The sequence below is a fragment of the Canis lupus genome, chromosome 26, assembly GCF_048164855.1.
Source record: "Canis lupus baileyi chromosome 26, mCanLup2.hap1, whole genome shotgun sequence".
Classification (NCBI taxonomy): domain Eukaryota; kingdom Metazoa; phylum Chordata; class Mammalia; order Carnivora; family Canidae; genus Canis; species Canis lupus.
In genome coordinates, this window is record NC_132863.1 from 24,733,055 (window position 1) to 24,972,237 (window position 239,183).

At 43.6% G+C, this 239,183-nt stretch overlaps 5 protein-coding genes, 3 long non-coding RNA genes and 1 pseudogene across 20 annotated transcripts; 3 read left to right on the plus strand and 6 right to left on the minus strand.

Annotated features, from left to right (window-relative positions):
* Positions 1-17,988: 17,988 nt before the first annotated feature.
* LOC140618327 (uncharacterized) lies at positions 17,989-47,391 on the minus strand. Of its 2 annotated transcripts, none has more exons than XR_012018500.1 (3): positions 47,245-47,391; positions 26,286-26,378; positions 17,989-18,625 (listed from the first exon to the last, which is right to left on the minus strand). It is a non-coding gene; the product is annotated as an uncharacterized lncRNA (long non-coding RNA). The 2 variants fall into 2 exon arrangements; XR_012018499.1 differs by lacking the exon at positions 47,245-47,391 and adding an exon at positions 26,605-26,678.
* A 226-nt stretch (positions 47,392-47,617) lies between these two features.
* CBFA2T2 (CBFA2/RUNX1 partner transcriptional co-repressor 2) lies at positions 47,618-193,982 on the plus strand. Of its 9 annotated transcripts, none has more exons than XM_072800614.1 (12): positions 47,636-47,798; positions 119,717-119,879; positions 153,138-153,281; positions 157,625-157,866; positions 165,352-165,441; positions 166,641-166,822; positions 167,768-168,021; positions 171,049-171,134; positions 172,748-172,943; positions 182,080-182,148; positions 184,716-184,906; positions 189,061-193,982. In XM_072800614.1, the coding sequence occupies exons 3-12, from the start codon at positions 153,164-153,166 to the stop codon at positions 189,358-189,360; spliced, it is 1,728 nt and encodes a 575-aa protein (XP_072656715.1). In that variant the 5' UTR covers positions 47,636-47,798; positions 119,717-119,879; positions 153,138-153,163; the 3' UTR covers positions 189,361-193,982. The 9 variants fall into 9 exon arrangements, 8 of the variants coding, with proteins under 8 accessions (XP_072656710.1, XP_072656715.1, XP_072656713.1 ...); XM_072800612.1 differs by lacking the exon at positions 119,717-119,879 and adding an exon at positions 64,375-64,566 and having other exon boundaries at positions 47,659-47,798; XR_012018501.1 differs by lacking the exons at positions 47,636-47,798; positions 119,717-119,879 and adding an exon at positions 149,629-149,777 and having other exon boundaries at positions 189,061-189,629; positions 189,895-193,982.
* LOC140618850 (small ribosomal subunit protein uS10-like) lies at positions 60,852-61,664 on the minus strand (annotated as a pseudogene).
* On the minus strand, positions 103,475-158,277 carry LOC140618330 (uncharacterized). Its single transcript, XR_012018503.1, has 5 exons — positions 158,036-158,277; positions 157,823-157,929; positions 113,553-113,728; positions 105,127-105,255; positions 103,475-103,842 (listed from the first exon to the last, which is right to left on the minus strand). It is a non-coding gene; the product is annotated as an uncharacterized lncRNA (long non-coding RNA).
* LOC140618331 (uncharacterized) lies at positions 148,366-150,168 on the minus strand. The gene is made up of 2 exons (XR_012018504.1): positions 149,649-150,168; positions 148,366-148,681 (listed from the first exon to the last, which is right to left on the minus strand). It is a non-coding gene; the product is annotated as an uncharacterized lncRNA (long non-coding RNA).
* A 6,626-nt stretch (positions 193,983-200,608) lies between the features above and the next one.
* NECAB3 (N-terminal EF-hand calcium binding protein 3) lies at positions 200,609-216,780 on the minus strand. Of its 3 annotated transcripts, XM_072800618.1 has the most exons (13): positions 216,622-216,757; positions 214,695-214,719; positions 213,092-213,200; positions 212,094-212,119; positions 211,785-211,882; positions 203,706-203,842; positions 203,331-203,449; positions 203,105-203,184; positions 202,947-203,000; positions 202,333-202,445; positions 202,082-202,159; positions 201,521-201,612; positions 200,609-201,432 (listed from the first exon to the last, which is right to left on the minus strand). In XM_072800618.1, exons 1-13 carry the CDS (start codon positions 216,733-216,735, stop codon positions 201,404-201,406), a joined length of 1,074 nt encoding a protein of 357 aa, XP_072656719.1. In that variant the 5' UTR covers positions 216,736-216,757; the 3' UTR covers positions 200,609-201,403. The 3 variants fall into 3 exon arrangements, with proteins under 3 accessions (XP_072656719.1, XP_072656721.1, XP_072656722.1); XM_072800620.1 differs by lacking the exon at positions 201,521-201,612 and having other exon boundaries at positions 200,609-201,520; positions 216,622-216,780; XM_072800621.1 differs by lacking the exons at positions 200,609-201,432; positions 201,521-201,612 and adding an exon at positions 201,619-201,751 and having other exon boundaries at positions 216,622-216,777.
* On the plus strand, positions 205,278-206,553 carry C26H20orf144 (chromosome 26 C20orf144 homolog). The gene is made up of 2 exons (XM_072800623.1): positions 205,278-205,523; positions 206,093-206,553. Exons 1-2 carry the CDS (start codon positions 205,293-205,295, stop codon positions 206,450-206,452), a joined length of 591 nt encoding a protein of 196 aa, XP_072656724.1. The 5' UTR covers positions 205,278-205,292; the 3' UTR covers positions 206,453-206,553.
* Positions 209,018-210,662, plus strand: ACTL10 (actin like 10). The gene has a single exon (XM_072800622.1). The coding sequence runs from the start codon at positions 209,812-209,814 to the stop codon at positions 210,547-210,549; it is 738 nt and encodes a 245-aa protein (XP_072656723.1). The 5' UTR covers positions 209,018-209,811; the 3' UTR covers positions 210,550-210,662.
* A 1,301-nt stretch (positions 216,781-218,081) lies between the features above and the next one.
* E2F1 (E2F transcription factor 1) lies at positions 218,082-227,615 on the minus strand. 2 transcript variants are annotated; one of them, XM_072800616.1, is made up of 8 exons: positions 227,320-227,615; positions 222,181-222,271; positions 221,581-221,800; positions 220,431-220,583; positions 219,842-219,956; positions 219,525-219,747; positions 219,214-219,399; positions 218,082-218,738 (listed from the first exon to the last, which is right to left on the minus strand). In XM_072800616.1, the coding sequence occupies exons 1-8, from the start codon at positions 227,578-227,580 to the stop codon at positions 218,620-218,622; spliced, it is 1,368 nt and encodes a 455-aa protein (XP_072656717.1). In that variant the 5' UTR covers positions 227,581-227,615; the 3' UTR covers positions 218,082-218,619. The 2 variants fall into 2 exon arrangements, with proteins under 2 accessions (XP_072656717.1, XP_072656718.1); XM_072800617.1 differs by having other exon boundaries at positions 218,082-219,399; positions 227,320-227,595.
* Positions 227,616-239,183: the final 11,568 nt, after the last annotated feature.

The window sequence follows — 239,183 nt, forward strand, 5'->3', positions numbered from 1 at the left end:
CTGGGCCTCTCTCTCTCTGTGTCTCTCGTGAATAAATAAGTAAAATATTTAAATACATACATACATACATACATACATACATACATACATAAATGTTAACCAGGAGGCAAATATGCCTGGGAGAAAGAGCCTGTGCAAAGGTCCTGTAATGGGAAAGACTTTGGCTTCTTTGGATGGCTCTAGTGACCAAGGGAGGAGGCACAGAGAAGTCAAGTCACAAGAGCCAAACAATGCAGATCTTCTGAAATAAGGAAATACACCCAGATTTTATTCCAAGCTAGAGGATACTGGAGGGTTTCAGTGTAGGACATGGTTTGTTTGGTAGGATTACACTGAATGTTTTATTAACTATTAAAATTATTTAAGGAACTCCTGGGTGGCTTAGTCACTTAAGCATCTGACTCCTGATTTCAGCTCAGGTCTCAGTCTCAGGGTCATGAGCTCAAGCCCTACATCTAAATTAATTAATTAATTGATTAATTAATATATACATATTTTATTTTATTTTTTTAAAGATTTTATTTATTTATTCATGATAGTCACACAGAGAGAGAGAGAGAGAAGCAGAGACACAGGCAGAGGGACAAGCAGGCTCCACGCAGGGAGCCCGACGTGGGACTCGATCCTGGGTCTCCAGGATCGCGCCCCGGGCCAAAGGCAGATGCCAAACCGCTGCGCCACCCAGGGATCCCAATATATACATATTTTAAAAATAATTGGGATCCCTGGGTGGCGCAGCGGTTTGGCGCCTGCCTTTGGCCCAGGGCGCGATCCTGGAGACCCGGGATCGAATCCCACATCGGGCTCCCGGTGCTTGGAGCCTGCTTCTCCCTCTGCCTGTGTCTCTGCCTCTCTCTCTCTCTTCGTGTGACTATCATGAATAAATAAATTTAAAAAGAAAAAAAATTTAAAAAAAAAAGAAAAAAAAAAAAAAAAATAAAAAAAAATAAAAAAAAAAGAAATTACAACATCTAGGTAATATGTAAAGAATAAGAAAACAATCATGCACCTAGCATGCGGTTTAAAGAATAGAAGATGATCATAAATAAATAAACACTAAAATAAAGAACAGAACATAATCAATTCATCTGAGGCCTTCTGACCCCCCTCTCTGATCACATTCCTCCTTCCCACATCCAGTGACTACCACTACCAAATTTTGTTATAATCGTGTCCTTACATTTCATTACAGTGGTAATATATATGCATGAATCTTAAACAAGCTATTATTTACATTTACTATTTCTTGAATGTCTTACTAATGGACCCTTCTCCTTCTACTATTTGTAAGTTATATTCTCTAATTATATTAACTCTGTTACCTTCAATTACTCTCTCCCAAATTATTTGCTGTATTTACCTAGTACTTTGGCGATCACTTGTTTTTCTCAATCCCACAAATTAGATATCACTGTTGCTTTACACAGTGAGGATTCATTCAAAGTAACCTACATTTTTTTCTTTGCTCTTCACTCTTTCTTGCATCTCAGTACTTTCTTCTGGGGTTATTTTCCTTCTCTGAATTATATCCTTTAGAATTTCCCATAGTAAGTGAGGGCACACTAGTAGTAAACTCTCTGGTTTTCTTTCTTTCTTTCTTTCTTTCTTTCTTTCTTTCTTTCTTTCTTTCTTTCTTTCTTTCTTTCTGTTTTGACTTAAAGAATTTTATTTTTGGGTGCCTGGTGGCTCAGTTGCCTAAGTGTCTGCCTTCAGCTCATGATCTTGGCGTCCTGGGATCAAGTCCCACATAGAGCTCCCTGCTTAGTGGGGAGCCTGCTTGTCCCTCTCCCTCTGCCCCCTTCTCTCCCTGCTTGAACTATCATTCTCACTTATTCTCTCTCTCAAATAAATAAATAAATTTTTTAAAATTTTATTTTCTTCCTCCAGATAGGATGGAGGACACAAGTTAGAAATTTTACCAAAGATTAACAATAATCTTTGATTCTTCAGAGTTGGTGCAGGCTTCTAGACAGTCCTCAGTGTACACAAAAGCCTTGTGAGGGGCAGCCCGGGTGGTTCAGCGGTTTAGCGATTCTTTCAGCCCAGGGTGTGATGCTGGAGACCCGGGATCAAGTCCCACATCGGGCTCCCTGCATGGAGCCTGCTTCCTCCTTCTGCCTGTGTCTGTGCTTCCCTGTGTGTGTGTGTCTCTTATGAATAAATAAAATCTTAAAAAAAAAAAAACCCTTGTGAGACTGATTCAACGGGAACTATTAAGTGCCCTTTCTCAGTAAAACACAGGGTCAGTGGTTTTCAAGAAGGCTTGTATTCCCAGGGCACCTGGGTGGCTCAGTCAGTTGAGCAACTGACTCTTGATTTTATCTTCAAGTCATGATCTCAGGGTGGGAGATGGAAGGCTGGGATAGAAGGCTCCCCCAGTGCACTGTCTCTCTCTAAAATATAAATTTTTGGGGATCCCTGGGTGGCGCAGCGGTTTAGCGCCTGCCTTTGGCCCAGGGCGTGATCCTGGAGACCCGGGATCGAATCCCACGTCAGGCTCCCGGTGCATGGAGCCTGCTTCTCCCTCTGCCTGTGTCTCTGCCTCTCTCTCTCTCTCTCTCTGTGTGACTATCATAAATAAATGAAAAAAAAATTTAAAAAAAATATATAAATTTTTTTAAGGTTTTTATTTATTCATGAGAGACTCAGAGAGAGAGGCAGAGACACAGGCAGAGTGAGAAGCAGGCTCCATGCAGGGAGCCCGACATAGAACTCCATCCCTGGACCCCAGGATCACTCAACCGCTGAGCCACCCAGGCATTCCCAAAAAAAAATTTTAATAAAGATTTTTATTATAATTATAATAAAAAATTTTATTATAATTATAATATTATATTATAATCTTTATAAATAAAGATTTATTCTAGTTTTGCAATTAGGCAGTTCCTTAAATGTTAAACATAGGGTTATCATATGACCCAGCACTTCTACTCTTAGGTACATACCTGTCTCTCTCATAAATAAATTATATATATGTATATATATATGAAAAAATTTTTATATATGAAAATATAAAATGAAAATCTGACTAGATTATGGTGGTAGCCTCATAACTCTGTAAATATACTAAAACCACTGTACACTTTAATTTTATTTATTTTTAAGATTTTATTTATTTATTCATGAGAGACACAGAGAGAGAGAGGCAGAGACACAGGCAGAGGGAGAAGCAGGCTCCATGCAAGGAGCCTGATGTGGGACTCGATCCAAGGTCTCCAGGGTCACACCCTGGGCTGCAGGCGGCGCTAAACCGCTGAGCCACCGGGGCTGCCCACACTTTAATTTTAAAAAAAGATTTTATTTATCTATTTGACAGGGAGAGAGAGCACAAGCAGGAGGAGTGGCAGAGGGAGAAGGAGAAGCAAGCTCCCCGCTGAGCAGGGAACCTGACATGGAGCTGGATCCCAGGACCCCAGGACCATGACCCAAGCTGAAGACAGATGCTTAACCAACTGAGCCACCCAAGCGCCCCCCACTGTACACTTTAAATCAGTAAACTTTATGATATGTAAATTATATCTCAATACCACAATGTACTTATGTGATTCCAGTCTTATTCCAATGAAAGAAAATTTATAATTTTCAGAACCAAAGATTCCACCATCAAGTATGAGAGAGATGATCTAGAGAGAAGATCTAGAATGGTTGATTGTTACTCCTGTCCAGTCATGTCTGAGATTTATATGTGGCAAGCCTTAATGAATTGATAATTTCCTTTATTTCCATATCATAAGTTGTATGATTCAGATGTTGCAGAAATACTTGTGTATCAGAATAGGTTTTGCAAAGAAAAAAAAAAAGAAGAAGAAGAAGAAAGGAATAGGTTTTGCCATATCCATTTCACTCTTAGCAGCTCAGTAACATATTTTTAGATTTTTATCCAACACTTGTATTTTTTTTTTTTTTTGAGCAGGAGAGTTGTTCAGAGTATCTAATCCCCTAAACTGTTAATTGATCTATGTTTATAAAAGATCCCTCTAGCCACCGAACAGAATATGGACAATATGAGGAAGCAGTGAGACCATTTAAGAGTATTCAGGGCAGCCCCGGGTGGCGCAGCGGTTTAGCGCCGCCTTCAGCCCAGGGCCTGATCCTGGAGACCCGGGATTGAGTCCCACGTCAGGCTCCATGCATGGAGCCTGCTTCTCCCTCTGCCTGTGTCTCTGCCTCTCTCTCTCAGTGTCTCTCATTAATAAATAAATAAATAAAATCTTAACAACAACAAAAAAGAGTATTCAGGTTAATATTACTGGGTAAAAAACAACCCCACTCAAGGCTTAAAACAGTGACAGTCAATTACGTATTCACTATCTGCAACTGGGTCAGAGCTCAGTGGGGACAGCTTATCTCTGTCCCACATAATAGTTGAGCAGCGGCTTGACTGGAGGATGGAAGATCTATTTTCAAGATAGCTCATTCATATGCCTAGCAAATTGGTATGGACTTGGCTGAGAGCCCAGGTGAGGCCGGGACTGGGGGCTGCTGTTCCTGTCCATGAGCTGCTGGACTTCCCCACAGCATGGTGGTTGGAGTGCAAGGTCAAGTGTCCCAGGGTGGCTGGGTGGCTCAGTCCATTAAGTGTCTGCCTTTGGCTCAGGGTTCAGGTTCCCAGGGTCCTGGGATAGAGCCCCACATCAGGCTCCCTGCTCGGTAAGAAGCCTACTTCTCCCTCTCCCTCTGCCACTACCCCTGCTTGTGCCTCTCACTCTGTCAAATAAAAATCTTAAAAAAAAAAATCAAGTGTCCCAGGGAAGCAAGGTAGAAGGTCATGGTATTCTTATTATCTAGTCTGGGAAGTCCCATAACATCATTTCTATTGTGCTCTATTGATCAAGACAGTCCCCCATATCAAGAAGAGGAGAATTTGACTCCACCTCTTGATGCAAGAATAAGAGGTTTCTAGAAGAGCATATGGAATGGGAGCTATTGTTATGGCCATCCCTGGAAAATACAATCTGCACAGAGGCTGTTGAAGTTGTCCATATGGCAGATGGTGGCAACCAGGACTAGGGAGTGGCTGCAGCAGGGATGGAGAGGAGTAAATATAATTAGGAGGTATTGAGGAGGGAAGATGGATAAGACTTGCTAAAGGCTTGGGTGCAGGAGGTTAGGGAGAGTCAACAGCAGTTGGAAGGCGTTGAAAGTATGTGACAGATGAAGATAACTCAGGAAGGGCACAGAGAAAGAAGAAAAATGAACCAAGGGCTGCACCCTGGGATAGAAAGCAAGCAAAAGAGGACAGAGCAAGGTTAAACAATCATCTCAGGAAGCAAGACATTTATTCTTGTGTGTGTTCGGCTGAGTGGAGGATTAAGAGAGAGTTTTTCTCTTTCCATCATTTATGGGCCCTCATTCTAACCCTCCAGGCAAGAAAATAAACACTGTGGGGGGATGATAATGGTTCAAACTGGGTTTTGAATATGCTCAGGTAAGAAGCAAGAGGGTTTCAGATGCTAGGAGTACAGAGACAGGAGTCAGGGTTTGGCTTTTTTCCTAGAGATAATGAGGAGTCAAGAAGGTGTCAACCTTGGCAGAGACAGATTCAGAGTCACGGTCTGAGAGCTTTTACTCCCAAATCCAACACTTCATAAAGGAGGAACCAGAGGTCCTAGAGGGCCTCACTAGCCCTGTCTTCCACCCCCCACCCCCGCCCACCCCAGACCAGTATTGGTCACTGGCGAAAGACACTGTTAAGCTGGAGACCAGCTTATGATGCTGAGGCCACATAGTTTCCACAGCCTACCGCCACATCTGACTGGTGCCAGCAGAGGGCAGCAGAAAGCCGGAGCTGGCGGGTCTACGCAAGCTGGCCTTCAGCCGGGGCAGAAGGTGGGAGTCTAGAATGAGGGTAGCACTTCCTTCCTTCCTCATGTAAGAATTATACAGGGCAGGTGGCTCGGCGGTTGAGCATCTGCCTTTGGCTCAGAGCATGATCCTGGAGTCCCAGGATCGAGTTCTACGTCGGGCTCCCTGTATGGAGCCTGCTTCTCCCTCTGCCTGTGTCTCTGCCTCTCTCTCTCTCTGTGTGTCTCATGAATAAATAAATAAAATGTTTTTTAAAAAAAGAATTACACATCCACCTATTATACATACAGATGATGATTAAAATAATTGTTACCATTATTATACCAGCCACTATTTTTCAAGGCCATCCCATCTCGGCACCCCTACCACCCAGTCACTGACCCAGCTGATGGAAAAAGAACCAGTTTTGTGGGGTCAGGGCAAACTTGACCTCTCACCCTGGCTCTTCCACTAACACCAGGTGACCTCAAACATGTCACTTCTTCTCTGAGTCCTACTTTCTGCGTCTGTAAAATGGGGATAGTAAAACGCTAAAGGGCTCTGAAAGAACTAAATGAGCCTGTTGGGTAGAGCCTCCTTCGATTTTTTTTTTTTTTTGCCTCCTTCGATTTTAATTCTTCTTCTGGCTTCCATAGACTGTTTTGTTTCAGCAAATGTTATTAATGTCACTTAACAAACATTCACTCGGGATGCCTGGGTGGCTCCGTGGTTGAGCCTCTGACTTTGGCTCAGGTTATGATCCTGGGGTCCTGGGATAGAGTCCCACATCAGGGTCCCCACAGGGACCCTGCTTCTCCCTCTGCCTATGTCTCTGCCTCTCTCTGTGTGTCTCTCATGAATAAATAAAATCTTTAAAAACAAAACAACATTCACTCTGTGCACGCTCTGTTCCTGGACCTATCCTGGGTGCTTGAGGACACAGGATGGGCATGCCAAATGGACAGGAACCAGGAAAGCACCTCTGTGTAGGGGTAGGTCTCCACATGCTATCCCTCACCCCCTCCCAACTGGAAAGCATATAACGGGCCCCTTCTATCACCCTAGTGCAGCTCTTTCTACCCACAGGTCCTGTCCCCATGGTTTAATAAAACCACCTTTTTGCACCAAAGACATCTCAAGAATTCTCTCTTGGCCATCAACCTAGAACCCTAGTGTCTTTTCCTACATCATCCACCAAGTCTAGGGTCTGCCTATCTGGATTAAGAGCCAGGATTCCAAATTCCTGTTGCCTTGCTTGAAATTTTTCTTGTGCCACTCACTATGTGACCCTGGGCAGCTGACCCTGTTTTCTGAGCCTCAATTGCATCATCTGTAAAATGGGGATAGTTGCAGTACCTAGAGGATCCAAGTGACATTTATTCTTTTTAAAGTTTTATTTATTTAAGTAATCTCTACATCCCATGTGAGGCTTGAACTCATGACCCCAAGATCAAGAGTTGCATGTTCTTCTCATTGAGCTGACCAGGTGCCCCCAGAGTGACATTTAAAAGTGACCAAAATTTTTCCTTCCTCTGCCTGTGTCTCTGCCTCTCTCTGTGTGTCTCTCATGAATAAATAAATAAATCTTTAAAAGTGACCACCCAAAAATTTTTTTAAGATTTTATTTATTTAGGGCAGCCCCGGTGGCACAGCGGTTTAGCGCTGCCTACAGCCCAGGGCATGATCTGGAGACCCTGGATCGAGTCCCACGTCAGGCTCTCTTCATGAGAGCCTGCTTCTCCCTCTGCCTGTGTCTCTGCCTCTCTCTCTCTCTCTCTGCATCTCTATGAATAAATAAATAAAATCTTTAAAAAAAAAAAGATTTTATTCATTTATTCATGAGACACACAGAGACACAGGCAGAGGGATAAGCAGGCTCCATGCAGGGAGCCCGATGCAGGACTCGATCCCAGGACTCCAGGATCACTCCCTGAGCTAAAGGCAGACACATAACCACTGAGCCACCCAGGTGTCCCTAAAGGTGACAAAAAAAAATTTTTAAATAGGGGAAACCTGAGTGGTTGGGTTGAGCCTCTGACTTTGGCTCAGGTCATGATCCCAGGGTCCTGGGATCGAGCCCCACATCAGACTCCCTGTTCATCAGGGAGCCTGCTACTCCCTCTGCCTCTGCCTGCTGCTCCTCCTCCTCGTGTTCATGCTCTTTCTCTGTTTCTCTCTCCTTCTATCTCTCAAATAAATAAAATAATAAAAAAAATTTTTAAAAGAAATATAAGTGACAATGCACAAGCAAATGCACGTAGTAAGTGCTCAATAAATTTGAAATCAAAAAAGTGCTAGCCTCCGGTAAAGTTATTTCTCATCTGAGCAGACTTTACTGCTCACTCAGGTCACCAACTACCCTCTTCAGGTATACCAAAGCAGGCTGGTATCAGAGAGGAAGCACAACCCCAGTATCTGAAGATTGGCTCTGTGGGGACTTGGACATCTAGCCTTTAGGTTCTTCAGTTTCCTATCTAAAAATACTGATTCATAGTTGTCCCTACCTGTGAGGTTCTCCAAGGTGAAATGAAGGCCATACCTAGAAAGCACTTAGCGGTGTCCTACTAAGTGAGTACACAGCATAGATTCACTGTTTCTTATTTCTTTTTTTTTCTTTTTTTTTTTTTTTACTGTTTCTAGTACCATTCTATTTTCCACATGCACTCTGTCATCATTTCTTACAGAGTCAACCTCCTAAAGCCTCTCAAAGCAGTCTTCATGCTCCATTTCCAGACCTGGTCCTGCCTATCATCCCACATCTCTACTCTGGGCTTCTTCAGACACCAGTTGCCAGGCCCCATCTCAGAGCCTGGGATCCAGCAGGTCTGTAAGCTCCTGGGCGATGAAGACGCTGTGGTGCAAGTCACACATTGACCTTCTGCTTCTTCTTCTTCTTTTTTTTTTTTTTTTTTTTTGACACCTTCCGCTTCTAAGCTCTTCCCAGCCTCTCTCACTCAGGGGTCTTCTTCTTCTTCTTCTTTGTTTTTTTTTTTTTTTTTTTAGATTTTATTTATTTTATTCATAAGAGACACAGAAAGAGAGGCAGAGACATAGGCAGAGGAGAAGCAGTCTCCATGCAGGGAAACTGATGATGCAGGACTCGATCCCAGGACCCCGGGATCATGCCTTGGGCCTAAGGCAGATGCTCAACCACTGAGCCACCCAGGTGCCCAGGGGTCTTGCGTCTTACCCTTCTCTAGGCAAGGGGCTCAGAACTGGAGTGACTGGGGCAGGAGATCACTCAGAGTCAGAGGCCACAGGTTATCTGCGAGGGTAATTTTAGGGCCTAAAAATCCCACACGCACCCCTCCCTGTACCTCTCCCAAACCCCACTTCAGCATACACACATGCACACACACACACACACACACACCCCAAAAGAGCAGTGCTGGGAGCTCCCCTCTACTCACTCACTACAGGAGTCCCAAGCTGTGGAGTGTGGAAGGAGCTCCCCCAGGGCCCAGAATCTACCACCCTCATGCTGCATCCAGAACAATCCTTCATCCTTTTCTCACAGATGTTTCACTCACCCCCCTCTCTGCTCTGAAATTCCCTCAAAAGCATTCACTAGTAATTTTTCCAAATCACAGTAATTACCTTATTACTTTGATATTAATAGACTTCACTTGGCATCAAGGAGCCAGTTGGAACATGCTTGGACCCATTGCGTGGGGAGGGATTCCTAGAGGCAGACTGGCATGAAGGCTGGCCTGGCTGCAACTCCATGTCTAGCCTCTGTTAACCTCCCTCCCCGTCTGCCTTCCTGCCTTCATGCCCCTGCCCAGGTAAGAGAATCCTGGAACCAGACTCCTGAGAAACAGTGGAGGTCAAATCATCCCCTCTCCAGACGCCTAGAGTCACCCAGCAAAATAGAGACAGCACCCAGAAGGGACACCCAGGGCAGCCTTTCCCCCTCCTCCCCTTTGCTGCACCCCAAGACAGATCTGAATTGGAGACCCTCCAAACCCTAGCCCTCATAAGGGAGTCAAAAATGACTCCTTGCCTCACAATAGTAACTAGTACTGATTGAGTATGGTCCATAAGTTCTCCAGGTGAAAACTGACTTAACCCTGGCAGACAGCCTCTCCTCTGTTGTCCTGCCTGTCACTCCTTTGCAGTGTACTCAATAAACATCTATCTCCTTTAAAAAAAATTTTTTTTACTTAATCCTTACAGCCCCCTATAACTGTTGTCATTTAACCCATTTTACAGATAAGGAAACAGAGTCCTGGTCAAGAAGAAGGTTACAGAGACACCTGGGTGGCTCAGTGGTTGAGTGTCTGCCTTTGGCTCAGGGCATAATCCAGAAGTCCCAGGATAGAGTCCTGCATCGGGCTCCCTGTGAAGAACCTGCTTCTCCCTCTGCCTATGTCTCTGCTTCTCTCTCTATGTGTCTCTCATGAATAAATAAATAAAATCTTAAAAAAAAAAAAAAAGGAAGAAGAAGAAGATTATACATTGTAACTTGGAGAGTCCTCAAGGGATATCCCAGGCCTGAACTACTCAACTACTGATGCCCTAGGATCCTCCTCTCCTCATTCCGAGGCCTTTTTTGTCTCTAGCAGTGCCAGCACCCTCTTTCTGGGTCCCAGGATAATAATGAGATGTAGCTCATATGTACTGGGAGCTAACTCCATACCAGATGCTTTCCAGGAATTATCTTACTTCTCCCTCAGGACTGTTTCCTGTGATAAAGATTTAATTAGCTCCATTTCAGATGAGAGCTTAGGTGATCCCAAGAACTCACTCTCAGTAACAGATCTGGAATGAATTCAGGTGGGCCTAACTCCCAAATCTATTCTTCCAACCTCGAGACTTGGCAAGTGCCCTCTTCTGTAGGCTTCAGTTCTTCCATTATAATAATCACAGGGACCACTGATGAGGGCTCACTGAGTGCCAGGCACCAGTTTGCCACAATCCCTATCTGGCCCATTGCACTTGATCTTATTAGTACATTTGAATCTGTGACCAGTCATAACCACTGGGAAACACTGCCTTGGTCATACCTGCCCACTCTCAGGTGGATGAGTGGGGTTCCAAGTCCAAGGCTCTCCAGGGACATTGCTTGGGAAATTTCCTCCATAAATGGGATGGGGGAAGGGATCTTCTAGGCAGAAAGGCTGCCCAGGGCAAGGCAGGCCAAGGCTGAGAGTGACTGGCAGTCAGACTAGCCCAGCCACGCCAGTCAGGGTGGGGGGAGCAGTACAGAGGATCCTTTGTCAGGCCAGAAGCTGCAAGGCGGCCCCATCCCTACCATCTGGCTCCAGCTCCAGCCCAGTGATGCATGATGGGGAAACAGGGGTGAGGGTGCTGGGGGCTACCCACCTGCTCTGCCTCCTGGGATAAGCCAACCCAAGACCTCCCAGGCCCATCTGGCCAACATATCCCCAAGCCCTAACCACCCCCGGGGACTCCTTTCGACAGGCTGAAATTGGCCGGGAGTGTGGCCAGCCTGTCAGGGTCACAGGTCATCGTTAATCTGCCAGAACAAGGGAAGGCAGGCGGGTGGGCAGGCAGCCGGTGTGGGCAAAGCCCTGGCAGTTCCTGCCGTCTGTTCTGGTGGCTGTGGAGAAGGATTTTCCTCTTTTGGGAGTCAGGGAGATGGGCCGGAAAGAATACAGGACTCTAGGAAACTTGCAGATGCACACATCTTGCTACCTAACGATTGCACTTCTGTGTGGGGACCCCAGAGAAGCTCTCACAAAGTGTAATTGCAGCAATAGGTGTGATAGCAAAATACTGGCAATAATCTAAATGCCCATCAATAGGGAACTGGATAAATATAAGAACGTAGGGATGCCTGGGTGGCTCAGTGGTTGAGCATCTGCCTTCGGCTCTGGGCCTGATCCTGGTCCGGGGATGGAGTTCACCATTGGGCTCCCTGCGAGGAGCCTGTCTCTCCCTGTGTCTTTCTCTCTGCCTCTCTCTGTGTGTCTCTCATGAATAAACAAATGAATAAAATCTTTTATATATATATATAAAAGAACCTAGACAACTGTCCTCAATGTTACTCAGCTACTGGGCCTGAGAAATGAGGCCCCCCCCCTATGTCAACATGACTCAACTGTCCGATCCAGGGAATTCTTGCCTGGAAAGAAAGGACTGGAAACCAATAAATAACTTCACTATTTGCCCCAGGAAATTCTTGCAAATCAATTTGAGAAGTTTGTTCACTGTGGCAAATACCTCTCTTTGACAATAAACAAATGAATTGTAGTCTATTTATACTGTGGAAAAGTCTACAGCAAGTAAAGGGAATGGACTCAAAATGGATGGATCTTGAAAATATAAGGTAAAGTGGAAAAAATCAAGTTGCAAAAATATGTGGGAAAAATATGATGACATATGTGACTTTTTTTTAAAGATTTTATTTATTTATTCATGAGAGGCACAGACAGAGACACACACACAGGCAGAGAGAGAAGCAGGCTCCACACAGGGAGCCTGATGCGGGACTCAATCCCAGCACTCCGGGATCACGCCCTGGGAGGGAGGCAGACGCTCAACCACTGAGCCACCCAGGAGTCTCCATATGTGACATTTTTTAAAACACACAAATAATGTTGTTTATGACTTTAGTGCAACAGAAGCACACTCGTATAAAAACAAGTCCAAGTATAAAAACATGTATGTGATGTATGGAAACCCAAAATCTGAAGCGTTTATGGAAACCATCAAACTTTCTGATGGGGAGGCAGATAGAGCAGTTGGGTGAAGAAGGAATAAACAAAGCTTTCAACTGAAGCTATAATGTTTTATCATTTTTGTTGAAAAAAAAAACAAAAAAGATTTGAAGTAACATGATTAAAATGGTAGTACAGTTTTTGATTATTTGGGGAAATAGGTACCCAGTTTTTTTTTAATTTCCTAAATTTTTTTAAAGATTTTTTATTTATTTATTCATGATAGACATAGAGAGAGGCAGAGACACAGGCAGAGGGAGAAGCAGGCCTCATGCTGGGAGCCTCATGCTGGGACTCCAGGATCATGCCCTGGGCCAAAGGCAGGCACTAAACCCCTGAGCCAACCAGGGATCCCCAAAATTGTTTTTTTTATTTCCTTTTTTTGTTTTTAAATAATCCCTATGCCCAACATGGGGCTCAAACTCATGACCCCAAAATCAAGAGTCACCAACTGAGTCAACTAGGCGCTCCCGTGTTCTTACCTTTAGTTCTTTTTTTTTTTTTAAGATTTTATTTATTTATTCATGAGAGACAATAAGAGAGAGAGAGACAGAGACACAGGCAGAGGGAGAAGCAGGCTCCATGCAAGGAGTCCGATGTGGGACTCGATCCCAGATCCCAGGATCACGCCCTGAGCCAAAGGCAGACACTCAACTGCTGAGCCACCCAGGAGTCCCGCTTTAGTTCTTTTGAATATAGACCCAAAAGTGAAATTGCTAGCTCATATAATTCTATATTTTTTAAAAAAATTCTATATTTAAATTTTCAAGAAATTGCCATACCATTTTCCGTAGCACCATTTTACATTCCCATTAGCAGTGCTCAAGGGTTTCAATTTCACATCCTCACCAACTCTTGTCTCTTTTTGGGGGGGTAACATCTGACCTAAGGGGTGTGTGAAGAGGACTTTCAATTTTTTTTTTTAATTTTATTTATTTATTCATGAAAGACAGAGAAGCAGAAACATAGGCAGAAGGAGAAGCAGGTTTTCTGCAGGGAACCTGATGTGGAACTCGATCCCAGGACCCCAGAATCACGACCTGAGCCAAAGGCCAAAGGCAGGCATTCAACTACTGAGCCACCCAGGCATCTCAATGGGCTTTAAAAGTTTTAAGATTTATTTATTTATTACACAGAGAGAGAGCTCACACATGTGCAAGTGAGGGAGGGGGTAGGGTGGACAGAGGAAGAGAGAGAATCTCAAGCAGATTCCCCTCTGAGCTTAGGGCTGGATCCCACACCCATAAGAAGACAGGCCAGAGTCAAGGACCTGCAGGAGTCAGAGGTTCAATGGCCTAACCAATGGGACTGAGCCACACAGGTGCCCCCGGGCTTTTTTTTTTTTTTTTCTTTAATGCAAATACCTTAATGTAAATAATCTTGTAGGCTTTTCTTTTCTTTTCTTTTCTTTTTTTTTTTTTTAAAGATTTTATTTATTTATTGACGAGAGACACAGAGAGACAGAAAGGCAGAGACACAGGCAGAGGAGGAAGCAGGCTCCATGCAGGGAGCCCAACATGGGAGTCGATCCCAGGTCTCTAGGATCACACCCTGGGCTGAAGGCGGCACCAAACCACTGAGCCACCCAGGGATCCCCTAGGCTTTTCTGTATTAAAAAAGAAGAAGAAGGAAAAAAAAACAAAAAACAAAAAACAGGGATGCCCGGGTGGCTCAGCAGTTGAGTGTCTGCTTTTGGCTCAGGATGTGATCCTGGGATCCTGGGATCTAGTTCCACATCAGGCTCCTTGTATGGAGCCTGCTTCTCCCTCTGCCTATGTTTCTGCCCCTCTCTCTCTATAAAAACATTTCCAGAGCTAAAGGAAGAAGGGCAGGTCAGACTCAAGTCCACAATCCAGGAGTTAGGCCTGTGTGGCATTGGACAAGTCGCTTCATCTGTCTGAGCCCTCAGTTTCGCCACCCAAGGAAAGGAAGAGTTACCTCATTCGCAGAATTAAGGAAGTAACAATTATTCAGATGTTTGTACAAAGAAAAAAAATTGGTCAGAAGGTCAATTTGTCAGCCTACTAAGATTTGGGAAGCAGACTATGGGTGAAGAAAATTGGGAAGTCCACTAACCCTCTACTGAGGACCAGGCATTTTCAATTTTTTTTTTTTTTTTTTTTTGGCATTTTCAATTTTTAAAGCCCTCTCCATTATTAAAAAAAAAAAAAAAAAGGAAGTGGAGCCTCAGAGGTTCTGGGGACCTGCTCATACTCACACCAGGCAGAGATGGGATCTGACCCCAGAGCTGAAACTCTAAGCCCCACTGCTTTGCATATGACCTTTTCCTGATCTTAATATTTCAATAGATTAGGGTTGCAGATCAGAAAGTCTGAGTAACTCGATGATAACAATAATTAATATTTAGTATCTGCCATGTGCCAGGCACCATGCTACACTCAGGGTCCTCATACCCTAGTAAGGATGTATGCTTCTTGCTCACTGATTGTGAAATGGAGTCTTAGAAAAGTCAGGAGTTTTGCCCAAAGTAATGAAGCTAATAATGCAGGCCAAATATTGGTGTTTGGTCTGTGTGGCTGCAGGGTTGGAACTCGCTATCTAAGTATAGAAGACACTATAATTTGAAACCTGAAAAAAAAAAAAAAAAAAAAAAAAAAAGAAACCTGAACACACCAGGACTATGCCACCAGTGCACATTCTTGGCCCCCTTTGCCTCCCAGGGAATAAAGAAATTCCTCAGACCACTTTTCTGCTGTCCCTCCTTGTGTACCTTTCTCCTCCCCAGGCATGGGCACAGCCTATGAGACTTCCCATGAAACTTTGAGGTTGGCCTGCCACAGGTCCTTGGGCACCATGGTGGGGAACCTGTAGTGATTTCACAGCATCTCTGAACTTGATCAGCAGCACCTTCTTCCCAGGCTGCAGATGCTTCTACAGCTGTGTGATCTTCATTTTGGTCTCCTGGGACCCCAAAGCCTCCTCCCAGGCCCAGTCAGCCCCAAGCCAGGTAGATCCTTGCTCAGGTACCAGGTACTTGACTCTTGCTTGTGCATCCCCAAAAGAGCCAAGTCAGCTCACACATATACACGTTACCAAGAGGTGGCCCTGGAGGAGAGTTGGTGGGGAGATGGGTGTAACTGGTGAAAAGGATTAAAAGTGCACATATCATATCATATCATGATGAGCACTGAATAATGTATAGAATTGTTGAAACAGGGGTGCTTGGGTGGCTCAGTCAGTTAGGCGTCTGCCTTTGGCTCAAGTCATGGTCCCAGGGTCCTGGGATGGAGCCCCATCTAGCCTCCCTGCCTGGCGGGGGGAACGGGGGGAACTTCTCCCTCTCCCCCCTGCTTTTGCTATCTCTCAAATAAATAAAAGTTCTTCAAAAACTTCCCTGGTGGCGCAGCAGTTTGGCGCAGCCTGCAGCCTGGGGTGTGATCCCGGGGTCCTGGGATCAAGTCCCACGTCGGGCTTCCTGCATGGAGCCTGCTTCTTCCTGTGCCTGTGTCTCTGCCTCTCTCTCTCTCTCTCTCTGAATAAATAAATAAATCTTAAAAAAAGAAAAACTATATTGTATACTTGAAACTAATATGACACTGTGTGTTAACTATACTGGATTTAAAATTAAAAAACCTTGGGACACCTGGGTGGCTCAGCAGTCGAGCGTCTGCCTTCTGCTTGGGATGTGATCCTGGATTCCCCGGATCAAGTCCTGCATCAGTCTACTGCATGGAGCCTGCTTCTCCTCCCTCTGCCTGTGTCTCTGCCTCTCTCTGTGTCTCTCATGAAAAATGAATAAACTCTTAAAAAATAAAATAAATGGGATCTCTGGGTGGCGCAGCGGTTCGGCGCCTGCCTTTGGCCCAGGGCGCGATCCTGGAGACCCGGAATCGAATCCCACGTCGGGCTCCCGGTGCATGGAGCCTGCTTCTCCCTCTGCCTGTGTTTCTGCCTCTCTCTCTCTCTCTCTCTCTCTCTCTGTGTGACTATCATAAATAAATAAAAATTTAAAAAAATTAAAAAATAAATAAAATAAATGATAAAAATAAATAAAATTAAAAAAAAAAAAAAAAAAGAATGGACACACCTGGCTGGCTCAGTCCATAGAAAATGTGACTCTTGATCTTGGGGTTATAAATTCAAGCTCCATGTTGAGTGTAGATGTGATTTAAAAATAAAATTTTGTTTTTAAGATTTTATTTTTATTTGAGAGAGAGAGAGGGAGGGAGTATGAACAGGGGGAGGAGAGGCAGAGGGACAAGCAGACTCCCTGCAAAGTGGGGAGCCCAACGTGTGACTCTATCCCAGGACCCTGAGATCACAATCTGGGCCAAAGTCAGATGCTTAACTGACTGAGCCACCCAGGCGCCCCTTAAATATAAAATCCTACATGTTGGCAAATCGAACTCCAATAAAAAAATATACAAAAATTTAAAAGAGGTGACCTTGGGTCATCCTCACCTCCAGATTCCCGGCACTTACTCCTGTGCTCTGCCCTTTTATCATCATCTCTTTCCAGTAATCAGCTTAGACTTCAGGCCTTCATAGAGGGGAACAGAAACCAGTTTAGGCTTTAGAATCAGGCCTCAGGCCACAGACTAGTTTTTAAAGACAGGGGAGGGGCACCTGGCTGGCTCAGTTGGTAGAACATGCAACTCGATCTCAAGAGTTGTAAATTCCATGGAACACCTGGATGGCTCAGCTTTGACTCAGGGCATGGTCCCAGTTTGGGGATCAAGTCCCACACTGGGCTTCTTGTGAGGAACCTGCTTCTCCCTCTGCCTATATCTCTGCCTCTTTCTGTGTGTCTCATGAATAAATAAAATCTTAAAAAAAAAAAAAGTTGCAAGTTCCAGCCCCACATTGGGTGTGGAGCCTACTTAAAAATAAACAAATATGGGGATCCCTGGGTGGCTCAGTGGTTTAGCGCCTGCCTTTGGCTCAGGGCGTGATCCTGGAGACCCGGGATCAAGTCCCACATCGGGCTCCCGGCATGGAGCCTGCTTCTGTCTCTGCCTCTCTCTCTCTCTCTCTGTCTCTCATGAACAAATAAATAAAATCTTAAAAAAATAAAAATAAATAAATATTTTTAAAATGAAAATTAAAAGATAAAGGCAAGGAAAAGAGGCCTGGGCTAGAATAATTGTGAATAATTATTATCATCATAGTTACACTAATTACTGTACCAAAAGAGCAACAACAGCAATTGCTGACCTTGAGAGCTTATCAGTATGCTAAACACACATTTTCTCATTTAATCATTTCATTTTCTTAAGAATGCTATAAAATTGCTTTCTTTCCATTTTGAAAAAGGGAAAACCAAGCTCAGAGGGGTTAAGGAACTTGCTTGAGGTCACACAGCTGCCAAGTGGTAGAACCCAAAGAGTGAAGAGACCTGGTAACCTAGATCTTACCCTGCCTGATGCTTCCTGAGGGACTCTGGGAAAGTTAAACACTTTTAGAGCTTCAGTTTGCATAGACGCAGAGGGGAGGAAAAGACGGAGGATAGAATAAGAGCCAAGAAGCACGGAGCTGAGGTTATGAAGGCCAGGACACGAGCTATGTTTCCACAGTGTCAGCTTTATTCAATCATAAAGCAAGATTAACGTAATTATAAAGCAGGTTTAGGATTCCAAAGTCAATGACATTTCACTATGCATTTAACTTGGCCTCATACACATGACACAAAACAAAGCACAATACAAAGTCATGCAACGAATGTGATACAACAAGGTTAAGACATTAACAAATCAAACCCAAAGTCAGTCTGTGAACTTGAGATGAAGACTTGGTCCTGGGTCAGCTCTCGGCGCCTACTGCTCATTATGTTCAGGCAGTGGAGGATCTCTGTTATGTTCAGAGATCACTCAGGCCTCGGGCAGTTACCTTTCTAATGTGGTCTGACGTGGAAGAGTCAGTGTCTGGAAAGTGTGACAGTTTGCTGCAGAAATCCACCCTTTTTAAAGGAATCTGATCAGTGTTTAGCTCTTCCAGACATCTTCTGGTTCTAGTGATTATCACTTCTCGGTTCTTCCAGACTCTCTTGGCTCTGTTAGTTATCAGTTCTGTGGGCTGCCAGCATGTTCTGGTTCTAGCGATATCTATTCTCAGCTCATCGCCCTTGGCTGCCTTCCTTATTTATTACGTCACTCCGTGGTATGAGTGACTGCTTGACATGAGTGACTCCATCTTGCTTTCTGTAAGCAACACAGTTTGTTATGCAGTGAAACCAGTCTCCTAAGGACTGTAAGTAAAATCTAATTAAGCCTATGAGGTAGGAATTTAGTCTCATTTCACAGATGAGGACTGGGTGGTATAGAGAGGTTAAGTGACAGCCAGTACCACACACTTTGTGGATACAGATTTACATCCAAATCTATTAAACAAAACAAAACAAAACAAAAAAAACAAATCTATTAAACTCCAAAGCATTCACATTGTGACTGTTACCCCAGAGGTTAGTCAGTCAGGAAATTCCTGATCCAAAACCAAAGGTCTTGAGTGCTATGTGAGGTTTGGACTTTTTCCTCTCTGGATCTGCACTAACCAATACAACAGCCATCAGCCACATGTAGTTATTTATAATTGCACTTAACAGTTCAGTTCCCCTGTCATATTAACCACATTTCAACTGCTCAATAGCCACATGTAGGTAATGACTACTGTACTAGACAAGCAGATATAGAATGTCTCCATCAGGGGCACCTGGGTGGCTCAGTTTGTTAAGAGTCTGCCTTCAGCTCAGATCATGATCCTGGGGTCCTGGGATGGAGCTCTGCACTGGGCTCCCTACTCAGCAGGAGAGTCTGCTTCTCCTTCTGCCCCTGCCCCTCCCCACCGTTCATGCTCTTTCTGTCTCTTTCATTTTTAAAAAAATATTTTATTAAAAAAATAAAAATAAATAAAAAATATTTTATTTATTTATTCATGAGAGACACAGAGAGAGAGGCAGAGACATAGGCAGAGGGAGAAGCAGGCTCCCTGCAAGGAGCTTGATGTGGGATTCGATCCCAGGACCCCAGATCACACCCTGAGCCAAAGGCAGGCCCTCAATCACTGAGCCACTCAGGCATCCCTTTGTCTCTCTCTCAAAAACCAAAACCAAAAAACCCACAGCATTTCCATCATCTCAGAGACTTCTGTTGTCAAGTGCTGATGGAGATGTGGGGGAGGCAAGACACTGAAGCATCGAAGCAACAGAAATAGGAGAAGCGGGGCAGGTATTTAGGTTGGAACCATCATTCATTTGGAGTCTGGGGAGGAGAGAGGTGGGTACCTGTCGAGTTAAAGTAAACAAGTTATGGTAAAAAGACAGAACCCAGATGGCAGGTGGGGGCAGGGAAGTGGAGGCCTGAGGGAGCAGGGAGGCGTGCCCAAGAGTTCAGCCTTCTGCTTCCCACAGACCTAGAATCCCCTACTTGCCACTTGCCTTATGGCTTTGGGCCACGTGTACATGCAACTTTTCTGAGCTTCAGTTCCTTCAACCAGAAAGTGGAAATAATAAAAGTACCAGCTGCACAAGGCTTGTTGTGAGTTTTAGAGGGATAATGTGGATAAAGTGAGCTTCTCCTACCATCTGTGATAAGGGAACAGTTTACGGTTTCTTTTTTCTTCTTTTCAATTTACTGTTTCCAATCCATTGTGGGCTGATACTTTTTTTGTAAAACACATTGGAAAAAGAGTCACGTGCCTGGATGTCATAGCAATGTCAAACTATCATAAAAGTTCCTTTTTAAAAAAAATTTTATTTATTTATTTATGAGAGACACAGAGAGAGAGGCAGAGACACAGGGAGAGGGAGAAGCAGTCTCCATGCAGGGAGCCCAATGTGGGACTCAATCCTGGGACTCCAGGATCACACTCTGGGCTGAAGACTGCACTAAACTGCTGAGCCACCTGGGCTGCCCTGAAGTTCCTAAACACTCTTCATTCCTTATTAAAAAAAAAAATTTTTTTTAAAGATTTTATTTCTTTATTCATGAGAGACATAGAGAGAAAGGGAGGCAGAGACATAGGCAGAGGGAGAAGCAGTTTCCCTGTAGGGAGCCTGATGTGGGACTTGATCCCGGGACTCCAGGATAATGCCCTGAGCCAAAGGCAGACACTCAACCGCTGAGCCACCCAAGTGTCCCTCTTCATTTCTTACATATTTTGTGGTGACAGTTTTAGACTAACACTATCCAGGAGCCACACTTTGAGTAGCAATCATTATAGATGACTTAGTTTCATGGCTGACACAGCCAAGGGCAGCCATTCCTATTATTAATAATGATATTGATGGGGGTGCCTGGGTGGCTCTGTCAGCTAAGCAGCTGCCTTTGGCTCAGGTCATTTTCCCAAGGTCCTGGACTCCCTGCTCAGCCTGGAGCCTGCTTCTCCCTCTCCCCATCGCGCCCCCCCCCCCCCCACCTCATGTTCTCTCTATCTCTCCCTCTCTCAAATAAATAAATAAAATCTTTTAAAAAATTATATTGATGGAGAAATGAATAATAAATGTGGGGGATGGGAGAAGCAGTCAGGCCATACCATATTATAGTTAATATTCATAAGGGCAAGAGGTAGGACAGGCCCAGATAGTCAGAGTCCTCTCACTCAATGCAGTAGGAAGAGAGCTATATAGGCCATAGGCCTGTTTGGAAGCAGACCTGGAATTGGGGCCTGACTAGCCCAAATGTGCTTTATCATTTTTTTTTTTTTTTTTAAGATTTATTCACCTATCTGAGAGAGAGAAGCTGGGGGAGGGGGAAGGCAGAGGGAGGAGACAAGCAGAGTGCCAGATGCAGGGCTCAATCCTAGGACCCTGAGTGGAGACCAAGAATCATCAGATGCTTAACCTACTGGGCCACCATGTATATTATTTTTACCAGTTTCTCTTCTCCTGAAACTCTGGTGTCATGGCTCAAAGGTAGGGAAACAGATCCTTCTGCAACGGTTTGTCTTATCATTTGAATGGCTGGGTAGGGGGCAGGTTCCAGCTCCAAACCTCTCTACCCTCCTGCCATAGGACTCTTGTACATGCTATTTGTATTTTCCTCCTGGGCATTATTCCTGCCTTCACCTGGTTAACTCCCACTGATCACTGAGAGTTTTGCTCCGTAGCTGCTTTCACATGTTTCCTGATTTTTAAGGAAGCCTAACAGCCAATGTGGGGCTTGAACTCAGGACCTCCAGCTCATGAGTCACATTCTCTATTGACTAAGCCAGCCAGGTGCCCCAGGGAGGGTTCCTGATTGATTAGAATTTCATGGCTTCAGAGTTCTATTAGTTAGAATTTCACAACCAGAGAATACTATTGATTAGAATTTTATGGCACCAGAGAAGTATTGATTAGCATCCCATGGCCCCAGAATTCTATTACTTAGAAATTCATGACTTGAGAATGCTATTGATTCAAATTTTATGGTGTCTTAGCATTCCATCAATGCATACTTCCCTCCAGACCAATCCTCAGCTCTATGCTCAAACTGTTACCTTCTCAGGGAGGTCTTCTCTTACCTCCCTATTTCAAAAGGTCTGTCTGCCACCTGCTCCTGTTTATTTTTCTCCATACCCAATACATTATATATTGCCTCCTGTACTAGAATGTAAGAAGCTCCACCAGGGCAGCAATTTGTTTCTGTCTTGTTCACTGCTGTATTGCCAAGGCCTATAACAGTGCCTTGCACACAGTAGATGTTCAATAAATATTTGCTCAATGTTTACAAATGAATCAATTACATAATGAATAAACTGTTGGAATTACTACATAAAGGTACCATGCAATCATTTTTTGAGAGTGACTGCCAACTTAACCACCTACCTTCTGTGCCTGACTCAATTCAGCTCAGGATGGAGAGGGGAGTGTCTCTCCTCTCTCTAGCTGTGCTCCTCTCCCTAAGTCAGAGGTCTTATCTGAGTCAAGATCTAGGCTCTGAAGAGAGGAAAAGGAATTGAAATGGGGAAGTGAGTCTAAAAGGGGTACCTACAATCTGGAACCCTACTAACTTTTCAGATCTCGAATGTTACCATCATCTCTTCCAGGAATTTCTCCCTGATGACCAGATTAACTTCGTTCCCTTGTCAAATGTCCTCATACACCCTGTTCACAGCACTCTGTACTTTTAGAGATTTGCTTGGTGACTGTTGACATCCGTAGATATGGACCACATCTGCTTTGTCCCTTATGCCTAGACCAGTGCCTGCCACACAACAGGTGCTCCAGAGCTGTTTGTGGAATGAACAGAAGATACCATATCACACTCCTGTTGGTAGGATGGAAAGGGATATGTGAGGGTCAATAATAGCCGGAAAAAAAAAAAATAGCCGAGGGTGAGAGAATGTCAGAGGAGGAGGACCCTCAGGGGACTATGAGTTTGGGTGCCCAGCCTCCCTCTGGAGCCAGGGAGAGGGTAGGATGGGCAAACCTTTCTTGTAAAGGGACAGATAGTAAAGCATTGGCTGCCCTATTGTTAGAGCAATTGATCATAGACAATATGTAAACAATAAAGTCCGCTGCGTTAAAAAAAAACCCTTCACTGGGATCCCTGGGTGGCGCAGCGGTTTGGCGCCTGCCTTTGGCCCAGGGCGGGATCCTGGAGACCAGGGATCGAATCCCACGTCGGGCTTCCGGTGCATGGAGCCTGCTTCTCTCTCTGCCTGTGTCTCTGCCCCTCTCTCTCTCTCTCTCTCTGTGACTATCATGAATAAATAAGTAAAACAAAAACAAAAACCCTTCACTTACAGACATAAAATTTGAATAGTATCACACGTCACAAACAATATTCTTACTTTGGTCTTCTCAGTAGTTAAAACGTGTAAACACTTCATAAACAGTACCAGTGAGGAAGGCAAGGTCTGTAATTTGCAAAACCCCCAAATAAAACTTTAAGTAGAAAGTAAGGGTGGGGGGCGCCTGTGTGGTTCAGTGGTTGAGCATCTGTCTTTGGCTCAGGTTCTGATCCCAGGATCGAGTCCCCGCATCAGGCTCCCCACAGGAAGCCTGCTTCTCCCTCTGCCTCTGTCTCTGCCTCTCTCTGTGTCTCTCATAAATAATCAAAATATTAAAAAAAAAAAGAAAAAAGAAAAAGAAAGGGTGGGAGACTAAGAAGAAAGGATGTTTTGTAAGTCATGTTACACTAGTGTCTTTTTTTTTTTTTTTTTTTAGATTTTATTTATTTATTCATGAGAGACAAAGATTGAGAGAGAGGCACAGACACAGGCAGAGGGAGAAGCAGGTTCCATGCAGGGAGCCTGACGCGGGACTCGATCCTGGGTCTCCAGGATCACACCCTGGGCTGATGGCGGCACTAAACCGCTGAGCCACCCAGGCTGCCCCCCATGTTACACTAGTGTCTTAACCACTCTGAGCTTCAGGCTCCTCCTTTAGAAAGGGAGAGAATAAAAGTCCTTGGTTCCCTAGGTGGTCCTGAGGATGAACAGAAATAACACCTTCCATTCTAGACGGGTGGGCTGAGCTACTGAGCTACTAATGTTAATAATAATTATTATTATTATCACCAAGGGATCTGTGGGAAGAGCAAGTGCAAGGATGCTTGCAAAGCCCCCAGCAAAAAGTCTGGCGCTAAAGACTTCCATGGAAGCTCCCAACTTCCTGTCCCTCCCCAACTCTAGGTCACACAAGATAGACCTCCCCAGCATCCTGCACTGGCCTCTCAGGTCTCCTGCTCCCCAGGCCTTGTCCAAGACAGGGGAAGGTGTCCATGGCAGCTGGCCAGGGCACGGGAGAGGACCGGGTGTGGAGGGAGGAGGGTTCTGACCGGTCCCCCGCCCATTGTCTGAGCCAGCCAGTCCCGCCAGCCAGCTGATGTCCTGGGTCTCCGACACCAGCTGGCTGGCCCCACCCCCACCCCAATTCCCCCTCCTTGTCACTTGGCCTCCGCCCCCACCCACCCTCAGTCTAGAAAGATGCAGGGTGTGACCAGAGGATCTGAGCTTTGTCCCCCAAATTGTAGACTGATTTGCATTCCTTCAGCAATTTGCACACTCCATTCACTTGTAAAGAGCTAGAAGTTGCAAAGCCTGCAAGGGGTCTTTGGGTGTATTTTATCTGACTTGGTTTTGAAAATGTGATTTTGGGTGTTCCCTTTCAAACTTCAGCCTTTCCCGATTCTGGAACTGGGACCGGATGATTTGGCTACTCTGATCCTCAGTTTCTTCATCTGTAAAATGGGGACAATCACACCTTTCCTACAGAGTAGCAGTGGGGAGTAAATAAGAGAACGTATGCAATGTATCTGGCACAAAGTGTGTGTACAACGTATGCAATGTACCTGGCACAAGTGTATGCAAATGTTAACTTGCTATTACTTAACCATATCATCCTAATGTCCTCCAGAGCCAACTATTAAACCTGTACTGTCCAATAAGGCAATCACAAGTGGTTATTTAAATTGAAATTGGGGACGCCTGGGTAGCTCAGTGGTTGAGCGTGATTCTGGGGTTTCGGGATCGAGTCCCACATTGGGCTCCCTGCGAGGAGCCTCCTTGCTTCCGCCTCTGCCTGTGTCTCTGCCTCTCTGTGTCGCTCATGAATAAATAAATAAAATCTTAAAAAAAAATAAATTGAAATTAAATTAAATCGGAACTTTACATCCTCAGTCACACCAGCCACACTTTGACTGCTCTATGTTCTGGTGGCTGTCGTACCTAGCAGCGCAGATACAGAACATTCTCATTACCAAAGAAAGTTGTATTAAGCTGTGCGGGTGCAAACCCTCTAATTCCCCAGAGCTTTTCTCCTTTTCCCAAATAAGGCTCTCCCTGTCGCAGTGTTTCTCCCCACCCCCTTCAAGGTAATGACCTCGGTGAGTGGGTGGGTGTTCTTTTGTTCTCTGCACCTGGGCTAGAGGGTGGAGAACAGGTGTGGAGCTGTGCCCTGGAGCACCGAGGGGGTGGGCGCAATCATCCGCTTTGTAAAGCAAACAGCTGCACCCAATTCTACTCCAGCCACCGGCAGGAGCCTCCTTGGGCCCGGATGCGGATGAGGGAGGGGAGACACTGGGAGTTCCAGGCCCTGTCCTCACCGCCTCTCATAGGCGGTTTAAGGTCACACAACGTGTCTGAGCCTGGGATGAGCAGTTTCCAGCACAGCTGACACCTGGAGAAGGTGCACCAGATGGGAGGCCCAGAGTGGAGGGGAGGAGAGGATTAGCAACCTCTCAATGCCAAGACTCAGCTGCACCAGGGCTGAAAGGCATAAATAGGTCACATTCAGGCTATTTCCAACAACAGCGTCCGCTGTGGTACTACCTCACTTTTGGAGTTTAACAACCACGGCAAGACATGCACACCTCCACGTGGCTGAGGACTGGCATCCCAAAGTTAACATCCTGGAAACGGAATCCTTGCTTTTCCCTCCAGGATATGTCTGTTCATTCTACAGCTGTCTCTACCTCAGGGGATGGCTGCCTCATCCTTCCAGTGGTCTGACCCAGAACCTTCGGATCGTCCTTTGCCCTTCTTTTTCCCATACCCTACAAAGGAGCCATCAACAACTCCTACTGGCCTCACCTTCAAAATATATCTTGAGGGGTGCCTGGTTGGCTTAGTAGGTGGAGCATGCAACTCTTGATTTCTTGACCTCAGAATTTGAGCCCCACGTTGGGTGTAGAGATTACTTAAAAATATATTTTTTAAAATCTTAAAATCAGGGGCACCTAGGTGTAGGTACAGTTGGTTAAGCATCTGCCTTCAGCTCAGATCATGATCTCAGGGTCCTGGGATCGAGCTCTGTCAGGCTCCCAGCTCAGTAGGGAGTCTGTTTCTCTCTCTCTCTCTCACTCTTTCTCTCAAATAAATAAAATCTTTTTTAAACATCTTAAAATTAATCAATTGATCTTGAATCCAACCCCTCCTCACCATGGGCCTGCTGTCATCTTGGTCTGAGTCACCATTGTCTCCCTCTCAGATTGCTGTGGCAGCTTTCCACCATTGCCTCGTATACTCTTCATCCTGGAGGAATGAAGATCATGTCACTCCTCTGCTCCAAACTGTTTAATGGCTGTGAAATTCACAAAGTCAATTTCCTTACTGTGGCCTACTGGGCCCCATTTATCTGGCCCTGACACATACTGGTGTCCTTTCTGTGCCATGCACACACCTGCCTCAGGCCCTTTGCTCTTGCTACCCTCCACCAGGAGCCACTCTTAACTCACACAGCTGCTAGCAACTTTCTTACCTTCTTTCTTCTTCTTCTTCTTCTTCTTCTTCTTCTTCTTCTTCTTCTTCTTCTTCTTCCCTTAAGGTCTTAAGAATGGAAATACTCTTTTCAGAGAAGATTTTCTTTTTTTCTTAATTTTATTTCTTTGAGAATGAGAGAACAGGAGCAGGGGGAGTGGGAGGGGCAGAGAAAAAGAGGGAGAAGCAGGCTCCCCACTGAGCAGGGAGCCAGCCATGGGGCTCTATCCCAGGACCCTGAGATCATGACCTGAGCTGAAGGCAGACACTTAACCAACTGAGCCACCCAGGAGCCCCAGAGAAGGCTTTGTCACCTTATATAAAACCGTACTCTTTGGGCCCCCATGCCTCTGTCTTGTTTTATTTCTCCTTAGAGCACCCATCACAGTATTTATTTACTTGCTCATGGTCAGTTCATTGTCTGCGTCCCCTCGCAAGAACAGGTGGCTCCATGGGTCAGGGATTTTGGCTATCTCGTGAACTGCTATGTCCCCAGTATTCACATAGTAGGTGCTCAGTAAAGGGAGGAAGCACAAGCCCTGTGCTAGGAACCACACTTAGGACCTAATATGGTTATCTCGCCTAATCCCCAAGGCCCCTATGGCAGGCACTGTTATTATCTGACTTTTCAGATGGAGAAAAGAGGCTTAGAGGCACCAACTGGCCCCAAATTAGTAATAGACTTAAAGTGTGTCTCTTGTACCACTCCCCCACATACAATCAGAATTGACAGTCAGGGAGCTGAAGGAGACTGAATTCTGAGCGCCCAAGGGCATTCAGTTGCATAAGCATGACGTCTGAGACCCTCTGCTCTATGAGTGGGCAACTCTCAATAGAGAGTCTTTCAGACCTTCTCAGAGGAGACTCTAAATCTCTGGATTTCACTTTTCTTTTAGTGTGGCTTGTGGCCAATTGTTTAAAGGGAGGAATAAAAAAGCAAATCAGAGCCCTCCAGGGAGTACTTGAAACCTTTCATATGCGTTCCCTTGCCTCAGGCTGTGTCATCCTTTCCCAGTCTCCAAGTGGCTGCCCTGCCTCCCCACCTAGCTGAAAAGAGTAGTATGGCTGAGGGTCTGAAAAGCTCTGTGCCAGGGAACGTACTGGGAGATCTAAGGGATATAAGACTTTGTAGGCCCTGCTGGGCAGTTTGAATTTTATTCTTAGCACATTGAGAAGTCTTGGAAGTATTTGTTTTCTCTTGTTTTTGTTTCTGATTTTTTTTTTAATTTTAACTATTCATGAGAGACACAGACAGAGGCAGAGACATAAGCAGAGGGAGAAGTAGGTTCCTTGCGGGGAGCCCCAGTGTGGGACTTGATCCCAGGATCCCAGGATCACGACCTGAGCCAAAAGCAGACACTCAATCACTGAGCCACCCAGGTGTCCCTAGTTCTGATTTTTGACTGAGGAAAAACATATAGAGCATCAATCATAAGTGTGAGTTTCTCAAGCTGAACACACCTATGTTAAGGTGAGCACCCAGATCAGGAAGCAGAATTATCATCAGTGCCCAGAATCCCTCCTGGAGTGCCAGCCTAGTCACCATCCTCCCATCCTACAGCTCACCACTATCCCCATTTTTAAAAAAATATATTTATTTATTTATTTATTTATTTATTTATTTATTTATTTATTCATGAGACACAGAGAGGCAGAGACATAGGCAGAGGGAGAAGCAGGCTCCATGCAGGGAGCCCGATGCGGAACTCAATCCTCAGACTGGAGGATCTGAGCCAAAGGCAGATGCTCAACCACTGAGCCAGGCGTCCAAATATCCCCATTTCTAATAGCACAGATAAGTGTTATCTATTTTTGAAATTTTGTATGTAAATAGAACCTCACAGTATATATACTTTTTTTGTGTCTGGCTTTTTTTTTTTTTTTTTTTTAATTTGAGAGAGAGAACAAGCAGGTGGAGCAGCAGGCAAGGGAAAGAAGCAGGCTCCCCAAAAACCAGGGAGCCCGATGTGGGGCTTGAACCCAGGACCCTGGGATCACGACCTGAGCCGAAGGCAGACCCTTAACTGACTGAGCCACCCAAGCATCCCTGTGTCTAGCTTCTTTAACTCAACATTATGTAAGATTCATTTCTATTGTCTGTATAGCAATAATTTTTTCACTATCCTTGCTATGTAGTATTCCATTATATGACTATATCACTATTTATTCTCCTGTTGTTGTTTTTTTAATTTATTTGATAGAAGGGGGTAAAGAGAAGCAGGGGCAGGGCAGAGGGACAGGGAGAAGCAGAATCCCTGCTGAGCAGGGAGCCCCACATGGACCTGGGGCTCGATCCCAGGACCCTGGGATCACGACCCAAGCCGAAGGCAGATGCCCAACCATCTAAGCCATCCAGGCGCCCCTATTCTCCTGTTGACAAACACTTGGGAACTTTCTTGTTTGGGCTCTTGTAAACAAAGCTCCTACACTTGTGTACATGTCTTCTTCTTTTTTTTAATTAATTAATTAATTAATTAGCTTATTTGTTTATTTATTTATGTATTTATTTATTTATGATAGACAGAGAGAGAGAGAGAGGCAGACACAGGAGGAGGGAGAAGCAGGCTCCGTGCCAGGAGCCCGACGTGGGACTCGATCCCGGGACTCCAGGATCGCACCCCGGGCCAAAGGTAGGCACTAAACCGCTGCTGCGCCACCCAGGGATCCCCTGTGTACATATCTTCTCATGCACATGTATTTTCTCATTCCTCTCCTGTATCTAGCTTGGAGTGAAAAAGCTGCATGACAGGACAGGCATAGCTTTGGCCTTCATAAATATAGTTTTCCTAAGTGGTTGTACCGCTTATACTCCCACCACCAGAGTATGAGAGTTCATGACGGTTTCAGGTACGGAGTGACACAATATGCACCCTAGTCCAACATCTATGGACTAGATGGCACTGTCTATGGCACCTTCTCATCAGACATCCTGGGCCCAAGGACCAATCATTAACAAGATCCCTGCCCCTGAGGAGTTCACAGTTTATCTGGAGGGTTTAAAACTGCTCCAGGGCACCGGGGTAGCTCAGTGATTGTCTGCCTTCAGCCCAGGGCATGACCCCGGGGATCCAGTCCCGCTTCGGACTCCCTGAATGGAGCCTTGTCCCTCTGCCCCTGTCTCTCTCTCTGTGTCTTTCATGAATAAATAAATAAAATTTTTACAAAACAAAAACTGTGCTCCAGTTGGAGTTCATGGGGTCTGTGTTCAGTACAAGGGACCCTATATTGTCTGGAGTGACTATGGGACCTAGAAAAATGAATGGATGTGGAAGAACATAACAACAGTCAGAGAGGACTTTAAGATTTATTTATCTCTAGGCCTAAAGAAGATCCAGGGATCAATGTGGGCAGAGGCCTGGAGGACAGCATTTGTTATCTGGAGAAGGGCAAATGTAGTGACCTACAGGTTTTCCAATCAGTCACTTAACCAGCTGTGTGTACTGGGACAAACCACTCCATCTTCGGGGGCCTCAGTCTTCTTATCCATGAAAAAGGATAATATGATAGCACTCAACATAGCAGGACTGTGAGCTATTGATTGAACTTTGCCCCCAGTACAGGCACGGAGGAAACATTCAATCAATGTAGTTCTTGTGAAGTATTTCTTTTTACTTTTTTTTTTTTTTAAGATTTTATTTATTTATTCATGAGAGACACAGAAAGGCAGAGACATAGAGAGTCCTTCCTGCGGGGAGCCTGATGCAGGATACCTGGACTCTGGGATCAAGACATGAGGACCGGGGATCCCTGGGTGGCGCAGCGGTTTGGCGCCTGCCTTTGGCCCAGGGCGCGATCCTGGAGACCCGGGATTCGAATCCCACATCGGGCTCCCGGTGCATGGAGCCTGCTTCTCCCTCGGCCTATGTCTCTGCCTCTCTCTCTCTCTCTCTCTCTGTGACTATCATAAATAAATAAAAATTGAAAAAAAAAAAAAAAAAAACACATGAGGACCTGAGCTGAAGGCAGATGTCAACCACTGAGCCACCCAGGCGTCCTCTTCTTGTGAAGTATTTCTGTCTGACTGAAGAGGAATGCAGGGCAGGCAGAAGGTGAGGGTAAGTGAAACTACAGTGCATGAATATCATGCATTTGAATAGTTCCTGTCAGGCCAGGAGGAGCCAGTTAGGATTTAAAGGAGGCTGGAGGGATCCCTGGGTGGCTCAGTGGTTTAGCGCCTACCTTTGGCCCAGGGCGTGACCCTGGAGTCCTGAGGTCAAGTCCCACATCGGGCTCCCTGCATGGAACCTGCTTCTTCCTGTGCCTGTGTCTCTGCCTCTCTCTCTTTTTCTCTCTCTCTCTCTGTGTCTCTCATGAATAAATAAATAAATAAATAAAATCTATTTAAAAAAAAGGAGGCTGGAGAATGGGCAGGGAAGCTAAATCAGGGGTGAGCTGTGGTCAGATCCTCCAGAGGACAGGTAGCAAAGGGGCAGGAAAACCAATTTGCAGAACTCTGCAATAAGCAGTGTGCATGTCTGCAGCCATGACATATTTGTAATAAAATATCTAAAGGGAGACCAAATAAATAAATAAATAAAGAGGATGATGAGAACATCAGCCTGGACATTGAAAGTGAGCATGAGGAGAAATGGATTCTGCAAAGTCAAAGGGATGAAGAACAGTATGGTAGTTGAGAGAAGCAAGCCTCTGTATCCTTGCCTGCAGAGCATGGGGTGCACTACTTTGGGGTGGCATCCCATTCTCCTCTCAGTCACTTCTGAGTCTCATGAATTTACTGACCCATCAGGGGGCAATACTGGCCAGTAGCAGTAGATCACATTTTCATCTATAAATGCAGGAGTGTTATACAGTGATTTTATTTATTTTTTATTTTTAAAGATTTTATTTATTTATTCATGATAGTCACAGAGAGAGAGAGAGGCAGAGACACAGGCAGAGGGAGAAGCAGGCTCCATGCACCGGGAGCCCGGTGTGGGATTCGATCCCGGGTCTCCAGGATCGCGCCCTGGGCCGAAGGCAGGCACCAAACCGCTGCGCCACCCAGGGATCCTATACAGTGATTTTAATAGCCATTGTTAGGGTGTTGTGAGATGAGCATGTACAACCACTATTGATGGAAATCAGATTGGGTAAAACTATAAATGTTGTTATTCTTTGATCCAATAATTCCATTCTGGAAAAAAATCTGTTTTTAGAATCAGAAAATAGGAAAGACTGATGCACAGTGATGTTCAATAAGGCATTATTTATGATAGAAAAAAAATAAAAAAGCAGCAGCCCTAATGATTACATGTATCAGATTCTACCAAAAAGTAGACTATTATGTGACCATCCACTGAAGTGACGTTGATGAGTAATTTTTATGACACAGAGAAATGCTATTATACACAGCATTTAATGGCAAAAAAAAGGGGGGGGGGCAGGATGCAGAAATGCATTAAGAGCATGATCTCAATTAGGAACAAATACTCATGAAGAGAAAGAAATTGAGGCTATTGAGGAAAATAGTGAGAGCATTTATTTCTCAGTGTTAAGGACTAAGCGTGATTTTCATTTTCTTTCTAATCTTGTCATAGAGCACACGAACTCCTCACCATGAGTATTCTCACATTCCTCTCATGATCCTAAATAATACTGAAGTTTAATATAACTCAGCTTGTTCGCATTTCCCTCTGGGGGCTCTTGGACTCTTCAGCCTTCTATGGAGGAAAAAGTCTTGCTTACTAGAAAAGCCCCGGCCATGCCAAATAGTTCTCCAGTGCACAGAGAGGCTTTCTCAAGTGCCAGGGACATTTCAGGCTCCTGTTTATCCAACAAGGATCATATATCTTTAAATCGCTTCCCTTCACTGCCTGTCATCTGGCCAGACCTTGTGTTTATCATACATTAGCAGAAGGGGCATGGCCAGTGCAGATGGCAGGCAGCATGCACTTCTCCCTGCCACCCATCTTTATCCTCTTAGTCACTAGTTAAAGAAAAACAATCACTTGGTTTGGACAAGAAACAGCCAGGGCCATGAGCAATTTCCTCAGGTCCATCAAGTCTATAATTCCTTTAAAAAGTTGTGAGAGAATGTCAGAATTCTTTTTTATATTTTAATTAATTAATTATTATTTAAACTAATCTCTACACCTAACTGGGGCTTAAACTCATAACCCAGAGATCAAGACTCACATGCTTTACCAAATGAGCAGGCTAAGGTGCCCCAGGAATGTCAGAATTCAATTTTGTCACCTCAGACTAAGCTTCTGACTCAGGCAAATTATTTTTTGGTAAGTCTCTTAACCTCTCTGAGTCTCAGCTCCTTTGGCTGGAAAATGGAGCTGTTGCAAAGGCGCCTTTTAAATTCAGTTTATAAGGCACCCAGTCCTGACTCTGCCTCTTAAACGTTAGTGTCCCTGAGCCCCTAGGCCTTAGGAAACCAATCAACCACAGGCTGATGTGCTGTGACTCTGTTTCCAGAGGGCCTCTCTTCCCCACCTTCAATACACATACAACACACATCCTACCATTTCTTAAGAATGATGAAGAAATAGAAAAGGTAATGAACCTATGGAGACCAATTTATTTTCTCTTTATCAGAAACCAAACAGAATTTGAGAAAGCTATAGGTGTGAAGCCAGGCCTACCTGTTCTTCAGCAAAAAAGTTTTATTTTAAAAAACAGTAGAATGTGGTATATCCAAGAAATGGAATACTACCTGCCAATAAAAAGGAAGGTAAACTATTGATGAATATAACACAGATGAATCTCAAAATCATTGTGCCAGATGGAAGAAGCCAGAAAAGAGAGTACATGCTATATGTATTCACATGCAATTCTAGAAAATGCGAACCAATGCATAGTGATGGAAAGTAGGATTGCCTGGGTGGCTTAGTTGGTTAAATGTCCCAACTCTTGATTTCCACTCAGGTCATGATCTCAGGGTTGTGAGATCAATCCCTGAATCAGGCTCCTGGCTCAGCATGGAGTCTTCTTGAAATTCTTTCTCTCTGTCCCCTGCCCCTTCCCCCATGTTTTCTCTATCTCTCTCTAAAATAAACAAATAAAATCTTAAAAAGAAAGGAAGGAAGGAAGATTGATCAATCAGTGGTTACCTGGGTTCAGATGCAGGTAGAAGGATGATTACAAAGGAACATGAAGAATCTTACAGGGGTGGAAATGTTCCTTATCTTGATAGTGGTGGTGATTTTACAGGTATATACAACTGTCAAAATTTATCAAATTGAGCCGTTTAAATTGATGTGGTTCATTATACGTAAGTGGTACGCCTCAATAAAGTTTTTAGTTTCTTTTTCTTTTTTTAAGTAAGTTCTACAACCAACCCGGGTCTGAATTCATGACTCTGAAGGATCATGAGTCACATGCTCTATGGACTGAACCAGTCAGGCATCCCTCAACAAAGTTGTTTGTTTGTTTTAGATTATTTATTTATTTATTCATTCATTCATTCATGAGAGACACACACACAGAAAGAGAGAGAGAGAGAGAGGCAGAGACACAGGCAGAGGGAGAAACAGGCTCCATGCAGGGAGCCTGACGCAGGACTCCATCCCAGGACTCCCAGATCCTGCCCTGCGCCAAAGGCAGTCACTAAACCACTGAGCCATCCAGGGATCCCCTTTTCTAAGTTTTTAAAAAAGCAATTTCAGTGTGATGCCTGGGTGGCTCAGGGATTGAGCATCTGCCTTTGGCTCAGGTTGTGATCCCAGGGTCCTGGGATTGAGTTCCACATCAGGCTCCCCTTGGGGAGCCTGCATCTACCTCTGCCTGTGTCTCTGCCTCCTCTCCATGTCTCTCAGGAATAAATAAATAAAATCTTTAAAAAAATCATCTAGGGATGCCTGGGTGGCTCAGTGGTTGAGCGTCAGCCTTTGGCTAAGGGCGTGATCCTGGAATCCCAGGATCGAATCCTGCATGGGGTTCCCCGCAGGAAGCCTACTATTCTCTCTGTTGGTGTCTCTGCCTCTCTCTGCGTCTCTCATGAATTAATAAATAAAATCTTTAAAAAAATCACTTAAAAAAGCAATTGGGGTGTGTGTACATGTGTGTGTATGTGCATTAGTGTGAGCATGTGCATGCCAGTCTGGTTCAATAGGTAGAGTAGGACTCTTGGGGTTGTGGGTTTGAGCCCTATAATGGGTGCAGAGATTACTAAAAATTAATAAATAAATACACTTAAAAATTATAAAAGCAGGGGAAAGTAGGATGGGGAGTGACCTCCTAATGAGCATGGGGTTTCTTTTTGGGGTAATAAAAATGTTCTAAAGTTAGATTCTGGTGCTGGTTGCACAACATTGTGACTATGATAAAAACTACCAAATTATACACTTTAAATGGGCAAATGTGTAGTATATGAGTCATATGTCAATAAAACTGTTAAACAAAAACCAATCGGGATCCCTGGGTGGCGCAGCGGTTTGGCGCCTGCCTTTGGCCCAGGGCGCGATCCTGGAGACCCGGGATCGAATCCCACATCGGGCTCCCGGTGCATGGAGCCTGCTTCTCCCTCTGCCTGTGTCTCTGCCTCTCTCTCTCTCTCTCTGTGACTATCATAAATAAATAAAAATTGAAAAAAATATATAAAAAAAAAACCATCACATAGCTACAGTAATAGAAGTCAGTATAGTAGTGGGCAATCTTTGGATGGGATATTGACAGGAAAGTGATACTAGAAAGCCTTTTAGGGTGGTAGAAAATGATATAAGTAGTAGTTATAGGCATTAACCTGAAACAATTCATTGAACCGTATGTATGAAATTCATGCATATTTGCCATATATATTCATTATACTTCAATTTTTCAATTTTTAAAAAAATTTACTTATTTTTAAAGATTTTTATTTATTTTTTTTAAATTTTTTTTTAAATTTTTATTTATTTATGATAGACAGAGAGAGAGGCAGAGGGAGAAGCAGGCTCCATGCACCGGGAGCCCGACGTGGGATTCCATCCCGGGTCTCCAGGATCGCGCCCCTGGCCAGAGGCAGGCGCTAAACCGCTGCGCCACCCAGGGATCCCTAAAGATTTTTATATTTTTTTTTAAACAAGCTCTTTGCTTAACATGGGGTTCAAACTTTTGACTCAGAGATGAAGAGTTGTATACTCTACTGACTATGTTAGCCAGGCACCAATTTTTCACTTTTTTTTTTTTTTTAGGATTTTATTTATTTATTCATGAGAGACACACACACACACACATAGAGAGGCAGAAACACAGGCAGAGGGAGAAGCAGGCTCCATGTAGGGAGCCCGATGTGGGACTCGATCCTGGGTATCCAGGATCACGCCCTGGGCCAAAGGCAGGCACTAAACCACTGAGTCACTCAGGGATCCCAAACTTGGAACTTGTTAAAATGTTCAGTTCTTTGAATTTTGACAAATGCATACAATCATATAATCATCATGATAAACAGATATAGAACATTTCCATCAGCCCCAGAGTTTCCCTATACTCTTTTATAGTCATATTTTACCCCTACCATAAGTAACTGATGACACAGATCAATTTTCTGTTCCTATAGTCTGCCTTTAAAAAAAAAATCCCATGGGGTGCCTGTCTGGCTCAGTTGATTAAGTGTCTGACTTTTTCTTTTTAAATATTTTTAAATTTTTTATTTTTTTAAAAGATTTTTATTTATGTATTCATGAGAGACAGAGAGAGAGAGGCAGAGGCACAGGCAGAGAGAGAAGCAGGCTCCATGCAGGGAGCCCAATGCGGGACTTGGTCCCGGAACTCCAGGACCACACCCTGGGCCGAAGGCAGGCACTAAACTGCTGAGCCACCCGGGCTGCCCTAAGTGTCTGACTCTTGATTTCTTTTTTTTTTTTTTTATACAGATTCTTTTTTTTAAATTTTTATTTATTTATGATATTCACAGAGAGAGAAAGAGAGAGATGCAGAGACATAGGCAGAGGGAGAAGCAGGCTCCATGCACCGGGAGCCCGACGTGGGATTCGATCCCGGGTCTCCAGGATCGCGCCCTGGGCCAAAGGCAGGCGCCGAACCGCTGCGCCACCCAGGGATCCCCTGACTCTTGATTTCAACTCAGGTCATGTTCTCAGATGTCCTGAGGTAGAGCCCCATGTGAGGCTGCAGTCTGCTTGAGATTCTCTCCCTCCCCCTCTGCCTCTTTCCTCACTCACACTCTCTCTCAAATAAATAAATAAAATCTTTAAAAAAAATAAACATGCATGGGGTACTTGGCTGGCAGTCTGCTTGAGATTCTCTCCCTCTGCCTCTGCCCCTCCCCTGCTCTCTGGCACTCTCTCTCTCCCCTTTGAAATAAATGAATCAATCTTTACATTCCATGAGTGAAATCATAGAATATGTAAACTTTTGAGTCTGTCTTCTTTGTTTTGTTTTATCTTATTTATTTATCTTATTTTTTTGAGTAATCTCAACACACAATATGAGGCTCAAACTCACAACCCCAAGATCAACAGTCACATGATCTTCCAACTGAGCCAACTAGCTGCCTCAGGTCTGGCTTCTTTGAAATTTATCCATATTATTATGAGTATCAGAAATTTCTCCTTTTGGGGGAGCCTGGGTGGCTCGGTTGGTTAAGTGTCCAACTCTTGATTTCGGTTTCAGTTATGATCTCAGGGTCATGAGAATGGAGCCTAAGGCCTGGATTAGCAGGAAGTCTGCTTCTCTCCTTCACCCCCTGCTCACTCACATGCTTGTGCAATCTCTCTCTCTTAAATCAATAAATCTTTTTAAAAAAATTTGTTCCTTTCTATCACTAGTGTTCATTTGTATGATGAATATACCACAGTTTGTTATCCATTCACTGGTTGAGGGACATTTAGATTATTGACAGTTTTTTGGTAATTTTGAAGAAGACTGCTATAAAAGTCAGTACAGATTTTTGTGTAAAATGTTTTTATGGGTACCTGGCTGGTTCAGTCAGTAGAGCATGCAACTCTTGATCTCAGAGTTGTAAATTCATTAAATTCATGCCCCGTGTTGGGTGTATTTTATTTTTACTTAAAAACAAAATATTTGGGACACCTGGGTGGCTCAGCGGTTGAGTGTCTGCCTTCAGCTCAGGGCATGATCCCAGGATCCGGGACCGAGTCCCGCATCAGGCTCCTTGTGAGGAGACTGTTCTCCCTCTGCCTATGTCTCTGCCTCTCTCTCTCTCTCATGAATAAATAAACAAATCTTTAAAACAATAAACAAAAAGGGCAGCCCGGGTGGCTCAGCGGTTTAGCGCCGCCTTCAGCCTAGGGCGTGGTCCTGGAGACCCAGGATCGAGTCCCATGTCAGGCTTCCTGCATGGAACCTGCTTCTCCCTCTGCCTGTGTCTCTGCCTCTCTCTCTGTCTCTCATGAATAAATAAATAAAATCTTAAAAAAAAATAAAAATAATTAAAAAAAATAAAATTTAGGGATCCCTGGGTGGCGCAGCGGTTTGGCGCCTGCCTTTGGCCCAGGGTGCGATCTTGAAGACCCGGGATCGAATCCCACGTTGGGCTCCCGGTGCATGGAGCCTGCTTCTCTCTCTGCCTGTGTCTCTGCCTCTCTCTCTCTCTCTCTGTGTGACTATCATAAATAAACATTTATTAAAAATAAAATAAAATAAAATTTAAATTGAAAATTGAAAACAAACATAAGTTTTTAAACCAGCCTTGCATTCCCACGATAATTCCAATTTGACCATGGTGCACTATCAAATTTATTTTCAAATTCAATTTGTTAATATTTTCTTTAAGATTTTTGCTTGTTGGGATCCCTGGGTGGCGCAGCGGTTTGGCGCCTGCCTTTGGCCCAGGGCGCGATCCTGGAGACCCAGGATCGAATCCCACGTCAGGCTCCCGGTGCATGGAGCCTGCTTCTCCCTCTGCCTGTGTCTCTGCCTCTCTCTCTCTCTCTCTCTCTGTGACTATCCTAAATAAATAAATAAAATATTTAAAAAAAAAAAAAAAGATTTTTGCTTGTTTATGTCTTCATGAGACATACTGGTCTCTAGTTTTCTTTTCTGGTAATATCTTAGTGTGGTGTTGCTATCAGGGTAATCTTGGCTTCATAAAATGAGTTGGAAATGTTTCCTCTTTAATTTTCTGGAAAAGACTGTGTAAAATTGATACTATTTCTTCTTAAATATTTGGTAGAATCAGCTAGTGAAGCTGTTTGGCTCTGAGGTTCTCTTGGCTAAAAGAGTTTTTTTTTTCTTAAAGACTTCTTTATTTGAGAGAAAGAAAGAGAGTGGGAGTGGGGAGACAGAAAGAGAGGGAGAGACAGAATCTCCAGAAGACTTCCTGATGAGCTGAGCAAGGAGCCCGTCACAGGGCTCCATCTCATGAGACCATGACCTGAGCCAAAATCAAGCGTTGAAATTTAACAGACTGAGCTACCTGAGCACCCCTTAGAATATCAACATTTTGAGTGAGTTTCAATAGATTGTGTCTTTTAAGAAATTGGTGACTCTTGGGACACTCCGGTGGCTCAGTGGTTAAGCTCCGCTTTCGGCTCAGGGTGTGATCCTGGAGTCCCAGGATTGAGTCCCGCATCAGGCTCCCTGAGGGAAGTATGCTTCTCTCTCTGCCTAGGTTTCTGCCTCTGTGTGTGTGTCTCTCTCTCATGAATAAATAAATAAAATCTTAAAAAAAAAAAAAAGAAAAAGAAATTGGTGAATCTTATCTGAGTTATCAAATTTATAGGCATAAAATTGTTATTACCCTTTCACTATTGATAAAATCTGTAGTAATAGATTTCATTGTTTCATTGTTTTTTCTTTGTTTCTTTGTTTCTTTCTTTTTTTAAGATTTTATCTATTTGAGAGAGAGAGAAGGAGCAGCAGGGAGAGGGAGAAGTAGATTTCCTGCTGAGCAGGGAGCCCTCTGGAAGGCTCCATCCCAGGACCCTGGGATCATGACCTGAGCCAAAGGCAGAGGCTTGTCCAACTGAGCCACCCAGGTGCCCTTCCCTTTTTCATTCTTAATATCGATATATTGTGTTCTCTCTTTTTATTGTTAGTCTTTTTTTTTTAAACCAGAACGTTTATTGTGAATAATCATTGAAATCCTTAAGATGATCAACAGCTGCCCTCTTGGGCTTAGGTGTTGTTCCTTCATGGAATCCATGCCTAAATCTACAGTAGACAATTTTTAGGTGCCTCATTCAAACGGTCCCAATGGTATTTCGTCTTTTAGCCTTGGCACTTCAGTTATACTTTCTCTTTCCTTTGGCAGAGTAGCCACATTTGCCACAGGTGGACTTCTGAAGGTGGTAGGCCTGAGAGTCACAGGGCAGCACAATATGTGGTCTTATTGTGACACTTTCCAAATGATGACTATCCCCTTTGTCATCTTGTTTCCACGGCAGACTCCCTTATTGTTAGTCTTGTTGAAGGCTTAGCAATTTTGTCAATCTTTTCAAAGAACTAGAAACTTTTGCTTTCATTTTTTTTAAGATTTTATTTATTCATGAGAGACACACACACACACACAGAGAGAGAGAGAGAGAGAGAAAGAATGAGAGGCACAGACACAGACAAAGGGATAAACACGCTCTATGCAGGGAGCCCAACGTGGGACTCGATCCTGGGTCTCCAGGATCAGGCCCTGGGCTGAAGGTGGCACTAATCCGCTGAGCCACCCAGGCTGCCCTCATTATTATTTCTTATTGCCGGGTTGCCTTGAGTTTAATTTGCTTTCCTCTTCTAGTTTTCTAAAACAAAAGGTTAGATCATTGATTTGAGACCTTTCCTCTTGTGTAATATAAGCACATAATGTTATAAATCTCTCTCCAGGGGTACCTTGGTGGCTCAGTGGTGGAGTGTCTGCCTTTGGCTCAGGTCATGATCCTGGGGTCCTGGGATCTAGTCTAGTATCAGACTCCGTGCAGGAAGCCTGCCTTTCTTTCTGTGTGTCGCTCATGTATATATAAATAAAGTCTTTTCTTTAAATTTTTATTTATTATTTATGATAGTCACAGAGAGAGAGAGAGGCAGAGACATAGGCAGAGGGAGAAGCAGACTCCATGCACCGGGAGCCCAATGTGGGACTCGATCCCGGGTCTCCAGGATCGCGCCCTGGGCCAAAGGCAGGCACCAAACCGCTGCGCCACCCAGGGATCCCTAAATAAAGTCTTTAAAAAAAATAAATTTCCCTCTAAACATAGCTTGGGTTGTATCCCATAAGTTTTTGTTTAAAGATTTATTTATTTATTTGAGAGGGAGCAAGAGAGAATGTGAGTGTGGAGAGGAGGAGAGTGGAGATAGACCAGCAGATTCTGCACTGAGCATGGAGCCAACAGGGCTTGGCTGGATTCTATGACCTTAAGACTATGACCTGAGCTGAAATCAAGAGTTACCTAACTGACTGAGCCACACAGGAGTCCCTCTCTGATTCTTTTAAAGGTTCTTGTGATTATACTGGACCTACCTGGGTAATCCAGGATTATTTTCCCATCTCAGGGTCCTTAACTCAATCACATTTGTGAAGTCCCTTTTGCTTTGTAAGGTAACATATTCACAGGTTCCAGGAATAAGAATGTCCACATGATACTGCCTGCAGACTGGAACAATGTTGTGTTTTGTTTTGTTTTTAAGATTTTATTTCTTTTTTTTTTTTTAAGATTTTATTTATTTATTCATGAGAGACATAGAGAAAGGCAGAGACATAGGCAGAGGGAGAAGCAGGCTCCCCTCAGAGAGCTTGATGTGGGACTTGATCCAGGGACTCCAGGATCACACCCTGAGCCAAAGGCAGATGCTCAACCACTGAGCCAGCCAGGCATCCCAATCCTCTTCTTTCCTAAATATACTTCTATGACCCCCAAGGGTATGTGATGGGAGGGGCCAAAAGGGAGACTAGAAAGACTATTATTTGCACTCCTATAGCCCCTTTAGTCTACATCTCCTTTAATATTTCCCTTATTTATTTAACAGATATTTATGGAATACCAACTCTGTCCCAGGCACTGGAGATACAATGGTGAAAACTAGAAAGCTTTTATGGAGCTCGTGGCCTACAGAGAAAGACAGATGGTAATCCAGAAATGGGGAAAATAAATGCCAAATGACAAGTAGGTCGTGTGCCACGAGAAGAGATGCATGACATTATAGGAGTGGATGTAAGGAGTTCTGACAAGTCTGGAGGGTGGAAGAGGGCTTCCCCGAGGAAGTACCAGATAAGCTGATACCTGAAGAATATATAGGAGTGAAGTGGGGGTGGTGGGGTGCTGGAAGGAGGACCATGGTTCCCAGAGTTGAGGCCAGAGCTCTGGTGTACATTGGGACTCAAGACGCTTGTGTGGCCTGCATGAGGGTGGTGGAGATGCAACCACAGAAGTAAGCCAGGTCTGACTAGGCAAGGCAGGGTAAGTGAGTCTTCTGGAAGACGTAGAAAGCATTTTTCTTTTCCTCCACCTCCAGAGGACAGCCCACTTACCGTTCCAGGTCTGGGATCTTCTGGATAAGCAGGGTCTGTGAGTATGTTTCTAAGTCAGTTTCTTGCTTCAAATGATCTTGAGAACCACTGAGTTAGGGGCTAGTTTCTCACGAATATTTGATGAATGAATTCGTCCTTGTTGGGCTGAACATGGTGGCTAAACATTTTTGTGCAGCCTCTCGGCAACCAATTTACAGTACATGTTCTTGGGCTTTCTACCCTGCTTCCTTCTAGACTTAATTCAGCAAGTATTTCTTTCTTTCTCTTTTTTTAGTTTTTTGGTTTTTTTTAAAAAAGATTTTATTTATTCATGAGAGAGAGAGGCAGAGACACGGGCAGAGGGAGAAGCAGGCTCCATGCAGGGAGCCTGGTGGGGGGGACTGGATCCCAGGGCCTCCAGGACCATGCCCTGGGCTGAAGGCAGTGCTAAACCACTGAACCACCTGGGCTGCCCTTTTTTAAGGTTTTTAATTTATTATTATTATTCTTTTAAAGTTTATTTTTTATTTTGAAAGATCTTATTTATTTATCTTACAGCAAAAGACCAAGCATGCTAGAGCAGGAGGAAGGGCAGAAGGAGAAAGATAATCTCTTTTTTAAAAAATATTTTATTTTTATTTATTTATTTTAGGATTTTATTTAGTTATTCATGAGAGACACAGAGGGAAGGTAGAGAGACACACGCAGAGGGAAAAGCAGGCTCCATGCAGAGAGCTCCATGTGGGACTCCATCCAGGTACGCTGGGATCACGCCCTGAGCCGAAGGCAGATGCTCAACCACTGAGCTACCCAGGGGTCCCAACATTTTAATTTTTTAAAGATTTTATTTATTTATTATGGTGCATGAGAGAGAGAGAGAGAGAGAGAGAGAAGAAGCAGAAGTGCAGAGGCAGAAAGAGAGAAGCAGGCTCTCTGCTGACAGGGAGCCCAACGTGGGATTCATCCCCAAGACCCTGGGATCATGACTTGAGCCAAAGGCAGATGCTTAACCAACTGAGCCACCCAGGTGTCCCAAGAATTTATTTTTAAGAAATCTCTATGTTCAACATGAGGCTTGAACTCGACCTCAAGATCAAGAGTCACATGCTCACTAAGTCGGCCAAGTGTTCCTCAGCAAGCATTTCTTAAATGTCTATATCACAAAAATATTTAAAATGTTGCAGCTGGTGTGCCTAAGTGGTTCAGTTGGTTAAGTGTCTGCCTTTGGCTCAGGTCCTGATCCCGGGGTCCTGTGATCCAGCCCCACATCCCCGCTCTCAGCTCAGCAGGAAGTCTGCTTCTCCCTCTCCCTCTGCCTCTGCTCTTCAGCTCCTTCTCTCTCTCTCTCTCTCTCTCTCATAAGCTCCAATAAATAAATAAAACCTTAAAAATAAAACGTTGCAGTTATTATATCCCAGATAGCCAAGTGCTAAAAGAAGGCAAAGCAACAGGATTCAAATGGTAATGGAAGGGAGCCTGGGTGGCTCAGTGGTTGAGTCCTGATCCTGGGGTGCTGGGATTGAGTCCTGCATGGAACTCCCTGCAGCGATCCTACTTCTCTCTGCCTATGTCTCTGCCTCTCTCTGTGTGTCTCTCATGAATAAGTAAAATCTTAAAAAATTAAAAAAAAATTTAAGTAGACTCCACATACACAATATGGGGCTTGAACTCAGGACCCTATGATTAAGAGTCATATGCTTTGGGACACCTGGGTGGCTCAGCGGTTGAGCCTCTGTCTTTGGCCTGGGGCCTGATCCTGGGGTCAGGGATCAAGTCCTGCATTGGTCTCCTGCAGAGAGCCTGCTTTTCCCTCTGCCTGTGTCTCTGCCTCTCTCTCCATCTCTCTCATGAATGAATAAATAAAATCTTAAAAAAAAAAAAAGTCATATGCTCTACTGAGTCAGGCACCACAAAATGGAATTTTTTTGAGCACCTACTATGTTTTAGCAACTTCCAAGCTGGAAGGGTAGAGGCTAGGGGGGATAGTGAATAGGAATAGAAATTAGAAAAAAAAAGAAAAAGGGCAACCCAGGTGGCTCGGCAGTTTAGCACCGCCTTCAGCCCAGGGCCTGATCCTGGAGACCCGGGATAGAGTCCCACATCGGGCTCCCTGAATGGAGTCTGCTTCTCCCTCTGCCTCTCTCGAATAAAGAAATAAAATCTTCAAAAAAAAAAAAAAAAAAAGGGAAGTGCATATACAATAATTGCAACAATTAAAAAATGTAGCAGGAGGGTGCCTGGATGACTCAGTTGGTTGAATATCTGACTCTTGGTTTTGGCTCAGGTCAAGATCTCCAGGTCCTGAGACCAAACCCAGCATTGGGCTTAGCACTCAGCAGGGAGTCTGCTGGAGATTCTTTCCCCTCCTCTTCTGCCCTCTTCCCCGCCCCCACCATGCTAGAGGGTGCATGTGCCTTTTTCTTTTTCTTTAAATCTTTTTAAAGAAAATGTAGCAGGTATTGTGTTATTTATTTAATTATTATTATTTAAAAATATTTTATTTATTTTTTCACGAGAGACACAGAGAGACAGAGGCAGAGACACAAGCAGAGGGAGAAGCAGAGCATAGATGCAGGGAGCCTGAATGTGGGATTTGATCTGGGGACTCCAGGATCATGCCCTGGGCCGAAGGCAGGCACTAAACCTGTGAGCCATTCAGGGATCCCCTGTATTGTGTTTTTTATGCAACAATCCTGTGTGCTAGGTCCTATCATGAGCCATTTGCTAAGGCTCAGAGAGATGAAATGACTTGTCGAGGCTATATAGTTAGTAAATGTGAAGCCATGATGTATACCTAGCCCCGCTGGCTCTTGTGTGTGGGCTCTTGGATTTAACACTATTTTAGAGTGTACATAGTATGTAGGTGTTGAAAAATTATCCAATTATCCAAAACTTGGAAGTAAAGCAAAAGAATAGCTTCATGGAACTCCAATTTGCTTTTCCAGTTTTCAATATGTATTGGCAACCTTTTCTTATTACCAAACTACTTTGGTAGGTAGATCTACCTACTTTTCAAATGTTGCATATTATTTTCTACAGTTTATTTTACTAGTCATCCATGTAGGGCATTCAAGCCAATTTTGATGTTTGTTCTTTCACGATTTTGATGTATATTTCCTTCCTATGCATCTTTTTGTACACATGAGCAAATATTTCTTTGGGATAGAGACCCACAAGTGGAATTTCCAATCTAATGCATGACATATGGCAACTCATTGCCTGTTTTCCTGATTATGAGAGAGAGAGGTCAAGCATCTATTTTAATGTTTATTAGCCATACGGATTTTCTTTTCTGTGTATTGTGTATTTTGTTTTTTAAAAGATTTTATTTATTTATTCATGAGAGACACACAGAGAGAGAGAGAGAGAGAGAGAGAGAGAGGCAGAGACACAGGCAGAGGGAGGAGCAGGCTCCATGCAGGAAGCCCCATGTGGGACTTGATCTTGGACTCCAGGACTATGTCCTGGGCCGAAGGCAGGCGCCAAACTGCTGAGCCACCCAGGGATCCCCTGTGTATTGTCTATTTATCACCTTTGTCCATTTTTTTTTTAGATTTAATTTATTTATTCATGAGAGACACAGAGAGAGGCAGAGACATAGGCAGAGGGAGAAGCAGGCTCTCCTCAGAGAGCCCGATGTGGGACTTGATCCCGGGACTCCAGGATCACACCCTGAGCTAAAGGCAGAAGCTCAACTGCTGAGCCACTGAGGCATCCTCATTTTTCTTTTTAAGTAATCTCTCTCTGCACCCAAGGTGAGAGCTCAAATTCAGGACCTCAAGATCAAGAGTTGCATGCTCTATTGGCTGAGCCAGCTAGGTGTCCCCATCCATTTTGTATTAAATTACCTTTCTTTTATTGGTTTACAAGAGTTTTTAAATTTATTTTGAATATTGATCCTTTGTTGGATACGTTGCAAATATTTTATCCCCATCTTTTGCTTATAAAAGAAAGCAAATTTATTATTTTTTAAAAAGATTTAATTTATTTATTCATGACAGACACACAGAGAGAGAGGCAGAGACACAGGCAGAGAAAGAAGCAGGCTCCCAATGTGGTGATCCCTGGACTCCAGGATCACGCCCTGGGCGGAAGGCAGACGCTCAACCGCTGAGACACCCAGGCGTCCCAGAGAAAGGAAATTTATTTATTTATTTTATTTTAATTTTTTTTGAGAAAGGAAATTTTTTTTTGAGAAAGGAAATTTAATAGAACTTTGTTTATGCCGTCTTAGTACAGTAATTCATTTTTTAAAAAAGATTTTATTTATTTATTCTTGAGAGACACAGAGAAAGAGAGAGAGGCAGAGACAGGCAGAGGGAGAAGCAGGCTCCCCTCCATGCAGGGAGCCTGATGTGGGACTTCATCCCTGGTCTCTAGGATCACACCCTGGGCTGAAGGCAGCGCTAAACCACTGAGCCACCAGGGCTGCCCTATGCTGTCTTAGTACATAGAGGAGTTTGGAATTTTAAAAATTATTTATTTATTTATTTATAAAATAGTTTCCATGCACAATGTGGGGCTTGGACTCATCACCCTGAGATCAAGGGTCACATGCTCTCCTGACTGAACCATCGAGATGACCTGGAGTTTGTAATTTTTAATCTCGTTTTAATTTTAATTCCTGTTTTTGAGTTTTGGGGAGGCAGAATAGTTCAGAGTATCTGGGTTCCAATCCCATCTCTGCTTTACGCTAACAGTAAGGAGGAGGCAAGTTGGTTGGTGGGAAAGGCCCTTCTGCATGTATAGCAAAGGGAAAATAATACCCTGTCTCCCTCATTGTGAGGATTAACTGGAAGAGTGTATGGTAATTGCGCCTGAAGATGATAAAGAGCTCAGTAATAGACATGATAGCTAATGGTTATTAATATCACGATGAGGGATCCTTGGGTGGCGCAGCAGTTTGGCGCCTGCCTTTGGCCCAGGGCGCGATCCTGGAGACCCGGGATCGAATCCCACATCGGGCTTCCGGTGCATGGAGCCTGCTTCTCCCTCTGCCTGTGTCTCTGCCTCTCTCTCTTTCTCTCTCTGTGACTATCATAAATAAATAAAAATTTAATATCACGATGACATTTTATTTTTTAAAGACTTATTTATTTATTTTATGATAGATACAGAGACACAGGCAGAGGGAGAAGCAGGCTCCATGCCGGGGGCCCGACGAGGGACTCGATCCGGGCACTCCAGGATCGCGCCCTGGGCCAAAGGCAGGCGCCAAACCGCTGAGGCACCCAGGGATCCCGATGACGACATTTTTAAACATTTGGAATAGGGTTGGCCAAAAAGGGGGAAGTGACTTACCCAACAACCTGCTCCGGGCGAGCAGGCCTTAACCTGAACTCAGGTGCCGCGCGGTCCCCTCCCCCCTGAGCCCCGCCTCCGAGGGCCCCGCCTCCGCCTCAGGGCCGGGCCCCTGCCCGGGCCACAGCCGGAAGCCCAGCGCCAGACGAGTGGGCCAGGCGCGTGACGGGCGCGCATGACACAGGAGGGGCGGGCCTGAGAAGCTGGGTGCTCTGGGATAGGGCCTCAGGTTCGCGCGGAAGGGGCGGGGCGGGTCAGGGGGCGGGGCTTAGCTGGAGGGGCCTTGGGGCCGGGCTTCCGCGTGCGTTGGTCCGGCGGCCGAGGGCGCGCGGCGGGGGCGTGCCCGGCGGGCGGGGCGGAGCCAGCCGGGGGGCGGGGCGGCGCGCGGCCTAACGGCGGCTGCGGCGGCGGCGCCTGTGCTGTGGCTGGCGAGCGTCGGGGCTTCAGGTCCCGCGGCGGCGCCCGTGAGGAACCCGGGCCGCGGGTGGAAGCGGGAGCCGCGCGGTGGAGGCGCTTGGCGATGGTGGGCGTCCCTGGAGCGGCCGCCTTCCAGCGTAAGCAGGGCGGGAAGGCGGGAGGCTGAGGGGGGCGTGTGAGGGGCCTTCTGCTCCACAAGCGCGAGCTCCCGAGAGGCCCCCGGCGCGAGGCGGAGTTGGGGAAACTGAGGCTCGAGGCAGGGCGGCGGATCCAAGGTCACGCGGCGGGCCGGGCCTTCCCGGGTGCGCGAGGCCGTCCGGGCGCTTCCTGCGTCTCCCCGAGGGCTCGGGGCTCGCGATGTGAGCTAAGCTGTGGGGACCGCGGCCTCGGAGCCCAGGCCCTGCCGGAGTCTGTCCGACTTACCGGCGGACAAGGATTGTTTTGTTCTCCCGGCGCTGGGGCCACTAAGTCCGACTCTGGGTAAGTATTACACACGCCCAATTTCAAGGGGTGTGTGGCGGATGGTGGAGGAGGCGAGGATGGCCTCTGAGGGGGCCTGTTGAGTGCGGGCTCAGGGATCAGACTGCCTGGGTTCACGTCTTGGCTCCCCCGCTGAGGGGATGTGACCTTGGGTCTTTCTGAGCCTCAGTTCTTTCTTCTGCAAAATGGGGGTGTGAAGAGTATTTCCACCCCTACAACCCACGCCAGGGTTCTTGGCTTTTGTGGGGCCAGTAGAACGCTTGGCCCAGGCTGGGACATACACAAGGGTGAAAACTGTTATTATTGTAATCGCTGATAAACCTTATCCAGGGTGAACCTCTCTCGGAAAAGCCCGAAATTGCGCTCTGGTTGTTAAACAGATGTTTTAAGATTTTGTCTTAGGTTGGTCCTGCTTTATGATGATCCACTTGTTTTTCTTACCTCCATTTCTCCATTCCAGCATTTGTCTAGTGTTCCTCCTAGAAATTTTGAGATCCTGGGGGGGGAGGGGTGGTATCTCTTAATAACAGTAAAATTTTAATTGTTTCTGGTTACAGTAGCAGTGATAGCATTTTTTTTTTTTGGTAGCATTTTTTGATCGGGCGTTTTGCATTCTATTCATGTAATATTTATTAAATCGTTAAGTAAAAAGTACCATTCTCGGCCCTGGGAATATAGCAAAAAACTGAATATACCACACATAGTCTTTTGAGTTTGATCTGGGGAGAGGGAAGACAAGGCAAAAGAGGAAACAGGTAAGTCCATTTTGCCTGTTTTCTCTTCATTTAATCCTGGTGGTAGTATAAATAAGAGTTAAATATTTGAATATGCCTATTTTGCAGCAGATGAAATTGAGGAATGGAGGGAACCCTGTGATCTAGCCTCAGAGCCTTCAATCTTTCATATAAAAGGGAGGCTTTATGCCTCCTCTCTTTGATACTCATTAAAAGTTGGATTACAGAAATGGAAAGTAGGTATGCAACGCCTCTTCATAGTCAGGCCTGCAGTTGCTGCTTTTGATAGTTTGATCCTTTCCTCTCGAAACTTAAAATGAGAGAGAGGCAGAGGTGACCCTTTAGGGTCTAAGATGCACCATCTCATAAAGTGAAAGGGCTTTGTGAACTTAAATTTTTTATGTCCATATCTGCTTTATGCAATTTTCAGTTTAAAATATACCCTCAAGTACAATTTTTGGCTCTATTATGTAACAAAGATTGATTGATTTTAGTGTTCCTAATAGAATTCTAGTTTACATTCTTAGCATGCTTAATACACTTTTTCTTTTAATCTGGAAGCATATAATAAATTGCATTAAAATATCGAGAGGATTTTTTCAGTGAGGTTTCCATGATACAGTTGGATTCAGCATTGACCATCTGCTAAGCACTAGGGCCTGTACTAATGTAGGGCTTACAAAGATGAATAAAGCAGGCACTTGCCTCTAAGAGCTTACCTATAGTCTTGATTGGCTAATGTGTTTAACTGAAGTGCTGGGCAGAGAATGAAGGAGCTCAGAGTCCTTGGGGGAAGTAGTCTAGAGCATTGGCTTCAAATGTTTTTACTGTTCTATCAGTAGATAGGGTTCAGTATGAACACATGTGAATGTTTTAAGTTGCAATTACAGTGCTAACTGTAGTCTATTTTATGTACATTTTATAACACGTGCAAAAATAGACATTTTGCAGAGGATGAGCTAAAACAAATATAAGTAGAAGTTCCAATATCGTCTTTTTACACCCTGGTGTGAATGATAACTATGCATCTTGAGGATGGGGACCATTGGTCTTGTAGTGGGACCTTCTCAACCCCTGAGGTCTGTTGAGATTTCACTTCTGGAGTTGTGCCTAGGTTGAAATCTTAGGGTCCAATCCTATTAGCTTTGAGACTTTGGGTACATTATTTAACCTTTCCGTGCACTTGATTTTCCTCATCTCTTAAAATTGAGTTGATGGGAGTTTCTGCTTCATTTGCAGTTTTGTGATGATTGATAATATATATGGTAATTATACGGTAATATATGTAGAGTACTTACACTGTGCTTGACCCACTATTTTGGATGCCGTTTATGGGTATGAGTAAGACTTAGGATTTCACAGTCTAGTAGGGGCCTTGGCACCTCTTTGTGGATAAAGTTCTTTAAGTGCTCGAAACAAAGTCTTTTGGGAATACATGGTAGGAATAACTAATTGTTCTTTAAGGTTCCAAGTAAGGTTTAGGTGAGGAGGTGACATTTGAACCAGGCCTAAGGAGGGGTTTTTTCCGGGAGGAGGAGAGGTAGACCTCTTTTGATACTGAGCGGATACTTGGATTCTTTTGAGGGTTTAGTGAGTAGTTATCCAGATCTGGACCTGCAGGGAACCCCATTAAAGCTTGTATACCTTGTTGATAGGATAACAGTGAGTTCTGGCTGGAGTTGTTACTGGTAGGGGCCAGATGGCAAGGAAGCCTATTCCAGAACTTTTCACAGCACCACAGCTCTTTTCTCTCTGATGACACTTACCTCATTCTGCCTTCTTAGTTATCTAAGAATATAAACTCCTAAATGTAAGTTCCTTAAGAGTTTTAGTATCTGCATTTTTGTGATCTTGCTTTGCCTAACAAGGTAAGTGGAAAGTCCATAAGCATGGAGAAAGGTATAGAAGTCATTGGACCTTCAAGAAATTCTAACAGTTACAAATAAAATGGTAAATGACCATACTTACTAGTGACAACTTGATTACAAATATGGTAGAAAAACAAAACAAAACAAATATGGTAGATAGGCCCTGTGCATTACTATTTAAAAGGGGTGAGAATTGTCATGTTCAGTAACACTTTCCTTATCTGGCATTTGACCAATAACATAAAAGAAGAGATGTGAAAGTATACCAGAAAGACTTCCTGGAGATTGAATTAGGTACCTTCCATTTGGTCTTCTCTCCACTTTTTTTTTTTTTAAGATTTTATTTATTTATTCATGAGAGAGAGAGAGGCAGAGACACAGGCAGACAGAGAAGCAGGCTCCATGCAAGGAGCCTGACGTAGGACTTGAACCTGGGAATCCAGGATCACACCTTGAGCCAAAGGCAGGCGCTCAACCGCTGAGCCACCCAGGCTTCCCTCTTCTCTCCATTTGTTGCCTGTTTTCTGCTCTGAGAGGCCAACTTACCTATAGGAACTACATCAAGAGCTTCCTTCCTGTCTGAGGTTAGGGAATTTTCATTTCCCTGATCCCTTCCTATGGATGTTGTCTCTAGTTGTGTATTTTATTTTATTTTATTTTATTTTAATTAATTTATTTATTTATTTATTTATTTATTTATGGTTGTGTACTTTGAATGAAGATTGCTATTCCTCTAAAGGAGATCCACTCTAGGACTTGCTCCTTCTGGATTTGGAAAGTTTTTTTTATGTGCTTTGTCCTCTGGCTTAGTGTTCTCTCAAGTCTCAGGATACTACAACTATCCCTTGTGATAATCTACCTTTATAATCCTGTTTTTAAACCCTCCTTGGAAAAAAAAAAACCCCTCCTTGAATTATCCTTACTCTGGAGTATGCTATCTTTCTTGCTGGGACCATGACTATGATTGAAGCTTGTATATTTTGTTAATAGCCTAACATCTCAAACTTTCACTCAGAGCTCACTCATCCTGTACATTCTTCAAACAAAGATACTTGTCTGAGCCCAATTTATAAACAGATTTTAAAGTTTATTTATGGGCAGCCCCAGTGGCGCAGTGGTTTAGAGCCGCCTGCAGCCCAGGGTATGATCCTGGGGACCCGGGATCGAGTCCCATGTCAGGCTCCCTGCTTGGTACCTGCTTTTCCCTCTGCCTGTGCCTCTGCCTCCCCAACCCCCCCCCCCCCCCCCGTCTCTCTCTGTCTCTCATGAATAAATAAATAAAATCTTAAAAAAATAATAAAGTTTATTTATTTAACTTCTACACCCAACATGGGCCTCAAACTCATGACTTCTCCAACTGAGCTGGCTAGCCACTCCCTTGTAAGCAGATTTTCTTTTCTTTTCTTTTCTTTCTTTCTTTCTTTCTTTCTTTCTTTCTTTCTTTCTTTCTTTCTTTCTTTCAATTTTTATTTATTTATGATAGTCACAGAGAGAGAGAGAGAGAGGCAGAGACATAGGCAGAGGGAGAAGCAGGCTCCATGCACCCGGAGCCTGACGTGGGATTTGATCCCGGGTCTTCAGGATCACGCCCTGGGCCAAAGGCAGGCGCTAAACCGCTGCGCCACCCAGGGATCCCTTCCTTCTTTATTTATTAAAGATTTTTATTTATTATTTGAGAGGAGAGTATGCCTGCATGTGTACCCCAGTACAAGCAGGAGGAGTGGCAGAAGGAGAGGGAGAAGCAGACGCCTCCACCCCCCCCCCCCCCCCCCCACTGAACACGGAGCCTGAGGCATGGCTCTGAGCTCATGACCTGAGCCAAAGGCAGATGCTAAACCAACGGAGCCACACAGGCACCCCTTGTAAGCAGATTTTTAAAAGCAACAAATCAGATGGAAAGGTGGAAGGCTACCCCAGGTGAGCATACTGACAGTGAGAGGGTCTTATCCTCTCCTGTGGTCCTTATCTATTATGCCACACTGATGCATTTAGTCATTTTCCTCCAAACTGTTGGATGAGGGAAAAAAAACCCCCACAAAGTTAGAAGCACCATAATCTATGACCACACAATTAAGACCAGTTAAATTGCAATTAGGAGCCTATTCAAAAAGGCAGAGATACATGAGACAGGTTGTTAATCATAATGGAAAAAGAAGAATTTGCAGGCAAATTTGGGTTTGAGCCCCAGTTCTGGGAAGTTTTTCAAGTTTTGAGACTTTGTTTAATCTATAAATGACAATTCTTGCCTAATAATGATAATAACTAATAGTGAATGCTTATTTTTTTATTTTAAAGATTTTATTTTATTCATGAGAGACACAGAGAGAGAGAGAGGCAGAGATACAGGCAGAGGGAGAAGCAGGCCCCATGCAGGGAGCCTGATGTGGGACTCAATCCTGGGTCTCCAGGATCATGCCCTGGGCCAAAGGTGGCGCTAAACCCCTGAGCCATCCAGGGATCCCCTGAATGTTTATTTTGGGACAGATATCATGCACTTACCTTTTGCCTTTTAATCCTCCAGTCTTTTAGGTGGGTGTATATCCTGATTTTACAAATTAGGTGACTGACTCAGAAGTTACAGAACTAATAAATGACCAAGCCCAGATTAAAAGTCTAGATCTTTCGGACAGCAGAGCTTGAGCTCTTAACATTATGATAGCTCTTATTTAAAATGTGTTAAAAAATAATAATAAAATAAAATGTGTTGACTGGGACAGCCTGGGTGGCATGCTGCCTTCAGCCCAAAGCGTGATCCTGGAGACCCCGGGGTCGAGTCCCATGTCGGGCTTCCTGCATGGAGCCTGCTCCTCCCTCTGCCTATGTCTCTGCCTCTCTCTCTCTCTGTCATGAATAAATAAATAAAATCTTTAAAAAAAAAATAAAATAAAAAATAAAAAAATGTGTTGACTGGGGCATCTGGTTGGCTTGGTTAGTGGAGCATGCGATTCTTGATCTCAGAGTTGTAGGCTGGAGTCCCACGTTGGGTGTAGAGATTAATTAATTAGTTAATTTATTTTAATTTTTTTAGTTAATTTATTTTGGTAGAGAGTAATTAAAACAATTTTTTTGAAAGATTTATTTATTTATTCATGAGACAGAGAAGCAGAGACACAGGCAGAGAGAGAAGCAGGCTCCCCACTGGGAACCCCATGGGAGCTCATGTAGGACTCCATCCAGGATCCCAGGATCATGCCCTGAGCCAAAGGCAGCCGCTCAATCGCCCAGTTACCCAGGTGTCCCCGAAAAGATCATTTAAAAGATAGTATACAAGAAATGAATGCAGTACTAGGATCAAAATGAGTTAATTCACTAAATTCATACCTCTTCCAGGATAAAGAAAAAAATGAGAGGAAAGAGCTGTGGAAAAAAGATTTCTCACTTGCTAGTTTTATCCTCATTCCTTAAAGTATAGTTTTGAACCTAATAGTATAGAAAACAGTCACTGAATTATAAAGATTTACTTCAAATTTATGAAAGCTTGAAGGCTTAATGAGGGACAGTATCTCCCTGGTTATTGTTTTTGCTTTGGTAAGATTACCAAGAAGAGAGGCCTTATTATTATCCCTGTACTGACTGGCCCCATGTGCAATATGAGCTAGTATATGTACAAGTGACAGGTCCTGTCTCTGGGTTTTATTATGGCTGGTTAAGTAGCTTTTTGCCTTCATCTCTGGTTTCTGTCTCTAGCTCCTTGAAGGCCTTGAGGCTATCTGAAATTATAGAGGCTGGGGTACCATAAATTAAACTTGTGAAATGAGTCCATTGCAGATATGTCAAGTGAGCTGGACTTTTAAGTCCAGTCAAATTCTTTAAAAAGAGGGTCTTTGCTAGGTTTTCTGAAGGGTGTTTTTCATATATGTCATTTTATGTAATTCTTGGAACAACCTCGGGAGGGAGTTAGCATCTCTGTTTTACAGATGAGGAAGTAAGGCTCAGAGAACTTACATAAATTGCCCAAGGTCACACAGTTAAATCAGTAGCAGATGCACTATTCAAACTTAGTTCAATCCTCGTGTTGAGTTCACTCATTTTACATTGAGACTTGAGTCTAAAACCCACTGTTTTTTACTAACCCACTGTTCCTTTTTACTGACTGGAGGTTTTTAGACACGTATTCCTTGGATCCCCGTATTCCCTGAAGATACGTGATTTCCTGTCATCTATCTTCAGCAACTGTCTTGCCCTAACATCTTCTCTTATTAAAAAAAAGTCCTAGGAATTGGAATATCATCTAGAGAACACTACTATACTAGGTCTTGATATTGTTCTGAGGTATCCTGAATTAGCCTTAGAGATGAATTTTTTAAAAAAGGCAACAGGAATTCTCAGCATCCTTTACCAATTTATCCCATATGTTTCCTGATCTTAGCAGTGAAAACAGATGACGGCAGTGAACATCAAAAGCCCCAAAAATGTCCATATTAATTTTGCATGGCCCCATGAGGAGCTGTCAAATATGGATCATCCAACATAGTATATGGACTTACACAGTGAACCTTTAGTTTGGAATGTGGCTCTTTAAGATTTGGTTCTACTCTTCTATTTTGTATTGCCATAATTCAATGCAGAAATCAAAGTATAATTTAGAATAACCCAGAGCTAGGTATCCTTCTGTCTGGATTTATAGCTTTGGAGTTGGCTAGACCTTTCAATTAAATTAGCTGATGGCGACAAATATGTAATCTGACCTCCCCAGCAGCTCAACTGCAATGTTAATACCAGGCATAGCACAGCTCCCTTGACACACTACTTTGACCTTTTCCTCTCTTACAAATGTTTACCTTATTCCTTTGTTAACTTAGCCATCTCCATGCAGAGTTCATGCCTGCTTTTAATTTTTCAAAGACACATGAGAACAGACATTGGATGGCACAGATTTATTCACTTTTACCTTATATCCCTAGAACTACACTAATCATACAGTTTTCTGTAATTCCTATGTATTTTTTATTTTTATTTATTTATTTATTTTTAAATATAGCAGACAACTTTCTGCCCTGAAATGACTTAGAGTTATCTTTTTTTTTAAATTTTTATTTATTTATGATAGTCACAGAGAGAGAGAGAGAGAGAGAGAGAGGCAGAGACATAGGCAGAGGGAGAAGCAGGCTCCATGCACCGGGAGCCCGACGTGGGATTCGATCCCAGGTCTCCAGGATCGTGCCCTGAGCCAAAGGCAGGCGCTAAACCGCTGCACCACCCAGGGATCCCCTCCTATGTTTTTTTTTTTTTTTTCCCTCCTATGTATTTTTAAAGCTAGTTTTTACACTCTTCTTACCACTACCTGCTCCGTGCCTCTCCTCTCTATAAAATCTAAAATACTAGTGACATTTTTCTTTACCAAAAATGTGGCAAGGCTTTTTGGTCCTTAATATTGAGGAAGTGATTATATCTTTGATTTTATTTCCCTCTAGAGAATTGGAGCCAACCTTGAAGGGAGTAAAGGCAGGCATAAAGCAAGTCCTCTTTATGACTGAGAGTAAAGGTAGAGGTGGTTTAGGAGAAGGAAGTTCTAAGTGGTAAGGAGGTAGGGGAAGAGGTGTGATGTTGGTTTTAGTTTCTCCAGCATTCATTCTCCAGCCGCTTAGGGTCAGCAGCTCCAGTTTTTGTATGCTTCACCTTAATTTTCCCTTGGTTGGTTGGTCTGGATAAGTGGTTTTTGTTTCTTTTCTTTTTTTTTTTTTTTTTTTTTTAGATTTTATTCATTTATTCATGAGAGACACAGAGAAAGGCAGAGACATAGGCAAAGGGAGAGGGAGAAGCAGGCTCTCCTCAGGGAGCTGGATGTGGGACTTGATCCCTGAACTTCAGGATCACCCCAGCTAGCCAGGTGCCTCTCTGGCTAAGTGGTTTTATCTATACCCTTAACCTCTTCTTAAGTTTGCTACATGATACTATAAGGTGCTTTAGAAAAACACAAACATATACAAGGATGGTGATTTGCATTATAAAAAACTTTTTGTACTCTTTTTAAGTTTGTACTTTGCCACAATTTTATTTTATTTATTTATTTATTTTATTTTTTATTTTTTAAGATTTTATTTATTTATTCATGAGACACACACACACACACACACACACACACAGAGAGAGGCAGAGACACAGGCAGAGGGAGAAGCAGGTTCCATGCAGGGAGCCCGACACAGGACTCAATCCCGGATCTCCAGGATAGCACCCTGGGCTGAAGGCAGCCCTAAACCGCTGAGCCACTGGGGCTGCCCCACAATTTTAAACTTAAGAAAAAGTTGCAAAACTGGGTCGCCTGGGTGGCTCAGCGATTGAGCACCTGCTTTCGGCCCAGAGCATGATCCTGGAGTTGGGGGATCCAGTCCTACATCAAGATTCCTGCATGGAGCCTCCTTCTCTCTCTGCCTATATCTCTGCCTCTCTCTGTCTGTCTCTTGTGAATAAATAAATAAAATCTTTGGAAAAAAAAAGAAAAAGTTGCAAGACTAGTATTAAAATTCCTGTTTGTTCTTTACCTTAATTCCTCAGATGTCAGCACTTTACTATTTTTCTGTTTCTGTTTTTACTGTGTATTATTACTTTTCTTAACCCTTTTAGTGTAAGTTACAGCTGTGATAACTCTTTACCCTAAATAATATAATGTATATTTACTATAAACTAGGCCATTCTCTTATATAACCACAATATACTTATCAAAATCTAGAAATACTCTTGATATAATAGTATTATCTAATAATAGTATTTGAATTTTGCCATTTATCCCAATAATGTTATTTATAGGAAAAAAAATTTTTTTTCTAGTCTAGGATCCAATCCAGGATATATATCATATTTAGTTTTCTTGTCTCTATAGTCTCCTTCAATTTGGAAGAATCCTTTGGTCTTATCTTTTGTGACCTTGAGTCTTTTTAACAATGTAGGCCTTTTTTTTTTTTTTTTTGGTAGAATGTCCCTCAATTTGAATTTGTTTTCCTTATGAATAAATTCAGATTTTACATATTGGCAGGAGTATCACAAAGGGAAATTAGATCCTTCTCAGTGCACCATATCAGGAGGCACATGATGTTCATTTGCCCAGGACTGTTGATGTTTGATCACTTGCTTAAGACATTGTCTGCTTGGTTTCTCCACTATAGAGTTAATATTTTTTCCTTTTTAATGAGTAAGAATTAATGTGGGAAGATACTGAATTTATATAAATATCTTGTTATCAAACTTTGCTTGGTTTCTCCACTATAGAGTTAATTTCCTTTTTAATGAGTAAGAATTAATGTGGGGGGGGGAGATACTGAGTTTATATAAATATCTTGTTATCAAACTTTTGCCTACTAGTTTTAGCATCTATTTTGATAATGCTTGCCTGAGTCAATTTTTACTATGATATTTGGACTATGATTTTCTATTTCTATTAGTTCTTTATTTACTAGTTAATATTCTATTACAGAGCATTTCCTTAACCATATTTATTTACATATATTAATGTGGGTTCTTATTTTAGTAGGTTATAGTCTGTTATTTATTGTGTATGTTATTTATTTATTTATTTATTTATTTATTTATTTATTTTTAAAGATTTTATTTATTCATAGAGAGAGAGAGAGAGAGAGAGGCGGATACAGGCAGAGGGAGAAGCAGGCTCCATGCAGGGAGCCTGACATGGAACTCGATCCCGGGTCAGCAGGATCACGCCCTGGGCCAAAGGCAGGTGCCAAACCTTCTCAGCCACCCAGGGAATCCCAGATTTATTTATTTTTATTTTATTTTTTTTTAAGATTTATTTATTATTATTTTTTAAGATTTTATTTATTCATGAGAGACAGAGAGAGAGAGGCAGAGACACATTCAGAGGGAGAGGCAGACTCCATGCAGGGAGCCTGACTCAGAACTCGATTCCGGGACCTCAGGATCAGGCCCTGGGCTGAAGGCAGGCACCAAAACAAACCTCTGAGCCACCCAGGGATCCCCCTTATTTATTATTTTTAAAACATTATTTGAGAGCTATCAAGCAAGCTAGCATGAGCTGGGGGAGGGGCATAGAGAGAGGGAGAAGCAGACTCCTCGCTGCTCACAGGGCCCCATGTGGGGCTCAATCGCAGGACCCTGAGATCATGACCTGAACTGAAGTCAGATGCTTAACCAACTGAGCCATCCAGTGCCCCTGCCACCCCTTTTCTCATATATTCATTCATTCATTATGAGAGACAGAGACTCAAGAGACCTAGGCAGAGGGGGAAGTGGCTCTCTGTGGTGAACCCGATGTGGGGCTTGATCCCAGGACCAGGACCCGAGCCAAAGGCAGAAGCTCAACCACTGAGCTACCCAGGTGCCCCCCCTTATTTTTCTTAATATTTATTATCTTCCCTTTCTACCTGAGCCTTGAAATCAGCCATTTCTCCAAGATGTTCTCATAATTCTTGTTAATGGAGATTATTTTGAAATTTTTTTTTAAATTTTTATTTATTTATGATAGTCACAGAGAGAGAGAGAGAGAGAGAGAGAGAGAGGCAGAGGGAGAAGCAGGCTCCATGCACCGGGAGCCCGACGTGGGATTTGATCCCGGGTCTCCAGGATCGCGCCCTGGGCCAAAGGCAGGCGCCAAACCGCTGCACCACCCAGGGATCCCTATTTTGAAATCAATATCTAGGTGTTGTGTGTGCTCATTGCTAAATCATTGCTTCTAGATTGTTTTAATGGACAGAGCTAGGAAATGGATACATATACATATATTTACATATACACACACATCTAACTTTTTTCTACTTGTATCTGTATATAATAGATACCATGAGTATACTAATGTTTCCACCCCAAAAGTTAATTTAGCCTTTCTCCTTTTTGTTTGTAAAACCCTTCCCTTGCCAAGGGGTAGTAAGCCTGACTCATATAATGCACAAATTACTTACTTCCTAGGGTACTCAGAAAATAGCTCCAGAATTGTTAATTTCTGGGGAATAGCAACTAAGTGGAATTCAGTTGGTAAACCTGTTTGTGTCTAGGTTGTATGTTGTCTTTAGTCTGTGAGGGTATGTGGTCAATGTATTGTGTTTAAAAGTTACTTTTTGTAGCTCAATCATTTAAATGCAATTCAACTTAAGAGAATGTGATGTATACTTTAAGGAACAAATTTATCATATAAAGCCAGACATGGGTGAAAAAACAACTCCTGTATGGTTTCATTGTTTTCTTGGTGCTTCTATCTTGGTAAAATTTCAAAAGAACTTGAAATTCTTAATTTCAGGGACACCTGGGTGGTGCAGTGGTTGAGCGTCTGCCTTTGGCTCAGGGTGTGATGATGAAGTTTTGGGATGGAGTCCCACATTGGGCTCCTGCAAGGATTCTGCTTTTCCCTCTGCCTATGTCTCTGCCTTCTAGGTCTCTCATGAATAAATAAAATCTTAAAAAGAAGGGCAGACATAGTTAAAAAAAAAAAAAAAGAAATTCTTAATTTCAAGTACATCTCAGTATTTTTGTTCACCTTTTGAGAGGACATTTGATTGACTCTCAGCCATTGAAGTTATCTTCCTTACTCCAGAAATAGTTTTTATTTCTTTCAGATGAATAGTTTTGTTTTTTGTAAATACTTTTATTTATTTATATATGTAGGTGGTAAGGCTTTTCTTTTTTTTTTAAGAGTGAGCATGTGCAAGCAAGGTTGGTGGGGTGGAGGGAGAGGAGTGAGACATGGAGCTCGATCTGGTGACATGAGCCAAAACCAGGAGTTGGATACTTGCCTAAATGAGCCATCCAGGTGCCCTTCAGATGAATAGCTTTCAAATTCTTTCTTTCTTTCTTTCTTTCTTTCTTTCTTTCTTTCTTTCTTTCTTTCTTTCTTTCCTTCCTTCCTTCCTTCCTTCCTTCCTTCCTTCCTTCCTTCCTTCCTTCCTTCCTTCCTTTCTTTCTTTCTTTCTTTCTTTCTTTCTTTCTTTCTCAGACAATTTATTAAGAAAGGTTGATTTAAGCATCTGTGATTGGGATGCCTGGATGGCTCAGCGGTTGAGCGTCTGCCTTCAGCTCAGGGTGTGATCCTGGGATTCGGGATCAAGTCCCACATCTGGCTCCCTTCGAGGAGCCTGCTTCTCCCTCTGCCTGTGTCTCTGCCTCTCTCTCTTTGTCTCTCATAATAAATCTTTTTTAAAAAGTCTTAAAAAAAAAAAGCATCTGTGATGGTGACTTCAACCTCAACTCCAGACTCAATTCTGATGGAGGTAGTCTGCTTAACAATCTCAGGACTGTGCAGATCAAGGAGTCACTTGTGGGTCCTCATCTGAAAATGATCCAGTCTTAGAACCTTCACCACAAGGAGTCTTTCTTGTAGTGATTCTCAGAGTCTTAGTAGGCATCCATACTGGTCCTTTCACTTTGAGATTCTTTTCCTTTGCACCTCTCATCAGGTTAGCGCATACCTTTTCCAAAGATTTTACATGCGCTCCTGGTTAGAGTAATTCTAATTTGGTGAATCGCCACCTCTAGTTCCATGGGTGTCTTCCTGGTCTCTTTATTGTTTTTATTTATTTATTTTTAAAGGTCTTATTTATTCATGAGAGACCCAGAGAGAGAGGCAGAGACATAGACATAGGGAGAAGCAGGCCCCCCACAGGGAGCCCCATGCTGGATTTGATTCCAGGATTCTGAGATCACAACCTGAGCCGAAGGCAGGTGCTCAACCACTGAGCCACCCAGGTGTCCCTAAATAAATACAGCTTAAAAAAAAGAAGTGTAGTAAGTGAAGACATAAGTGTTTATCCCTAGGCTTCCTTTCATCTCCAGCTCAGAAGCAGTGTAACATTGGGCTGTTCATATTTGGATTTTGAGTTTGTTTCATCTGTAAAATAAGGACAGCCTTATCTTTGTCTACCGAGAAGAGAATTGACTGAGGGACTATAAAAGCACGTATAAAACCACCATGTGTTCTTACATGCATGATTTTATAATCTCCATTTTTAGTTGGTTCCATAGCTGTTCATGAAAGCCAAGTTTGCAGGAAAAATGATTGTATAGGAATAAAGAAGAAGGAATGTAATACGAGACTGAACAGTAAAGTGGCCAGTACTACTATAATACACACAAAGACAGAGGGTCCCCCTTTATTCATATTTACTTTGTTTTATGTGAGTAATACATGAATCTAGTTTTAAAATTAAGCAGTATAGATACAGCCCTTTCCTAGTCTAGGGGAAGCCATTTATTTAACCACTATATCGTGGTGCTCTTAGATAGATGCAGGGACTGTACTAAATGCCATGGGGCTGCCAAGGAGAGAAAGATTCAGTCCCTGTCCTCAGAGATCTTCAGCTTATATTTTCTTCTGTGTCCTAACACTTTGTCCAATGAAAGCCTTGAAAACTGGGTTTTAAGTAAATATGGATGGTAATGCCATCATTTTTCCTTGAAATGTTGATTCTGTTGGAGAGAGTTGTGTTGGGAAACAGTAAAGCAAAGATTCTAGCTCAATCAGTGGAGGTAGAGAATTTTTCAGGAAGAAAGTGGAATGCCAAAACATGCCTCAGCTGCTGAGCACCTAGCTACAGCTGTGGATATAATACTTGGCTTGCTGTGAACTTTCTATGAGTCTTTAAATAGTCCATGCTAGTTTTTTTTGTTGTTGTTGTTTTGTTTTTTTTTTAAAGATTTTATTTATTTGAGAATGAGAGCATGAGCTGGCAGTGGGGGAAGGTCAGGAAGAGGGAGAAGCAGACTCTCAGCAGAGAGCCTGATGCAGGGCTTGATCCTGGAGTGCGACTTGAGCTGAATGCAGACCTTTAGTTAACTGAACCACCCACATTCCCCACCCACCCCATGCTAGTTTTGTGGCTGAGGAATGATGGAATGAGGAATGATGTGATAAATCAGTCTCCCTAAAAACCATAGTTATTAAATAGTAACTTGAGATCCTAAAATCAACTCCTGATTGTCCTATTTTTGTACATTATTTTAGTTTACTTGCCAGTTTGGTCTCTTGGTTCTCTTTACTCTGATAGTTGAGTTCAATAAATCATTTATTTGAAGAGTCTAATATTTATTTTCTCCTAGAAAGACAGACACAGTTAATGATACAAGAAGGTGGACCAGGGCCACCTAAGTGGCTCAGTCAGTTGGGCATCCAACTTGAGTCAGTTCAGTTGTTGATGTCTGGGTTGTGAGTTCAAGCTCTGAGTTGGGCTCCACGCTGGGTGTGGAGCCTACTTTTTTTAAAAAAGGAGTAAATTATTACAGTAGCTAAAGGTCATTGATTTTCTAAGATACTCTTGATTTCTTTTTTTTTTTTTTTTTTTTAAGATTTTATTTATTTATTTAGGAGAGAGGCAGAGACACAGGCAGAGGGAGAATCAGGCTCCATGCAGGAAGCCTGATATGGGAGTCGATCCTGAGACTCTGGGATCATGCTCTGAGCCAAAGGCAGATACTCAACCACTGAGCTACCCAGGCGTCCCAGTTTTTTCTTTTCCAACATCTTTTTAGAAAATTAATTTTTGGACTGGCAATGTATTTACATAATCCATTTATTTTTATTTATTTATTTTTTAAAAATTTTATTCATGAGAGACACATAGAGAGGGGCAGAGACACAGGGAGAGGGAGAAGCAGGCTCCATGTAGGAAGCCTGATGTGGGACTTGATCTCAGGACTCTGGAATCACGTCCAGAGCCAAAGGTGGATGCAAAACTGCTGAACCACCCAGGCATCCCTGCATTGTGTTTTATTGTATGGGTGCACCATACTTTTTTTCCCCTATAGTCCATTATGGATGGACATCTAGATGCCAGTCTTTCTGTTAGAAACAAAGCTGCATAATTTTGTTAAAAATGTCATTTCATAAATCTGTGGAATTAAATTCCTAGAAGTAGAATTGCCGGGGAGGGAGAATACACTTTGTGTAATTTTTTAAAAGATTTTATTTATTTGAGCGAGAGAGGGACCACAAGCAAGCATTAGCTGGGGGGGGGGGGAGGGGAGAGGCAGAGGGAGAAGCAGACTACCCACTGAGCAGAGAGCCCAATGCAGAACTGGATCCCAGGATGCTGGGATCATGACCTGAGCTGAAGGCAGCTGCTTAACTGAGCCACCCAGGGGCCCCTACACTTTGTATAATTTTTTTTTTTTAATTTTTTATTTATTTATGATAGGCACACAGTGAGAGAGAGAGAGAGAGGCAGAGACACAGGCAGAGGGAGAAGCAGGCTCCATGCACCGGAAGCCCGACGTGGGATTCGATCCCGGGTCTCCAGGATCGCGCCCTGGGCCAAAGGCAGGCGCCAAACCGCTGCGCCACCCAGGGATCCCCACTTTGTATAATTTTGATAGATGTTACTACGTTAATCTCTGGAGATAGTATATCAGTTTTGTACTCTTACCAGCAAAGCATGCAACCCAAGTAAAGAAGGGGTAGGAGATGGGGGATGTTAAGATTGGATCAGGTTTGGAGGTACTAAAAGCAGTTATGTTACTGGAGTATAATGTACGAGGGGAAGAATGGCAGGAGATAAGATTAGAGAAGCAGGCAGGGGTCAGGGATTTATTTTTATGCTTGGACTTTATTCTATAGCTAATAGAAAAAGAAAGGAAGAGGGAATGACATAGTTAAGATTGTGTTCTAGAGTTTTCTGGTGGTCAAATGAAGATGGATTTTTTTTTTTTTTTTTTTTTTTTATTCATGAGAGACACAGAGAGAGAGAGTGAGAGGCAGAGACACAGGCAGAAGGAGAAGCAGGCTCCATGCAGAGAACCCGATGTGGGACTTGATCCCGGAACTCCAGGACCATGCCCTGGGCCGAAGGCAGGCACTAAACAGCTGAGCAACCCAGGGATCCCTGAAGATGGATTTGAAGGGGCAAGACAGGAAGCAGCAACATAATTAGGTAAATGCAGTAGCCTTTTTGTCAGACCTTGCATCTCTATTTTGTGTGTGTGTGTGTGTGTGTGTGTGTGTTTAAGGATTTTATTTATTTATTCACGAGAGACACAGAGAGAGAGGCAGAGGCAAGACACAGGCAGAGGGAGAAGCAGGCTCCATTCAGGGAGCCCGATGCGGGACTCCATCCTGGGTCTCTAGGATCACGCCCTGGGCTGAAGGTAGACACTTAAACGCTGAGCCACAGGTATCCCACGATTTAGTGTTTGGAAAGGGATACATTATGCAAAGGGAGGCAGAGGAGATAAATTTAGAAGAGAAAGAAGGTATATCATTGAAGGTAGCAAGAAAGGCTTTGCTAAATATTCAGCTATATTTTGATGGATGAGTAGATCTTAGATTGGTAGATAGGAGAAATGGGATAAAGGAAATAATTTGAGGTTCTGAGAAGTGGAGTAAGCCAAGAGTAGGCAAACTTTCTATGAAGGGTCTAATAAAAATTTGGCTTTGTGGGATACATGGTCTCTGTCATATGTCTTCCTCCATTTATTTATTTGTTTGTTTGTTTATTTATTTATTTATTTATAATTAAACAAAAAAAAAAGATTTATTGATTTGAGAGAGAGCCCAGTGGCAGGGTTGGGGGATAAGGGAGAGGGAGAGGCAGACTCCCCATTGAGCAGGGAGCCCAATGTGGGGCTCCATCCCAGCACCCTGGGATCATGATTGGAGCGGAAGGCAGTCACTTAACTGACTGAGCCATCCAGGCGCCCCCTCCCCTCCCTTTTTTAATGTAAAAATTGTTAGCCACAGCCTTTACAGAAGCAGACTCTGGGCAGGGTTTGAAAGGGGTGAGGTGGGAGATGACTTCAGTTGCCAACTCTTAGAATAAGCAAAGGCATCCAAAGTGGAAGGTGCAAGATAAACTTAGTAAAACCAGGAGTGAAGGCAGTTTGAGGCAGAGCTATGGAAAACTTTGAATGTTAGGCTAAAAATTTGTCCCCAAGGTAGGGGCATTGAAGAGTCACCTGTATATTGACATTGATGGTGATGACATCTTGCCTGGTACTGTAAAATTACTATATTAACAGCTATAGAAAAGTCTGGCTAGAGGGTTCCTGGGTGGCTCAGTTGACTAAGCATATGCTTTTGGCTCAGGTCATTGGTTCCATCAGGGTCCGGGGATTGAGCCCCATGTCAGGCTCCCTCTTCCTCTGTATGCACTTTTTCTCAAATAAATAAAACATTTTTTTCTTTTCAAATATTTTATTTATTTATTTGAGAGAGAGAGATGGTGAGAGAGAGCATGACCAGAAGGGAGGAGCAGAGGCAGAGGGAGAAGCGGACTTCCTGCTGAACAGGGAGCCTGACATGGGGTTCAACCTCAGGACCTCAGGACCATGACCCAAGCTGAAGGCAGATGCCTAACCAACTGAGCCACCCAAGCACCCCCCAGAATAAAATCTTTAAAGAAAAAAAATCTGAAAAAAAAAAAAAAAAAGAAAAAAAATCTGACTGAGAGAATTGCCTTGTGTAGATGGTCACACTGCATGTTAGTGCTGCTGACATATTGCCATTACCATGAAATACTGAGGTGTAATCTACTCACTAGGATGTTGAGTGTTTCAGTGAGTGTTTAACTCAAAGAATCAAGGAGACATGCTTGGCTAGTTCAGTCGGTAGAGCATGTGATGCTTGATCTCAGGGCTGTGGTTCAAGCCCCACATTGAGGAGTAGAGATTCCTTTAAAAAAATGAAAAGAACCAAGGGAGTAGAAGAATAGGGTAGCTTATAGGTAGTTGCTCACAATTTTTTTTTTTTAAGATTTTATTTATTTATTCATGAAAGACACAGAGAGAGGCAGAGATACAGGCAGAGAGAGAATCAGGCTACAGGCAGATAGAGAATCCGGCTCCATGCAGGGAGCCTGATGTGGGACTCGATCCTGGGACTCCAGGATCAGCCCTGGGCCAAAGGCAGGCACTCAACTGCTGAGCCACCCAGGTGTCCCTTGCTCACAATTTTTTATTCTCCTAGTTTTGAAGAATTAGAAATAAGTATACAACAGTTCAGCTGATTGTTTCATTAAATAGCTTCCCCAGCTCTTAGCTTTCTGTGTTTTAAGCCTCTGGTTCTAGATGACTGGAAAACTGGTTTTCCTCTGGGGTGAGAGGATGGGTGGATTGGTGGTGTGTGATCAGATTTACCTTGGGGAGTGGGCACCTGGGTGGCTCAGTCAGTTGAATGTCTGCCTTTGGCTCAGGTCATGATCCCAGGGTCCTGGGATCGAGTACTGCATCGGGCTCCCTGTACAGCATGGAGCTTGCTTCTCCCTCTCCCTCTGCCATTCCCTCTGCTTGTGCTCTTTCTACTTCTGTGTGTCAGATATATAAATATAATCTTTCAATTAGCAATAATCGCGCCTCGGATAAATCTCATTGGCTATAAGCGCAAAGCTTAAATAAATAAAATCTTAAAAAAAAAAAAAAAGGATGCTTGGGTGGCTCAGCGGTTGAGTGTCTGCCTTCAGCTCAGGGCGTGATCCTGGGATCCAGGATCAAGTCCCGCATTGGGCTCCCTGCATGGAGCCTGCTTCTCCCTCTGCCTATGTCTCTGCCTCCCTCTGTGTCTCTCATAAATAAATACATAAATCTTAAAAAAAAAAAAAGGAATTACCTTGGTGAGTTATTAGAATATCAATGTGCCATCCATATTGTGATAAAATTCTGTGAGAGGATGTCTCATATGTTTTTGGAAATAGCCGCCCTGGTGACTCTCTACCATATCTTCCTGGTTAACAGCCATTGTTTTTTTTGTTTTTGTTTTTGTTTTTTTAACAGCCATTGTTTAAACAATTTCTGTCCTTTCTTTACTGCCAGCACCTACCAGTGCTGCTGGTAGGATTATACTCCTAGAAGACAATTTCTTTTCTAGCATGAAGGAAAAGTTGAGATGTAACTTGGTATCCCATAAAGACTTATGACTTATAGTGCATCTTTTGACAGCAAACATATCTAACTCATATTGTCAACTTGTTTTTCCTCAGAAACTCTGGCCTTATATTATTTTCAATTGTTGATAATAAGCTTTGTGCTTGTATTAATAGAAGTCAGCTTTCTTCTCATTTTTATGAAACTACCTTTTACCAGCACAAAAACACAGTGATTGAATACTCTGCCTCTGATTGAATAGTTGCCTGTGTCCTTGAACTCATTTTGAGCACCTGTTATGTCCACCTAGTGGACACACAGATATTTTGAGAAGGAATGCTCTAAATACAGGAAAGGCAAAAGAAAAGGATCTTTGAGGTCCTTCTCATTCCACAGTCTCTGGTTCCATGAATTAAGACAATAAATCTTCAGACCAGATAACATTGTACATGGTATCTAACAACCTTTAGCAATTGCTTATTTGTTTGTTTTGGTGGTTGCAGGTGAATAAGATAACTGCAGATTATAGGACATGCAAAGTTTGGAGACAGCAATTAAGTCAAATTTAGTTTATCAGGGCAGCCCCGGTGGCGCAGCGGTTTAGCGGTTTAGTGCCGCCTGCAGCCCGGGGTGTGATCCTGGAGACCCAGGATTGAGTCCCACATCGGGCTCCTTGCATGGAGCCTGCTTCTCCCTCTGCCTGCCTCTCTCTCTCTCTCTCTGTCTCTCTCTCTCTGTGGGTGTGTGTCTCTCATGAATAAATAAATAAAATCTTTAAAAAACAATGACTGATAAACTAAATTTTTTAAATATATGTTTATATTTAGAGAGAGGGGCAGAGATGTAGGCAGAATGAGAAGCAGGCTCCCTCTAGGGAGTCCGATGCAGTACTCCATCCCGGATCCTGGGATCACACCCTTAGCTGAAGACAGATGCTCAACAGCTCAGCCACTGAGCCACCCAGGCGTCCCTATCAGTCATCTTTTCAAATTAAGGCTATTGTTTCCATTTTTTAAAAAAGATTTTATTTATTCATGAGAGACATGCAGAGAGAGAGAGAGAGAGAGGCAGAGATACAGGCAGAGGGAGAGGCAGTTCCATGCAGGGAGCCTGATATGGGACTCGATCCGGGGTCTCTAGGATTGTGCCCTGGGCTGAAGGCAGTGTTAAACCGCTGAGCCACCCGGGCTGGGCTGCCCGATTGTTTCCATTTTTAAAACAATTGAAATTCTCCCTTTTTTTGAGGATTTTTTTTTTTTTTTAAGTAATCTCTTAGACCCAATATAGAGCTTGAACTCACAACCCTGAGATGAAGAGTTGCACACTCTACCCACTCAGTCAGCCAGGCACCCTCCAATTCCATAATTTTTAAAGCACATGGTTATGGCAGTGAAAGCTGTAATATGCAGTAATCAAAGCTTTTTTTATATTCATAACTACCAATTTGGAAGTAAGTGTGACAGGATTATTTGGGTGGTTGATAGGGACTTATAAAACCAAGAGGGGTTTGTTTGTTTGTTTGTTTTAAGATTTTATTTATTTATTCATGAGAGAGAGAGGCAGAGACACAGACAGAGGGAGAAGCAGGTTCCATGCAGGGAGCCTGATGTGGGGCTCCATCCCAGGACTCCAGGATCATGCCCTGGGCCAAAGGCAGGCACCAAGCCACTGAGCCACCCAGGAATCCCCAAGAAGGGTTTATTTAAACTTCTATCAAAAATAAGAAATTGGTATCTCATTAGGGCTTAATTGGTTGACTTCAGCTTTTGAGCTTGGAGGCTGCTGAAGAGTTAATTTATTATGTGAGGGTTTAGCCCAGTGTAGAGCACAAACTTGCTTTAGGAAAAGAATCTCTTTGTGTATTTATTTGCCAGATTAATCCTGTTTACATGTGAACCCTTTTCTTGATTCCAGGGAAAACAGACAATCTATGCCAATTAAATATTAGAACATGACAGATTGATTTTGATTCCACAGATTAAAGAGGAAAAGAAAGCTTCAGGTTTTATTAAATTTACCCTGGATGATATTTTAAAAAAGAAACTTTTGTGGAAAGATCTGTCAGTAACAGATGAATAAATTTTTCTTATTTAAATAGGTTCTTGTATCTAGGTAGACAGTATGGTATAGTGAGAAAGCAGCTTTGGATTGGTTTTCTTAGCACCTGGATTCTAGTTTATAGGTGACTAGAAGATGTAGCTTTATAATCCACTTAATCATGGATTATATTTTAAATGAAAATATTTTTTTAATAAAAAATCATTTTTGCTATGGCTACTGATGAAGGATGTTTAAAAGATAAATGGGGTGCGTGGGTGACTCACTTGGTTGAGCCTTCAACTCTTGATATCTGCTCAGTTTATGATCTCATGTGGTGGGATAGAGCCCTGGTGGGGCTCCATCCTCAGCAGGGAGTCTGCTTCTCTCTTTCTCCCTCTGTCCCTCCTCCAGCTTGCACTGCTCTCTATCAAAAGTAAATGAATAAATCTTAAAAAAAAAAAATCATAGGGGCGCCTGGGTGGCTCAGTCAGTGAGATGTGTGCCTTTGGCTCGGGTCATGACCCCGGGGTTCTGGGATCAAGCCCCACATTGGGCTTCTGCTCAGCAAGGAGCCTGCTTCTCCCTCTCCCTCTGCCTGCCACTCCTCCTGCTTGTACTCGCTCTCTCTGTCAAATAAATACATAAAATCTTAAAAAAAGATTAGTGAAATATTAGTTGCAATAACTGTTTAGAAGATAGCTTGACAGTGTTTCTCTCTTCCTGTAATTTTTGTCTATGCAAATTTTGTATTAAAAACCCCATAAATCATAAAGGTACAGCTCAGTGAATTTTCAATGATCATACTTATGTAACACCTATCCAGATCAAGAAATAGAATGGTTTTTTTTTTTGTTTTTTGTTTTTTTTTTAAGAAATAGAATGTTAACAGCAGCTACTTCAGACCTACCTCTCACTCACAAGTTGTTGTTCCCTTCTTCCCCAGGGTAACCAATATCCTGACCTCTTCACTCTTCATTAGGTTTGTCTTTTTTTTTTCAAGGAACATTATATGTAAAAAGTCATATACTGTGTTTTCTTCTGTATCTGGCGGCTTTTGCTCAATGATAATATCACATGTTCTTGTGTCAGTAAGTCATTCTCATTGCCATATAGACTTCCATAGTAAAAATATACCACAGTTTATCCATTCTCTTGATGATGGATATTTTGGTTGTTTCCAATTTGGGGTTTTGAGGAATAATGCTTCAGGGAACATTCTTCTATGTCTAGGTATATGTATGTCTATGTCTAGGTATATGTATGTATGTTTTTCTGTTGGGTCAGTACCGAGCAGTGGAATTAGAGGGTCATTGATTGTGTATATGTTCAGCTTTAGTAGATTCTGCTAAAGAGGTTTCCAGAGTTGTTGTATCAGTTTATATTTGCACTAGCAGTCTGTGAGAATTCCATTTATTCTACATTCTTAACAGTCTTAACTTTTGCTGAGCCTCTACTTTGTACAAGGTCTGAGGGATGCAGTAGTGAACAAAATGAAACCCTCTCACAGATCTTGAAATTTAATGTGATTAGAAACATATTTTGAGAGAGCCTGGTGGCTCAGTGGTTGAGCATCTGCCTTTGGCTCAGGGCATGATCCTGGGATCTGGAATTGAGTCCCACTTTAGGCTCCCCGCAGGGAGCCTGCTTCTCCCTCTGCCTATGTCTCTGTGTCTCTCATGAATGAATGAATGAATGAATGAATGAATGAATAAATAAATAAATAAAATAAAACAAAACATATTTTGTACACACTTGTTTAATATAGTTAGCACTAAAGTATTAAAAAGTACATTAGATAGAAGGTGATTGGGAGTGCTGTTAGAGTGGTTGAGGAAGACTTCTGATGAAGTGACATTTGGACAAAGATCTGAAGAAAGTAAACTAGCCTCTGAGAGAGGAGGAGTTCAGGCAAAGGGAATAAATAGCAAGTGTTAAAACCCTGAGGTGGAAGCATACTTGGTACATTCACAAAGCAGCAAGGAGGCTAGTAAGATTGGAACACATTGAGTAAGGGCAACAGCTCATCTCAGGGAGGTAAATAGGGCTAGACCATGGAGCACCTTAAGAGTTATAGAAAGGATTTTGGATTTTCTGAATGAGATGGGAAAGCTAAGTGACAGGTTTGGAAGGTTTGAGCTAAGTGACATTATCCTTTACCTTTTATTTTATTTATTATTATTTTTAAAAAGATTGTATTTATTCATGAGAGACACAGAGACAGAGATACAGAGGGAAAAGTAGGCTCCTTGCAGCAAGCCTGATGTGGGACTCTAACCCTGGATTTGGGATCACCCCCTGAGCTAAAGGCAGACCTCAACTGCTGAGCCACCCAGGCATCCCATCTCCTTTGCCTGTTTTTTTTTTTTTTAAAGATTTATTTATTTATTTATTTATGATAGACACACACAGAGAGAGAGAGAGAGGCAGAGACACAGGAGGGAGAAGCAGGCTCCACGCCGGGAGCCCGACACTCCAGGATCACGCCCTGGGCCAAAGGCAGGCGCTAAACCACTGAGCCACCCAGGGATCCCTCTCCTTTGCCTTTTATTTATTTATTTTTTTTAAAGATTTTATTTATTTATCCATGAGAGACACAGAGAGGCAGAGACACAGGCAGAGGGAGAAGCAGGCTCCCCGCAGGGAGCGGGACCTGGTCACACCCTGGTCTGAAGGCAGGCACTAAACCGCTGAGCCACCCGGGCTGCCCTCCTTTGCGTTTTATTTATTTATTTATTTTTTTTTAATTTTTTTTTATTTTTATTTATTTATGATAGTCACAGAGAGAGAGAGAGAGGCAGAGACACAGGCAGAGGGAGAAGCAGGCTCCATGCACTGGGAGCCCGATGTGGGATTCGATCCCGGGTCTCCAGGATCGCGCCCTGGGCCAAAGGCAGGCGCCAAACCGCTGCGCCACCCAGGGATCCCTTTTAATTTTTTATTTATTTATTTATTTATGATATCCTTTGCGTTTTAAAGAGATTACTCTGCTCTTGGGGAAAACATTCTTCTTGGGGCAAGAGTAGAAGCTGGAATGTGGATTAAATTAATGCTGTAGGACAAGAGAGAGGCGTTTGGTGGTTTGGACCAGAATGTTAACAGTGGAGATGAGGAGAAATAGTTGGATTCAGGATATTTTGAAGATACAGCTGATAGGATTTGCTTCAGTGGATTTTATATGAGCTGGAGGTTGTGTGTCAAGTATGACTCCAAGATTATTGGCTTAAGTTGCTAATTTACCGATTTAAAGAAGACTGGGGAGACATTAGGAACCCCAGATAAGTTTGAGATAGGATGGTGAACCAAGAATTTGATAGAGTACCTTTTGTATGTGAGATGTCTTTTATTTTTTAATTTAATTTTTAAAAAATACTTTATTTATTCATGAGAGAAAAAAGAGAGAGAGGCAGAGAGACACAGGCAGAGGGAGAAGCAGGCTCCATGCAGGAAGCCCGACGTGGGACTCGATCCTGGGTCTCCAAGATCACTCCCTGGGCTGAAGGCAGCCCTAAGCCACTGAGCCACCTGGGGTTCCCTCATTTGAATACTTGTAAAGCTCCTTATTTAGAATTTAGATTGTATAGATTTTTCTTTTTTTTGTGAGAGCTATTTGAGAAGGAAGTAAAATATAAGAATTAATTTATTGAGAAAGTTCCTGGGTACTTCTTTGAAAGATCTGTGACTGAAATTACTAGACTTTGTATAGATTTAGTCTCGCATAGTTTGTTACTGTTTGTAAAATGATCATTGCTGTAGTGACCTTAGAGATTCATTTTGACTTGTATATAGTATTTATACATAAATCGTGTATAAAGTATATAGTGAATACCTGAAGAAAGCTTTAAGCTTTTTACATTGTATTTTAAAGCATATTTGTGATACGTACATAATTTGAAAAATAATAGTTTATTTGAGGATTTCACATATATTTTTCAGTGCTCAAAACAGTCTGTGAGTTGAGTAGCATTACCACCTACACTTTATAGTTGAGGAAACAGGGCTGCATGGGTGATGAACTGACTGATTCAGGGCCTGTCTTCTGATAAGGTAGAAGAGACAAGACCTGAACCCAAGTCCTAACTCCACAGCAATATATAGACTAACTGTGTTAGCTACCATGTTCTGTTTCTCAGCCATGTTGAATGATTGATCATTTATTTTATAAGAGTATTCTGCTTTGACAGTAAAATTTTTGACAAGTATTTTACAAAAGTAATTCAAGACATTCTTAAAAAAAATTGTGACAAATATAGTGAAAAGTTAAAATTCCCTTTCACCTCATGACTGAAAGTTTGTATTTCCAGACTTTTTTTTTGATACCTTTACATACATCTGTAATACACAAATGAACAGTGTTTTTCATAAGTGGAATCATACTATACATAATATTTTGCAGCGTATTCATAATTTTTGGTCAGATGGAAAGTCCACAAAACTTCTCTTAGACCTTTGCTTTAAACAAGACCAGACACTTAACATTTTCAGTTGTTTTAAGTACCTTGGAACAGATTTTATGAACGGCAGCAACATTTAGTATTGATTTGTTCAATGTTAGTGAGGTGCCTTTAAAAGTGATCACACCTTTCATTTCAGAGGACTTTCCAAATGCTCTATAAAAAAGGCAGATATATGTTTGACTGCCTCATGAGGTTGCCAGGCACCATTCAGATATTTTTCCCTTTCTCAGAAAGTGCAAGGTTGTCCATTTTGGAGCAGTGGGCTCTTGCAGATCCACCTATATTACCTGTGATTGTAGGTGTAGGAGATGATGTTTCTCCATCTGTCTGCTAAGTAGAAAGAGCAATTAATGAGCCTGTAACTGGACAGAGCTGTACTGGAAATGAAAACAGGTCCCTTCTGCTATTGATGACCTAGAGGAAGAAAAGATTCCGGTGGACCAAACTCTCCAGACTTAAATTGCCAGTTTTCAGTTTTCAGTTCATTAATACTACAAAGATATTTTGGTGATTCCTCCCCCCTATCTTTGTAAACCGATACATATGACAGATGATGCATTTCGCTTTTGATATCTAACTTCATGATACATTTATCAAATGATAATCAAATTCCTATGCTGTGAATATTTTTCTCAGAAGGAAAAAGAAATCAAACTGCTTTTGTGGGATAAGTTCAACATTCATACAAGACCTGCTTTGAAAAAAAAAAAAAAAAAGACCTGCTTTGGGCCAGTCAGGGGACCAAGGAGACAAATTGGGGAGATAATGAAGTAGACTCTTGCGAGACAAAACAGACGAAACAGGAAATAAATTTGTATGTGTTTTCAGAATTCCAGAGTAATGAAACTGAATACTGTCAAGTAACTGGTAAATGTAGGCTTATATTAAAATAATGATTAATGAGGAGAAAATTGTGCATTTGTACACTTTGGTGTGTACCTCAAGCATCTGGGAAATTTGTTAAATATAATTTCTGGGATTTCACCTCCCAGAGATTTAAATACTAGAGATTGGGGTAGGGCCCAGGAATCTGCATTTCCTCAGGCTTCCTAAGTAGTTCTCTTATTATTTTTTCAAAAGATTGTATTTATTTATTCATGAGAGACAGAGAGAGAGGCAGAGACATAGAGGGAGAAGCAGGCTCCCTACAAGGAGCCCGATGTGGGACTTGATACCAGGATCCCAGGACCATGACCTGAGCCAAAGGCTCAACCACTGAGCCACCCAGGTGCCCCCCCTTTTTTAAATTTTTATTTATTTATGATAGTCACAGAGAGAGAAAGAGAGAGAGGCAGAGACATAGGCAGAGGGAGAAGCAGGCTCCATGCACCGGGAGCCTGATGTGGGATTCGATCCCGGGTCTCCAGGATCGCACTCTTAGCCAAAGGCAGGCGCCAAACCGCTGCGACACCCAGGGATCCCCCAGGTGCCCCCTTAAGTAGTTCTCTTAAAGGGTGGTCTAAAAACAACTTTGGGAACCATTGCCTTTTTGTCTAAATCTGACAAAAAGACCATCTGAATTTTTTTTTAAGATTTTATTTATTTATTCATGAGAGACAGAGAGAGAGAGCCAGAGATAGAGACACAGGCAGAGGGAGAAGCAGGCTCTCCACGGGGAGCCTGATGTAGGACTCAATCAAAGGACCCAGGGATCACGACCTGAGCCAAAGGCAGGTGCTCAACCACTAAGCCACCCAGGTACCAAGATCTAAATCTTGCTAGAGGAAGCATTATAGGGAAGAAAAACCTAATAGGACACTTTGTGGTAAATGATAAATGGAGATGTTTGAGAAAGTATTAGGGAGAGAGGCTAGTTAATGCTGAGTGTGGTAGGGAGGAGGAGGGATTGATGTTTTTTGTTTAAAGATTTTATTTATTTATTCATGAGAGACACACAGAGGCAGAGACACAGGCTGAGGGAGAAGCAGGCTATTTATTTATTCATGAGAGACACACAGAGGCAGAGACACAGGCTGAGGGAGAAGCAGGCTCCCTGCAGGGAGCCTAATGGTGGGACTCATTTGGGGATTGGGGACTCCAGGATCAAGCCCTGGGCCTAAGGGAGGCGTTCAACCACTGAGCCACCCAGGTGCCCTGGGGCTGATGTTGGATTTTATTTCTCACCCAGGGCACATAACTTGAATTTGATTGCTTTTTATATACCAGGTAATGCTGTGTTGTCTTTTTTGGTAACTAGGCTTTCATGTCCATAGTTTACAGTATTCTTGAGATATTCCTAATTTCCAGGATTTCACATCATTTTCTCCATAAGCCATCAAATACCCTAAAAAGTGTAACTTTGCAGCATTCAGACTAACTCATGGACTATGGCATGAAATCATTTTTAACCTCATGAGTGTTTTTTTTTTTTTTTTTGCCTAAGAGAAATGATCGTTTTTAGTTTACCAATATTGATGAATCTTCTTCAATGGGGAGAAAATATTTTTGATAGAAGTTGATTTAAGGTAAAAAAATTTCTCATTTGTAAAGTTTCTTAAGTATAAAACTAGGAAGAAAGTCTCATTTCTGACATGATTTTTATTTAGCACTATGTTCATTCAGCACATTTATTACACTGACACTACGATTCTTAATAAGAAGTACTGGCTGCTGGTGGTTGAGCTTGTTTTACTAGGATTATCTTACTATAAATGTTCTATATTAAAGAGTTTGGGAAGTGGTTAATGACAACCAAATTTGTAATCTAGGATTGCTACACTTTATAACAATTCTTTAAGATTATTATTTATTCATTTTTTAATTCTTTGACATTATTATAGTAACTTCTTTAACATTGTAATATTTATGTTTGGGGATGAAAGGCATATTTAGCATCCTGTAGTTGGCCTTAATCTGGGCAATAAATGAAAATGCTGACTGGGGCTTGCCTGATATGCAGCTAGCATTGTTCTAACAAACTTCATGGAATGGATGTACAGAACCAGGTGTTTTATTTAAGCTGCAGCTGTACCATCTGTGGGAGCAGGTGGACAGATTTCTGTATCATCAGGAAAACACAGCTGGTAAGACTTAGGAGAAGAGCTAATTGATTGCTTTTCTTCAGCCACAGTTCTCCAGTCACATACACCTACACACAGCTTTTTTTTTTTTTTTTTAACTTGCTTACAGGTGTTGACTCTGGTCAGGATAACAACAAAGGGACAAAAAAGGTGTACATTTGGCTGTTTGTGTGTTTATTGGATTACCACTGAAGATAATTTAAAATTTTAAAAAATATTTTATTTATTTATTCATGAGAGACACAGAGGGAGAGAGAGAGAGAGGTGAAGACATAGGCAGAGGGAGAAGCAGGCTCCACACAGAGAGCCTGAAGTGGGATTTGATCCGGGACCACAGGATCACGCCCTGGGCCAAAGGCAGACTCTTAACCACTGAGCCACCCAGGCACCCCCAATTCAAAGGTTTTAAAAAATTATTTATTTAAAGTAATCTCTCTACTAAATATGGGGCTTGAACTCATGATCCCAAGTTCAAGAGTCATGCTCTTCCAATTGGGCCAGCCAGTGCCTGTTTTTTTTAGCTTTAGTTTTGATCTTTTTTTTTTTTTTTTTTTTAAGATTTTTAATTTATTCATGAGAGATACAGAGAGAGAGGCAGGCTCCCCACAGGGAGCCCGATGAGAGACTCAATCCCAGATCCTGGGATCATGCCCCACGCCAAAAGCAGACACTGAACTAGTGAGCCACCCAGGCGTGTCCCTAGTTTTGATTTTTTTACTTTAGTTACTTCAGGATATTTCCAGCTCATTATATGAACTTTTTTGAGATAATTCATTATAAGGATAAATATAGTAATGTGTATATATAGTTTATGGCAGGCTCTTCTCTCTCAAGTACTGGGAAGTAAGCAAAAGGGCTTTTCATTAGGCAAAAGAAGAACAAAATAAAGATCATATATCCCATCACTATGAAAGGAGGAGTTAGAGGGAAATAAAAACTCTAGAGTCATAGATTCTTGGAAGTGAGATGAAAAAGCAAACATGACCTTTGTCCCTAACTATTCACAGATGAAAAAACTAAGATCTAGAGAAATTACTTCTCAGTATCATGGCTTGTTTCCCTGGAGAATTGGGTTAAAATTCAAAATAACTTTAATTCTCAAATCTAGTGATATTTAACAAATAGCAAAGTGAGTAAGCTCATTTATGTAGGGGAGCAACTTTTTTTTTTTTTTTTTAAAGATTTTATTTATTTATTCATCAGAGACACAGAGAGAAAGGTAGAGACACAGGCAGAGAGAGATGCAGGCTCCGTGCAGGGAGTCTGACACAGGATTCCATCCTGGGACTCTGGGAACCACGCCCTGAGCCAAAGGCAGACGCTCAACTTCTGAGCCACCCAGGAGTCCCGCAACTGGTTTTTGTACATAATTTCATCTCATCTAGGACTGCAAACTAAAATGAACCTGCATTACATTGTTGTTTCATTAAGTTATTATACCATTGGGCTGTGTGCAGGGAAAACTTAAGGTTTAACTTCATATTTATGTACCTCAGTTTGTTTATTTCTCAGTTTAAGAGAGAGATGTGGCCAGCATTTGAGAGGGTTCAAAGAAGATCCCCAATTATGATTAAGAAAAAAGCCAGTTGAGGGGCACCTGGGTGGTTCAGTCAATTCAGTGTTCCACTTTTGGTTTTGGCTCAGGTCATGATCTCAGGGTTGTGGGATTGAGCCTCACCTTGATATTCATGCTCAGCTCAGATAGTCTGCTTAAAATTCTTTCTCTCCCTCTGCCCCTCCCTGTCCCCCTACCCCATGCCCTCTCTCCCTCTGCCCCTCCCTGTCTCCCTACCCCATGCCCTCTTTCTAAAATAAATAGATAAATCTTTTTAAAAAAAAAAAATGGAAAGAAAAAACCAATTGAAAGGTTCAAGCAGCTATGCTTGATTAACAGAAAGCAGAGAGGAATGATGAGTCTTTAAGGGTAATTTTGCAGTGATCTACTAGATGTATACTTCTTAGAACTAGAAAGGATGGGGCAGGCAACATCAAATTTACCTTAACCAGGAGGAAAGTAGATACACATTGTATATTCTGGGGATTAGCAGCATCACCTAGGAGCTTGTTAAAAATGCAGAATCTCAGGACACCTAGCCAGTTGACTTGGTAGAGTGTGCAGCTCTTGATCACGGAGTTGTAAATTTCAACCCCATGGTAAGTATAGATTTATTAAAAATAAATAAACTTGGGATGCTTTGATGGCTCAGTGGTTGAGTGTCTGCCTTCCCCTCAGGGCGTGATCCCAGTCCCAGGATAGAGTCCCGCGCCAGTCTCTTTGCATGCAGCCTGCTTCTTCCTCTGCCTGTGTCTTATTTTTATTTTATTTTATTTATTTATTTTTTTAAGATTTATTTATTTATTCAGAAAGAGAGAGAGGCAGAGACATAGGCAGAGGGAGAAGCAGGCTCCATGCAGGGATCCTGATGTGGGACTCGATCCTGGATCTACGGGATCACATTCCAGGCTGCAGGGGGCGCTAAACCACTGCGCCACCGGGGCTGCCCCCTCTGCCTGTGTCTTGTCTCTCTGCCTCTCTCTCTCTTACTGTCTCTCTCTCTGTGTCTCTCATGAATAAATAAATAAAATCTTAAAAAATATATAAATAAACTTTAAAAATTTGAGATATTATTGGGTTAAACCATAGACCTTGTAATGAATTAAGATTATTCTCTCTCTCTTTTTTTTAAGATTTTATTTATTCATAAGAGACAGAGAGAAAGTCAGAGACATAGGCAGAGGGAGAAGCAAAGCAGGCTCCATGCAGGGAGCCTGATGTGGGTCTTGATCCTGGGACTCTGGGATCATGCCCTGAGCTGAAGGCAGGCGCTTAACTGCTGAGCCACCTAGGTGTCCCTGAAGGATAACTTTTAAAATGATGTACAGAAGAGCAGTTCATGACTGGAGTCCTGAATTTTTTGTTTGGCTTGGTTTGTTTGGTTGGCTACCTTTCTTGAATCAAAGGCTGAGGCCTTGATCAGTTTTTGAATACTTCTGTCTCTAGTTCTTGGATGTGGAACCAAGGATATGAGTTATAAGTAGCCTCTTAAGCTATTCCACACCTTTTTGCCAGAGTGTATATATAATTATGCTTGACCTTCCTTATTATGTCCATTTTGGGGGGCAAGAATCAAGCTTCTCTGCCTAAGAACCAACTTTCAATTTGTTCCACCCAATACCAAGTCCTGGGCTCACAGTGCAGTGCCACCAGTTGGCTTGTGTGAGGAAGTGTTTTAACCTTTTCTTTTCCCCACTGGGAGTTTGCACTGCCCACAGTTGTTTTTACATTATGACATTGCTTGTTCTTTTTAATAACCTTCTATTCCTCTTTTATTCTAGTGTAAATACTATAGGAGATCTTCCCATCTCTTTCCCCTTTACTTTGTTCTTCTTGTCAGTGGTGGAAAAAAAAAAAAAGGCTAAGATTACTCCCAGTATCTTTGTATTAAGAAAAAGGAAAGCAGTAATACTTTAAAAAGTTGGTTTTTTTTGTTTTTGTTTTTGTTTTTTTTTAAGATTTTATTTATTTATTCATGAGAGACACACATAGAGAGAGGCAGAGACACAACACAGGTAGAGGGAGAAGCAGGCTCTATGCAGGGAGCCCGACATGGGACTTGATCCCAGGACTCCAGGATCACTCCCTGGGCTGAAGACTGCACTAAACCACTGAGCCACCCAGACTGCCCCCTCCTTTTAAATGAAAATAGAGATCACTTAGGCTACTGTTGCAGGTATAGTGGGGAGTCTTGCAAAGACTCAGTTGGGAAAGCACAAGATAGTTGATAAAATGGCAAATGCTTTCATTTAGGCCAGAATGCATTTCACTGTTACTGTATATCCTCTCATCTGTGTCTGTGGATTTTGAAAGTGCATTTTTGTTGTATTATTGTCCCACTAGAAAAAATTCTGATCTGTTGCAATTCCATATTTGAAACTGCTCCCTCTTGGATTCCATATCTTTAGATCTTCCTAATAATTTCTGTGGTTACACTGGATCTGATCTGTTCCTGTGCTAAATGAAAGCTCACAATCACAAAACTGTGTAGGCATAAATGAGAGGCATATGGGAGTGGTGTAAAAGGAACTCTAGGAGTCTTCATATGCTTGGGTGGGCGAGCTAAACTAATAGCTCCCAGCAGTTCTTCTGAATCAGACATTGTGGAGCCAAGAGTCTAGCATTTGGAATTCCACTGCTTATGCAAAGGGTCTGTCTTTTATCCTCCAAACCACCATTTGTTAAATGGCTAATGACCCAGTGGACCTGTTGACAGCAAGGGAGGGGGGAGGCTGGCAAAGATCAAGTTTAAAGTAAAAAGGAAAGAGAAGTTCAAAGGTAGGAAAGTAAAAACAAAAAGTTTGATTATATCTTCACCTACCTTTTATTATTTTTTAACAATGTACATGGAGAATTTTGAATATAGACAGAATGATGTTATGAACCCTCAAGTATCCATCCTCTTAGACTCAGGAAGTTTGCAGTTTCCACACTTAAGGGAAACCGGAACTCTGATGAGCCTTGGGTTTGCTCTGGGCCTCTTTAGGTCTTGTCACCTTTGGCTTTACGCCATCAAACTCTTTGTTTTAGCACCTAATATATACAGAACACTGTTTAGGGTTTGTGATGAGTAGGACATCTATTAACCTCTAATAGCTTAAGGAGCTAAGTGCTATTGGTCAAGGGGCAGAAAAGTGTAATTAGTTCTATCAAGGAAGCACTATGAAGAGGGAACTGAGAAACCTTTATTGAGAAGGTAGCATTTGGATTTATTGCAGAAGGGTAGGGAAGTGGGTAGGGACTGGATCCTTGATCTAGACAGCAGTGTAAGAGATCTATTAGCTCTTTTCACTGGGCTATTTAGAACATGACATTTTTGTTACATTTATGACCCAAGAATACTTTGGATAAGTTTTTCCTCTTTGCTTTAAGCAACTTAGAAACATAAGTTAGTTTCAGGTATTTTCTGGTAAACTATGTGATTCTTTGAAATACTTACTATCAAGATGAATTATACAAGGTATGTTAGACTCTTTTGAGAAATACCATTTCAAGGCAAACTGAGCCAAGTTTGATTGGACAGGACCCATGAGAGAAATATGGGTTTTTTTCTGGATCTCTTATTTCAGTTGTAATTATCAGTGAAATAAGCCAGGAGAGCAATCTGACATTTGCATTTTAAAAAGCTGACTGGCCAAGGGGAATGCACCATAAGTAGTGTGTAATAGATTAATGAGGTATTGAGCTAACCTTCCTCTGCCTTATGCTCTGTCCTCTGTCTTTCTCAGGGAATGATTCCTCTTTGTGTTTCAGACCATGTTTCTCACTGCCTACAAATGATGGTTGGCTTATTTCATTATTTTCTCATATCCAGCTATTTCAACCTGCTTGGAGTCCTCAGGGATCTCTCCATTCCCTCCTGAACAGTGCTTCTTCGTGATCTTCCTTCCTTCCTTCCTTCCTTCCTTCCTTCCTTCCTTCCTTCCTTCCTTCCTTTCTTTCTTTCTTTCTTTCTTTCTTTCGATTTATCTATTTATTTATGATAGACACAGAGAGCGAGAAAGAGGCAGAGACACAGGCAGAGGGAGATGCAGGCTCCATGCCGGGAGGCGGATGCGGGGCTCGATCCTGCAAATCCAGGATCGCGCTCTTGGGCCAAAGGCAGGCGCCAAACCGCTGAGCCACCTAGGGATCCCCCCCTTCCTGACTTTTCTTAAACCTTTATCACTTGTTCCCCTTATATATACTTTGTTTTGTTCTTTTACTCTTTAAGAAATTGAGATATAATGGACGGTAAATATATATATTTAAAATGTATAGTTTGATAAGTTTTGACATGGACACACCTGTGAAACCATCACTACAGTCAAGATAATGAATATGTCAGTCACTCTGAGTTTCCTCATGCCCATTGAAAATCCCTCCCTCTTATTATGCTCCCTTGCACTATCTAAACACTGATCTCCTTTTATTTTTTATCATTTATTTATTTATTTTTAAAGATTTTATTTATTCATTTGACAGAGAGCATGAACATAAGCAGGGGGAGCAGCAGGCTCCCTGCTGAGCAAGGAATACAATGTGGGGGGTTGAATCCCAGGATCCCAGGATCATGATCCAAGCTGAAGGCAGACATTTACTGACTGAGCCACCCAGGCACCCAAAACTGATCTCCTTTTAATTACTCTAGGGTTAGTTTGCAATTTCTATAGGGTTAATTACAAATATATGTATATTTTATATAAATGAAGTTATTCTGACTGTATATCCTATATCTTCCTTCATTCTCTTCCTTTCTTCTTTCTGGATTGTTTGTTTGTTTGTTTTTTTTTAATAAATTTTTTATTTATTTATGATAGTCACACAGAGAGAGAGAGAGGCAGAGACACAGGCAGAGGGAGAAGCAGGCTCCATGCACTGGGAGCCCGACATGGGATTCGATCCCGGGTCTCCAGGATCGCTCCCTGGGCCAAAGGCAGGCGCCAAACCGCTGCGCCACCCAGGGATCCCTCTGGATTGTTTTTTTCAGCATAACTCTTGAGATGGATGTATTAGTTGTTCATTTCTTTTTATTGTTGTAGTATTCCATTGTTTGGATTTGGTACGTTAGTTTATTTTTTATTCACCTGTTGATAGATTCTTAAAATTTTTCCAGTTTTTGGTTAGTACAAATAAAGTTACCTTTGTAAATACATATGAGTGACATGGCTGGATCAAAGAGGCAGAGGGAGATGCAGGCTCCCTGTGGGGAGCCTGATGTAGAATTATATCCCAGGACCCCAGGACCATGACCTGAGCCAAAGGCAGATGCTTATCTACTGAGCCACCCAGGTGCCCCTCCAAGATATTTTCAAAAGCTTATTTGCCATCCATATATCTTCCTTGGTGAAATGTCGCTTTAAATCTTTACCCATTAAAACAAATTGTTTTTTTATTAGTTAGTTTTGAGAATTCTTTATATATTCTGGGTATAGATCTTTTATTGGAACATGATTTGCCTGAGCCACTCAGGTGTCCCACAAAGATTTTCTTTTATGCTTTCTTCTAGCAGTTGTATAGTTTTGGTTTTACATTTAATGTCTATTACCATCTTAAGCTCATTTTGGCATGTGGTGTGAGGTATTCATCAAAGTTCTTTTTTTTTTTTTGCAATGAATATACAGTTTTAGGGAAACCTGGATGGCTCAGTGGTTTAGTGCCTACCTTCGACCCAGGGCATGATCCGGAGTCCTGGGATCAAGTCCCACATCGGGCTCCCTGCATGGAGCCTGCTTCTCTATATCTCTCTGTCTCTCATGAATAGATAAATAAAATCTTAAAAAAATTACAGTTTTACCTTTTTTAAAAATAGCATTCATTCATTCATTCATTCATTCATTCATGAAAGACACAGAATGAGAGGCACACACAAGACAGAGGGAGAGGCAGGCTCCTTGCTGATCAGGGAGCCCGATGTGAGACTTCATCCCAGGACCCTGGGATCATGACCTGAGGGGAAGGCAGATGCTTAACCAACTGAGCCACTCAGGCACCCTAGAGCTTATTTTATTTTATTTTATTTTTTTTTTTTAAGATTTTATTTATTTATTCATGAGAGACACAGAGAGAGAGAAAGAGAGAGAAAGGCAGAGACACAGGCAGAGGGAGAAGCAGGCTCCATGCAGGGAGCCTGACTCTGGACTCGATCCTGGATCTCCAGGATCACGCCCTGGGCTGAAGGCAGGTGCTAAACCACTGAGCCACCGGGGCTGCCCTAGAGCTTACTTTAAAAAAAAAAAAAAAAAAAAGGTAACAATAAATTGGAAGAAAAGAATTTATAAAGAAAAGGTAGCTTTAAAAGAATAGTAATTAAAAGATTTTGATTTTGGCTATCAGGGTCAGTCCTGTGACAGGATGGAAGTCTGGATAACTAAATCATTTCATCTCTCTGTGCCACTTCATAAACATTTAAAAAATTACATTGTTTAAAGGGTGCCTGGGTGGCTCAGTCATTTGAGTGATTGAGCATCCAGTCCAGATTCTTGGTTTCAACTTCTGTCTTGATCTCAGGGTTATAAGATTGAGCCCCTAGTTGAGCTGTTCCCCTCCTTACCCCTTAGGCTCCATGCTCGGCTGGGAGTCTGCTCAAGGTTCTCTTTCTCTCTTGCTCCCCTTACCCTTCCTCCCACTCGTGTGCACACTCTATCTAAATAAATCTTTTAAAAAAATTTCAGGGGTTCCTGGGTGGCTCAGATAGTTAAGCATCTGCCTTGCGCTCAGGTCATGACCAGGGTCTTGGTATGGAGCCAGGTATCAGGCTCCCTGCCTACTTGTTGTCCCTCTCCCTCTCCCTCCAGTTCCCCTTGCTTGTGCTCTCTTTCTGTCAAATAACTAAATGCACTCTTTTTTTTTTTTTTTTGAGATTTATTTATTCATGAAAGACACAGAGAGAGAGAGAGAGAGAGGCAGAGACATAGAGGAAGAAGCAGGCTCCATGTTGGGTGCCTGATGTGGGACTCGATCCCGGTACCCTGGAATCACGCCCTGAGCCAAAGGCAGATGCTCAACCATTGAGCCATCCAGGCATCTCTGTAAATACAGTCTTTAAAAAAAAAAAATTGCAGCTGATAGGCTGTTCAGTACTCTTTGAAGGATACACATATACATGTGCAGATATACATATATACTTGTGTGTATGTATACATTAAAAATGATAGTCTGATTAATATGTATGCAGAAACAGCCCTTATAACATGCTGTTCAAAAAATAGTTTAAGACTTTCCTCTCTCTCTCTCTCTTTCTCTCTCTCTCTTTCTTTTTTTTATAGCTTAAGACTTTTCAAGTTCCATTAAGAAGTATTATGGTAAGGCCATGCTTATTAGAAAAAGATTTCCCAGGCTATTTAGCATTATAAAATAATGAGCTTTAAAACCAGAAGATGAGGGATGCTTGGGTGGCTCAGCGGTTTGGCTCCTGCCTTCGGCCCAGGTTGTGATCCTGGAGTCCCAGGATGGAGTCCCACATCGGGCTCCCTGCATGGAGCCTGTTTCTCCCTCTGCCTGTGTCTTGTCTCTGCCTCTCTCTCTGTGTGTCTCTCATGAATAAATAAATAAAATCTGGGCAGCCTGGGTGGCTCAGCAGTTTAGTGCCTACTTCAGCCTAGGGTGTGATCCTGGAGACCCGGGATCGAGTCCCACATCGGGCTCCCTGCATGGAGTCTGCTTCTCCCTCTGCCTGTGTCTCTGCCTCTGTCTCTTTGTGTCTCTCATGAATAAATAAGTAAAACCGTAAAAAAAAAAAAAAAGTCTTAAAACACCAGAAGATGATACAGATTACTTTTGCTTGTCATGTTAAATATCCACAGCAGTCATTCAACACTGTTAGAACTTTCTTTAGTGGTTTGAATATAAAGTATATTAATAAAATCTTGACAACCAGGATACTTGTGAAACACCTAACTGGCATATGGCTGGCTGGCCAGTAATTGATTATACCATTCACATTGTATTCTGGATTTGTGCTCTAGGGGCCACCATTCACGTAGAATATAATGTGAAAAGCAACCCTAGAGTTGTGCAAGCTGAGTTACTAGTTTCATGCCTTTAGCTCTAATAAGTCAGTAAAGCAATTTTCAAATTGCTCAGAGCTAGAGTTCCAGATGTCCTGTGGGACACTAGAGAGAGATACGGGTTCTGGAACTAGTCACCAGCTGACACCTAACCTTCCGCATGGTACCATAGAAGAACTGTGATTAATATCCTTTTAATGGCTAATATTTTTTAAATTCAGGTGATAGGTTGAAGTCAGGAATATGGTCCAGCACTGAGGACACTAAAGGTGACAGTCATGATGTTGTTAAGAGGTCAATGATTAGAAGCAGTTTAGGCCCAAGGTTTTTTATTATTTTTTTATTTTTATTTTTTTGTTATTTTGATTTTCCTTGGTTATAGTAGGTATGTTTCTCCCAACTTATCTCCCAACTCATCTGAACTCAAAACCTGTCTTCTCACCAAACTCTTTCTTTGCTTAGCTGGAAGAGACTCACCCTGTCTTTTTGATACTTTTTATTTTATATCTTAGATTATTATATCTGGTGCTATGTGTACATTTATCCCCTACTATGTTAACAATCTTTTCGAAGGCAGGGACTTTGTCCTAATTATCTTTACATCTCTTAGTGCCATAATTTCTCAGATTTTATTTTATTTTTTTAAAAAAGATTTTATTTATTTTTTCATGAGAGACAGAGAGAGAGAGAGAGAGAGAGAACCAGAGACACAGGCACAGGGAGAAGCAGGCTCCATGCAGGAAGTCTGACATGGGACTCGACCCCTGGTCTCCAGGATCAGGCCCTGGGCTGAAGGCAGCACTAAACCGCTGAGACCTGGGCCGCCCAATTTCTCAGATTTTAGTGTCTATATGAATTATCTGAAGAATTTGTTAAAGTTTAGGTTTTCTGGACCCCCTCCTCTGTATTCTGATTTTGTTGAGTCTGATAAGGACCCGAGAGCGTGTACTTTCAGGAGGTTCTCAGAGTTTCATCCAGTGGGCTCTGGGCCTGTATGATTTATTTATTTTATTTTTACTTATTATTATTTTAAGATTTTGTTTATTCATGAGAGAGAGGGAGGCAGAGACACGGGCAGAGGAAGAAGCAGACTTCGATGTGGAACTCGATCTGGCGACTCCAGGATCACGCCCTGAACCAAAGGCAGATGCTCAACCACTGAGCCACCCAGGCGTCCCTGGGCCTGTATGGCTTATTTATTTATTTTTATTTTTATTTTTAAAGATTTTATGTATTTATTCATGAGAGAGAGAGAGGCAGAGACACAGAGACACAGGCAGAGGGAGAAGCAGGCTCCACACAGGAGCCTGATGTGGGACTCGATCCCCCGACTCCAGGATCATGCCCTGGGCTAAAGGCAGGAGCTAAACCGCTAAGCCACCCAGGGATCTCCCCTGTGTGGTTTAAAGAGCTGTTTTTGCTATTGTTGATTGAGAGATTTATTTATTTAATTTTTAGAGAGAGAGAGAGAGAGGGAGAGAATGTAAATGAAAGCAGGGTGAGAGAGAGGTTGAGAGATATTCCCAAGCAGGCTCCACACTGAGCACAGAGCCCGACGTGGCGCTCCATCTCTTGACCCTGAGATGATGACCTGGGCTGAAATCAAGAGTCAGACATTCTACTGACTGAGCCACTCAGGTGCTCAGTAGTTTAAAGTTTAAACTGGGCCCACATAGTTTAAAGCATATAGTCGAGCATTTTGTCTTGATAAATCATTGCTGAGTCAAAACCAGTAATCTTTGGTTATTCTGCTAGGAGAAATTATCTTAAAACCTGTTGATAGGGCAGCCCCAGTGGCTCAGTGGTTTAGCGCCGCCTTCAGCTCAGGGAGTGATCCTGGAGACACGGGATGGAGTCCCACATCAGGCTCCCTGCATGGAGCCTGCTTCTCCCTCTGCCTCTCTCTCTCTCTCTCTCTCTCTGTGTGTCTCTCTCTCTTATTTTTTTTTTAATAAAATCTTTTTTTTTTTTAAGATTTTATTTATTGATTTACTCGTGAGAGAGAGGGAAAGAGAGGCCCAGACATAGGCAGAAGGAGAAGCAGGCTCCATCAGGGAGCCCAACGCGGGACTCAATACTGGGTCTCCAGGATCCTGCCCTGGGCTGAAGGCAGCGCTAAACCACTGAGCCCCCTGGGCTGCCCTCTCTCTGTGTCTCTCATGAGTAAATAAAATAATATCTTAACAACAAAAAAAAACAAAAACCAAAGCCTGTTGATAACTAGATTTACTTTGTTCCTGGCTATTTTGGGGGAGTTCTACGAACTCTTTGTACTCTCAGTTTAAGGTACCCTTTGACTTTATTTTTAAGATTTCTGATTAGTGTCAGTTATCCCAGGCAAAAAGCAAATTATGGATGTACATGCATTTGAATTTTGTCTTTAATCCAGCATGTTTTTAAAAAAATCTATAGCATGGCTGCCTTACTGACAGCTATACTTTCAGTCTTTGGAGGAATTAACAGAAGAGGTATTCCTTACTAAATCTTAATTTACCCAATATAGAAATCATTAATTTCTATTGATACAGCATTGTATTAGACATTATTAGGTGGGGAATCGAATATATATACTTGCGATTTTTCTGGTACAGTAGAGGTGATTAAGACAAACTCCTAAAACAATTAAGAGAACATTCAAGGGAACATGTGAGGTAGGACCAAACAAATGGTTTGTATATAGTAAAAGCAGATAATTATTGGAATTTAGAGATGAACAGAGACTAGAGAATCTGGGAAGTCCTCAAGGAGAAAGTAGGAGCTGAACCTGAAGCTGAATTTGATCAGAGGAGCAGGGCATTCTTAAAGGGTAGAACATATGAAGATTCATATTTAAAAAAAATTTTTTGGACTTTATGTATTTGAGAGTGAGAGAGGGTGGGTACAGGAGCCAGGGGAGGGGCGGAGGAAGAGGGAGAAGCAGACTCTACTGAGTGGGAAGCCCAAATCTAGGATTGATCCCAGGACCCTGGCCTCATGACCAGAGCTGAAGGCAGACGCTTAATCAACTGAACCACCTAGGTACCCCAGAAGATTCATTTTACATGTGAAAAAAAATGGAGGCTTAGAAAGGGAAAGTGAGTGACAGATACTAGTTCCCTGACCACTGCTCTTTGTACTTTGTGCAGAATTGGGAGGTTTCCACTGTTATCAAGTAGAACACAGTAGTGTTTTGGTGGCTATATGTTTTTTCCCTTCCCTTCCCTTCCCTTCCCTTCCCTTCCCTTCCCTTCCCTTCCCTTCCCTTCCCTTCCCATCCCATCCCATCCCATCCCATTCCAGTTTTAATTGTAATAATCTCAAAGTTCAGAACCAAACTTATTTTTGTGAAAGAACAATGAATTTTGGGACACCTGAGTGGCTCAGTGGTTGAGTGTCAGCCTTTGGCTCAGGGCATGATCCGGGTCCCGGGATCGAGTCCCACATCAGGCTCCTTGCAGGGAGCCTGCTTTTCCCTCTCTGCCTGTGTCTCTGCCTCTGTTTGTGTGTCTCTTATGAATAAACAAAATCTTAAAAACAAAAAGAGAGCAATGAATTTGACAAAGTTGATCTTTTATTTGTACATATTTAGTTAACTTCACGCATTTTAGAAGTATTAAAGAGAATTTGAAATAATGATTAATTATATTTTGCTGTGTGTATTCATTGCACACATATTTAGTATGGTTAGTACTTGTCTGACCTTGATAGAAGGTGAGGATATCAGTTGTCATCTTTCTAGAGCAGTTGACCTAATGGATCAATGGATCCACTGGGATCACTTTTTATTCTTCTTCAGACACTTTCTTCATGTGGTCTAGGGTATTACTACACTGTTATTTTTCATCCTTTTTCACTTGGTGGCTATATCTTCTCAGTTTGTTTTGATGATTTCTTCTTTTCTTCCTGAACTCTTTAACATTGGGCTAGTTGTCCAGTTAGTGTCCAGTGTTCAATATAGTACTTGAATCTCTTGTCCTTATCTATACTTATTCCCTTGGTGAGCTCATGAGATCTCATGGCTCCAAATACTATGTGTAAGCTCACAATTCTCAGATATGTATCTCCAGCCTAGATCTCTTCCCTGAAATATAAATGATTTGTTCACTTCCCTACATGATACCTCCACTTGAATATCTAATAGATAACCTCAAACAGAAAAGTGTCCAACTTTGAACTTTTTTTTTTAAGATTTTATTTATTTTATTTTATTTATTTATTCATGAGAGGCAGAGACATAGGCAGAGGGAAAAGCAGGTTTCCTGCAAGGAGCCTGATGCGGGACTTGATCCCAGGACCCTGGGATCACACCTTGAGCCAAAGACAGACGCTCAGCCACCTGGAGCCTTCCAGGTACCCCCAGCTTTGAACTTCTGATCTCCCTCAAACTTTTTTTTTTTTTTTTTTAATTTTCCCTAGCTCTGTCCTTTGCCAGAAACTTTGGAGTTAGGCTCGCCTTCCCTCCACTTTATTACTTCTAATTGGACTTTTTTTTTTTAAACATTTTATTATTTATTCGTGAGAGAGAGAGAGATTGAGAGAGAGAGAGAGACACAGAGGCAGAGACACAGGCAGAGGGAGAAGCAGGCTCCATGCAGGGAGCCGGCCGTGGGACCTGATCCCAGGTCTCCAGGATCACGCCCTGGGCCGAAGGTAGGCGCTAAACCGCTGAGCCACTGGGGCTGCCCTAATTGGACTTTTAAAACCGATTTTATTAAAATACATGCATCATAAAATTTATCATCTTAGCCATTTTGAAGTGTGCAGTTCAGTACTTTCACATTGTGTTCACCCATCACCACCATCCATCTTATTAACCCTCTTCATCTTGTAAATGGAAACTTAACTTTTTTTCTTAATTCTATTCATTTATTCATGAGAGACACACACAGGGAGGCAGAGACATAGGCAAGAGGGAGAAGTAGGTTCCTCATGGGGATCCCGACGTGACGTGGGACTCCATCACGGGACTCTGGGATCACGCCCTGAGTCAAAGGCTGATGACATTCAACCACTGAGCCACCCAGGTATCCCAGAAACTGCTTAACTTATAAAACAATAACTCCCTATTCTCCCCACCCTACCAGCCCCTGGCAACCACTATTAAACTTCTTGTCTTTATGATTTGGGACAACTCTAAGTACCTCATGTAAGTGGAAAAGTGGGATCGAATGATGTTTTGTCATTTTGCTCCTGACTTATTTTACTTAGCAAAACGTCCTTAAGATTCATCTATGTTGTGTAGCACATTACAGAATTTCCTTACTTTTTATTTATTTTTTATTTATTTTAAATTTTATTTATTTATTCATGAGAGACAGAGAGAGAGAGGCAGAGACACAGGCAGAGGGAGGAGCAGGCTCCATGCAGGGAGCCAGAGGTGGGACTGATCCCAGGCCTCCAGAATCACACCCTGGGCTGAAGGCAGCGCTGAACTGCTGAGCCACCCGGGCTGCCCTTCCTTACTTTTTAAAGCTGAGTTATACTCCATTGTAGGTATATACCACATTTTGTTTATTCATTCATCCATCAGTGGACGCTTAGCCTGCTTCCACATTTTAGCTGTTGTAAATAATGCTACTATGAACATGGGTGTACAAATACCTTAAGATCTTGCTTTCAGTTCTTTTGCGTATATATTCAGAGGTGCAGTTAATTGCTGGGTCACATGGTAATTCTATTTTTAATTTTTTGAGGAACCTTCTCCCCTGTGGCTATACATTTTACATTCTCGTCACCAGTGCACCAGACATTTTGCATGTCTTCCTAGGAGAAATGTCTGTTTAAGTCCTTGGTCTATTTTTGAATTGGATTGTTGTTGTATTTTAGGAGTTTTCTGTATATTCTGGGTATTAATCACTTATCAGATATATGATTTGCAAATAATCCATTCTGTGGTTGCCCTTTTTACTATGTGGGTGGGGTTTTTTTTTTCATATACAAAGTTTAAAACTTTTCATGAAGTCTAATTTCTCTTTTTCTTTTTTTTTTTTTTGTTACCTAGCCCCAAATCTAGGAGTTAACCTTGACACACACACACCCCACCCGTCCCCCCCCCCCCCCCGCCATTACCAGCTTCTAATTAGGAGACACTTAAATCTGAAGAGCATTTTTTTTTTTTTTTAAGGATTTTATTGATTCATTCATGAGAGACACAGAGAGAGGCAGAGACACAGGCAGAGGGAGAAACAGGCTCCATGCAGGGAGCCCAAAGTGGGACTCCATCCCTGGGCAGAAGGCAGTGGTAAACCGCTGAGCCACCCAGGCTGCCCCTGAATAGCATCTTAATTTCACTCCTCCCATTCTGGTCCAACATCTCTGACCTGGCTTATTGGAGTTGCATGCTTGTTTTCCCTCCTTTCATTCTTGCCTCACCGTCTGTTTTGACCTTAGCAGCCAGGGTGGTTCAATTTATTTTAATTTTATTTTATTTCATTTTATTTTTATCTTTTCTCAGAGTGATCCAGTTTAGTCAGGTATTATAAATTCTTTACTTAGAACTCCATTTATGACTCCCATTTTACTTAAAACTAAAGTTTTTTCAGTGACCTTCAGGCTTTCTATGATCTCCCACCCTCCCCTAGCTCACCAGCTAATATCCTACTACTTTCCTAGCTCCAGCCACACAAATCTTGCAGTTCCTTGAATACCTTCTAGTCTTTGCTTTGTGTCGGGACTTTCACCTAGACTTCTGCTTTCTCTCCTTATTCCGTCGCTTATTTCTTTTCTTCTCAGTGAGGCCAACCTGGCTATGTATGATATTTAAAATGGCATCCTGGGGTGCCTGGCTAGCTTAGTTGGAAGAGCATTGACTCTTGATTTTGGAATTGAGTTTGGGCCCCACATTGGGTATAGAGATTACTTTAAAATACTTTTAGAAATAAATAAAATGGCACCCTGCCTTCCCCATCGCCCTTTATCAGCTTATCCCCTTTTTATTAGCTCACTTTTTAACATATTATATATTTTAGTTACTTATTTTATTTTCTGTCTCCCTTTGCCGGAATGTATATTCCAAAGGGGACAGAGCTTTTCTGTTTTGTTTATTGACGTATCTCCATTGCCCAGGACATTGGCACATGGTAGATACTTAATAAATATATGTTGAATGAATGAATAAATGAATAGACTAGGAGACAGGGTAGAGACACATGGTCCCTGTTCTCATGAAGTTTACAGTTTGTGGTTTGCTTTAGACAAACAAATGAAGTTAACCATATTTTCCATATTTTTTGTTTGGTTTGAATACATATAATTCAGAATCTTTGTGAAATAATAGGCATTTAAACTTAGGGAAATATTATTAAAAAGATTGCCATCTTGAGTTGTGGCTTGAATCAAATAGAAAAACTTATAAAACATTAAAATAGAAAAGCCACGTGTTAGAAAAGGTGAACAATCTCTAAAAAATAACTCTTAGGTCACTTTGGATCTTAATTTATTGCTGTGGAACATTTAATTACAAAAATGTTCTATTTCCTTGGAATAAGAATAAATGTTTTGGCTTGTAAGTGGGATTCACAAACCAACTGATTTTTGCTCTTATTAGGGTTCTTTTATTTCTTTATTTTTTGTAATCTACCATTACAGAAATCCTAAATTTCATTTAAACCCCAAATTCTATGATAGAAATAAAATATGGAAGACTTTTGAACAAATATCCAGTGTTGAAGGAAACGTAAATAGTAGATATCATATTGATGCCAACTGAGGAAATATGATTAGACTTAGTCAATAAATAAATCTGTTAACATAATCTGCCATGTGCCAATTTAAATAATGAAAGCATTACTGTAGGAGGATGTTTTGTTAAATGTCCTACAAGGCCTGAGTCTTCTGTGCATACCTACCATGTCATAGACTTAATAATAATTAGGAAATAATAAGACTGATTTTTTTTTCTGCCTCTTAAATTGTTTATCTGAGGGAGGAGATACTAATACAAAAACTTTGATGGGAAAAAAAAACTTTGATGGGACTGCTAATATATCTGTATAGTCTATTAGTGACACTTTCTTTCCTTTTTCCTGAATATTTGCAATGGTATCATAGAACAAACATTTCTATGATTTTCATATATATATTTTAAATATTTTATTTATTTATTTGAGAGAGGGAGCGCGGGCACATGCACACACACACGCACACAGAGGGAGAAGCAGACTCCTTGTTGAGCAGGGAGCTTGATGCAGGGCTGATCCCAGGATCCTAAGACCATGACTTAAGCTGAAGGCAATTGGTTAACTGAGCCACCCAGGTGCCCCTGTGATTTTTATGTTTAAAAAATGAGGATAGGATAATTAGTGCAGGTTATAAAACCTGGCCTTAGTGTCCATGCCCTAAAAACTAAAGGAAAAGAAATTTTCATTTGATGAGATTTTGAATTTGCCTACTCCAGAGAATTACTTTAGCTCACCGAGACTTGTTTGGATGTATGTTCTTTGCAATTAAATTTTACCACTTGAAATAGCAAAGAAAAACAAGTTAATATTGCCTCTCTGTTTTAGAGTCAGAATTTGTTAAAAGTGTGACATATCAGGCCTCATTAAGAGAATTTTCAGGGAATGCGGTAAAAGTAAATTTTTCTATGAAAATGCAGAAGATGGGCTCCTGGATGTTTCAGTTGGTTAAGCATTTCTTGATTTCAGCTCAAGTCATAATGACCTCCGGATTTTGAAATAGTCCCTCTTAAGTAAGGTCTCTGTGCTGAACGTGGAGACCCCTGAAGATTCTCTTGCTCTCCTCTTCTACTCCCCTTTAAAAATAAAATTTTTTAAAAAAGAAAGAAAATGCAGAGGAATAATTACAGTGAACTGAAGAATTTATAGGGATTTTCCAGCAGGAAGTATGAATTATATTTATCTGTAAGTTGTAAAATTATTTTATAAAAGTAGAAAACTATTAACCTTAATATTTTGTGTCTCCAACAGAGATATTGATTATATGCTTAAAATATTGAATGGCTTAAATTTTCTTACATCTCATTTTTTTCTATTCTATCAAAAGACGGGAAATAAAAAGTCTGCTTGGCAGAAAGTTAATTTTAGGTGCATAAAACACTCCATATAGGTGCTCCCACTGTTTAAATGAAGGAATTCTGAAAAGCAGGTTGTAAAAACTTTCTGAAGTATTTTCCTAACTTTTGATCTAAAACCACTTAACTGGGATCCCTGGGTGGCGCAGCGGTTTAGCGCCTGCCTTTGGCCCAGGGCGCGATCCTGGAGACCCGGGATCGAATCCCACATCGGGCTCTCGGTGCATGGAGCCTGCTTCTCCCTCTGCCTATGTCTCTGCCTCTCTCTCTCTCTCTCTCTGTGACTATCATAAATAAATAAAAATTAAAAAAAAAAAGAAAAAAAAAATAAAATAAAACCACTTAACTGAAGAGTAAAAAGAGGAAATAATCCCAACATATAAAGTGGGAAATTTATAAGGAAAATTGTATCTCTGGATTATTCTGGCTGTTGTATAAATGCTATGTCTGTTGTATGTTTTAATCTTCACCTATAGTTTTGAATTTTTAAATTTTTATTTATTTTTTAATTTTTATTTATTTATGATAGTCACACACACACACACACACACACAGAGAGAGAGAGAGAGAGAGAGAGAGAGAGGCAGAGACACAGGCAGAGGGAGAAGCAGGCTCCATGCACTGGGAGCCCGACGTGGGATTCGATCCCAGGTCTCCAGGATCGCGCCCCGGGCCAAAGGCAGGCGCCAAACCGCTGCGCCACCCAGAGATTCCTATAGTTTTGCTTTTTCTTTGAGAACTGAAAGTTTGGGTCACTTAACTGCCTATCATGGTCTGTGGACTTCAGTTTCTTCTGGGTAATAGACTTCAGCAATAGGTAAACCTCTCAAGTTATTTTAGGTATTTAATCACAAACTTTATATATCAAATTCTATTTTGACTTCAGAATGAATTAGAAAAATTAAACCATGATAACAGTAGAAGAACATATGTAGAGTATGTTTTTATGATTTTTTAAAAAGATTTTATTTATTCATGAGAGACACACAGAGAGAGGCAGAGACACAGGCATTGGGAGAAGCAGGCTCCTCAAGGGGAGCCTCACGTGAGACTTGATACCAGGAGCCTGGGATTGTGTCCCAAGACGAAGGCAGATGCTCAACCACTGAGCTACCCAGTCATCCCTTTTGTAATCTTCTAAACATGACCTCAGAGTCAAACTCCTGATTAAAGTAATAATCTTATCAATATATCAGGAGAAACTACCATTTAAATAAACTTGGTTAGAGTAGAGCTTCCTGAAGGGTGGAGTAAGGAGCTTGGCAAATCTTTCCCCACAGAACAGATTAAAATTAGGCAAAACTGTTTGAAACAATCATTTTAAATTTGTATTAGATTGTTTCCAGCAGTGGTTTTTTTTTTTTAATGCTTTATTTATTTATTTATTTATTTATTTATTTATTTATTTATTTATTTATTTCATTTTATTTATGATAGTCGCACACAGAGAGAGAGAGAGGCAGAGACATAGGCAGAGGGAGAAGCAGGCTCCATGCACCGGGAGCCTGATGTGGGACTCGATCCCAGGTCTCCAGGATCGCACCCTGGGCCAAAGGCAGGCGCTAAACCGCTGTGCCACCCAGGGATCCCTATTTTCAGCAGTGTTAACTCAGTAACCAAAAACTGGAAACAACCCAAATGTCCATCAGTCGGTGGTAAATAAACGCAATGTGCATATCCATTAATAGAATATTAGCCAGCAATAAAAAAGAAAATTGATACATGCTACAACATGGATGAACCCAGGAAACATTATACTGAATTAAATTAAATTAAAGAACTCAGGGATCCCTGGGTGGCTCTGCAGTTGAGCCTCTGTCTGCCTTCTGCTCAGGGCATGATCCTGGAGTTCCGGGATCGAGTTCCACTTCGGGCTTCCTGTGTGGAGCCTGCTTCTCCCTTTGCCTGTGTCTCTGCCCCCCTCTCTCTCTGTGCGTCTCTCGTAAATAAATAAATAAAATCTTTTTTTTTTTTAAAGAAAGATTGTGGGACTCGATCCCAGGTCTCCAGGATCACACCCTGGGCTGAAGGCGGTGCTAAACCGCCGAGCCACCTGGGCTGCCCAATAAATAAAATCTTTAAGAAACTGAACTCAGAAAAGACAACATCTTTGTGTTTTGTTTGTTTGAGTAACACCTAACTCCACACCTAATGTGGGGCCTGAACTCACAGCCCTGAGATTGAGTCACATGTTCTACCCACTGAGCCAACCAGGTGTTCTGGGACAACATATTTTGATTCCATTTACATGAAATGTCCAGGAAAGGCTACTTTATAGGGACAGAGAACAGCTTAGTTGTTACCTAGTATTGTGGGTTGTAAATAGGATTTCCTATAAAGGAACATGAGGGATCTTTGGGGGAATAGAGATGTTCTAAAATGGGATTGTAGTGATGGTTGTACAATTATATAAATTTACTAAAAGTCACTTAATTTACATTTAAAACAGGTAAATTTTATGATATGTATATTATACCTAAATAAAACTATTTTTTAAAGATTTTAAATTTTTGTTATTTATTTATTTGACAGAAAGAGCACGATAGAGCATAAGTAGTGGGTAGTGGTAGAGGGAGAGGGAGAAGCAGGCTTCTCATGGACCAAGGATCCCAATGTGGGGCTCTATCCTAGGATCCTGGGATCATGACCTGAGCCAAAGGCATACGTTTAACCGACTGAGTCAACCAGGAGCCCCCCCTCAATAAAACTTACTTTAAAATGTTCCCCCCTACCCCACCCCAGAGTTGCCCCGCAGAAAGCATTCACTTAGATGGCTAATGCTTTTAGCTTATATAGTTTAGGTGTTTTGAGAACTTGGGGCCAACAGGGCATAGAAAGAACACTGTCTGTGTTAGGGTTCATGTTGTGATCTTAGGTACATCAAAGATACCAACCTTATTTCTTTGTTTGTTTTAAGATTGATTGGTGGATTGATTTGAGAGAAAATGCAGGAGCACATGGGGGGTGGGGAGGGCCAGAGGGAGAGAACCTCATGTAAACTCCCTGCCCAGTGTGGAGCCCTGTGCGGGCTCCATCTCATGACCCCTGAGAGCATGACCTGAGCTGAAGCCAAGAGTTAGACCTTTAACTAATTGAGCCACCCAGGTGCCCCACACCTTATTTGTTTTTAAGTTTGTAAAATAGAGTTCAGGAAATACCTGACTTAAAATCCTACAAGAACTTGGACATCCACTTTTACTCTTCACATAAAGCTTTCTGAAATACATGAAGAGCTGTAGCTCCTAATAACTTGACAAGTGTAATGCTCTACATAGTCCTTGCAAATAGGTATATGCCTCTTAGAATGAATGATATCTTATTTGGGACAGAGCAGGGGCAGCAAAAATTGTCACAATGTTTGGGGAAACCCGGCTCTGGGCTAGCAATTTTTTTTTTTTTAACATTTTATTTATTTGACAGAGCACAAGTAGGTAGAGTAGGAGAGAGCGCGAGAAGTAGGCTCCCCACTGAGCAGAGGGTCCGATGTGGGGCTCTATTCCAGGACCCTGGGATCATGACTTGAGCCGAAGGCAGACACTTAACTGACTGAGCAACCTAGGCACCCTAGGTAATTTTTAATTGTTATTAGTAAAATAGTCTTGAAATTATTAAAAGTTTTTGCCATTTCAAAAACAGCTACTCATAAAAATTCTTGAAGAGAACATAATTGATTTGAATACATCATATCTAATAGGAATTTTTTTAAAGATTTTATTTATTTATTCATGAGAAACACACAGAAAGGCAGAGACACAGGCAGAGGGAGAAGCAGGCTCCATGCAGTGAGCCCGACATGGGACTCAATCCCAGGATCACACCCTGGGCCGATGGCAGACGTCCAGCCGCTGAGCCACCCAGGCGTCCCTCTAATAGGAATTTTATTCAACTTTTTCAGACCTTATCCTCCCCTGCCTTATTTTAACTAAGTGAAGGAGCTAGATTCAATTCTTTTTCTTTTTTTTTAAAGATTGTATTTATTTATTTGAGAGAGAGATAGCAAGAGAGAGCACAAGTGGGGGACAGGGTGGAGGGGAGAGAGAGAAGCAGACTCCTCAATGAACAGGGAGCTTTACTTGGGGCTATGTCCCAGAACACTGAAACGATGACTATGCCCAGTGCAGAGCCCTACTGAGATCATGACCTCAGCTGTTGAGCCAGCCAGGCGTCCCAAGATACAGTTCTTTCTAAAGCTAATATTCTGTGGTTTGATCCTGTTGAATTTGTGGTTTTTTAATTAATTAATAAAAGATTTTGTTTATTTGAGAGAGAGAACATGAGCAGTAGGGGTGGGGAGGAGAAGGGGAGAGGGAGAGGGAGAAACAGACTCCTCAGCTGAGCAGGGAGTCTGACATGGGGTTCGATCTCAGGACCCTGAGATCATCGTGATCTGAGCTGAAGGCAGACAATCTGCTGAGCCACCCAGGCACCCCTGAATTTGTGTTTTAAACAAATAGGATATTTTAATTTATTTATCCAACAAATAAGCATTGAATATGTTGATCAAGGCATAGTGATGGAGAATCAGGTTAACAAATAACTGAAAATGTTAAGTACCAGTGTGGTGTAGTATATACTGTCAGGCTTCAGGATAGCACTAGATGGGCCAGCTATCAACTCTGCTTGCTTGTTTTGGGAAAACCCTTGAGATAAGTCTTTAAAGATGAATCATTTCCTAGGTGTGCAGAGAAGAGTTTATTTGACAGAAGTGTTCATAGTGAAGGAAATTGGTTGGTAGTCTGATTTGGGACGTGTAACTGGATATCATCCCTTATGCCTTAGATTATAGATTATTTATTGATTGATTTTGGCAAATGAAAATTTGTTTCATTTATTTTCTGTGCTTCTGATTCATCCACTTTTAAAAATCTGCTATCACACTGAAATTGAATTCTTGATTTTAAATGATGATCCACAGCTGCTGCAGTCTGACTTGTGTCCCATAAGGGCTGATGACTCAAACAAGAGAATAGTTTTTCAGTTTTGTTTTCAAGATCACTTGTGAATTTGATTGCTTGTCTATTGTTTTAAGTTGACGCAAAATTCTTCCAAGCTTTGTAATGTTAAGTATGTAAAGCAAATAATCAGCAAATTGTGAAGTTCTTGAGAACTAATAAAACAAGAATCTATATGTTGTCATATAAATTGGAAAGTTAGAATATTTTGTTTCTGGAGAGTCATAAACTTCTGTTTTATTTTCAGGTTATTTAACTTAATGATATTCTTACTATGTCCACCTGGTCAGTTTAAAATAAAACAAAGAAACAAGTTTAAGCAAGAAAGAAACAAAGCTGTAGGGGACTTCTCATAACACCTAGTCCTGTCCTCTAATTTGACAGATCAGTGGTTAACGATTTAGAGAACTCATTTGTAGCTGAATCTGAACAGTTACTCCAGGCTTTTTCTATTGAATGATAGAGAAAATCAGTGTCTCTTAAACTATTTGCTATAAATGATCTAAAAATGAAGACACTCCACTTTTTTTTTTTAATTTTTTATTTATTTATGATAGTCACACAGAGAGAGAGAGAGAGAGAGAGGCAGAGACACAGGCAGAGGGAGAAGCAGGCTCCATGCACCGGGAGCCTGACATGGGATTCGATCCCGGGTCTCCAGGATCGCGCCCTGGGCCAAAGGCAGGCGCTAAACCGCTGCGCCACCCAGGGATCCCGACACTCCACTTTCTGATCAACTGTATATTTCAGACTTTTAGCATTAATTGTAAAGCCCTGTATAACTAAAAAGTGAGTGAGGCAGCCTTTGACCATGGAGGAGTTTGCAAGATTATCTGACATGTAGAAAGTGAGACAAATTGGTGTGTTGTCTGCCTATCGCCCTCAGCAGTATTCTTTTTTTTTTTTAATTTTATTTATTTATTTATTTATTTATTTATGTATGTATGTATGTATGTATGTATGTATGTATGTATGATAGTCGCAGAGAGAGAGAGAGAGAGGCAGAGACACAGGCAGAGGGAGAAGCAGGCTCCATGCACCGGAAGCCTGATGTGGGATTTGATCCCGGGTCTCCAGGATTGCGCCCTGGGCCAAAGGCAGGCGCTAAACCGCTGCGCCACCCAGGGATCCCGCCCTCAGCAGTATTCTGCGTGGTCTGTCCCTTTGCTTGTCCCTCCCCTCCATCTTCCTTCTACAGGCTTGATGCTGTCTAGTCATGAGGACTTTCTTCCAGTTCTTCACTGTAGCCTGTGTGGTTCCCATACCGTCGTTCCCTCTGCCTGAAATACTTTTCATCTCCTTAAAAAAAAAAAAAAAAAAAAAAGCCTAGCTCAATTCTCCTTTAAGTTTCACTTTATCAAAATATACTCCTGTATAATATGTCCTTCACTAGCCCTCCCTCTCCCCCCTCATGTGAGGCCTATAGTTCTCTTAATCATTTTCTTGTTTTTTCTTTTCTAGCATTTACAGTTTATTATACATTTATTTTGTATGATAATTAGAATCTTTTCTCTCCAACAGACTGCAAGATACCTGTGCGCATGGACTGTATTTTTATTTATTGTTCTGTCTTCAATGCTTAGCATGACGGCTCACCCACAATAGGTGTTTGAGTCTGTCTAAAGCTACCCTGTTGGTATAAATCAGAGTTCAACACAGTTTTTTGTAAAGGACCGGAGAGTAAACATTTTTGACTTTGTGGGCTACATGATATCTGTCCTAACTGCTGTTGTCATGGGAAAGCAGCTACAGAAAACTAATCTGTAAAGCAATGGGCATAATGTTGCTCCAGTAAAACTTTATTTATCAGAACAGTAAGCAGGCTATAGTTTTTTGATCTGTGTTGTAAATAATCATCTCTTAATGCTGTAAATAATCATTTTGTTAGACTTGAAAACTCTCTCATTATGCAATCTTGTAAACTCTCCCTAGGGTTTTGTTTTTTTTTTTTTTTAAGATGATTTCGTTTTTGTACGGTAGTTGTTAAAGAAGTGTTTGTTTATTTGTTTGTCTTTTTGAGAGGGAGAGAGAATGTTAAGCAGGCTCCATGCCCCGTGAGGGGCCCTACTGAGATCATGACCTGAGCCAAAATCAAGAGTCAGACTCTTGGGGCATCTGGGTGGCTCTATTCGGTTAAGTGTCTGTGTTTGGCTCAGTGTCCTGGGATCAAGCCCTGTGTTAGGCTCCCTGCTCAGCAGCAAGTCAGCTTCTCCCTCTTTCTCTGCCCTTCCCCCTGCTTGTGTGCATGCCCTCTTTCTCTCTTGTTCTCTCTCTCAAATAAGTAAAATCTTAAAAAAAAAAAAAAGTCAAGATGCTTAACCAATTGAGCTACCCCAGGTGCCCCTGCCCCAAGAGGTGATTTTTCAAAAGACTAATCTTAAAGTAATTTTTCATTTAAATATATTGTCTTTAAGATTGTTATTATAATCATTTTCTTTTATTTAATAATGTATATTTTTACTTTCTCTAATTTAAAGTACAATGGTATTTTTGTTAATTTTACATTTCTGTTTAAGTAAAACATAATTCTTTTTTTTTTTCATAAAGATTTTTAAGTTATCTCTACACCCAATGGACGGTTGAACTCACATCCCCTGAGATCAAGAGTCATGTACTTCACTGAGTGAGCTGGCCAGGTGCACCAAAACATAATTCTTTATAAAAATAAACAGATTGTTTTGTTTTTTGGGGGGGTAAAGTGTAGATTAAAATTTTATGATGTGTTCTGTTTTCAAAAAGACCAAGCTTTTTATGACATAATGTTTGGAATAAAAAAACTTTTTTAAAGATTTATTTATTTTAGAGAGAGAATAGAGCTTGCACATGAGTGGGGAGAGGGACAGAGAAAGAGGCAGAAGGAGAGAACCTTTCAAGCACACTCCTCACTGAGTGCAGAGCCCCATGAGGGTCTTGGTCCCATGACCCACAATATCATGACCTGAGCTGAAACTAAATGCTGGTCGCACAACTGACTGAGCCACCCAGTCCCGGTAGTGTTTGTTTGTTTTTTCTTTTAAGATTTTATTTATTTATTTGAGAGAACAAGAGAGCATGAGCAGTGGGGAGGGGGAGAAGGAGAGGGAGAAGCAGACTCCTTGCTGAGCAGGGAGCCTGATGTGGGCCCGATTCTAGGACCCTGGGATCATGACCTGAACCAAAGGCAGGCAGATGCTTAATTGACTGTACCGTGAAAAGCAAATTGACTATCAGCATTGGTGTTTTCTTTTTTCTTCTTCTTCTTCTTTTTTTTTTGATGTCATTGAAGGTCTAAAGAGGCATCTTTATGTGTTGGATAAGAGGTTTGATCTGATGAATCCAACTCAAAGGTCTGGATCTAAAGCATATTTGTAGAATAGTTTTTATTATTTAAGATTTATTTATAAGTTCTATTTAATTATGTTTTCTATATTTAAATTTCTTATGCTCCTTTTTTAGCAGTGGTTCATTATAGGTATAAAATGAACATTACACAACTAAAATAACAATGTAGAATAACTCAGTGTTTAGAACCATCATGGCAGTAGTAATTTTCAAAGAAAAAAACCAAAGGAGGGATTGTCGTGATCATCTTTATTAGAACTTCATGAATTGCTGCAAATATTCACTTGATACTCCGAGGGGAGTTTTCTAATTTTTGACGTGAATGGGGACTTTTTTCTTTTTGAGAAGTATTTATTTTATGGCTTGAACTATGTCCCATAGTTGGCCATGGCAGCTCCTTCTAATGGGCTTCAGTGTCTTTTTGACATATCCCCATCATTTCTGAGTAATCCTTTACTTTCTTGTACAAAATGTTGTATGCTTATCTTATACCTTCTCTGTCTCACCAGGTATTACCTATTTCTCTAAGGAGCCAGGGTTTTGTTTTGTTTTAAAGATTTTATTTATTTATTCACGACACACACACACACACACACACACAGGCAGAGACACAGGCAGAGGGAGAAGCAGGCTCCGTGCAGGGAGCCCGATGTGGGACTCGGTCCTGGGTCTCCAGGATCACTCCCTGGGTTGAAGGTGACGCTAAACTGCTGAGCCACCTGGGCTGCCCGAAGCCAGGGTTTAGTAGAAAATGTAGTTTAGAAATCAAGACCTGGATGTCAGTGTGTTATAACCAATTCATATTGATGACTGCAATTCAAATCTAACACTCTGGGTATATCCCAGTTTTCCCTTAGGAGGACATTAAAAAAAAAAAAAAAAAAAAAAACTCCTTTACAAATTCTGTTGTAAAGCAACCAATTTAGCAGTTGCATTCACTATTCTAGATATATTACACTGTTGGCTTCTCATCTTTTATTTTTAAAAGTTGACAGTGTATCAGAAAAAGTTGAGTTTCAACTCAGGATGTAGACAATGAGGTAAATGAATATGTTGGTACCACATTAAACCTCATGTCAAACTTTGATTCCTTTTATCTGAGTTACTTTAAAAAAATTGTCCCTATGCAGTTGCAAACCTCACCCATAATTTGGCATACTGCTTAAAGAAATCTAGTGTTTTTATCTTTATATTGTGGAAATACCAAACAGCTCTAAAAATGGACTTAAATGCCCAGCTACAATAATCACCAACTCTGCTCCTTTTGAAGGAAATCCTAGATGGAATACAAACTTACCAGTAGGGCAGCCCCTGTGGCGCAGCGGTTTGGCGCTGCCTGCAGCCCAGGGCGTGATCCTGGAGACCCGGGATCCAGTCTCACATTGGGCTCCCTGCATGGTGCCTGCTTCTCCCTCTGCCTGTGTCTCTATGAATAAATAAATAAAGTCTTTAAAAACAAAAACAAAAACAAACTTACCAGTAAATGTTTCTGTATATACTTAAAAGATAGAAGGACTTTTCTTAAAAATAATCACAAATCGGGCAGCCTGGGTGGCTCAGCGATTTGGCGCCTTCGGCCCAGGGTGTGATCCTGGAAACCCAGGATCCAGTCCCACATTGGGCTCCCTGCGTGGAGCCTGCTTCTCCCTCTGCCTGTGTCTGTGCCTTTCTCTCTGTGTCTCTCTCATGAATAAATAAGGAAAATCTTTAAAAAAAAAATCACAAATCTATTATAGCTAAGTTTTAAATAATTCCTTCATATAATTAAATAATGAGTTTTAAAATTTTCCCAGTTATCCCAGGTTATTTTTTACAGTTGATTTGTTCAAATTGGAATCCCGAAAAAAAAAAAAAAAAAAAAAAAAACAAATTGGAATCCGAATAATGTTCACATGTTGCATTTAAGTCTTTTTATTTCTCTTTTCATGTATAGCTTCTATACTGGCTCCCTTTCTCCACTCCCTTTTTCCCAAACAAATCTGGGTTGTTTGCTCTATTGATTTTCTCACATTCCAGATTTTCCTAATTGCGTTCCCATGCTGTCGTTAACATGTTTTTGTGTCCCCTCAAAGTTCTGTAAACTGGTTGGTTGTTAGCTCTAGAGGCTCCTGTTTGTCAAGAGTAATTGCAAGTATATCACTTAGGCACATTGATGTTCATGTATTTCTCATCTCATATTTGTGGCGGTTGATCATTACCTAGATTAATGTTTGTCATTAGAGCTTAGCAAAATGATTTTACAAATATATATATTTTTCATTTTAGTTGGGTTATTTCAGTAGGGATTAGTTTCCACCAACTATGTATTTCCTTAAAGGTCAGTTGACATAGAACAATAGGTAAAGTGCTCAATTCACTAGTTTCAGAATAATGAATTGGTTCTCTAATATCCTTCAAAAAGTGATCAGTTAGCTTTGTATAAGTATCATTATGAACTCAAAAATTTAAACATTTTGCTGTGTTATTTTATAAGGTTTATTTATTTTAGAGAGAGAGCGTACAAGTGGGAAAGGCAGAAGGGAGAGGGAGAGAGAATCTCAAGCAGACTCCATGCTGAGTGTGGAGCCTGATGCAGGGATTGATCTCACAACCCTGAGATCACAACCTGAGCTGAAATTAAGAGTCAGATACTTATACCAACTGCACCACCCAGGTGCCCCCATTTTGCTATGTTCCGATCCATTGCAATTATTATTTTTTACTGATAATCAAATGATCCCATCTTAGGTAGTGGAACCTTTTCAGGTTGGCTCCTGAGTCCCATGGACACAAATCCAGAAGTCTTTGATAGCTCAATTTCTTTCTGGCATGACTAGTTTTCTACATTTTCTGTGTCATACCTGGAATCAGCAATTTTTCTAAAGAGCCCAGCTTCCTTGTAGTGGGAAATAGTATTTAAGGTCCATAATCTGGGTGCCAGTAGCAAAAGAACCATCTTTTCTCTTTATTTAAACAACAATAAATACTGGGACGCCTGGGTGGCTCAGTGGTTGAGCATCTGCCTTTGGCTCATGGCATGATCCCCAGAGCCCCGGGATCGTGTCCCACATCAGGCTCCCTGCAGGGACCCTGCTTCTCTCTCTGCCTGTGTCTCTCATGAATAAATAAAATAAAGTCTTTAAAAAAATAAAAATAAACAACAATAAATGCTTATTTTCATGTAGTTCCTATGGGTCAGAATTCTGAAATAATTTAGCTAGATGGTACTGGCTAGGTAGTTGAGCAAGTTAATGCTGGCATTGGCAAGAGATTTCAGTTCCTTACCTTAAGGACCTCTTCTTAGGGCTGAAGAAGTGTCTTCATGACATAGTGGCTGATTTCTTCCAGAGCCAGTGATCCAGGATAGTCAGGAACATCCTTTGCTTCATTTTCTTACTAGACCGAATATATTGCTCTGGCTTTGGATCCAGACCACCTGGTGCTAACACTTTCTTGTTTGGGGGATTAACTAATAATAATAACTATGTAATTAACTCTTAATGCCTTATTTCTGTTACTATAACATTGAGATAATGATTCTACCTACCTTAGAGACCCTTTGATATAGGGTCTTTGTGAAGATGCTGGCAATTAGAACAGTTACTGACACTTAGCAGTATTGGTAAATCCTCAGCCTACTGCTGCGGCTATTATTACCAATACCACTTGGGTGAACTAAAGACCCAAAACGTAGCCAGTAGGTTGCCCTTGACAGAAATAGTCTTTTTCCTATTTGCCAAAACTTGCCATGACAGAAAAATTGTTGACAGATTCCAGACATCCAAAGTCTGATAGAAGATTAAAGGTTAGAGAATTATAGCCCACAGCTGTTTGATTTTGTGTATGGAAGACCTTTCATTCCTAATCTGTGTTAATGGATATGTGTCCATATACTGTGACCCCAGGAATCACCCAGGTATCCCCACCCAGCCCTTTTATTTTAAAATATGGATTCCTAAGAAGTTGCAAAACAAAATTGTACATTGAGGTCCAGTGGACCCTTTACCCAGTTTATATCCTAGTGACAGCTATTGTTACAACTATAGTACAGTATCAATTTTCAGTGATCAATTTTCATTATATGCTAGGTTTTTGAAGGCATAAGTGATTAAAACTGACCTTTAGCAGTTTAGTCCTTCTCTCTGGGTCCTCATTGTTTTATTTCCAAAACTGATTTTTTAATTTTGGCTCTTCATTGTTGAAACTTACATTAGCAGTTTCTTTAATACCATTGTTATTTCTCACATTCATATTTGCCTTGTTTTAAAACAATTTTTGCATTGTGTTCCCCATCTTTCATTTATAATCTTCACAGCATCAGAACCATGTTGCCTGCATTGTCTTATTTTAATCACGTGCCAGTTTTGCAGTGCTACCAAGTCTGGATCTGAGAGGCAGCTTGTGTGAATCATTTACATACATTTCTGTTTATATTCCCCAGATTAATTTGCAACTTTACATTTTTTATCCAATTGCACATTCAAAGCAGAGTTTTAATAATTCATTTTAAGAAGGAATTTGTCATAAGTAGGATTTAAAAATTGGCTCAAAGAGCAGAAGCTATTAAACAATAGCAGAAATCAGACAATATGTAGGACTTTAAATAGTAATTGTTAAGCATTTGAATGTTCCCAAAAACATGAGTCTGTGTATCTATGTGTGTCTCTACATGTTATTCCACTAGGGACTTGTACAGATAGGTTTTGCACAATATCCTTGCTGTTATTGTCAGCCATAAACAAATTACACGTATTTAACAAGTTAATGTCAGATTGGCCAGGAGCCACTGGGAGGTGTGTACTTAGTGACATCAGCTGGCAGAGAGCCCTAGTAACAGGGAGGGTTGGAAGGATAGTGGAGGGAGAGGGAGCAGGAGGGAGGGAGAAAGAGAGAGACAGAGAGACTGACTGTATCTGGGGATTCTGGCAAGGTGAAGAGCTGGTCTGTTTGGCAGGACCTTCCCATCTGGGATCCATCTGTGTTTCCCTGGAATGGGACAGGCAGCTCTAGTCAGTGAGAAATCGCAGATGTGAGAGAGCTGACACATGTCCAGTTAATGAAAGAAGGAGGAAGGCTGGTCTCAGATTGGGCTTTGAAGATTAAGAGGAGGAAAAGAGGAGCTTTTTTATATTTATTTTGAATAAATTTGGTATATTAAGAATCTGGATTGTTATAATCTGGGCATTTGGGGTAAGTACATTTTAATTTAGTTTTAGGGGCTAAAGTGGCAATTTTCTGCCTTTCAAAGCTTTTTACTAATTTCAGATTATGATATGAATTTTTTATATTTGGTATGAGGTTAGCCTTTAGCTACTCATTGTTGGTTCGATACTTCATTTTGTTCATATATCTGTATCATTTTTCAGTTGCCACCTTTATTTGAATGCCATGCTTTTTTGAATGGAAACTTGAATCAGATGTAACATGAATCCTGTGGCTAGGAAAGTAGTCTCACAAATATTTCTGTAAGGTATTTCCACATACAGTGTGTGATATTTTGAGGAGAATTTTTTTCTCCCTTAGTATGCATAATACAAATAGGCAGTGTGTAAAAGATGGCTTATAAGGTACTCTTCCTTATTGTCAGATTTTATTTCCGTGTATTCAGGTAAATTACAATTGAAAGAGAATTACAGTAAAACTAACATTATCTTTTAATTTTAATGTAGTTGACTCTTTTTTTCTATATTACATTTTACCCCTATGCTGTTTTCTTCTGTTTACTTCCTACATACAAAGTAAACAAGTAACATCACAAATCTGACTTGAATTGTCAGTTTGGAGTCATTTTTTTATAAAATAAATTCGCATGTACATAGCTATTGTATTATAGTCCTTCTTATTTGTGAAACATAATTTAGCTTTTTGCTATTTCTGTGCATTGTATTCATGTCTTCCAGGCCTCCAAATCCAGATACCTAAGGGGAGGGAGACTGCATGGGGTTTGGGAGTTACACATATTATACAGCCATTTTTCACTAGTTTTCTGATCTCAGGCAAGTTACTTATTCTCTTTGGGTCTCTAGTTTGTGCAATTCCTGCCTGTTGTCATTATTGGGAAAATTTGGCACATAGAAGGCATTCAAGTTAGTTTCAGAAGTTTCTAGATGTTCATTATTTTGCTGTGTTGGTTCCTAAACCCTTTGCATTTCTTTTTAAGATTTTATTTTTAAGTAATCACACCCATCGTGGGGCTTGAACTCAAAACCCTGAGATCAAAAGTTGCAGGGTCCACATACTGAGCCAGCCAGGTACCCCATACACCCTTTGCATTTTTAACTTCAAATTCTTGCTAAGAATGGATCTTGTTTAGAACTCTAGTTTTCTCGGTACCTTCCTCTTCACTGTACCTACCTCCCAGATCATTCTTATCTTTTATGAATGTCATATGCTTTCTTTGTTAAGCCTCGCTATGATTATAAATGATTTGGAAAGCATTTTAAGTATTGTAATGTAAATGAGCCTGTTAGAGCAGAACTTCTGAAAAAGTCAACAGGAGTGAGATACTGAATTATACTGTCTTGTCACAGTACTGTTTAAATTTTTTTTTATTGTTGAAAATTCTACTAGTTCTCAAATAGGAATTTAAGAAAATACATTTATTCCTTAAAGTTCTTCAACCTTCAATTATGTCAGTTGGGTGATTCTTTTAAGAGGATAGTACAATTCAGTTTTTTCTTTCAATTTTGCAGTCAGATCTCTTGAGGTGGGGGAGACTTTTTAAAGGAATCTTTTTTAGTATATGTGCTGCCGAAGCGAGCACAGGAATCTTTTTTATAAGTATTCTATTTTACCAGATTGGCCAAATGATGTAAGAATTTTCAAATTTTGGGGGTTTTATCTTGGTTTTTTTTTTTTTTTTTTTCCTCTGAGTTTGTTTTGATAGGTGAACAGTTCAGCATCTTTAGGGACTTGCCTGAATATTTGAGAAGGGCATATGGAATTTACATGATACTCCTTCAGTGAGCAAGCATTAATTGCACCCTGGGAGATGTGCTCCTTGGAAGAGTGGGGAGAAGACAACTCACTGCTGAAGTGTAGCGTAGGCTGGATCTTCTGTGAAGGGCTTACAAAAGGGATCTGCATATGCTGTGTGTCCATACTAGGAATACTTTTGATGCTGGAGTTTCAAGAAGCATTAAAAAGTGGTAAATGATATATATTTTAATATGTGAAGATCCACTGACTGCAACTAAACTGAAGGTGGTTAATTAAAAGTCCTAGTAGTACCACAGAGTTCAGGAAACTTGTTGCTTGTTACTGAGATAATACCAAGATAATCTTTGAGTTGAATACTAAAGAAAATCATACTACTTTCTAAAGATTATGAAAGCATTGTGAGGGCTCCTGATGGTTCAGTGGTTGAGCCTCTGCCTTTGGCTCAGGTCATGATCCTGGGGTTCCATGATCGAGTTCCTGTAACAGACTTCCTGCAGTCTTCTTCCTCTGCCTATGTCTCTGCTTCTCTCTGTGTGTCTCTCATGAATAAATAAATAAAATCTTAAAAAAAAAATATTGTGAGAAGCTTTACTGCTATGCAAAGAAGAAGTCTCTCTCTCTTTTTTAAGTTGGCTCCATGCCCAATGTGGGGCTCAAACTGAGGATTCTGAAATCAAGACTTGCATACCCCACAGACTGAGCCAGCCAAGTGCCCCAGAAACCTAAATTGGCTTCCAGGAATGACCCAAGCAACGATTTTTTTTTTTAAATCAGGGGGTCATGTTGGACTGAAATTATATAATACAACATTGCCAATAAACTGATGATGAGGATAATGACATTTACATTGCATCTTTGGAATTTCAAGGAAGGATGCTTTTGAGTTTGAATAAACAACTTTTTTATTTTTAAAGATTTATTTATTCATGACACACACACACACACACACACACACACACACACACACAGAAAGGCAGAGACACAGGCAGAGGGAGAAGCAGGCTCTTCATCGGAGCCCGATGAAGGACCTGATGCCAGGATTCCAGTATCCTGCCCTGAGCCGAAGGCAGCCGCCCAACTCCTGAGCCACCCAGCCATCCCGAATAAGTATCTTTTATACACAACTGGAAGAATTCAAGTGAATCTGAAAGATTGGTTGAATCATTCATTGAAGGTTATTTGAAGTCCACTCAATGCTAGAAATGCTCCTAAGTCCCCAGGGAAAAATGTTAGGATTGAAGAGGATTTTAAGGACAGTCTAATCAAATCCATTATTTTATAGATAGAAAAACTGAGGAAAGGGTAGTGAGTGAGGCAGTAAAAAGTCATCCTGGCCTAGTGTTTAATTACCCTACTTGGTGGTTGAACTTAGATTGGAATTGTCTTGTGAATTTTCAGGATATTCATTTTGCAATCATTTTTTGATTTCCTGTTGTATGTGATGTTATATATAGTAAGGGATAAAAAAAGTCACATAGAGGAGATAAAATGTACATGAATGCACAAAAGTAGGTAAGTCCTGGAAATTACTGCCAACTCAGGCAATCAGAGAACCTTCATGAGGCACAGTATTTGATCAGAACTTAGAACAGAAGGATTTAGACTCTTTGTCCAAAGAAACATGGTGGGTGAGTGGATGGAAAGGTTCAGTTTTCATTAAACTGCAGTGCCTTAAAGACTTTGTCAGATGCATAGCTACACAGTGTTAATTTCTACTATGCTTTCTATGCTTTCGATTACGCTCAGCTGTTGTTATCTTTCCAAATCGAAGAGTAATTGTGTGCTTCTGAGATACCTATCTGTATATATACATATTCCCCCACCCCTTTTTAAAACCAGCAAGGTCTACTTTAGTATATGTGCTGCCAAAGCGAGCACTCAGCGAGGTCTAATTTAAAAGGTTTCTACTTTGCAGTGTGTAGTTAATTTTCCCTCCAAGTTCAAGTCAGTAAATACAGGAATTAGTGATGACTCTATCTTGCAGAAAAATAACCCACTATAACTGGGTTTTATATTCTCACTGGTTGATGGGATTTCCAAACAGTGTTTAAGACTTATGTGGCTTCATATTTATGCTGAGAAAGTTAAAATGCATATGTATTTACTTTCTAAAGCACGCCTAAATCTGCAAAAGCAACTCTCTGCTTTGTTTAAAGCAATAGCTAGTGGAAATCCCGTTAGCAGTCAATCCTGAGCAGCTTGTTGGAGATAGCTAGCAAGGTTGGGTACAATTCTGTAGAGAATATATATATATATATATACACACACACACACACACAAACACACACAACACACACATATATGTCTGTAGTTGCTTCTCATAGCTGGAGTTCTCAAGTAAATAGAATATTTTTTATTTAGTTGTAGTTAGGACTGATGGAAGAAAAATAGTGAAAAGATTGTGTATAGGCTTTGGCTAATATTAGTAAGCATGAGCTGATTTAACCTTCACCTCTAAGTCCCAATTTGCTCACATGTAAAATAGAAGTAAAAATAGATGTTATTTGTATTTTAAAAAGTAACAAGCATGATGCTTGCATGAATACTGAATAAGATTTATCTTTCCATATGATTTTTCTTAGTCCCCCTTAAACATCAGAGTCACAGTAAACCAACAGACTTAGTTAAAATGTGCTTCTTGCGTATTTTCAGTAAGTCTCCAAACTAACAGGGAACCAGTCCTGCTTTCTTAACTAATTCTTAGTCATGGGAGAAGGGTGCGTGTAGAGAATGTAGCAGCCTTAAAAACTCAAACCTGTTGCTGTGTGGCAAGCTGTTAATGTTTAGGGACCTTGCATTACTTACCCTGTTGGAAGAGCTGGGGGATGGGCCGCTTGGAGGGTGACAGATGTGCCCTCTGCTGCCGGCGGGCGCGTGCCGGCTCTGTCCCTCTGCTCCCAGCACCAGGTGCAGCCATTGTTCTGGCTGGTCTCTCTTCATCCGGCCTCGTCTGTTACTCTGCTCTTTCTAGCTCATTGTTTCTGTAGGAAATTAGCATTAAAAACCCATCTGAAACCCCCATGTCCCTCAACTGCAGGTGACTGTTATTGGCCCCAGCTGCCACCCTTGCGCTTGATTACTTCCATATGGGTCTGTGCAAAGAAGTAGTAGCCATTTATTGATTTCCACCACAACCCCCACCTCTATTACTCAAACGATAATACCCTGAAATCTATTAGACCCCCAATAGGCTGTATAGCTCAGTTGGCACTACAACTGTGATGAACGTTTTACAAGCAAAACTAATTACACCCTCTCCCCCTTTACCACCTCCTACACCTAAATGTTAAATGTAAAAAAACTAGAGTGTCATAAGTGGAATAGTAAACCTTTCAAATGTTTGGAGATGAATCTGTTTCTGAGTGGTAAAGCTTTTTCGACTTTGGATGGGCTTTTATGGAAAATTTTAGTCATTGGTTTAAATATTTCATACCACACCCATAACATTCAAGCAAACCATTGGCCGAGTAAGCTCCTAGGGTGGGTGGGGGTGACACAGAAATTTTGGTCGTGTGTTTTTGAGTTTATTAAATTTAATTGGGATGGGCAGTACATTAGGAAAGGGGCCTAGTTTAAAATGATAATGTTTTATGGGAAAACTGCATGCAGTCAAAATTAGTTAAATCCTTTAATTTTACATTTTGTTGTTTGACTTCTGTGTTTGCACAAATGGTTTTTCCAGTTTATTTATTAGGATAAATACCACAGTGAGGAATTTGGTATCCTAGACTTCTTTCTTCCTTCATCCATAAACAAATTTAAGTGTTCTATTTTGGTTATTGGTCTAAATCAAGATTGTAATCTCAAACAGGTTACCAGGCTTAAGACCCAAATAGAAATTGTTCTTGGCTCCTGATTGTGACCTTGACAAAGTCACTACTCCTATCAAGGAAAAGAATCTGGTAGCTTTTTAAGTAAATAGCCAAGAAAATTACTAGGGAGGTAATAGACTAATATCTTTTGATTGCTCAGTGGTTTTTTAAAAATTTATTTTAATAAAGATTTTATTTATGTATTCATGAGAGACGCAGAGAGAGAGAGAGGCAGAGACATAGGCAGAAAGAGAAGCAGGCTCTGTGCAGGGAGCCTGACGTGGGACTCGATCCCGGTCCCCAGGATCAGGCCCTGTGCTGAAGGCTGCACTAAACCGCTGAGCCACCGGGGCTGCCCTGCTCAGTGTTTAGTTGTGCAGCACAGTCATAAAGTAAAATCTTGAGTTTGTAACTTTTCTTTTCTTTAAATTTTATTTATTTATTTATTCATGAGAGACAGAGAGAGAGAGAGAAAGAGAAAGGCAGAGACACAGGCAGAGGGAGAAGCAGGGTCCATGCAGGGAGCCTGATATGGAACTTGATCCCGGGTCTCCAGGATCAGGCCCTGGGCTAAAGGTGGCGGTAAGCTGCTGAGCCACCTGGGCTGCCCAGTTTGTAACTTTTCAAATTAAGATTTTTAATAATTCTGATATGTAAAGCAACAATTTCAGTGTTTTAAACATAGCTGTCTGGGGGATCCCTGGGTGGTTTAGCTCCTGCTTTCTGCCCATGGTGTGTTCCTGGAGTCCTGGGATCAAGTTCCGCATCGGGCTCCCTGCGTGGAGGAGCCTGCCCCCCCACCCTGTGTGTGTGTCTCTCATGAATAAATAAATAAAATGTTTTTAAAAAAACTTAGCTATGTGATACTTCTAAATACAGAATTTAAGACCATTTCTGTTGGGAAAATGTCTTTTTGCCTTTCTTCTTCCTTGTCTTTCTCTTCTGTAATTTTTAAAAGGTCCTAGAATTTGAAGAATTGGCAGCTAGCATTTTACCTAACAGCACCTATGAAGGCAAGTCTCCAGGTAAAGTGGTGTGATTACATTTAGAGCAGGTTATAATTTGTAGTTTTTGTAGAGTCTTTTATGAGCTTTTAAATTTGCTGCCTCATTTAAGCAGTGGAGTTAATGCAAGATTAGGTCAGGAAGGAGGAGAGTTGAGATTTGAAACAGTCTCCTGGCACTGAATTAAGTGCTTTCTTTTGAAGTTTGGAGCTGGTAAAAGTCGGAACTGATTGTAGGCATGATATTGCGTCAGATATTACTGTCTTGATCTGTACAGGTGTTCTTAAAAGTTTTTCTTTACGTTTTTCTTGAAGAATGGGGCTTTCCTTCAGTGGCCGGTCTGAAAGATAATAGTTCTTTTATTCTTTCAAAGGAAAAGAAGCCTACAGTTCAGTGCAAAACTGATTTTCTCTTCATCCCTTTTATTTTTATTTTTTAAAATTTTAAAAAGATTTTCTTTATTTATTCATGAGAGAGAGATAGAGAGAGGCAGAGGGAGACATAGGCAGAGGAAGAAGCAGGCTCCCTATAGGGAGCCCGATGTGGGACCCAGTCCAGGGACTTTAGGATCACACCCTGGGCCGAAGGCCACTCAATGCGTCCCTTCTCTTCATCCCTTTTAATAAATTGCTCATACCATTTCTGGATCTAATGCCATAATGAAGATGCCAGTAGCATTTTTTGTTTTTGAATGGGAACTATATCTTCAAAAGCAGAGTATATATCTGCTGCCCCAAATAGGGAAGCATGACAAATAGCCACATATGCTTTGATTGCCCAAAGAATATTAATAGTAGAGATTCTTCAACAGGGCTTTAACTGGAGTGAGGCCAGTGAGGTACCTCAGCAAAAAAATTGAGGCGTCACTCCCATGGTTGGCTCTGCACTTCAGTTTTGGACTGTAGGAACCTTATTTCCACCCTCCCATCCTGGCACTGCTCTTCAGTCATGTCTGAAGTAGGAGGAAGATTGCAGATTTGGTAATTGACATAGAATTGTTGTTTTCCACCTTTATTTTGGAAAGTGAAAAAAGTGTCTTATAAGCCAAGGGAACTGTCTCTTAACACCTCATCTTTGAAAAGCGTGTCTGGAGGAAGGGCAGGAGAACCATTGACTCGACTTGGGAATTCTGTTTTCTGGAGTCATTTTCAAACACTTCAATACAAGTATTTGAAAGTCCTTCAGCCTTTTGGTTTGTTTGTTTGTTTGTTTAATGTGCCACGTTAATCTACCTTCTCCTGTTTTGCCTATATAAATCAAGACATACACTTAACTGGACAAATGAAAATAGTGGATGAGTTTGAAGATAGACATTCAAAGGATATTCCATGCTCCATATTTCCTGCTCTTTTGAGAGTGATTGCTCAATACTCTTTATTCTGCAGTCTCATCTTCCTGTGGTTTATCCACATCTATATGCTGATAGCTCCTAAGTTTATATCTTTAAGTCATATTTGTCTTTTGAGCTCCAGAATTCTCTTACTGCCTACTGAATGAATACTTGGCATTTGTCAAACTTGTGTTGTTTAGATATATAGTTATAATTTTTTCAATCTTTACTGGCTTTTAAGCAAGATGTATGAAAACTTTCACTGTGATTTGTGTTATCCACTTCTCTTGGCAATTTTGTCAAAATCCTGTTTTTGAACCTATGTTGTATACATACTTAGTTTTGAATTATTGTATTTTCCTAATGAATCATTCTTTTGTCATTTGGATAAGGACCTTGTTTTTAGGGATCCCTGGGTGGTTCAGCGGTTGAGCATCTGCCTTCAGCTCAGGGTGTGATCCTGTGGTCCCAGGATCTAGTCCCACATCAGGCTCCCCTCGAGGAGCCTGCTTCTCCCTCTGCCTCTGTCTCTGCCTCTCTCTGTGTGTCTCTCATGAATAAATAAATAAAATCTTAAAAAAAAAATGACCGTTTTTGGTCCTGAATCATGGTTTTTTTGGATTAAAGCCTATTTTTTCTAATATTAACATTTGCTAATACATTTGCCTGTTTTCATCATTTTTTTAACCTTTCAGCACTGCTAGGGTTTCGACATGAGTCCTATGAATATCAAATACTTGGAACTTGTTTGTTTGAATTCAATCTAGACATATTCTTTTACGTGGTAACTGGTCTGTTTATGTTTAATGGGTTACTGCTGTATTTAGACTTATTAGTATCATTTTAGGTTTTTTTTTTTTTAAGATTTTATTTACAACATTTCATGATTCAGAACTGGTCAATCTCAATATATTACCACTGTCAAGGATTTGATTGTCACTTTTATAACTCACCTCTAGTTAAAAGAATAATTATTTTTACTATTTTTACAGCTAATATTAATTCAAGTTTATTATCATTATCTACTCATTATTTCATATTTATTATAATTTTTCCTTCTTAATTTTCCTTCCTGCCTAACTACCTCTGTTAATAGTTCTTAGAGAAATAGTCTATGAGTGGTAAATTCTTTTTTATGTGTCTGAAAATATCTTTATTTCACTTTTATTTGAATGATGGTTAACAGAGATTAGATGGTATAAGCTGATAGTTATTTTCCATGAGCACTTGAGTGGTGATTTGTGGTGTTCTGGAGATGTGAAATCTGCTTCCAGTCACATTGGTTTTTGTTCCTTTGTTGGGTTCTATTTTCCTCTGTGGTTATTTTTAAGATTTTCTTCTTTAGGTTTGGTGTTCTGCAGTAGTACTATGGTGAAGTAAGTTGTGGATTTATTTGTACTGAGGATTTAGTATACTCCTTTAATCTGAGAATTTAGGTCTTCAGTTCTAGAAAATTTTTGTCTATGACCTCTTTGAATAGTGCCTCCTTTCCCTGCTCTCTTTTGCTCTTTTATCTCCTAGAATTCTGCTAGATGTATGTCATATTCTCTTATACTATTCTGTTTACTATCTTTTTTATTTTTTACCTTATGTCTTTGTGTACTGCATACTAGGTGATTTCCTCAGCACTATCTTCTAGTGCTCTACTTTTTAACTCCATCTGATATGCTCTTCAAAATGTTCATTGGGCATTTCCTTTCTAGAAGTTCTATTTAATTTTTTTATAAATATGCTTTAAAGAAACTCATGTCCAGTCCTCTCATTATATTCTTTATCTCTCTCTCTTTTTAAGATTTTATTTATTTAGGGGATCCCTGGGTGGCGCAGCAGTTTAGCGCCTGCCTTTGGCCCAGGGCGCAATCCTGGAGACCCGGGATCGAATCCCACGTCGGGCTCCCGGTGCACGGAGCCTACTTCTCCCTCTGCCTGTGTCTCTGCCTCTCTCTCTCTCACTGTGTGCCTATCATAAATAAATAAAAATTAAAAAAAAAAGATTTTATTTATTTATTCATGATTGACACACAACACACACAGAGGCAGAGACCCAGGCAGAGGGAGAAGCGGGCTCCATGCTGGGAGCCGGATGTGGGACTCAAACCCTGGATTCCTGGATCACGCCCTGGGCTGAAGGCGGTGCTAAACCACTGAGCCACCCGGGCTGCCCCATGATAGTGAATTTAAGTGAATGATATCAAGGGAGTTCTTTGTACTGTTCATGAAAGTTTGAGTTTGTTTGTTTTTTTAAGGAATATCTCTAAGTTGAGATAAAGAAAATGAAGTACTGAGCAATAAATATAGTTAACAAGAAGAGTACTGGTCAATTTAGGGCTCCCTGAAGAAGTAAACTGAGCTGTTACCTGAATGACAATAAACAAGTTAACCTAGGGGATAGCATATGCAAGAATATCCCAGACAGAGAAAGGTATGCGAAAGTCTTATGGTGGGAATGAACTTGATATGTTCAATTGGTACAATAATGACGAGTGTAGTACATGAAAAGAAGAGGATAGAGAAGTTAGAGAGAGAGAGGACAGCTCTAATAGATGTTTGTAAGCCAGGGTGAGGAATTTGGATTTTATTCTAAGAGTGATTCGTACCCAGTGAAGGGGAAGTAGCATGACCTTATTTATATTTTATAAGGATCACCTTTCCTGTGGTACAGAGAAAGAATTGTATGAGGACATGGCTGACAGCAATAAAACTAGAAGTAAAAAGTTTGGATTAGGATCATGATAGTGCAAGATAAGTGATTTTTGTATGTTTTGATGGTATGTTCGGTGGTAGGTAGAATTTCCTTTTCTTTCTTTTTTAATTTTTTTAAAGATCTTATTTATTCATGAGAGAGAGAGAGAGAAGAGAGAGAGATAGGCAGAGGGAGAAGCAGACTCCCTGCAAGGAGCTTGATGTGGAACTCTATCCAGGATTGTGGGATCATACCCTGAGCCAGAGGCAGACGCCCAACTGCTGAGCTACTCAGGCATCCCAGGTAGGTAGAATTTTCAGAACTTCTTGATGAATTGACTATTGACCAAGAGAGAATACTTTCAAATAATTAGCATATCTGCCCTCGTTGTTGTTCTTTTTTTAAGAATTATTTATTTATGGTGGGGGGGTAGGTAGAGACATAGGCAGAGGGAGAAACAGGCTCTTGGCAGGAGCCGGATGTGGGACTCAATCTCGGATTCATGACCTGGGCGGGATCATGACCTGAGCGGGATCATGACCTGAGTAGAAGACAGATGCTCAACCACTGAGCCACTCAGGCGTCCCTCTGCCCTCATTGTTATTTTTCCATTTATGTAAATACTTATTAAGTGCTCACTTTGGGAGAAACAGGTAGTAGATGATTAATAAGTAATATATGTAGTCTACAAGATATATTTTTTATATATTTTAAAAATGCTTGATTGTATACAAAAATGAGAAATGCTGGGGCACCTGAGTGGCTCAGTAAGTTGGGCATTTGCCTTCTGCTTAGGCCATGATCCACGGTCCCAGGATCCAGCCCTACCCTTGGTTGCCTGCTTAGTGTAGGGGTCTACTTCTTCCTCTCCCTCTGCTCCTCCCCCTACTCCCTCTCTCTCTCTCCTTCCATCTCTCTCTTGCTCAAATAAATAAAATCTTTTTGTTTGTTTGTTTTATGTTAAATGAAAAATGCAGGACGCCTGGGTGGCTCAGTGGTTGAGCATCTGCCTTCGGCTCAGGTCATGATCCTGAGGTCCTGGGATTGAGTCCTGTGTTGGGGTCCCTGCAGGAGCCTGCATCTCCCTCTGCCTCTTTCTCTGTGTCTCTCATGAATAAATAAATAAAATCTTTTTTAAAAACTGAGAAATGTGGGGGATCCCTGGGTGGCTCAGCGGTTTGGCGCCTGCCTTCAGCCCAGGGCGTGATCCTGGAGTCCCAGGATCAAGTCCCACATTGGGCTCCCTTCATGGAGCCTGTTTCTCCCTCTGCCTGTGTCTCTGCCTCTCTGTCTCTGTCTCTCATGAATAAAATCTTTAAAAAAAAAAAAAAAAAAAAAAAAAGAACTGCTAAGGAGAGAGGGAAAGGGCTTAAGAAATCCAGGTTAAGTAGAGGTAAGTATGGAAAGGGTGAGGATGGTCCCACCTGAAAAGGTGGTGATTTTGAGTATGCAAAGAGATGATGGGTATAAAAGGTTCAGCATTTTATATGACACACTGTGCCTCTCACCTTTTGAGAACATATGATGAAGGTTGAAGATGATAGTTAATTGTGGAGTACAGTCTTGACTCTACCTGTGATGTTACATATATCTTTTTGAGCATAGGCAGGAAATCACCAAATGAAAGGCTAAAGAATTTGGAGTAAGGTTTAAAGAAATATAGCTCTCAGTGAGGCATGAAATGTACATGTGAAAACATTCATAATAGTACAGGACTAATTTAATAATCCACTCGTCTTTACAAATAATTTGCAAGGTCTGTGTACTTGTTTCCAGATAGATTTTTAGGTGGTGGGAAGCCTGGATGGCTCAGTAGTTGAGTGTCCACCTTTGGCTCAGGTCATGGTCCCAGGGTCCTTGAATCAAGTCCCTCACAATCCTTCTCCCTTTTCAGATGTCTCTGCCTCTCTCTCTGTGTCTGTCATGAATAAATAAAATCTTTAAAAAGCTTAGATTTTTAGGTGGTATATGATGAAAGATTTAAAAGCCCTTAAAACCAGCAGAGGATCAAGAGCCAAGGAATTTGAAGAAGGATCCTGAGTGAATGAAGCTGTTGCCACTCAGCCCTACATTAACCTTTTAGCTAAAAACTTTGTGTTTTTACCTTGTTTTCATCATCTGGTTAGAGAACACCTATCTCAAGAGTCTTTTATCCTAGCCTGGTGAATCAGGAAAGGGTATGCTGGGAAGAGGTGATACTGAGGTCAGCTGTTCATGTATGAATAAAAGCCTGGAGAAGATTAAGAAAAGGTTCCCTGTAAAGTATCAGGTCAAAAGTAGAGGATAATAAGTCTAGAAAGGTAGTCAGTGTCTTGGTTATACAGCATATCTTCTGCTGTGTTCAGGACCATTAACAGCTTTCAGAGTTTGTTATTTCTGTTTTTGATTTAATCAAAGAAATGTGACTTGATTGGAATTTTGGTGATGGAGGCTTCTGGGCGAAAGGTGTATTTCATAGAGATAGTCTTAAAGTCAGGGAGAACATTTTGAAGTGATTAGTATATATACATAGGCAAGAGATTGTGACAGTGAGAATTTTGTCTGTTGTAGGTTGAATAGAGAGGGCCAGAGGATTTGAACCGGATTGGGGGAATGATGCAATGCAAAGTAATGATTTGTTTGTTTGTTTATAAAAGATTTTATTTATTTATTCATGGGAGAGAGAGAGAGAGAGAGAGAGAGGCACAGACAGGCAGAGGGAGAAACAGCCTCCATGCAGGGAGCCCCATGTGGGACTCAATCCCAGGACTCCGGCATCATGCCCTGAGCCAAAGGCAGACACCCAACCACTGAGCCACCTAGTCATCCTATGATTGGTTTTAAATACAAATGAAAACGAAAAGAGTGAGCTGATTAGTTGTTGGTTTTAATGTGGCCTGTAAAGGGTTTTTGTGCTTTCAAAGGAGGTTTAGAAAGACTGAATAAGCTTGGGTGCTATATGTATTTTATTAGACATTTGGGGGTGGCAAAATAATTTCTGAAATATTTCTAGCAACTTTATTTTCATTTTTTATCTACAAGATGAAAAAGTAAATTCTGGGGTTCTTTTTGATTAAATTAGCAAACCATATGGTGTTTACACAGACTGACTGCTATGCAAGGTGGCTGTGTTATTTTTCTCTTTCAGGATATGATGTTTTACCTGATGCCAGTGTTCTCAAGCATTTATTTTCTAGGGAACAGTATGTGAAACAATTATTCTAGTCATATTCTTTTTTATTTCATTTTATGTATTTATTTATTTATTTATTTTTCTTTTATTTTATTTATTCATGATAGGCACACAGTGAGAGAGAGAGAGAGGTAGAGACATAGGCAGAGGGAGAAGCAGGCTCCATGCACCGGGAGCCCGACGTGGGATTCGATCCGGGGTCTCCAGGATCGCGCCCTGGGCCAAAGGCAGGCGCCAAACCGCTGCGCCACCCAGGGATCCCCTATGTATTTATTTTTAAATTTAAATCCAGTATAGTTAATATACAGTGTTAGATTTAAGGTGTATAGTATAGTGATTCAACAATTCCATGTATTATTACTCAGTGTTGCTCAAGATAAGTGTACTCTTAATACCCTTTACCTATTTTACAACTTCACCACCTCCTCTCTGGTAACCATCTGTTTGTCCTCTATAGGTAAGAGTCTGTTTTTTAGTTTGCCTCTCTCCCCCCCACCTTTATTCATTTGTTTTGTTTCTTAAATTCTACACACGAGTGAAATCATATGGTATTTGTTTTTCTCTGACTGGCTTATTTCACTTAGCATTACACTCTGTAGATCCATCCATGTTGTTGCAAATGACAAGATCTCATTCTTTTTTTTATGGTTGAATAATATTCCACCACTCACACACATCTTTATCTGTTCATCTATTGATGGATACTTGGGCTACTTCCATAATTTGTCTATTGTAAATAAAGCTGCAGTAAACGTAGGAGAGCATGTATCCCTTCATCCCAACATCTCCTTAGTGTTTTCATATTCTTTGGGTAAATACCCAGTAATATGATTACTGGATTATAGGGCAGTTCTATCTTTAATTTTTTTTAAAGATTTTATTTATTCATGAGAGACACACACACAGAGACAGAGACAGGAACAGGCTCCCCAGGAGGCACCTGATGTGGGACTCGACCCAGATCCCAGGATCACACCCTGAGCCAAAGGTAGATGCTGAACCGCTGAGCCATCCAGGTATCCCTATCTTTAATTTTTTGAGTAAGTTCTTTTTTTTTTTTTAATTCTTATTTATTTATGATAGTCACACAGAGAGAGAGAGAGAGAGAGACAGAGAGAGAGAGGCAGAGGGAGAAGCAGGCTCCATGCACCGGGAGCCCGATGTGGGATTTGATCCTGGGTCTCCAAGATCGCGCCCTGGGCCAAAGGCAGGCGCCAAACCGCTGCGACACCCAGGGATCCCTTTTTGAGTAAGTTCTATACTGTCTTCTACAGTGGTTGCACCAGTTTGCCTTTCCACCAACAGTGTGTGAGGGTTCCTATTTCACTGTATCCTCACCAACATTTATGTTTTTGATTTTAGCCATTCTGACCTAGGTGAGGTGATGTCTCATTGTGGTTTTGATTTGCATTTCCCTGATGATGAGCATCTTTTAATGTATCTGTTGGCCATTTGTATGTCTTCATGGGAGAAATGTCTGTTCATGTCTTCTGCCCACTTTTAGTTGGATTATTTGGGTGTTTTTATGTTGAGTTATATAAATTCTTTGTATATTTTTGTTTTGTTTTTAACAAAAACAATGTGAGACTTTTGAACTCACTACCTCGAGATGAAGAGTAGCATGCTCTACCACTGACTAGTGAGCATGGTGCCAGGTGCCCTATCTTACATATTTTGGATACTAACTTTTTACTGCATATGTCATCTGCAAACATCTTCTCCCATTCCATAGGTTGTATTTTAGTTTTGTTGGTTGTTTCTTTTGCCGTGCAGAAGCTTTTCATTTTGATATAGTCCCAATAGTTTCTTTTTGTTGTTGTTTCCCTTGCCTCAGGAGACATACCTAGAATAATGTTGTTATGGCCAGTGTCAGAGAAATTACTGCCTGAGACTCTTCTAGGATTTTTATGGTTTCAGGTCTCATATTTTGGTCCTTAATCAATTTTGAGTTTATTTTTGTGTATGGTGAAGAAGGTGGTCCAATTTCATCCTTTTGCATTTTGCTATCCAGTTTTCCCAACACCATTTATTTGTTGAAGAGATTCTAGTCACATTTTTTTCTTTTTTAAACGATTTATTCATGAGAGACACACAGAGGCAGAGATCTAGGCAGAGGGAGAATCAGGCTCCCCCCAGGGGACCTGGTGCAGAACTCAATCCCAAGACCCCAGGACCACAACCGGAGCTGCTCAACCAACTGAGCCACGCAGGTGCCCCTAGTCACATTCTTTCTGAATGCCTCAATATGTATAGATGTCACCATTTATATAGTGTTTAGCCCTACTTTTGTATTAGTTTAGTATTTTTTAAAAAACCTAAATCTTCACTATAGGTTTATTTGCTGCTTTCCAACCTTTTCACATTATAGCACATAGAGAAATTGGTAATTCTGATTGGTCATTCCAGGCTGAGGAAATCAATATCTCAGTACACCCAGTCATTCATACCTGTTCATTGTTTCTTGGCATACAGCTTGAGAAGTTCTGCTCTAATAGAAAAGGTATAGAAACCTGTCTATATTGCATTTTAGTTAACTGGAATTTCTAGGCTCTATGATATGCTAGGTATCAGATATGCTAGGTAGTTGCTATGGTTATAAAAACCAAGAGCTCAAGGAACTCCATGGGTTCTCTGAGAGAGACAGTCACAAACAAATGGTGGCACATTATGACAAAGGACATTGCTCAGGTTTTTGGTTTTTTTTTTTTTTTAAAGATTTTATTTATTTATTTGAGAGAGCAGAGAGAGAGAGAGCATGAGTGGGAGGAGGGACAGAGGGAGAGGGAGAAGCAGGCTTCCCACAGAGCAAGGAGCCCGATGTGGGGCTCAATTCCAGGACCCTGGGATCATGACCTGAGCCGAAGGCAGGCCCTTAACTGACTGAGCCATCTGGGCGCTCCTTTCATGCTTGTATCTATAAGGATCTGTGAGAGAGCAGATTTGGGAAAGTTTCACTCTGTCAGAGGGCAGTTGAGTCTCTGGGTGGGCTAATGAGGTGAGTTTTGGGTTGAGCCTTAAAGCAGAAGTTTCCAAAGCGACTGAATCAAGGAAGGCAGTCAAACTGTGGAGAGGGAACAATCTGTTTTATAGGCTCTGTGCCTGTTTATTTTCCTTTGGAGATCTCCTCTTAATATATAAGTAGATATCAGAACTTAGATGTGATGGCCACATGGTTATTTGCCCTGCTAAAGTGCCCATCTACCTTCCATTTACGTTTTTTCGATTTAGTCTGCACTATAGTAATAGCCTTATATTTGCATTGTACTTTTAATTTTCAAATCTGTTTATCTTTATAATACCTCCCCCCACCAAGGGATGGGGCAATAAAAACATGGTGGTAGTATTTTTACGGAGGAGAAACTGAGACATTGCCATCATATCAGCAATTTTCCCCCCAGGCTTGGTCTTTAAAAGGCAGGAATATAAAATCTTGAAGAGAAATTTCTATGATGACTAAATTTCTATGATTATCAGTTCCCAGATAATTTCTTTTTCCTTTGCTTTGATTCCAAAGGGATCTGTTTAACAGGAAGAACCTCTCACAGTTCTCTGGGCACAGCCATAGTGCTGACTTGATGGGGCAATGACCAGGAGGGAGCGAGCCAGTAACACAGACTGCACGGTTGCTGATCACAGAGCTCACAGCCTGACATCTGCAAGGTGCAGCTGTAGCCTTTTGCTGCAGCATATTCTTATTTCTGCTCCTACTTGCTGAAGAAGCACAGAGTTTGCAAGAAGAATGCAAGATAAACCATTCCAAACATAGAGTATGCTCCACCTCAAGGACTTATATTCTCTATTGGGTGAAGCTGTCTATAAGATCCCAGAGTTGGTACTTTTCCCAGTTCATTTATTGCCATGTTTATTCCATCTTCCCCCATACCAATTTTAGTTTACTGCCAAAATAAGATTGAGCTATCTTAACAGATGAATTGAGTAGGTGCTAATTGCGTCACTAAAATGTTTGCCAAAGAGATCTTATTTTCTAGCTGGTTTTGACCTGTTTCTATCCTACAGTCTCTCTTGGAAAACACAGTAGAAATGCCTGGTAATGTTTTAGGGTGTCATTGTTAAAGCAGTAGTGGTTGTTATTGTTATTGTAGTTTTTAAAAGATTTTCTTTATTTGAGAAACAGAGAACACAGAGGGAGAGAGAGAAGGGGAAGGAAAAGCAGCCTCACCCCTGAATGGAGAGCCTGACGTGGAGCTTGATCCCAGGACCTTGAGATCATACCCTGAGCCAAAAGTAGACACTTAATCCACTGAGCCACCCAGGCACCCCTAAAACAGTAATTTGAATGAGCAGTGATGGGTATTGATCCTTTATATTTGTGCCTATACATCGTATTTACCCCTTTTTCTTTTGGAAATAGGGATTTTTGGGAATACTGAAGGAAATGGCTTTTTTTTTTAATCATTAATTTTGATGATCTATACTGGGAAGATAATTAATTTTGAGAATCTATACAGGTGTGGTGCCAACATTTTCAAAATTACGGTTTTAATTTTTCTTACTCTTCAATCCATTCATTTGACAGAGCGGGCTTGCTTTGTCAGAAGCCTCTCTGATTATCAGTTGAGGACATAAATGGGTTCCTACTTAATAGCTTCTACTTTGCAGTATTCTAACTTGGGCCCATTTCAGCTATAGACTCTACGTTTAACTTCACAGATCTGTGAAGAAAGACAGAAACTGTACAGAAATATGAAGTCTCTGCTCTAAGATCAATGTTCATTTCTTTTCTCATTAAATTCTTGGTCACAATGTACAAACTTGATTGAGTGCTAGCCCTCTAATAATTTACCCTTTCAGCATCATTCAGTGTAGATTTCTTTTGCTATAGTTACAGGCTCAGAACTCAAACAGAACTGTCACATCTTAACTATATGACCTTGGACTTAATTTAACTTCCTTGAGTCTTATTTTCTGGCTGAGTAAAGCGTTAATCTTGGTGGTACCTTCCATTGTTTTGGAGATGTGTAAATACACTGTTAACAGAGTGGTTAGTACCATTCTTTGCACATAATAAATAAATGTTATGTTATTGTTTGCAAATGAATGGAATGGGAGTAATATTTATTATTCTTATTATTCTTATTGCTTCTTGACTTCTATTATCCTTCTGTGCAAGAAAGTCCCCCTACTCAAACCTTAAGTAAATTGGAAACCTGCTTTATTACCAGTATGTATTAAGAAAAGGTGTATTGTATTCATGAGTATATGAAGAAAGGCTTTTAAATCAGTTTTCCTTTGTTATCAGTTGGTCACTTTTTAGTGCTGTAAATAAATGGCTGCAAAATACAAATAACATCAAAACGTCACAACTTACATAAGAATAATACAAACGATTGCAGAAACAACGTAAGACCAAAAATTAATGGCCTCCTGCTAACACACACACACACACACACACCTGATTTTTTTCCTTTATGGGTAACCGCTTTGGTGTTTGTATACCAATTCAAATGTTGTAAATTTTCTACATCTCTAAAATTTTGTCACTTGCCATTTTATAAATTTTAAAGGCAATTTATAGGATTGAATTGATTTATGTTGGGTGTAATTCCCTTGGTAATTAATTAATATTTAAAAATTTATTTATTTATTTGAGAGAGAGGATACAAGTAGGGGGAGGGGCAGAAGGAGAGGCAGACTTAACTGAGCAGGGAACCAGACATGGGCCTCTATCCCAGGACACCTGAACTAAAGACAAATGTTTAACCGACTGAGCTCCACCCAGGTGCCCAAGAGTGTTAGTTTTTGAAAAATAGATCCTTGAAAATTGGTGGAATTGAAAAGTCAAGGCTATATAAGTAGAGAAATGAAGCCTAAGTTGAATATGGAAATGAGATAAGCAATTCCTGTTAGTTTGGGGAAAGAATCCTAACCAAGGGAATTTTACTAAATGAACTTGTGCTTGCACCCATTTGCTGCTACTTTGCCTTCAATCAAGTCTTTTGCACTTTGTACATATTATCAGGTTGCAGAGTTGTTATGCTCTGCAGTGCCCCACGAAGCTGGTACAGCAACCCTTTGCCTGCAGTGCCTTACAGCTATCAGCCAAAGGGGACAAACACATGGCATTGTAGTGTATTTCCAGATGTCATTCTATTCAGATGACTTAGAGTTTAAGAAGGGTGTTTGCTCTAGAATAGGGGAAAAATTGTCACTTTGGCATAAGGCCCACCCTGGCACCATTCCCCTCACCTGTTACTGATTATAAGTGAATGCTGGTCAGTCAGGTTGGAAGAACATGGATCTGATTATTAAACTTAGCCTTCAAGGATGAAATATTGCAGGAAATTTGAAGGATGGCATAAGCTGGCAGTACAGAAGAGTTGAAAGAAGACTCTTTCATACCTATTGTACAGAGATCTGATGTAGAGACAGCCTGAGTGATATCTATATGCCAAAGAGATATCATACCAAGAAAAACTTCCTGTAAAGGAGGGGAGAAGAATAGCTGGTGGAATCCTTTAAGCTGATTTTTTAAAATATATATAATTCAAATAAAATACACAGATGCTGTGTTCAGTCTAATAAATTTTTTATGGTTGTCTACTTTTGTATAACCATAGTCCTAAATAAGAGTTAGAAAACTTATATTTACCAGAAAAGACCTCCTTACCTCCTGCAACCAGTATCTCATTTCTCCCCCTGTATTTCCTTTTCATGTAAGTGGAATCATATAGTATGTATTCTTTTCTGTCTGGCTTTTGTGTTTTTTGAGTTTTATACAATGTAATTATGTGAATTAGTGGCTTTTTCCTTTTTAATATTGTCATATTCCTTTGTGTGAATGTACATGAGATTATCCGTTCACCTGTTGGTAGACATTTGGGTTGGTTCCAGTTTTTTGCTATTATGAAGAAGACTGCTATAAACATACATTTGTGAACATACATTTTAATTTCTTTTGGGGTTGAATTAGTCATCGAGTAAGATGTATGTTTAACTTTATAAAAAACTGCTAAGCAGTTCTGCAACAGTCCAAAATAGTTGTACCTTTTACACTCCTGTCAGTAAGTATGAGAGTGCCATATGCTCCATATCCTATTTAACATTTTTTATTTTAGTATTTTTGTGAGTATATGATCATAGCTCATTATGGTTTTAATGTGCATTTCCTTGATGATTAGTGGTGTTGATTACCTGTATGTATTGGACATTGCTATGTCTTCCATTCTTAAGACATATTAATCTGGGAACCCTGGGTGGCGCAGCGGTTTAGCGCCTGCCTTTGGCCCAGGGCGTGATCCTGGAGGCACGGGATCGAGTCCCACGTCGGGCTCCCGGTGCATGGAGCCTGCTTCTCCCTCTGCCTATGTCTCTGCCTCTCTCTCTCTCTCTCTCTCTGTGTAACTATCATAAATAAATAAAAAATTTAAAAAAGTTAAAAAGACATTTATCTATACAAATCTTTCAGAAATTAGGTTGTTTGTGTTTTTATTGTTGACTGTCAATTCTATATTCTAGATAAGAGTCCTTTGTTAGATATATGAGCTGTGAGTAATTTAAAAAAAAAAATCTATGGTCCATCTGTCCATTTTCTTAATGGTATCTGTGGATGAACAGAAGACTTAATTTTCATAAAGTCTGATGTATCAATTTAAGAAAATTTATGGTTTGTGCTTTTTTATGACCTGGCCAGGACTTTTTTGCTTAACGAAGTGTCATGAAGATACTCTTCTGTTCTTTTTCTAGAAATTTTCTGGGTGTTAATCTATAGTCCATGTTTAAATAGTTTTTGTAGATTGGATGGCAGGTTTGAGATTAATTTTTTTTCTACTTGACCTATCTAGCTTCAACAATATTTGTTAAAAGACTTTTCTTTCCTCATTGAATTGATTTGGCACCTTTACTAAAAATCACTTGCCATTGAGTAGTTTGTGCTCTTTATTCTTTTTTGAGATTGCTTTGACTATCCTTAACATTATCACATACATAACTTCTTGATGTGTTTATCCGTTGTCTTTTTTGCCCCCCCCCTTTAAGATTTCTATTTTACTTATTTGAGAGAGAGAGAGAGAGAGAGTGAGCCCGAGCCAGAGAACACAAGTAAGGGGAATAGCAGAAGAAGAGGGAGAAGCAGCCTCCCTGCCCCCCACCCCACCCCCCTTCCATGCAGAGCAGGGAGCCTGATGCAGGGCTCAGAACATTGGCATCATGGCCTGGGCCAAAGGCAGCTGCTCAACCAGCGAAGCCACCTAGTCATCCCTCTTTTCTTTTTAATGCAGAGATAATCTTGAATTTCTAAAACTTTTACAAAATTGAAATACACATTTTATGTAATTTCAATAAAAAGTTGCAGAGTAATATTACTGCACAGTATAATTTACCTGTTATGTTTAGAATAAAGCGTATATATGTAAAAGTATGGAACAAAGTATTAAAATAGAAGAATCCTTTTGATTATTCCCCATTAGAAACAAAGCCAGCATTTACCTTGTTTTTATTGGATTTAATTCAAGGTTGAGGGTCACTTGGGTGGGTCAGTTTGTTAATCATCTGCCTTCAGCTCAGGTCATGAACTCAGGTTTCTGGGATCAAGCTCCAAGTTGGGGTGAGCCTGCTCTTCCCATTCCCTCTCGTTCTCTCTCACTTAAATAATAAAATCTTAAAAAATATCAGGATTGAAGTTTTCATCCTAATTCCCCATCCTGATTGTTGGCTTATTTTGTCCTGATTGATTTTTTAAAAGATTTTATTTATTTATTCATGAGAGATAGAGCTAGACAGAGACATAGGCAGAGGGAGAAGCAAGCGCCTTGCAGGGAGCCTGGCAGCACTTGAACCCAGGACCCCAGGATAACGATCTGAGCCAAAGGCGGACACTTAACTGCTGAGCCACCCAGGTGCCTCTATCCTGATTGTTTTTTATTTAAAAAAATTTTTTTTTTTTTTTTTTAATGATAGAGAGAGAGAGGCAGAGACAGGCAGAGGGAGAAGCAGGCTCCATGCACCGGGAGTCCGACGTGGGATTTGATCCCGGGTCTGCAGGATCGCGCCCTGGGTCAAAGGCAGGCGCCAAACCGCTGCACCACCCAGGGATCCCCTGATTGTTTTTCAATCTAATAGCCTTATTATTAGGAAAACATGTATAGCCCACTTAGAATTGCCTAAGAGTTGACTTAAACAAGTTTTAAAAAATTAAATAAAATCAAGTGTGTATTATGTCCTGGCTACTGGACTTGGCTAGAATACAGCAGTGATCCAGACAGACATGGCTCCAAATCTCAAGGAGCTTACAATATGAGAGGCAGAGGCTGGCCTTTTCTGAAACAGAAATGAACAGATTATGCATTTGTGATCTTGTGATGTGAACAAAGGATTTTCGGTGTTCTTCATTATACAGGAGCTGATGGACATGTCAAAAATATCACCCAGTGGGGCACCTGGGTGGCTTATCACTAAACCCCTCCCTCCAACTCTTGATTTTGGCTCAAGTTATGATCTCAGGGTTGTGAGATCCAGTCCTGCATCAGACTCTGTGCTCCATGTGGAGTCTGCTTGAGATTCTCTCTCTCTCTCTCTCTCTCTTTCTCTCTCTCCCTCCCTCCCTCTCCCCTTCCCCTCCCCTTGCTCGTATTCTTTCTTGAAATAAATAAATAAAATCTTTTTAAAAAAATTACCATCTAAGAAAGTGATCTCTCTTACCATTTGAGTAGGATTCATCTGCAGCATACAGATATCACTGCCATTTGTTTTGTTTTGTTTTTTTATTTTCCTTTAAAAAAATTTTTTTTAGTGTTATTTTTGAGAGACAGAGTGAGTGAGAGAGAATGCACACAAGCAGAGGGGGAGAGAGAGACAGGTTCTCCTGCTGAGCAGGGAGCTTGATTTGGGGCTCGATACCAGGACCCGGGATCATGACCTGAACCAAAGGCAGACACTCAGCCAACTAATTGAGCCACTCAGGCACCCCTGGTTTTGTTTTTTAATGAAAATATGTCATGAATCCTTAGTATACAACAAGAACATTGTGATGAGCAAATATATATGTCTATGGTTATGTCAGTAATGTAGTTTTTTTAGTATTACCTTCTAAAATTTTCTTTGCAAAGACTTTTGTACCTATGCTCAGTATTTTAACTCAGGTTCTTTTCTTTTCTTTTCTTTTCTTTTCTTTTCTTTTCTTTTCTTTTCTTTTCTTTTCTTTTCTTTTCTTTTTTTTTAAAGGAGTGGGGGTGTTGTTTTAATCCAGAGGAACCAGAAGTGTTAGCCTATGTTTTAAAACTCACATTTGATAGTGGTACAAACAGCTGTCACACTGAATAATTGTCAAGTCATTATGAGGGTTTCCGTTGCTCACTAATCTGTAGGTATAAATCTGGATTTTTAACCACATGTGATTGGTAAAAATTAGTTCTTAGGAGAGTTTATGCTGTGTAGGCCATCTGTTCTGTTCTCAAACAGAATGAAAAGTTAGCCTCTAAATTTGTAAGCCAGTGAACTAAGATGTATGTTAAGAAGGTGGGATGAGCAAAGTCTCTAGAAGAGACATCCCTGTATTTGGTTGCAGAAGCAGTATTGTATGTGGATATAGTCTACTTTTGATGGACAAGAATGTTTTTAGCTGATTCTCCATGGTGGCCATCAACCTGTTTTATCATTTAAATACAATACGATTTGATTGTTTTTTATAAGATTCACCTTATTCTTGCCTTTTTTGTATGTCTCTACTTCCAGTCTACTTGAAGTCCCTGATTTTAATTCTTTTTTTTTCCCTCCTTTTAATTCTTTTTTTTTTTGTCCTCCTTTTAATTCTTTTTTTTTTTTAAATTTTTTTTTTTTTTTTTATTTATGATAGGCACACAGTGAGAGAGAGAGAGAGGCAGAGACACAGGCAGAGGGAGAAGCAGGCTCCATGCACCGGAAGCCCGACGTGGGATTCGATCCCGGGTCTCCAGGATCGCGCCCTGGGCCAAAGGCAGGCGCCAAACCGCTGCGCCACCCAGGGATCCCCCTCCTTTTAATTCTTAATCACCTAGCTATCCTCTGAACTCTTTGAGGGTTAGTATTATAGCTTCATGTTTGTATTCCATGCGCTTAGTACAGTGCTTGGATCATGTTAGTCTCTCAGCAATAATTGATAAAATGAATCATCATGGCAACTTCTTGCTTTAGGAATAACAGCACTCGGGGATCCCTGGGCTCAGTGGTTGAGCGTCTGCCTTTGGCCCAGGGCTTGACCCTGGAGTCCTGGGATCGATTCCCACATTGGGTTCCCTGCATGGAGCCTGCTGCTTCTCCCTCTGCTTGTGTCTCTGCCTCTCTCTTTCTGTATCTTTCATGAATAAATAAATAAAATTCTTAAAAATAAAAAAAGACTTAAAAAAAAAAAAAAAGGAATGACAGCACTCCATTTCATTAAAACCAACTTCTTGGGGCATCAGGGTGGCTTAGTTGGTTTAAGTGTCCGACTCTTGATTTTGGTTCAAGTCTTGATCTCAGGGCCTTGAATTCAAGCCCCACGTTGGGCTCCATGCTGGGCGTGGAGCCTACTTTAAAAAATCAAGAACAAACAAAACAAAAATACCAACTTCTTAGTTTTTCCACAGTCCCTTTCAGTTTTGCCTGATTGTCTTTGCTTTTTACATGTTATTTTGGTTATTATCTCATGCTTTTTCCCTGTACATTATATCAAGGATTTTTCTATGTTGCTGTATATTTATCTGTCATTATTTCAATGGAGAAGTACACTCTGAATGTGCATGCATTGTTTTCATCCTGTAACATCTACAATTAGATTCTATTTTTTTTTATAATTTGTAATTGTAATTAGATTGCAGATTAATTAGATTGTGTTGCCATCTACCAGTCCTTTATACAGGAGCACTGTTTGTATTAATTTGAGGAATCTGTTACTTTGGTTTACTCATTACTGTAAAGTTGTTCTAGCCACATGGTAATGGGCCTTTTCCCAGGGCCACAGCCCAAGCCCCTTATCCTTATCTGGTCTCATTTTCTTGGTCTGGACAGACTGACTGTATGGTTTTGTAGTTTAAAGTTCTTCAGCTGATTGGGGAGATACAATTATTCTTATGAATCAGTACTTTGAATATAATTTTTGATTAGCTTTGAGGGTGTGTCTTTATTTCTGAGTTCATTATGTTTATATGAAACGTCTCAGTATTTTATATTAAGTAAATTGTATTAGGAAATATTTTTCAATCATTTAGAAAAGGATAAAATTACACACAATTGAGAATGAATTATTGTTGAATTAACATAAGAAATCATAGAGGGATGTTGATTAATTAAATAAGTCCTAAGTCACCTTGTTTCGATTTAGGTGGTGACCTAGTCAATGCCAGCAGTGCATTTAGAAACCATTTCCTCAGATGTATTTTTTCTGTAGGGAGTGGTATTGTAGTAGGCTTTCATTTTCAGTACTTTCACTCCCAAAAGACAACTGTCTCAATGTTTGAAGCACTTTCCTGTACCTCTTCTTCTACCAACTGTACCATGCATTTAATTGTGGGCTTGCTCTCTATTTTCTTTCTTGATTGCATACTCTCATCTTTGTCATTAGGTTTAAGCGACATTTTTGGTTTACACCTTTCCCTCAGCCCATTAGGTAATCTCTAGCTAGCTTCTACACCTGGCTTCTTAGTAGGTGCAGTAATAACAATAATAATAGTGGGTGGTGGTGGTGGTGGTGGTGGTGGTGGTATGTTTTGTGTAGTTTGCAGTTTAGAACAGGATTATTAGGGACGCGTGGGTGGCTCAGGGGTGGGCATCTGCCTTTGCCTCAGAGCGTGATTCCAAATTCCCAGGACTGAGTCCTGCATGGGGCTCCTTGCATGGAGCCTGCTTCTCCTCCCTCTGCTTGTGTCTCTGCCTCTCTTTCTGTGTCTGTCATGAATAAATAAATAAAATCTTAAAAAAAAAAACAAACAAGATTATTAACCTGATGACAAAACAAATTGGACAGAGAGGCCAGCTTAACTGCCTATTTTACATAGTGTACCATTTTAGATGTTCTTATTTGTTTACAATGGTATCTTTTAAACTCACAATGAACTTGTGACAGGTTAACTGACATGTCGTTCATCGTACAACCAAGTTACTGGGATTGTATCTTAGGGTAGTAGGTCTAAATAAAGAGCGTGTTTTTACCTATCTATGCCTCTCAGGTGGGGTAAGACTGGGGTCTAGGGTTTCTGACCTTCAATTTTTTTTTGTCATTCATTCTATTGCAAATATTCTGTGCCATTGTTCCCTGACCTTTAACTACTTGTTAAAATTTCTGTTTCAAAAATGAGGTCACTGTAACTAGATCATACTGCTTCTGTGTGAAGAAAGACTTAACATGTTAGGAATGCTTGGCAGCCCAGTGGATGTCTTATAATTCTCCTGTAGAAAAGGAAATTGAGTGAGAGAGCAAATGAGAATATTTTATAAGCAATCTTCTAAAAGGATTTGAGGAAATTAGTATTTATCTATTATTCCCACATGTCTTCAGTTCCATTCAATTTCATTTTTGTGTTCCTTTCCATACTGTGACCATATGTATCTTTTTTATAAATAATTGTAATTATACTGTATATATCATTTTTGTAGAAGACTTCCCCCACAATCTTATACTGTATGCATTTTCCCAAGTGTTAAATGATTTTCATAATTATAATTTTTAATGCCTTTACAGTTCGCATTGACATGCGGTTCCACCATTTAATTAACCATTCCTATGTGGTATAAATTGGTTTTTCCCTTGAGTTATTTTCTGAGGACAAATTCCCAGGAGTGAGGTCACACAGTCAAACTGTAGGAAACATTTTTCTGGCAGAGAAATTGTTTTTTAACCACACTAATTGAATGTCAGTACTTTAACATACATTTATTTCTGTGCCTTTTCTTCCTAGTACATTAGTAATCCAATACTGTAACTAATGGAAAGTAACAAGCATTTAGATAAAGCCCTACAGTTTGAACTGGAAATACATCATTATTTTCTCCCCAAATTCACTATCCTATTTTGTTAGGCTTTGGCAGAATGATGGAGGACTGGCTGAGGGAATGTGGAGAAATTGATATTAAAACCTTGGCCATGGCAGATTTAAAGTAAACTTTAGGAGAAAAGCTTTACTATGGAAGGAAAGCATGATTATTCTTTCATGGTGGGCTATTGAAATATGAGTTTAATCCTTTTGTCCTCCTTTGCACACCAGTCTCAATTTGATTATTGCTCCACTCCGCTAAACAGGTAGCTAATTAATGGGTATGATACTTTTTTGGGGGGTGGTGGTGGTGGTATGATACTTTATGTTGTGAGGGAGTGCCAGTACATGCTCATGTAATACTGTCAATGTTGTAATAAATTAATATCCTTTTCCCCCTTATTTTATTTTTTTAAAATTATTTATTTATTTATGATAGTCACACACAGAGAGAGAGGCAGAGACACAGGCAGAGAGAGAAGCAGGCTCCATGCACCGTGAGCCTGACGTGGGATTCGATCCCGGGTCTCCAGGATCGCGCCCTGGGCCAAAGGCAGGCGCTAAACCGCTGCGTCACCCAGGGATCCCCTCCCCCTTATTTTAAAAATAAGTAAACAGAGATTTTTGTTAAGGTTGGTTCTTTACCCAAAACAGTGGAACTTGCTCATCCTATCCTCTCTGAAGGTTTTAAGCAGAGATGGGATTCATGAAAGCCATTTATATTCTATAACAGATTCTTGCATTGAGTATGAGTTAAAAATAGATAAAATCTAAAGATCCTTCACAGTCAAGAGTTTCTAAATAATAAAAAGTGCTTTGTGGAGCATGGATGGCCAAGGGGAATTATAATAGAGAAGTAAAGATAGAAAAGCAGCTCTGAATCAGGAAAAGGTCCTGTGATCCTACAGAGGTATATGTTTTGACTGTTAATTTTTTTTCCTCAAAGATTCATAATTAGGGCGTAGAAATTCAAGATTGTCCTAGTTTGAAACTGGGAACTGGATTGCTAGCTTTTTCAGAGTATATAGGAGAGTCTCCAAGAATTGTCTTTACCTGAATCTAAACTTTGTTACTTAAATGTAATATTCTTTGTCTTTGTTGATTGAAATTCATTTTAATTATATTTCCTTTGGTAGATTTGTATGGAAAACCAATTAAATCATTTTACATATGCTTAATTTTAACTTGTTTTGGCATTTAGAGCCATTAATCTTAACTCATGATTTCTGTCCCAAGGCGAATGAGAGGCAGATGCTCACATCTGGACCATTTGTTCTAAACATTGTTTCCTTTACATAGTTTACATTGCATTAGAACTTTGATAGTGATGAAGTCAGGAATTTAGAATGAATCATTGGGTCTTCCCATTAAAATGAGAAGACTGAAACTTCAACTTAATGGAGACTTATAGACTTGAGTATTATTTTTGTTGGTATTTTAATTTAAAATATGCATTATAATAAAGCACCTCAGTTCCATATGTATATTATATCCCTCAAAGTTTGAGGCCCATTAAACGATTAGTTAATTAAATTCTTTTTATTTTGAGCTTATACCCTGAGAAGGAAAAATCAAAACTATCCTACTCGAAGTTGCTCAGCCTTTTTTTTTTTTTAAGATTTTATTTATTTATTCATAGAGATACAGAGAGAGAGAGAGAGAGGCAGAGACACAGGCAGAGGGAGAAGCAGGCTCCATGCAGAGAGCCTGAGCCTGACGTGGAACTCGATCCTGGGACTCCAGGATCATGCCCTGGGCTGCAGGCGGCGCTAAACCGCTGCGCCACCGGGGCTGCCTGAAGTTGCTCAGCATTAATTTTGTGAGGTCATCATTGTCCAGATTCTCCTTGAAATGACACAAAGATGAATTTGTTCCCATGGCTTATGGTCTGCTCTAGATTGTTCTATTTTTTTATTTGTTTTGATTGTCAGCACTAACCCAGCAGCTGGACAGTATTGACTACATATTATAAGCAAGTAACTGAGACTTTGAGGAGGAACTGTTCCTACTATCAAAGATCTAGAAAAGTAGTTAAACGATCAGGTTAAACGATCTGTGTGACTCCAGAGACCCATATTTTTTTCTATCACTATATATATTCCTCTGTAAGAGCTATCTAACTATATTCCAGCCACAAGTAGAGGCTACATATGTAAAATTTTCTAGTAGCTTTATTTAAAAAGAACAGGTGAAATTACTTTAATAATATATGTGTCTAAAATATTATTTCACGGGCACTTGGGTGGCTTATTCGGTTGGGCATCTGGCTTCTGCTCTGGTCATGATACCAGGGTCGTGGGATTGAGCCTCAAGTTGAGTTTGGCTCCATACTCAGCAAGAAGCCTGCTACTGCTTCTCTCTGCTCCTCCCCCTGCTTGGGCTCTCTCTCTCTCTCTTTCTCAAATAAATAAATCTTTAAAAAAATAAAGTACCATTTCAACAATCATTATTAAAACTATTGAGATATTATATTCCTTTTTAAATTTATTTTTTATAATTTATTTATTTATTTATTGATTTATTGATTGATTGATTCATGAGAGATAGAGGCAGAGACATAGGCAGAGGGAGTAGCAGGCTCCATACAAGGAGCCCAATGTGAGACTCAATCCAGGAACTCCAAGATCATGCCCTGAGCCGAAGGCAGATACTCCATTGCTGAGCCACCTGGCGTCCTGTATATTCCTTGTTTTAGTACTAAATCTTGAAACTGGGATCCCTGGGTGGCTCAGTGGTTTAGCGCCTGCCTTCTGTCCAGGGCATGCATGATCCTGGAGTCCCAGGATGGAGTCGTGTGCGCCTTGGGCTCCCTGCATGGAGCCTGCTTCTCCCTCTGCCTATGTCTCTGCCCCCCCATCCCCCCCTCTCTCTCATGAATAAATAAATAAAATCTTTAAAAAATATATAAATAAATAAATCTTGAAACTTGGTATTATTTTATGTAAAGCATATCTGAATCTAGACTAGCCACATTTCTGGTGCTTATTAGCTGCGTGTAGCTAATCGGTACCATATTGGATAGTGCAGCTCTATATTATGAAATCCTATACAAAAATCTATATTAGAAAATGTTAATTTGTGTAATGTTAATTTGTGTAATGTTATAGAAATAATCTTTATATTGCACATGGATTTGCCAGAAGCTTTCTCTGAATACCATAGTTTAGAGAATACTTGTTGTCATGACTCAGGAGCACATCTACTCATAAACTCAAAAAATGTCTATAATCCCATTGTCTTGTCCACAGAGAGCTTCCAGAAAGTAGTTAAACCGATCAAACCCTCAGCTAGTTTTTGATACTGCTTTAAAGTACTTGTTTCCCAGAGAGAGTTTAATAAGTAAACTCTTGGAAACCAGATTGAATTAAGCACATAGACATTTTCCCCCCTTCTTGGCATCCTACCGCTGTGAGCAGCAGGACTATGTAGTTTGGTGGGTTTACACAACCACTTGTCTTTTGATTACTCATGATAAGATAGTTTTATTCAAATATTTGACAATGTTAAGACCCCAGGAGACAGAACTATTAATGGCACCGTTTTTAAAGTTTTGCAAACTTTTGACTTGCTTAGTAGAAGATAACTGGATTCTCATTTGCTTCCACACGGAGTCTCTTACATTATCATTCATTGCGTAGTCACTGGAAAAGGCCACTGTACACTCATGAAAGCATAAGAGTAATGAAATCAGACAACCTCCTATTATGAAAATTATCCCTACACACACACACAGCCCCAGAGGTTTCTGGAATCCCTTAGAGTTCCCAGACCACAGTTTGAGAAGCCTGAATATATCATTGCATTTAAGCCAAAGTAAAGAGTTTATGTTGTAAGAGCATTTGGAAACCATTAGAGCAGTTTAAGTAGATCTATAAAAGGATCTACTTGATTTTTAAAAATTTTAAATCTTTTATTTAAAAAAATTTTTAAGTAAGCTCTGTGTGTAACATGGGGCTTGAACTTATGACCCTGAAATCAAGAATCCATGCTCTGTCAACTTAGCCAGCCAGTCACCCCTACTTGAGGTTTTTATTCAACACTTTGGCTGCTACATGCAAAATGGCTTAGAAAGGACAAAAAGCAAAAAAAAAAAAAGCAGGATGAGTAGTTAGGAGGCAGTTGCCTCAGGTAAGAGATGACAGTGGCTTGAGTTAAAATGGAACAGTGGAGATGAGATAAGTGATATATAGTAATATATTTTATAGTTGACTTGTCAGAATTTACTGATGGATTACTCTAGAAAGTTCAGTGTTCCAGAGAAATTGTAGCACCAAGTGCATCAGTAGATGGAACCAGAGAGACCCGTGTTGAATCTTAGGAAAGCTATTAACTTGCTGTGTGAGAAATTTTTATCATTTTTCTTGTCTCCAGAAAAACTTGTAAGAAGGATTTTATTTAACCAGGACTACAGTTAACTGACCCATTGACAGTCTTTGATCTCTGAGTTATCTGACCTGAGCTGCGTGTATTTGGCCAGAACAACAATGCCACACAATATTCAGAGGCTGCTGATATTCATTAGATTTAGATTATGGTAGGAGTAACCTCCATGGGAAGGCAAGATGTTAATCAAACGCAGTTTTAAGTCATTTCTGTTCATGTGAAAAATATTAACTTGGTGGAGACTTGAAACAGATGGTGTGCAGTTGGAGTAGATAACTATATTATTCCAAATAAACATTTGCTGGAGCTGGGAAGCAAAAATCCATATTTCACTTTTCCCTATTTACATTATCAAGTCAGCTGTGTTGCTGCTGCTTTTAACTTGCATTAAGGTTATCAACAAGGTTTTGATGTTGGCAGGCAATTACAACATATCTTTAAATATTAAAGTCATTAGCATTGGAGGAGACCCGTTAGTTACTTTCAACATATAGTGGCATAATGATTATGAATACATTACTGATGGATAGCTGTCTCAAAATATCTCCTGTATCAATAGTGTAACAGCACTTTCTCACTGGGTACTTTATGACCTTTCCACATCTTGCTTTCCTTCATGTTACAGAGGAGGAAAGCAGGACTCTGGAGTGACTTGTTCAAGGTCCCACAGCACATAAATTGGTAGAACAATCAGGATGCAAAGCTGTATCTTGCAATTTTATTCCAGCCTTCTTTCCTCTCCATCTGAGGCATAATGAAGCAATTGTAATTGTGTCTAATACTGAACTCATCATCTCTCCCCTCCAATATACTTTCCTTTTAGTGGCCTCTGTCTTGGTCACTTGTTTTATCTTCCACATCTAATCAACCAACAAATCCTATTTATTATAACTCTAAATATGTTTGAAATCTGCCCCCCGCCCTTACCATTCCTGTTGCTACTGCAGTCTCAGGTCACAGTCATCTCTCACTGTAACAACCGTTTAATAAATAGTATCTTCCTGTATTATGATCTTAACATTTTTCCCATTGCAGCTAGTGATCTTTCTTTTCTTATGAAATATTTCAGGCTTACAAAATAAGAAAACACACAGCATAACAAACACTCGTGTACCCACTCTTAGCTCTATCAAAATTTAGTAGTTTGTCTTACATTTTGCTTCAGATCTTTCAAAAAAGTAAAATATTAGAACTACAATCTGTAGCTGCCTGATACTCAGTTCCTTTTCTTCCGTTTGGTGTAGTTATTGTCTTGAATTTGATATTTATTATTCCTTTGTTTTTATTTTTTAAAGATTTTATTTATTATTTATTTTATTTATTTTTTAAGATTTTATTTATTTATTCACGAGAGACACAGAGAGAAAGAGAGGCAGAGACACAGGCAGAGGGAGAAGCAGGCTCCAGGCAGGGATCAATCCTGGGACTCCAGGATCATGCCCTGGGCCAAAGGCAGGCGCTAAAGTGGTGAGCCACCCAGGGATCCCTAAAAGATTTCATTTGTTTATGTGAAAGAGCACAAGCAGGCAGAGGGGCAGAGGGAGCAGGAGAAGCAGGCTCCCCACCAAGCAGGGAGCCCAACCTGGTGCTGGATTCCAGGACCCCCCAAGACCCGGGGATCACGACCCGATGACCCGACCCGATGACCCGATGAAGGCAGATGCCTAACTTGAGCCACCCAAGCGCCCCTATTACCTTGTTTTTAAAGTTTTTTTTTTTTTTTTTAATTTATTCATGAGAGACACAGAGAGAGAGGGAGAAGCAGGCTCCATGCAGGGTGCCTGATGTGGGACTGGATCTGGGGAACTCCAGGACCACTCCTTGGGCTGTAGGTGGCACTAAACCGCTGAGCCACCGGGGCTGCCCTAGTTTTGTGTTCTTTTGTGCATTTACATTTAACATGTTAATTTTTGAACCTAAATTTTAGTATTTGTTCATCAGATTACTCTAAAAATCTTGGGTGCATTCAATTAGAATTGCTTTGAGGGCAGCCCAGACTGCTCAGCAGTTTAGCATCGGCTTCAGCCCAGGGTGTGATCCTGGAGACCTGGGATCAAGTCCCACATCCAGTTCCCTGCATGGAGCCTGTTTCTCCCTCTGCCTGTGTCTCTGCCTCTCTCTCTTTCTCTTTCTCTCTCTCTGTGTGTTTCTCATGAATAATAAATAAAATCTTAAATTTTTTTCATTGAATTTCTACATTAAAATGAAGAGAAAATGTTGGTGATAATCATAAGCATAAGCATGCTAGAGCTTTCTAACTGCTTAAATCTCTTTTTATGTCTTTTCAATTACTTACATTCATCATAAAGTTTATATATTTTGTGTCAGGCTTATTTCTAGATGGTTTATAATTTTTGTTGTAATTCATATATTTTTGAAAATAGTATTTGTTTGCCAGGATATAGGAATCCAATTCATTTTTATAATATTGAACTTCTATCTAACAGTCTTACTGAACTGTGTAATCTAATTATTGAATGGTAGATTCTCTTGGTTTTCTTTTATAGAAAGTCATCTGATATGTACAAAAGGACAGTTTCATTTCTTCCTTTCAGGTCTTCATACCCATTATTTCTTAACAGTCCTGCTGCTGTGGTTTGATTCTTGAATAAATGTTGACTGGAAGCTTTGATTTATCTCCTTTCTGAGATGAAAGGCATTGCTTGTAATAATACTTCACCAATAAGTATGATATTTTATATGGGTTTTTGGGAAATACCCTTTATCCAGTTAAGGAATTGATCTTCTCTTTCTAGTTTTCTTCATATTCATGAGTGGAAATTGGGTCTTAATGAAAGTTTTTTCTGTAATTATTTAAGTGATTTTAAGGTATTTCTTTTAATCTGTTAATATGTTGAATTATATTGGATTTTAAATATATAAAATTAACCTTGCATTCTTGGATAAACTCACCTTGATTGCAATTATAAAAAAAATACATTACTGCATTTGGTTTGCCTTTTTTTTTTTTTTTAAGATTTTATTTATTCATGAGAGAAACAGAAAGAGAGGCAGAGAGACAGGCAGAGGGAGAAGTAGGCTCCCTAGGGGGAGCCTTATAGAGGACTTGATCCCAGGATACTGGGAACAGGACATGAGCCAAAGGCAGATGTGCTTAACCACCGAACCACCCTGGTGCCCCTGGTTTGCTTTTTTCCCTCACCTTTATTGTGGTATAATTTAGATCAGATAAAATCCATTTATTTCATGTATACAGTTTAAGTTTTAGCTATCATATCTAGTTGTGTTAGCATCATTACAATCAGGTTGTAGAATATTTCCATCACTATAGAAAGCTTTATCATGCTCTCTGACATGCCCCTTTGTAGTCCATTTCTTTCCATCAGTCTCAGATAGCTACTCATTTGCTTTTTGTCATTAATTTTGTCTCAAATTTTGTATAAATAGGATAATATGGTATGTAGTTTTGTTGTGTGTCTGGCATCTTTCACTTGGCCTAATGCTTTTGACATTTTCCCATATTGTTGGATAAATGTATCAGTAGTGTGTTCCTTTTTGTTGTGGTATTGTAATTTTTTTTTAAAGATTTAATTTGAGAGAGCATGCAAGAGGAAGGGGAGGGGCAGAGGGAGAAGCAGACCCCCTTCTGAGCAGAGAGCTCCATCCCAGGACCCCAGGCCTCAGGTCATGAGCCAAAGGCAGACAGACCCTTAACTGACTGAGCCACTCAGGCACCCCATGATTTGTATTTCTTTGGTAACTGGTATGCTGAGCATCTTTTTATGTCCTTATCAGCCATTTGTAAAGTTTCTTTTGGGAATTGTGTCTTTAAATCTCTCTTGCTCATTCTGGGGTTTTTGTTGTTATCAAGCTATTAGGGTCATTTATATACTCTGCATGTCTCTGTGTCTGGGATCAGATGGCACTGGTAGAAGATAGAGAAAAGAGGGAACCTAGGGAGGAAATTAGCATCATCGTGAAGCAAATGATCCTTCTCAGTTTGCTAGTCATCTTTGAGGTATTTTATGTCTATCTGACTTTTGGAAGAACATCAGATAAGTAGCCTCATCTTTGCAACTCCTCAGCTAGCTCCGAGTTCCTGTTTTAGTAATAATGTTTTTTTTTTTTATTAGTTTATTTTTTTTTAATTTTTATTTATTTATGATAGGCACACAGTGAGAGAGAGAGAGGCAGAGACACAGGCAGAGGGAGAAGCAGGCTCCATGCACTGGGAGCCTGACGTGGGATTTGATCCTGGGTCTCCAGGATCGCGCCCTGGGCCAAAGGCAGGCGCTAAACCACTGCGCCACCCAGGGATCCCAATAATGTTTTTTTAAAAAATAATTTTCTATTATTTTCCTTGAAGGTTATAAGTAAATTCTCTTTCATATCTAATCTTAAGAGAATAAAAATCTTATTCAGATGAACCAATTCAATGGATGCTGCAAAATAGACGTTAGAGGCGTGGAAATAAACTAAAAATTAAAAACTTAATTTTTCCAATATTTTAATCAGCCATTGCAGGGGTCAGTAAACTATGGCCCACTGCCTGTTTTTTTTTATTTTATTTTTTATTTGTTTAAATTCAGTTAGTTAACATGTACAGTATTACTGGTTTCAGAGGTAGAAGTCATTGATTCATCAGTCTTATATAATACCCAGTGCTCATTAATCTTGTGCCCTCCTTAATGTTCATCACCCTGTTACCCATCCTCCCCCCACACCCCAGCAGCCCTCAGTTTGTTTCCTATGATTTAGAGTCTGTTATGATTTGTGTTCCTTTCTGATTTCATCATGTTTCACTTTTTCTTTTCTTCCCCTATGATCTTCTGTTTTTTTGTTTTTGTTTTTTTTTAGTTTTTATTTATTTATTCATAGATACAGAGAGAGAGAGAGGCAGAGACACGGGCAGAGGGAGAAGCAGGCATCATACAGAGAGCCTGATGTGGGACTCGATCCAGGGTCTCCAGAATCACGCCCTGGGCTGCAGGCGGCGCTAAACCGCTGTGCCACCGGGGCTGCCCTGATCTTCTGTTTTGCTTCTTAAATTCAGTGACAGTGATAATTGTCTTTTTCTGATTGACTTATTTTGCTTAGCATAATACCCTCTAGTTTTTTCCATTGCCATTTGCAACGTCCTACTGCTTATTTTTGTAAATAAAGTTTTATTGGAACACAGCCAAGTCCATTCCTTTGTGCATTGTCTAAAGTGTGCTACAACAGCAGAGTTGAATTGTTCTGACAGAGACCATATGGTCCACAAAGCCAAAAATATTTAATATTGCCCTTTGCAGAAAAAGTTTGCTGATCCCTCAGCTGTGAGAATGTATTCGATAAATTAATTTTATTTGTTATTTATAAATGTGGAATGGGAAAATTTGTTTTTTCAATTCCTATTGTTAGTATACAGTAAAGCATTAATTTTGTTTTAATTGAGCTCTGTCTTCAAGGTCTCTTATAAAACACTTTCTGTAATTTCTTTGAGTCATTATGCTTCAATTTCTGTTGAATGATAAATTATCTGTCATCGTAAACAGTTATTCCTGGCTGTCTCTGCATGTGAAGCCTGCATGTTATTAGAAAGTTGGATGTGTTATCAGGCTTATGGCAGAGCTACACTGATGGGAAATGCTCATCCTTAAGCAGGTGCTATCCCCACAGTCAGTTTAACCAGCCTTAGAAGCCTACAAGTGCAACAGCAATTTTGATGTTCTTTCCTCTAACTTTAGCAAATTAGGATTGTCAGTTTTGGAAATGTTTCTCATCTGACAGTTAGACATTCAGAACATTTCCCTATCTTGGGAATGGTTAAAGAGAGACTGTGGGCAAGGAAATCTTTTTTCTGATTTTTTTTCCTTGGTTCTGATCCCAACTTTAGGGGCACTGTTTAAATTGTATCTTTCATGCTTTTGTCCTTGTGTGCTACCTGGCAAGTTCATGTAGCCTTCTCACTGACCTAGTTAATGCTCTATAAGGTCGTCCTTGGCCTTCATACATGGTATCTTTCTACTTCTTTATATCCTTAGTACTTTGCAAACATTTCAATATGTGTTTCCCATAACTTGGGGCCCTGACTTCTCTTATCTCTTCCCCAAAGCCTGGCAAATATAGTGAAGTATTTTGCATGAGACCTAGACAGCCGCAAAATTCAGCTACAAATGATAATAGATAATCCCATTATTTGTCAATAGGGGATTATTTAAATAAACGATGGTGTGTTCACACAGTGGAATATCATGCATCTGTTAAAGAAAAAAGGTTGTGGAATTAAGAGTTTCAGAACATGCTTTGAAATTATAAAACAAGACAAAAGAGCGACAACAAAAAACTAAGGAACAGGGGATCCCTGGGTGGCTCAGCGGTTTAGCACCTGCCTTTGGCCCAGGGTGCAGTCCTGGAGTCCCAGGATCCAGTCTCAGGTCGGGCTCCTGGCATGGGGCCTGCTTCTCCCTCCGCCTGTGTCTCTGCCTCTCTCTCTCTCTCTCTCTCAAATATTTAAATAAATAAATAAATAAATAAATAAATAAATAAATAAATAAAGTCTTTAAAGAAAAAAAAAAAAACTAAGGAACAGTACAGTGTGTGGTATAGATCCCTTACCTAGGAGTCTATTGCTGTCTAACAAACCTCATTAAAACTTAGTTGCCTAGGGCAGCCCAGGTGGCTCAGCGGTTTAATGCCACCTTCAGTCCAGGGTGTGATCCTGGAGACCGGGCATTGAATCCCACGTTGGGCTCCCTGCATTGAGTCTGCTTCTCCCTCTGCCTGTATCTCTGCTTCTCTCTCTCTCTCTCTCTCTCTCTCTCATGAATAAATATATAAAGTCTTAAAAAAAAAGTCACCTAAAACAATAAGGTTTTTTTTTTCTTATGACTGTGAGTCAGACATTTGTTCTGCTCTTGGTTCTTATTCATTCATATATGAATGTCTGCAATCAGCTAGCTGCAGACCAGACCCATTAGGTTAGGCTCTCATGTGTTTGGAGGGATCAGCTGGCCTTAGCTGGTACAACTCCTCTCTTCTCCATGTGGTCTCATCCTACTGCAGATGAGTCTGGATTTGCTTTCATCGCTGGGTGAAAGAGACGCTCAGAACTGGCACTCTGTTATTTCTATCACTTTACATTGGTCAAAGCCAGTCAGAGGCCCTGGCCAGATTCAGGGTATAGGGATAGAGATGCTACTTCTGATACGTTGCAAAGGTTGTGGCAGCAGAGAGGCCATTATTGGGGACATTCGATGTAACATCAACATATTTACACGTGTATAAATAGGGGTAGGATAGGAATTTAAAATGGTTCCCTATGAGGTGGGGTAAGTAGGGACAGGAGCAAGGAAAATTTCTTTTTATATCATACTGATTTCTGAACCATATAAATATATGCTTATACATACAGAATAGAAAGTCATCCATTTTTGCCTCTGCCCCCAAAGAAAATTATGTTTAAAACTTCACAATTGTTTCTTAGGATTCTGAGTTGTTGTTGTTTTTAAAGAAATAGATATAATGGCTTCCTTGGTCATCATGTTTGGAATGATCAGCAATCCTGTGCATCTGAAAGATCTATATTCATCTCATTTTTCTCAGTGATGATAAGGAGCAATGACCATATCTTCTTCTACTGAAAGCTTAGCGTAGATAAAGATCTGAAGGGCCAAATAATAAAATTATTAATTTTAATAGATTTTTAATTTAATTCAAGTAAACATGGAGAGTATCTACTGTGTACTGATCATTACTATATATATTATGATACCCTTCACCGTAACTTTGTGTTTGAAGTGATGAGAGAATCACTTTCATACAAAACAGGTAATGATAAAGCATTTTTCACATCAAGTTCATTTTTAAGTAATATTTATCTGGAATTTGTGTTTATGTTCAGTATTACTTCTCTTAAGGCTACAGAAAAGTTCCAGTCTTTAGTTTCGTGTCTGATTCTTCAAATTCTATGTGGGAAGGAAAAACATTGTTGTCACACAGAGAGCTGCTTATTGTGTTCTGTTTTCATGACATACATAGCATATTGCATGATGTAGAAGTAAGGTCATTTATTCAGACATACTTTTCCATGTTTGCTCCTCCTCTCTAGCTCAAATTGTTTGGCTTTACAGGGTTAGGTGTTAAAGCTATTCAGTGATCTTGGAAATGCGTGTGATCATGTGTTTGGATTTTAATTTTTAAGCCATTTATATATTCTTGTCTTCAAAATATCTAAAGCAAAAGTCATAGAGTGACTAAATTATCCATTACTTTAAATCTTAAAATCTGTGTTTAGAATCAGTTGAACCTTTATAACAAAACTAAGGGTTATTTTGAGTTTCTAGGAGTGAAGACTTTATTTCTCTTTGATAAGAGAACCACCACCAAGTAGTGGTGTTTATGACCTCAAAGTCCCACTTGAAAGGAATTTCTTCTCTTTGAAGTGTATCTACAGTTTTCCGGAGTTGAAAAGAGTTCAGGATATGTGGTTCTTTCTATGAATTCAGCTAGAATATAAAACATGAGTATGCATTCCATGAAAATTCAGAAATGAAGTCACTGTAACAGTGATGACATAAAGACATGGCACAGTCACCAAACAGAGGGTGAAAATGCCTTCTTGTAACATACCCCTTATTCACCATCTGAGCAGCTGCTGGCTTTGTCAGGTTATAAGCCACTTGGATATATATCTCACACCACCACTTGGTCTTCATGATACCCAGCCTCCAGCAAAAATACCATCTTACATTGGACTTGGTGATTTTACAGCTATTAATTCTTGAATCATTCCATGTAATGCTGCTGAAGTTAGATGGATTAACTGTTAGTAGTATACCCATTTTCTTTGGAATCAGATGTTAATATTAAGTCAGACATGGTCACATGGCTAGTTAGATGGTAAATACAGAACTTGGCACTAGGCTTCCTATTTTCTAATCATTTCTCTTTTCTGAGTGAGTACCTTCTTTAACCTAGCAACTAGTCTAAGCATCATTTCTTACCCTTACATCTTTCCTACCTGGTCAGTCTTATTCTCTCTCATTTTATATTTGTTAAAAATGACCTAAAAAGGTGAAATGACTTGATAAAAGACTTATCAGTTAAAACAGAATGAGAATTCATATTAAATTTATCAGTCTCTTGGGGGATCCCTGGGTGGCTCAGCAGTTTAGCGCCTGCCTTTGGCCCAGGGCACTATCCTGGAGTCCCGGGATCGAGTCCCGTGTCAGGCTCCTGGCATGGAGCCTGCTTCTCCCTCTGCCTGTGTCTCTGCCCCCCCCCCATGTCTATCATGAATTAAAAAAAAAAAAATTTTTTTAAAAACCTATCAGTCTCCATACACATGCCTTTTCTACTAGACGATGTTACTGAAACATGAGGAATAACACTAGTGTTGCAGGTTTGTGAGTCGTGATGTGAACAAGAGATACGGGTGGCTTTAGTCTGTAAAACAGTACTCTGAGGGCTGGGTTTTGCCAGTATCTAAGCTTTCAGTTGGTATATAACTCAGTGTTCTGCAGTTGAGCTCAGACTTTCTCCGTTTTTCATTCTGCCAAGTGCTGAATGTTAAAACACATCTTGTTGTTAAGTCTTCCTCAGGCCTTTGGCGCCCTTGCTGTAAAGGCAGGTGGTCTGAAGAAAGGCTCCCTCTAGGTTGTTGCACACTATACACAACACATTATAGTGCGAGACAACTGTCAGTTCCTTCCTTCCCTTCTCCCTCCACCCTCCAGAAAGCTAGGCCCCAGATGGAAGAGCTGGAAATGTGTCAACCATTCTCTGAAGGGCATTGAGAAAAATACTGTCAACAAGAAAAAGGCAAACGCAGTAGCTCATTAGTCCACTAATCAGACAGGACGACCATCAATTTCACAAAGAAAATGTCCTGGACTGAGAGAGGGGAAGAGCTGGCAGTGTTGCCCTCATGGCTCTCAAAAGAGAGCTGCACATTTTCGTTAGTAACTTGAGGACATTACTTTCTTGATGGGCTTTATGGATTCATTATATCATTTCCCAAAATATGCCACTTCAGACTGAAGGATAAAAATAATATTTGGTAAAAAAAAAAAAAAAAAAAAAAAAAAAAATAATAATAATATTTGGTGATACTGTCCTCATTAGAACATGCTCGTGAATGTGCGAATATGTACCTTGTTGCCAGTGTCATGAATGTATTTTGTCTACAGCTATGATTTAACATTTCATTTGAACTTTTGGTACATCCATTTCTGGTGCTTTGAATTCACCATTATTGGAGAATAGATATATAATACTTCAGTGTAAAGCTTGGAGTTACTCAGAGGAACATAGTTCAATTTAAAGATGATTATGGTAACCCTGGCCCTGTTATTAACCAAGTACATAACATGTTCTCTTTAATGGGGAAAAATAACTGTGAAGATAATAGAATATTACTCCTTGTATGAAGTCCTGTTGATATTAACTCAGGTCTTTTTTTCCCTAAAGCCCAGTATGGGGGCCTGAACTCATGACCCTGAGATCAAGACCTGAGCTAGAAAAAAAAAAAAAAGCCCTGAGCTGAGTTTAAGAGTTGGACACTTAACCAATTGAGCCACGCAGGTGCCCCAGTCCAGACATATTATTAATGTCATTAAGTTTAATTTATCAAATTTCTCTTTCTGGAATTTGTAGTCTATTGTAATCAAACAGCTACCTTAGGGAATAGCCTGTGCCTAGTTTACATTCAGCTCTACTTTTCATCTTTTGGGATATTATACATCATAAATGACATTTACATGACTGATGTCAGAGATGTTGATTCCATCTCTTTTTTCCTACTTTAGTTTTATATATAAAAAATAGTATTTCATCATTTGTAGTAATTTATGTATAACTGATTGTTTTGTTTTTGTTTCCTGCCATGCAGTTGGTGCCTACTAGTCTAGATAGTCCCACATTTGTTTTTTTCCACTTAATAATTTGATTGATTTATAAAGTTAAGTCAAAAAAGAATGCAGTTGAGATAAGCTGAATTTGTAACCTGGTTTCGTCCTTTCTCAGCCCCCATCCTCAATGTTAACTTAGAGGTCCTGTTACCCCTTGACTTTGCTGGCTTGTTTTAGTTTCCTATGATTGCCTTAACAAAGTTCCACAAATTGGGTTGCTTAAGACAGCAATGATCTCTCACTGTTCAGGAGGCCAGAAGACCAAAATCAAGGTATAAGTAGGGTCGATTCCTCCTTGGGATATCTGAGGAAGAATCTAGTCCATAGCCGTCTCCCAGCTTCTGGTGGTTGACAATAGTCCTAGGCATTGCTTGGCTTATAGCTGCATCACTCTGGTCTCTGCCATTAGCATCCTAGTGAATTCTCATTACGCAACTATGTCTTCTTCATGTAGTCTTCTCTTCTTGTGAGGGTGGGTATTCATATTGAATTTAAAACCGACCTACATAATCCAGGATGATCTTCTCTCAAGATCCTTAACTACATCTTTAAAGACCCTTTTTCCACATAAACAATTACTCACAGTTGAAGGGATTAACAAGTACAGTAGTCCCCCACCCCTACTCCTTATCTGTAGCGGATACATTCTACAACCTCTGTGGATAAGTGAAACTGCAGATAGTACCAAGCCATATATATACACATAATATTTTTTCCTGTACATACTGTAATAAAACTTAAATTATAAATTAGGTATAGTAAGAGATTAACAACAGTAATAATAGAACAGTTATAACAATATACAGTAATAAAAATTATGTGACTGGTCTCTCTCCACAGTATCTTACTGTACCATACTTACCCTTCTTTCTGTGATGATGTGAGATAATAAATGCCTTTGTGATGAGGTGAATGACATAGGCATTTTGACCTAGTGTTAGGCCACTATTGACCTTCTGACTATAGATCAGAAAGAGACTCATTTTTTTCCAGACCATAGTTGACCACAGGTAATTGAAACTGTGGAAAGTGAAGCTAGCTAAGGGGAAGTATGGTAGATATCTTTTGGGGGCCAGCGTTCAGCATGTTGAAATCGGCGTCCTCTTGGCTTTTCAGTCCTCTAGGAAAATATGTTTGTATTTCAAATTATTGTCATGATTTTTATTATCTTATAGAAGACTCTGACCTCCATTACTTTTATTCTCTATAGTTGGTCCTGAGAAAAGAGTGCCAGCAATGCCTGGGTCGCCTGTGGAAGTGAAGATACAGTCAAGATCCTCACCTCCTACCATGCCACCCCTGCCACCAATAAATCCTGGAGGACCCAGGCCAGTGTCATTTACTCCTACAGCATGTGAGACCTCTTCATTTTCTTGGGTTTGTGGTTCAGACTGACATTTAGTTATAAGCAACTGACTTGCTATTAAGTCTTTGCATATATTATTCAATTTTCAAAATAGCTGTTAAGATATTATATGTATATATATAATACAGAGATATGTACATATACATATATACACACATATATCTTACTTTTATAAATTACTTTTGCCCTCTGAGAATAGTACTTAGCTAATTTAGGCATTTGAAAATTTAGTGGTCTAAATATTTTGTTTTCATACTGTGGCTGGTAAGTAGCTATTTTAATTTCTTAGCTCTAAAATGAATTTAAATTATTATTTTGACAGGTGCCTTGGTGGCTCAGTTGGTTAAGCATCTGACTCTTGATCTTGAGGTGGTGAGTTTGGGCCCTGCATTGGGCCCAGCGTGGAGCTTTACCTTTAAAATAAAACAAATTTTAAAAAATAAATAAATAAAAATAAAATAAAATACAAAACAAATTATTATATTGATTTATAAGAGTCAAAGTAAATTTCATATAATTACCAAACTATTTCTGAAAGTATGCTAGGACTATCATGGTGTGGGTCTTTTTTTTTTTTTTTTTTTTTTTTAAGAGAGGGGAAGAGCAGAGGGAGAGAGAGAGAATATTAAGCAGGCTCCACACCTAGCACATGGCTCAGTCTTAAGACCCTGAGATCATGACCTGAGCCGAAATCAAGAATTGGAGGTTTAACTGACTGAGCCACCCAGGCGCCCCAGTAAGGCTCTTTATGTAAGAGAATGAGTATTGTGTTAGGTTTTCTGGGGCTACCACAACTAAATACCACAGACTGAGTGGCTTAAACAACAGAAATTTATTTTTTCACAGTTTAAAGCATAGAAGTCCAAGATCAAGGTGTAAGCAGGTTTGGTTTCTTCTGAGACCTCTTTCCTTGGCTTACAGATAGCCAGCCTTCCTGCTGTGTCCTCCCATGTCCTTGCCTCTGTGGTTATGTGTACCAGCTGTCCTTTCCTTTTCTCATAAGGACAGTAGTCCTATTAGATTAGGGACCACCCACATGATCTCACTTAACCTTCAAAGGCTCTATCTCCAAATACAATCACATTCTGAGGTACCGGGGATTAGGATTACAACATAGGAATTTGTGGGGGACATAATTCAGTCCATAAGAATCACATTAGCTAGTAAGTATATAATAGATGTTCAGCCTTACTAGTTACCAAGGAAATACAAAGTAAAACCCAATGGGAATACCTTATACACCTACAAGAATGTTCAAAATGGAAAAGAATTCCAAGTTTTGGTGGGCATGTGTGGAGTTACCTGAACACTCCATACATTGTTTGAGTATGAGAAAGTTGGTAATATTTACTAAAGTTGAATTTTCAGAAACCCTCTAACTCTACAGTCAGTCGTATGTAACAGACTGACTTAAACAGACAGACAAAAATCAGAAGAAAACCTAATGTAAAATCTAAACATACATACATACAAGTCTAGATTTTAATCTTAGTTTTTCTGCCATTCTGTGCCCATGATATACCTCCAGTACATGTTGACTCTTACAGATATTTTATCTTGTAAAGCAGAACATGCTTGCTATTTGTAGAGAGCCCACAGTGCGTCAGAGCACTGTGCTAGGTGCCATATGCATTTTCTTATTTAAATATCATTACATAAGTTTACACAACTATCTTTACTCAAACATTTGTGGTTTTCATTTTTATTATTTTAAAAGGTAAGAGAAGGGTCTAGGAAGTACAGCTTTACAGAAGGTTTGATTATTATTATATTTCCAAAACATTTGATATTGAATGAGTGGTAGCTGCAGCAGTCTGAGCCAGAGTGAATGAAATGAAGTTTTATATCCTTTTAAAAATTGTATTTCTGGGACGCCTGGGTGGCTCAGCGATTGAGTGTCTGCCTTCAGCCCAGGGCATGATCCTGGAGGCCCGGGATCAAGTTCCATGTCGGGCTCCCTTTATGGAGCCTGCTTCTCCCTCTGCCTGTGTCTCTGCCTCTCTCTCTCTCTCTCTCTCTCTCTCTCTCTCTGTGTGTGTGTGTGTCTCTCATGAATAAATACATAAAATATTTTTTTAAAAAGTGCTTCTTAATACAGGTGATATCCAAGCATAAATAGGATGAGGAAGAGTTTGCCAGATCACGTTTGCATCAGGGTTAGTCAAAAAGTAGGAACAGTATGGCTGACTGAATATGACTGGCTTGGAGGAAGAAGAGGGAAGTGAAAGATTTTTCATGGTTAATGTCTTGGCATTGAGCCCAATATAAGTAAATGTCAGTTTTCTAAGTTAAGATTAAAGAATTGCACTCTCTAAATTTGTTATAAGACCTGATTTAAACTGTTTCTGTTTTTATTTTTATTTTTAAAGATTTTATTTATTTATTCATGAAAGAGAGGCAGAGACACAGGCAGAGGGAGAAGCAGGCTTCATGCAGGGAGCCTGACATGGGATCCAATCCCGGGACCTAATCCTGGAACTCCAGGATCACGCCCTGGGCCAAATGCAGGCATTTAACTGCTGAGCCACCCAGGGATCTCCAATGTTTGTTTTTAGATATCTGTTGTAGTTTTACCTTCCTAGACTTTCTTTTTTTTTTTTTTTTTTTTAAGATTTTATTTATTTATTCATGAGAGAGACACAGAGAGAAAGAGAGAGAGAGGGGGAGGGAGGCACAGACATAGGCAGAGGGAAAAGCCGGCTCCATGCAGGGAGCCCGAGGTAGGACTTGATCCCGGGACTCCAAGATCACACCCTGGGGTGAAGTCGGCGCTAAACCACTCAGCCACCCAGGGATCCCCTTCCTTCCTAGACTTTCAAGCCTGTGTATGATTGAATGAAAATCTACTGACACTTAGTACCAGCTAGTTTTATTTCACTGTTCAGTGAAAAAAGAGATTTTTACTTAATACCTCCAAGAACTTAACTTTAGGATGGTATTTCTTTTTTTTTTTTTTTTTTTTTTTAAAGATTTTATTTATTTATTCATGATAGTCACAGAGAGAGAGAGAGGGGCAGAGACACAGGCAGAGAGAGAAGCAGGCTCCATGCACCGGGAGCCCGACGTGGGATTCGATCCCGGGTCTCCAGGATCGCGCCCTGGGCCAAAGGCAGGCGCCAACCCGCTGCGCCACCCAGGGATCCCTAGGATGGTATTTCAAATTAATTTAAATCTAGCAACAAATAACTAAGAACAATGGGAAAATAGGAAAACTGCAGGTAACCACATGTATTATTTGAGCAGAAATAAAGAATTGGTATGTCCTGTATAGTGTCTTTATTGAGTAACCAAGAATTTGGCAGCAGTAATATAGCATTGTTGGGGCAAGGAGAAACTGATGGGCACAATTACTCTGAATGGTCCAAGAGATATATACCTTATTGCAGGAATAGGTCATTAAATCTATAGCCTAGAGAAAACATTTCTCAAAAAAAAAAAAGAACGAAAGAAAAAACATTTTTCACTTTAACAGAATTGTTTTCTGATGGTCCCTTCACATGCTACATTGTAACTGACCGTTTTATTTCTTTGGACCCCTAAGATTAGGCAGAGATGGAAGACAAAAAATTTGTGCAAGATGTGTGTCCAGTCAGGAAATATGTGTTCTACCAGACTCATCTCATGCAGTACCTGTTGCAAGAAATCTTAATACTACCTATCCCTGCCCACTGCAACTGTAGTTAGATAACCCCTTCTCCTTGTTCTTATAGAACTCCATACTATTGTTTTACTTAGTCTTTGTTATTTTGTTATTTTTTACCTAGTAATGTCTCACTATGTAGTAGTCTAATTGAGAGCAGAAAGAATTTCTTATAAACTCTTTTTTTAAAGGTTTTATTTTATTTTATTTAAGATTTTATTTATTTATTGATAGACACAGAGAGAGAAAGGCAGAGACACAGGCAGAGGGAGAAGCAGGCTCCATGCAGGGAGCCCGATGTGGGACTTGATCCCGGTCTCCAGGATCACACCCCAGGCTGCAGGCAGCGCCAAACCTCTGCGCCACCAGGGCTGCCTTTAAACTCTTTTTTTTTAAAGATTTTATTTATTCATGAGAGAGACAGAGAGAGGCAGAGACATAGGCAGAGGGAGAAGCAGGCTACCTACAGGGAGCCCGATGTGGGACTCCATCCCAGGACTCCAGGATCACTCTCTGAGCCAAAGGCAAATGCTCAACCACCGAGCCACCCGGGCATCCCCTTATAAACTTTAAATATGTGTTTTACAAAATTCCAAGTGAATAAACGATAGTTAATTCAAACAAGAAGAAATTAATAAAGATCCATGTGTTTTGTACCTAAACAGAATCTTTCATTTTGGCTTTCTTTTAGTAAGCAATGGCATCAACCATTCTCCTCCTACCCTGAATGGTGCCCCATCACCGCCACAGAGATTCAGCAATGGTCCTGCCTCTTCCACATCATCTGCACTAACAAATCAACAATTGCCAGCCACTTGTGGTGCTCGGCAGCTCAGCAAATTGAAACGCTTCCTTACCACTCTGCAACAGTTCGGCAATGACATCTCACCTGAGATTGGGGAGAAGGTGCGGACTCTTGTTCTAGCACTGGTGGTAAGTACAACATCACTGTCCACAGCTACTTGAATATGTGGCTCAGAACTCAAGCCAGCAAACCTGTAACAACATGGCAAAATCTAGAGACTAATACCGTTTTTATATAACTTGTATTTCACTTATGGATAACAATGTTTATTAAAGAAACAAATATAGAATGTTTTACCTTATTGTTTCTTATGGTGTTGATATAATTCCAGTAAGCAGCTTTGAATTTCTCTAAACACTGAGGTAGTTTTTTTTTTTCCTCAGGAGTGATTCAGGGGTCAGACAGGGCTGGATTGGGACCACCCTGGGGAGCCAGGCCGCACATCAGACCATAAGAGGCTTCAGGGCTGGGCTGGGGAGCTCAGGGCTGAGATCTACAGGGCAGGAGTCCAGTCCAGCTCCTGTAAGTGAAGCAACCACTCAGGCAATAATGGCCTAGAAAGATAACACTAGTGGGGAGGAAATCTGAAGTGGAGAGCTGATGTAACAAGGGCCTAGATGAAAACAGCGTTGAAGGATAAAAGGGGGCCGATAGTATTTCATGGAGACAAAGGAATGTAACAGAGGACAAAGAAGCAAGACAAGCTGTTAAAGAATACACAGCAAGCACAGCTCTGGGTCCTTGTTGGCAACTTCTCATGTAGGCCCTACTTATTGCCCCACACAGCAATCTTTAGAAACAGAGGGCCTGGGAGGAAGCAGCTAGCAGACATCTTCTTTAAGCCCTCAAAGTGAGCCATGAAGTCCTTCAGATTTGGGAATGCCTCCAAGCACTTGGATTCGAATATATGCAGTACATCAAGGATGTTATAAACCAGGTACTCAGGGAGCACCTCCAGGTACTCAGGCTTCAGTTTCTCAAAATCAGGGCTGTAGCAGATCCTGGCAAAGTATAGGCAGGTATCCATAACCTCATTCTCCAAAATGTCCATGCAAATCTTTTCCTCTTCCATCTTCCCACATAGATTGAAGAACTGCTACTTTAAAAGACTTCTCGGGGGATCCCTGGGTGGCTCAGCGGTTTAGGACTTGCCTTTGGCCCAGGGCGTGATCCTGGAGTCCCAAGATCGAGTCTTGCGTCGGGCTCTCTCTCTCTTTCTCTCGCTATGTCTATCATGAATAAATAAATAAAATCTTAAAAAAGACTGAGAAGTCTTTTTTTCCTTAATTTTTTTTTAAAGATTTTATTTATTTATTCGTGAGAGACAGAGAGGCAGAGACACAGGCAGACGGAGAAACAGGCTCCATGCAGGGAGCCCAACATGGGACTCGATATCGGGTCTCCAGGATCATGCCTTGGTCCGAAGGCAGTTGCTAAACTGCTGAGCCACCCAGGCTGCCTGACTTCTCAGAGTTAGCGTTGAATAAAAAACTTTCATAAAAGGCAAAATATAATAAATGACTTTTCCTCATTTCAGATTCAATCCCTTTTGTATTTTAGAGTTGTCAGTTATTCATTTTCATTGCTATATAATCTTTTCTTGTAGGAATATTCCACAATTTATACTTTTTGCTCTCGATAGACTTTTGAGTCGTTTGCATTTTGAAGCAGTCAGAGCACCCCAATTCTACCCCCAGGTTTTTGAGATTTCTTAAATGAATTCATAGGACTTGGCATACAGTTGTGCTCACAAGTAAAATTTATTACAGAAGCATAAGGTTACACAGCAGGATCTTAAAGGAAAGAGATACTGTTGGAATCTAGATGAATCCATCTGCAGGCTTCCTTATGCTCTTTCTCTCATGAATGGTCACACTGAGCTCATTCTTTCACCAGCAATGAAAATTCAACAATATATGTGTGATGGTTTTGCTTAGGGAAGCGTTTGAGAGACTTAGCACCCAAGGTCTTTACTAGAGTCTGGCTACATTGGCATGTTTGCCAGCACCTACTGAAATTTCAGATTCCTAGAAGGAAAGTCAGTGTTTATTGTTTGCAAAAACAGGTTAGGCACAGTGAGATACTTTACCAGTTAGGAAAGTTTTTAATTTTTGCTTTGGTGGGAAAATGGTGTTTTTTGGTCAAATTTTGTACTATTAGATCTAGACTAATTAAATTGGCCTTTTATATGTCAAAATGAGTTTGAACATAATTGGAAGCAAAACAGACCTCAGAATGTCATACCAATTCTAGCAGGATTAAGTGAAGTCTATGTTTGAACGTAACTTAAAAGTAAAAGAAAAAAATGACAGACCTCATTTGCCAAAAAAAAGTTTATCTTTTGTAATGCCTGAGTGGCTCAAGGGCTGAGCGTCTGCCATCGACTCGGCATGATCCCGAAGTCCCGGGATTGAGTCCCATATCGGGCTCCTTGCATGGAGCCTGCTTTTCCTGTCTCTGCCTCTCTCTCTGCCTCTTTCTGTGTCTCTCATGAATAAATAAAATCTTAAAAACAAAAAAGTTAATCTTTTTTTAGTATAGAATTGTTTATATGTAGACATACCCAATTATCCAATTATCTACTTTATTTTTTTTTAAGATTTTATTTATTTATTCATTAGAGACAGACACACACACACACACAGAGGCAGAGTCACAGGCAGAGAGAGAAGCAGGCTCTATGCAGGAAGCCTGATGCGGACTCAGTCTCAGGACCCTAGAATCAGGCCGTGGGCTGAAGGCAGGTGTTAAACTGCTGAGCCACCCAGGGATTCCCCCCAATTATCTACTTTAAATGGCCATGCTTGGGTTAAATTTTTTTTTCCAATGATGTCATTAGTAGAGGGTAAAAATACACAAAACAAAATTTACCAACTTAGGGATCCCGGGTGGCTCAGCGGTTTTGGTGCCTGCCTTCGGCCCAGGGGGTGATCCTGGGGTCCTGTGATCAAGTCCTGCATCGGGCTTCCTGCGTGGAGCCTGTTTCTCCCTTTGCCTGTGTCTCTGCCTGTCTCTCTCTCTTTCTCTCCCTGTGTGTCATTTTATTCATTTTATGAATAAATGAATAAAATCTTTAAAAAATATTTTAGAAAATGATATATTAAAAGCAGCAATGAACTCAACAGTAGAATGGAGAGGAAAAACAACAGGAAAAATGACCTATTCTGAACAACAGGGAGAAAGTGACTTAAAAAATCAACAGAACCTCAGAGACCTAAAGGAACATAACAGAAGATCTGAGTCACAATGTGACAGAAGTATGACGCTGAAATAATGATTGAATTTGCCCAAATTTGACAAAAGACCTAAATCTGCAGATTCAAAAAAGCAACATAGACCTTAAACAAGATTCCCTGCTCCCCTTAAAAAGATTTAAAAAAAAAATCTTAAAAGCCAAGAGGGAAAAACCTCTTGCCTATAGAGGAAAAATTCCAGGGCCAGTGGCATTTTTTTTTTTTAAGTGCTGAAAGAAAACTGTCAACTCAGAATCTTACATTTATCAAAAATATACTTCTGGAACAATCAAAATATTCTCAGATGAAGTGAAACTAAGAGAAGTTGCCTCTAGGCAGACCTCCCCTAAAAGAGTGGCTAAAAGAAGTCCCTCTCAGAAGCAGAAAGAAAATTACAAAAGAAGAAATCTTAAAATACCATAGTAGATGAAAGAAAAATGGAAAGAGCAAAAATAAAAGCCGATACAATAGACTTGGCTTTGCTTAAGTTTTCTAAACTATGGTAGTTGAAGCAAAAGTTTTAACATTGTGTGATATCACTGTCTGTATATTTAAAGGAAGTGTTGAAGACAATTATATTCTAAACCAGAGAGCATAAAGGCAGATAAGGTTTCTATACTTTTGTATCTTTTTTTTTTTTTTTTAAGATTTTATTTATTTATTTGACAGTGAGAGTGAGTGAGTGAGTGAGAACCAGCACAGGGAGCAGCAGCGGGAGAGGGAGAAGCAGACTCCCCACTGAGCAGGGAGCCTGATGCAGGGCTCAATCCCAGGACCCTGAGACCATGACCTGAGCCGGAGGCAGATGCTTAACTGTCTGAGCCATCCAGGCGCCCCCTCTATAGTTCTGTATCTTGACTGCAGTGGTGATTACATGGAATACACATGTACACTAAAGTGATATAGAACTATACACAGTTTCATCAATGTTTATTCCCTTGTGATACTGCACTGTAGTTACAGAAAACTTAACCTATGGGAGAACCTTTCTGTACTGTTTTTACAACTTCCTATGATCATATTTATCTCTTAAAAGGTAAAAGAAATGTTAGTTGTTGGCCTATCTATACCCCTTATCTTCTAAGACCATTTTAGGTGTTGAATGTGGATGCCAAGAAAAATTAAGGCCATTGCACCTCAAGTTTAGCATTAGCACAAGTATAGTCATCTTAGGCCCCTGGGAATAAGAGCTGAACTTTACAGGAAAAACTGCAGAATATCCTAGGCAGGGAGGGAATCCCATATCGGAAAGACAATAAAGCTCAGAATGCCCTCAGTAGAGAATCCCATATCAGATCTTTAGAAACTCCCCCACCCTTTCCCCCATATTGGAATGGAAAAAATTCCTCCACCCATTCTGAAAATCCCCTAGACCAGCCCATAAAAACTGTAACCCACTTTGGGGTTCAAGCCTCTGCTCTGCTGTGTGGAGTATACTTGGACCCAAGCTCGAGCTTGTAAATAAATCCTTGTGTACTTGCATCAGTGTCGGCTCCTTGGTGGTTTCTCGGATTGGCAGTCTTGGGCACAACATTTGGGAGCTCATCTGGGATGTTGCCCTTGTGATCCAGAGACCAGATCCCTCAACATTTTACATTCATCTCCCTGTCATCTTTAAAGCCTTCTTTGTCCTCCCAAGTTTGATTTCAGCATGTCTTCTCCGTGTCCCAGTAGTCTCCTGCTCACTTCTGTCTTGATAATACTGTAATGTTTGTTTTCCTGCTACACTATGAATTCTTACAAAAAAACAACTATGCTCTTATTTAAATAACTGAAGGAAAGGGAAAGATAATGGCACTATTCCATTAATAGTGGCTTATCATCTCTCTCAGAGGATTGCCTTGCATCTGCAGTATATGTAGTCCTGTCCTGAGTGAGTTTCTTAGCCTAAGTCACTATTTCTCTAGCTACACACACCTCATTCTTTCCCTTCTTTGTCCACAAGAAAATTTAAAAGTCATTCAGAAATATTTTTCAATATATTTACTCTATTTGTGTTTACTTTTTCAGGCCTGATTACATTCATTGTAGTAGAGAAAGCATGTTCTTTTACACTTTCTTTATATTTCTGATTAGCAGTACCTTTGGTTGCATTGTACAGATATCATATCAGGGAATCAGTTAAATTTTAAAAGGATCTTGGTGTGGGGCAGGCACCTGTGTGGCTCAGTCTGTTAAGCATCCAACTCTTGGTTTCAGCTCAGGTCAAGATCTCAGTGTGAGATCAAGCCCACGTGGTGCTCTGCACTCAGTGTGGAGTTCTGCTCTTTCTCTCTCTTACAAATAAATAAATCTTTTAAATAAAGAATTTTGGTGTGAAATGAGGTAAACTTCAAATATTTTCATTTAACATGGTTACATTTCCCTTCAGGAAAAAGTATGTATTTTTACTGAATATTAATATATTTGGAAAGTCAAACATAATTTCCTATCCAGAAATAACTGCTATTGTAATCATCTTCCCAGACACTTAAAAGACTATATAAATGTGTGTGTGTGTTGTTTCCATAAATGGCTTATAGAAAAGCCTACTGTTCTTTTTCTGGTTTTTCGTTTAACAGTATGTTATAGACACCTTTCCCTATTAATACATACAGATCTGTCCCTCCTCTGTTAATGTCCTGATGTATGACTGTACCATAATTTTTTAAAGATTTATTCATTTATTTGAGGGAGAGAGAGCGGTGAGGAGGGGCAGAAGAAAAGAGTTTTAAGCAGATTCCATGCTGAATGTGATGCAGGGCTTGATCTCATGACCCCAAGATCACGATCCAAGCCGGCCAAAAACAAGAGAATAATGTTTAACTGACTATACCATCCGGGCACCTCTGTACCATAATTTTTAAATGCAGTTTCCTGGTAGTCGATCTATATGTTTTCTATACTGTTAAGAAGCAATATTGTGCTGGTAAATCATTTGGTACTTGTTACATCTTTCAACTCTTGGTGATTTTATAAAAATAAATCCCTAGTAGTGGTAGTTGTTCTTTCGTGGAGGTAAGAATTCAAATTAATGCTTACATTTGTTTTGTTTTTTATTTACACTGTGTTTTAAGGAATTAAATAAAAATATTTTGTGAACTTTGAAGAAAATATTTTTATTTGTATATTTTCCTTAGCAATAGAGCTGAGAATCCTATTTAAAGCTAGACTTTTCGTGATCCCTGGGTGGCTCAGCAGTTTAGCGCCTGCCTTTAGCCCAGGGCCTGATTCTGGAATCCCGGGATCAAGTCCCACTTCGGGCTCTCAGCATGGAGCCTGCTTCTCCCTCCTCCTGTGTCTCTGCCTCACTCTCTCTATGTCTATCGTGAATGAATAAATAAATAAATAAATAAATAAATCTTTAAAAATATAAAAATAAATAAAGCTAGACTTTTATTGGGGCACCTGGGTGTTATAGTTGGTTAAGCGTCTGACTCTTGTTCTTTGCTTAGGTTTTGATCTCAGGGTTGTGAGTTCAAGCCCCGCATTGGGCTCCATGCTGGACATGGCCTCTACTTAAAAGGAAAAAAAAAAAAAAAAAAGCTACCCTTTTGAAAAAATACAAGTGAAGTGCTAATAACTTTACTGGAAATACTAAAATCTTCCCAATGTTTGTCTATTTCCAGGTACTCTAATATATATAAGCAGACCATTCGAAGGTAGAGGGCACACGTTATTCTGCTTTGTTTCTTCTTCTTCTTCTTTCTTCTTCTTTCTTCTTCTTTCTTCTTTCTTCTTCTTTCTTCTTCTTTACTTCCTGTTTATAATATTTAGGAAACTGATGTTAGGAGGAAGGCAGAGCCTATGAAGAAGTTGACATCCTAGACTCATTCAGGATTATTCCTTCTAGGAACAGTGTAGTGTTGGTTTTCTGTATCTGAGGTGACTTGCCCTCTACTCCTCAATACAAAGGACCCATGTGCCTCTCTTCATGAATAGTGTGGAAAGGAATAGCCTACTCTGCACTCCCAGCTGCTGAGTGTAGAGCAGAATTTAGATTTGGAGTACTAAAGAAAAAATTAATGAGACCAGATTTTTCATAAAGAAAATTTGGTTGACCTTTGAGAGGGATCTCAGTTTATAGTAGTGCTTTTGAAATTATCATTTTCCTTGATTTAAATGGTTTAGCACAATCTGGGCAGCCCTGGTGGCGCAGCAGTTTAGCGCCGCCTACAGCCCGAGGTGTGATCCTGGAGACCCAGGATGGAGTCCCACATCTGGTTCCCTGCGTGGGGCCTGCTTCTCCCTCTGCCTGTGTCTCTGCCTCTCTCTCTCTATTTCGCTATGAATAAATAAAATCTTTAAAAAGAATAAAAATAAATGGTTTGCACAATCAGATTTATATTAAGAAGAACAGTATCCGGTTTTAGCAGTTGACAATATTATTTATCTTTTCAGAACTCAACAGTAACAATTGAAGAATTCCATTGCAAGCTTCAAGAGGCTACAAACTTTCCTCTTCGTCCTTTTGTGATTCCATTCCTCAAGGTAATTTTATGAGATAATTCCTGGATATAATTTATGTTTCACATTTCCTCAAAATATGCTGCTGATCCCTATTCTATGATCTCAGTCAGGGTGACTTGCCATATTTTCATATCTTTATTTTACGTAGGTCTGCTAGAAAAATGTGAATGTAGTCTGCAGATAAGCCTTACTTATATACTTGGAGAGATAAGAATTGCAAAAGCCTTGAGTTGTGGTCCACATATAGATACTGCTGGTACCACACAGAAGCAGGTGGAGCACGCAAATGAATGGGCTGGAGGTGACTGTGGGACGGTGTGGAGATTGGGCTCTTAGCAGAGGAAGTAATTGAACACTAAATCTTTTGTTTGTGGCGGTGAAATGTGTGTGTTTTGAGAAGAGGCTGTCAGACAAAGGAGAAGCCTTACACTTCCCACTTATCCTTAGGACAGAAGAGCATGTGAGAAGGCAATGTTGCTGTCTCCCCAACCCTAGTTAGTCTAGCTTCTGATCATGTCCTCTGGAATTCATGTTCCCTAAAACATAGCTTTTGGGAAGCATTGATCAGAATTGCTATACCAACCTGAGAAATAAGGCCGTATTAAATTTATATCTAATATGCTCTTTTAAAAAAACTTTTATTTGAAAATAATTTCGTACTCAAAAGTTGAAAACTGGTACAGGAAAATTCCTGTATACCACACTGTATCTTCAGTCACATTCTGCAAGTGTTAATATTTTATCACATCTACATTATTATTCTCTTTGTCTTCTATTTATTTTTCCTTGGAAATATTTGAGGGGTGCCTCGCTGACTTAGTGGAGTAAGATCTCTTGATCTTAGGGTTGCAAGTTCAAGCCCCATGTTGGGTATAGAGATTACTTTAAAAACAAAATATTTTGGGGGCACCTGGGTGGCTCAGTGGTTGAGCATCTGGCTTTGGCTCAGGTCATGATCCCAGGGTCCTGGGATCAAGTTCCACATTGGGCTTCCCGTAGGGAGCCTGCTTTTCCCTCTGCCTATGTCTCTGCCTCTCTCTGTGTGTCTCTCATGAATAAATAAATGAAATCTTTAAATAAAATAAAAATATTTTATTTATTTTTGATTTTTTATTGTTTGAGAGAGAGAGCTCAGATAGGCCTTTTCATTTGCCGAGCCCTGTTGTGTAGGGCCCAACACCTGGAAAACTGCTTTCCAGCCCATACCTCTTCTTTTCAAGGCCAATCTGCCCCTGCTGCAGCGGGAACTGCTGCACTGCGCTCGAGCCGCCAAGCAGACCCCATCCCAGTACCTGGCTCAGCACGAACACCTTCTGCTCAACACAAGTATTGCATCGCCTGCTGACTCTTCAGAGCTGCTCATAGAAGTTCATGGAAATGGAAAGAGGCCCAGTCCAGAGAGGTGAGCAGAGAAGTGCTTTGTTGTCCTTTTCTGGAATTACTCTGAGCTTCCCCTTTGTGAAAGATAGAATTTGATTACTGTGGTTATATATAGGTATGGACTTAATTTCTAAGGTTAGATTTATTTTGCCCCAACATTAGGCTGCAGAATGTTTCTCAAATCTATAGGTGTAAAACAAATAAAATCTTAAAAAATAAAATCTATAGGCATACCCCCCAGGCACAAGTATTTTTCAAAAACTCTTCAGATGACTCTATATCCCTGGTGAGAGAATCCACTCTACTCCACTCTCCACATTCTGTGGGTCTACTAATCCAGAATCATAAGAAGTACAGAAGGTCCAAAGCATTTTTCCAATTTGTGAAATCTAATAATAAAATATAACAATTAATAATTGATACTTGTTAGTAAATCACCTTTTAATTTATTCTGAAAATTCCAATATGAGTGTCTGAAAGTGTTATTCAAAGAAGCAATATTTTAACACAATGGAAAATGTGTGAAAATTGAAGCTAAATGACTGGAAACTGTACCAGTTTGCAAGTGTATTCATTGTGTGAGCCTTTTTTCTCCAATATGACGAATTGTTTCTTTCCAAAAACTGTCCTCCAGAGCATCACATTTGACCTGAAACATCACTGAAGGTAGTTGAGCCCATAATCCTCTGTATCCTATCACAGAAGAAAATTCTATCATCTCTCCTTTGCTTCATGGAGTTGAGATGTTTCTGTCTGGTTTTGGATAGATTTGACCTCTAATTTCATGCTGGAATAAATCAGCAATTTCTCTTATCTGCCTGGCGCCTGGAGACATTTCAGGTCATGCCTTATGTCACACCATTGTTCCTATTTGTGAAAGTGCATATAGCACGACGTCAGTGCTTAGGACATGTTTGTGTGAACATTATTTGATGGGCTCAAATATGTACTTCTGGTTCTTCTACAGAAGGGAAGAGAACAGTTTTGAAAGAGATACAATTCCTCCTGAGCCTCCCGCCAAGAGAGTGTGCACCATCAGCCCTGCTCCCCGACATAGTCCTGCCCTCACTGTACCCCTCATGAATCCTGGGGGCCAGTTCCATCCTACTCCTCCACCTCTTCAACACTACACCTTAGAAGATATTGCAACTTCACATCTGTATCGTGAACCCAACAAGATGCTAGAACATCGTGAAGTTCGTGATAGACACCACAATCTTAGTAAGTGACATAAGCAGCATGGTAGTGGTTTAAATTCAGATTGAATTTTTATGTTTCTTTCCTATTCAGTTATAAAAAGCAAAGTGATACAATCAGTGTTTTTTTCCCCACTGATCAGATAAAACAATATACATTAAAAAAAATATTAGAGTTGTAGTGATCTCATTTCAAATTGATCTCCCTTCATAACTTGTTGCTATTCTTACATGATAGAAGTAGAATTGAATAAATTTTAGGAAATACACATTAAAATATTAAGAATAAAGAGGTATCACTTATTTTCAAATGTTACAGAAAACTAGAATATGTTAAAACAAATAAGCTAAAATATTAACATTTGGGAAATCAGCTTGAAGGATGGATGAGAAGTCTTTATACTATTCTTGTAGTGTTTCTGTAAGTGTGGATTTATTTCAGAGTAAAGTGTTTTTAAAATTAAAAAAGATGAGATATGTGGTCTTAAAAGCAGAAGGTCAAGAGGTAAGGCATATCTAAATTTAAATTTTGGCCCTGCATCCTAACTAGCTGTGTGATTTTATGCAAGTTGCTTAGGCTCTTTGAGCTTTGTTTATTCAATTTTTAAAATGGAGATGATACTACTACTTGTGCTGGGTCATTGCTACGTTTGGAATGCCTTGCACATGTATCATCAGTGACAATTAAATTTAAGAGGAAGCAAAAAGGCAAACAAACATTATCCAAGATCAGTTTTGAACAAAGCTTGTTGTGATATCCTCATACAAGTTTACTATAGGCTTCTTTGGAGTAACTGCTGAACAGAAAACAAAAGAACTGTTAATTTCCTGGTTTTTCTCTTCATTTCCATTTGTGGGGTGCCCCATGGAGTAAAAAAAAAAATTGCAGCACATTTGCTTGTCCACATTCTGACTTAGACTTAGCCCACTAGCACCTTTCAGAGGCAAGGATCATAGTAGGGCTCTGGCTTCATGCAGTGTGGTTGATGAATGGTGAGGGCCATGACAACAAACGGTGTTCTCAGCTGCCAACATTTACTTCCGGGTACTGCTTAGGTTGCAATATATGTACATCATATGTACGTTGTCTCATTCAGTCCTCACACTGGTCCTGTGCAGTTTTCACCCTCTTTTTACAGATAAGAGGTGAGGGGATTTTGGCCAAAATCAGATAGCTAGAGTGGCAGAGACAAGATTCAGACCCCAGCTATCTGATTCCCAAAGCTTGGATACATTGCCAGTATGCTGTGGCACCTCCCTTGGCAGCATTTTGTGTGGTCCAGTCCCTTTTCTCCCATATCACTCTCTTTTTACATTGAAAATGAAGCATGGGCAGCCCCGGTGGCGCAGCGGTTTGGCGCTGCCTGCAGCCTGGGGTGTGATCTTGGAGACCCAGGATCAAGTCCCACGTCGTGATCCCTGCATGGAGCCTGCTTCTCCCTCCTCCTGTGTCTCTGCCCCTCTCTCTGTGTCTATGAATAAATAAATAAAATATTAAAAAAAAAAAAGAAAATGAAGCTTGCTATTGATTTCTTTTGTATTCATACATATACTTTTAACTAGTTTGATCCATTACTTTCTGAGGAAGAAGTGTGCTAAAAACAAGCTGAGCTGTGTTGTGCTCAGATTTTCCTTTCATTTCTAACAATTTTAGAAAAAAATTTTTTTTTGTCTTGATGTGTTCTCCTTGAAAGATCTTCAGTCCTCCTCCTACATGGTTTGTTTTAGGCTTAACCATTTGTCTTCCTGGCTGGTTATAGATTCTTTAATTTTCCCTAGTCCTCTTGAAAGCATGTGCCCTAGTTCTCAGTTCTTACCAAACCACTTATTCCCTCCTCCTTTTAAACAAATATATTGCAGCCCCTCCTCTTTACTCTCCTAAAATGGAAGTTATGGATACTATAGCCTGTCTTAGACTTAGAACTTTAGGATCAATATTCTAATTCATAATATATAAGAAATTGTTAGAATATGTTAGTGCTCAGGCATGACTGCACAAGAAGATCCCATAAAATAAGCAGGTGCTTACACAGATACAGGTTTACTATCAATATTAACACTTGTAAATTTAGGTTGGTAACAGCCATGTTATATTAATGATTTCAATGCTATGAACAGTGCTGTCATATGTGGTATCATACGATTTTTCAAAATAGTAGACAGTTAATTCATTATACCTTTGATTCACACAGTCATTGCATTCCTACAAATTTAAATATAAATCAAAACCATACAAAAATATTTTGGGGGCATCTGGGTGGCTCAGTTGGTTAATCATCTGCCTTCGGCTCAGGTCATTCATGATTCCAGAGTCCTGAGATCAAGCCCCACATCAGGCTCCCTGCTTAGCAGGGAATCTGCTTTTCCCTCTCCCCCCTTGCTTGTGCTCTCTCTGGCTATCTCTCTCTCTCTCTCAAGTAAATAAATAAAATCTTAAAAAAAAAAAATTGTGCGAGGCACCTGACTCTTAAGTCAGTAGAGCATCAACTCAGTCCTCAGGGTTGAGTTCAGGTTCCATGTTGAGCATAGAGCTTACTTAAAAATGTACATATTTTTTAGTAATACTAAGTTGTTTCCAAGTGCTTGTACAGTACCCACTCTATTTGGGGTGGTTAAGTATTTGCATTGTGTTACATCCTTGCCAGTACTAAGGGTTATCTGGCAATTTAGTTTTTTCCAATATATGGATATGAAATGCTATCTTCGTAGAGATTTTTACTTGTACTCTACTTACAGTTTTACTGTCTTCATGTTTTTATGGACCATCTATGCTTTTCTGTCTGTGGCATATCTTTTTATTTCTTTTGACTGTTTTTCCTTTGGGCTGTTTGCCTTTTTAACTGATTTGTCAGAGTTTGTTATATATTCTAAATGGTGATTTGTTGTTGTTGTTGTTGGCTTTATGTCATTTTGTGTTTCCTACACTCCATTTTGAATCATTGCCCTAGCAGTGTGCTCACATTTGGTACGGATGTGTGTGTTTTTACATGATAGAATTTTGTTTATTGTATTCTTTCCTCTGTCTTCAAATTTAATCTCTCATTTCTAATAGGTCTTAATGGAGGCTATCAAGATGAGTTGGTAGACCACCGGTTGACCGAAAGGGAGTGGGCAGATGAATGGAAACATCTTGATCATGTAAGAATCTTATGGCGTATAATTTTCCTATTATATTTTACTTCTTAATATCACCAATAGTAATGGAGTACATATGCCTGATGTGAAATTAACCAGAGCCATATCATCTACAATAAAAACTGATTTATGAAGCCAACTGGTTGGCTCAGTCTGTTGAACATGTGACTCTCAATTTCAGGATTGTGAGATCAAGCACTTCAAGTCCCATTTTGGGTGTAGAGCTTACTTATGAATTAATAAAATGAAATAAAATAAACCTGATTTATCTGCTACTCCCCTAGCTAGAGAGATAAGAGTAACTCCCAAATCTTTGTAGTGGGGTAATTACTTCAGGATATAACCAAATGAAGTCATAAAGTATAATGGTTAAAAAACGGGGCTGTGGGGCAGCCTGGGTAGCTCAACAGTTTAGCGCCGCCTTCAGCCCAGGGCATGATCCCAGAGACCTGGGATTGAATCCCACATCAGGCCCCCTGCATGGAGCCTGCTTCTTCCTCTGCCTGTGTCTCTGCCTCTCTCTCTGTGTCTTTCATGAATAAATAAATAAAAACCTTTAATAAAAATCAATTTAAAAAAACGAGGCTGTGAGTTCAGATCTCAGCTTTGCTACTTCCTATCTTTGTGCAATGGGCAAGTTGTTTTTAATGTTTCTAGCCTTAATTTTTATATCTTAAAAAAAAGAATACTGTAATATTTGAATTCATAGCAAGGTAGGTGATAATATAATAGAAGGTGCTTATCACAGGATCTAATATATAGGAAATGCTAAATAAATGGTGCTTCTCTATAAACAAATGAGAGGGACTCCTGGTTGGCTCACTGGGTTAAGTGGCTGTCTTCTGCCTAGATCATGATCCCAGGGTCCAGGGATCGAGCCCCACATCGGGCTCCTTCCTCAGTAGGGAGCCTGCTTCTCCTTCTGCCTGCCGTTACTCTTCTTGTACTCTTTCTGTGTCAAATAAATAAATAAAAGTCTTTTAAAAAAGAGAATTGGTGTCCTAAAAATGGAAGAAAAGATGTAGTACCTACTTGAAATACACCTACATACCTTTTCCTTGTTGAGTGAAATTGTCTCTGAATGTTCTTTCTCTGATTGCATTCTTGTATAAATCTCTAGCTTTATCTAGTAACTTGATGTATTTAGGCAGAGAGATAATATGGTTTTATCAGAATATTTAAAGAATTATGGTGAGAGACTCTGGCTGCTTCAACCTGGAAGAATCCAAAAAGTGTTATTTTGAAATCCAAAAAAAACATTTTGCATTGTATATATATTTAAAAAGAACCTGTTGGGGGTACCTGAGTAGCTCAGTTGGTTAAGTGTTCCCCACTCTTGATTTTGGCTAAGGTCATGATCTCAGGATTGTGATATTCAACCCCATGTTGTGGCTGTGCTGGGCATGGAGTCTGCTTAGGATTCTGTCTCCCTCCCCACCAAATTAAATAAATAAGTAAAAAGAAGCTGTTAAGCAAGGCTTTCATATATAGGCTGATATTGCTAACCTGTAAGATACTTAAGCCTTCATTCTTTATAGTTTACCTGTCCTTAATTTTCAGTATTGGTTATTTGACAGTCCTAATCTTATATCTGCCTGACTTCCTCTCTGATTTAGGCTCTGAATTGCATTATGGAAATGGTAGAGAAGACAAGGCGCTCCATGGCGGTTCTGCGGCGCTGTCAGGAATCTGATCGTGAAGAACTCAACTACTGGAAAAGAAGATGTAACGAAAACACAGAGATGAGGAAGACAGGGAGTGATTTGGTCTCCAGGCAGCACAGTCCCGGGAGTGCAGATTCTCTCAGCAATGGTAAGGGAGGAGTCTCCCCTATGATGGCAGGGAAGACTTTGGTAGATTGTGGAGTTAGAAAGACCCAGGTAAGTTTGAAGAGTAAATGATAAAATATGTCAAGGATTCAGTACATGGCAGGTTCAAGAAATACTATTTAACTTGGGGATAATGAGAATATTAATGGTTTTATTCTGTTTTTAACTCTCTCTCTGTGTGTGCTAGGTGATGATGAAAGAATCGTTGTCTCCCTGGTTGAATGTCCTAGGTATTCTCATGTACATCACATTTATTCCTCAGTAGTAGCCCTGAAAAATCTAAAAATGTTCCTGTCATCTTCCCTCCTCTCCCTCTCACTCCCCATCCAGGAAAATACCATTTATCATCCTCTGTCTGGAGGCCTTTATAAAAAATTCTATTATACCAAGCTGAGTTATCCCATCTTGCCTTTTCATAGCCTGAAGATGCAGAGGTATGAACAACTGTTCTCTCAATCCGGGATACATGCAGTGCCACAGTGTTTTCCCCCAAAATGTTCCATCACATTCATTTAGTAACTGAAAAGGTGCCCTATCCAAAGACACAGCTAAATGAGAGGCCATCTGTGATCAGCCTTTTTCCCCATCCACCTACCCACTTCAAGCTCCATCTTTTCACCAGGGAGAATGAATCGTTTATTGTGACAGACCTAGCATGTTCCACAGACAACAGCTGTTAGTCTAAAAAAGACTTCAAAATAAAAGAGGCAAAGACATTGGTAACCAAAGGATCCCACTCCCCACCCCTCCCACAGAGTTGACTCTTGAGGCAGCCATAGATGAGCAACATTGTGCAGGATATCACATTAAGACATCAAAGAACACTTGTAGCTGCAGTGTGATTCCTTTTATAAAAACTTTAGAGCTTGGGCTGCCTGGCTGGCACAGTCAGAGGAGCATGTGTTTCTTAACCTCAGGGTCATGTGTTTGAGCCCCATGTTGGGTGTAGAGATTACAATCAATCTATCCACTGATCAGTTAATCAATACATATATACAAATGTACAGATAACTTCAGAGCTCATCATATCCCTCACCATTTGAACCTTCATAAGTAGTCCCTATAACAACTTGCAGAAACATACAAAGTTCCCCAACCAAATCAACTACATTCTAACAGTCAGTCTGCGTGTGTCGAGGTGAGTGGCATACAGTGCAGTGCAGAGTGAGCTGCAGTCCTGAGGCAGCTCTTCTCTAGCCCCGATGGCAAGTCTTGCTGGGGGAATTAAAACATTACTCTGCATTACTCTCTATTCATCTTTTTCAGTATCTTTATTTATACATAGTATACATATTTTATATTTTTATTTTACTGTTTGTTGCAGTAGAGAAAGAAAGCATCATTCGTCTCCTAAATAATCATGCTATTCAAAATGTGGACCAAAACCATTCTAAACCAGTTTGTTACTGGACTGTGATCGTATGAGAAGCTTGCCACAGCATGTATTGGGGTACACTTTTGCTTACTTTGAGAAGAGTCCTCTACATTAAACAGTGTGCTTAGAGACATAGTGGTCGGGCATTCTGGCGTAAGTTCCCGATCTCTTTATGGACCAAAGTGGTGTGCAGACTAGCATTTGGAGCAGCACTGTTCTACATTCTGCAGTATTCTTGGACATAACACACAGACATATCAATGACTTTTAAATAATTAGATAATCTGTGATTTGTGTGTATTTTTTATTTTTTTCATAATTCGTGTTTTAAATCTTTTGGGTGTACAGAAACTGCTGGTGATTTATTTACTTACATGTTTAGTATTTAAGTGTTTTGGTGATTTGGGGAGAAATTCACTAAGATACTGCATAGCATTTTTACTTTTCCCATGTAAAATAATCAAATATAGGTTCCTTCTATCTGAACATTGGTAAGTCACAATATTTTCAGGGATAAATTTGCTTCAGACAACAAGGGATGTATTTTGGTATTTTATTTAAGGAACCATAAATAAGTAGGAAAAGCATAAGGAAAAACAAGAAAATGATCATCAAAAAAAAAAAAAAAAGAAAATATCATCATAGAGATCAAGAGAATGGTTTTCTCTGGGGGTGTAGGATGGAGGCTATAGGTGATGGAATACAGAGTTGGGCATTCATCATCTCTATGAGCTCTTTTGACTGTAGGAGTGTAAGTCTGGCCAGCATCCTTTAAACAGGACTGTGGCTTACCACTAGCCATCTCTTGGGGATTTAGGGCTGCTGGAAGTGTCTTTTTTGACCTATAGGTTTGTGGATGTTCACTTTAATATTTTTATGAACTTGTTATTCATCCAAATCAGATGAGTTTCAGAAACTATGAATAGATAGGGAAGATAGTTACTGAAAAAAATTTTTTTTAATTATCCAGAACTGAATGTCAGTATTCCAACTTGAACCAGTCTATAAATTAGACAAGACTGGAGAAGAAACAAATATCAGCATCATTAACTTAGAAAATGGGTATCCCTGGGTGGCGCAGCAGTTTGGCGCCTGCCTTTGGCCCAGGGCGCGATCCTGGAGACCCGGAATCGAATCCCACGTCGGCCTCCCGGTGCATGAGCCTGCTTCTCCCTCTGCCTATGTCTGCCTCTCTCTCTGTGTGTGACTATCATAAAAAAAAAAAAAAAAAAATTTAAAAAAAATTAAAAAAAAAAAAACTTAGAAAATGGGACACTTGGGTGGCTCAGCGGTTGGGCATCTGCCTTCATTCAGTTCAGGGCGTGATCCCAGGATCCTGGATTGAGTCCCACATTGGGCTCCCTGTAGAGAGCCTGCTTCTCCCTCTGCCTTTGTCTCTACCTCTCATGAATAAATAAATAAATCTTGGAAAGAAGGTAGGAAGGAAGGGAGAAGAGAAGAGAAGAAAAGAAACTTAGAAGACAACTCTGAAGAAAAGTTATTTTAACTTAGAATTCTGTACTAGACCTGGGGCACCTAGGTGGTACAGTCAGTTGAGCATCTGACTCTTGGTTTCAGGTTGGGGCCATGATCTCATGGTCATGGCATTGAGCCCTTACACTAGGTGTGAAATCTTGGGATTGATTATCTTTTCTTCTCCTTTGGCTCAAGCACACATACTTTCTCTTTCTCTCTTTAAAGTAAATCAATAAATCTTTGTAAAAAATTGGCCAAACCGGGACGCCTGGGTGGCTCAGCGGTTGAACATCTGCCTTCGGCCCAGGGCATGATCCTGGAGACCCTGGATCAACTCCCACATCGGGCTTCCTGCATGGAGCCTGCTTCTCCCTCTGCCTGTGTCTCTGCCTCTCTCTCTCTCTCTTTCTTGTGTCTCTCATGAATGAATGAATGAATGAATGAATGAATGAATGAATAAATAAATAAATAAAATGTTTAAAAAATTTTTTGACCAAACCAAAACCATTAATTTTAATTAATCACCCACAATTTTTCAAAACATGTACCTCCTAAGGCACCTGGATGGCTTGGTTAGGGGTCAGTCTCTTGGTTTCATCTCATATCATGATCTCATGAGTCCTGAGACTGAGCCCAGCTTTGGGCTCTGCGCTCAGCAGGGAGTCTGCTTGATGGTTCTCTCCCTCTGCCCCCCTCACTGGAGCACCCTTGCTCCCACTTGATCTCCCTGTCTCTCAAATAAATAAATAAATCTTTTTTGAAAAATGTACCTCCTATCTACCCTTTATCATCGTTTACCACAACAGGGTATGATATACCTTAAAAGAGGGAAGTAAATCAGAAAGTAGAAGCCATGGAATTGATTAAACAGGACCCATCAACATAAGGGAATGCCTAGCCTGGTTAGGGAGGGTCCTAAGCAACAGGGTGTACCACGAGCATTTGAGGCTGTAATAGCCCAAAAGCTTGCTAGAAGTTTTTTCAAGAAAATGAAATTTATAATATTTATACAATAGGGACACCTGGGTGGCTCAGTGATTGAGTGTTTACCTTCAGCTCAGGTTATGATCCTGGGGTTTTGGGATCGAGTCCTGCATCACACTCCCTGTGGGATAGCCTGCTTCTCCCTCTATGTCTTTGCCTCTTTGTGTGTCTCTCACGAATAAATAAATAAATAAATCTTTTTAAAAAAGTAATTTATACAATAGGAAGAGAAGTTAAGATTGAGAAATAATTACACTAAACAAGGCAATTATTAACTCTCAAAAAAAAAAAAACTTGTTAAGTATATAAAAAGATTCATAGATGGCACCTGGGTGGCTCAGTTAAGGGTCTGCTTTTGGCTCAGGTCATGATCCCAAGGTCCTGGGATCCACAGGAAGCCTGCTTCTTTCTTCTTCTCCCTCTGGCTGCCCTGCTTGTCTGTGTACTCCCCCCCCCCCCCAATCAAATAAATAAAATCTGTTAAAAAAGAAAAAAAGATTCAGGGCAGCCCCTGTGGCCCAGTGGTTTAGCCGCCCGCCTTCGGCCCAGGGCATTATCCTGGAGACCCGGGATCGAGTCCCACGTCAGGCTCCCTACATGGAGCCTGCTTCTCCCTCTGCCAGTGTCTGTGCCTCTCTCTCTCTCATATGAATGAATAAATAAAATCTTAAAAAAAAAAAAAAGATTCATAGAATCTGAACCACATGACTCAACTGGGATTAGTATTTACATTCAATACTGTAAATATTGACTACCGGTGTAACAGAATTTGAATATCTCTGGAGGAACAGAAGAGGAATAAATTGTGAATGTGTCTGTGATAGAGTGAGAATGGAGGTTAAAAGAGAATGAAATGGCTGGTTAGCCAGTAATGGCCACAGTTGAAATAATCAGCATGTAGCAATACCTAAAGAAAGACACTTTAACAGTGTTACAATAGAAAATATGTAAGACCAACAGAGAGGTGGTGATCCTAGTATGGTTTGGAAGACCTTACTCACTAATGCTGGATTCTAAGTCACACACATTCTTTCAGTAGTTTAAGTGCCCATGACATCACAAAACAAAAAGTGGATACTTTTGGAAAATTGCTGATGCCCTGGCCCCATGTCAAGATTCTGATTTAATTGGACTAAGATGGGACCTGTGATTTTTCAAACATCTTGCATTTTTGCCTTCGGATGTATTCTTAGCTATAAAATTAATACGTTGTGAATATAGGTATTTTTATTCATTTGATCTTGGTTTTTGTTTTCTCTCCCACCTCTTACCCCAACTGGTTTTTGATGGATAAGATAGCTAATATTTATGGAATCAAATCCATCACTTCCTTTTATACTTTGTTCCTTGACCTTCATCCTCATCCAATATACAACCGATTTCATCTACATTACATTCAAATCTGTATATTTGGGTATTAGCAATCTAATTTAAAACTTACTACCATCAAATAACGAATACCCACCCATCCTTTAGATACTGAAATGATATAATTACTAATACTCCATTTTGTTGAATACTTCAGTCTGTTTTCTTCATTGATCTTTCTGACCGTATTAGTATTCAAATTTAATAATCATAGTTTATCTGGATTCTTATTGTGTTCTAGCCAGTGCTAAAGTTTCACATGTGTTTTCTTTCTTTCTTTTTTTTTTTTTTAAGATTTTATTTATTCATGAGAGACACAGAGAAAGAAAGAGTCAGAGACACACGCAGAGGGGGAAGAAGGCTCCATGCTTGGAGCCTGATGTGGGACTTGATCCTGGGACTCCAGAATCACGTGGTGGGCCGAAGGCAGGCGCTAAACCACTGACCACCCAGGGATTCCCCCTCACATGTGCTTTCAAAGCTGTCTGTTGAGATATAGGAATTGCTATTACATTCTTTGACAGACGACAACACTGAGGCTTAAATAAGTTAAAAAGTTGGCCAAAACAGTCATATTACTAGTACGGATTATAAGTATAGCATTCTAGAACCAGCACACACTCACTCATAGCTGATCCACTGTATTTTCTTGAGTTGTTTTTTTTTTTAATATTTTATTTACTTATTCATGAGAAACACAGAGAGAGAGAGAAAGAGGCAGAGACACAGGCAGAGGGAGAAGCAGGCTCCATGCAGGGAGCCTGACGTGGGGCTTGATCCCGGATTTCCAGGATCAGGCCTTGGGCTGAAGGTGGTGCTAAACTGCTGAGCCACTTGGGCTGCCCTTTCTTGAGTATTTTAATTTGGTTATTCCCTCAGTTTTTTAAATGGGTTACATTGTAAAAAGGGCGAACATTGGGATACCTGGGTGGCTCGGTGATTGAGCATCTGCCTCCGGCTCAGGGCATGGTCCCGGAGTCCCAGGATGGAGTCCTGCATTGTACTCCCCTTGAGGAGCCTGCTTCTCCCTCAGCCTGTGTCTCTGCCTCTCTCTGTGTCTCTCATGAATGAATAAATAAAATCTTTAAAAAAAAAAAAAAACAAAGAAAGGCAAGTATTACAGAAACCTACAAATTATGAAAAACCTGCCACCACCCACTGTTTCTCTCCTGCTCCCATAGACTCATTTATTAAGAAATTTGTTTGCTCTTACAGAATTTTCTATATATATACTAAAGAACATTTTCCCCAATTTTTTATCTTGAAGTTTTTCAAACACATAAAAATGTTTTGAGTAAGACAGAGAGCACTCATGTGCCCTCTATCTGGTTTCACTTTTCACATTTTGCCATATTTGCTTTACCTCATTATAGATGAGTAGGTAGATGTAGGTTCAGTCTCCCCCAACCATCATGACACTCATCCTTAAATGTTTTGTTCTATTTCTCCTAAGAACTAGAGCATTCTCTTAAATAGCCAAAATACCATTGTGATTTATTTACGTTATCTGTCTTGCCTTTGATTACAGTAGCCTCTGAAACTCTGCTTTTCTTAGTGAACCAGTTGAAAATCCTGATTTTTGTTCCTTTCTGGGTTTAGAAGTACAGTTACTCTGACTTATGGAAATGCCATATTAAATGTATGTAGTTTCCAGCTATGTTTTGAGTAATCTGAGAAGTTCCTTTAAGGTTAGATTTCTCACCTTTTACATCTGTCAGATAAATAAAATCTTAGGAACTGGGCACATACAATGAATATGACCAAGGCATATTGATAACAGAAATGAAGTAGCTTTTCCCTTGGTTGATCAGGACTTACCTCACATCCCCACAAGTAAACAAATGTTTCTTCTATCATTTAATAACCTGTGGTAGCTTGTCTACACACTCAATCCTTTTTTCTCACTGGTTTTCCTTACTTAAGATTCCATTGAGGGAATCCCTGGGTGGTTCAGTGGTTTGGCGCCTGCTTTTGGCCCAGGGCGCAATCCTGGAGTCCCAGAATCGAGTCCCATGTCGGGCTCCCTGCATGGAGCCTGCTTCTCCCTCTGCCTGTGTCTCTGCCCCCACCCCCCTCTCTCTCTCATAAATAAATAAATAAATAAACAAACCAATAAATAAATAAATCTTAATAAAAAAGATTCCATTGAATTTGATCCATTGCCTTCTTTAGCTTGTGTCACTTGATTCTTCTGATCCTAGATTTTTTCCCTATTTTTATTTCATGAGTCTCATCCTTGAGTTTCTAGGTGTTTGACAAATGGCTACATGGATCAGGAATCTCACCCGTGTTAAATAGAGCCCTTCTGTTTTCCATAGTAGCGCTTCCTAGAGAGCCCAGTGTCGCAAAAAGTATTAATTCTGTCAATATTTTAAACTTATGGGGTCTCTTTTTGGGATGATGAAAATGTTTGAGAATTAGATAGTAGGGATGGTTGTACAACATTGTGAGTGTACTAAATGGTGCCTCATTATCCCCTCCTAGCTATCTGGGGAATACAGCAGTAGGTTTTTTGTGCCGATAGCTCCTGGAATGGGAGGGAATCCGTCCCTGTCCCAGACCAGTTTACAGCCAGTTGCGAAGCATTCTCATGAGGAGTAACCATTTTATAAACCTCCCTTGGCAAACATTTCATGCCAGGCTACCCTCCCCCGCTGTACTGTTTCCCTGATTCCTTTTTGCACCATGGGTTGGTGAGTATTCAGAGCATAAAATCTGTTTTTCAGCTTAGCCTCAGTAAAGCATAAGGAAATTTGAAAGTCTGCTGGAATTGACTCATTTAAAAAAAAAAAAAAAGCTTAATGGGCCCTCTTCTTATAAAATATTATATCTTAAAATCACAATAAACGTGTGTGTGTGTGTGTGTGTGTGTGTGTGTGTGTGTTTATACAACCCCTACCAGTGGGGTTACCACTGGGGTGCCTCTTTGGGATACATTTGAAATGCACTATTCCATATCAGAGTATTTTCTTTACTACTTGCTTTTTATTTGTTTATAAGCATTTTAAGAAACTTTAAAGGCAACCTCTTTAAATCACATGTAAAGGGGATCCCTGCATGGCTCAGCGGTTTACTGCCTGCCTTCGGCCCAGGCGTGATCCTGGAGTCCTGGGGTCAAGTCCCACATTGGGCTCCCTGCGTGGGGCGTGCTTCTCCCTCTGCCTGTGTCTCTGCCTCTCTCTCTCTTCTCTCTCTCTCTGTGTCTCTCATAAATAAGTAAAATTTTTTAAAAAATAAATAAATAAATCACCTGTAAAAATTCAAAGTTACCCTTCCCCACCCCAAATTCAGAGTTACCAAGAAACAAAAGCCATATTCTCTGACATGTCTACAGAGCAGTTAAGAGAGATCTATGCACGATGGGAATTGTTATATTGGATAGGGATATACATGCATATATTTGTATAAGTATCTATCTGTACTTATGTTTACATTTTAGGAAGTATCTTAAAAATACATCCACGGTTATAGGAAAAACAATAAGGACATATAGATAAAATAAGAAAGTGAAGATCACTTTTAATCTCACTACTTTGGGGATCCCTGGGTGGCGCAGCGGTTTAGCGCCTGCCTTTGGCCTGGGGCGCGATCCTGGAGACCCGGGATCGAATCCCACGTTGGGCTCCCGGTGCATGGAGCCTGCTTCTCCCTCTGCCTGTGTCTCTGCCTCTCTCTCTCTCTCACTGTGTGCCTATCATAAATAAATAAAAATTTAAAAAAAAAAATCTCACTACTTTGAATTGAAATACCGTTACTATTTGAGGCATGCGTGTGTGTTTTAAAACTACACATTTAGTGTACTTTTTTGTAATCTGATTTTATTCCTTGTCAGAATTTTTCATTAAAAAATTTTCATAAAAATGAAACATGTTGGTATAGATCATGTCTAACCCTGTGCTGTTTATCCTTTCTGTAGATACACAGCGAGAATTCAGCAGTAGGCCAGGAACAGGATATGTACCTGTGGAGTTTTGGAAAAAAACTGGTACGTATCTGTCTGCTTCTAGGTCACACATACTCACTAATTTGTGCGAGTATGCAACACATGTTTGGGGGAAAGGTGGTTGTCTCCTTATTTTCTCTTCAGAACTCTCAGCTCCTGCCACTCCACTTCAAGCTTTCACTTACATCCGGACTTCCTCTCACATTACTCTGCAGGTCAAGAATTTAGAATGACTTCAGACTGTCCATCGAAGCTCCTTGCATGCCTTTCTGCTAGGTCACCCCGAGGCATTAAGTAACCAACTTTTCCTTCTATATTTATAGCCTTATTTCTGAGCATATAGCTCAGTTCATTTTTGCCTGTTGGCTTCACTTGAATCTACACACACTGTGTTCGCACATAACCTGATACATTCTGGTCTTGCAACAGCCCTCCACTCTTCCTTTCACCTTTGTTATCTCCATCTTTGTCAAGACTGTTCTTGGTGGGCCTCATTTTCTAGGAGGCTAAAAGAAAAGTGGTCTGCCTATTGTGGTAAGCCACTGGGTGAAACTAGCCTCATGTCCCTGTTGCTGCCCTTGTCCAGACATGAGCTTTCTTTTTCTTCTACACTCCCTTTTCCAGGACCATTTTTTTGTAGTCCAGTAGGGTTCTTGCTTTTCTTCCTAAGATAAAATTTACTTTTACAAAAGTTAATACTTGTCCTTCATAGAGACTCTTTCAGGACCATCAAGACCATTATAAACAAATGAACTAAAGATGTGAACACATTGTGAGAAATACAAATAAACATACTGCAAAATGTTTGTTCCAACTGTCAAGAAAGTACAAGATAAAGTCCCCCAGAGTCTTTATTGACATATTTGTTGACCTGTTTTTAGAGGATCTTGTTAACGACACTAAATGATTCATTAGAGTTTTACATATGAAATTATTACATGTAACCAGCCTTGAGTATGTGCAAATTTTTTTTTTAAGATCTTATTTCTAAGTACTCAACATGGGACTTGAACTTGCAGCTTTGAGGTCAAGAATTGACACTCTATTGACTGAGCTAGGCACCCCAGTACATGCAAATTCTTAAAATCATTCCTGTTTCATGCTTTTGAATTCTTCCTTTCAAAAGCATGTGATCCAAACTTAGCCACACAAATTGTTTAAAAAAAAAGACAATATGTGTAAAATTAGCATTTTTAGTATATTCTATGTGAATTTACAGTGCAATACCACAGAATGCTATTTTGTCATTAAAAATAGCTTGCACATAGGTGGCTCAGTTGGTTAAATGTCCACATCTTGGTTTTAGCTCAGGTCATGATATCAAGGATTGTAGGATCGAGCCCCACTATGGGCTCTGCCCTCAGCAGAGAGCCTGCTTGAAGATTCACTCTGTCCTCCCCCCCTACTTGTACTCTTTCTTTCTCTCCCTCTGTCTCACACACAAATATATAAGTCTTTATTTTTCTTTCTTTCTTTTTTTTAATTTGGAAAACTACACGGCAACTTGGAAACATCATTGCAGTTGGAAATGGGGAAATACGTATTACCAAGAAGTAGACTAAAATTATGGGAAATGAAGGTAGCAATTGTTAAGGTAGAGAGAAAGATTACCATGCACAAGATCTAACTTGTGCATGGTAATAGTGATTTCCTACTTGGGAGGTACATTGGTTAACTGGTTAAGAGTCAAACTTTAGTGTTAACGGCTGGATTTAAGTCTTTGCTGTGCTGTCATCTGTGACCAAGTGGGACAATCATAACTTTGGACAGGGCTTTGGAAGCCCAGGTTCCTGGCATGCCTACATTTGTATCTTCAGCTTGCCATTCTCTGCTGAGTTCAGTCTTATATACCCAGCTGCCTCCTGACTGGATGTCCCAGGGACACTTTGATCTTCTCACTTGCCTCCGCATGGCATTTTGTTTATTATTTGTTTCATTTCATAGCACTATCACTCTTCAATTTCACCTCTGCCTCTGGACCCTTAGATGCTACTGGCCTCATCTTGCTTCATACCTTCTTCTGTGCCACTTGATTATGCCTAAATTCAGTCTCTTCTATCAGGTGGATTTCTACTGCCCCCTGCCTCTCCCAGACTGTCTCTGCCTTCAGTCCTTTCTCCTTGCATAGACCTTTCAGGAATTCATGTTTTCTTTAGAAGAAGAACCAAAGGCCTTAGCATGGGATGCAGGACTTTCCAAAAATTCATTTCCACCTACCATGTCAACCAGGACACGTTTTCTTGAATTCTCCCCTGCCACTTGTAGAGCTGACCACTTTTCTCCTTGGAACTCTGTCTCCTGTACTGACATATGTCAAGCACCCCAGGCCACCTTTGTACTTGATCACAGTTAGGTGAATATGGACTATGTCGTCATCCTATAGATATCCCCAGCCCTTAGCACAGTGCCCACTTCCATCTACACACCCAACAAATGAGCACATGAACAGATGAGTGAGTATAAGAAAACTGAATGTGTATGTCATATGTTAAACCCTGTGTATTTTTGGAAAAGTTCTTTTGTTTCAGCTCCGTTCCTTCTTGCAAGTGACAGAGAATGGGAGGGAAAAGATTTCTCGGCCAGTTGATTTTACTGTCACTTTCTTCTAGAAGAAGCTGTGAATAAGGTGAAAATTCAGGCCATGTCAGAAGTACAGAAAGCTGTTGCTGAGGCAGAGCAAAAAGCCTTCGAAGTGATTGCAACAGAGAGAGCTCGGATGGAGCAAACTATAGCAGACGTCAAACGGCAGGCGGCAGAGGATGCCTTCCTCGTCATAAATGAGCAAGAAGAGTCAACAGAGGTCAGAGTTCTGTTAGCCCTGGGGGCCAGGGCTGGGGTTTGGGGCAGCTTCAGTCACCGAGCCCACTGTTTTCTTCTTAAGTGCTAGGCACTAAGACACAACAGTCAGCTCTTGAACTAGATGGTTCTGATTTTTCTAATACCAGAAGAATTTTGTTTCTTAATGATTCTTACATAAATCAGCTCATTGTATCAGTTTCAATTTTAAAAACTCACCCTGAAGACAAAGTTTGTTGATTATGATGACTACCTTTGACTAGTGGGCTCATCATGTGCCAGAGACCCAGAGTTAAGGGTGTGTGTTGCCTTTTTGAGCCTCACAGTGACTCTGTAAGGTAGGTATTGTTTGTTGGGTTCCAATTTTAAATGAGGAAACTGTGGCTTAAGGAATTTCACTGATAGAATCCCTCAGTGCTGAAACCAGGATACAGGGGTAAGGAGATAACAGGGCCCTAGAGCATTTGTTCTGCTTATAACGAGGATAGTTATTTTATAGGTTGAAGTGACAGGTCGGGCAGACCTGCCCATCTCTCCAAGACCCAGAACACGGTGATGCTTCTATACAGGACACTCTTGTACCACAATGAGGACAAAACAGAAAAGAAAAAAGCATAGGACAAAAACATAGTCTTTTGGGATATAAAAGTTCTTCTGTAACTTTGATTTCAGTCATTTTTCAGATTTGAGATAAACTTGAAGTCCTGAAACAAGCCTAATTGTGTAAGAGGCAGATCCATCTACCAGTTGAGACCTAAAGAACTAGGGGTTTGTCATTAGAGTGTGTACACAGAAAGAAAGAGAGGCAGAAACGCAGGCAGAGGGAAAAGCGGTCTCCATGCAGGGAGCCTGACGTGGGACTCGATCCCGGGTCCCCAGGATCAGGCCCTGGCCTAAGGTGGCGCTAAACAGCTGAGCCATCCGGGCTGCCCTGTTACTGTCTAATCCTATGTAAATGGTCCCCTTCAGTATAGTAGTGCCAGGTGTGGCCATGTGAAGAGGAACATGTCTAAGTATTATTTGGCTATCACAGTGGATGTGGGAAAATGCCTGTTGCACCCCAACAAGGACACTGAATTGTGAGAAAATACTTCCATTAGCCCTTTTCTTACCCTTTTTCTCTTCCTACTTTTTCTTTAGAATGGTTTTTGAGCAGTGACATCTCTGTTATATTTAATTCTGTATCTGTTCATATTTACCTGCTTTTATATCTATGTTTATCTTTAACTGTGTCTGCCTCCAAAAAAGTAGTGGAACATTTTGGCTAAGACCATGAATTCTGGATTTGGACTGTGTGGTTTAAATCCCAGCTTACCACTTATAGCATTGTGCTATGAAGGACCTATAATTTTAAACAGTGTACAAAGTGGCCTACAGGTGAGGCACACACCAGCATCCATGCCAGCAAACTACACCTTTGCTTTTACAAAAGGCCTATGTTAGTACCTATTTTCCCTTGCTTGAAGAAATCTGAAGAGAATTTTCACTTTAATGAGAAAGGGCAAAAGGCAAAAGCAGCATTCAGCATTTGTTATGCAGCAAGCTATTAGAGGCAGCATACACCTTGAACAGCAAGAACAGCCCTGGCAAGCTCCTTCACCTGGAACTCCACTCTCAGCATCCAGCTGCAGGAGCTTTGAACTGGGTCTGTGATCTTTATCTCAATTTATATTATGCATCATTAACAAGATGTGTCCTAAAGAAAAGCCTAAGAGAAATTATTTTTTGGGTCTGGGAACACTCAAAATTTTTCCAGATAAATTAATGCTGATAGCTTTTCCACTTTACACCATTTCTGTTTATGAAAAGTTTCATAGGAAGGATTCACTTCCAGATGTCAGGGGAACCTATAGTAGTGGCATAGACTGTTGATCTGTGCTTAAGGAAATTCTAGAATCCCCTTGGTGACTTCCCTGGTCAGTAACTCAAAAGGTTTATAACCTTCTCCCACTAGCTACAAAGGAACTGTTTGGCCGTATGTGTTGCTCTACCTTTGAGGAATGCTGATCTGAAGGGTGACTATAACAATAATACACTTTTTGCCTTATATCTTGGCAGAAAGCCTTGTGGTTGCGGGAAAAAGACACAGGAAAAGGAAACCTAAAAGAGTCTTTTTTGACACTTTCTTTGCTCTGACTGCTCTAGCTGCTCTGACACTAACCATGTTCTTAGATTTCTATGATCTACCTCTGGTGGGGGGTCTGTTTGTCTTCATTTTGTCCCATAAATTATGAAATAATCTATTTTAGATACATAATGGCAGCCAAGGTGAAAGTACTTACTAGTGGTTTGGTACTCACTCTGTCCTAGGCACACCTGGGTGGCTCAGTGGTTGGGCGTCTGCCTTCGGCCCAGGGTGTGGTCCTGGGACCAAGTCCTATGTTGGGCTCCCTACATGGAACCTGCTTCTCCCTCTGCCTGTGTCTCTGCCTCTCTGTGTGTCTTTCATGAATAAATAAATACAGTCTTTAAAAAAAAACAAAAAACCCTGTCCTGGTTTGAGATGCTCTTGCAGGCTTAAACAGAGAGGGAATAGAGGCTCTCTCATTCAGCTGGGGCTGACCATGAGGCTGACACATTGACCTGTGTTTCCACGGTAGCCCCATGGAGGCAGTAACTGGTTTCTTCCCTATAAGTGTTAATGCTCTGCCAAAACATCGTTGGGAGTCAGTCTATCAGACTTAAAAGTGTGACGTTCTCTGGAGTGTCTTTTGCTTGAGGATCTGTAAATACATCCCAAGAAAGACATCTCTGTTCCCTATTCTGGTCCTGTGGTGTTGGTGCTGGGCAAGTCTGCACAGTCCCTAGAGTGTATTTCCTGAGAAGTCTGTTGTGTTAGAAGGAAGTCTGCAATCCTTTGTAAGCTCTTCAAAACTAAACATGGATCTTGAGTTTAGCAGAGTCAGGGGGTCCAGGTTCCAGGACTTTGCATAGCCATGTAATCACTGTATATCTTTAGGCACGAACCTGCCTGCCTGGCTCTTCAGTGTCCCATCTGCACAATGCAAAAGGGGGCTAGGTGGCCTCAAGAATTTGTCTGTTGTTTTATACTTGAGCAAGTGTCCAGATTACATTTCTTCCCCAAGGGGATTATGGACTGGTCAGACCAGGCCTCAGATTGGCTTCTGCCATTCTAGAGACCCTGTGGTGGGGGTTGGTGGCCAGCTGGTTGGTGCTCAGGTCCTCCCTGAGACCTAAGAAAGCCTGGCCTCTTCCTGGTAGTTTCACCTGCCAATGCCAGAGGCATTTTGTCTTCTGAGTGGGTCCTGGGGGCATCAGGTGCAGGCTCATTGGTGGAGTCCTCAGGGGAGCTTCTGGAAAGAGACTTCCAGGGGGTATACGCTGGGCAGGTGCTAGAAGTGGCAGCCTTCTCCATGGTGCTGCTCTTCCCTTCTTAGCTAATTGGAAGAAGCATGATGCTGTCTGTTCAATGACTGTTTTTGCTGCTGCTTTCACAGGACTGCCACTCACAGCTCTACCCAAGTTTTATTGGCTCATAGCTTCTGTCAGAATTCATGCTTTCTCAGTTGATGCTCTCCCTTCCTCAGCCTGCCCACCCCCCAGTGCATTTCTGCTAAAGCCCAGCAATACCTGCCCCTCCCTTGGCACGTACAAAGAGTAGCAGGAAAATCTCCAGGGCCCTGAGCTCTGAGGTGTTGCAGGGGCTCCCTTAAACAAGCTAGTAGTCCCATGACTCCCAGCCCACCTGTGATGAGACACGCCCCTGAAAGGAGAATAGGCACAGAGGATGACTACCCACACTCCTGGCCCCCTGGCAGATGACTTTTTTAAAGCATCAGATGTTGTGGGTGCAAATAATCAAGATTATTCCTCTGTTGAGAGCAGCAAGAGAAAAAACATCTAAACGCGTGTGCATGTGTGGTGTCAGGAACCCTGGGACAGGGTTTAGCTTGGTCACTGAGGATTAAATGTGAGTCAAAACAGTGAGTAGGTGCCTTCAGCGGGAGGCGAGAACTACCACCTGCCCTTCCCTGGCACTCTTGGCCTTGCCGTCCTGCCAACCCGTGGCAGGCAGTTTGCCTCTTATACCAATGAAATTCAGAGAGGCATGTGTATCTCCCTGCACAGTGCAGATGACAGAGGGTGCTAAGCCTGCCTCACAAGAGCCAAGTAACTAACCCTTGCCTTGTCTTGCAGAACTGCTGGAACTGTGGCCGTAAAGCCAGTGAGACCTGCAGTGGCTGCAATATTGCACGATACTGTGGGTCTTTCTGCCAGCACAAGGACTGGGAGCGGCACCACCGCCTTTGTGGCCAGAACCTGCATGGCCAGAGTCCCCATAGCCAGAGCCGGCCACTGCTTCCTGGAGGGAGGGGCTCCTCAGCCAGGTCCACCGACTGCAGTGTGCCAAGCCCGGCTCTGGACAAGACCTCCGCAACCACCTCACGCTCCTCAACACCCGCCTCTGTGACAGCCATTGACACCAACGGACTCTGAGCCCCAGACTCCCTTCTTCTGATGACCTCACAGCCCCACAAAACATGGCACAGGGGGTCTGGCTGTTTGAACCAGTGCAATTAGATGTTGGGTCATTGGCAAAAAAGTGAAGTGGAGACAGGAAGAGTGCAAGCCCAGCAAACACTGCTCCACAGCCTCTTCAGACACTTGCCCCAGTTTCCTGTCTGTGTTCTTGGGGGAGCCAGTGTGCCATTCTCTCTGCACATGGGCAGCTGGCCAGAGCTGCCACCTCCCTCCTGGGCTTCCGGGTTTGTTCCTATCCCAGCTGAAATTGGCATGGCCGGCCCCTTTTCAGTGTAGACCACCAGCTCCCATCCCTGCCTCTTAAGGCAGCAGACTGTTAGAGGTGCCCCACTAGGCTGGAGGTAGTTCGCCCCATGCACTGCCTCCTACTACACCATCCTGCAGCAGAGGCCTGGAGACTGACAGCAGGCTGCAGAGGAGATCCCCTCTGCCAGGGTGGCCTCTTTTGCCCCAGAACAGCAACTTTACCTTCATTTCTACCCTTCACAGATGCCGCTGATGAGCCCCGCCAGGACTTTGGGCAGGCAAAAGCAGCACTCAGGACTCTCCTCGACCCTGCTGTTCAGACTTGTTAAGATTATCAGAAATCACAGGAAAGAAGTCACTGTTTCACTAAAAGCACCCATAATAATGAAAATACAAATAAAACTTCCTCCAAGCATCACAGATCATTTTGGACAAGATTTTCCAACCTGGCTTGCTACTTTAGTTTGGACCCATTTTTTTCTCTTACTTGATTTTGCTTATGCAGAAAATAGTTTCCAGCGCATGGATTGGTCTGCAGGAGAATGAGACTCAATTGTGGATAGTCTGTTCTCTCTGAGCATGTTGGCCAAACTAGTATCGTCAAATCATTGAATGGATGATCTATTGGAAATGCAGAACCTTTTGTCACCGCTTGGCTGTTTGCACAGTCTTCTTGTTCTGTGTCCCTTTTATTTCAGACCACGCATGTCCAGATCACCGTGCGGATTTTCTTCTCGTGGTCTGTGTTTGGCCCCTTTTGATATGATTGTCCCATAGGATGTGATGTGTTGTGGCTAGGACTTGCCTCAGCAGTCAAGACCTGGTCACATCTCAGCAGCCTTCCTGGACCTGAAAGAATTCTTCAAACCTTGTCCATAATACATATTACATCAATTTATTATCAGGCATACAATCTCGGTTTCCCTTATGTTATCTATTTGATAGCTTCCCCTTGAGCTAAGAAATGTTCCATGAAATATGACAGCCATTTTGAGAGAGGCTTACCAATTTTTCTTCCCATCATCAGGGAGTTTTCCAGATGTGTTTACCTGGCTTTCCAAAGTTGACATCACCTATACCCCTTCTACAATGTTAGGAACAACTGCAGCATATATTCTTCCCCACCATTTGTGTTTTGTTTGGAGCCCAATGACCCTGACCTTCTCTCCGTCCACCTCCAAGCCTCCAGCACCCTCTTGACTCAAGCAATCAGTTGGGGTGATTTGGTTGGCTCTGCTCTGGCTGGCCCATGAAAGACCAGCTTTAGATGGCTATCTTCTGTGTGCTGGCCAGAGTAAAATAAAAGCTCTCAGTCTCATCAAGGAAAAAGAATCAGTATAGTAGCATTGCCCTCACATACAAGTGTAGCTTTCTATGAGAACTTTCAAGTCCCTAATTTACTTTACCTAAAGATTGTCTATCTTACAAAGAAACTCAGTGCAAGGCACCTTTAAAATACCTAGATTTCCATTGCATAACGTAAGGCATATCCAGAGAATGAATAACAGAATAATGTTAACTTTATTGTGGAATTCCTTAAACTGCAGCAACTGGTGGTACATCCTGACTTCAACAGAAATGAAATTAGGACCCTAGGCAGGACTTGCCTACATTGCCACTTAGAAGGAAAAAAAAAAGGGGGGGGATATCTCATGAGAAGGTGATGGAGCAGAGGAAGAGGTTATCTCGTGGCACCTGTTGGGTCTGACCTCAGTTCGTGGTCATTTCGTTGGCAAGATGAACACCTGGGGAAGTTTTCAGTGGCCACCAGACTAGCCAGAGTAGCCCAGGTTTTTCCTGGGAATCTTTCTTGGAATCAAGAGCCCAAACCAACAAATACTATTCATCAGACTCCATGTTAATTTCTGTAGCTAAGGTTTCATTTTGTTATACAGGTCCTATCTGACGGTTGTGGGCTCTGGTTCTCAACAACAGCTAAGTTTGCAGAGTTATTGTGATGCTGTTCTAGACTGTTTTGTTCATGTGCTGCCCAGAGGCCAGGCTGAAAATCTGGGTAGTACTCTACACTCTAGTTCAGTTCTCAGACCACTTGCTTTTAATTTTGGTCACTTTCACATCTAGGTTGCTAGGATATCTGTTCAAGACTTCCTATTTAGATGTAAAGAATCCCTTTCTTCATCATCCTTATCTGAAATTTTCCTGCTCTTTGGCACTGTCTTGGGGTGGGGGGAGAGGGGTTGAAGGGGCCAGGGTGAGTCCAGCTTTCCCACTTGGTTTCTACTGTCTGCTCACCATCCCAGATACAAGTTTGGAGTACAAGTTCAGGCTTCTCACTTCCATGTAATTAGACTCAAATCATCTTTATATAATCAGGCTGCTTAGAGGACCAACCTTGATAGTTACTATTTGGGGGGACAAAAAAGACCAAGGGGATCAGAGTCGTGGTAAGTGGTGGTATTGAAGGTCATGTCAGGGCAGTTCCAGGCTCTTCGATACTAGTGTGGAAATGTACAGCAAATGCAACACATGCCTGCCCACCAGCAGAGCACATCTGGAGGATGGGGCCAGTGTTCAGCATCAACCACTGAGGGTCACTGATGGATATGAGACTTTGTTGTCCTCTACATGCGAGGAATGATTGCAGAACCCAGAGAAGGCCAAGTGGCCAAACTGGGAGCCATCTTTAAATGTTCTGATTGATGCTTAAGGGCTGGATCTTCATTACCTCAGTCCTCTGGGTCCCTGCCACCTGTATCACGCCTGACTCCATTTGGTGGGGCAAATGGTCTTGGGAAGAAGTTGGTTAATTATACCTGCTCAGGAATAGGGAGCCCACCCTAGGAGTTGTGAGCATGAGTGGGGCTTCGACTTTGGAGGGTCTCTGCAGCTCCAGGGGTGGGCCTCAAGCAGATGTGCTCAGGCACAGTCATGTGACCCTGAGGTTACAGAGCAAGTGGATCTTGGACACTGCTGAGTCATACTTATACTAGTGGATATAAGTCTAGAGGCCAGACACATCTACCTAGCACAGATCGGTGTGGTGTTGACTGCAGTATGGACATCATTTGCTTATCTGGGCCTGTTAGTCTACCAGGAGCTCCTCACTTGGTGTCAGCATGAGCATCTTCAGCTTCTAGCCAGAAAATCTACACTTTACTCTGTATGCATTGTTCCAAAGTCAGATTGATCCCCAGGGCTGTCACCTGCTTACAAAGGGTGTAGACCTTGTTCTGGGTAGTTCCAGATGATATTTCAGCAAGTGGAGTTGAAGGTTCAGCAACACTTTGGAATTGTATGGTAGGGAGTTCTTCAGAATGAAAGCATAATGACCAGGTAGCCATTTGTCCTGGAAACTATAGAGGGATTATGGATTGAATATATCATTGAAAATAGAATACATTTTCGAAGCTTTTGTCAGAACTGGTGTCAGAACCAGGTCAGTAGACCAAGCCAACATAGATTTGGGGGTGGGTGGCGTTTGGTTTGGTTTTGGGGGGGTTTGTCTTTTGTTTGGGATTTTTTTTTTTTTTTTTTAGCTCTTTGCAGAGAATTGGGTGGTGGCATGTTTGAACCAAATGTAAGAAAAGCCAGAGGGATCTGGACTGTTCCAGCATGGGCCAGTTTGTCCGGGGTGATAGCGGGCTGGGCGAGCTGCTGAATAGGGCCCTTCAGCTCTGAGTGTCTAGTTCTTATGAAACCAAAACGTTGACTACCTGCCTCTTTGCCCACGTGTGTTGACATGCTCATTTCCAAAGATGATGGTGCAGGTGACCTTTTCCATCTTGAGCCAGGAGAAGGTTAGGAGGCCTGAGGGTGGACCTTATGTCCCCCTTGCCCTCCACAACCCCAGACATGGCACTTCCCCTGCAGACCCCATCTGGTCAGGCCCACAACTGCCCAGTGTACACTCATTCATGCTTATACCAAATAGGGCATGTGCGGCTGGCAGCTGGCAAAGACAGCCCCATCCCTGCATTGGAGTTGGCAGAGAGAAGCAGCAATAAGCATTAGGTGAATGATTGAAAGTGCTGTTTGGCTCAGCAGCCTTCAGTCCACTTTCACGGCTTTCCAAGTTCCTGATGAGGCTACAAAAGCTCCATCCATAAAAGAAAGCCAATAATGTAAATAAATAGAAAACTATGCCTCCGAGTGTGGTTTTAAGGGGGGGTATGATGAATGTGAAAGCACCCACAGGATGCGGTAGTCTGGTTTCTCTGTGCTTTGTCATTTTACTCAGATAGGAATTTTTGTTACTTAACTCTGTGCATAACTTATTTAATGTACTGTATAAATGAACCAAAACTGTTAAATATGTATTTAGTTTGTTCTACCTAAAAGTAGTCAATAAAAAGGCTATATTCCTTTTCTGACTCGAGCTGGAACGGGACTGGCAGGGAAGGTGGTATACATACCACCATAAGAGGTCCTGTCGGCTAACTTCTGTGTACACTCCGCCTTCTTTTGTGGGGGGGCCTCCAGCAGTTCTTGCCATGATCTAAAGAGCACCCAGGCTAGTGGAAGGCAGAGGTACTGCTAAGGAGCTAGTTTCAGCTCTAGGCCTCTGGGAAGCCAGTGAGGGGCCCAGGCCCGGTCAGGCTGGCTGCCCATTCTGGGCCTGCAGTCAAGGGCAGCAACAGCTTACAGACACTCCCGGTTCTTCACTAGCTCTCCTCCCCATTAAGTGGTCTTTAAATACAGAAAATAGAACCACAGAAAGAAAAAGCCTCAAGCAGATGTAGTGGACTTGTAGGTACTTTTTCTAATAGCTCGTATGTATTTCCTTAGAAATTTTTAACATACCTGGACTTGTGAATATTCATTCCTGTTCCTTTACATTGATGTTAAGTCCTATGAGTTCACTGTTGCCTATACATTTATTTCCTTAGTGGTTGTATGATTTAATTGAGGCTATAATTTTCTTAACTCTTCACCTCCTCCCAGGTAATTGGACTGCTTTCAAGTTTTCCGTGTCTAACATACTGAAGTGAACATCTTCCTTCACGGGATTTATTTCTTTGGGTTAATTTTCCGAGGTGGGAGTTCTAGAACTGAACATTTCTTGGATCCCTGGAGCATGCGTTCAAACTGCTTTCCCAGAACACCCACTAGCTTGCGGTGCTTCCCGCAGACCCTGTGTTGTACTTAACAAGGCTCTGAGGTGGTCTAACCAGTTGTGACATGACCCAAATTGGTGCAGACACACCCATGCACACCTGTATGTATAGGGTCAGTTTCCTAGCCAGTGACCTGAGGACTCACTTCCCAAGGCCCTGGCCCCATCCTCACTCCTGTCACCTGCCCTAGACCTTTTTTTTTCCCCTAAGATTTCACTTATTTGGAGAAAGAGAGCATGAGAGGGAAAGGGACAATGAGACTCCATGCTGAGTACGGAGGCAGATGTGGGACTTGGTCACACGACCCTGAGACCAATGCAGGCGCCCCTGCCCTAGACCTACTTCTAAGCAGCCTTGCCCTAGAGGCTTCTTGGCACCACCAGCTTCACAGGCCCTCAAAATGCAAAGGGAGTGATCTCAGGTTGGGCTGTGGCCACGGCCCCAGAAGGCAAGGTGGGGGCTCTGCTGTATGATCTTTCATGCAGATGGTGCCAACTGCCAGTCTTTTGGCAGCTGCCCAATGCTGCAGTCCACCACCTAGAACAATAACAGGATATCAGCCTTGTGACTGTCAGCCTAACAAAAGCACATTTGGTAGGAAAGTCAGCAATCCACAGTCTGCCTTAGTTCTGGAAAAAAAAAAAAATCCTAGGGACTGAAGTGATAATACGATATACTATTAAGTTTGCTATAGAAATTGCAAGTGTGAGATGGTTGGGTGGCTGCCTTTGGCTCAAGTCGTGATCCCAGGATAGGGATAAAGTTCTGCATCAGGCTTCTGTGAAGAGCCTGCTTCACCCTCTGCCTATCTCTCTCTGTCTCTCTCTCTCTCTCCTCATGAATAGATAAATCTTTTTTTTTTTAATTTATTTATGATAGTCACACACAGAGAGCGACAGAGGCAGAGAGACAGGAGGAGGGAGAAGCAGGCTCCATGCACCGGGAGCCCGACGTGGGATTCGATCCCGGGTCTCCGGGATCGCGCCCTGGGCCAAAGGCAGGCGCTAAACCGCTGCGCCACTCAGGGATCCCCAATAGATAAATCTTTTAAAATAAACTGCAAGCCAATATATTTGCCATTACCATAAAAAACCTACAGGCTGGATAAATCCAATGAATATACTTTTAACTGAATTGCTGAGGTCACAGATGAGAAAGTATAGGAAATCCCTGAAGGCCAAGAAAAAATTAGAGGAGTATAGTAAACCAAAACCTCAGAGGTGGTTGAACACAAAAGAAGAAACCTGGGATCCCTGGGTGGCACAGCGGTTTGGCGCCTGCCTTTGGCCCAGGGCGCGATCCTGGAGACCCGGGATCGAATCCCACATCGGGCTCCCGGTGCATGGAGCCTGCTTCTCCCTCTGCCTGTGTTTCTGCGCCTCTCTCTCTCTGTCTCTCTGTGACTATCATAAATAAATAAAAAATTAAAAAAAAAAAAAAGAAACCTGTACTGCCACCGGTCAGAAGAAATTTCAAGAAATTGGAGTGTGAGGGATTAACTGCCTCTGGGGCACTATAAACCTGCAAAATAGAGTATCAAATCTGAGACCTTTCCAGGAAGCCAGGTCACTCTGGCTTTGGCCTCAGCGAAAAGGCAAAGGGGGAAATCAGTCTGCAAAGGGAACTGAGCAGAAAACTCCGCCCCTCTGAAGAAGGATAATCTGACTGAAGACTCAGGTCTGAGGTTCAGATTTTCATGCTCCTGAGGCTGAGGAATTAACATTTCTAGGCTTGCAGTACCTCCTGGTGTCTGGCAGAAGCAAAAATGCAAATCCTCTAAAGAAATATCAAAATACCAAAAATAATGATCTATCAATTATAAAGTGTCCAAAAAAATGACTAAACATCCAAGGAAATGAGCCACTATGAGCAAGAGTCAGCAGGAACGGTAAACCATTGATTTAGACCCCTGGAACTTCAGATATTCGGATCACGTATAGAATGTAACTGAAACCACTAAAGCTGGTGCTGGAAAAAAACTAAGTAAACAGACTAAAGAACCAAGCAGATTTGAGAATCCAGCTCTGCGGAGGACAATCATTGAAATTGTCCATGCACTGCTGACCAGCATCGTAGCTGCATCTGAAAATGAGTGAAGCATGGACTATATGTATAGACAAGGTGATGGAAAATAGGAAAGAACTGTTCCTTCTGTAAGGTAGGTTTCAAGTGGAGAGCCCTTTCAAATTTTATAAAGTGTGGAGTCAAGGCACCTACTGACCTGTTTTTCTCCCTATAAAGGGAAATAATTGGCCTGAGATGACACAATCTCAGAATGACCAAACACATCAACCTGAACTCTTGCTTGCCTGTTCCTTGCTGGTATTTCAGGGTCCTGAGTTGGATATATCCCCTCCTCGGCTGTGCCCCCTCCCTGGAGGGTTGGGGGAACCTACAGACCCCACTCACCCACCCTGCCGCTGGGGCCCCAGGACACCTTCATTGCCTGGTGCTGGGCGCCCTCTTGTGGAAGGAGCCAGACTTGCTCCCTCTGGTGCCTCCAGCCCGCAAGCCCGATTCCTCTCCAGGAACTTTTCCTTTCCCCTTTGCACTAACCTTTTCTGAAACTGCCTTTTTGCCCCGTGAGTTCAGCTAACATTATCTGGGTGCCTCTTAGGGAATTCCAGAAATGAAGAGGATTCACCCCACCACCACCTACCTTCTGATGGCTGGGCCCTGGATGACCCATACCATCCACCTTCCACCTCTGTGCTTGCTCCCACAGCTCTTCCTTGCTGCCCCAGCTGCCATCCTGCAGCCCCAAGGTTTGGCTTCCTTCCGTCCTTATAGCTGTCACTGTCCTCCAGCCCCTGGGCTGGCTTCCATTACTAGAGGACACCCAAGATCTTTCTCAGTATTGTTCATGCTTGACAGCAGGACGCTGTGGGTGCCAGGGAGTAGATCCAGCTGTGTGACTTGGAGCAAGAGCCTTGCTCCCTGAGCTTATTTCTTCATCTGTAAATCGGGGATCCTAGTGATGCCTACACCATTGGGTTGTTGTGAGGTGAAATGTGATCGTGTGGGACTTACCCCAGCACAGGGCCTGGCACCCAGGAGGGCTTTGTAAACAGAAGCTGTTCTCATAGCCTGCTTCTCCCTCTGCCAGTATGTGATTTCCTTGAGGATTCATCTTTGTCTCAGTATCCCGCCTGGAGCGTGGTGTCTTACGTGTTTGTTTTGGGAATAATTTCCTGGGGGCAACTCGGTAAACCATGTGACTCTTGATCCCAGGGTTACGAATTCAACCCCATTAGGTGTGTAGACCTTTTAAAAAGTATATATAATCATTTTCTAAAGGCCCACCTAATTCTCAGTCCCTCTGTTTTGACCCATCAGAGGCTGTGTATTTGTTGCCCTCCGACAGCTAGAGCCCCATGGCAGCCATTTAGACTGCGTGCACCTGGCCTGGCACTGGGCCAGACCCTAGGACAGGTTTGAATGTGTGCAGGTGAGTCAGTGGCACAGGTGGGAGGAAAGTGAGGAGGCAGGTGCAGGGAGTGGGTGAGAGGGTTGGGGGTGGTAGTTGGTGGAAGGACCTAGGGGATCTCCCAGCATCAGTACCTGCCAGCCCTTGACCTGGGAGCTGTCACCAGCACCTCCCACAGAGCAGGTGCCCAGTGGCTGCTGAAATGAGCAGAAGAGCCACCCAAAACAGGGCATGGAGGGCAAGGACTGGAAAGGTGACCCAGACCTGATGGCTTTGACCTGCTACTGCATTTCTGTGGGTGGGTGGGTGGGGAGCCTGGGGGAGGCCAGGAGGGAGTGACTGAGGCTGCACGTAGGCAAGCTCAGCTCCTGTATTTCAGGGAGAGGAGGCTCACGCACTGGCAGTGGGGCTGATTGCTAGGGGCCTTGAATACCAATTCCAGAACTCAAACTTGATCTTGATGCTGAAAGCAGTGTGGTCTGTTCCCTTATGGGGGAAGGACTGTGGGGGGTCACCTAGAGATGGGAAGCCCAATGAAGAGGCTGCTGCAGTGTCCTAGGTCAGAGGTGATGGCAGCCACAATCTGGGGGTTAGGGTGACCACAAGATGGAGATGAAGGTGGCTTTCCAGAGCTAAGCGCAACAATGTAAAAGGCCTGGCGGCCTTCTCGGTGCCCCTGCACCCCCGCTGAGAACTGCTAGCTCTGTGGCTGTAACTCCAGCCTCAGATCTGCAGTCCAGCCCCCACCCCACCCCCACCCCCACCCCCACCCCCAGGGTACCCCTGACAGCTTCCTGGCTCCCCCCTACCTGCAAGACATCATGTGAACTCCCTGGGCCTGGCCACCTGGCTGCCTCCACCCCATGGCTCCACCTCCTGCTCATTTTGTGTGCTGCACTCTCCCCACCCAGCCACCGCTCACAGCCTTCAGACACCCCTACTCATCCTTCAGCCGGATCTCCGGCCAACCCTGGCGGCTGAGCTCGCGCCCTTCCACTTGCCGCACCCTCCCCAGCACCTCCAAGCTTCAGTGAGGGAGGGTGGACACCACCCATTGTTATTAAAAAAAAAAAAAGTTAGCTTTCAGCTCCCAACTCCTGGGCAGGTTGGGGCAGGCGGCAGGTTGAGGCAGGCAAGGGAACCTCAGGAGACAGTCCCTTAAGAGGTGTCAGCATCTTTGTTCAGTTACCAATGGGAAGATTATTTTAGTTTTGAGGGTTTGCTGTCGCTGTTTTTGTGGAGGAAACAGAACAGAAGCAACCAGAACACAGGGCAGGAAGCAGGATTATTTCCTCCCGGATGGGCTCCTTCTTTAACCAGGACACTGGAACCCACTCAAGCCTGCCCAGAGCTGTGTGGCACCGTGCTGGCTGCAGTTTCCAGGAACTGCCAGGAGACCGGGAAGAGGGGGGCAGGAGCACAGGCTGGCATGGGGCTGGCCAGGAAGCCACTGGGGACCCCTATGCTGGTTCTTTGGCCTGGGTGGCCCGGCCAGTGGGAGCAGCTGTGTCCCCCCTCAAGTCTGATCTCCTGCGGGGTCACTAGGGAAGACCCTGCCTAGAGTCCCAGACCAGGCCGTCCACCCTGAGCTGGTGTCGTCCTGGCACCACCAGGGCATTCAGGAACATTGGTGAACTGTCACTTAGCCCACTGGCCAGTCACCCCTGGCTTGAAACCTACCACGCTTCCTCAGCAAGGAGCGCCTCTGAGGCCGGGCCGCCTCCCCACCTCCGCCTCAGCCCTCCGACCTCTTGCCCCTGCTGGGCTTCCTTCAGTTCCTCGAGGCAAGCTCTCCTCACCACCAGCCCCCTCACGGGGCCAGAGCCTGATCACGTGTTTTCCTGCCTAAAAACTCCTGACCCCGACACCCTCCAGACCAGGTCAGAGGCCTTTGCCGTTTGTCCTTTGCCGTTGTGGTGCCATGTGCCTCCCCTTTAGAGCCTCTCTCCATGCCTCCCAATCCCTTCTCCCCAGGTGGCTCCATTCTGCATCTGGTTCTGTCAGGTGACAGGGGTGGTGACAAATCAGTCTGGAAGAGGCTGGGGGAGGAAGGTTCTGTCAGGGGACAGGACCTCCACAGGCACCCAGCCACACTATCTGGGACCCGAGAAGGCTCTGTGTCCCCAACTCCAGATCACACCCTGTTGGCAAGGAGAGTGGTGGTGAAGCTAGGATAGCCACCCGATGTTCGGGGAGCTGAGAGGAGAGACAATCCAGTCCACTCCCTTTCCCAGGCAAAGACCCCAGAACCAGAGTTTGTGGAAGTGAGAGGGCGCTGAATTGAGGAAGCTGGTGTCAGCTGTGATGAAGTTCCCACCACCTACAGGCATGAGGGCCCAAGATGGGAAATGGTTGATTTCTAAAGAAAGGTTGCCTGCCCTAAGTCACTGGTCTGAGACACAAACCAACTCCAGAGCCTGGCCGCCTTGCCAAGGGAGAGAGAGGACACAACACCAGAGGTGACCACTTCCTTTATTGCCTCTGCTGGGGTCCTGGGCTGAGGTTCAGAGGTATCAGGGAGGAGCAGGTGACACTGGGCCCAAATTATTGCTACTTGGCAAGGTCACCCTGGGACTTCCCATAGTGCCCTGAGTATGGGTGGGCATGAGCATGCAAATGATATGCAAATGACATGCAAACCAACCCAGGATCCTGCAGAGGGCTCTGGTGCAGAGGAGGATACTGGAAGAGTTGGGAGCCTGCCAGCCCAGGAGGGTGATGAGGACACCCAGGTCCTTACCCCACACTGCAGATGGATCTGGCCCAACCTCAGGGGTCGAGGTTTGGTGGGGGGGAGGGGGGTGTCCCTGAGCATCAGCCCTGGTTCTGCTGCTGGCTGAGGAAGAGCAGAAGCCTGGCCCCAGGACAGCAGGAAGAAAGCCGGGTACCCATGAAGCAGCCAGACAGCCCGAGGCCCACCCAGAGAGGGAAGCAACCCGCTCTGTGCCACACAAAGGCTGGGATGGAAGGGACCAGAATCCAAGCCTCCTGAGCCAGGCAGAGGCCAGAGTGCCTCAGAGGCCAAAGCTACAAACAATAAAATACACTGATTGATAAACAGAAAGCAAGCAGCCCAATTCCTGATCCCTGGGCTGATAGACTCTCCACCAGCTGGTCTGGGGGGGCCTCTGAGAGCCCAGCCCCAGGTCTAAGAGAGGCAGCATCCTTGGTCTTGGTGCTGAGTTGACCAGTCCAGAAGCTCCAGAATGAGGCAGCTGGGCCCCAGGGCCTTGGCTTATGCAGGTCAGGTTCAGTTATTATTCATAATCCACCAGGAGGCTAGGGGTCAGAGGTTGAGGATCAGAGGCCATCAGGGGCCCATTGCTGCTCCACAGGGCAGTAGAGAGGGGTGGGAGCCACAGCATACCTGGGAAGAACACAGTGGTGAGGGTGTCCGGAGCCCGCAGGTGGTCAATGAGGATGCGCTGGAAGGCCTTACTACAAGCAGAATGCTGGTGCCTGGGGAGGGACCTGAGGCTGGAGCTGGTGCCCATAGGGCAAGACCACCTGGCTGAAAGCTCCCCGCTCCCAGCCCGGGCCTGCTGTCTGGATCTGGATCCCAGTCCTGCCTCATACAGGCTCTGAGCCTCAGTTCCCTCTGTGAAATGGGGAAAATAGTGCAGACTGTATCGGGGCACGGAGCAGAGTATGTGAAGTGCAGGGTGTGGCCCGGTGCTAACTGTGCTTACTGAGTGCCCACCCCCTGCCGTGTCCCTGGCATTGTGTTCAGCTCCTCATACACCATCTTGTTTGGCTCACAGGAGGGTGGACCTCTTATCTCTCTTGGAAAGGAGCCTTCTGGGGCTCAGAGGGGATGAGAAACCCTCCTGAAGTCACACAGCCAATGAGTAGAGGACAATTGGAACCCAGCCTGACTCACTCCCGGGCCCATACTCAATAAACTTTAACTTCCAGACACCATCCATACCTTCTCCAAGAGGCCTCATCCCGCCAGAACTCATACAGGGTGAAAGAGGCATTGTCCAGCATCTTCTGGGCAGACACACTGTGGGGGCCAAAGAGAGGGCCAGGCCAGGCCCAGGCTACCACCACCACCACTGCCCACCCAACCAGGGTGTCTAGTGGGAGCCCTGGCCCAGGGTGCCCAGCCCCAGCCCTTTGCCCAGCTCAGCCCCCTCTCCTGACCTTGGCCAACCCACTAGCCCGCTAGAGACTCACTGCAGGCAATGGCTCTGGGCCCCTGTGAAGTCCACATAGCAGCACAGGGCACGGTGGAAATCCTGCAGGGCTTCCTCTGCCACCTGCACCTGCCGCTGGGCCACGAGGATGTGCTGACAAGAGAGGCAGCCTGGTGAGCAAGGGTAAGGCAGGGCGGCCGAGGGACCAACGGGGCCTTCTGGGGACTCCGCCCTTCTCAACTTACACCAGCCCCGGCCCACCGGGAGGTCGAGCTCCCGCCCCAACCTGGCCCCCACATCCCTGACTCCCTCGTCCTCTCCCCGTGGCCAAGGTCACTGCCTTGATCCGGCCATCGGCCCTCTCTCCTGCAGTATTGCCACTATTTCCCCTCCTACTGCCGTCCACACTGCCCAGGCCCAGCTTTCAGGAATGCAGGTAAGGGAAACTAATGGCAGTGATCTCTACAGGGTCACGGAGCAAGTGCCAGAGCCCAGCACCTGCGCGCCAGGCTTGGGGGATGAGGGCTGGGCCAAACCTGGGGAAGGGTCATCTGACATAGAGGCCCAGGGGGCAGCTGGCCCTATGAGCCCGCGCACTTCCAGAGCACCTCCTCCGGGCCCGATGCCCAGTGCCTGTCCCTCTCCTGGACTCACCGAGCCAGGCCCCTCGGTAAGCTCCTCTTCATGCAGAGGTTCCAGCCTAGGGGCCTGTGAAGGACACGGAGTGTGGGCAGGGCTCCCAGTGTGTGACTGGCTTAGGTGATTCCAGAAAAGGTCCTCCCCCCTGGGGCACCGGCCGCGTGGCTGCTCACCTTACACTCGAGCTGGTCAATGAGCTCCTGGAGACGGTTGACTTGGAGCCGCCACTGCATCTCGGCTTCTGAGCTCTGCCCTGGTGGGAGACCCACAGTGGAAGGTCAGGCCCGGGCCCCCCTACGTCGGGAAACTCTCAGGATGAACCGAGGGGCAGTGGAGGAGTGGGCCCTGAGCCAGCCCCGCACCCTCCTCCACCCGACGTCCCTTCTGCCGCAGGCGCACCTGTGTCTGAGGAGCCAGGAGACCAGTTGGGTGACCGACTGACACTCCGCAGGGCCCTGCGCCCTGCCCGCCGGCTGCCATGGGGCCTGCTCTGCACCTCCACGCTGTCTTCATCTGACCTAGGGAAGTGGGGGGGGTTAACCCACTGCTCCCAGGCCCACGGGCCAAGGACTGGGGCCCCAGAACAGGGCCAGACACAGGTGGGGCACAACAGGTTTCCTGGGACACAGAGCCAGCCTCAAAGCCAGCCACCCCCTCTCAGCCTCCCTGGCCAAGAACAAGAACGTGGGCTCTGGGATACCGGGGCTACGGGATGAGATGGAAGCTGAGGGCCCTGGAATGTGGAGACCATGACCTGCAGGGCACCTTACATACCGTGGGCCCTGGGCCTGGGCCTCCAGGGTGTCCGACGCCCCTTCCAGCGAACTCTGCAGGGCCTGTAGCTGGCTCACTGTCTCCCGCAGGAGGAAGCGGGTCACAAACTGGTCAACCTTGGAGGCCCGCTCATACTCCTGAGGGCAGAGGGTCAACATTTCCTGGCCTCAAGCACGTATTTCTGGACAGGGGACCACGGCCTTGCTCCCTCACCCCCACCCTCTACCCATCAAAGCAACGAGGCAGCATGAAGAGCAGAGAGCATGCAACCAGAGTGGGAGCAGTGCTGGGACTGGGAGCAGGGCCTGGCCTCCCTTTCTGGGAGGCAGTGACAGGGAGGCATCTGCCCCTTTCTGGGCCGCAAGGCCCCTTCCCTGCTGGGGCCACCCGCTTCCGCCAGGGTGGCCCCAGGCACAGCTAGGCTGGTAGTGGGGAGGGCAGGGCATCCAAAGGCCAGTTTTTGACACATGAAGCAAAGGATGGTGTGATGTGGCCCCATACTCACCAGCTGGCCCTACACTCATAATCTGTGCATGCATTCATTCATTCTCTCATCCATGCAACAAACATTTACCTTTTCCTAGGAGCTGCAGATACAAGACAGCCAGCCAGGTCACTGTCCTTACACACACACCAGCATTGATCCCTACATCACTAGCCTCCACTCAGCCCCTCCCAACGTGGGCAGAAAGACAAGGCCGACACGTGCCAGGCCCTATGCTGCTCATGTGGGATGCTCAGAGACTCTCCAACTACCTTCGCCTCCTTGTGCCTCAGTTTCCTCACCTAGAAAACAGGGATGATAATAGCCATCTCACCGAGCTGTTGAAAAACTTCAATGAGTTAATTCCTACAGAGGACACAGCCCAGGATGGGAGTCCTGAGGAGCCATGGTCTAGCCAGGTGCTTGCCCACCCTCCACGAGGGGCTCCAGAGGCACCGTCCATCCGGGGCTTCATCTCCTGTCTGTGACCTGCCTCAGCTCAGCCATCAGAGGAGGCCTGCTGGACCAGGCTTATGAGATGGGAGGCAGGAACAGACTGGGGGCTGGGTCCTCACACTTACACAGGCCAATGGCTTCTGACCTGTCTGTCCCAGCCTGGTCTCCACACTTCCTGGCCACGCTCTGAGCTCCCTGAAATCCAATAAGTTCCCTTTTGAGCACTTAAGATAATTGATCAGTTCTGTTACTTGCAACCAAAAAAACCCAGCTAATGTAGAAGTATCCACTCTGTGCCAGGCCCTGTTACAAGCGGAATTTCATTCAATCTTCATAACAACTTACAGGAACCATATTGACTCCATTTTGCAAATGAGAAGACTGAGGCCTAGAGCAATTGACTACCTTGGCCAAGATCATACAACCAGTTAGTGGCAGAATCAGAATTCAGAACAGGACCACAAAAAACTCCTCTCCACTCACCACTAAGCACCTTACAAGCCCTGCCTCTTTCGTGATTATCAGCCCACTTTTATAGCTGAGAAACCAAGGCCACAAGTCAAAGTCAACGGAGCCAGATTTGCGTGTGGGTTCTGGGAGGAGGAGCTTAGAGTCTGGAGCTGGTGAGGTTGACCCATGAGGTCACAATGTGGTCTCCAGGGACAGAGCAGGGGCGGGGTGCTCCCCACCCCAGCCAGAAGGCAGGGCAGAGGCAGCATGGGCTGTGGCCCCCAGTGGTGACCGGCCCTGCCATGGGAAACAACAGTTCTCACAGGAGGACCAAAGTGCCCAAGCAGGCCCGCAGGGAGAGCCCACCTGACATGGGCAAGGCTGGGCGGAAACCGTTCTTTAGCCACTTCAAGAGGAAGAAGCCAAGTGTGAGTGCCAGGGCGCTAGGGGTTGGGGGGGTCAGGGGTGTTTGAACAGGTGGCCAAGAGGGGACGCGGCGAGCCTAGGCCCTGTGGGCCTAAGTCCGAGGGGCACAGAAGGCCTTGGATAACGCCTCCTGAGCATGAGGGTCCCAGAAGCCCAGAAAGGGACAGGGATTCAAGAAACCGGGAGACTGGGGAGCCCAGGAGGGTGGGCAGGACGGGGTTCCCCCAGCTCTGACAGGTCGGTAGAGGGCCCCGCATGGGGAATCAGAGGCTATGGGCACAGGGTATTCCCTTGAGCCCCCTTTCCAGCTCCTAGCCTCAAAACGTACTGCTCTTCCGGGGCGCGTTCAAGTCCCCGCGCCAAGGCTAGGAGGGCAGGCAGAGCCCACAAACATGGGCGGCAGGCGTCGGGGTGATGGGACGGGGCGGACCCCCTCCCCCGGGCACCGAAGGAAGGTGGGGTCCTGGAACGTAGAGGGCAGAGTCCCGGGAGACAGGGCCCGGCGGGTGAGATCTCACCCACAAGGCGCCGAGCCCTCCTCGCTCACGCTGCTGCGCCCCCCCGCCCCCAGGCCAAGATCGTGCTGCTGTTCCCCGCGGACAAGCTGCAGCAGCCGGCCGAGGTGGCGGCGGGCGCGGGCGCGGGCGCGCGGCCCGGGCGGCCCCGCGAGGACGCGGCGGGCATCCCCGGGGGCTCCCCGGCGGCGGCGCCCACGCTGCGAGGAGCGGGCGACGGCGCGGCCCCGAGCGAGGGCGCACGCGCGCGCGAGATGAAGACGATCCTGGCGCTGCTGCTGCTGCTGCTGCTGCTGGACGCGCGGCTGCGGGAGGAGAGGCGCTGCGCGGCGGGGGGCGGCGCGGGCGCGGGCGCGGGGGCGGGCGCGGGGCCGAGGCCGCGCAGGGCGGGCAGTGGCTGGAGGCGCGCCCGCTGAGCGAGGGCGGCGCGGACCGCGAGGCCGACCCCGCCGGGGGGCAGCCGCGCCAGCGGGGCCGCCGAGCGCCCGGCCCGGCCCAATAAAGAGTGCATAGCAAACCCTGGCGCCAGCTAGCTCTGTCGGGGCGGCGCGGCCCTGAGCTGGGTGGGGGAAACTGAGGCCCAGAGCGAGGCAGGGATGAACCCGGTGTATTGATGGCAGAGCAACAGGCTCTGGTGCCAGAACCTGTGTGCGCCTCCCCCTTGGGAGCCACGCGTCAGAACCCCTGCCCCGAGCTGGCGAGGCGACACCCTGCCACGGTGGAGGGAAGCTATTTCCCTCCAACTCCAGGCCCTGGTCAGACCCTCCCAGGTCTACAGGTCCAAGGGAGGGGAGTTTGGGCAAACCCTGGCTTGGCCAAGCTAGGGGGCGGGGCCTGGTTCCCACAGAGGCCTAAGGGGTCCAAGCGTACCCAACACTCACAAGTCTTTCTTAGGCACGGTGGAGGGTCCCAGGCAAACAGCCACCACCCTGGAATGAACTGTGAAGGCTCCACAACCAGCAGGGCTGGGGCCTGGGACTCACATTCTGTCTGGAAGAGCACCAGGCTGGGGTGTGCGGGCCTCTGTTCCCTCACTCCTGCCCCACTTTGCTTGGGAACCCCCGAGTCACCTCAGTCACTTGTCTTCCAACCTCCTCTGTGCCATCCCTTTGCCCACACTGCAGCCAGAAACTTCTTCCAAACCACTTAGCTATCTGCAGGACAGTTCACTGATTCTCCGTGGCCCACAAGGAAATGCCCAAACTTCCTGTTGTCGTGTGCAGGCCCAGGCCCCAGCCTTAGTCTCTCCCTCTAGGGCTTCTGAGTGACTCCTAACCTCACCCCTGCTCTGGCTATATTGCCACTGTGGTCTCCAATGCAAGGTTTACCTCCCTAATTCACCCAGGAGAGGCCTGGCATGCTTTCTGTGAGAAAGATCCAGCTGTTTGCCCTCATTCTCCTGGGTCCTGAACCCAGCTTCAGACCTGAGTGCTGCCCAGCTCTACTGAACCTGTAGCCACCCTTCCACTGGTGACCACCTCAGAATGTCCCAAAGAGGGCAGATGCAGCAGGGGTGAAGACCCTATCTCATTAAAGACAGAGGCTCAACTTCTGCTGAAGACGCGCTTCCGTTACTGTCGACATCCCTTCCATATCCCCTGCATCAGGCTGGAGGTTGCATGGCCCATAGCATCTCTCCAAATGCTTGTAAGAACAGACCCTTAGCTACCATCCATGTGGTTACGATCAGGGTAACCATGTTCCTCAATGTGGCCACACATTCTGGCCATGCGTGACTGGCCCAGGCGGTCCTATCAGCCTCTACACTGGGACTGTAATTCCGGAGCTCGGAGAGACTGTTTGCTACATGAACATATGTGGGCTTAAGCCAGTCTTCAGAAGAATAAACAGTGCAGAGACAATACACATCCTGCAGTCAGGCTGTACTTCCAGACTGTTCATGAAACCTGATTTCATCTTTGCCCTTGGTTCCTATAAGACATATAAGCTCCTTGTAATAAAAGCCCTATTTTAGCTTAAGCTCACCTAAGTAGGTCTTCCACCTGCAACCAAAATGGTCCTAAAGAAAACACACTCTGCAGAGACAAGAAGTGGCCTTTTTCCTGTGGAAGGATTATTACTACCTTTTGGTGGAAGAAATTGAGTCCAGAGAGAGAGTAGGACTTGCTCAAGCCCAGACAGAGATTGGGACTTGCTCAGGGGCACACAATGAGTCATCTTCAGAACTGAAGTGATAAACAGTTCCTCAAGAAAGGAAGGAAGCCCCTGAAAGTAGGGTCCCTGTGTAAGCTGCCTGGGCCCCTCAGGGCTGAGCACAGAGGTCCTCTGAGTGGCTGTAGATCTATAATTAAGAGCTTTCTCTTCAGGGACGTGTGGGTGGCTCAGCAGCTCAGCGGTTTAGCACCTGCCTTTGGCCCAGGTTGTGATCCTGGAGGCCTGGGTTCGAGTCCCACATCAGGCTCCCTGCATGGAACCTGCTTCTCCCTCTGCCTGTGTCTCTGCCTTGCTCTCTCTGTGTCTCTCATGAGTAATTTTTTTTAAAGAGCTTTCTCTTCAGCACTGGGGTGGGGAAGGGGGCGTGGCTCCACATCTGGCCAGAATACATCAGATAATCTGAAGTAGTTTTGGGAGCAAATCAGATTGGTTGTGCTGAGCAGCTGAGACCAGATCCCCCAACGCCAAAATCACCACTCTTGGCCTTGCCCTAGGAGAGAGGAATGGAGTTTTCACGGGTGGGCTGTGGAAGCACAGCAGGTACTGAGGACTGAGGTCACAATGAGTGCAATCCAAGTTCTTTTCCTTCCTTCTCTGACCACCCCCTCCCACCTCCACAACCAGGAAAGACGTAAGTCAAGGCCAGGAGAGAGGTGCCAGGAGATCTCCTGGGGCTCAAGGACTAGGCTGGACGCCTGGGCCCCCAAGGAAGGATATATGTCCGGAGGGCATTAGCACAAGGCCCCCTCCGTGTTAGAGCTCTGCGGCTCCTGTTGGCTTCTCATTATCTAGAAGGACTTGATGTGGCCCTCCCTTCATCCCTCCCTGCCGCGGCCGGGGAAGGGGGCCACGTAGCAGAGGGGAGTCCTCAGAGAGGTGGGTCTGGTGCAAGGTGAGCCTTGAGCCTGGGGCCAAAGGCGGGCGAAGAGGGCCAGAAGCGGCTGGAGCCAGGCGAGAGCGGAGGACACTTGGAAGAGGCGGGGCCTCGGGGCCGCGGGCGGAGCCAGAAGCTGCAAAGAGCCGTCCAGGCCGGCGGAAGAGTGGAAGCTCGGGCCCAGGGGCTGCAGCCAAGAGAGCGCGCTCGTTCCGCAGCAGAGGCCGGGGCTTCGGCCGGGAGCCAGAGCCGAGAGCCGAGAGCCGAAAGGCAGGCCTCCAGCTCCAGCGGGGCCAGCGGCGGCGGAGCCTCAGGGCCGGGCCGCCGAACGCCACGGCGGCCTCGCTGGGCGGCAGCGGGCGGCTCCGACGGCCGCCGCCGGGGGGCCGCGTGGCGGTGGTGCTGGACCAGGGCTCGGGCTTCGTCAAGGCGGGCTTCGCGGGCGAGCAGCAGCCGCGCCTGGTGCTGAAGAGCTCCAGCCCGGGGCCCGGCGCACTGGGCTGCGAGCTGGGGGACGGGGGGGCGCGGGCGCACCCCATCAAGCACGGCGTGGTCGTGGACTGGCAGGCGCTGGAGGGGCTGTGGGAGCGCCTGCTGGTGGGCGGCCTGCGGGTGTGCCCGGAGCGGTGGCCCGTGCTGGTGAGTGACTCGCCGTCGGCGCCGCCCGCGGGCCGCGAGAAGGTAGCCGAGCTGCTGTTCGAGGCCCTGGCGGTGCCCGCGTGCCACATGGCCAGCTCCGCGTTGCTGGCGCTCTGCTCCGCCGGCGCGTTCAGCGGGCTGGCCGTGGAGGCAGGCGCGGGCGTGTGCCACGCCACGCCCATCTATGCGGGCCACTCGTGGCAGGAGGCCACCTTCCGGCTGGACGTGGCAGGCAGCACCCTGTCGCGCTACCTGCGGGACCTGCTGGTGGCAGCGTTCCCCGACCTACAGCTGCGGGCCCTGCCCCGCAAGGCTATCACACAGCTCAAGAAACGCTGCTGCTATGTGTCGCTGGACTTTGAGGGTGACCTTCTTAACCCTGACCGCCACCACCCGGCCACTTTCTGCTTAGGCAATAGCTGCTCTGTCTGTCTCAGCAGCGAGCGCTTCCGCTGCCCCGAACCCATCTTCCAGCCGCGTCTGCTAGGCCAGACCAAGCCAGGACTGCCTGCACTGGTCTTCCAGGCATTGCAGAAGGTTCCTGCAAGGCTACGCACTCGGCTCGCTGATACCGTGGTGCTGGCCGGTGGCTCCACACTCTTCCCCGGCTTCACTGAGCGCCTGGAAATGGAGCTGGAGGCACAGTGCCGGAGGCATGGCTATGGGGCCCTGAGGCCGCACCTGGTGGCCAAGCCTGGGCGTGGCACAGCAGTATGGACAGGCGGCTCCATGGTGGCCTCCTTGCGCTCCTTCCAATGCCACTGGATAACCCGGGCCATGTACCAGGAGTATGGCTCCAGGCTAGTGCATGAAGTGTTCAACTGAGTTATGCTGTACCGGAGGGTGGGGCCCCATGAGCAGCTGCAGAGGCAGAGGCTTGGTGGGCTGCCCTATAGCTCTATCAGAGGCACTGAGTTCCAGATAAAAGTCTCAAGTGATTGGAGCTGGCAGAGTCATCATATGCAGATGGGTCATCCCTACCCCTTACTGAGCCAGGAGGAGGTGATCCGGACCCCTAGGACCCCCACTGTGACCTACAACTTGAATCTACCTAAACAGTGCCAGTTCAGGGAATACCAGTCCAGGTGCCTACCCTCAGGGCCCTGTTTCCACGGCAATGAGGAAGGCAACAACCCCACTTGTGTCTAGGACACAGATACGGAAATTACAACACATCAACCCCTCATCATGTACCATTTGGATTCCCATCCTATGCCAAAGTTCAAGGGATGACCCTTTGAAAACCTGTAAAATCCTATGGGGAAGCAATGAGAAAAGGAAGCCCTGTCCTCAACTGCTCACTGACTCACTGAGGGCCTCAGTTTCCCCTTCTGTAAAAAGTGGGGTCAGGCACAATTCTGGGCCTCCTCACTGTTCCCTCTGGCCTCCTTATCAAGAGCTATGGGGCAATGGGAAGTGGAGACATCTCTTAAAAGGAACACATAAAGGGAGAGGTGGCTTGTATTTCTGAAGTCACTATCTTGAGAAACTAGAGCCCTGGGTGTGAGCACTGTTTGTGCTTATATGCACATGTGGCCACATATGCAAACAAAACACTTGGGTGCACACATGCCAGCCTTACACATGTCCTCAAGACAGGCCCTGCCCCACCAGGTTCCACACGCCTCATGGCCTATGGCCGTGTGTGAGCATGCCCCACCTCCCACCCCATCCCTGCTGGGTCTTGGGCTTGATACCCCACAACAGCTAGGTCTGGCCAATAACAGAAACCGAGGTGGCCACAGCTCCAGGTATTAGGTGGCTGCTGTGTGCCAGGCATAGTTCTGGGTGTTGGAAACAGAGTAGAGAACGAGAAAGACAAAAATCCCTGCCTTCCTTCTCATTTGTCACATCAAATGTATGGAAGTAAGCTCTATTATGATCCCTAGTTTACAAATGAGGAAACTGAGGCCCGGGGAGATAAAGGTGCACAGCTAGGAAGTGAGAGAGCCATGACTTGAACGCAAGCCTCTAGCTTCACAGCCCTGAGCCATGACAGTGGAGGCTCCCACAGCACAGCAGACACCCCTGCCCTCATTCCCATCAACCCCTCCACTCACCAGCTTGGTGGTGTCCATGGCAGTGAGCACTGCACAGTTCAGCGACTCCAGTGCGGCCAGCACCGGCCGGTAGACACCCAGGTGTTCTGAGAAATAGTCTGCGGGCAGAGGAGGTGCTCAAAGGTTCCCGGACCAGCCCCCACCTGTTCCGTGGCCTCACTGACCCAACCTGGAATTCCTCAGCAGCCAAGCAGGCCTCAAATCCTGAGCCAAGCCCATCCTGTTCCACTAGGAGAGAAAAGTCGTCTCTCATCATGCCCACCTGCCCAGGGGTCCCGGGAGACCAGAGCTCCCGGTGGGCCTACTCACCACACAGTCTCTCTGTTTCCAAATTGCTGTGGGGAGAAGAGAAGGCACCCCTCAGTCCCACAGACATAAGCCTGTGGCCTGGCACTTTGAAGCCATGCTCCTCCCACTGCCCTCCCAGCTCAGCCTGACGAGGCTACTTCTATCTCTACCCCAGGTGAAGCTGCTCTGTGGACCCAGAGGGGCAGCAAGGGTACTCCTGAGGGTAAAAATTCAGACCCACCCTTGGCCTCCAAGGGGATTTCAGGCCCAGTGAGAGAGATGTGGACAGAGGCCAGAGAGGAGTGGTCAGAACTGGGAACGGGAAGCCAAGTCTGGGGAAATCCTAGAAAGCACCAGATGTTACTTGGTAGGTTAGGGAGGGCTTCCAGGAGGACGCTGCTTTAGATAGGCCTTGAAGGACAGGAATTTGATTGGAGTGTCTGGTGGTGTGGGGAGGTGGCAGCCCTGAAGACCAAAGGTCCAGCTCAAGTTTCAAATAGGGAAGGGTATGGAAGCCTTGAATGCTGACCCAGAGGCTGGGATTTCTCCTAAGGAGATATTGAGGGAGAGGGAGGAACAGCTGCAGATGCATGTGCACCCAGGTGAGGAAGCATGGGGAGGGAAGCGTGCATCTCCTGCTAAGGCCTGGAGATGCGGCAGCACGCTTGGGGAGGGAGTGCGTGTTCAGGCACTTGCATCCATGGGTGGAAGCAGGCTATCCTCAGGCATCCTTTGGTCCCTGCAGGAAGTGGGAATGGGTGGGGGGACACCTGTGGGCTGAACCACGGGTGGTGACTCAGACCTGGCTATTTTGGGGTCCCAGCTAGGAGTGTGACGGACAAGGCTGGAGCCAGGGAGGGGGTGAGTGGGTGGGTAATGTTGGCGTCAGGCCCTGGCACCTCTCTCTCTATGCAACCCCCCATCCTCCATAAGGAAGCAAGGCAGCAGGGGACACAGTGGGGCTGGGACAGCCTAGCCTCACACCTACCCACGGCTCATCCACCCCCTCTCGTACTTACTCGGTGGAATGCCCATCAATGCTGTTGAACAGCTCCCGCAGCTCCCCAGGGCTGAGAACCCCATCAGCAAAGTAATTCTGGAATTCCTCAAATGAGAGCTTACCATCATCTGGGGGGCAGGGCAAAGAGCAGAGCTGGTATCCCTGAACCCCGCCACCAGATTCAGACCCCCCCCCCAAAGACTATTCAGCCTGGTGGAATGGAATTCTGAGCATGGTAGGGGGATCTGAAGACAAAAGGGTCCTTAGAGGTGCCCACTTAAGGCAACACGGCCCACTCTGCAGTCACCCAATGGACAGAGCAGCACACACATGGCATTGCACAGTGACTCAATAAATGTTTGCCAAATGAAGAAACAAATGAACAGCCTGGGATGCGGCCAGATCACGGCAGGACCCAGACGTCACTTGGAGGACTTGGGGGCTGAGTCTCTGCCGGCCAGCCTGGCTCCAGGCTGCTCTGGACCCACGCCCTTCCCAGAGAAGCCACTGGGAGGCAGATAAGATCTTCCTAAGAGGAGCTGGAGCTCCTGCAAGAAGCAGCAGCAGGCTGGCTTAGGAGGAAATGATCTCTCTGCAGGGTCCCTGTGACAGATAGTTACACAGTCTGAGCACCACTGGGATGGCCGAAGACACTGGGGATTTGGCCTGTAAGGTCTTTAAGCAGGTGGGGTTGGGGGAGCAGAGCTGGGGAAGGACCTGAGCCTCCCAGGCAGAACACTGTTCCACACAAGGACACAAATGAAACCATGTGTCCTGATCAAGGGGTTGGGACACCATCCTGTCTCCAGGAGACTTAGACACGAAAGAGTCTGAAGACCCCAGATGGAAGTGAGGCCAAGGAGGACTGGCTGCCACAGCTCAGACCCTCACCTGGTCGATCAGGGCACAGTGGGCTGCCCCAAGTCATCAGTGGGCAGCAAGTGCTTGCGGCTCCTTTAAGGGCTCCTGCTTGAGCTTTCAAGGTTTTCCCAGACCAATATCTGAGACTGCCCAGCACCCAGGGTAGGGGAGGCTGATTGCCTGGACTCAGCACCACCCTGGGCTAGGTCCAGGTGGTTGGTCATACGAAAAGTTACTGAGCCCTGTAAAGGTCTAAGTAAAATCCTCCACAGGCCTCATCTCCACACTCCACCTTTCCAAGCCCCTGACACAGGGTGCCTGGGACCAAGCATCACTCAGACTTGGGTTCAAGGCCTACCACTTAAAGGCTATGTGACTTCAGGCAACTTGCTTCACGTCTTTGGGCTTCTGCTCCTTTGTATGTGAAATGGGGTGAAGAATTCCCACCTAGCTGGTGGTTGTGAGGACAACATGAAGTCATATAGAAGAGTTACCCATAACTGTGCCAGGGCACTGTGTGAGAGTACGCCCCCACCTCCAGCTTCTGACTAAACCACATTCCCTCCACTCTCCATCCTGCTAAGCTTAACTCCAAACGGCACTCCCTCTGGGAAGGGTGCCTGGAGTGATTCTTCTGATTTGGGTCTCCCTAAGATTGTTGTCCATTCTAGACTGTGCCCCCAAACCCAACATTGTGCTGAGCCTCCCTGATGCCTCCCACCGAACCCCCACACTGTAGACCCTGGGGAAGTCACACTCACCATTCTTGTCTGCTCTGCGGAAAACCTAGAGGACAAAGGGGCATAGATGGGAACTGTAAGTGCTGCCCGGGAGGCAAGGGCCCCCACCCAACTCATTAGGGCCTCAGCGGGCCAGGCTACCCCGACCTCGCCCTTCCTCCTGTCCAGCCTGCTCCCAACTCCCTACACAGATCAGCCCTGCAGGACGCTTTCCACTGAGTGGGGCACAGGAAGATCACACAGCAGGTCCCACAACTTGCTCACTTCTCCTGCAGGCCTGGCCTCATGGTGGGCGCTCCAGGCCAGCTGCCGGCACCCCTACCTCCCACACCTGGAGTCTATCCTGGATTCTGTATGATGCATCAGACCTTGGCACGGTCCCAGCACAAGGGAGGGAGGACGGGCTACGTTCCTGGGCCCTCGTCCTAGACCTGAACCCCTCATCTCTGCAGCATGGCCATGGCCCATCCATAGACTGCCTGCTTACGGCTGTCTCCCTGGCTGCTTAAGAGCCTGATGTGTGGGCAGTGGCTAGCCCTTCCTTTGTGGGTGCCTGGAGTTAACCCTTCCCGGTCTGGGGCTTCTTATGAGTCTGACTCAGTGTGTGAAGTCCTCTGGGCAGGCTCGCGTGTGTGTGTGTGTGTGTGTGTGTGTATGTGTGTGCATGCACGTGCACCTGTGTGCACACATGTGCAAGGGGGAGTGAGAGTGCCAGAATGCAAGGCTGGAAAGGCTGTATTTACAGAAAAGAAGAGATGAAGGGCAACAGAGGCAGACAGAGAGGAAGAGTCAAGACATGGTCAGGGACCAGAGTCCCAGATCACCCCAAGCAGCCCAGTAGATGGGAGACCAGCACACCTGGCAAGGAGAGGCAGGCCAAAGACTGAAGAGAAAACCCTTATCAGCTCCAGGTCCTGACTGCCACTCCTCTCCAGCTGTTTTCTCTGTCAGTGAAGCGTTGGCATGAATTTAACCCCTGACCAGACACCTGACTCAGAGGCGGCCTGCCACTGGCTCAGGGTCACACAGCAGCCCAATGTGGCCTGGGGGGCAGACGGAGATGGCAGGGAGGGGTGCGAAGCTGTGGACAAGGACATCTGGGGCCACACCCTAGCATGCCTCTGACTCCATGTGTGATCATGAACATATTCCGGACTCCTCTGGCCTTGGTTTTTCCATCTGGGAAGTGGGACAGATAAGTCTCTTCCATCCAGGGCTGTGGTCAAGGTGCTGAGTCACTGGGGGCAGCAGGGAGGGGACTGGAGTACAGTCTTTCCCATAGGCAGAGACCTCTGAAAGTGGGGCATTAGTGGGCCAGGATGGGGCTGAGCACCAGGGTGAAAGGGGGGAAGGGGCTCAGGGCAGTGATGGAGGCCTGGCTAGGCTGCTCCATGCTACTGCCCCCAGGGGGCTGCGGACCCACCTGCCACCCACGAGAGGGATGTACAGACCACTGTGGGCAATCCTGATCAGCTGTGGGACCCGACGGCCCCTGGGTCAGATCTCAGGGACTCTTGGGATCAGTGCTTGGGTCAGGAGTCAGGGGGTTGTTTTTTCTTTCAGGCTCCCCTGCCTGGGTCAGCCCAGCCGGGGGCTGCTATAGAGGGGGCCGCTCCTGTGATCAAGTGTTGACCGTCTCCACCGCATCAGACACACAGATGGGGTGGACTTGGGGGTGGGGGAGGCAGCAGGGGCAGTGCCGCGCAGCCAGGGCACCAGGAGAGATAAGGAGACAGAGAATGGACACGATGGAAACGAGATAAAGACGACGGAGGAGGGAGGCAGCAGGGGCAGAGAGAGACAGCGAGAAGCAGAGACCCAGAGACGGGAGCAGGGGCCCAGACAGGTCTGGAGGGAGGCACGGGCAAGGAGAGACCGGGAGAGCAGACGGACCGGGGACGGCGCCAACGCGGGGCCACAGGGCCCGCGCCCCCCCGCCCCCACTCACGTCCTGGAAGAGCGCAAGTCCGGCGGCGGGCGAGGGCGCGGGCGCGGGGGGCCGCCGGGGCTCGGGCGCGGGCGGCCGGAGCAGGCACACGGTGAGCAGCCCCGCGCACGCCATGGCGCCTCCAGCCACTCGGCAACGGCTCTCGGCTGGGGCTCGCTGCGGCTGCGGCTCCGGCTCCGGCTCCGGCTCCGGCTCCGGCTCCGGCTCCGGCTCCGGCTCGGGCTCGGGCTCCGGCTGGGGCTGGGGCTGGGGCTCTGGCCGCCGCCGCCGCCGCCGCGGACTCGGGGGCCTCCCGCCCGCCGCGCCGGCGCGCACGCCCGCGGCCCCGCCCCCCGCGGCTCCACCCCGCCCCTCCCGGGGGCCTCGCCGCGCCTCCGCCAGGGCCGGCCGCCCCGCCGCTCCGGGACCAGAGGCTCCGCCCGGGGGCCAGTTCTGGGGGCCAGTTCTGGCTCGGACGGGCCTGGGAGGGCTGGGAGTACTACACAGCCGGGAACAGGGCGGAGGGGCCGCATGTGCCCAAGGGCAGGTCCCCACCACCGGGCCAGAGGGACACCCGGGGGCAAGGCCTGCAAGGGACTAACTTTTCTGCAAAATGGGAGCAATCCTAGAGACCATAAAGGATTATTGCGGGGACTCACCCCACTGACTGCAGAGGGCTTAAAATAGAAACTGGCCCACAGAAAGCGCACCTAGGGGCTAAACAGGTCTGCGTGGACTGCCTCCCAGACCCCTCCAAACTCAACACTGCCCTTTCCCCTCCCCTCTGCCATTCCGGCCCCCTCTTCAATTCATCTTCTTCCAACACCAGCCAAAGGGAGCGTTTAAAATAAGAAACCGGAGATCACTGCTGAGCCTCGGCAGGTCGCTCCTGGTCCCCTGAACACAGCCCCAAACTTAATATTCTCCACTCTGGCCCTCCCCTTGGGACCCCACACTGGTGCCCTGCTCGCTCCTGCCTTTGCCCACACCACTTTTGTCTGCTAGGGGTGTTCGTATTGTCCTCCTTTAACTTTCCTACAGCTCCCAGCTCACACATCACCTCTTCTAGGAAGCCCTCTGATTTTCTCATTCATCTAAATCTCCTCCAGTCAACCCTGAAAGCCCCAGGAGGAACTTGTGGCCCCAGAACCTGAAAGAACCTGATAGAGAATCATCCTGTTGTAATTATTTGTTGCAGGTTACAAATGCCCAGAAACACCTGGAAGGAACACAGCAATCCGAGTGGCCTCTCTGGGGCTGGGGAAAGGAGGGGAGTTCACTTACGACTTCATTGGATTGTTTTTTAAGTTAGGAGAAACACGGTGACGAAGCCTACCTTTCTTTGTGGCTGTGAGGCTCAAGTGGAATGAAACCAAACAGGGGCAAGGAGAAGGGAAGCAGACAAGGGGTGTTTTCCCAGCAACTTTGACCTCTCCCATCCCGGGATTTGCTCCCAGCACAGTCCCAATAGCCAGCCCAAACACCATCAAAATATTTATTAAAACCAAAGCAGGAGGGAACAGAGCGGTTAGGAAGGCAAATCAAAGTGCAGATTGGAGGGTGGGGCAGAGCAACGAGTGGGGCAGAGCAACGAGCGGGACAGAGGGCCCCCCCTCCCCGCAGTCTGGGCCAGGGGAAGCCCTTCAGCCACCCCTCCTACCCACCCGGTCAGTGAAGGTCCCCCACTCACCTCTCGCATCTCACATCCATCCTGGGGGGCAGTTGGGGCCCTGTAGTGACCCCAGGGGAGGGACCACCCCCTTGATCCACCCATGGCTGTTAGTCAGTCGGTCCGTCCGTCTGGCTCCCTCCCTCACTTTCCCAATAAATAAACCGCTCAGGCCTCAGCTCCTTCGGAGGAGGGCAAAGAATAGCTCAGGGACCCCTGCCCTGCTCAGGGCTATAGGGAGTTGGGGCAACAGCCCCACATCCCTCCTACCCTTTGCTGGTGCCCCAGGCTTGCCAAAGAGGCCTCGATAAATAAATAACGCTCCATTAAAGCTTCGATCAGAAAAACCTTTAAGACGACAGAAGTGCTCTCGCTGTCCTGCAAACAAGCAGGCCAAGGCCTCGCCACCTGGCCTGGTCAGCGCACAGGATTCTGGGGGCAGGTGGCCACCCTGGGCCTCGTGGGGCCCCTGGAGCAAGGAGACCAAAAGTGCAGTTAGAGCCCCCACCACGCGCACACATGGACTCATGCACACACACGTGGACACACTGGGGCGTGTTTTCAGTGCACGCACAGATGTGTTCACCTTCATTCCCCGGTACATGCACACACACATGCTCACACACCATTCACCCCGTGTAACACACATGTTGGGTGTTGGGTGCATGCACATACACACCACAAACAGAATCCTTCCCTTCCTGGCTTGCTTAGCCTCCTGGCAGTAGCCAGGCTCCAGAGCAAGAAAGCTTCTGGAGATAGGGGAGAGGGGTATAAATTAAATGTTTCCAATTGGGCTGGGAGGACGGCCAGGGGTAGGGGGCTCCAGGGCTGCAGAGACAGGGTGGGCATCTCAGGAGGCCCTGGTCCCCCTAAGCCCCATCAGAAATCCAGAGGGGTAAGGTCCCCAAAGTCACAGTCGAAGAGGTCTCTGATGCCCTCACCCTCCTCAAGGCCAAAGTGGTAGTCGAGAGCCTCGTGGGGTGGGGACAGGCTGATGAACTCCTCAGGGAGGAGGCCGGAAAAATCCTCCCGTGCATGTTCCAGGAGCGAGTCGGCCGCCACCAGCGGGGACAGGCGGTCCTCGTCCACGGGGGCCCGCAGGCCACCCATCCGGGAAAGCAGAGGTTCTGGGGAGATGGGGGAGCATCACAGGCCGGGGATGGCCCACAGGGAGGGCAGAGGGGGTATCCTGCCGGCCCACCCAGCTGGGAGAGGGACCCTGACCCACCCCACCCACCCTCCCTTCACCCACCTTGCTCCAGGCTGAGCAGGGACTGGCTGGGATCCGAAGCAGGGGATGAGGGGGGAGATGATGGTGGTGGCACTGTGGTGGCAGGGTCAACTGGCCTGTCTTCCTCCCCAGAAGCTGTCCCCTGGGATGGGGTCTTCCCAGGGCTGATCCCGCCTGCACTCTCCTCAGGGCACAGGAAAACGTCAATGGGGCCTTGTTTGCTCTTAAGGGAGATCTGAAAGGTCTGGGTGGAGGCAGCAAGCAGGGTAAATTGAGGCTCGGCTGACCACCAACCCCACCCAGCCTGTCCTGGTCAGGTCTGGAGTCCTGGGTCTCACCTCTGAGGAGTCTATGGCTTGGAGCTGGGTCTCAGGAGGGGCCTTGATCACCATGACCATCTGCTCTGCAGGGTCTGCGATGCTACGAAGGTCCTGGCAGGTCACGTAGGCCAGGGTTGGTAGAGTCAAGGACCACATGACCTTTGACCTCTGGGGTCACCCACCCAGAGTTCATAAGAGAGTTATGAGATTACTTAAAAATAAATTTTTTAAAAAAAAAGTGTTTTCTATTTTTTATGAATGAAAGACAAATAAGAACTTAGATCTCTAACCTTGAAGCCACTGCCATGTACCAAATCACTACCAAATAAATGTTTGCTATTGCTGGTACTAGCTTTTCTAGTTTGAATCTCTGCTGTTTGGGGATTGATTACTTTCCCCTCTTACAGATAAAGCTGATGCTCGGAGAGGTTATGTAACTTGTCCAGCCTAACACGGAATAAGTGCTCAGCCCAGAACTGGCACCAAAGCCAGAGCACCACCTCTTCCCCAAATTCAGAGCCTAGAGTAGACTTGTTAGTCCCACTTGGATGGGGCCCCACCCGCCCATCCTGTCCTCCATGGCAGCCGGCTGACAGCCCAAGGATATCGCTGGCTGTCGGAGTCCTCAGCGAGCAGCCGCAGTTGTGTGGTGCAGATATGGATCAGGTGGTCCAGCTGCCGCTCACTCTCCTGCAGCTGCCGGAGGTCCTGAGTCAGTCCTTCAAGCCGCCCACTGATCCCCACTGCTGCATGGCTGCCTCTGCAGGACGCAAAGGGAAAGTTTGCAGTTCTTGGCTCAGCCCTAACCCTCAGCACCCAATCTGCTGCTGCCTGTTCTGTGAGACCCACACAAGCCCTTGTGCTTCTCTGGGTGTAACTCCTGGGCTGGGAAACAGCAGAGGGCTGAAGCGGGCCTCCAAGTCAGGCTGGCCAGGGTCTGAAGTCGGGCCTGAAAGACCCCTCACGGAGGGCTGGGTAAGTGGGTGATGGCACAGGTGTGCCATGGAATCCTATAAGTTTGTATAAAAGGACGAGAATGTATCAGATGTACAGACACGGATGTACTTCCAGTATGTGTTGTCAAGTAAAAAGGGGGAAAAAAAAGGATGCAGAATGGAATGATGTACCAAAAGCTGAAAAGGAAAATGTGTCAGGGCAGTGGCATGGCTAAAGGAGGTGAGAGGGGAAAAATAAAAAAAGAATTAACAAGATTAGGGGTGCCTGGGTGGCTCAGTCGGTTGAGCGTCTGCCTTGGGCTCGGATCATGATCCCAGGGTCCTGAGATGGAGACCCACACCCTGCTCAGCAGGAAGCCTGCTTCTCCCTCTCCCTCTGCCTGCTGCTCCCCCTGCTTGTGCTCTGTCAAATAAAGTCTTTCCAAAAAAATTAACAAGAATTAACAATCCTACTGAGGGTGACAGAGGGCATAAGAGCCATCACCTAAGAGGTGATGAGCTAAGAGGGATGGGCAACAGCTGGGAAGGGCACAGGGAACTTTCTGTGGTGCCGGACATGTTCTTTATCCTGATCTGGATGGTGACTCCCCAGACGAAGAAATACACGAGGGTGCGTTGAGCTGCGTATGTGAAATCTGTGGAAACTTCCTCAGAGAAGCCACCTCCCCCTCCGAGCCTCAGTTTCCCCAGCTAGACGATGAGGATGCGGACAGCCACGGTGGGGATCACTATCAGCTCCTCCATGCTGGCCTGGCCCCAGGCCTTAGCCTCCGCCTGCCCTCCTGAAGGGCTGGTACCTACAGCCACTGGATGTGGTTCTTAGACTTCTTGGCAATGAGCTGGATGCCCTCGAGGACGTTGGTGATGTCATAGATGCGCCGTTTCTGCACCTTCAACACCTCAGCCGCCCAGTTCAGATCAACAACGCCATCAGCCGAGCGGCTCAGCAGCTCCAGGAAGCGTTTTGTGGTCAGATTCAGTGAGGTCTCATAGCGTGACTTCTCCCCTGGGGATTTCACACCTAGGGGTCCAGGCAAGGAGGGTTCCCTCAGTACCACCCCCACACCTAGGTGGGCTAGCCTTCCTGGCAGTGCAGGACAGGGCCGAAAGATGGGAGTGGGATGGGCAGATGGCTCCTTCCCCTTGGCAAAACCAACCATGAGGGCCTGGGGCTGCTGCCTGCCAACCACGAGACATTCCTCTTCTGGCTGGGGAACTCCCCACCCCCCAGGGCCTGGGGAAGCCATGCCAGGCAGCCACTCCAGCTGCCCCTCAGGGCCCCCAGAGGCCTGGCTCCAGTCCAGGCCTGACAGATCAGAGTTTACTCTGCAAGCATGTTTGTCCACACCCCCAACTTGGGCCCGGTCAGGGGGCCTGCCCCAGCCCCAGCTCTGTGGGTACCTTTTCCTGGGTGGCGGCCTCTGCCCCGGGCTGGCCCACTGCTCTCAGCCAGGTACTGATGGTCAGTTTCCAGGTCCAACCTCCGCTTTACCTGTGGCAGAAACAATGGGATGATATTTAATAACCAGGAGCGAGGCCACAAAGACTGGGCTCTGGGCTTGGTGCTCCTGGGTCACCCCTGCCCCACTTTCTCTATCATGTCGCCTATGTGTATGAGGGATGGGGAGATCCCAGGGGACACAGTCCTACCGCACAGGACAGATCAGTCAACCATGGGGCGCAGAAGACCTGAGTTTAAGTTCTAGCTCCACCAGTATTTCCCTGGGTGCCTATGGCAGTTTTAAAATCTGTCTGCAAATTTGATACTCTCCCTTTCAAAAAAGCAAAACAAAACAAAACAAAACAAAACAAAAAAATAGAGCCTAATTCTCCTCCCCTTAAATATGGACCAGATCTGGTAACTTGCTTCTCAAGAGCAGTAGGATGGAAGTGATGACAAGTCACTTCTCAGACTGGGTCAGAGCTGCACTGGAGCTTCCTCCTTGTTTTCTATAATGGACCACTCACTCTGGGGAGAGCCACTGCCATGTCACGCAAGCCTGAGTGGCAAGGCATTGAGGCCTTGTCCAGTAGCAACATCAGTCTTAGAAACAAGTCCTTCAACCCTGGTCACGCCTTCTGATGACTGCAGCCTCGCCCAACATTTTGGCTTACGATCTCAGCAGAGATCCTGCGCCAGAAGCACTGAGCAGTCTCCTCTGAATTCCTGCCCCACCAAAATCTGTGTGATAATAATTGTTTGTTATTGGGGTTTATTTTTTTTTTTTAAGATTTTATTTTATTTACTCATGAGAGATACAGAGCGAGAGAGAGGCAGAGACACAGGCAGAGGAAGAAGCAGGCTCCATGCAGGGAGCCTGACATGGGACTCGATCCCAGGTCTCCAGGATCACGCCCTGGGCTGCAGGCGGCGCTAAACCGCTGACGCCACGGGGGCTACCCTTTTTTATTGTTTTTAATTTCAATGCCAGTATATTAACACACAGTGCTGTATTAAGGACTTGTTGTTTTAAGCCATTAGGATACAGGTCCCTTGGGCAAGTTACCTTCTCTCTCTGGATTCTGTGAACATGGTGGCAGCTAGTACTCACCACGTTTTGCACGTTAGTTCATTCCGTCCTATGGACTAGCAGCACAATAATGGCTCCACTTTATGGATAAAGTAACTGAAGCCCAGAGAGGCCCAAGTCAGACAGCCAGGAAGCAGCCAAGCCAGGATTCCTGTCCAGAACACCCTCTGACTTAGTCACACACACGGGAGGATGGAGACTGCCCCAGAATATCTCAGGCATCTCAGGCCCATCCTGACCCACCCCAGTCCTCCCCCACCCACGGGGTTTCCCAAGCTAGACCCTCACTGGGCAGCCATCTGGTAGCCTTTGAGAAACCTCTCGCCACAGCCACTATCTCCTCCCATTTGGACCACTCAGCCAACTCCCTGCCTCCACCTATCCTTCTCCACCCTAGTGCCCTCCTCTGCCACTTCTCCACGTAAACTTCTGCTCAGACGTGTTTTCTCACAAACTTGTGCCTCCAAGTGTTAGCCTGAGCCGTTTCCCTCCCATGAATGCCCCACCTGCCTTCACACCAACTCTTACACCTCTGCGGGAAGGCACCTTACTCCTTACTTAGGTCTTCTCATCCTGCAAGAGACCAGGCCAAAATGCCTCAAACCTGACCTTTCCCCACAATATCTCTTGCAACCAACTTCTGGAGATGTATTTGTCTCACCCAGAAGGCAGTGCCCCGAGGCAGGCGCTGGACCGGAATTATGGAATCATCACTGTTCGCAGGGCCTGGTGTTAACTCCCGTCTGCTGTGTGAACCTCTGCACGTGCCAACGAGCCCTCACTCTCATCGCACACTCATGGATGCCCTCAGGTGCCCCGGGGATAGAAGTGCTCACACATGTCGAGTGTCTCTTGTGTACCGAGCCCTGCTAAATAATGGCTTTACCTGCATCCAGTCATCAAACCCTCTGCCCAGACCTTGCAACAGATGCCATGATGACCTCTACTTTCCAAGAGGCCTGACAATGAGAGATAGGGCCAGGATGTGAGCCCTAATGGGCTGACCCAGAGCCCATATTCCTACCTACTACGTGTCCTGCTTCCCTGCAGCTTCGTCCAGAGACCAGCCCCCAAAAGCCATGTGTGTCTCCTCTCCGGCCTTACCCCTTAGGCCTGAACCTAGCATCCTCCTGCCAATTGCACCCCTCATCTCCCTGCTCCTCAGGCCCATGCCCACCGTGATGACAGGTCAATGCCACACCCTAAAGCAAGGGCTCAAGCAGGTCTCCATTTCAGCCACCACACTCTAGAGCTTGGCACAGGAACCTAAAAAGGCAGAGGTGAAGACACACAGAACATTGTGGTGAAAAAATGTGGACATCTCCAACATCTATGGAAGGGGAGCCACAAAAAGTGTGGCTCATCCAGTCCCTGGAATACCACGTAGCTGTCAAGGACTAATGAAGGGTGACACAGAATCCTCTTAAAGACATAATGACAAGAAAAATATCATCAGAGGGCAATGCATTTATATGATCCCTTTTTGGATTAAAAACATGAAACATTTTTCTCTGGTTCAGTGTCTAATATTCTAGAATCCATTCTAGGGGTAACCTCTGTATGGTATGTGGGTGGAGGACAACCATGGGGGGACTGTTACTATATCTATAAAATGGGGATGATCTACTGTTTGAACATAGAAACAAAGGAAAAACTACAATTTTTAAAATTTAAGGGGAAAAAAAAGCTGTCACAACCATCTTTTTTAAAAAAAAACAAGCTTAGGAAAAGAAAACAGGAGGAAAAATGAATGGTGTTGGCATCCTTCAACTTTTTAGCCTCTTAACTTTTTCTATAGTAAATGTTTTAATTTGCTTTTTAACAGCTATGACAACAGGATAGAGGTGGACAGGAAGTGCCAGGAGGAATGGCTGAGTTGTAGAGTCTTGCATGCTAGAGGTGCTCAATGAATGCTCACTGATGCAGAAGCTGAACCCGTAGCTTGTTTCAAAGACTGCCTCACACAAATGTCAGTGCAGAGGGTCAGAGGAGGCCACAGCTCAATCGGCCAGTGGCTGACCAGAGGTACAAGAGTGGAGAGTCTTGGAGGGGGTGTTTCTGGACTTCAGCTCTGGGGTGGTGCCAGCCCTCACCCCCACCCACCGGCAGAAAATGGATACTAGTGCTTCAAAGCTGTGAGGGCAGAGGCTCCTTCTTTGCCCATTGTCTAGTACCTTTTGGGCAGTTCACTAACTCAACAGTAGAATGGATGGAATGCTCAGGCCCACAAGGCTGCCCCTGACACTGCTGGGGGTGGGGTGGGTACATTTCCTCAGCCCAGTCTCTGGCAGCCCTCTGGGCCTGGAGCTCAGCTTCTACAGCCCCAGGTCGGCTAAGTACTTGTCAGTCAGCTAAATGCAGTTTTCAGGTCCAAGCCCCAGGCTGGCACCTGCAGAGAAAAAAGGCCCCTGGGATAGAGGTGACCCACCCTTAGTACAATCCTCCTCCCTTTACCCATCAGAAGGGTTCCTAACTTCCTTCAACCTGTATTATTAACATTTCTAGGAGGCAAGGCATCCCAGTGGCTAACTAGTTAACAGCTCAGGAAGTCTGGACTGGTCCCACCATTCCACTAGCTGAATGACCTATCATCTCTAGGTCTCAGCTTCCCTATCTGTAAAAGGGGATGGTTGTTGAGAGAGTTAACTGGGTGAAGTGCTTGGCACACAGCCTGACATATAAAACAGTCTCAAAACAATGGTGGCTCCTATTGTTATTATTATTAGCGTCTTGGTGATTCCGGAAGGAAGGCAGAGCTAGGCTGGGCGAGGGGCCAAGGGAGTTAGGGGAGACTTGCCGGGATGCCTCAGGGACCAGCTGCCACCCAGGCCCCCATAAGCAGTTGGATAGCTTCCACCTCCTTGCCCGGGCTCTGCTTCACCCCTCCTACTTGCTCCAGGCCCCCTGCTGAGACCCCCTCCTGCCTGGCTGGCCTGGCCCCTGCCCCCTGCCAGCAGCCTTCCATGCCCCACCTTCACCCACAGGCCCTGACAGTCAAGCTGGTCTCCACGCCCAGTCCTGCAGCTCACAGGTCCAAGCTCCAGGCCTCTAGGCCCTGCTCTCCAGTAATTAAGCAATCTTTTCTGGGGCCCCCAGTCCAAATTGCTCCTGAGCCTCTTGCTGCTCAGGGAGCACTTTATCAAGGCATCTCCCTGGAATATTTACTCTCTCCTGGCACTGGGGGCCTCCACTCCAGCTCCCAGAGGCCCAGCCCACCCATTACTTCCCTGGGGGCCTAGGGGTCTGCCTGCCTGATTAATGAGGCTCCATGGCAACCAGGGCCTGTGAGGGTGGAGGGTGGCAGATGGAAGGACAGGCAGAGGGAGGGGATCAGCAGCTGGCCCAGCCACCCCGCCCCTGCAGAGAAGGCCTCCCAGCCAGGAGGCCTGTCCCCAGAGGCCCAGAGGCCCAGGCCTGCACCTGGCAGTGGAGCATCTAGGCAGGAAGGAGGGTCTCCTCAATGACTCTTTCAGCAGTCTGGCCCCAGGATAGCCCCCTCGACCTCCTCAAGGGGCCCTGTCCACTACCCTGCCACGAGTTCTGGTCTGGAGCCAGCAGGCCTCAGTTCAAATCCCAGCCCCACCACTTGCAGCCGTATGACCGGGGGCAAGTCACTTCCCCTCTCCGGGCCTCCGTTCAGATGGGCACAGTGACAACACTGAGCTCACAGCATGGTTGTGAGTTCTGGCTCGAAGTTCGCCAGAGACCTGGCATGCAGGCAACACCAGCTGAATACACGTGGGCTATTATTACCACTGAGTCTGACCCTCGAGCGGCTCGGGGAAAGCCGAGGCCCAGAGCAGAGGAGCAAACAGCGACTGGCCCGAGGTCACCCCGCATCCCGGGGCGGGGCCCGGAGGCCCAACCCAGGCTCGACCCCGCCCAGCCCGGGAGCCTCGGCCCACCCCCTCCCCCCGCCCCCGTTGCCTCCGGGCCAAAAACCGCGCCCCGACCGGGTCTGCACGGGGGTCCAGACGTGCACTCGGCCCTGTGTCCCTGGTGTCCGTACCGGCGGGCGGCCGAGCGCAGGGCGCGGCGCGCTGGGTGTGGGCCGGGGCGCCTGCGGCGTGGCGAAGAGCAGCAGGTCGGGGTCGCGGGGGCCAGCGGCCGGCGCGGCCGGGCCGGCGGGGGCCGGCGGGGCGCTGGCGTCCTGCGCCGTGGAGATGATGACGATCTGCGAGGAGTCGAGCAGCCGCAGCGCGCCGGCCCCGAGCAGGGCCTCCAGCGCCGGCGCGCATGGGCCGCCTGCGGGGGCCCCGGCCACGGCCATGGCGCTCACGGCCCGCGCGGCCCGGGTGGCAGGCGGCGGCGGCGGCGCGGGCCCATGGCGGCAGGCCGCGGCGAGGGCTCGATCCCGCTCCGCCCCCGGCCGCCGCTGCCTGCAAAGTCCCGGCCACTTTTACGCGCCAAATCCTTTTTGCCGCGAAAGAGCCACGAGCCGCCGAGCGCTCTGACCATTGGCTGTCGGGCCCGTGACGTAGGCGACGGCGACGGGGTCCATTGGCTGCAGCGTGCCGGACCGGCGGCGGTGGGCGGGACGGGGCGTCGGCGCGAGGAGGCGCGGCCAATCGCGGGGCCGGGCGCGCGCAGGCTTTGTCGGGGCGGTGCCAGGAGCTCTCGCACTCCCCGCCCCCAGCCGGGACTGTCCCTACCCCGGGCGTGGTGGCGCGGCTCGCACCCCGACGCCCCGCGGACTCCGGGTCCCGGCATGTGGAGCCCTTTGGGTCAGTGTCCGTTCTGCGCTTCACACCGTATTCGGACCTCCCGTGACCCCCTAGACTCCGCCACCTGTAGCCCCAACAACCTTAGTCTGAATCACTTAGAAACTGCCCTTCCTTTTTTCTATGGTCAGGCCTGTCTCCAAAGCCCCAGCTGCCGCTCCCATCCTCAACTTGCCCCATCTATACCATTTACTTTCAAATCCTGCACCTGCCCTGTCCCTCTCACCCGGAGCCCCAGCAGAAGCGGGCTGTTAGAAAATGAGGAGGGACATCTGGCCCAATACAGCTTGGGGCTTTCCTGTAAGCCCCCTTTTAGCTGGAATCTCTTCAATAGCTGATGCACAGCTTCTGCTTGAACTCATTTATTCACCCATTTATTCAACAAACGTTTTTGAGAGCCTGCTCTGTGCCCCATTCTTAGTTCAGACCTTGAAGAGCTCGGTCTTGTGAAAAGAGAAGGAGAGGAATAGAAGTAACGAATGCTTGGAATATGAGGAGGAATTTCCACCATTAACTCCACGTTAGAGTTCACAAAGGGAGGAGGTAAGGGTGCTGAGCATGAAAATGCAGTTAATCCGGAGGCCCTGGGACCTCTCCATCAGCCATTTCTCATTGCTCAGGTCAGCTGATTTGACCAATATTGTCCTCTCCTCTGTGCCAGGCCTTGTGCCAGCTTTGAGGGCAGAGACGTGAGACTTGATCATTTCTATGAACTTGCCTGCCATCTGGTGGAGATGACCCACGGGGGGGGGGGGGGGGGGAGGGAAGCTAATACACAAACAAGGATCAAATCCCTAAGCCCAGAATATACATGACTTCCTCCAGAGTCCTAATTACTCACTTCCTCCATTGCCCAGTGCTGCCTCTGTCCCAACACTGACCACACACTCAGTTTCTCCATCTGCCTCTCCTACTAGACTGGGAGCTCCAACAGGGCCTCCTCTCAACACTGGTAAGACCCAAAGCAGGTGCTGAGAAAGGTTAGGAATGGAACAGGCTGTTGCTTGAGGCTACCCAGAGTGCAGCAAGGAGACTCAGCTCTCCGAAAGGAGTCCTTGGTCCTTTGGCACTTGACTTCAGAATCACCTGAGTACTTGTTAACTTTGGGCCAATCCCTGCCTTACCAATTTAGAATCTGTAAGTGCCCAGGAATCTGTATTTTCACCAGCAATCCCCAACCTACCCCCACCCCCACGCCAGGTGATTTTAATGCAGGTTCACATTTAAGGACAAATAGTATATCAATATAACCAAAATGTGTGGTGCAGCCTTGAATTATCAGCCCCTTGGGCAGCCCTGGTGGCTCAGTGGTTTAGCGCCACCTTCAGCTCAGGGTGTGATCCTGGAGACCCGGAATCGAGTCCCAGGTCGGGCTCTCTGCATGGAGCCTGCTTCTTCCTCTGCCTGTGTCTCTGCCTCTATCTCTCTGTGTCTCATGAATAAATAAATAAAATCTTTAAAAAAAAAAAAAAAAGAATTATCAGCCCCTTGAGGACAATTCTCAATTCCAGTTTCCTCATCTGTAAAATGGGCACATTGTCCTGGCCTCTTCCTGAGTTGCCATCAGGATAAAAAACATAAGGAATCTGCTGAAAGTTCTATAAACAATGAGGTGGTTTAGGAAAGCAGCAGGAGTTTCCTAAGCAGTTTTTGAAATAACTCATTGTAGGGGGCTGCCTAGATGGCTCAGTCAGTTAAGCATCTGACTCTTGGTTGTGGTTCAGGTCATGATCTCAGCATGGTGAGATGGAGCCCTGTGTTGGGCTCTGCACTAGGTGTGGAACCTGTTTGGTATTCTCTCTCCCCTTCTCCCTCTGCCCCTCCCTGCCCCACTCACACTCTCTCTCTAAAAAAGGAAAGAAAGGAAGAAAGGAAGGGAAGGAGAAAGAACGACTTTGTTGTAAATCCTAGACTGTGTCAGCACTAGAAGGGACCATAGAGACTGTGTCTGCTTCTTGCTGTAGAGATGGGAAAATTGAGACTCATTCAGGAGTAGGGACTTGTGGGGTCATCCAGGGATAGAATCTGGCCTACACTGGATTCCCAGCCATGGGATCAACCTGCCCCCTTCTCCCTAGAGAAGCCACCATTATTGGAATGGTAGATCTCATTTGAAATAACAAAGCCAGACTCTAACAGAGAGTAAGAGAAGCCAGCAACATTCCCCTTCCAGATGGAGTTTCCTTTCTCTGTAACTTCCCGAAGGGTCTTAATAACAGTAGTATTTGCTTTGTAAAGCACTCTCATACCCACTAGTCATTCAACAAACGGTTATTGAGCACCTGTCTTCTGCCAAGCCCTGTACTGGTTGCTGGAGAAGGAACATTGCTGTTATTGCCCCATTTCATGATGAGGAAGCTGAGGCCCAAAGGCCATGAGCTTACCTAGCAGGTGAAAAGGCTATTATTCATGCTTGGTGAGGTCCAAGCCAGGGGTTTACCAAAGCCCTGCCCTCCACAAAGTGTTCAAGTACCCAGGCTCCCACAGGTGCCCTTCTTCCCACAATCCTTCTAGTCCTACTGCAGCGGAAAGGAGCGAAGACCAGAATTCCCAGTGTGAAATCAAGAAAGAGATAAGGGAAAAAAAAAAAAAAAAGAAAGAGATAAGGGGCTTCTGTATCTATTAATACCCACTTGAAAGCAGCAAAAGCCTGAAAGATGGGGCCCCTTGGCCTCAAGCCTGGGAGATACTGATAAGGCTGTTCTCAACATCAACAGTTCTCTTTAGGCTGGTAGGCTTCCAGAAAATCCACAATTACTGGGCAGCCACTTCCAGTGATGATCTCCTTTCAACCAATAATCCCCTAAGTGAAGCTTGTTTATCCACCCAGTGCAGGAAGAAGGAGGTTCAGAGAGGGGCACTCACAGCTCAAGGTCAGAGAGCAGAAATGAGATGGGAACTTAACCTGTTGCACTGTCAAACCCTAGGGCCTGCCCTTCATACCTCATCACTCCCTGTGAATACCCCAAGAGCCAGGCTCATGGCTGGGCTGTCAAGATTATAATGTGTGGTTTCCAAAGGATATTATGGTGGATAGTCGCTTAATTAGCAAGTGTTCACCCCCATCACCATTTCCACAAACATCTAACTCTAGAGGAGTCCAAAGGGGTGGAAGCTCCTGGACCCTTCGTCCTCAGTATAGAGACATCTTTCCCTTGAAATTTTCCAAGAGGCAGGATTGTGTCGAAGTGACAGGAAGAGCTCCTAAATTAAGTGGATATAAATGGGAACCTTGGTCTGTGTGACTGTGGACAAGTCAATTCATTTTCTTTTTTTTTTTTTTTAAGGTTATTTATTTATTCACACACACACACAGAGAGAGAGAGAGAGAGAGAGAGAGAGGCAGAAACATAGGTAAAGGGAGAAGCAGGCTCCATGCAGGGAGCCCCATGCAAGACTCGATCCTAGGTCTCCAGGATCACGTCCTGGGCGGAAGGCAGATGCTCAACCACAGAGCCACCCGGGCTGCCCAATCCCCCCATTTCTATTTTTTTTCTTTTTTTTTTTTTAAGATTTTATTTATTTATTCGTGATAGTCACACAGAGAGAGACAGAGAGGCAGAGACACAGGCAAAGGGAGAAGCAGGCTCCATGCACTGGGAGCCCGACGTGGGACTCGATCCCGAGTCTCCAGGATCGCGCCCTGGGCCAAAGGCAGGCGCCAAACCGCTGTGCCACCCAGGGATCCCCCAATCCCCTTATTTCTTAAACCTCATTCAATCCACAGATATTTACTGAGCAATGGTGTCAGACATTGTGCTAGGTGTTGGGGAGATGGCTGGAAGCAAAACACACCCATCTCTGATACCTGGAGCTCACAGTCCAGTGGGAGAGTCAGAATTATTTCCATGAACCTGCACAATATGCTCATTAAGAAGTTTGACAAACAACACAAATAATTCAAGCTTATTTATTCCACATACACCACCTCATCTAAACGCACATTCTTAGGTTTTTCAAAAAAAATTTGGGGGGATGCCTGGGTGGCGCAGCGGTTTAGCACCTTCCTTCGGCCCAGGGCATGATCCTGGAGTCCTGGGATGGAGTCCCACGTTGGGCTCCCGGCATGGAGCCTGCTTCTCCCTCTGCCTGTGTCTCTGCCTCTCTCTCTGTGTGTGTCTCTCATGAATAAATAAATAAAATCTTTTTTAGGGGCTCCCTGGGTGGCTCAGCAGTTTCGCGCCTGCCTTTGGCTCAGGGCACGATCCTGGAGTCCCGGGATCAAGTCCCGTGGCTCCCGGCATGGAGCCTGCTTCTTCCCTCTGCCTGTGTCTCTGCCTCTCTCTCTCTCTCTCTTTGTGTCTATCATAAAAAAAATAAATCTTTAAAAAAAATCTTTTAAAAAATATTTTAAAAAATTAATTTAAAAAAGTAAAAATAAAAAAAAATTTTTAAATCTCCAAACATGAACATCCCATCATTATAAAGACTGCATAATTGGGAGAGATGATTCTGTGGTGACTTAATTTTATTAAGGGGCACAGAGACATCCATTGTTGAGTTCTGGCAGAGGGAGGTGGGGAGTTTTATGTCTGCAAAATCACATTTGTCTCGAATGATCCCTTGTTGCTACACTGAATTCCCTGACTGACGGTTTGCTGTCCCTGGAGATGTTCTGTCCCTGTGCCAGTTCTGGCTGCGTCTGAACACAGGGCTCTTCCCCATCTGAGAGGCCATCAAGCATAGGAGCGAGCCTTAGGAGTGAGGCTGACCCCAACCACATGGCATGGCTGGATGACCTCTAGTAGGTGATTTACGCTCTCCAAGAGCTTTGCTTGCCCCATCTATAGAACAAGGGGCAAAGCCTCCTTACAGGATGCATGTCAGGGTTAAATGAGAAAACAAGCAGATTTGCAAACAGTCCCACAGGTATCATTTAATTTGTCTGCAGAGTTTGGCTTGTGTGTGTGTGTGTGTGTGTGTGTGTGTTTTCTGAATTGTGAATTAGTTTCAAATTTTCTTAAATTGTGAAATGCTGTATCGAAATTCAAATATCCCACTTTCCTTTAAGACAGGAATATCTGGCAGTACTAGCCAGGCCGTCAGAGTGCTGAGCGGTTGCTGTGCCCTGTTTAGCCAGAGTCTTGACCTTCTAGGCCACCAGAGGCCCTGCCTGGCTCGCCTCACTCCGTGACCTTGCTTGCCCTGCCATTCCAGGCACCTGAATTTGCAATCCCCAACGCCTGTGCCTGGCCAGGGGTAAGCGCCCCACAAATGGTTACTACCGGCAATATTCTTAGCGCCGAAGAACTAACCAGCACCTTCACAGCTCCTCTGCATTGCAGGTAACTAAAGACGTGGGCATGGAAAAGGAGGAAAAGTGGGCATTCGTAGTGCCATGGGAGACATGGGGCATGGTGCCAGCCAACAGCTGCCTGACTGTGTGGCCTTGGCTAAGTCCTTGGCTACCAATCAGTCCATATGTTCAGTAGGGTATGGGCCAGAGGGTCCAGTCTAGTGTAAGTGGTCTCAGGTCGATAAGCCGTCCTCCTTCCCCCAAAACCCCGTTACTCACTGAACTCATGCTCTGGGGACCTCTCTTTTCACCAAGGCTCACCTGGTGCCACTTCCATTCTCTGCATCACCCCAACCTCTGAGATGGGATTCTGCTTTTCCAAGGAAAGGAGGAAAAACAGACATAGTAGCTGTGCTTGCCCAGACTAGGGCCCCAGAGTCAGTAAAGGACCCTTAGACCAGAGGAACTCTGTTTCAGCTATAAAGGGAGAATGATAACAATGTTTACCGGATAGGGTTGTGGGGACATGAAAGTGCTTAGAACAGTGCCTGGTGCAGAGAGAGCGCTCAGTAAATGTCAGCTGCTATTAGGAATCAAAGAGAAGTTACTGAAGCAGCTTGCTCACATCTCTTCTCCAGGCGGCGAGGAAGCAAGGAAAACTGTTCTAGAGAGGCTGCAGAAAAGATGAATTTTCATGAAGCAATCCTTGCACTGTCCCCCATCCCCTGGGCACGGGTAGACACAAAGATATGAAGAAAAATATGTTCAGAGAGCAATGAAGTGTGTAGATGAAGTGACCCCATATTCCATAGATTCTAAGACCATCCCCCCATTTTAATATCTCTGAAATTGAGGTCCATCAGACTACGGCATGTCCTAAATGTAGTTGGTAGCTCTTTTCTTTCTTAGGGGCTCAAAATAATGTTGTAGCTCATCTTTGATGGTGCCTTAGAGGTAATGAGACCTAGTGTATAAAATGCACCGGGCATGGTGCCTGCTATGTCACAAGCCCTCAGATTATTCTCATGAACTTCAGCATCACCAGCACATTCGAGGTTGGCCATGACAGCTTTTTCTTCCTTTTTCTCGTTTTCTCCCTGACACCTGCTGACCTGCATTTGGTCCCGGGGTTGACAGGCACATGGCAAATGCAGTTAGGGAGAGGAGGACAGAGGGTTCAGGATAGGAAGAGAAAGGCTTTTTATAATATATTAAGATATTCAGAGAGGAGGAGCCATGGATTTTTTTGTTGTTGTTAAAAAAAAAAAAAAAAATCCCTGCTGGAAGCCGGAGTTATATATATGCCAAACAGGCCAGGAAACCCAGCAGGCCTCCTGGAGCTGGCAATGAACCGAATCAGGGGCATTGTGTCCAGGCCACTGGCTGGCTGAGGGGGCATTGTTAGGGCCTGGCCCTGTCTGGGAAGAGGGGGCTGGAGGGGGCAGGGGGAGTGTGTTCCCATGACTCCCTGGGGAGTAACAACAATTGGGGCCAGCTGGGAAGCCCGCATGCCAGGGGCCCCAGGGCTATAGGGGGCTGAAGCAGCAAGGGGGGGCAAGGTCAGGGCTTCCCTTTCTCAGGTGGGGGGGCGAGGCCTAAGGAGGGGGAACACGGGGGTCATTCACTACACCCCTCTTCCTCGCCGCCCCCAGCCCTGGGCCACAGAGTCTCTCCAAATTACACCCCATATGTGCCCACTTCGCTCTACCTCATAAGCCCACTCTGGTCCAGACAGCCATGTTCTCTCACACAGACCCCCGCATGGCTCCCTTACTGGATCCTTGCTGCCAGCCTGGCTCCCTACACCCTTCTCCACTTGTAGTGAGAAGAATCCTTCCAAAATGTAAAGCACATCACATCCCTCCCATGCTTAAACCTGCCAAAGGCTGCCCAGAACACTTAGAAGAAAACCCAAACTACTTACTCGGGCCCACAAAGCCTTCCTGATAGGCCCAGCCAGCTTCTTAGCCTCCATTTCCAGCCCTCCAGCACACCCCCACCCTGCACTCTGTCCCAGCCACACAGGCCTCCTGCCAGGCCCTGGAATGCTTTCAGCTGGTTCCCTCTGCACACTTTGCAGATCCTGTGCTGGAAACACCCTTCTTCTGTATCTTTGCATGACTCTCTCCTCTTCATGGGTCTCAGGGAGGCCTTTTCTGGAAAATAGACCCTCTTGTTCTCTCCCCTTCCAAGTCATTCTATTACAGTGCCCTGTACTACTGACTTCAGAGAACCCGTTATTCTCCAAAATTATCTTATTTTTGTATTCATGTGTCAGCCTTCCCAGGCTGGACTGTAAGTCTCTGGTGGGCAGGACCCGACTCTTTCATTGCTGGGTCCTAGCACCCGATATCACTGGTTGCTTGGTACTTCATAAGGACTCAGCTAATATCAGCCAGTATTTTTATTATTCCTGTGATCAGGGCATGACAGCTGCCATGTGGTCAGGCTGGGAAGGTCAGTCTCAAGCAAGTTCTGAATCTGTGATCCATGAACCCAAGTTCCAGGAACTTAGAAAAAAAAAAATTACACCTATATATTCACCAGCTTCTGACTACAATGTAACATCTACTTGCACTTGAGGCAGGCACTAGACCAGAGGCCTATTAACAGCAACAGAAACCACAGCTACTTCCATGCCCTGTCACAGCTGTTGCAGGGTCTTGAGATATGTTTATGCCTAGGGCACCTGTGAAATCATGACACTTTTAGACCTGCCAATATTTATTTAGCATGTAAAAAAAAAGTATAATATTTATAATTATCTCAAGTCAATATAATTCTTGTCTTTGTAATCCTATGTTTGTTTGTTTGTTTGTTTGTTTAGAGATTGGGCACCCTTGAGCAGTGGGGGGCGGGGGGAGAGAATCTTAAGCAGATTCAACGCCCAAGATGTGGGGCTTGATCTTATGACCCTGAAATCATGACCTGAGCTGAGATCAAGGGTCAGACACTTAACCAACTGAGCCACCCAGGGGCCCCCTATGTATTTTATTTAATGAGTTTTAAAAACAGCATTTTGAGAGGGGTCCATAGGTTTCACCAGATGCCAAAGGGGTTCATGACACAGACTAAAAAGACCACCTAAAAAGGAGAGTCTTAAAAGAGCCGATGTGGTCTGGCCCTGGTCCTTCTGTCAGCAGACACCAAGCGCACAGGGAGAGTCTGAAGAAGCCTGGAAAAGCAATGAGAACATGGTTTCCGACAGAGACCCTGTGACCTACATTTCCATTTTGCCTGGTTTCCTGTCTTGTTTATGAAATCGTGACATCTACAAAGCTCTGGGTGCAGAGTCCTGGTACAGAAAGCAGGGAGCCCTCGGTTAGGAAGCCCTCTCCGAAAACAATGCTCAGAAGACAGTCCAGCTTTCTCTCCATCCCCCAGCTGGGCCCATGCAGCTCACATGAGCAAGTCCTACAGGAGACCTTCTGGTTACAGTGAAATCCCTCTCACCTGAAATACTCTTTAGGGCTGAAGTAAGACACACTCTCTCCCTATCCATCTGGAACATGACAAGGGAAGGAAAAAAATAACGTTTCTTTTTATAAATACCCCCTAATTCGTTAAAGAAAGCAACTCATCTGGAGCCACAGATTGTGGTGATGTTGGGTACACTCTGGGAGGTGGAGTTGCTGCACAATGTTCTGGTTTAGCAGGGCATCAGGTTCAAAGCCTGATTCTTATGAACCCAAGTGAACAATGGAGAAAGAAATGTCATCTCCAGGATTCTTTCTGGGGCCTGAGATGGGAAAGGCAGGAGCAGGGAGCATCACAGGAGGCAGTTTCTTGGCATCTCTACCTGTCAATCATTGCTATCACATGGGCTCACTGAATAATCTCTAATTTGGGAGTGGAGCAGCAGAAGGTCCCCAAATTAACCTCACTTTTGTCCTTTCCATTTCACTTGGAGCTCCATGGGCCTGAATGTCTGGGGTCATCGACAGTAAGGCTCCAGATATCTAGAGCAGTTCATCTCATACACTGATGGTAGCAAGAACCTGCCTGAGATATTCGAGTCAGGGGTGGAGCTGCGGTGGGAGCCAGCTCAAAGAAAGGACTCACTTTCATTTTAGACTACTGACTGAAGAGAAACTGAACGTGCAGAGGGCAAGGAAGAAATGCCAAAGACTAGTTGAGATGACAATGCAATGTAAACACTTCTCAGAAGACAGGAGCACCTGGCTGGCTCAGTCAGTGGAACATGTAACTCTTGATCTTGGGGTTGTGAGTTTGAGCCCCACACTGGGTGTAGAGATTACTCAAAAATAAAGTCTTTAGGGGCCCCTGGGTGGTGTAGTTGGTTAAGTGCCCAACTCTTGATTTCAGCTAGGGTAGTGATCTCAGGGGTGTGGGATGAAGTCACATATTGGGCTCTATACTCAGCAGGGAGTAGGCTTCAGATTCTCTCTGCCCCTCCCCCACTTGCATTCTTTATCTCATAAATAAATAATCTTTTTTTTTAAAGATTACTTATTTATTTATTCATAGAGACACAGAGAGAGAATGAGAGGCAGAGACACAGGCAGAGGGAGAAGCAGGCTCCATGCAGAGAGCCCGACGTGGGACTTGATCCAGGGTCTCCAGGATCATGCCCTGAGCTGCAGGCGGCGCTAAACCGCTGCGCCACAGGGGCTACCCTAAATAAATAAATCTTAAATGAAAATCTTTAAGGCTGCCTGGGTGACTTAGCCAGTTAGGCATCTTTTTTTTTTTTTTTTTAAGATTTTATTTATTTATTCATGAAAGACACGGAGAGAGAGAGGCAGAGACATAGGCAGAGGGAGAAGCAGACTCCATGTAGGGAGCCCGATGTGGGACTCGATCCTGGGTCTCCAGGATCATGCCCTGAGCTGAAGGCAGACGCTCAGCCACTGAGCCACTCAGGTGTCCTGGCATCTGACTCTTGATTTCAGTTCAGGTCTTGATTTCAGGGTTGTGAGTTTTATAAAAAAAAAAAAAAAAAAGTAAAATAAAGATAGGTGGCTGTGCACAGAATATCTCAGAAAGGCTGCACTAGAAAGTGCTGATAGTGAGTGCCCCTGGTAAAAGAGGGAGTTTGGGGGTGGAGCTTGGATGTAGGAGGGAGCTTGACTTCTTCTTGTGTGAGGCGAACGTGATAACCACTACACTACGGAAACCAGCCAACTTCTTCTTGTGATACACCTTTTGTACCATGTAAGTTCTGTACTGTGCATGAGGTATTGATTAAAAATTAATTTTTGCAGTCTTGCATGTCAGAAGACTTCATAGGAATGTGGCAGGTGCTAAATAAACATGTAAACCATTGTACTATTTCAGGACCTAGCATTTATAGAGTGCCTACTGTGTGCCAAGGGCCCTTTGGCAACACCCGTTTTACAGATCTTAGGAAATGGAAGCTCAGCTAGGAAGGAGCCAAGTGGGGACTCCTCCCAGGTCTGCTGGAAGCCAGAGCTCTGCTCCTCAGCAAGGACCACACAGCCTTGCTCCCTGGAGTGAGCAGTTGGAGGCACCAGATGCTCTGGCAGAATCCAGAGAGATGCCATCTGTGAGGGAAACCTATTCTTAGAGAGCAGAGACAGTCGGTGGTGCAGCCCCCCGCAGCAGTGGGGGGATGCTGGGCAGGCAGAGAGCCAAGGCTCTACCTTCAGCTGAGAAAGAGGAGAGGCTAAAAGCAGGGGCTACTCAGTTCTTAGGACCACCCTTCCTCCTATGTTTGGATGCTATATTAGAAATAACAGCAAACATTTATTGAGTGCTTACTTTATACTCATCATATTGTTTAATCCACCAGACCATCCTGTGAAGTGAGTGATATTAGCATGCCTATTTTATAGATGAAGAAACAGGGGTACAGAATGGTTAAGTCACTTGCCCGAGCAAACAAGGCTGAGCTCAGGCACACCTGCTCCAAAACCTATGTCCATAACCCCCAAC

Excerpts from the sequence above, each read along its gene's own strand:
- E2F1 (XM_072800616.1), bottom strand. The coding sequence starts at position 227,580 with ATGGCCGTGGCCGGGGCCCCCGCAGGCGGCCCATGCGCGCCGGCGCTG. Across the intron at positions 219,748-219,841 it reads AAGCCATAGACTCCTCAGAG|ACCTTTCAGATCTCCCTTAA; the intron begins GTGAGACCCAGG and ends GCCTCCACCCAG. Across the intron at positions 219,400-219,524 it reads CCTGCTCAGCCTGGAGCAAG|AACCTCTGCTTTCCCGGATG; the intron begins GTGGGTGAAGGG and ends CCATCTCCCCAG.
- C26H20orf144 (XM_072800623.1), top strand. The coding sequence starts at position 205,293 with ATGTGGTCTCCAGGGACAGAGCAGGGGCGGGGTGCTCCCCACCCCAGC. Across the intron at positions 205,524-206,092 it reads TCAAGAGGAAGAAGCCAAGT|GCCAAGATCGTGCTGCTGTT; the intron begins GTGAGTGCCAGG and ends CCCCGCCCCCAG.
- NECAB3 (XM_072800618.1), bottom strand. The coding sequence starts at position 216,735 with ATGGCGTGCGCGGGGCTGCTCACCGTGTGCCTGCTCCGGCCGCCCGCG. Across the intron at positions 211,883-212,093 it reads GGAAACAGAGAGACTGTGTG|ACTATTTCTCAGAACACCTG; the intron begins GTGAGTAGGCCC and ends CTCTGCCCGCAG. Across the intron at positions 201,433-201,520 it reads CACCACTGTGTTCTTCCCAG|CCTCCTGGTGGATTATGAAT; the intron begins GTATGCTGTGGC and ends TCTGACCCCTAG.
- ACTL10 (XM_072800622.1), top strand. The coding sequence starts at position 209,812 with ATGGCCAGCTCCGCGTTGCTGGCGCTCTGCTCCGCCGGCGCGTTCAGC.
- CBFA2T2 (XM_072800607.1), top strand. The coding sequence starts at position 149,630 with ATGCCTTCTTGTAACATACCCCTTATTCACCATCTGAGCAGCTGCTGG. Across the intron at positions 166,823-167,767 it reads AAGAGGCCCAGTCCAGAGAG|AAGGGAAGAGAACAGTTTTG; the intron begins GTGAGCAGAGAA and ends GTTCTTCTACAG. Across the intron at positions 184,907-189,060 it reads AGCAAGAAGAGTCAACAGAG|AACTGCTGGAACTGTGGCCG; the intron begins GTCAGAGTTCTG and ends CTTGTCTTGCAG.